The 252430-nt window shown below is 38.9% G+C and overlaps 15 protein-coding genes, 1 long non-coding RNA gene and 2 pseudogenes across 21 annotated transcripts; 8 read left to right on the top strand and 10 right to left on the bottom strand.

Annotated features, from left to right (window-relative positions):
• Window positions 1–2198: 2198 nt before the first annotated feature.
• Window positions 2199–19890, top strand: LOC122658054 (protein LPA2-like). Of its 2 annotated transcripts, none has more exons than XM_043852922.1 (3): window positions 2199–2692; window positions 12903–13086; window positions 19743–19890. In XM_043852922.1, the coding sequence occupies exons 1-2, from the start codon at window positions 2236–2238 to the stop codon at window positions 13040–13042; spliced, it is 597 nt and encodes a 198-aa protein (XP_043708857.1). In that variant the 5' UTR covers window positions 2199–2235; the 3' UTR covers window positions 13043–13086; window positions 19743–19890. The 2 variants fall into 2 exon arrangements, with proteins under 2 accessions (XP_043708857.1, XP_043708866.1); XM_043852931.1 differs by having other exon boundaries at window positions 12903–13046; window positions 19754–19888.
• Window positions 19891–20580: 690 nt separating this feature from the next.
• On the bottom strand, window positions 20581–23037 carry LOC122656523 (annotated as a pseudogene).
• A 9245-nt stretch (window positions 23038–32282) lies between these two features.
• Window positions 32283–33424, bottom strand: LOC122648004 (protein EXORDIUM-like 3). Its single transcript, XM_043841288.1, has one exon. The coding sequence runs from the start codon at window positions 33397–33399 to the stop codon at window positions 32311–32313; it is 1089 nt and encodes a 362-aa protein (XP_043697223.1). The 5' UTR covers window positions 33400–33424; the 3' UTR covers window positions 32283–32310.
• Window positions 33425–47702: 14278 nt separating this feature from the next.
• On the top strand, window positions 47703–54244 carry LOC122649203 (DNA repair protein RAD51 homolog 3-like). Of its 2 annotated transcripts, XM_043842585.1 has the most exons (9): window positions 47703–47858; window positions 47957–48052; window positions 48645–48767; window positions 48908–48941; window positions 49023–49093; window positions 49176–49402; window positions 50125–50256; window positions 51624–51690; window positions 54049–54244. In XM_043842585.1, exons 1-9 carry the CDS (start codon window positions 47738–47740, stop codon window positions 54222–54224), a joined length of 1047 nt encoding a protein of 348 aa, XP_043698520.1. In that variant the 5' UTR covers window positions 47703–47737; the 3' UTR covers window positions 54225–54244. The 2 variants fall into 2 exon arrangements, with proteins under 2 accessions (XP_043698520.1, XP_043698521.1); XM_043842586.1 differs by lacking the exon at window positions 51624–51690.
• A 17505-nt stretch (window positions 54245–71749) lies between these two features.
• Window positions 71750–75618, top strand: LOC122664424 (transketolase, chloroplastic). The gene is made up of 7 exons (XM_043860227.1): window positions 71750–72362; window positions 72996–73086; window positions 73178–73283; window positions 73431–73713; window positions 73810–73958; window positions 74060–74213; window positions 74343–75618. The coding sequence occupies exons 1-7, from the start codon at window positions 71877–71879 to the stop codon at window positions 75300–75302; spliced, it is 2229 nt and encodes a 742-aa protein (XP_043716162.1). The 5' UTR covers window positions 71750–71876; the 3' UTR covers window positions 75303–75618.
• A 4483-nt stretch (window positions 75619–80101) lies between these two features.
• LOC122664428 (3-phosphoshikimate 1-carboxyvinyltransferase 2-like) lies at window positions 80102–85805 on the top strand. The gene is made up of 8 exons (XM_043860241.1): window positions 80102–80477; window positions 82021–82265; window positions 82507–82660; window positions 83644–83858; window positions 83940–84057; window positions 84154–84364; window positions 85185–85246; window positions 85346–85805. Exons 1-8 carry the CDS (start codon window positions 80130–80132, stop codon window positions 85562–85564), a joined length of 1572 nt encoding a protein of 523 aa, XP_043716176.1. The 5' UTR covers window positions 80102–80129; the 3' UTR covers window positions 85565–85805.
• Window positions 85806–86683: 878 nt separating this feature from the next.
• LOC122664439 (UDP-glucuronate 4-epimerase 3) lies at window positions 86684–99221 on the top strand. Its single transcript, XM_043860251.1, has 3 exons — window positions 86684–86693; window positions 91072–91077; window positions 97431–99221. The coding sequence occupies exon 3, from the start codon at window positions 97535–97537 to the stop codon at window positions 98849–98851; it is 1317 nt and encodes a 438-aa protein (XP_043716186.1). The 5' UTR covers window positions 86684–86693; window positions 91072–91077; window positions 97431–97534; the 3' UTR covers window positions 98852–99221.
• Window positions 99222–105517: 6296 nt separating this feature from the next.
• Window positions 105518–108414, bottom strand: LOC122649121 (40S ribosomal protein S20-2-like). Its single transcript, XM_043842487.1, has 4 exons — window positions 108344–108414; window positions 108019–108159; window positions 107802–107915; window positions 105518–105813 (listed from the first exon to the last, which is right to left on the bottom strand). Exons 2-4 carry the CDS (start codon window positions 108128–108130, stop codon window positions 105671–105673), a joined length of 369 nt encoding a protein of 122 aa, XP_043698422.1. The 5' UTR covers window positions 108131–108159; window positions 108344–108414; the 3' UTR covers window positions 105518–105670.
• LOC122649122 lies at window positions 105915–106156 on the top strand. The gene is made up of 2 exons (XR_006331168.1): window positions 105915–106054; window positions 106098–106156. It is a non-coding gene; the product is annotated as an uncharacterized LOC122649122 (long non-coding RNA).
• Window positions 108415–119406: 10992 nt separating the features above from the next.
• Window positions 119407–132829, bottom strand: LOC122647809. Its single transcript, XM_043841120.1, has 8 exons — window positions 132666–132829; window positions 129947–130141; window positions 129733–129855; window positions 129376–129590; window positions 127644–127787; window positions 120797–121014; window positions 120191–120449; window positions 119407–119790 (listed from the first exon to the last, which is right to left on the bottom strand). The coding sequence occupies exons 2-8, from the start codon at window positions 130020–130022 to the stop codon at window positions 119659–119661; spliced, it is 1167 nt and encodes a 388-aa protein (XP_043697055.1). The 5' UTR covers window positions 130023–130141; window positions 132666–132829; the 3' UTR covers window positions 119407–119658.
• Window positions 131092–132666, bottom strand: LOC122647821. Its single transcript, XM_043841128.1, has one exon. The coding sequence runs from the start codon at window positions 132402–132404 to the stop codon at window positions 131247–131249; it is 1158 nt and encodes a 385-aa protein (XP_043697063.1). The 5' UTR covers window positions 132405–132666; the 3' UTR covers window positions 131092–131246.
• Window positions 132830–133045: 216 nt separating the features above from the next.
• Window positions 133046–141846, top strand: LOC122649147 (tRNA 2'-phosphotransferase 1-like). The gene is made up of 8 exons (XM_043842522.1): window positions 133046–133369; window positions 133475–133588; window positions 133682–133829; window positions 134781–134870; window positions 139884–139938; window positions 140054–140176; window positions 141428–141484; window positions 141563–141846. Exons 1-8 carry the CDS (start codon window positions 133182–133184, stop codon window positions 141685–141687), a joined length of 900 nt encoding a protein of 299 aa, XP_043698457.1. The 5' UTR covers window positions 133046–133181; the 3' UTR covers window positions 141688–141846.
• A 2062-nt stretch (window positions 141847–143908) lies between these two features.
• On the bottom strand, window positions 143909–179524 carry LOC122649148 (chloride conductance regulatory protein ICln). Its single transcript, XM_043842523.1, has 7 exons — window positions 179228–179524; window positions 179021–179144; window positions 178488–178605; window positions 178340–178399; window positions 178142–178201; window positions 177955–178052; window positions 143909–144125 (listed from the first exon to the last, which is right to left on the bottom strand). The coding sequence occupies exons 1-7, from the start codon at window positions 179392–179394 to the stop codon at window positions 144054–144056; spliced, it is 699 nt and encodes a 232-aa protein (XP_043698458.1). The 5' UTR covers window positions 179395–179524; the 3' UTR covers window positions 143909–144053.
• A 2555-nt stretch (window positions 179525–182079) lies between these two features.
• Window positions 182080–186015, bottom strand: LOC122649149 (40S ribosomal protein S13). Its single transcript, XM_043842524.1, has 5 exons — window positions 185868–186015; window positions 185652–185724; window positions 185407–185545; window positions 185113–185299; window positions 182080–182386 (listed from the first exon to the last, which is right to left on the bottom strand). The coding sequence occupies exons 1-5, from the start codon at window positions 185888–185890 to the stop codon at window positions 182353–182355; spliced, it is 456 nt and encodes a 151-aa protein (XP_043698459.1). The 5' UTR covers window positions 185891–186015; the 3' UTR covers window positions 182080–182352.
• An 8609-nt stretch (window positions 186016–194624) lies between these two features.
• Window positions 194625–215714, bottom strand: LOC122649146 (maspardin). 3 transcript variants are annotated; one of them, XM_043842519.1, is made up of 10 exons: window positions 215522–215713; window positions 214912–215037; window positions 212818–212916; window positions 207049–207191; window positions 199399–199507; window positions 197859–197966; window positions 195355–195495; window positions 195145–195264; window positions 195086–195114; window positions 194625–195051 (listed from the first exon to the last, which is right to left on the bottom strand). In XM_043842519.1, the coding sequence occupies exons 1-10, from the start codon at window positions 215591–215593 to the stop codon at window positions 194994–194996; spliced, it is 1005 nt and encodes a 334-aa protein (XP_043698454.1). In that variant the 5' UTR covers window positions 215594–215713; the 3' UTR covers window positions 194625–194993. The 3 variants fall into 3 exon arrangements, with proteins under 3 accessions (XP_043698454.1, XP_043698455.1, XP_043698456.1); XM_043842520.1 differs by having other exon boundaries at window positions 195086–195117; window positions 195178–195264; XM_043842521.1 differs by lacking the exon at window positions 195086–195114 and having other exon boundaries at window positions 194625–195068; window positions 195183–195264; window positions 215522–215714.
• Window positions 215715–221530: 5816 nt separating this feature from the next.
• LOC122649864 (probable calcium-binding protein CML13) lies at window positions 221531–222133 on the bottom strand. Its single transcript, XM_043843151.1, has one exon. The coding sequence runs from the start codon at window positions 222036–222038 to the stop codon at window positions 221595–221597; it is 444 nt and encodes a 147-aa protein (XP_043699086.1). The 5' UTR covers window positions 222039–222133; the 3' UTR covers window positions 221531–221594.
• Window positions 222134–233433: 11300 nt separating this feature from the next.
• Window positions 233434–236565, top strand: LOC122645652 (LRR receptor-like serine/threonine-protein kinase GSO2). 2 transcript variants are annotated; one of them, XM_043838981.1, is made up of 5 exons: window positions 233434–233911; window positions 234340–234600; window positions 234709–235578; window positions 235780–236286; window positions 236325–236565. In XM_043838981.1, exons 1-4 carry the CDS (start codon window positions 233482–233484, stop codon window positions 236244–236246), a joined length of 2028 nt encoding a protein of 675 aa, XP_043694916.1. In that variant the 5' UTR covers window positions 233434–233481; the 3' UTR covers window positions 236247–236286; window positions 236325–236565. The 2 variants fall into 2 exon arrangements, with proteins under 2 accessions (XP_043694916.1, XP_043694909.1); XM_043838974.1 differs by having other exon boundaries at window positions 235780–236294; window positions 236335–236565.
• Window positions 236566–250307: 13742 nt separating this feature from the next.
• LOC122648530 lies at window positions 250308–251607 on the bottom strand (annotated as a pseudogene).
• Window positions 251608–252430: the final 823 nt, after the last annotated feature.

Here is a 252430-nt window from a genome sequence, read left to right as displayed (position 1 = left end):
AAGCTCTGGGGGGATTTCACCATTTGTAAGTTCCCATCAAGATGAAGAAGCTCTAGACTCTGGAGCAACGAACCTAAAAATTGTGGCTGAATAAATTCTTTCATCACCATGGGTGAAGGGAAACTTAGTCTGTTATGTGGGCTCATTAAGTCTTGCAGCCCAAACAACCTCGGCCCTATTATAGTAGTTCCCAATGTCATTGCCAAGGTTACCATGTGATGTGTTCCTATGAATTTTTTTCTGTCCTATTCCCCAGATACGAGTGGTCCAGTTCCTCTCATAGGGAGGCGGAAATGATGTTTTAACCTCCCTCGCGCAATGTGTTCGGGTAAGGGGTTAGGTCATCATTTCCCGCCCCTTATGAGAGGAACTGGACCACTGTACCAGGCAGGGAACAGGAGATGATAATGATCTGTGTTCCTATTGGGATGTGAGCAATTTCCCTAACATATTCTCTAGGTTAGGAAAGACCTTTATTTTAAATTTAATTGATTTGCCTAATGGATATAAAGGCTGGATCAGATTCTCACATTCTCGTAAGAACCTGATCTAAGAAGTTGTGAATGTTGCAATTAAAATAGATATCACGTAATAACAATTGATCGTTGCCTGGTCGCGTGGCCCGTGCATTAGGGTGGGCAATTGAAAGCATGTGCGGGGCATCAATATGAATGAGATTTTTAATTTCACAAGGCCATGGGATTTTTATCCTCTCAAGTGCAGTGTGCTGCCCAATGAACCTTTAAAGTGCATCGGACGGTAGCCACTGCACTTGGGAGGGTAAAAATCAAAGTCTCAAGTGTAGTGCATCATCTGATGCACTTTAAAGGTGCACTGGCAGGGCATCGCACTTGAGAGTATAAAAATTCAGGGCCAAGTCCATGCAACCAAGCAAAACTCTGTTATCCTCACAGGAACAAACCCACTCATATCATTGTACAAGAGGCTGAGCAGACAGACATTGTACATTGGCTTTGCCAATGTTGACAATAGTGTCTTTCCTATTCTTCACTATGTATATTGTATTTCTATATCTACTCCGGAGTTTCCTAAATTAGAGAGATCTCCAGTAATCTTTTTCATTCTATATAAACCCAACTACTCCTCAATTGAGAGTGTGGATTAATTCCCAAGTTAACATGGTATCAGGCATGGTTTTCTTACCAAAAAACAAAAAAAGTATCAAGCATGATTTCAAATATTAGTATCAGATCAGCCGGTATTGATAATCGATTGATACTATATTAATGTAAAAGTTTGTGATAAGAGCAAAATCGTCCAAAAATCAGAAGCAATCGATTTCTATTTGTATCAATATCGATATTGACTAATATTGAGTTTGAGACCGACATCAATACCGATACCAATATCAATACCGATTTTTAAAAACATGATCCCAAGCCGAGCCCTTCTCCCATTGTCTGGACTTTGGATTCTCCTTCATGCCCATTATTGCTCATGTTTTGCTTATGCATTTAGAGGAAAATTATCTCCTCCAGTCCCCTAGTGACTATAATAAGAGGTGGGGGGGGGGGGAGGGGTGGACCCCACCCAGGTAGAGTGTTTGGATAGGAATAGGGTGGTCATTGCAACCCCCCCCCCTATTATAGGCATTGGGGGAACTGGGCCGGGCAAGGAAGTGTAGGGGACAAAGATCCTGCATATAGAAGGCTTAAGAAAGCACATACCAGTAGGCTTACAAATAGGGGTGTAAATGAATAGCCGAAATCCATTTTCGAATCTGTGTCCGTATCCGTTTAGCACTATTTGAATCCATCCGAAAGCTAAACGGATGCGGATATGGATAGGCTATAGCTATCCGAAAAGCTGTATTTACATGTAAACGGATAAAATATCCGATCTGTATCCGTGTCCGTATCCGTTTAGCACAATCCGAATCCGTCCGAAAGCTAATTGGATGCGGATGCGGATATAGCACTATTCGAGCCGAATCCGATCCGTTTACATCCCTACTTACAAATACAATTTGGATCGATTTGTACCAGTTTTTTTTTTGGTAAAAATTTGTACCAGTTTGAATCGGATAGACCTTTGTCTTCCTCAAAAATTGATTTTTTTTTTTACATTTTTATCCTTGGTCCGTACCAATCCACAGCAATAGGTAGAATTTGGTAATTTCAACTTTCAAGAGTCTTCAAGCGGGCGTTCGTCATTCTAGTCAAAGAACGTATATCGGAGAGAAGTGGAGAACACATCCAGAAGCATAAACGAAAAATGGAGCTACCTATCCACTCTTCTTGTTTCGTGAAAAGACACACACCATCTCTTCTCCGTCCGCGTCTGCAATTCCCCACCCAAATCAGTCTTACAGTGAGGGTTGAATCATCAGCACAAGATGAGAGTACAAATGAAGGAATTGAAGAGAGTTCCTTTTTGGCTCCTCCCAAGAAATCAACTGAAGCAGGACTTGGCTTCGGTTCTTCTTCTCCTTCTAATGGTAAACTCAGAGAAAAAGAGGGTACTGTAAGTAATAAAAGGAAGGGTAAGAGAAATAGTGAGAGGGCTTCTTCTATAATTCGTCTATCCCCAGTAGAGAAACCCGCTTTTCTCTCCCAGCAGCAGGGAGAATCTCAGTCCGAGGAGCAGAACAGGAACGAGAGCGCTTTTCTACTCACTTGGTTGGGTCTCGGTTCCCTTTTCCTCGTCGAGGGTATTCTTCTTGCAGCATCTGGTACGATTGTTAATTTATTTTCCTTATTTCCACTTAGGGTTTTTATTTATATCATATTTTGCGATTTACTATCTCTAATCTCTGTTTTGGGGATTATTGTTGTTGTTAAACACAAGATATAAAACACTACGCTTCAATTTTTTACATTCTACTGCACAATCACCATTCTGAATAGATAAATGATAATTTGGTAGGAATTGGATTTTGAAGCAAAGAGGTATTAGTGAATGGGAGAAGAGGATAATAGGTGTTTAGGAGTTAAAGGTATTGTTGAGCATCTTCGTAATGAATTAGCTGATCGCATGAGGTGTCTCGAATTGGAGAAATAAGTTGAATTTTAGGGAAAGTTAGCATTGATGTCAATGAGAATGGAAACCTTCTCTTTTGAAATATGAAGGATAGGCTTAGGTTACTGTTTAGCATACTCGAAATGGAAGAGTGTATATCTCTGTCTCTAGGACAAAGAATCACTCAATGACCAGATTGTGGTGGTGGTTCAAGGTTTTGCAACCATATCTACTGCATAAAGGCATTAGAATGGCTCACAGAGTCGAGCATATTGTAAGAAAGTAATTAATGTAGTCCTAGATAGGTAGGAGACCTACTAGGAGCCAAACAACCGGATCAAATAACAAAAGGGGTTGCTGGTTCGAATGGACAACACTAGGATTTGGGTCAATTCCTAGGGTTTGGGTTGGATATTGGGAAAGGGGTTTATAGGGTATTAATGGGCAGGTCTAGGGGGTTAATATGGTATAAAAAGGTTAGGGTTTGGATGAGTTTTGAAATTCTGCAATTCTGGACAGAATTGAGTTGCAAGTTTTGGGCTTTAATGGAGTTAGGGTTTATGGGATTCAAACAAAAAATAAAGGGGATCAATTGGGGGAAAGGATTAGAGGATTAGAGGATTAGAAGAAGAATTTTGGCGTCAAACTTATTGGAGATTCCACTGGCAGCAAGCTTCGACAGTTGTGAAGGATAAAGCCACCTTCGAATTTGAAGAAGATCATCCCAGCCGTCACGGCGTAAGAAGTCAACTGGATTCCACCAGTCCCTGTCCACCTTGATAGAACCACAAGGATGCACACTCACAAGGAGCACAGGAGCAGCAACAATGGCAGCCAACAAGCAAAAGCTTTTTTCATTAATCAAATTCGTGTACAATGCTGGCCTCCCTTACAAACTTATATAGAAGACTCAAAAATAGACTTAGACACTAAAAAGGAATGGCCTAATCCTATCCCTAACCTATTAGATAATTGAAATTGACTAGGAAACTAAAATACTAAAGGAAATAGATTCAAAACATGGCTGGACTTATAGAGTCCTAATCCAGCCCAACTTACATCACATGACTACTTAAGTTGTCACATGACCACTTAACCAAGTCACATGATCACTTAAATTGAATCAATTGGATGCAACCAATTTGAACTGGTTCAATTAGAAAACATAAAAATAAACTAAGTATTGGGCTAATCCCGTATGCAGCCTATGTACCCCTAGTTTAGGCTCATTAAAGTGATCTAATACATAGAAAACCCTTGGGAACAAAAGCCCAACATGTATATAACCCAACCCTAGGCCTATTTCTAAAGAAATAAGCCAATATCTATGATGAACTGGCATCAGTACTGCTTGGGCTGTAAATGAAATAATTCTTCCAGGTTATTTTAATGATCAAATATTGTAGTAGAGTCCAAGTAATTATGGACTTACCGATCCAGCCAGCACTGCTGCCTGTCCATGGTTTCACCTTAAGAGCCAAAACCGTAGATAGCTGTCCAATAGGATAAAAGGGAAGGGGTGGGGGGAAGACAACTCAATTAAGATCAATGAAACATCTTAATGTGTTGTGTATTTTTTTCTCTCCCTCCGTTTCAAAAAGGTGATATGTGCCCAATTAGCAATTGTGTATAAATATGCACTTAATCTATAGCTGTCCAATAGGGTAAAAAGGGGGAAGGGGGAGGGGAGAGACAACTCAGTTAAGATCAGTTAGGAATTAGGGAATTTGTCAAACTGGATGTTAGTATGGGTAGGGATAGAATTTACATGAATCTCAATAGCCACACCAGTGATGCAGCTCCAAGTAGGAAGAAGAAGAAGAAGAAGCCCTGAACTTAGGGCTTGATTAGGGAGCCATAGATTAGGATTATTATTTTCCATACGTAGTTTATTTTCCTGTTTTTAGATTGAACCGGTTTAGAATTGGTTGCACCCAATTGGTTCAATTGGTCTAATTTAAGTGAAGTGTTCCTATTGGTTAATCGGTCCTTATATCCTATTGGCTAGTATGGAATCTTCTTTTAAATTAGTTGTTTTAAGTTAGATGTCATTTAACTTAAGTTAGTAGGGTTAAATAGGTCTTTTACTATTTTAAGTTATTAGTTTTAGTTTAAATTACTTCCCTTCCACGATTTTTGAAGGAGAAGACTTTAATTTGTATTAGGACTTGGCATAAAGCCATATTATAAATATATTAAATCGTGGGAGGCTCCCCACATTGAATTTGAATTAAAAGACTATTACTACGGCCAATTGCCTCGCTTCTGTTCCTACTCTTTTGTGAGTGCATCCTTGTGGATTTCAAGGTGGATAGGGTGGGTGGATTCCTGCGACTCCTTGCATCGAGAAGATCGGGAGGTTCCTTCAATTATCAAGCTGCTGCCGGTGGATTCTTGCTGTAAGTTTGAAGCTTAAATTCTATTTTTCCATTCATCCTCCCTCCCAATCATTCCCCTTTTTATTTTATTTGAATCCCATCAAAACCCTAAGCCTCCATTATCCCATCGATTCCTTTAAACCCTAGATCATCTAGGTTACCTATACTCAGACCCCAAGCAGCTGCCTTATTTGTCTCTCAAACCCTAAAATTCCCCAACTCTATTAAACCCCAAAACCCTAAAATTTCAGAATCAGTACTTCCAACCGTAAAAAACCTCTCATACTTGGATCAAACCTTTGCCTCCCTACCTAGAAAATTCGATCCTAACCCTAGCCCTAAACTCCCATTAAAAACCCTAATTTCAACCTAAGTCCTAAATCCCAAAACCTAAACCCTAACCCTAGAGTTTTAGAATTTTAATTTCTGTTTAAACCTATTCGAGCTAGGGTTTTATTTAGTAATGATATGCAGGTCAAAAGGAAGCTAATGGAATAGGTTTTGAATAAGTTTAAACAGAAATTAAAATTCTGAAACTCTAGGGTTAGGGTTTAGGTTTTGGGATTTAGGACTTAGGTTGAAATTAGGGTTTTTAATGGGAGTTTAGGGCTAGGGTTAGGATCGAATTTTCCAGGTACTGAGGGAAAGGTTTGATCCAAGTATGAGAGGTTTTTGATGGTTGGAAGTACTGATTCTGGAATATTAGGGTTTTGGGGTTTAATGGAGTTAGGGAATTTTAGGGTTTGAGAGACAAATAAGGCAGCAGCTTATGGTCGAGTATAGGTAGTGGTATGAAGGGGCTGTGGTCTGAATCTGATTGAAGTCTGATAATGGATGAAGGTTTAATGTAACCTAGATGATCTAGGGTTTAAAGGAATCGATGGGATAATGGAGGCTTAGGGTTTTGATGGGATTCAAATAAAATAAAAAGGGGAATGATTGGGAGGGAGGATGAATGGAAAAATAGAATTTAAGCTTCAAACTTACAGCAGGAATCCACCGGCAACAGCTTGATATTGAAGGAACCTCCCGTTCTTCTCGATGCAAGGAGTCGCAGGAATCCACCCATCCTATCCACCTTGAAATCCACAAGGATGCACTCACAAAGGAGTAGGAACAGCAGCAGCAGCAATCGGCCAGCAGTAACAGTCTTTTTAATTCAAATTCAATGTGGGGGAGCCTCCCACTATTTAATATATTTATAATATGGCTTTATGCCAAGTCCTAATACAAATTAAAGCCTTCTCCTTCAAAAATCGTGGAAGGGAAGTAATTTAAACTAAAACTAATAACTTAAAATAGTAAAAGACCTATTTAACCCTACTAACTTAAGTTAAAAGACATCTAAGTTAAAACAACTAATTTAAAAGAAGATTCCATACTAGCCAATAGGATATAAGGACCTATTAACCAATAGGAACACTTCACTTAAATTAGATCAATTGAACCAATTGGATACAACCAATTCTAAACCGGTTCAATCTAAAAACAGGAAAATAAACTAAGTATGGAAATCCTAATTTATGGCTCCCTAATCAAGCCCTAAGTTCAGGGCTTCTTCTTCTTCTTCTTCTTCTTCCTACTTGGAGCTGCATCAACTAGCCATGTTTGAGGGAGCCCCTCAAACCGCTATTTATTCATGTAGGGTGGCTGACCAGCTACCTGCTAAAGAGAGGATGCATATCAATACATGCACATGTATGGTCTTCGCTGGTTTATCTCTCTCAGATGTTATCTTTCAGTTTCTATCTAGATGTCACAGAACAAGATGGAGATTAATAAGATTCCTCAAATTCATTCAGTGAAGCCCTCTTTTCAAAGATGTTTATTTCCCTGCTACATTCTTGAGGTTATATTGTCTTTATTTGTTGGTGTGATATGAACCTCAAATTAAAGGTCTAAGTTGAGATCTGAATCCTAGGCAGTAAAATCCAGCACTTTACCTCTCTATTCTCTATTTTTTTCAATTATTTTCTGTACTTCTGGTTTTTATGGCTTTATTAATCTCGAGATCCATGATCCACAATTATTCCCTCACTAGAGCTTTTTTATTCTGAACATTTGATTCTGACTTAGAAAAGTGAACCATAGGATCAACCCCTTGAATCCCAGTCTCCGTATAAAGCCCATCATTGCTAATCCTAGCATCCATGACTACGACCATATTCTGGTTGGGATCTATGCTTCCTTTCACCTTGATCTTCTTTATCACTTGAGCAAAGATTCGGGATTTCACCCACACTCACTACTGCAACAATCACAGACTAATTACTAAATATATTGAGTGGAACGCGAAATTATATATTAATCAAATTCTGGTCAAAACCAAGGCATATAAAATTCGCATTGTCCTCACCAAAGGCAAAATGTTAGTGGTACTACTATCCTTTCTGAACATGATTTCCAGACAGGTATTGTCTGAATCTGTTGATTGTTCTATGTCAAACTAAACCAACTTCAGAAATGACTCTCATGTTATCCCTTTAGCAAAAAAATCATAAATAACCCTTTGAAGAAGACTAAAATGAGAACGTTAACCATGGAACAGAAATTCAATAATCCTTGTGTTTACACTTGTGAAATAACCTAAAAAGGAATGCACAACCACCAAAATCCCTCACTGACCTTGTTCTACATCAGGTGCAGATTTATCACCAAACTAGGCTTCTTTGCTTAGGAATAAGTCTAGGGTTGGGTTATATACATGTTGGGCCTTTGAACCCATGGGTTTTCTATATAATAGACCACTTTTATGGGCCTAAAATATGGGTAATTAAGTTGCATACGGGATTAGTTGTTTTAGTTCCATTCTTAGTTTTATTTTGGTGTTCTTGTTCATAAATTGAACCGGTTCAACTAATGGTTCAATTTAAGTGATTTTAGTAGTTTTCTTTGAAGTATTTAAGTTGGATTGGATTATGACTCTTTTGAGTATTTTAGTTTCCTAGTCAATTTAAGTTATCTAATAGGTTAATGATTGGGTTAGGCACTTAGGCCTTTCTTTTTAGTGTAAGAGTCTATTTTTGAGTCCTTTATATAAGGTTGTAAGGGGGGCAAACATTGTTGACGAATTTTGATATTCATGAAAAGCTTTTGTTGCTCTTCTTCTCCATTGAAGATTTGTCTTGTGTTTGATCCAGGTTGGTGGGATCAGTGTTTGATACGATTGACACCTTGCGGTGGGAAGCCCGGGTGGTTCGTTGGTGGGCTTGGTGTTTGATCCAATCGACACCTTGAGCTGTGAAGCCCAGGTGGTTCTTTTGAAGCTCTCCTTGAATTTCAAAATCAAGACTCAAGAATTATTCAAGATCCTCTAACCAACTGAGCTGCCCTTGCAACAACAGTAAGTTTGAGTCATCCCATCAATACCCATTCTTCTCCTAAACCACCCCAAAACCCTAATTTTCCCACCCATCTCCCAAAATTCTTAACAAACCATTCAGCTAACAACACCTTCACATAATTGGATCGAGTATTCTCCTGCCCATTTGGCATACTCAAACCAAGCTGTTTTCCCATTACCCCATTCAAACCACAACATTCCACCTATTTCTGGAGATCATCCCATTACCCAAATTCTTTACAGACCAATCCAACCATAAAAAACTCACCATACCTAAATCAAATTTCATTCCCTACACTAAGAATAATCGATCCAAACCCTAGCTCCAAATTTCACCAAAAAACCTATTTTTGACCTAGCCGATTTACCTTTTCATAACAGATCCTGGTTTACTGGCTCCTAGTTGGTCTTATACTAATCTATGACTACATTACATGTTTTTTTACGAGGGCACATGAATTTCATTGTATTACATGGTTGTGGACTGTACAAATTTTATTTCTTCAACCCCTGAAGGAGTACTTCAAACTCCGTCTGGATGATCACATACTTTCTTTTGACTCAAGCTTCTGGTCTATCGGTCTTTATCTTTTCTGTTCTCATCCCTCTCATCCCCAATAAAAATACCACCAGCTAAGAATTACCCTATAGAGATACTGAAGAAAAATATCTATTACAATGATTCAATCATAAAATCTCTGTTGCAATGATTCAGTCCTGCATTCTGTGGTATTTCTTTACTATTTTCTTAAAATACTCGAGATTGAGCCAGACCTTTGAAAGACACTGCTGACATCCAACTCAATAACTACAGCGCAGTAGTTCATTCACATAGTTTTATCTCTTCAGTTAATCTGTTTCCTTTCTCGGCTTCTTGATTCAATTCCATTATGATTTGTCATTGTTTAGGAACATTGATCTGTCTTGAGTTTTTTGAAGTTTTCTTTGAAGAGTAGAGGAGATGGTACACAGATTCGTTGCTTACTTGGTCATTTTGTAAATCTTTGATAGTTAGCATTGTCTTTATAGACTTCATAAGTTGGTGAGCATTGGGAACTGGGGAGTGATGTAGAAAGATAAAAGCTGCAGATAGTCAGATTTTACTCTCTAAAACATTCTCAATAAAGGTTTCCTGAATGTGGTCCATTCATATGTCCAAAAATATGCCACATTGCATATCGATTAAGCCCAGATTTTGTGGATGGTAAGAGACCACAAGGTCCCCAGCCTATATGTCAAGTTTCAGCCCAAATGGATATAATCAACTGGCAAAATAAAGCTTTGAAAATATGGGGACTATGTGTGTAGCCGCCCCAAATCTGGGTTGAAGATATGGGTGCTGGCCCTCACCAGCCGCCATTAGAAAACTTCTGGTCTTTCCTTTCTTTTGATTTCTAAATGCGGAAACTATGATTACATCAAAGACATCAAAATATCACAGCATTAACCATCATACTAGAACATCTACTGGAACATCTATTTGTTACATCTCTATTAACACTGGCATCAACCATCATACTGGAACATCTATCTGTTACATCTCTATTACTATGATCATAATTACATCAAAACACTATCTCTCAAACATTTACATCTCAGAAGTATCAAACACCAAAAATCTCTGATCTGTCTGACCATCTACTCAGAGTGACTTACGCCGTTCACCCTGGCTCTCCTGGCAAGTGTCAGTACACTGGCACTCAATGTGTGCATGCTCTGTAAAAAGATCACAATACTGGGGTGAGCTCAACTAGCTCAGTGAGAAAGAATGCAATTCCTATCATGCTCATGAATGCAACAAATCATGCTATGCTGGATAAATCGTGTGTGGGTGCATGTGGTTGTGTGAGCGAGTCGGGGGTTAGGAATGGTGTAAGAGAATTGGGAGTTGAGCAATTTGTTGGATGGCAATCATAGGAATGGGGGGGACATGATCGCGGAAGGATCTGTGTATGGTGAAACTGAGTAGTTAATCGTGCGTGAGGTTGAGGGGCTTACGTACCTCTCTTTGGATAGGAGAGAATCAGAGGGGAAATTGTCGATTTGGTGGAGAGAGGGTCGAGGGTCTGGCAGAGTGGTGGTCGGTGATTGGGGAGCTCGGTGGAGAGGGGCTTACGTACCTAATCCGTGAATTTCGTCGAGGTATTCACAGAGCAGCTCCACCGAAGAGAAATGTAGCGATCAAGACCTTCAGGGGTATTGGAAAGCAGTTGTAGAAGTGGTGGCTTAGATGATGGGGTAAAGCTGTTATAGAGGTGGAGTTTGTTTAGCAGCATATACTAGACAGTGAATGAGACGGATTACCCACCTGAGATGTGAGCGAGAGGAGGAGTGTGAGGGTCTCACCGTACTCTCAGGTTTCACCAAGAATCTCTTTGTGCACAAATCCGACCGTTAAGCGAGCAAAACCAAACCGAGCAAAGATCAACGCTAAAATGGGGTTTTTGCTACTTTTTCCTCAAGCACACTATGGGATTTGACCCCCTTTCATTTTTAAGCACTTTAACACTTTGACAATTCTATTAGGGAACTTCCTTACCGATTAAATACACATCAAAACACCCAAAAGAATAAAAAAGGGGCGTAGGGTTTACCTTTTGAAACTCAATGCCCTAACTGGAGAGCTATTCTTTGATTCCTTCTGTCCCCCTACGTTCCAAGGGCCTTGACTCACGATTTGAAGTTCGAACCAACAAACCTTTGCTTCAAATCCCTTCTCTTCTTCTCTCTGGTTTTTCCACTTTTAGAACATAGTGAAAGGAACCCGTTTTCCCTTCAATAACACTTTTTAGCACAACTAGTATGACCAACTGGTCGACTGATTCCAGTTGGAGTAGGTCATGAAAGTGTCAAACCAACTTGTGGGGCATCTGGGCACTACCAGTCGATCCCTAGGTCGAGCCGGTAGACCGATATGGGAAATTTCAATGCTAAAATGGGGTTTTTGCTACTTTTTCCCCAAGCTCACTATGGGATTTGTCCCCCTTTCATTCTTAAGCACTTTGACACTTTAACGATGCTATTAAAGAACTTCCTAACCAATTAAATACATCAAAACACCCAAAATAATAAAAAATGAGCTTAGGGTTTACCTTTTCAAACTCAAAACCCTAACTGCAGAGCTTTTCTTTGATTCCTTCTGATCCTCCTACAATCCAAGGGCCTTGGCTCACAATTTGAAGTTCGAACCCACAAGCCTTTGCTTCAAATTTCTTCTCTTCTTCTCTTTCTCCTTTTCCTCTTTTCTCTCTGGTTTTTCACTTTTAGAACATAGTGAAAGGAACCCGTTTTCCCCTCAATAACACTTTTTAGCGCAACCAGTATGACCTACTGGTCGACTGGTTCCACAGCTGGCCTTAAGCTTGGGCAACCAGATGGAGAAATTTTGTCTAGTTGTTTGATCCGGTCGACTGGTTCCAGCCAGTTCAGCCACTGTGGGTTAAACCTTGGGGGCATCCGGTTGACCGGATGCTACTTTTCAGGATCCTGGTCATCTTGACCCTTGCCTACTCAATCGACCATATCTTGACTGACAAAAATCCTATCGTCCAGATTCTTTTCCACTTGAAAGGTAACTCAATTACCTTCGTTTCTCGTGTTTTGGGCTTCCCCAAACTCTAATTTAGAAGTCCTAAATTCACGTGAAGCCGCCGCTTCACCTTAAATTATACAGCGAACAGTTTTTTCTCTTTATTGTGGAACACCAGTAGGGTCCACACTATTCTTAGGGTCAATCTAACCACTCATTACTAAAATCATGTAAATTCATATTTTTACCTATGCTATGAATAGGCTATCTATTGGGCCAACTCGAACCGGATTCCATCAAAAAGAAACCGTCAAGCACCAGTCAGTTACAAACACCAATAATTAATACTTTTTTGTGTACGGGGTACAACAATGTGAGGATGGAAGGGAATACACGGGCTGTTAAAAAAATACTAGGATGCATGTCATCCTACCACATGACTCAAAATAGTGGACCGCTATGATAAGCTTATCATTATCATTACAGGCCGTGAAAATGAAATTATCCTTAATTGTAGCCCGAGGCCCTGAGTTGAAAATAATGAATTAGAAGGCAATATCATTTTGGGTTTTTTTCTCATGATCGGACGATCTTTGGTTTTTCTCAATGTGTACTCCCTTATTAGGGTTTATTTCTTTGCACCATTAACCACTCTTGTTTTCTACTTGGACAGGTTTCCTGCCAGAAGCATGGGATCAATTTTTCGTGAAATATCTGTACCCATCCTTCACTCCAACAGTTTTCTTGTTTGTGGGTGGTACAGTCACATATGGAGTTTTGAAGTACTTACAGACTGAGGAAAAGAAAAGTTGAAGAGACTTTATTGCAAGTGCAATGGTAGAGTTATAATGAGGCCTGTGATGAGCACATTTATGTGTGAAATCTTAGGACATAAAGCATACATTTTACCACATTGGACAGAGTTACTCGGTGCTTTCTTGTGTTTTTCAGGTTTTAGGTGAATTCTTGTGAAAATGGAGGAGATGATGCTAAGAAAATGTTTTTAAGCTCTTTAGAGGTGTTAATGGTATGGATGCGTAGCCCATCGAGTCAGCTTCTTAACGGTTCAAACGGCACTTGATTACGAGTTGAAACGAAGAAGTTACGGTCGTTTTCGTAACGACGCGCGAAAATGGTCTGTAAGGGTTTATTTGTAATTATTGACGGTTGGCTGGGGACAAAATGAAGCAGAAGTTCGGATTCTAAGGGCCTTAACGCAATAACCAGAAGTTATATTTCCTGTACCCGAAAGATTCCATTTGGAGGGCTCTGGACAGTCCAACTTCAACTTGAGATATCTTGGGCTCCCGAACTCCAAATTGGATGAAATTTGAGTCTATTTTGGGTGATTTTCGCAAGGAAAACAATGGTGAGGCCTATATAAACACCCCATGCTCCACGTTTCCTGAAAGATAGAATGGGTATTTTATTTATTCTTGAAGGAATCCTAGTCATCACCCTTATTCTCTCTCTCCTCCAACTTCTCAAGGGCACTTCTGAAATTCTACTTGGGATAGATTTATTTTGAAAGATATTCTCTCACCTATGGAAAGTTGAAAAGTCAAAGCATCTTTGATTTTATTGCTTGGAGAAGATATCTACAAAGAAAAGGAAGCACTTGTTATAATTGGAAGTTTACTTTTCTAGAAATAGAAGTTCTATGTAAACAATTTTCTCTTCTTCTTCTTTCTATTTTTTATCATTTTTTTCTTAGGATTCAAGGCATTGTAAAAGAGGAAGGAGAAGAGAATATTCTCTTTTCTTAGGGAATATTTCTCCTACACTTCCCTCTTCTCTCTTCTCTTTTCTTCCTCCTATAAATACCCCTTGTCCTTTGGGTTGTAAGAAGTTAGTTTTTTAGTTCAGTTTTTTAGTTCAGTTTTTAGTTCAATTTTAATTCAGTTTTTTAGTGTAATTTTTACTTCATTCACTTAGTGAAATTTTCTCTTCTTTTCCTATTTTTGGCTTAAGTTCTTAGTTTTGATTTCAAGTTCTTAGTTTTGATTTCATAAGTCTAGTTTAATGGTTGTAATAGTTTTAGTTTAAAGCTTCCTAGTCTAAGTTCCTATGTTGATGACAAGACATGGAGATTTAGAAGAGGAAGCCATGGTGAGTTTATTTAAGTATTCAAGCACATCGAGGTATCTCATTCTCTAAACCCTTAATCTCATTCTCCCTCTCCTCTATCTCTCTCTATCTTCTTCTTCTTCTCCCTCTATTTCTTTTATTTTTTTTTTATATGGTTGTGGTTTGTGGATGCACTTTTATTCCCTTATTCCTTTTTATGTGGTTATTATGTGTGGCTGTATTTTTATTCTTTTCAATTTGCGTTAGTCTGATAGGTTAGATGCTCATGTGTTAGGACGCCAATTTAATCCCTTAATTTTATTAGATGCTTATGAATTAGGATGCATTAATTTTCATTAATTTAATTAATTTAATTTAACACTTTAATTTGGTTCACTTTGCATTACTTTTAAGTTAGTTAAATAGAGTGGCGTATATCTCCTCGTGTTCGACCCGTAGCTACGATTGACCCGTACGCTTGCGGTATTATTTTAACTCAAATAAGTTTTTGGCGCCGTTGTCGGGGAGATTATTGACCACTTTATTTTTTTTGATTTTTAAGTAATTCGAAGTGCTTTAGTTTCTTCTCTTTCTCCTCTTTCTTTAAAAAAAAAAAAAAAAAAAGTTTTTGAAAACCTCTTCTTGTTTCTCTTCTGTTTCAAATAGTGTGCGCCCAATCTAAAGTCCTTCATATGTCCAAACCCAGCCAATCTTGGTGCCCCTTGATTCGTTGGGTGGTTTGGATTGGCATGTGACTTATCTTTGGAGGTGACCACTCTTGATAATAGGAAAGCAACATAGTGAGAGCGTTGGAAACAAAAACGTATAGTAGTCCTCCACCCTATATCAGAATCCATTTGGAGTCGCCCGTAGGTAGCTCGTGAAGACTATACGGGTTCCCTTGCTGTCAACCTATATGGCAACCTTACAACTTTGGAACCATTGTTTCGATTTCTGAGGGATAGATGCACTATCTACCTTGGGCTCCCTCTTGTTTTTAGTATTTTTTTTTTTTTCTAGTCTTTTATTTTTCTTTAAATTATTTTTTATGGGAGACCTCAATTTTGGATAGGTGTTTAATTTAGAATAATGGGAAATACACTTCCTTATAAGACTTTGGGGGAAAGATGGACCTATGCTAAGGCAACCATGATTTTGGAGGAAATGTTTAAACAGGTTAGGGAAGCCAAAAGTAGTGAGATAGAGAACAATTTTGCACCACCCCAGTACAATTTTTCTCCCCAACCCAACTATGGGCTTTCGGGAAATTTTGATTGGTCACATCCCCAGACTATCCATGTTATGGAATGATGCCCTAATCTTTATGGAGGTAGCAATGGTGATGAGAATGTGAGTCCTCAATTTCAATATAATTCTTTTGGCACTTACAATTACGGGTGGAGTGATCATCCCTATTTCTCGTGGGATCAATGGAATAACCAAGCTGGACCACCCAATTTCCAATATCATGGTCAGTATGGTCCTTCAATGCCCAACCCTCCGTTGAATCTCAATGGGTCACCTCTCCTTGAACCATACCACCAACCCCCTGAATTTCAGAACATGGGTGAGGAAGCCAGACTGAATGAACTTGAGAAATACATAGATCTTCTCACAACAAGCCAAAATACCATGGAGAAGCAACTCTCTCAACTGATCACCATGGTGCAGGAGGAGGAAATGGGTACATTACCTAGTCAGCCTGAACCTAGTCTATGTTACCAGATTCCTGTTCAGAATGAACCACTCTATCCCCAATTTAATGATATTGAAAGTCCACCACCCCAATTTGAGGTTAATGAGAGTCACTCCCAACAAGATGCTTTTCATGACAATTTATTTGTTGAGATTGAGTCTCCTAAAGATATTAGTGAAGCGAAGTTTGATGAGCTACCTGGGGAAGTCCATATTTTGCCTGAAATTTCTGATTTTAGTGAGCCTAGTGAATTTATTGATTTAGAATCAGATTTTTATAATAACATAGAAACCCAGAAAATTCGATCTCCCCCTCTCTCTTTGGAAAACTTAGATAATTGTCATTTTGAGGATTCCATTGTCTCACATATTGATTTGTCCAAACCTCCTAGGTTTGACGATTTTATTGAGGAGGACAATGTTAGTCATAATGCCTTTCAAGCATATTTCCATGATCCTTATTTGGCAAACCAAGTTATGCAAAGAGCGGATAGTTGTATTGTTAGGATTGATTTGAGCAAATCTCCACTTTTTTATGATTATTTACATGAGGTTATTCATAATCATTTTTATGCTTATTGTGATCCATTTTTGATTGATTTTTCAAAAAATGATAGATGTTCTACATTACAAATGGGAGAGAAGGGAAGGATTTATGGCCTGAGTTTTAGTGCCTTCATTATCCACTGTCCCATGAGGACAGTTTTTTCTATTGGATATTTCTCAGTTGTGCTTAACTTTTATATTATTTCTCGTTTTACTAAAATTCATGGTCGAGTGTTTTCTGGGTCTGAAGCTATTTCTCCATTTACTGACCATGGATTGAGATTTCTGTTGCTGCTCCTAGCACTTTTTGTAGAGCTCATCATTCTTCATGACCCTCTTTTTTTATTATATCTGGTAAGCGCCTTCATCTCTTCCCTTGTCCTTATTTTTTTCTTTTATGCATGCATTGAGGACACTGCATGAATTAAGTGTGGGGGGGATGTTGGGCTTAATTGGTGAATTTTGATTGTGGCAATAGTTTGGTTTTGTGCATATTTCTCTTTGATTGCAAAACGAGAGAGAGAGGAAATTAGGTGTCTTAGCATGCGAAATAATAAAAAAATCCATTTTCAAGGACGGTAATTGGTTTGTATCCGGTGATGGGGATTGAATTTGAAAATATGAGCGTTATTTCATTTGATGGCTAGATTCCTCTATGTGCTTTATGGACCCTTTGATCTTTTGGCTAGTAGTTGAGACCAAGTTGTTTGTGGCAAGGCAAGGCATGAAAGTGGAAGTGAATGCAAAAAAAAAAAAAAAAAAAAAAAACAAGGAACAGAAAAGAAAGTGGAATTCCTTGGGACTAGACAGGGCACTGTGCCTCATGAAGCAGGGTGACTTGATCGAAATTCCTTGGAAGGAAAATCATAAAACTCTTGCATCAATGTCTCAAAGTCTCTATGGATATATGCAAAAAGCGAAGCTACCAAGTATTTGGGTGTCTGGTGTATGCTCCACCATGTCATTCAGAGAACAGTAGTGGAGTAGAAATAGAGTTTGTGGTTGAGAAAAAAAAAAAATTTTGCCTTAATGCCTGAAAAAAAAAAAAAGTATGGTCAACAATACTCAATGCCTAAGTCTTTGGTTCCATCGATGCTATAGGGGGGTTTACTTGAAGGTGAGTAGTGTTCAGAAAATATGGGGAGATTCCTTGAACTTGATGCATGCTTGTTACTTGAATTGATGTGGGGTGATAAAATTCAAATGTGGGGAACCTTTGGCTCCTTGATCTTTAGTTGAACACTTTTTAGGATTATGTGCACTGTCCTACTTATGCCATGATTAAAATTTACAGCATTCATTTACAATTGAATTTTGGGAGTATATTCACTGCAAACACCCACGAGACACAACTCGTCCACTAGGGGTTTAAAGGCTTGTTGCACATGCTAAGTGCAACCGTGATTCCCACGAAAGTGAGTTAGGATTTTCTGCATTCTAGGTTAGTTTTTCTTTTGCTTTACTTGAGGACAAGTAACGTTCAAGTGTGGGGGAATTTGATGAGCACATTTATGTGTGAAATCTTAGGACATAAAGTATACATTTTACCACATTGGACAGAGTTACTCGGTGCTTTCTTGTGCTTTTCAGGTTTTAGGTGAATTCTTGTGAAAATGGAGGAGATGATGCTAAGAAAATGTTTTTAAGCTCTTTAAAGGTGTTAATGGCATGGATGCGTAGCCCATCGAGTCAGCTTCTTAACGGTTCAAACGGCACTTGATTACGAGTTGAAACGAAGAAGTTACGGCCGTTTTCGTAACGACGCGCGAAAATGGTCTGTAAGGGTTTATTTGTAATTATTGACAGTCGGCCGGGGATAAAATGAAGCAGAAGTTTGGATTCTAGGGGCCTTAACGCAATAACCAGAAGTTATATTTCCTGTACCCGAAAGATTCCATTTGGAGGGCTCTGGACAGTCCAACTTCAACTTGAGATATCTTGGGCTCCCGAACTCCAAATTGGATGAAATTTGAGTCTATTTTGGGTGATTTTTCGCAAGGAACACAATGGTGAGGCCTATATAAACACCCCATGCTCCACGTTTCCTGAAAGATAGAATGGGTATTTTATTTATTCTTGAAGGAATCCTAGTCATCACCCTTATTCTCTCTCTCCTCCAACTTCTCAAGGGCACTTCTGGAATTCTACTTGGGATAGATTTATTTTGAAAGATATTCTCTCACCTATGGAAAGTTGAAAAGTCAAAGCATCTTTGATTTTATTGCTTGGAGAAGATATCTACAAGAAAAGGAAGCACTTGTTATAATTGGAAGTTTACTTTTCTAAAAATAGAAGTTACATGTAAACAATTTTCTCTTCTTCTTCTTTCTATTTTTTTCCTTTTTTCTTAGGATTCAAGGCATTGTAAAGAGGAAGGAGAAGAGAATATTCTCTTTTCTTAGGGAATATTTCTCCTACACTTCACTCTTCTCTCTTCTCTTTTCTTCCCCCTATAAATACCCCTTGCCCTTTGGGTTGTAAGAAGTTAGTTTTTTAGTTCAGTTTTTTAGTTCAGTTTTTAGTTCAATTTTAATTCAGTTTTTTAGTGTAATTTTTACTTCATTCACTTAGTAAAATTTTCTCTTCTTTTCCTATTTTTGGTTTAAGTTCTTAGTTTTGATTTCAAGTTCTTAGTTTTGATTTCATAAGTCTAGTTTAATGGTTGTAATAGTTTTAGTTTAAAGCTTCCTAGTCTAAGTTCCTATGTTGATGACAAGACATGGAGATTTAGAAGAGGAAGCCATGGTGAGTTTATTTAAGTATTCAAGCACATCGAGGTATCTCATTCTCTAAACCCTTAATCTCATTCTCCCTCTCCTCTATCTCTCTCTATCTTCTTCTTCTTCTCCCTCTATTTCTTTTATTTTTTTTTTATATGGTTGTGGTTTGTGGATGCACTTTTATTCCCTTATTCCTTTTTATGTGGTTATTATGTGTGGCTGTATTTTTATTCCTTTCAATTTGCGTTAGTCTGATAGGTTAGATGCTCATGTGTTAGGACGCCAATTTAATCCCTTAATTTTGTTAGATGCTTATGAGTTAGGATGCATTAATTTTCATTAATTTAATTAGTTTAATTTACCACTTTAATTTGGTTCACTTTGCATTACTTTTAAGTTAGTTAAATAGAGTGGCGTATATCTCCTCGTGTACGACCCGTAGCTACGATTGACCCGTACGCTTGCGGTATTATTTTAACTCAAACAGCCTGTGTCAAGGGCTCTTGACCATTGATTATCTTCTTCTAATTTTGCATCTACCTGTAACTTTATACAGAGGTATAAAGTGTATTGCAATGAAAAAAAGTGGCAGGTGACACGCAGAAAGCTGCACTTCAAATTTCTAGATGTTGAAGAAAGATAAAACGCCAAACTTGATGCCATATGCTTGGATCCATCCATACCGACATTATCTCATTTCTTGCGTTTTGAAGACGATCAAAAAGAGCTAAAATTCCGGTCGCACCTTTATGTCTTTTGATACATTAAGGCTGAATCTGTTTAATCTAAGTGGGCATTTTCAAGCTATACAATTTTCGCAATAAAGCAATTTGTTTGTGAAGTATCCCATCAACCTAAATTATGTTCCAAATATCTTCCTTCAGATTGCCGGGGAGAATATATACACAGGATAGACATGGTAGATTGATAAATTTTGGGATGCGTCTGAAGGATTAAATGCTTTTCCTTCCAATTATTACGTCTGATATTGAATAAGAACTCTATGCCTGAGAATCAAATGTAATCTGGAGGAAAGGACATATGAGCTTAAAATTCTTGTTGGAGAGTTCTACAATATTTGAACTGTACTAAGGTACATCATTTGCAGAGTTTTGTTAAAGAGGGCATTATCTATTGCAAGTCAGAGAATTATGCCTTCATGAAGAACCAATTCAGCAGTTGGAATTTTGCCTGTTTCGCAGCCCAATTGAAGAGAATTTATGTGCACGCATTTCTCTTGATGTGAAAAAGGAAAGAGGGAGAGGAAATGAAAACAGAGGTGAGGTTGTTACTTCCTACTACTTTTTCCTTTTTATGCTTTGGGGAAGTAGCGACTTGTTTCATGTACACATGTTTAGTGCAGGTTTCTGGATGAACCATACACACATACATTCATGGCGTGCTGGATTTTCAGGCCAAGAGTCTATCAAGTGGAAGCAACTGCCCTGCAAACTGGTAGATCTTCCTCAACGTTTGGTGGCATTTGGAGAATGGGATTGCTCTCGAAGAAATTCACAGGCTTTAACTCAAAATGCGAAGATACAGTGGGCATATGATGGGAAAATCTTCCTGACATGGTATGTGATGAAATCCCAATGTATACCACAGCACAATGTCTTTCTTCTCAATCAGACGGTTCCTGAAGATCCAAATACCATTAATTAGTACTCAACCATGAAACAAATAATCTCAGCTTTTGCATCTGCAAATTTACTACCTCTCAGACCAAACAGCAAGGGTATCCTCTCCTTGGCTCTGAGATACAAAAAGCCCACCTGCCCATTGCTCACTCCGGTTATAAGGTGTCACCCATATCTGCCAAACTCAACAGAATGAGACCATGAAGATGCAACAAGATTGAATGGTTTTAGTAGTATTTTTATTACCTGGTTGTTGGTGAATGCACCTCTCAATTGTGGAGGATCTTGATGATCAAGTAAGCTAGCTGCTGTACCACCTGGTACAACCTTGTATCCAACTGGGTTTCCCACTCTGGTTTTCTTTATTGGGTTAATCACATGGAAGTCTGATGGATCGTAGAGCTTCAGCTTAATCTTTGCATCCTTCTATGTCTGAGCCACATGTCTTGTGGCTTTCAAGTAGCTCCTCCTTGGCGATTCTCCAGGTGAAGTCTCTTTCCTAGCAATATTTACTTTAACCAAAGAATTATCGGAGCCATCGACTTCCATGTCCAAGTAGAAAGTGATGTAGTGGTCGTGGATGACGCCGATGACATTTTCCGACAAGAGAGTACCGTAGAGATCCTCTTGCTCTGGCACCTGGTTCATGTTGTTGTATGTTGTACCCTTCACCATTAGAATACCACTCAACCCAACCTGCAATCACAATTAGGCATTACTACATACGAATTGGGTCTGGTCCAAGAAAACCATTTGGGTTGGCCCAGGTGGGCTGAGTGGACCAACTTGGTTCCGGTCGTATTAGATCTGGTCCATGTCACAAACCTTGATCCGGATAAGCCCATCTGTCTGAAACTCCTAGTCCGCGATATAGTCGTAGTTGGAGACAGATGCTGCCATCCTCACCACCAACGTCACCTTTGGCCTCACCTCCCTTATCTGCCAACAAAACCAGAACCCACCACCAGAATCAGAGGTTGAAATTGGATTATGTAAGGCCTTTGAGATTACGTATTTTCGCTTACGTCCATGCCGGTGAAGGGGCTTTCCGAGTGGCGCCACCCGATATCTCCGGCATAGCTTTCGAACACACACACCATATTGGACCGAACAAAAGGCTTCCCATCCGCCGCCGAGAATACGCCGTCCATGTAATAAGCGGGTCGAGTGGCATTGGTTCAAGACCGAACCCATATTCACCGGCGTCCATGTAGGTCTTGAAGTACCAAGCATCGGTAGGGTCCATGTAAGGCACGAACAGCTCCGACGTTAGCCACTTAGCCCCTTGTAAATCACATTCCTCATTTCCCCTGTTTCCGAATCTCTCGCCATGGCTCTGGAGATGATCACACCTGCTCTTGGGTCAGCTTTCAGGTGGAATTCCCAGTTGGCCCACTTGATCATGTGCCCATCTTCCACCGTAAAGCTTGGTCCTTTCGGCTGCTCCAGTGATATAGGGTTGATAAGCTTCACGCGTTTGTTCTGTGCTGCGTAGCGGTAACCGGTGTTGGCAGCTTTGGGGATAGGGATCTGACGGCCATGATCGGAGATCTCCACTACTTCCTTGGTGTCCATATCTAGAAGTACCGTGAGCCCTTCAATGGGTGTCATGTAGAAGTTAACTGTTCCTTGCATGGAGTAACACTGAACCTTGATCAACCTCCTCTCCTCTTCCTTCTTCCCGAACCATCCCGTGGAGATAGGCAAGCAAGCGAGGTCCGCCAGATCAATCCCTCGGTCGAGGATTGTGCGATTGAAATTGGCGTTAGCGAGAGGGGCCCATGTGGCGGAATTCATTTCCTCTATGGTCATTATGGGATAACCTCATACCCAGACGGTGTAGCCACCACTTCGTGTTGGGTCACCTGGCTCGACCCCAGGTCGACGATTAGCAGGTGGGGTTGGCCTTTCGCAAGCGCCACCACCGACGCTTTCCTGGGCAAAAGAGGGTCTCCTTTCTTCCATTTCAGCACCAGATGCTTCTCTGGTTCTTCAAGGACTAGAGAGTGGATAGTGAAGGAAGAAGAGGAGAAACGTGAGTGGGAGGACAGGATGGTTCGTGCTTTGTTGATTTCTTGTATAGTGAGAGGGTCAAGTGGGTGAAGAGGGATTTGGGCCATAGGGTTGGGTTTCTTCCATCTCTCTGGAGGGTGGAATTGAGACCTGGATATGCACTTAGGGGAGTAATAAGCACAGTCGAAGAGCTCTGCCTTGTCGGAGGGAGTTGCAGGGGAGCGAGTGACGATGATGATGAGAAGACCACTTACGAGAAACAAGAAGTTAATGAAACCTTTGGAGTAGTCCATCTCTCCTTCTCCTCTCTCTGTTTGAAGCTTGGAGCACAGAGAGAGAGAGAGAGAGAGAGACCGTATTTCATATGACTGTTTGAGTCTGATTCGCTGATCATCGTCTGATCAGTGACTCTAATGCAACAACGTACTTAGGTCCCATGCAGAATCTCATAAAAACAAAAAAGTATGAATATTCCAGTAGAGTGTACTGCACTCCGATCGGAGAAGTGGCACGTCCATTTCTCGAATTTTTATCCGCTGCTATAACTGCAGCGCTGCTGTGTGCATCGTGCAGCGCAGCAGCGGCCATATTTGCACAGCGAGCCCCACTGTGCACACATTGCCGCTGCTACGCTGCACGATGGCACAACAGCGCTGCAGTGAACAGCAGCGGATAAAGGTCCCCATTTCTCCAAATGCAGTGTTAGTCATGCAACATGTCAAAAGCTCTTCTTATACGAGGTGATTGGTTGTCACATGTACGTTCACCTGTTGGTACGTGCTAAGGAATCAAACTCGAAATAGCTTCTTTTTCGAGTTTGGTTCTTCTGCACGTACCAGCAGGTGAACGTACATGTGAGAGCCAACCACCTTATCCTATTTTTGTCATTTACTGGGGGATGAGGGGTTTTTATGGAAACAAAATTAAAATGTGATTGACTCTAAGATGTACATTCACCTGTTGGTAGGTGCAGATGATCCATTATGTTCTTTTTCTAACATTACCCCCACAAAATTCTTAACCACAACTGCAGGACGAGGGTGGTGGTTTAGGGGGGGGGGGTGGTTGGTGTTCAGCTTTCAAGGGCCTAACGCACAAATATGAAGATAGAAGAGTTGAAACCGTGCCTAGGGGTGTCAATTGATCTGGTTTTGGGCTATTGGTCTAGTTCTTTAGCGGTTCCAATCCTAAGGGATCGGGATTAGAACTGGATCAATAAGTTAATCGATTCCAAACTTGAGATCCAGGATCATTAACTAATGGGTGGACCGGTTTTGGTTCCTAATGGATTCCAAGCAGTCCAAAATTTTTTTTAAAAAAAAATCCCTAACACATGCTACATATATTCAATAATATTATAATAAGATATTAATCTCATTCACATGAGATAGGCAACCCATTATCATTTTTTTTTTTTTCTCAAATCCCGGAATTAGTCCATACAACCTCTTGTTTTGTATTCAATCAAAATGAAAGACTTGAAAAATAAGGGGTTTGACCTTAGCTCTCATGACCTTAAGTCTTAGAAAATATAATATATAGGGTTTGGATGCAAATTTGTTCCGAGTCCTAATTAGTCTATCGGTTCTAGAACCGTTGGAAGAACAATAACTTAGTTGGTAGATCCAGAATTGGACCAATAACTTTTCGGTAGATCCAGAATCCAGTTGGTTTCGATTTGGTTCCTGGTTTTAGTCTAGAATTGACACCCTTAACCATGCCTTCTAGGGAATTTTCTTTTTCTAACATTGCTCCATAAGACTTTAACTAAGAACAACTAGGGGAGAGATCTTAAGGCACACTAGTACGGCACCAATCAATTGTACTAGAAGTTGTCTTTTCTGCGGAAAAAAAAATTAAGGGACAAGAGGGGAGGAGAAGGCAAAATCATCTCCTCCAGTTCCCTAATGCCTCTAATAGGGGGGGGGCACCCAGGCAAAGTGTTTGGCAGGAGTAGGGTGGTCATTGCCCCCCTCTCCCCCCCCCCCCCCCACACCTTTGTTAGGAGCACTAAGGAACTGGGTCGGGCAGAGAACTAGAGGGGATAAAGATTTGGAGGAGAAGATCGGTCACTGAATCACTCCCTCTCGAGATCAAATCAACTAGGTTTGACTCTTAAGGCCAAACGAGATAGGGTCACTAGTGGGATAAGCACACTTTTCATCATTTCACTAATGGGATAAGCACACTCTCTATTTTTTATATGGAAGAAAGAATGTTAACCCGTGCTATGTATGGGCGTGCATCTACGTTCAACACAACCCGATGAGAAAAGATTGCCGCACCCCTAGATCACCGGTTAACATTCCTTTTCCCTTTTTTTTATTCCCCATTATCCCTCTCAAAAAGAATCTTTTTTTTTTTTTCTTCGTATTATGATCATATATGCTTATTCCCCTATTCTGGATTGGGATTTCAGGTTTGAAGATCTCTCGTTTGTTATCAGTTAAGGATTTTTTTTTGTTTTCCCTATTTATTCCTCGGTGGAACATGTCAGTTTCTATGGTTTTCAAAATTATAAATCTATCATCGTTTATTCAAACTAACCTCCAATTCACCCTTCAATTATAAATCTCACCCAAGTTTCTCATTTGGTAATGGGTTTAGCATTACCAACTCGGGTGGCATTTAGATAAATTTAGTTAATAAATTGAGAAAAAGAATGTTGTTTGGTTATGTGGTCCTATGCCCAGCTGCCCACACACAAGAGCACGCAAACCTTTCATCAAATCAAAATTCCTTTCCATGTTGATGTCCTTGTGCATACTCATTCCTCCTATGCTGGTGCAACACACAACCATGCATTGATCTCTTGCCCTAATATTATGGAGAAAAAACATTGTCAGGCTACATAGTGTACGCTAGCACCTTCCTGTGTCTATCTTTCTCCTCCTCTCTAATGAAATAATATATCTGTCTTCTAATGTGGGAGGAGAAAGACATAGGGAAACACTAGCGTACACGACACAACTGAACAGGGAACTCATTCCCTTATTATTAGGAAAAACGATCCTTGCTAGGCGCAAACAACCTGCACCAAGACACAAGACTTTGCGAAATGATTGCCCTGCCCCGCAGAAATAAAAAACTATCACCTCCATTGATGCCCTTGTGTTTTCTCATTAGCCCATGCGCTTGGGCTGGGGACCACATAGCCTGGAAAGCAATAGTTTTTTATTAATATTGTTAGTGTTGTTATTATGATTATTATTCATTAAATAATCCCAATCCATTCAAACAAAAAAATGAAACAATGGTGCACTTGTGAATCATGATTTATAATATTTTTACTCATAAAAAATAATTTTGGTTATATAAAAAAAATCCTTAGACATGTAAACATGCAAACAAGACATCCAAATTATACTTATAAAAATCAAAAGGACCGACATACCGGTCATAAAAATATAAAAGGGGGGTATATGAGAAAAGTTCCCAGTTGCTGCGGTTTGCAGGATTAATTAAGTGAACTTACATTTGTAATTTTTTTTTTTTTAAATACTAATAAAAGTGAAATGTCTGTGATGCGGGGGACTTAAGCGGTGAGAGTAGTGGGCAATGGAGGATCCAAATTGGTAGTGGAGTGGGCACTGGAGTCTGGAGTAGTGGAAACTAGAATGATGGTGGTTGAAAATAATAAATAATAATTGGGAGAATGTTCTTTATGCCGCAGTGCAGGGTGTGTCCAGGTACATAGGTCTGCCACTCAGGGGGTAGGATGATCATTGCGCCCACCCCCCTTGTGCCTGGACGTAGCTTGCGCTGCGGCACAGAGAACAACACCCCATAATAATTATAAGGGAGAAAGTTCTCTGTCCGGAGGTGTGGCCTACGCCAGTACTCCCATGAGTCTATCTCTCTCCTCATATGAAAAGACACCTTTGCCCCCTTATTTTGAGGAGGAGAAAAATAGACACATGGGAGTGCTGATGTAAGCCACACTCCTGCACTGAAAACTACTTCCCTAATTATAAATTTACGTAAGGGTCAACTTATCGTGGTTGTAAAATGCACACATACACACACAAACACACTCTCTCTCTCTCTCGCCCATATTCCCCAACTGCTGATTTTAGGGGCTTTGGGCCATTAAGCAATTTAGGGTTGTGCTCATTATGATAAGGGGACTGGATAGAGTTGAGAGCAACATTCCAACGTTCAATTAATTAACCCAATAAAACATTTCCCAACTTTTATTAACAATAGAGTATAAGGATTGTTATTGTATTTATTGATTGATCTTTATATTATTATTCGGATTGCTTTTCGAAAGAAAAAAAGTATTTTTCTTCCTATTACCAAACACTTCTCTCTCTCCTTATTTTTCTAGTTTTGAATTTCTTTCTAGGGTTTTCTTTCCCGTCACTATGCCTATTGAAGTATAGCATTTAAGGGCTAATGTTCTCTATGCCGCGGTGCAACGTGCGCCCAGACACATGGGCTGGGTATTGCTACCATTCAAGAGGGGTAGGGTGGTCATTTTGCCCACCCCCATGTATCTTTGCGCAGCCCGCAGAGAACATTTGATCAATATTTAATTATTTGCTGCATTATAGTACATGGGTTAGTTCATCTGATAAAAGACTAGACAAGAATCTAATTGGTACAATTTCAGCTTAAAATGTGTAGAAGTAATTAAGGTTACAAAAGATGATATTTTGTATTTTATATAAATCACCATTTGATGGCATTTTAGTAATTTATTAAAACTTCGAAGAATTTGAGCAATTTTCCTTGCACTAAAATTATATACTAAATTACTATCAGGTGGCAAATAGTGAAACATTATACTTCACTAGGCATAGTAACACCTAAAAAACCAATTTATAAATTTGTAACAGAATTTATAACACATGTTTTGTATACCCATTGAGATAAATTTTACAGAGTCCCTCATAGCTGATTCTTTCTTATTATCTCATAGCAACTTGATCTGAGTGCCTCGGAAGTCGGATGGATGATTCTAGTAATGGAGGCAATGATCTACCACTCAAGTGTCTGTCTCTGTTTCTCCTTCTCCTTACCTAGATCAGGTCCCACATGTTGGATGCCATCTGGGCGGCTCACACACGTTTTCGTACAAGAATGGGATCCCAGCTTGTTTTTATTTGGCAAATTTGCAGACACCCCGTCCCCTCACCTAGATCAGTGTTCATCCTTCCCTTTAAAATGTCTTGATTACCCCTCCACCACAATTTTTAGGGTTTCCATAACACCCTGTTCCAACAGCGAAACTATTCAAAGGAACCTTCCCCCCCCCCCCCCCAAATTTTGGCTCCCATTCTCGTACGCTAAGGGTGTCAAAATTAAATTGAACCGAACCGTTTAAAGCAAAATAGTGAAACCGTATAATAAATGGTTCAGTAATGTTTCAAAATTTGAGAGCGTTTAATTAAATTGTTTAAATCGAATCAGACTGTCTAACACTCCTACATATACATAAATGTGCCAAAATAAAACAAAAACCATTTACCAAAACAAATCAAACCGTTTAAAATCGAAATCATAATATGTTTAATAAATGGTTCAGTTTTGATTTCAAAATTAAGATCATTTAATTAAACCATTTAAATCAAATCGGACCATTTAACACCCTTATAGTACACTCAGAGTTGCACACATAGAATCCACTTAAGTGGGTCTCATATGATGGATTCCACATGAAGTAACTACTAGTTCTATTGTTTGGTGTCTTGCGGGTAGAGTGCAAGGTTCCACGGTGAAAGAGATTCCATCATTTTTTTCCATTAAATACAGACACTAAGGGCTCGTTTGGAACTGCACCCAATAGGGGGAAGGAGATTATGACCATGAATCTCTTCACCCGAATTTTTATCACCTACAGTTCCCCTGCCTGGTATGGTTCCTTAGTGCTTCTAATAAAAGGGACTGAATCCTACCCCGGGCAATGTGTTCGGTCAGGGGATGAAATGGTCAGTTCAACCCCCCTATGTAGGGGTGTCAACGGGCCGGTTCGGGCCGGTTTCAGTTCAGGCTTTTTGGCTTCGGTGTGACTTTTATAGAAATCGAAACCAAACCATTAAGAAATATTCGGTTTCGGTGCGGTTTCAATTTCGGTGCGGTTTGATTTCGTGTCGGTTTCGGTTTATGATAACGGGTTGATATCGGTTTGGATTCGTTTTGGTATCGGTTTTATATAACTAGTAAGGTCCTGTTAGTGCTAATTTTTCTTCTCTTTCTCTTTTAAGTACATAAAATATTTTAAATACAATGCGTCTTTGTATCCTATGTCCTATGGCCTATGGATACAATTGGTTGGGTAATCACTAACAAAGAATATGAGATAAAGTGAGAAACTATCACAACACATTTAAGGGGCAGTGGGGCATTAGGCATTTAGTGATTTACTCATTTATCGGGTTAGGTCGGTTCGATTTGGGTTCGGGCCTAACGGTTCAGACTACCGGTGCACCGTCGGGCTAGCCCAAACCAAACCAAACCGTTTGCCTTTATGGATCCACAAACCGAACCAAACCATTAAGAGTTCGGTCCGGTGTGGTCCGAGCTCGTTTGGGCTAGTTCGGGCCGGTTTCACCGGTTCGGATTGGGTATTGACACCCCTACCCCTATGAGAAGAACCACACAACCGTACCGGTTAGCGAACCTCAGGGGATAAAGGTCTCTCTTCACCCATGATTTTAAAGAAGTTTACCTTTTACATTTTTACTTTCTAATTTCTTTGTTCTATTGAAACGAAGGTCAAAAAACTGAGGGCGAATTTCACAGACACCCCATCTAAGTATTCAATATGTCACGGACTTACCAAACTTGGTCAAAATGGCAACCTTTCCCCTGAGGTTAAGCACAGTTAGCACCTTAAGTTGAAATATCCATTTTAACGTTTTAGTTATTTAAATGAAAACCTTTCATTATCTTCTTCCCTCTTCAAACCGTTGGAGTCCTGCAGAAACTCCATCTCCGGCAAGCTTCTCTAGGCCAAAAAGACAGCAAATTGAAGGAGCAACCACAACAAGAAACGGCAGACACAGCGGCGTTGAATGCAGCAAGGATGTTGGAGTCGTAACAACCATCAATCCAATAGACCTTGTAAGCGGCGAGGCGAGACTTAGGAGCCATCCCAGCAACGATGCCACTCGAGTAACCCAAAGTGGAGGCAGACCAACAATCAATTAAGTACAGTCACTGATACGTTGAAATCTCTAGTAAAAATCTCAAACTTAAGCTTCCAGCGAATAAAGAAAGAACAAATGCAAATCAAACCTGAACGACAACCCAAAACCTTCAATTTTTTAGAACTAAAAAAAAAACCTCAGGGGAGGAGAAATTTCATCACATTACCACAATCCACCAAACGTCAGCACCAAATGATGGAGAATTAAAATGAAAAAATCAACCCAAAATGATCAAAAGTAAAGTTTAGCAAGTAAATTACCTTGAATCTTGTAATGAGTCTTTCTTGTGGTAGGGTTGATAATCGAAATAGACTTCCCTGAAGATGATTTTTTCCACTCACCATCGGAGTAGTACTTGAAGACATCACCGTCTAAGATATTTAAAAACACTCCAGTCCCCATCATTCTCGATGGTTCAGAGAAGAAAACAGAAATTGATGTCGGAGAACCTAATGAAGTACCGGATGATTGGAGATTATCGGAGGGAAACTGAAGCGAACCACAGGAAGAAGCGAGTGGATCTCTGCTCTTTAAGAATCGGCTCTTCACTATGATTGAAGAAGGCCTTAACTCGAAAATCTCTGAAGCGAGTCCGTTTCAGCGACGGCAAGACGTTTCCATGATTCAACTTCCACTACAGAAAATTTACCGAAAAGGGCAGGTGAGGGGGGAATAAAAAATTTTGCAGATGGATTTGAGGGAAGACTCGTACCAAGAACTAAGGGGATCGCATGGTTTGGAGATGGTGGACCTGTTCAGGAATGACGGCGCATACGTCGGTGACGTCTTGGTGCCGCACCATCTTCGTCCCAAGCTCCGGCATGAGAAGCTTTCAAGTCGGAAGATTCCGGGGATTGGGAAACATTTGGAACAAATTTTTTTTTTTTACGGTGTGGATGCTCTTCCTTCTCACGCCTCAGAACATGAAAATCGGTCAATAATGGCATCTATTGCAGGTGGAGGAATTCTCTGTTCTTGCTTCTTCCACCTTAAGACCAGCCAAAACGATGAAGAAAATCTAGATTTGGGATATTAGGGATTTAACCTTAAGGGTATAATGTGAAGTTCACCTTGTGGTAAGGGTAAGGGTAATTTCGCCATTATAAAAAAATTAACGGCCATTTAACTGCAGAGTGGACTAAGTTGAAATAAAAACATAAAGTAAGGATAGTCTGTGATATTTTTCCAAAGATTGGTACGCCCGTGACATCTTGAATATTAGAGTGTCCGCGAAATTTGCCCAAAACCAGACCAAAAAAGAAAAAGGGAGAGAGGGAGAAGGAGTTGGGCTCACGTTCAAATACCACTCACAACCGTTCAGATGAAATCCACTGTGGGACAGAGGCAGGGACGGGGATGGGACAGAGGCAGGGACAGGGAAGGAGTTGGACACATGTGAACGTACAAGAACGACTCAGCCGTTCAGATGGAATCCACTTTGTGGGACCCACATATGGATTCTATCTGAACGACCATAAACCATTCTCGTACGTTCACATGATCCTAGCTCGGAGGGAGGTTGGGCCGCTGGGGTGAGGAGGACAAAGGCAATTCAACAGATCTTTATTCCCTCCAGTTCCCTTCCCGGCCCAGTTTCCTAATGCCTCTATAAAGGGGGCACACTGACCACCCTACCCCTGTCCGAACACCCTACCAGGTGGAGTCCACCCCCTTATTACAGGCACGGGAAACTGGGCCGGGACGGGAATGGAGGAGCTTCTAGAGTTCTGAAGATTTTAACGTTGAACTCCCACGAAAACTCCAAAAATACCTAACACTCAAGTCTCAAGTCTCAACTCAACAACCAAAATCCGACTTCCCATAAGAAAACAAACCAAACCAAAATAATAAAAAAAAAAAAAGGCGCGAAAAAAAAGCAACAAGTTTAAGCCTATACCCAAATATCCCCTCAATGTCTAAAACTGCTAAAGAAAAGAAACCAAATCCACTTTCTTTGTACAACAACAGCACTAGATGTTTATTACATTTTTCACACCTCTAACCCATTTCTTCCTTAACACCCCCCCCCCCCCCCACTGATCAACATCCCCTGTCGCACAATTCTCATAAACCCCAAATCTTCTTCTTCAACTCTTCTCTTCTTTTTTTTTCCTGTGTGGTAGTTTTTGAAATTTGAATCACTACCAGAGTACCACACTACCACAACAATTCCACCATTACTAAACTACAGTAGCAATAATAGTAGTAAGTAGTAATACCTACTGAACTGTCCTGACTTACTGCTATTACTGATCGAGTGCATTTGGGCCAGAGCAATAATTCAGAACTGGGTTCCACACCCACTGAACCAAAAACCTTCTCCTCACACCATTCATGTTGTATGTAGCTCCGTCTTCTCCCTCCAGCATCTGCCCTGTATAAGATCCTCCACCTCCAGTACCGTAAATCCCCTCACAAAGATCGGCGATCTCCGTCGGAAAAGTTGGGTCTTGCCCTGCATACCAAGCGTTCACCAAAGGGTTCGTCGATAGTTCCGCTATCTCATGGGCTATCACACTTATCATCCCGTCCACACCCACATCACTATTTGGTGATCTCACCGGCTTCAACCCCGGAATGTACGACGGCACCGCAAATGGGTACGCGCACACACCTGGGCATTGGGTGGCCGAGTTGCCCACCCAGGCGAAAGGCAACGTGTAGCCAACGATTGAAGGGAAAGTGAAGTAATGGAAACCACAAATCTGGCCGCAGAACTCTTGTACCTGAACATCGTCGGATGTGAAGAGCAGGTAGAGACCGCTCTTTGGGTTGATTGGTAAGGGTCTGGTTCTGGCGGTGATGGCGCTTTTGATGATAGATTGGAGGGAAAGACGAGTGAAAACCTTGCCGTGGGAGTAGAAACGGTCGTTCTTCTCTTCTCCGAGGCGGACATGGTGGCTGATGTTGGCTCCGGTCTGGTCGGTGTAGAGTTGGACCGTTTTCCACCACCCGGCTACGGAAGGGTGCTTGGAATGGGCGGCGGAGATGGAGTTGAGGAAGCCACGGATGATGCGTTTTTGGGATTTACGCCATCGGCCATACCAGATAGTGTGGACGGTGATGGTGTTGGTAAGGACAGGACCCATGTGGTACCTGAGGTGAACGAACTCGGAGGAGCCTTCGTACTTCTTGGAGCCACCGAACTCAACAAGGTCAGCCGTGGTGTTGGCTAAGGTGTTTGCTTGTTGATTTGGCCATGGACGCCACCCGGCGACCGGACTGGCATTAATGAAGAGGATAAGGAAGAGGAGAGAAGCGGCGGCGAAGGGGAGAAGAAGCGCCGACGATACCGGTGGCGCCGGCCACCGACTATGTACACAGCCCCGGCGCATGTTAGTTTGTTGGCTGAGTAGAAAAGTGTTCTTCCCCATTTCCTTATATATAGACAGACACACTCAGAGCAGAGGAGAGAGAGAAAGTGAAATTGGTGTTTGGGAAGAGAAAAAGTGTCGTTTTTTCCCCTAGAAATTAAGTTTTTAAAACTTAATTAAATGAATGAATGAATGTGAAATGGGCATTTGTTTGTTTTATTGTTTGGACATTGGGACACTGGGGACTGGGTGGGAGAAGCGCCATGCCAAAGATGCCATTGATTTCCGCGTTATTGGATGACAGGTAGATTTAAAGACAACAACTGTCATGTTAGGGGCCCACAGGTCACAGCTTTACCATCTTCAGCTTCATCCCGATGACCCTTTCTCCTTGGTGGCCTGTTCCCTCCTGAAAACGGAGGGGTATTTTTGGAATATTGAAATAAATAATTTCTATCAATGTGAAAATTTTAAGTAGTTAAGTTCAATCATAAATAAAGAACATGAAATAGAAGATAACGTTGAAAAAAGAATTAGAATAGAATAGATGAAATGGTGAGGTACATCTTAAGTATTGTATGATCGTGTCGTATTCTTTTAAAATCAAAGGAAAAATTTATAACACAATTATTTGATCAGCAATAGTGTATAGAATTGCATGTTGGGTAATGAAGAAACAACACAAAATAAACTTAGTATAACTAAAATAAAGATGTAGAGATGGCTGAGTAATAAAATTATAAAATAAATAATGAACAAAATATAGTTAATTTTTAGGGGTAACTTTGATGATGAGTGATTTAGACCATGCTCGATGTATTGAAAGTGAGGATAGCAAAGTACTTATAAAGGATGAGGACATTGAAGAGAAATGGAAATAGTACTTCTAAGGAAACCGTAATGAAGACTACACGACTGTTCAATTTTTATCCTCTCCTGTTACAACACGATGCTGTAACGCATCGTACGGCAACTGCACAGGCCATATGCACCATGTGGGGCCTGCTGTGCCACATGGCATGTGCAGCGCCGCACAATACGTTACAGTACCGTGCTATAACAGGAGACGATAACGATTCACAAGTGTTAGGGCTACAGAAAACGTCATTCTTAAGGATAGCTCTTCACGTAGATATATGTACGTAAAATTAGGATATGATGTCAGAGATAAAAGAAACGATGAGAAAGATGAAAGTAAGCAAAGCTCCAGGCCCGAACGAGATCCCAATTGAGGTGTAGAAGAACGTAGGACTTTATGGTTTGTCTTGATTAACCAAGTTGTTAACAAGATTATGACCACTAGGAAAATGCCGGATGAATGGAGGAGAAACTTTATGGTCCCAATTTATAAAAACAAAAGAGATATTCAGAATTGTAATAACTATAGAGGTATAATGTTAATGAGTCATGTGATGAAGTTATGGGAGAAGGTTATTGAAACTCACTTGAGAAAGGAGATTACTATTTCGACAAACCAATTCGGATTTATACCAAGAAAATCCTCAATGGAGGCAAGTTACTAATTGCGGAGACTCATGGAAAGATATAGAGAAGGAAAAAAAAGATTTTTATATAGAAAAAACCTACGACAAAGTCTCAAGAGAGCAAATCTAGAGTATTTTAGAGAAGAGAAAGGTGTTTTGTAAATATGTTGACATAATTAAAGATATGTTTGTTGATGTGGTAACCAGCGTTAGAACAACGGGGGCAAGGCAGTGAATTCCCAATCTCAATCTGGTTACACTAAGGATCAGCCTTAAGCCCATATTTGTTGGCACTTATCATGGATGACTTAACCAGAGACATACAAGATGAGGTCCCATGGTGTATGATCTTTGCCGGCAATATTGTTTTGGTAGATGAGACAAAAGCAGGGATTAACACCAAAGTGGAACTATAGAGAACAACATTGGAATCAAAATGTTTGAAGATAAGTAGAACTAAGACCGAATATATGGTGTGTAACTTTAGCAACTCTGGGACGAATAATAAGATGACGAATATCGATGAGGGAAATCCCGCAAAGTGATCCCTTTAGGTATCTGGGATCAATTGAAAACATCGAGGGCGACATAGATGACAATGTTTCCCAAAGGATTAAAATAGGGTAGCTTAAGTGGAGAAGTGCGACTGGAGTTCTGTATGATTGGCGTATCCTTTTAAAGCTTAAAGAAAATTTTTATAGGACTATTATTAGACCAACTATGATGTGTGGGGTGGAATGTTGAGCTGTGAAGAAGTACCATTTACATGAACTGGGTATTACAGAGATGAAGATGTGTGAGAAAACTAGAAAGGGTAGAATAAAAAATGACCATACTAGGGCTAAGTTGGGAGTAGTTCCTATACAAGATAAACTTAGAGAGAGTCGTTTGAGGTGGTATGGATATGTTCAATGAAGACCTTCAGTTGCCCCAATACAGAGGAGTGACCTAACCCTGATTGCGGGAACTAAAAGAACTGGGGGCAGACCTAAGATAACCATAGGAAAAATGGTGAAGAAAGACATGCTTAGCTTAGGCCTTGTCCCTAGTATGATCTCAAATAGAGTGGATTGGAGAACAAAGATCAATGTAATTGACCCTATTTAGTTGGACTATGATGATGTGATGTTGTTTTCTGTATTACACTTCATTTCGAGGCCTAGACTAGAATGTTGGACTGTTAGAAGCGGTATGTAGCTATTGTCGATGTCTTAAAGTTAGTGTCGAGTTTGTGTTCCCCCCCCCCCCCCTTTTACTTCTTTATTATTATTCTACCGTCTTTTCTAGGATCCATGTAGCCAATCCCACTAAGTTTCAATAAGGCTATGATGTTATTGTTGTAGGAGTAACTCCAATTTATGATAAGTTGTGTGAAAGTTAACTGAGGTGGCATGGAGATCTGTAACAAACATCTTTGAATGCTTCAGTACAAAGGGGTGATTTAATTCAAATTGAATGAGTTGAAAGAGTCAAGGGTAAACCTAAAATGTTTCAAGAAGTGAGGGAAGACATGCATAGCTTAGAACTTATAAAAAGTATGGTTGTGAGTTGTAGCCAACTCCATTTAGTTGGGATAAATCTTGGTTGGGTTCAATTGTATATCCTATTTGTTCAACCATTAAAACACCCAATCAATGGTTACAATTATCGTATCACACTTTCACGAGGTAAAACCATCATGTTTTTTTTTTCATGAGAATTATTGAAAAAAAATCATGGTTGGCAACAGAAAAAGCCCTATTTATATGGATAACGGATTATCTGCATGTACGTGCAAGTGAACGTACGTCTCAAAGTCAATCACATGTTTATTTTGTTTTCATAAATACCCCTCCTCCCCTTTAAATGACAAAAAATAAGATAGGTGGTTGCCTGCGCATATGTACGTGCACCTATATGTGTGTGCAGAGGAGCCAAACTCACTTATTTGGACTATGCAAATAAATATGAGGAATTGTATAACAAAAATCATCAAATTAGTAGCTTCTCTACTTCAATTACATTGCAAAAATTATCCCAACCAGGAAAAGTAAGGTCAGGATAAGCTCTATCATGAATGTTATGAATGTTATTAAACGTTTTTTTTTTTTTTTTTTTTTTGTTATTTAAATTTTTTTTTAATATATATATCCAAACGAAAATTGTGTTCTTCCCACTAATTGTATCCATTGAAAACTCCACAACCATGGTTCAAGTAAATGGAACCAATCTTCATGAATTCGAATTTTGATTCATCGGGAATGGATCGGAACCCTAGAAATCAAATATGAATCAGCCAATTTGAAGTGGCTGGAATAAGAATTGAATAAGAAATTCAGAATAGATCAATTCTGATCCAATACGGTTAGTATCAACAATCCAATTCCAGTTCTTTCAACCATGCCTACCAAAAAGCTTAGTTGTCAAAAGGGTTTCACGAGTACTTATTAGAGAAGTAGTTTTCTGTCCAAGAGTGTGGCATACGCCAGCACTCCATATATTTCTACTCCTCATATGAAAAAACATCCATACCCCCTTGTTTTGAGGAGGAGAAATACATATATGGGATTGTTGGCGTAGACCACATTCTTGGACACAGTTTTTTTTCCCTAATTATAATTATTAAAATGATGTCGACACTGATGCTGGTACAAATCCTCTCACACTCTCTCGTGCTACCAATATACAGGTAAATCCGCCATTCTTCGATCCTAAAAGTCGATTATCCTTTTGGGATTGGTGTGTAGTTTGTGTGATTACAAAGTATATGAGTAAATAAATTCCTCTCCCTTACTAAATTACCTTACTATCCTAAATTTCTTTCCCCCTTTTTGTATGCGAGTGAGGACGGAGGAGTAGGACTGGTGCGGACAGAAGCAGAGGAGTGAGTTACGGACATCGCCGGCCACCACCTTTGGGGAAAAGGGGTGAGTCTGACTCCTCTCTTGAAGTTGAAACACAAGTGGCACTCTTGACCTTTAGCAAGAAAGAGAGAGAGAGAGGGAATCACTCACAGGTTCACTGCTCACTGCCACCCTTTTCCAGAGTCCTGAGTCCTGATATAGTCCCGTTTCCAATTGAATCCTCCTGAGTCCTGAGTCCTGACTCCTTTCTATCCCTCAAACAGTCCCCAAACTCCAGTCCAATCGTGTTGGTTTATTTGACTCGGAATTACTACTCTATATTGAACGACCTATTAGTGTTGTTTCACCGAGTCCAATACGGCCAATCAACTCGGTCCGAGTGGAAGGTATAAGGGCTAAAATGTCTTGGAAGTTTTTATTTGGCCACGACTGATGCTCTCGTCCTTATCAAATGTGCTGTATCCTTCTATTATCACACTTATCAGACTTTCTTTGCCCTAAACTCTATAAAGGGTCGCTACCCATTGTGGCTGTGGGGCTGGGCTGTGGGATCTCTTTAGTTTCTTTAATTTTTCTTTCTGGCGCCTTAGAAGCAAAGCTTTGCCCATTGGGCTTAAGAAAGTGAAATGGATCAATTTTGAGTTGCCAACTCAGTCCCAGGTATGAGATAGAGATGAGATTCGCATGTATACCCATGGGTCCTACAAAGATGACATGTCTGCTGGCCCTTTGACACTTATTTTGTCCCTCACTGTCTCCAGTAGTCCAGTAGTGACAGTTTAAGATGACTAGACAAGACTAGACTGGACTGGACAGAACTGGACTGGAATATTCAAATCAATGGATGAATATTATTAACAGATACTACTAATAAATAGGTCTGCATAAACTGTGACATAAGCTTTTAACCCCAAATGGTCCAAAACAAAAATACCAATGCACTTCCCCACAGTAACTTATAACTCTCCTCTTAAGATCTACTGTTTTTTTTTTTTTACTATGGACTTTGGATGGGCAAGAGATCGTTGTCTAGTGGTGTAGTGTCTGCACCAGCATGGGGTTAATGAGAGTATTATGAAGCGGCATCAACATAGATGCAATTTTTTATTTATGGAGGGTAAGGTGGTACTATCATGTACTCTGTGTCTGGGCATAGGAACCACACGATCAAGTAATGTTCTTTTTCTCTAAAATAACATAAAAAAATCAAATAGTTTTAACAGTATTCCAGTTTTTCGGTCCATTCAATCATTCTTGACTGTCTATTTGACCTAGTTCTATTCATGTTTTTCAATTCGATATGCTCAATTTTTTCGATTCGGGTTCTATTTTCACACCCTTACCCCTTCCAAATGAAGCTCACCCATTTAAACTCATCCCATTTCGCTGCAATGTGTACTGACCACTGAGGTTGCACTGTTTGGAGTCTGAACTCCAATTTGGGCTCTTAGATTCCAAGTTTTGGATAAGAGGATTCCCATCCCCCCCCCCCCCCCTTTCTGCAAATTGAGTTTGCTCTGATAATGTCAGTTTGTTTTTACTTTACAATTAAAATTTGGGGAGAATTTCTCTGGTCGACAGAGTAAAAGTATAAGAATACTGGTGACAAAGTTGTATGAGACTTGAGGGGTATTTCGACAACTTCGTTCAATAGAGGAGAATACTTATTCTTTCTCCATTGTGGATGACTTCAGACCACGAAGTCCATTTTCTAGTATCAGTATGCCAAACAACTTTCCTCATTAACTTATTATTTTTTTAAAAAAAATTGAAACTTAAGAGCCCAAATTGCTAAACTATGAGATTTAACATACCAATTTTATTCACCAAAAAAAAAAAAAAAAATCAATTGTGCATTAGAAGATTCCAACATTTTGTTTGAAAAGTGAGAGTGGATATCCCTTGTAATACAAACATTTTGGTGGGACTTAGATATGAACATTTATTTTGTTTCTAATTACTTACTTGCATACAAAAAAATGCAAAATATCCCTTCCAAAACCTAACTCTACACGAAATTCAAAAAGTTTATGGTACCACAACAAATACACAACTTTAAGTATCCCCAACTACATTTCTGCATACCACCATATGAAGAACCATAAATACATGATGAAGATTTTAGAGTTTAGCAATACAGTCAAGAAAAAAGAAACAATCACCAATCCATTCAATGGAATTGATCGGTTGGAGCCTTAAAATCTCAATATCCCTTTCAAGGAATTTATTGGATGTTGGCTCTACCCTACTGCCCCTGCATGTGGATCATCCATACTTCTTCATGTCACAATTTAATGTATTTATGTCGGTATCACTTTATGTATATGTTATATGTATGTATATATGTATGTATGACAAATAAAGCCGGCATAATGTACAGTCAATGCATATCAATGAACTTTCTAGGTTTCCATGGGGGCAATATCTAATTAAGAAAAAATTTTGTTGTAACTTGTAATCAATGTTTTTTTTAGTAGAAATTTTAAATTATAATTTTATAAGTACTGTTTCCTGTTAAGTTTTTTTCATCCTAAAAATATGAACTTGGTAGGTGGAGGGATTCTCAGATGTATAAAATGGTCTGTAGGCTAATTAGTAGCTAATGTGGGATTAAAATCCCAATACTCTCTTGCCGGTGTTGCACCAGTACGTATTGTGGACACGTGGATATGGTAAAAACCCTTCTAATATCATGTAAAGTTTCCATCTTAAAAGTTCGAACTTGGTTAGAGAAAATTTGTGTGGAACTGAAGTACCAACAATGATCGGATTACATTAAGATAGAGAAAATTTGTGTTTTAGGGTTTGTGTACCCCAGCCAACTAGTTCATTGATTGATTGATTGATACTTAATTTGTTCCTATCTAATAAAATTCCAAAAGCAAAGACCATATGACTGATTATTGTTTCCTTGATAGCTATAGATTACCCACTCCATTTTAGTTTTATTGTAAGAATAGATTGTCTAGATTTCATTTAGATTGTTGTTTATAGCGTCTTATCTAGCTAGTAGCAGAAACTGATTCAATTATATATCTGATACAAAAACAGTTTATCTCAATAGCATGCAAGAAGAAGATAATATTTCCTCTTTCTTTTTTTTAATGATTACTAATTACTAGTTACTACACAATTATGGCAAGGGAATTACTTTAATTTTGTCACACATCTTTATTGGAAAGATTACTATTATTTAAAATAATAAATTCCTTTACTAGGAAAGCATGTAGGTATCGGATAGGGTTCCACTGTGGTGCGGCAGGACGTTCGGCGCACCATCGGGCGTCCCTGCTGCCCCGGACACGCAGCCTAACACAAGGGTGGTGTATGGGGCTGCGTGTCCAGCGTAGCAAGGCCGTCTGATGCACGGGATGCCCTGCCGCGCCACAGAGGATCCGGGGTATCTTCTCCTGTGTAAGAATTAATTGACTTTGGTCATCTTTGTGGGGGGATATGATTCAGAGTCATAGTTCATAATTTAGATTCTCTCTATCCTTATAAGTAGATTGAATGAAATGGACTTGTGATTGGTGATGAACAATGAATACCCATTATGTTTTGTGATAAATAACTTGAGTTTATGAAAATGTCTGACACAGAAATTTATTCAAAAATACTAACTACAAAGCTGGGATTTGAGTATTGAAGAGAAACACAGATTGATGAATCTTTTTTTCTTTCCAAATATTGAAAAATACAATCTATTCCAACAATCAAAATTCTTTTCTCCCCAAGAGACCAAGGTCTTCAGCTTTATCAATTCTATTGACTATTAAACTAATTTTAGAATAATCATTTATTGTGTTTGGAAGAGAGTTGTTGAAGGCCTTTAAATCAATGATGTCATGGGTTTAAGAGTAACAATAGCTTAGCTATAGAAAGTGTTATTGATATCAATGCTAGCATTTAGAAAATTTATGTTGGTTATCTTCTTTTGCCATTTCTCTTGACCTACACTACTGGATCAAATTGATTTTTGTTTTAATCTATTTCTGTATTACTTCATTTCTAGGAGGTTTAGAATTTTTAGCTTTGTATAGCTTTATATATATTGGTTAAGAAAATTAATGAATTATAGCTGGTTTTGATGGTGAACCCAGAGAAGCAATGAAGTATAAAAAGGAAAACTTGAAATTAAAAGCTTTCTGCTTGATATAAGTGAAAAGTGACAAATCTTGAATCTCTTTTGATTAGACCCAAAAAAAAAAAATTTAATGAGTAGTTAGATCCCTTTATGGTTGGCAATCATACTTTTCAGTCACTTAAAAGAGGATTCATTGTTTATTAGTTTGACCAATGGGTAAAGTAGATTGGTCTTCTTTCTTCTTCTTATATAATATATAATGAAAACTATGACAGAACCTATCATCTTTTCCTTTGAAATAGAAAACACATTCTCTATCTCTCTCTACTCTCCCTCTCCTTTAGTGAAATGGGTGACCTAAAAATGTATCATCTCATAGGGTAAAATGGATTATATCTATAATTTTATGTGATCTTTAACACAATAGAAGACAAATGATATCAACATGACTTAAAATTTGAGAAATATGTTCAAACCAGCAACAATATAATTCAAACACAAACTTCAATAGATAGAACATCAACATTGAATGACAAAACTAACAACACTGTAGTGTTTAATTGTTGTGTTTTTTACACTATAGATTTTGGGAGAGATTTTGTCTTCAAAGTAGACTAGGTACACCTTTGGATGGAATCCTATGCAAGAGTGACCCTAGTTATCTATCTTTCAATAATGTCTTGATCAGGCTTCCCATTAAAGGGTTGGATCCTCAATTGCATAAGTTGTAGGGAAATCCATATTCCTCATTATTATGAGATAGGTACAACAATGTACAATGCCTTTGGGGTGTGGGGGGAGGGGGAGGGCGAGGGCGAGGGGGAAATAACTATAAATATATGCTAGGGTGAGCAATTTACTGAATCACCAAATTTCTTCTTATGGTAGGCTTGTAATAATTGTTTCGATTCAGGTAGAACTCACCCTTAAAAACTAGCGATTAAGAAGAGGATGTCCAAGTCCTTATAAGCCTTCAGATCAAGGTACTCACATCTGATATGAGATTATTACTTTCATGTGGAACTCAAATATAAGGATGTAAATGGAATGAATATGGATCAGACGTGGTCAGATTCGGATATTTCCTTCCTGCCCAAATACGAATATTCCTAAATGGATGTGGATGCAAATCGAATTCAGATTTTTGACTATCCGTTTACATCTCTAACTTGTGTAACCCATGTTTTAGTCTTATAATTTTCATTTTCTCATTCTTTAAAATCTGTTGAATCTTCAAAATCATTAGTTGGATATGTATTCGGATTGAATAATTATTTTTTTTTGAATTAATTAAATACCTCTAAACGAATACGGATGCGAATAAATTTTGAATTTTTGGATACCCATTTGCAGCCCTACTCAAATAATAACAATAGTCCTGAGTGAGGAGAAAAGAAGGACTGAGTTGCATTTTGGGATCCTTGAGGTCGGCAATGGAGATTTTAAAACACTGAGTGGTGAACTCAATAATGCTCTTGCTATCTCTTGAAGATTGGTTTACCTTAATGAACAATGATCATTTAATTTCAAAGGTCTAAGATCGGTCCATTGGAGCTGTTGACCATTTAATGGTTTGTTTGTCGATGACAGCTCAATGTTTGAATGTGTTCCTCTTTAATATATCATTGGGACTGCAAGTCTAGGGCTGTGCAGGTTTGCAACTTGTGTTTGTGTTTATGTGTGGGGGGTAGACATTAAGTTTAAGCAATTCAGAAGTTTAAAATATAAGAAGGTTAGGAAAAGAAGGAAAAAATAGTCCTTTTTGTTCCCCTCTTCCTCCTTGTTTTCAAGGGAGGTGTCCAGATTGATTTTTCTTTTTATTTTTTAAATAAATCTATTTTAGTTTCTGTTTTGATAAATCTATGTTTCATGTTTTTAGCAATCAATTAGAGTATGTCTCACAAGTTTCCATGAGATACCATTTCTTATACGATTTCCAGCCTATCAAACAAAGAATTTAAAGGGATTGAGCTCCTCTCCAGGGAGCCCAACACGCTTAGGGAGCATCCAGTCGTTGGTTGTGCCGCATACATCTCTAGGCGTGCGTCGAGATGTGTACGACACAACCCAACCCTTGGATGCCCCCTGGGCGCTGAGCTCCCTGGAGAGGAATCAAATGGGGGTGGGGTGGGGATCCAGATCATCTACTGTGCAGCTGCCCCAATTGCCCTGTTGCGCAGACACAGTAAAGTGTAAAATGACCGCCTTACCCCTATTCAAGCGCTTCACCCAAGTGGAGGTAAGGTGGTCATTTCACACCCTGTTGTGTCTGCACAGCAGTGCAGTTGGGGCAGCTGCGCGCAACAGGAGACCCCAATCCGGGGGGTGGGGGGATATTATCCATCTCATAATCAAGTAATGTAATCGCATACAAAGAAATAGTGTATGACTTTTCTGATGTAGGACAGTAAATATATATCACCAAATAGTAATGGCAAAACAGAAATTGGCAACACATACTCATGCACTTCAAGTATGTTGAATCACGAACAATTAGAATTTAGTCATGTCATTTTGAAAACCAATCTACCCACCTGAGAAGTTGTGGTTCCGGGAGAGTCTTCTGCTTGAACTAAAGCATTATGGGGAATGAAGAGATGTCCATTTCTATCTGAAAAATATGACCAATTAAGTAGAACTGAGATTTTTCGATACCTCTTCGAACTGCAAGAATTTCCTTGAAAGTGGAGTGGTAGTGCTGCTCAGAGAGTTTGAACTGGACACTGCGATATCCACAAACATGTCTCTTTCCCTGCTTTTCTTCAAGGAGGACTGCCGCCCAATGTGTATCACTGGCATATGTTTGGAGAATTCAAAGACCTGTTGATGAGATCTGGAGAGGAGGAAGCTTCTGATTAATATCTTTGAGATGCTTGACTGCTACTGTATGCTGGGATGACCATGGTAGAGGGTTCTTCTTGAGGAGGGCATTCAATAGACCTATATATTGAGTTTGATTGGGGATGAACTCAGTCATATAGTTTATGATCCCGAAGAATTGCTGGAGCTGTTGAACAGTAAGTGGGCCATCAGAGAATTGTAATAAAGATTTTCCAATATGGGATTGGAGCTCATATTTTTCTTGGTCCTTAAGGTTTTTAGATGCATTAATTCTATAATCTGGATTGACCTTGCACCTATACCTCCAAGATAAAACAATTCTATCTAATCACATAAATATGTATGATTACATATTCATATAAGTGTGTATTTATAAGCAGTAGCACCCCAGACCCCAACCTCACACATGTGAGAAGGAAAACTTCCCTTGAACCATATGTCCCTTATATGTCACTTGTAGCTCACTAATGTGGGACTAAAACTATCCCATTTGTCTTGCTTTTTCATAAAAACAATTAGTTTCATATCCAAGGGGAGAGAAGGTTAAAAGAGATGATTTGAAGCTTGGATATTTTGACTTTTTCAAACCCAATACAATAATTGAGCCTGTCATTTTGGTCGGATGACTTTTTTTGTTAATTCACGAGAAAATTTTCTAGAAAATTAAAATGTTGTTGGCTTCAATTGTTTTTTTATGAAACTCATAACCTTTGTTTCTTTTCCTTTCCTTACCACTCTCCCCACTCCCCCTACCCCCCACCCCCCACCCCAATACACATTGTTTTAACTTTGGACAAGAGATTGCTGTTTGATCACGTGACCCTGCACCAATGCAAGGTCAATGAGAATACATAGGGGCATCAACATGGATAAGATTTTTTATTTCATAGAAAACAAGACAGTAATTTGATTCACTCCTGTGTTTGAGCATAGATTCCACGTGATCATGCAGTGTTCTTTGTCCCTTTAAGATCAAGAGACACGTCCATATGTTGGATTTCAAAAAAAGGAAAATGTTCACATATTGGATTTGACTAGAGAAATCATATTTTATGTACGAAGATGAAGATTCCATCCTCATTGATTGACTCATTGTTTGAGGTTATAATGCAACTTTGCCACCGAAAGAGAGAGAGAGATGATTGATGTAATTGAAAGTTCACCATGAAAAAAGTACTTGTAGATAAACTTAATAGCAGTATTTAAGTATCAACTGACACACAGTAACGATTCATTTGTATGGTGAAGTTTGATTCCATTTGCTTATCAATAGAAATGTATTAAATGATATGTGAAACCATAATTTCATCATTCTTAATTTAGGAAGAAAGAATGCTACATGGGCACCTGTGGTACGTTGCCTTTGCGATCAGACGCTGGGTGGGTGAAATGACTGTTACTCCCCATGGAAAGGCAGAATTTTTTGAGGGCGCGCAACAGTTATTTCACTCACCCTATGTCTGAGCGCAAGGGCAGCGTACGGCATGTGCCTAGGTAGCATTCTCTTTCTTATTAATTTATTATAGAACCGTATACAATCTACATAATTTCATCAGCTTCATCACCAATATCTAGTGGATGACTCACTATTATACACATCTATTTAATTAAGGGAAGCAGTTTTCTATCCGAGAGTGTGGCCTACACCGGCACTCCCCTGTGTCTATGTGTCTCCTCCTCAAAACAAGGGGCAGAGGTGTCTTTTCATATGGGGAGGAGAGAGATAGACTCATGGTAGTGCTGGCGTAGACCACACTCCTGGACAAAGTTCTTTTTCCCTTTAATTAAACACCAAAACTTAAACCACTAAAACCACTTCATCCTGGCTTCCGCATTTTAGGGTTTTGTAATCTTCCTCCGTTTATGGACATGAGTTGCTCAAGACTCCAAAAGCACATGATGGAATCAGATGACCACTAGATTTAATGGGCTTTACGAAAGCCCAAAGGCCCAATACTTGAGGCCGGAAATGTCCAATGTGCCCCGCCCGGTTCATGTATTCCTAGAGTACTTCGAGTCTCTAAATACTATTGTACACTCTCCCATAGTCCTGAATTTTTAGACCTCTATTTTGTCATCGGCAAACTTTGTTCGGGTTGAAATTTATATGCAACCAGAAGACCTTGGGTGTAACTATCCACATAATTTGGTTCTTATCTAATCCACCATGAGGCAAAATTTGGGCCCCTTTATAAGTTTATGAAGGTCTGCGTTCTTAGAAGTTACCCATTATATGTATGTATAGGGAAAAGGCTGGGCCAGGGTGCCTAGCATGTGTCATCCTTTCTCCTTCTCTTATGGAAAAGACTCCCTTGTCCTCCTATGTTGAGTCCTGTGATTGATGTATGCTGCTAGCTTACCGAAAGCTGTCGGCATGCCCAACCCTCTCCCATATTTCTATTAAGCAAAGAGAACGCTACTTGGGCACGTGCGGTGCGCTGCCGCTACGCCCAGATACAAGGGTGGGCGTAATGACTGCCGCACCCTTGGGAAATTCCACCTTTCCACGGGAACGGTCATTTCATCTGCCCTTGTGTTTGGGCGCATGGGCAGCTCACCACACACGCCTAGGTATCGATTTTTCTCCCTTATATTATTTACAAAGAGAAAGAGACATATGATGGAGGGGAATGCTTCTTTGGTATGAATCTATAAGGATTTGCTTAGTTACAACATATCTCTAGAGCCTTCTAGCTTCTAAAGACTTCTCATCACTATCTAAACTTCCTACAATTGAGTAGAAAATTCTAGATACGAAACCTTGTTTAGCCCATAAGCCAAGATCCATAGGCTTTGTAGTTGACCCGTGGGCTTATGGTGGCGAGCCGTGACATTGGGCTTATAATAAAATAGTTTAGATTTGGGCCTAATTCCGTGTATGTATAGGCTGGGCTTGGACTTGATATTTGGCAAGAGCTTACCACGCCCACTCGCCCAACAATGCAACACTGCTTCGGGGCTCTGGCGGGAAATCGGGGTTAGGCGCGCGCGAGACGACCGAAGAAGGGCGCTTCCAAGGTTCCAACTCGATTAACTGAGAAAGAGAAATCCCAACGCTCCGAGTTGGAGAGCCCCTTCAAAGCGCAAGCTAGGCAGAGGTGGAAAGGATGGCGGAGATGGAAGTAAGGAATCTACCGCTCTCACCTACACAGAGAGCGAAGCTAATATCGGCAGGCTACACTACTCTTTCATCCCTGTCTGCACTCTCTCCCCCTCACCTCGCTCGCGGTACTACTACTCCTTTTTTCTTTCTTTCTTTCCCTCACACTTCTCTTATATTTCTTGAACGAAAGCAAATGTATTCATCATCTCTCGTTTGTTTTCAGACTTGAATATTTCTGAGTACGAAGCACTTGAAATTCTGAAGGTGGTCGCTTCACAAAGCAGTAGGACATTTGATGGAACTAAAGCTATTGTAGTCGGTACTCTCTCTCTCTCAAGGGGTTTCCATTGAAAAATCAATTATGTCAATTCCTATTGCATGCTTCATCGTACCTAAAATTTCTTGGTAGTTTAGGTCAAATTACAGTGCATTAGCTATGGAAAGGATGCAAGGTCCTTTTATCAGGCCCAGCTATGTCCCAGTTGATTTTTGCAACTTCTGAAATTTATAGGAGTTAGAATCATAGGGTCAATTTCGTTTAAGAGTTTGACAAGGGACTAAACCGTCTAAAAATCTTAGTAATAGCCACTGTCCTTTGTGGTGGATCTGAAGTCACTGAGATCCTTGGCACACAATTCAGTTCACAGCTGCATTTGGTCTTTTTGCCCATTGAAGTGAAATTGTGTCCTGCTGCTTCTAGAGCCAGATTTTTTACTGAGAGGCCCAAATTACTATGAACTACCATCCAATATTCCAATTCAATCACTCGTTAGTGCTTCACTTAATTCTGGTAGCCTGGTTCAACAACATATTGTGTTAAGTTGAGGAAATAATATAGGAGTTGATAATGTGTTGATCAGTAAGAAAGACCCACACTTGTTATTGAGTGTTATATTTTTTATTTACCACAGGTGCACAGACTGCCTGGGACATGCTTCATGAGGAAGACTTCATCACTCGAATTACTACATCCTGCACAGAGCTAGATAACATTTTGGGCGGTGGAATAAGTTGCAAAGAAGTTACTGAAATTGGTTTGTTGTTTCTTTGTGGGAGATGTGATTCCACTGTGGGCGTCAGTTGGTTCAGTTTCTCTTTTTGTTTATGTGATGAACACATCCTTTGATAGAGAATACTTTTGATCATTTTGCCTTTTGTATGTACTCTTTTACAGGTGGAGTACCAGGCATTGGGAAAACACAACTGGGGTATGGTTTCACGACGTTTCAACTAAGCTGTGTTTTACAATGCCAACCTGATTGAATAATAACTCAATCCAGAATGTGCAGGATTCAGCTTGCGGTTAATGTTCAGATTCCGGTTGATTATGGTGGCCTAGGAGGAAAAGCAATTTATATAGGCATGCCTCTGAACTTCTTTGTAAGTGATTAATGCACCTTTTGGAACTGTCTGCTCAAACACTAGATTTGTGTGGTGATCAGATACAGAAGGTAGCTTCCTTCCTGAGCGCGTTTTCCAAATTGCAGATGCATGCATCAAGGACATGGTGGAAAACTGTCCTTTTCAACAGAAGAATTTTCAAGCTTGCCAAGACAAATTACAACCGAATGCTTTCTTGGAAAACATATTCTATTTCCGGATATGCAGTTATACTGAGCAAGTTGCGTTGATAAACTACTTAGACAAGTTCATTTCGGAGCATAAAGATGTAGGTGTACTACACAATATTCGAGCTTGAATTTTAAATTAATGAGCTTTTGTAGCTATTGATTTCATACTTTTTTACTATAATTATTTCCTTTCTGTTAGAAGCGATTTATAGGACACAGACTTGCACTCCCTTGATAAGAATTCTTGATTCCATTTTGTGCTCACAGAAATTCCATATTTCCCACACCTCAGAAGTTTTTGGGTCTACACCAGCCATAGAACGTTTAACCCCATATTCATGATCTCCTGTTAAATTGCCATGCTCAATGATATAGGCCTGGAAACGGTGTGTTCAAGTTGCTGCAAGCACTTTTTTGGGTTTATTTTGGGGTATGTCCAAATTGCAGGGAAGAAAGTAGCACCATTTGAATGGATAGGTCCCCAATTTTAGTTTGTTCAAATTAAAGAAATTACACCAACTGTGTTTCGTGTTCTGTACGAGAGGCTGTTATCTTTCTTCAAACTCCCAAGCATTCTAATGAGCGTTCATACGCATACACATTTCTTTGCATGCTATCAGTCTCTGAACTGAAAATGGAATTCCAATCTCATCAAATGCCTCAATCGACCAACGTATTATTTTAATCTTTTCCTTTGCAGCATTTTATGTACAAAAATAGTTTAGTCTTAATGGTTTTCTTACTGTTTGATTAGTTTATTCCCTGTGTGTTCACTAGCTACCTGTTGTGCTATTATTTTAACAAATCTTTGTTTTTACAGGTTAAAATTGTAATTATCGATAGTGTTACTTTTCACTTCCGCCAAGATTTTGATGACTTGGCTCTTCGGACTCGAGTACTTGGTGGATTGGCACTGAAATTGATGAAACTTGCTCAAAAATTCAATTTGGCGGTAAGCATTAATGTGTGCTCCTGGTGCTATCGTATAAAGCTTGGGCCGCCAGCTTGAAGATGCCATTCTAAGTCTTGAGAGTGGTCGCTTTGTGTAAAAAGGTCTAAGGTTAGGACTGTCTACAGTCCACCTCTCCTGGAACCCTGCAAATCGGGACTTGCACTAGGTTGCATCCCTTTGTGTCAATTCAAGAGGGAAAGATAGTGAAATACATTGTACACATCTATATTCTTTACTCTGTAACTTCACGTCCATTTTTTCAAACCTCTGCATGGGTGTCTGTTGGACATGGTCTAACCTGCAATTAGAAAAATCCTTCGATGCGTTTAGTTGAATCTGTTTTCCCTGTTGCAGACCGCTAAAATACAATTCATTTGTGTATCTTTTGAATTTTGGTCATAGAAAATATGACATTATCTTCCACTAATTATGTAATACATGGCCATATCAAGCACTTGTTTTTCTGCCATTACCTTGATATGCATTGGACCCATGTATTATTCCAAAACCTGTGTCCATAATCTGTATAGTTCATGCATAGGTAGGGACTTTGATCCAGTAGATTCATCTAATGTGCACCCCTGAGTTAAGACAAACAAAGGCTGCATAAGGGTCTTCTGGACAACTTATTATTGCCAATATTCTTTTCTTCCGTCTCTCTCCAATTTTAAAACTTGTTGGAATTCTGAAACTTAAGCCAGCTAAACAAGAGATCTTCCGTCACTTAACACGGGCCCTCTCCAATTTTTTTTTGGGAAGTAGTTTTCTGTCCGGGAGTGTGGCCTACGCCAGCACTCCCATGCCTGTATCTCTCTCCTCCTCAAAACAAGGGGGTAGAGGTGTCTTTTCATATGGGGAGGAGAGAGATAGACTCATAAGAGTGCTAGCGTAGGCCACACTCCTGGACAGAGTTCTTTTTCCTTTTATTTTTTTTATTTTTTTATAGAGTATTCTTTGATGTGTGGTTGGTAATGATAAACCATTTACTGGGTTTGGTTTTGGTTGGTCACTCAGTCAACTGAACTTGACATGGCCCAGACAATGTGTATGGGTTAACTTATTGTCTATGTTTTGTATATAAGAGTGCAAGACAAAATTGGTTAATTCAGTAGTGCTATTGTTCAATATTGAAATTTTTTAATTTAAATTTCACTATGTTCATTTTAATTGCTTCTACTTTTTTATCTTTATTTCAATTCCGTAAGTTGAACTTGAAAAATCCTAATGGGCCTAAAATAACCTGCTTGAGTCTCACAGAAGTTATTATGATCTAATTTGTATATATGTGAAATGGTTAATTATCTCCATTTATTGAGAAATTGACTTACTGTGTCTCTGGTTTCTTACTACCCCACCCCTTTCTCTAGGTTGTGATATTGAACCAAGTCACCACAAAGTTCAGTGAAGGTTCAGTTCAGTTAGCTCTTGCTCTAGGTAATTACAATCTCAGTAGGCGTTTGACTTTTTCTTGAACTCCATAATATATTTTTCTTGATAATTTCCTTGCTATAAATATTGGCTAGTCATAGAACTGCTGTAGCATATATGCGCTCCTCATTTCTACTTTTTATGTTACCTTTGTCACCATATGGGCTTTGTCACCATATGTCTTTTTCTACTTTTCACTAATATATATGCTCTGAGAGTCTGAGCTTTGCACAATCAACAGTATTTGAAATCCCCATGCAATTTCTATTGTTGCAAGGGAGTTGTTTCCCTTGAAAGGTAACCATAAAGTTTTATTTTTTTTTTTTGGTTCACTCCAACCATCCCTGTTAAAATGTAGCAAGGAGATTCGATGGTGTTAAGTGATGTTAATAGAAGTGCTTGGTGTATTCACGACAGGGGGAGAGTCCCAGTTGTGATAGGTTGTTTAGTTTCCTATTCCTGTTGTGTCTTGTGTTTCTAGTTAGCAGTTTCCTATTCTAATTTGGTTCCCTTGTTAGATTTCTACAACTTACATTATCTATATATTGGTTAGAGTCCAGCAGCAGCAACCACATACTGATTCTGTCGCTGGATCAGTTTCTCCTTATTCTCTTCTCTCCTCTTGTTCTGGTTTCTGATTTGGTTGGTCTAAGTTATATTTAGTTACATGGTATCAGAGCACAAGCAGTAATTTACTGCTCATCGATTCTGGTTTTGAAGGCTTTAAGGATCTCGGTTTGAAGGTTGCAGCACCCAATGCTGCAGGTTGGCTATATTAGACTCTAGTTGATATTAATGATGAAGAACTAGGGTCACGATTTCCTGTTTTGATTTCCCTTGGAGTGAAGATCTATTGAAGTCAAGATTTTTGAAGTTATAGCTTGCCGTATTCTCTGGAATTCTGAGTTATTGAAGATTATTGCGATTGCTCATTGGCTGCTACCCAGCCACTGGTTTGGTCCCAGTTTTTTAGGGAAGATTGATCCCTATTGGAGGCTCCCTCGATCATGATTTGAGACCAATCAGACTCACTAATCAGTTACTGCAATATCACTCTAGACTCCATGCGGTACACTGTTTTAGGGTAAGGTTTCTGAAGTTTTGTTTTTTTTAATTACTCACAAACTGTCCATCAGATTTGTGTGAAATTTTTGGGGTTTTCAACCACTGGTATACTACTCAACTCAATTGAGATTTGGAGCCAATCGGAGCTCCTGATTGAAGGCTACTTATTTTCCATATTGGACCTGCAGTACCCCTGTTTTGGGTTTTCATCCTTTCCAAGCACCTCTATTAACATCTCTTTACAGATGGAAAATAAATCTGCAAGTGCCATCTTTCTTTCTTTCTCTTTTTTTTTCAAAATTTTTTACATTTCGGTTCTTTTCATTCCAAGGAAGAATTCAATTCCTCCCTAAAAATAGACTGAGGATCTCCAAAATCCAAAAACTCTTCCACATACAACTGCATGAGTAATAATATGTAGCCTTGCTTATGGCTTGGTCAAAAAAAGGTGCATATTTAGCTTTCTTTTTTTATTTACTTTTAGGTTTCACCAGAATGTGGAGGGTAGTATCTGCCCTGTTAAACTTTTTAACCTTCTATCATATGGAAGCTTCATAACTTCAACTAATGCCACTTTGCAGAGAATCAGAATTTCACCTGCTGCAAAAGCTTTATTCAGATGAAATTTAGTTTGATTTTTGTACTGAAAGACAATATCTCTTCAGTGTACTGATATCTTGGCAATTCCTTATCATGCCTAATGTTGTTTACGAGTTTATGGATGATCCTGCGCCTCACTTCCTTACTCAATGTATTTCTAATGATATAAATTATTGCGTTACAGTTGAAATAATTATTTTTTAACATTTTATTTTACTTGGGAATGCATTAACTAGTACTAAGCAGCTTGCTAAGATTTTCCTTGCTGCTTTATCCCTAACTTTTGGGAAATGCTACTTAACATTACCCTTTCAAGTCTTGTTCATCAACTAACTTTCTATATTTGATGAGCAGAGAACGAACAGATCCTTTGACTTGCACCTATTATCATTTGAAAAATACAGAGCTTAAAACTTTGCTTAACCAACCTTCTTCCCTCAATAAGACAGTCACCTTCTGAGATGTCGCTGTTGTAGTATCTCACCATCCCTAGTACACTAGTAACTGAACAAAGTCATTGCTAGCACTGTCATTAAAGTATCGATTCTTTACCTGTTGTATAGACTTTGTTCAATTTTAGGTAAGTGTACACTTCATATAACCAGCAATTCTTCCTCTCTTTTTTTCCTTGTTTCACTCTAGTGGAGTATTGCTCTTAGCTTGACACTGAAAATGTTTCCCTTGGTTTTCTTGGTGCAGGTGATAGTTGGTCTCATTCCTGTACGAATCGGATAATTCTGTACTGGAATGGGAATGAAAGATATGCATACATTGACAAGTCACCCTCATTAAGGTCCGCTTCGGCACTGTATTCCATTTGTGGCAAAGGGGTGCGAGGTGCTGCTTCAAATTGTAAAAGGGTCAAAATGATGTAATATATGATGGGAACTGGCTGCAAATGAGAGTATTCTTAGTCCTTTTTTCTTTTTTTGGGGTGGGGGAAGGGGTTAGAAATTTCATGGGCCACCAGTGTCACTGGTTTCTCACATTTTTCTGCTGCCTTGCTTTTGTTAATATCCCTGCGGCTATATTGGTTATTTTGAATTGCTATTGTAGACATCACAAAATGTGGGGGAGATCCCAGTTAGTAAAAGAATCAAACCTGGAAACTTAAAAGAGTTCAATATCTTACTCAGTATGGTTCTAGGGCTGCCATATGGATTAGGTAATCGTGCTGAATTTAAAACCATAGAAATGAGAAGGCCTTGTAGCATCAGTAAGGTTAGCACTTTGGTCATTTAGGATTCGTGAATACACAAAATGAGTATCAAAAGGAAAAAATAAGAATGCACAAAATAAATGATTTTCCACACCATTGGATAATAATTTTAAGCTTCATGGCAGGGTGACCAATTAAGCTTTGTGCTTCAAAGCTGCCCAGAAAAAATGATGGAAATGATGGATTAACACGACATCACAATTCAGTAGCTTTGAGATGGACCTTGTAGGAATTGTGTTAGGTATTTGATCGATACGTCAAAAGCTCCAGAGTTGATGGAATACATTAATTCAAACCCTTTAACCTATCCAATACTAGACTGGTCTAATTTAGTGTCCATACACTAGAGTGGGCCCTATTAGGCATATAATAGACCATCATGTTTCCATAGCTGTTGTCCTTGGTTGCTCTCACTCTAGGTAGTCCTCACTTTGGCGGTAGGTATCTCTTTCTAAGCGGTTCCACTCTGCTCTAGGATCTTTGGCTGGGACGTGGTGATTGGCTCTGATACCAAATGTTAGATACTTGACCGTTATGCCATTAGATCTAGAGGAGATCTCATCTTGATCGTTGAGTATGGGTAGAGAATGCTCGCCTTTCATTTCTATCTTATTATTATTATTTTATTTGATTCGTTGGCACGATTAATATTGTCGACTAGACTAGGATCGGCACAACGATTCTATTGTCAATTGCCAAGTAGATTTTTTTTTGTGGGTAAATCTGCCAAGTGGAATTTATAATAAAAGACCATTGTGCTCACATTTTTTATCTTAAATACAACGGGAGATTAAAAAGGAAAATCTCTAGTAACCCAGCTAACATGAGATATTTCATTAAAAAAACAAAAAAAAAAAGCTAACAAATCTTCACTTTTTCGTTGTCGTAATTCAACATATTGTAAACCACTATGACATTTCCCATAAACTACTACTACTACTACTACCACATTCCTTCAGTAACTATACGCTTTCGGAAAGGTGAGTGTGACCACCCTGTTCTCCGTTTCAAGATCAATCTCATCAATTTTCAAGAATCCACTAAAGGAGATAGTAGCATAATATCTCAGCTCGACTTTGCTTTCACCTTCCACGATAATTTTGTTTCTTTGCTGATACAATAAACAAACCTTCACATCTTCGTTGCTACCAATCCCCGCAATTGGGATATTGATCGTTACCACATCCCCTTTATCGGTAAGGGGAATGTAATCTACTGAGTATAACTTCAGTCCCATAACTGTTATCTGGTCCGGAGCCGGAGCTTCAACAAACTTAAACGAGTCTATGAAGATCGAAGTGTAGATTTAATTAATTAAAATCCAACATAAGTACGTTGATCGAGAAAGAAAATAGAAGTAGATCTCACATTACCTAACGCACAATCCGAGTAACACTTTCTTAAATGTGTCCCTCCCTGCCCAATCGCCAATGCCTTCCTCATTAACAGCATCGTACATACTCCTCATCAGAATGAGGACACAGACACTTAACATTGCTCATGAATATGTTAGATGCAACTGCATAAAGAAATCGGAGCTTAGGGATTAACGTACTCTAAGGATTAAATTTACTAGCATTAACTAAATAAGGATTCAAAACTAACCAAAAGTAACCAAAACTAACCTAAGGGATCATGATTGTAACAGGGGCTACTTATCAGCTTACTCTCATCGTCGGATAAATCTAGCTTCCCCATCGGCGAACAGAACCTTCTACTAAGGACGGAAATCGATCTGCTCACCCGCGGAAAACCTATCCCGCCTAATGATTTCAGGGTTTTCCTAAATACCATCGAAGATAGCATCTTCAAGACTCAAGAGTATTCACAGAACAACAAGAACAGTAAGCGCGATATTTCAATTCCATTCTTACTGGTCTCCTTATTTTTATTTTTTTTAGTAAAAGATAATTTATTGATAAGCACGTGAATTATACGTGGTGGAAGAAACTGAAGTTGCAACCAACCACGGAGTGGAGTTTGGTCAAACTATCATACACGGTATAGACAGGGCCTTCCAAGCTAGGCAATCAGCCACAGAGTTGGCTTTCCTAGGAGCAAAGGAGAACTTACAATCCAAGACAGAAGAACTTAGGAATCTAATGTCCTCAATGATCGGCTCCACAGATAAAGGAACCAGCTTCTCCTGTTGTTGTATGTAGGAGATGATATTCTTGTTATCGGATTCCAACAAAAGATGGTCGACAGCAAAAGCAATACCTTCCAACAGACCTTCCCTTAAAGCCAGTGCTTCACCTTCCTCAATATCACCGAAGAGAAATGGAGCGTCCATACACTAGAGTGGGCCCTATTAGGCACATAACAGACCACCATGCTTCCATAGCCGTTATCCTTGGCTGCTCTCACTCTAGGTAGCCCTCACTGTGGCGGTAGGTATCTCTTTCTAAGCGGTTCCACTCTGCTCTAGGGTTTTTACCTGGGACGTGGTGATTGGCTCTGATATGCCATTAGATCTAGAGGAGATCCCATCTTGATCCTTAAGTATGGGTAGAGAATGCTCGCCTTCCATTTCTATCTTATTATTATTATTTCGTTTAATTCGTTGGCACGATTAATATTGTCGACTAGACTAGGATCGGCACAACGATTCCACTGCCAATTGCCAAGTAGATTTTTTTTTTTTGAGTAAATCTGCCAAGTGGAATTTATAATAAAAGACCATTGTGCTCACATTTTTTATCTTAAATACAACGGTAGATTAAAAAAGAAAATCTTTATTAACCCAACTAACATGAGATACTTCATTAATAAAACAAAAAACAAGCTAACAAACCTTCACTTTTTTGTTGTCGTAATTCAACATACTGTAAACCACTATGACATTTTCCATAAACTACTACTATTACCACATTCCTTCAGTAACTATGTGCTTTCGGAAAAGTGAGTATGACCACCCCGTTCTCCGTTTCAAGATCAATCTCATCAATTTTCAAAAATCCACTAAAGGAGATAGTAGCATAATATCTCAACCCGACTTTGCTTTCACCTTCCACGACAATTTTGTTTCCCTGATGATGTAATAAATAAACCTTCACATCTTCGTTGCTACCAACCCCCGCCATTGGGATATTGATCATTACTGTATCCCCTTTATCGGTAAGGGAAATGTAATCTACGGAGTATAACTTCGGTCCCATAGCTGTTAATTGATCCGGAGCCGGAGCTTCAACAAACTTAAACAAGTCTGTGAAGATCGAAGTGTAGATTTAATCAATTAAAACCCCACATAAGTACCTTGATCGAGAAAGAAAATAGAAGTAGATTTCACATTACCTAATGCACAATCCGAGTAACACTTTCTTATATGTGTCCCTCCCTGACCAATCGTCGATGCCTTTTTCATTAACAGCATCGTACTCGTTAGAATGAGGACACAGACATTTAACATTGCTCATGAATATGTTAGATGCAACTGCAAAAAGAAACCGGAGCTTAGGGATTAACGTACTCTGAAGATTAAATTTACCAGCATTAACTAAATGAGGATTCAAAACTAACCAAAAGTAACCAAAACTAACCTAAGGGCCCATGGTTGTAATAGGGGCTGCTTATCAGCTTACTCTCATCGTTGGATAAAGCTGGCCTCCCCATCGGCGAGCAGAACCTTCTACTAAAAAAGGAAATCGATCTGCTCACCCACGAAAAACCTATCCCGCTCAATGATTTCAGGGTTTTCCTAAATACCATTGAAGATAGCATCTTCAAGACTCAAGAGTATTCACAACGATGACAATTAGAACAACAAGAACAGTAAGCGTGATATTTTAATTATATTTTTACAGGTCTCCTTATTTTTTATTTTTTTTTAGTAAAGGATAATCTATTGATAAGCCCGTGAATTACACATGGTGGAAGAAACTGAAGTTGCAACCAACCACGGAGTGGAGTTTGGCCAAACTATCATACACGGCATAGACAGGGCCTTCCGGGCTAGGCAATCAGCCACAGAGTTGGCTTTCTTAGGAACAAAGGAGAACTTACAATCCAAGACAGAGGAACTTAGGAATCTAATGTCCTCAATGATCGGCACCACAGATAAAGGAACCAATTTCTCCTGTTGTTGTATGTAGGCGATGATATTCTTGTTATCGGATTCCAGCAAGAGATGGTCGACAGTAAAATCAATACCTTCCAACAGACCTTCCCTTAAAGCCAGCGCTTCACCTTCCTTAATATCACCGAAGAGAAATGGAGCATCCATACACTAGAGTGGGCCCTATTAGGCACATAATAGACCATCATGCTTCCATAGCCGTTGTCCTTGGCTGCTCTCACTCTAGGTAGCCCTCACTTTGACGGTAGGTATATCTTTCTAAGCAGTTCCACTCTGCTCTAGGGTTTTTGCTTGGGACGTGGTGATTGGCTCTAATACCAAATGTTAGATACTTAACCGTTATGCTATTAGATCTAGAGGAGATCCCATTTTGATCATTGAGTCTGGGTAGAGAATGTTCGCCTTCCATTTCTATCTTATTATTATTATTTCGTTTGATTCGTTGGCACGATTAATATTGTTAACTCGACTAGGATCGGCACAACGATTCCACTGCCAATTGCCAAGTAGATTTTTTTTTTTTTGAGTAAATCTGCCAAGTGGAATTTATAATAAAAGACCATTGTGCTCACATTTTTTATCTTAAATACAACGGAAGATTAAAAAGAAAAATCTCTATCAACCCAGCTAACATGAGATACTTCATTAAAAAAACAAAAAAAATAAGCTAACAAAACCTTCACTTTTTCGTTGTCGTAATTTAACATACTGTAAACTACTACGACATTTCTCATAAACTACTACTACTACAACCACATTCCTTCAGTAACTATACGCTTTCGGAAAGGTGAGTGTGATCACCCCGTTCTCCGTTTCAAGATCAATCTCATCAATTTTTAAAAATCCACTAAAGGAGATAGTAACATAATATCTCAGTCCGACTTTGCTTTACCTTCCACGATAATTTTGTTTCCCTATTAATGCAATAAACAAACCTTCACATCTTCGTTGCTACCAATCCCCGTCATTGAGATATTGATCGTTACCGCATCCCCTTTATCGATAAGGGGAATGTAATCTACTGAGTATAACTTCAGTCTCATAACTATTATCTGGTCCGGAGCTGGAGCTTCAACAAATTTAAACGAGTCTGTGAAGATCGAAGTGTAGATTTAATCAATTTGATCGAGAAGAAAAATAGAAGTAGATCTCACATTACCTAACATACAATCCGAGTAACACTTTCTTATATGTGTCCCTACCCAATCGTCGATGCCTTCGTCATTAATAGCATCGTACTTCTTATCAGAATGAGGACACGAACACTTAACATTGCTCAAGAATATTTTAGATGCAACTGCATAAAGAAACTAGAGCTTAGGGATTAACGTACTCTAAGGATTAAATTTACCAACATTAACTAAATAAGGATTCAAAACTAACCAAAAGTAACCAAAACTAACCTAAGGGGCCATGGCGGTAACAGGGGCTGCTTATCAGCTTACTCTCATCGTCGGATAAATATGGCCTCCCCACCGGAGAGCAGAACCTTCTACTGAGGAGGGAAATTGAGTTGTTCACCCACGAAAATCCTATCCCGCCCAATGATTTCAAGGTTTTCCAAAATACTAGCGAAGATAGCATCTTTAAGACTCAAGAGTATTCACAGCGATGACAAGTAGAACAACAAGAACAGTAAGCGCGTTATTTCAATTCCATTCTTACAAGTCTCCTTATAAAGGAATATAATGTAATATGAACCGTAGATGTAGCTGGCAAGCTGGCAATGTTGAAGCCCTTCGATTTATGAGGGACTTTTGTGTCTTTTTGTCTAGGGTTTGAGAGAGAGAGAGAGTAAGAGAAAGAGAGGATAGATAAGCGTAGTAAAGATAAAGAGGTCATTCTTCTTTTTTGTCCTTTTTCATAACCGTAAAATCATTATGATTCCATGCTTCCCGGTAAGGTTCAAAATCCAGGTATCGAACTCGGGATCGGTCATGGCCGAAACCTTTTTGGATTGGAATCGGAACGATCCAAATCGGTCAGAATCGGTCAACCCCCCCCCCCCCCAAATCAATTTTTTATGGATCGGGTCATGTATCGGCCAGAGTTGGTGGGTGTTGTAATCTCGAGATCGGATCGACCGATATTATCTGGATCGGATAGGTCAAAATCGGTTGGTATCGGTCAGTATCGGTCGATATCGGTCAAGATAATAGAAAAAACTTTAAAAAAAATTTAAAAACCTTAAAAAAATATATATATATATATATTCAGTTGGATCGGTCAATGATCGGATCGGATCGACCGATCCAATCGAGTTGGGCGATCCAATCAACGATCCAGTCAAACCTTGTTGTATCGGTCAAATCTCAGGATCGGCCTCGCCCGATACCGATCCGATCCAGTCAATATCGATCGATCTGATCTGATACCTGAAACCATGCTTCCCGGTCCTATAAGGATGAGAGAGTACTGTGACTATTCTCAAGAATTCCCAACCTTCGTTTCTGAAAACTTCAGAGGCCTTTATAGAAAAACTGCTCACTCGAAATTGACTCGCTAGACTCACCACCTTGAAAAAGTACCCTTTCTAAAATCACAAAAACACCCCTATGTAGGATTAAGCGCTTGTCAATCCCTCAAAAGACGTCTTGTGAGGGAAGGTGCAACTTTAATTTCTTATTACACACCAACCAGCGCACATCGCTCCCTCTCCCGAGTCGGGATCTGGACAGAACATTTTGGGTCACTCCCAACAATCCCCCCCAATGCACGCCCAATAACAGAGCACCTATGACACCGAAGAGACTCCAACTCGCTATCATCTGCTCTGATACCAATTGTAGGATTAAACACTTGTCAATTCCCCAAAAGACGCCTTGTGAGGGAAGGTGTAACTTTAATTCCTTATTGCACATCAGCCAGCGCACATCGCTCCCTCGTCCGAGCCGGGATCTGGCCAGGGCATTTTGGATCACTCCCAACATCCTATTTAAAAGGTTTCTCATAATTATCCCCTTCAATACCCGAAACTGCGTACATACCCATCATGTATTAAAATTTACCTTTTAGTATTGATGTGTGGTACTGTGGTTTGTGTGATTACACTTTCATTAAAAAAAAAAAAAAAAGAAAGAAATTTTAGCCTTATTTTTTCATGTAGAAAAACTTTTAATATAAGGGTCTAATACAGGGGGACGGATGAGTATTTTCAAAAATGAGGAGGTGATTTGAGTTTCGTTTAATTTTTAGGGGGTGACATGTAATTTACACATCTTAAAGTCTATGGACTTGGTTAACGAATTATGAACCCTAAATTAAGCTAACTACATTAATTAAACCTAATCCTAAGTGGTTGGTTAAATGAATATGAAATCCTAATTAATATTGTTAGTGAAAGACTTTGAAATTAACTAAGGCTAAATTAATTAATTTTATAAACTACATTAATCTAACTACCTTGGATGAATGCATTAGTAAAATCCTAATTAATCTAATTTACTTGATTAAGATCTAATTAGACTAATTACACGTACTTGGGCTAACCCTATATAATGTGTTTAAAACATAGTACCTAATTAATCTAATGGGGGAAAATACCCTAATTTAGTAAATGATTATTAGGTTATGATATGACTATATAGTGTGCTAAATAATATATTATATTAAAATATAAACTATATATATACTAAGATCATACTATGTTAAGTGTCTATGTATCTTGTTATAAAACTATGTTAATTATATGCTAATATATGTATGCTATGATTATATTAATGTACACTAATGATATGAGATGAAGCTAATTACATAGATGAAATGAAAAGGATAAACTACTTTAATTAAATAGCTGAAAATAATTATCTTAAATGTATTATTATTATTATTATTATTATTATTATTGGGTAAGGAATATAGTTTAACTAACCCTTACATTATCACATGATAAATTATGTTAATTTATTCTAAATTATATCAACTAGACGTTATGATGAACATGAGATAGAATCACACTACCTAAGATTAACTAAATTAGGCTAAACTAATTCCTAAATTATGCTAAGTAAAAAATATGTTGAATGTGCCTATTATACTTATCTGAAGCTCGTGGTCAGCTGAATTCGGGTCAACTAAATGTCAAGGTTGATCAATTTATTTGTATTGGATTGATTGATTGGTTGGGATTGAGTTAACATTAGATTGCACTTCTCACCAAAAAAAAAAAAAAATTATTAGATTGCACTTGAAATGGCACCATGTTGGGAGAATTTTTATCCCAGCAGCGATTAGGGTCGTGCTGTCCCCTCATATGGGGCACGAAATGACGAAATAACCTCCCTCGTGCAGTGTGTTCGGATAGGGGGTTAGGTCGTCATTTTACGCCCCCATATGAGGAGACAACATGGTCCTGTTCGGGCAGCGAACGGGAGAGGATAACGATTCATGTTGGGGCCCGCCCAAATGGCAGTTTTTTTTTTGGTAATGCCCAAATGGCAGTTGTAGCTTATGCACCAGGAGTTTTTTTCTTTTCTTTTCTTAACATCCAAACACAGCCTTAGAGTATTATTTCTCTTCTCATATATTTTTTTTTTTGTTACACAAGAATTAAAAAGAAACCCCCAGAAATCTCTCTCTAAGAGCCTTAGAGTATTATTCGTCTTCTTATCTTTTGATTCACATCTCTGTGGCCTCCTCCGTTTGTCATTGCAGACTTCTCTTCAACCTCCTCTTTCACTCTCCTCTGCCACTGATCGTAACAGAACTGACGAACGAAGAAACAAAGGCAGTAGGAGAGAAGTGAGAAAAAGTTACAAGATCTTCCTAAACCAGGAGATTCAGAAACATAAGATTGTAGTTCTGAAGAGGGAAGATGCAGCAATTTCGTTGTGGTGTGAGCAGGTTTCGGGTCATTTTTTTTCTTTCCATTTTATTAGGGGCGAAACTAAATATTTAATGGGGTATTTTACGGGCATTTCGAATGTAAAATTTTCATTGGTATTTTCCAATAAATGCATTCATCTTGGTAAAAAATTTTCTTGCGAACTTTTTTTTAAATGATGAAACAAACGATGAAAAATCTAATTTTATCGACTATTTTACACCGAAACAAACGAAGCATAAACCACCAAAAGGGATTGAATTCCCTGTATGGTTCCACAGTGAAAGAAATATCCTTTTTCTTTTTCTTTTTTCCTTCTTATTTTTCTGTTTGCACTAGCTGTTGGCCTAGCCAGCGGCTGCTGCACCATGCCAATAGCTTGCGGCCTAGTTGCACACAGTTGCGGCAACGCAAGCCAAGGCCCGCTGGTGCTGCTGCTGTGTGCGGCTAGCACACGCGCCATGCACATGCCTGTGATAGCCGCTGGCCGCGGCTTGCTATTTCCGTGGGTGTGCGCCATGGGCTACGCAGCGTGAGGAAGAGAGAGAGAGAGAGAGAGAGAGGAATATGAGCAGCGTTGCTAAAGGGGCAACACTCATGTTCTTCCAAAAATAACCCTAATTCAATTCCAAAACCAAAACTCTCTTCCTCATGCCAGAGCGATTCAAAAACACATATAGCTCTGATACCATTGATATAGAATATGTATTCATAAAGATTCGAATCATACCTGAATAGATCTGGGAATGCAACGGAAGAGATCAAGAACTAGTCTTTCGATTATGAACACACGAACAAGAGAATGAACTTTCTTCAATCTTGAAAGGTTTCTCACAAAGAAAACACACCACAAATCCCTTGGAAAAGATGGAATCCCAAAGAGAAAACAAAACACTAAGAGAGAGGGAGAATTTGGTTTCTCATGTAACTGGCCTTAGGGTTAGAGGCTTTCTATTTATAGCCAAAAACCATGAGGCCCTGTCTCTTTTAAATTCACAATAGGAATCTGACCAAGAGGGGGGGGGGGGGAGAGTCAACCACTTAAGTGTCTGGCTCTCTCTATGCTTGTGGGTTGGCCGGCCTGCCCCTAGTGGGCAGTTTGGACTGTGCCCAAGGCCCATATCGATTAACATTGTAAATCAATTTTTCCCCTTCTAAGATTAATAAATATTCTCCCATCAGAGGGGTTTCGCACCCCAACCCTACCCCCCCTCCAAAAAAAAAAAAAAAACCCAATAAAAATCATAAATTTTCATTCATGTGATAAATTCAATTTTTTTATAAGTATCGTTGAGTGGATTATGACAAATGTCTTAGACTTGACTCCATTCTATTATCCTACTACGTATTTAATGTAAATGCAACTCAAGTTAAATATAAAATTGTTAGGATATCCACGCATAAGGCAAAAAAAAAAATAAAATCCCACATCAGATATGAAAGGAGATGTGGGTGGGTTAATAGGTACTTGGGCACCTTCTCCTTAATAGCTAGCTTTTGAGGATGAGACCCAAGTCCCTAACAAGTGGTATCAGAGCCGAGACGTGGAAATTTCAATTTGGTCGAGGATTCTCGAGGTTTGATCTCAGGCTCCACGTCAGCTCCCGCGTGGAGCGGGAGATTGAAATCTCAGGCTCCACGTGTTTGCCATCCGCGTGGAGGGAGAAATTGTTAGGATATCTACGCATAAGGCAAAAAAAAAAAAAAAATAGTCCCACATCGAATATGAAAGGAGATGTGGGTGGGTTAATAGGTACTTGGGCACCCTCTCCTTAACAGCTAGCTTTTGAGGATGAGACCCAAGCCCCTAACAAGTGGTATCATAACAAGGGTGTAATGGCTACACTGACCGTTGATGTAAGCCCTCGATTTACGAAATGGATTGCAAGATAGATGAGACAAGAGGGAAGACAAGAGGGAGAAAGAAGGAAGGGAAGAGTAGAAAAGAGAAAGAGAAAGACAAATGGGGGCAAAGAACCGAATCGTTATCCTCTCTCGTCATTGTCGGACAGACCGTCTTGTCCCTCACATGGGGCGTGAAATGATGATCTAACCCCCTGCCCGAACACATTGCTGGGCGATGTTAAATTGTCATTTCGTGCCCCCATGTGAGGGGACAACAAGGTCCTGTCCGGGCAGCGAACAGGAGAGGAAAAAAATTCCAAAGAACCTCGTTACAAATTTTGTTTGTAATCTATACTCATGTTTTATTTCCAAAAGTTCTATATATTGGGGGTAAAAAAAAATGATTTTTAAATTAATTTGGAAGTGAGGCTTACTTTGTATCTATTAGCTTCTCTCTCTCAGTCCTTCTAATACTGAGACTCAATTTTTTAGCTTCCCAAACTATGAGGTATCTTGAGTATGGTGGTCTAATATACCACTTTTTCTTTGTATTTGAAGTTTTTTCTTATTAAGTTTCTTTTGTCAAAATATAAAGCGACTTATTATCATGTCGTTCTCAAGAATTATCATTATTTTGCATATTTTTCAAGTATACATGTGAAACTAGAAGACTTGACTGCATTGAAGAAAAACGTGTTACATTAAGAGAACAAAAAAATAAGGTTGCAAGTTATTTGACACCTTAAGGAATGTTAATAAAAAAAATTTTTTTTTTTTTTAAGTCAACGTAGTACCATGTAATACGCATCATGGTAGTATGGTACGCTTATGCCTAAAAAATTATATAATAATACATAATAAATTATGTGTCTCGTGTTTTTTAAACAAAACTAATAATTGAGATTAAAACTATTAGAGGTTAAACAACAATATTTTAGTACTTTTTATTTAGTCCCATTGAAATAGTACTATCTTATGTTTCAAATAATAATAGGGAAAGAGTTTCCCACGATGTCAATGTACTATTACCCTTTCACATGAACTTTTTTTATCTTTTTCTCTCCCTTCCCTAACCATGTAGGTCCCATGTGGATTATACTATTCTATGTACACAGATGTTGTGTAAAAATCTTTCCCCTAAATAATAAATCATGTATTTTATAATTATTATTTTTTATTACAGAATTGATCATAAGACATCTACAACTATTAGTAGTATTCGAAGCTATTAAATATGTGCTATATAACATTTACCTTTTGAAATTAGTTTTTTTTTTTTTTTTTTTTTTGTAGAGAAATCACTTTGTTGAATAATCTAATAATCAATTAAGGGGGAAAGTTTTCCGTGCATGCTTACACGGCCGTGTATGAAAACTTTCTCCTTAAGTCAATTAAAAAAATTTAAAGGATATATTTATTGAAGATTGGAACGTGACATGGTCGATGCATCCAACTTACATAGATCTTGGTGCCAAGGAGTAGGGATGTAAAAGGATCGGATTTGGCTCGGATAGTGCTATATCCGTATCCATATCCGATTAGCTTTCAGACAGATTCGGATAGTGCTAAACAGATACGAACACAGATACGGATCGAATATTTTATCCATTTACATGTAATTATAGCTTTTCAGATAGTTATAGTTTATCTGTATCCATATCCGTTTAGCTTTTAGGCGAATTTGGATAGTACTAAACGGATACGGAAACGAAGAAATTTAAAAAAAATTAAAGATACCAAAACAAATGAGTGACGTGATAATAATTAAAGACTGGAGTTAGTAGAGGTGGAAATGTGATCCTATCTACTTCCCAACCGGCCAACCCTTACCTTCCTTTCACTTCCCACCCAAAGGATAGATTGAATCGTGACACGGCTTAGCTTTAAGCTCTTTTGATTAACCTTTATTTCTTTCCTTCATCTCCTCAAATCCCCATTTTGGTGGTGTTAAGCTTGGGAGAGTTAGGATCGTGTTTGGGCCTACTTTTCTACCAAACATACTGTTTTTGGCAGAAAGCAAGTCTACCAAAAAAGTATGTTTGGCTGGAAAAGGAACGATGCTATATGATTTATGTGATTTTATTCATCCAAAATTTTTTTTTTTATGTGATTCAATCCATTCAAAATAACTAAGTAAACCTGCCAAAAAAATGATGAATTATTTTTTTAAGAGGCCTTTGATTTGAGTTATAAGGGTTGATTTTGTCATTTTGACTATTATATAGAATAAAGAATTTGGATTAAGGACAGTTTTTTTTTACCCATGGAGGATGGTTCACCCAGCATGCTAGGGTTCACAAACCCCTCCTAGGTTTCGTATGTTCCAAAATACCCTCCTGATACCCATTCCCATCCTCTCTTATCCCTCATTGAATAGGATCTCATTCACCATGAGTGGAGGGAAACTTATCATTGGATTGATCACATGTCAAATTTTATGTTTTAGATCCAACGAGCACAGGCTAACTTATCTTTGCTTGTTTATATGAATATGATTTATGAACTTAAATAAATGAAGTCAACATATATTATACATACCAAGCTCATAATTTTATTTTGGGGAATTAACAAAATTCACCTTCAAAACTAGAAATTGACGTGAGGAACCTTAAGTTTTTGGATTCACTAAACCAACATATTAAATTGTAAATTGAGAACTAAGATCACCTCTTTTAGTTAGAGACCATATCAAATATCTCTTTTATATTGGCACGCATCTCATGTATATCCATGTATGTGTATCATTACTCTAGACATTACTATACATATTTTCCACTCTGAGCGTGACAACATGCAATACAGTTTGGAAGAAAAAAAAACATAAAATGGATGGCACAGATTTGTCATGAGATTTTTGTAAGCGTTACCTTTCATTGTTATGTCTATTTTTAATTACATAGATTGCAACAATATAATTTTAGGAAGAGGGATCCATGTGTTGGCGGTTTATATTGACATCTTATACAATTCGACTCCTCTACTTCCGCCTGCTCCTACTGTCGTGTGCACCCTACACACAAGCAAGGCGGAATGTACCGCCTTACCCCTGCCCGAGCGGGGGTAAGGAGGTACTTTCCACCGTGCTTGTGTGTGGGGGCGCACGGCAATACCGAGCAGGCGGAAGTAGAGGAGTCGGACTTATATGCATGTTCATACATCTTGGCTGTACTTTATCAAGAAATTTTAAATCTTTTATGGTTAAAAGGTTGGGAACCTGATTCTGTCTCTCTCCCATTCCCATCCTCTCCATTGGGCACAGCCGGTAGCTCTAGGAAAGCGGCATGCCCAACCCTCTCCCTTTATTTTATTATTTGACAAATTCCATTAGATTGGAACTTAACATATGAACATATGACCATATCTACCATCTCGAAGATTAACCGCACATCTTACTAAATTACATAATCCATCTATTACAATTATTAACGTGGTTTGAAAATCTATCTGAGGTCTTAAAATCCATCCCAAATTCAAAATTTTTGCTTGAAAACTTCTCAAAGGTAATATCCACAATTTCTCTATCTAGAATCACCAAACATCTCTATATTGATAATCTTTCAGCACCTGTAAATTTTGTAACTCAGCACCTGATATATTGATAATCTTGGAATTATAGGATCAGCACAGAAACTGAGGCCGCCGAGGCAGCCCCCTCGAGAGATCAAACAAGGAATCGTTGGTGCAATATCAATGGGACGCCAAAAATTAGAAATATGGACGGACACGGACTCGGAAGCACTGACACTGTCTTCCGGAATCACATCCATGGTTGTGGGATATTTTCGCAATACTTTTATTATTTATTCAGTCTCTCTTATCTTCGTTTGAATATTTTTGTTTGTTAAAAAGGAACAGATGCTATGTAAACTTTGCATAGGAAGGGGAACATTACTAATAGTAGTTTGTTATATTTTTTTTAATTTTTATGCATTTCTTTTCATAAAGAAAAAATGTGGCATTCTCTGTGGAGGAGTGTGACTCTTGTAGATGCATGGGGGCCAATAACAGTACGATCGTTCGCATCATGAGGATGAGATTTCTACCTTGGTGGGTTGGGGTGGTCATTTCGCCCCTTCCCCCCACCCCAATTGTGTCTGGGCTTAGATACACTTCCACGCTGAGAAATTTTCTTCCCCGCCAACCCCCTCTCCCAAAAAAAAAATTGACGCATCGGAAAAAATTAGTATCCTAGGTGTCAACATGGGTCATCCTCTCTCATCCTTTAGACAAGACTCTCTTGCCATCTTGTGTTTAGCTTTTGATTTGTGTATGACATTAATTTAAAAAGAGCAAATTACATGCACCCCTTTGTAGTTTGAAATAATCTCAAAACACCCCTTAGTTTTATTATTATAAAAAACCCCTTAATGGCTCAAGGTACTAATAAACTGTTAGTTTTATAAGTAAAAAGACCGTTTTACCCTTATTTACCTTCTTATCTTCCAAAACGAAAAAACCCTAATTTCATTTAGGGTTTTCCTACACACCATCTCCGGCGAAGCTTGCAGAAGACAAACCATCTCCAGCGGACATCCCCTGGCCCAGCCACCCTCCGGCGAAGGGTTAGTCCCGCCACCACCCCTCTTTCTCTGTAATTTTTTGTAAAGTTGTCACAAAACAGAATTTCTCCCTTCTCGTCCATCGATTCGGCCAAGCGCCACGAAACACAGAATCTGCACATATTTAAACGGACTGCAGATACCAACCGCTCTCTTCTTTCTTTGGTTTGTGAAGTGAAGTGCGAACACCTCTCAACGGTGAACCTCCTTCACAATCCACATAGAGTTGCAGGGGCAGGCACTGTACCATCTACTCCTTCGTGTTCATCTGAGGCTGAAAACTCTCTCTCTCTCTCTGTGTTGAAAACTCAGGAAGAATGCCAGGAGTCAGATGCCCTGCTGATTATTCACAAGAACCCCCCTGTAGTTGTCATCCAAAATCTAAGGGTGTGCACGTAAATAGTGAAACTAAGAAGGGTGTTTTGATATTGTTTCAAACTACAGGAGGTGCATATAATTTGCTCTAAAAAAAAAAAGAAAGAGGACGCTACTTGGACGTGTGTGGTACACTATCTTGTGTCCAGACATAGGTGCGGAAGAAATGATTGTCGCACTCAGTAGGAAATTCTGCTTTTCCATGGGGATATGGCGGTCATTTCGTCTACCATGTGTCCAGGGATGTAAATGGGTCGGATTTACTACTGTCCAAATCCGAATCCGTTTATTGAATGACATATTTGTATTTGATCTGATATTCGATCGAATTTTAAAAACTAATATCATATATGAATTCAAGAGTTTATGAGATATCCGAATATTATCTGATCCGATAAACTATTCGATTAGTAAATGAATCTAACCTATATTGATTACGGATTTTCGATTCCAATTACTAAAATATTCTTATAAAAGTGTTTATAATAAGGGTAACATAATAATATATCATATGTTTTTACAAAATATTAAACTGATCGCATTTCACAATGAGATAGTAAATTATCCAAATATTATCCGATCCAAAATGAAAATATCCAAATTCGATTATCTTTTGGACAGATTCAAATATTTTTCGAAAACCAAAATTTCAAATTCAAAAACCCCTAAACGGATTCGAACACTATCGGACATGGATTTTTGGCTATCCATTTACATCCCAACATGTGTCTGGGTTCAAGGGCAATGTTCTTTCTCCCTGAAATAATATGGGAAAAAGAACGCTAACCAGTGCTATGTACCTGTCTTTTTGCATTGGGCAGACATACGTACACGACGCACCCAGTGAACGGTTAGCGTTCCTTTTCCCAAAAAAATTTCAACCTTAAATATGCAAAGTAAAAAAAAAAAAATTGCGGGGACATTTTTATTTTCAGTGCCCTTTCGGAGACATTGAAATTTAGATAATTCATGCAAGGTACACGTAGGATAAAAATCCTCTGTAATACCACCGGGTGTGCGGTGCAGATCCTGCGGCACACACTCCGCAATACTGCAAAGTATCCTGGTCTGTACACGTATGGTAGATATCATCTCAAATTACCCCAAGATTTGAGGAAGGATCTACCGTTGGATTGTTGATTTTTGACCAAAAGTACCGTAAGCATAAATTACCTCATCATCTATCCATTTGGCATTTGAATCGTCGTACCGATCCGAGTGCAGCCGACAATATTAGTATTATCTAATTGTGTCAACGAATCAAATGAAAAAAAATAAAAATAAGATAAAAATGAAAGGCAAGCATTCTCTACCCATACTCAACGGTCAGGAAAAAATCTCCTCTAAATCTAACGGTATAACGGTGAATCATCATCGTATGTACCAGAGAAGATATAAAGATTTGTTTGTTGGGTCTCTTCCTCTGCCATTCTTCATTTCTTCTTCCTCTTGCTCTGTCGTCAACCTCTGAAACCCAGTTTTCTACAAATTAGAGAGACGAAGAGAGACTTCTCCAGTCACTCGTCTCTCCATATTTTTCAATTCCCTTGTAATTTCTTTTCTTTCTTCTCATCTTCTCTGCATCAGGAGTGGTTTTAACTCGAGCCCCCTGTTTCTATAGCGGAAGAAACTATGGCGACCTCCTCTTCCCTCACCGTCTCCCAAGCTCTTGTGGGTCGTACCACCATTTCCCACTCTGGCTCCACCTCTCATTCTGACTGTCTTGCCCTCCCTGGCTTCAGACTCAGCACTCTCTCTGGAAGAGGCATCAAATCCCAGTCTCTTCGCATCGCTGGTTCCCTCAAGCGCGTGAGCTCTCGTTCTTCCATCCGTGCGGCCGCTGTGGAGACCCTGAACAAGACAGAGACGAGTTTAGTAGAGAAATCGATCAATACGATTAGGTTCCTCGCGATCGATGCCGTCGAGAAGGCCAATTCTGGGCACCCCGGTTTGCCGATGGGCTGCGCTCCCATGGGTCATATTTTGTACGATGAGTTGATGAAATACAACCCTAAAAATCCCAAATGGTTCAACCGTGACCGCTTCGTGCTCTCTGCTGGACATGGTTGCATGTTACAGTATGCTCTGCTTCATCTTGCTGGATTCGACAGTGTAAAGGTTCGTCTTTCGATTGTTTCGGTTGATTGTATCTGGGCTGCGGATGCTTTTGGTTAGCTTCTTTTTTCCCTTCCATTACATTCATGGGTTATTTTGGATCTATGCTTTCAGATTTTGGTATTTACCTCGTTCTTTTTTATGGATAACTTTAATTAATCATAACTTTATATTAAATGTTGGAATCAGTCGTTCCTTGCATTCTGCGACAGAAATGTATATTTGAGAATTATGTTACACTTGGTTTTCTTCAACGGTTAATTGATCAATAGAATCCTCTGCGGTCTTTTGTTCTTGCCAGGAATAACTACAGAAATTTGTTTTAGTAGGTTTATGATATCCGTGTTTCTGTTTGAGCAGTTGATTTTCTTTCTTCACATCCTCGAGGAGGATCAGATTATAGGATACCCATATGCTCTGTTACTTGGATGATTGTGTTCTCATACGTAGTTTTTTGTGAAACGAATTCAAGGATACCCTCGTTTTGTTTTCTTATGTCTGCTTATCTTTTCTCATTTCTGCTAAAGCAGATTTAAGGTACCCATTTGTGTGCCCTTCTAATCTTTTGGTTTCTGTCTTGTTCCGATTATGGTTCCTTCTTGCTAAATCCTTCTATGATACAATTCCATCTTCTAGGAAGAAGACTTGAAGGCTTTCCGTCAGTGGGGAAGCAAAACTCCTGGTCACCCTGAAAACTTTGAGACACTTGGTGTTGAAGTAACTACAGGTTGGTCTATATCTCTGATGCTAAATTCTTCCATTCTCTTACATTAGAAACCTGATAATTCTTTGTTGTATTCCAATTTCTCTTTCTGTAGGTCCTCTTGGTCAGGGTATCGCCAATGCCGTTGGGCTGGCACTTGCAGAGAAGCACTTGGCTGCTCGTTATAACAAACCTGACTCCGAGATTGTTGACCATTACACGTGAGATTTCCAAATTATCATGATGTATTTATTTGATTCTGTTGATTTGTATATTCCCTTAGACTACATATTAGTTTCAATGATTTTGTCTTCCTGTTATCCATGATAATTGCCTTAACTTATTTCTTTTGTTTGTTGTTACCCCAGATATTGTATATTGGGAGATGGTTGTCAAATGGAAGGTATCTCAAATGAAGCTTGCTCCCTTGCTGGGCACTGGGGACTTGGTAAGTTGATTGCTTTCTATGATGACAACCACATCTCCATTGACGGAGACACAGAGATTGCATTTACCGAGTCCGTCGACATCCGTTTTGAGGGTCTTGGTTGGCATGTGATTTGGGTAAAGAATGGTAACACTGGATATGACGAGATTCGTGAGGCCATTAAGGAAGCAAAGGCTGTCAAAGACAAACCCACCCTGATCAAGGTTAAATTGTTACCCATCCAATACAGTTCTGATCTTTTTTATATCAGTTTGAAGTAAAGTTGGGTAACAACTTTGTTAAGTCTGATCCTTTTACAGGTCACTACTACCATTGGTTATGGGTCCCCGAACAAGGCAAACTCATATAGTGTACACGGGAGTGCTTTGGGTGCGAAAGAAGTGGATGCAACAAGGCAGAACCTTGGATGGCCGCATGAGCCTTTCCATGTTCCTGAGGAAGTGAAGAAGTAAAGCAATTAAAATTGGATTGCCCCCTATTCTTGCCACTTGATTTGATTTGACGTATTCTAGTGGTTTGTGAATGAATTTTGTCACTCTTGTTTCACAGGCACTGGAGCCGCCACATTCCTGAAGGTGCTGCTCTTGAATCTGAATGGAATGCCAAGTTTGCAGAGTATGAGAAGAAGTATAAGGAGGAAGCTGCGGAATTGAAGTCCATTATCAATGGTGAACTGCCTGCTGGTTGGGAGAAGGCTCTTCCGGTGAGTATCACCGGTCAATTTGATTGTTCTTGATTGTACCTTTTGCTGTCTTGTATATGCTCATCTTGGTTGTGAACTTCGCGTTGAGAATTGGGCTAAAGTCCATGCTACTTGTTTGCTTGCTCCCAGACTTACACTACAGAGAGCCCTGCAGACGCCACCAGAAATCTCTCTCAACAGTGCCTCAATGCACTTGCAAAAGTTCTCCCTGGTTTACTTGGTGGTAGTGCAGATCTTGCATCCTCCAATATGACCTTACTGAAGATGTTTGGGGACTTTCAAAAGAACACCCCAGAGGAGAGGAATGTCCGTTTTGGTGTTAGGGAGCATGGTATGGGTGCCATCTGCAATGGCATTGGCCTGCACAGCCCTGGTCTTTTCCCCTATTGTGCCACCTTCTTTGTGTTTACTGACTACATGAGGGCTGCAATTAGGATCTCTGCTTTGAGTGAGACTGGAGTCATTTATGTGATGACCCATGATTCAATTGGTCTTGGAGAGGATGGGCCAACCCATCAGCCAATTGAGCATTTGGCTAGCTTCAGGGCCATGCCTAACATCCTGATGCTCCGCCCTGCGGATGGGAATGAGACTGCTGGTGCATACAAGGTTGCAGTTCTCAACAGGAAGAGACCATCAATCCTTGCCCTGTCTCGTCAAAAGCTTCCCCATCTTTCTGGAACATCCGTTGAAGGAGTTGAGAAGGGAGGGTACACTATATCAGATAATTCTTCAGGAAACAAGCCAGATGTTATCTTGATTGGTACTGGTTCTGAATTGGCGATTGCTGCAAAGGCTGCCGATGAGCTCCGGAAGGAAGGGAAAGCAGTCCGGGTTGTCTCTTTTGTAAGCTGGGAGTTGTTTGATGACCAGTCAGACGAATACAAGGAGAGTGTCCTTCCATCTGCTGTTACGGCCAGGGTAAGTATCGAGGCAGGATCAACATTCGGATGGGGGAAGATTGTGGGTACCAAGGGGAAGGCAATTGGAATTGACAAGTTTGGGGCAAGTGCACCTGCAGGAAAAATATACAAGGAATACGGTATTACAGCTGAGGCTGTCATTGCAGCAGCCAAAGCAATTTGCTAGAGGCCTTATTAGTTTCATTTCACTACCTTATTTTATTTGGCATTTGGGTTTTGGTTCCAGCATTCCAAGTTTGAAGATACAGTGAAGAAGCCCGAGTCTGGAGAGCTTGTGAGTCAGTAAATGGCCTAATGTAATAAAATAAGAAGAGAATCTTTAAATTTTTTTTTTTTTTTTTCCATATTTCCTGTTATGTTCATCAATGGAGCCCAGTTAAAAGCCTCCAACTTCGAATCAGGAGCAAGAGTACTCAAGGGATGATCAATGTTGATGAAAATCTGTAAGAACAATGGATGATTTATTTTTCATTTTTGTAATATTTTGAAGGTTTTAGTTATCACAAATTACCACCTTCATGTGCATTGTGTTCTCTTTGTTGATTTGAAGAACAACATATGCACTTGTGTATGGAACTTGGGAGGCAGATGCTGTTTATAGTTTAGACCCAGTGAGTGAGTGAGTGCCTTTGAAGTGAGCAGGATTGCTTGCTCTTTTGCCTTTACTGAAAGGGATTTTCTTTATCCAGTTGATATGTGGAGATAGAATATTTTGGAGGAGTGGAAGAATAATGGAATGTAATTCAGTGGAAAGGGTGTATTGGGTGGTGGATTCAAGCCACTGAATGATGCTAAGGTAATCTCGTAGTGTATAAAGTGTGTCCAACCAATGCATTTGCTTGAGGCTTTAGGGGTTTGTCCTGTGTATTGAATGGGGTCCAACAACGGCAAGTGAAGGGAAGGGAAGGGAAGATGTTGAAAACTTCTTGGAGAAGTATATGTGGTTGGTGAGGCTCAGAGGGTCTCTCTGGTCTGGTGTACCTATCACTTTATCTTCAGGGTAAAGAGTTTTTCTCACCAAACTAAATTCTTGGTACCCCACCTACTACCAAGAGGGATAGGAATCACACAGGTTTTATCTTCTCCTCTTCCCGTCAATTTGTAAGCTTGTGTTGCAGTGTCTATGACACTGACCGTTGAGTTTTATATTGACAGTGGGACCCATTTTTGAAACAGGTAATATGGTATGATTTCAGCATATTCCTCCACCCTCCTGACCCCCGAGGGGCCCAAACCTCCCTCTGTCTCGCTAGATGTTAAAAGTAAATGGAGAAAGAATTTCTTCACCCACGTTATTATTCCCCCTTATTTGTTAAAGGTTCGAATATCCTTTATTAGGTGAAGGATTTCCTCCTTCACCGTGGCTTAAGAAAAACTTTCGACGAACCCACACAACAGTTAAGTTTGGTCTTTCCTGTATTGCTGCTAAATGTTGGTATTCTTCTCCTTCTTGGCTGTTAGATTCCTTGAATCTAGCACCTTCTTGAATCAATACATTCTCAATTACCCGGAAAAAAAAAAGGAAAAAAAATTCCTTGATCTATTGTATCCAACAAAGGTAACTCAGCCCTGATCACTTGGTTAAAGACATGGGCTTCAATCCTTAAGGTTAGGCATATTTTGAAGCAAGGGTTTTGTTGGTCCCCGTTTTTTTTAATGGGTCCTACATCAATATATGGCAAGATCTTTAGGGCTTGCATGATAACATTTCTGTTTCTTGGTTATGTTTTTATTCTAGAAATGACTTTTTTGGATTTATGTTGTCGGGCTAAATTTGTAGACAAAAAAAAAATTGTTTTGTAAAACATAGTAATTTCTATTTCTAGGCCAGAAAAGAAAAAAAAAAATGTTTGTTATACACAATAATTTTTTTTCTAGAATTTCTATAAATTTTCAAAAATGTTATTGAATACCTAAAAATTTGGTGAAGACGGTGGCGGTGGAGGTGGCAATGGAGGTGATGGAGGTGGAGGTGCCAGTGGTGGTGGTTGAAGTTGCATTGGAGATGGTGTTTTATTATGAACATGAAATTACTGTTTTGCCCATCAAATTAACCATGTGCTCATTAAAGAGCAACTCTCCTCACCCCTTATTTTTGTCGCAATTCATTCTCAGGACCAAAAAAATGAACCAATGTTAACAAACAAATTTCTAATCTTTTTTGGTCTTGTTTTTGTTTTTAGAGAAACAGAAATGTTATCATGCAGGCCCTTAGTTGCCAAATCTTTTACTCATCTTCTAGCTCAGTGGCAGGCTAGACAATTGGCTCTAGCGTAAGTCTTGCATAAGTCCCAGGAAGGTTGAGACTTTGAACTTCCTACCCTCCACCCTTCGTGAAATAGTAATAGTATTATAATAGTATAGTAATAAGTGGGGGGAGGGATGCTTTTTTTTTTTTTCTTACACAATATGCAAACCAGGAGAGTCAGTCCCTTGAACTTCTGGGGGCATGCACTCTAATCGACAAACCACTAACCAACTGACCAAGCGGTCGTTTACATGGGGGTCACTTCAGTTCAATGGGTAGCTAGCTAACTTTGCAATTCATTGCATCTGTTTTCCCATCAAATGAATGGATGACAAGCTCATATGAGCTTTTATGGACCAAACCATCCTCCAACCCGCATCACAAATTTTCATTTACAATAGTCTACAAATTGCTCTATATTGATTTCTTTTCAAGTCAGCATCTGTTACCTACAATCAATCTACAAATTTTCTTTCACATCAATCTACATGGCATCCCTAAACGGATACGGATATGCATCGTGAACAAAAGAGATACTTAACATGGAATCTACTACCCATGATTGAGGAATATCAAGTAGAGAGAATGTTTGTGATCGATCGGATTGGAATATGGATCTAATGGTGTTTTTGTAAATTGTTTATAAAATTATTTTCAAATTATCAAATGTGTTACTATATTATTTAAATGCTGTTTGATCATGATCGCAAAATCTTTGATAAGAACATATACAATGAATTGGGATTTGATAGTATTAAATTCATGCCTTCATTATGATATGAAATATCTTTATAGATTCTATCTCTTCCCTCTTTAGAAGCAAGATAGTATGTATAATATTACAAAATCCAAACTATCACCAAAGTGGCAACTTCGGTTTAGGAAACTGAACGTCATTAAGCACCAAGAGGCAGGTTTAGTTTAGGAAACTAAATGTCGTGATTCACTTGAGCCCTAACTGGAGGGAGAGAGGCTGGACGATTTTTTTCAACCTCCCCTTGGCCAAACTCTCTCTCTTTGAGTGGTGAGTTATGAGCAAGGTTCTAAAACTCGAGTTTCGACTAGGTTTTGACCAGTCAGAAAACGAGTTTATCTTGGTTTTGACTATATCTCGATCGAAACCTGGGACTTTCTCCAGGCTAACTCGAACCTTGGTTTTGAGGCCCATAAGTTGTTTTTTGCCCTAATTTTTGTTGTGATGCCTATTTTTGACATTTTAAACCCAATCCATGCATTAGTTTCACATAGAGAACACTAAAAATATTACTTGTGGTTTTGATCAAAGTTTGATACTGTATAGTGTTCGTGGACATGGTATCGAATAAGGTTTAGGTTTGACCGAAACATAACTCATTCAATAGATTTGAGATTTAAGCAATCCTGAATTTGTTAGAAAGCTTTGTTTTGATAGCTGTCCAATAAGTCCAAGATTGCTTAAATCTGATTTATATTGCAGGAGTTATGTACCGGTCAAACTTAATTTGGTGTGCGCAAATGCTGTCAAAATCGCTTTGAATGAAAATATTTTTTTGGACATCAAAACAAATGAATATTTTACCGCACTTTTGGTTTTTAGAAATGTTTTACCATATTAAGATTTATGAAATTTTTAGATTTGAGAAAAACCCCAGCATTAGAAAGTTAAAAATTGGACCTACCGTCGAAAATTTAGTTTTTGTTCTTAAACTGGGGGGTTATTTTTTTTTTTTCTTTTAGAATTGATTTTTTAACTATTTTTATTGGATTCAAATAGGGGGTATTTGCTTGTTTATGAATAATATCTTAAGTAAATAAAAATACAAAAATATTTACTTAAATGATATTAGACATAGCTAAGTGTTTGGCCTGATTTTCTAGTATCAATACCTGTCTGTCTTAGTTTCGAACCAAGTTTCCATAGTTTGGATGGACATATGTATCAAAACCACCAAAATATGGTTGAAATCAGTCGAAACCATCGAAACCCGATCGAATCTAGAGATTTTATAAAATCCCCCTTCAACTCGTTTCAGAAACCTAGGAAACCAAGTTAACTCGGTGGTTTCAACAGGTTTCGGTCAAGTTTTTCTTCCATGGTTGTGAGTGGTGTTGGGCATTATTGAATCCCTACTTTGGTGAAAATTTTGTTCATGATACGCACCGACCGGATTGAAGATTCAAGAAGTTGAATCGTTGCTTAAGTAAAGAAGAACTATTATATGAAAGAAAAACAACAATTACAGTTCTCTGTAACCTCATGTTTCACATATTTATTTGGGTGAGTGTTTTCTCGAATTTGAATGCAAATGAGTATTACCCGATCCAAATCTACTGCACAATCAAATTAATCCGTCAAACACATGGGAGCGCTCGCGTAAGCCACGCCTCCGGACAAAAGTTCTTTTTCCCCGTATGCAATCTTAGTACCAATAAGTTGCGATACACTCGGACCGGCAGTGAGTCGTTTGTCCGAGTTCTGTTTAGAACGTTTGGTGACAGATTGTGATTGTGACTCTCTGTGTGGTCTTTTAGACAAAACTGCTTCTTGCTTACGGTGATGGTGGGTAGAAGAAGACTAGCGGAGTTGGTTGGTGAATGAATGATCGCTACCCAGCTTCTTTGATCCATTTTCTTTTCTTTCTCCAAATTACAGATTTAATTCTGAAAGCAAATCAAACGAATAAGCTAATACCAACCCACCTTTCTCTTATTTCTCCTTCTCTCTGAAACGTTTGAACACCCCATTGTCACAGACGAGAGACGGAGATGGCGCAGGTTGGCAACATTGCTAAGGGCCTCCAAAGTGCCCACTCCGCAATTTCTCTCCCCAGACCCCCTAAACGCAGGTCCTCTCTTTGCTCGTTGTGGTTACGATCTGATGTCAAAGCTTCTTGCGGTTTCGGTGGCCTCAAGTATGATAGCTCTTCACCTAATTCTTCCGTTGCTTCTGCTAGGGTTCCTCTCAGGGTTTCAGCTGCTGTTGCCACGCCTGAGAAGCCCTCCACCGTCCCCGAGATCGTTTTGCAGCCCATCAAGGAGATCTCTGGTACTGTCAAGCTTCCCGGTTCCAAGTCCTTGTCCAACCGTATCCTCCTCCTCGCTGCTCTCTCTGAGGTTTCGGACTCTTTCTCTCTCTCTCTCTCTCTCATTGCACCTCCAATTTAATTTCTTTTTCTCTTGTCTTCAAATTTGGTTGCTACATTGTTTCTTGTTTATTTTTCATGTGATTATGGAACTGTAAAAAAATAAAATTCGCTTCTCAAATATTGTTATTATTTTTATGGTTGGTGTGAAGTTTTGTACCAGGGTTTTGAGTGGGTGGAATCTGGGACATACGTTAGATCTTAAGGAAGCCATTTTCTTCTTGTAATTGTCCTTATGCAAATGATATGTACTCTGCTCTTCTGATGAGGTAGAATTTAAAAGAATTACATTTTCTTGGTTTCCAGTCATGGTGACGATCTGATTCCTTCTGCTGTTGCAATCAAATATGAATTCTGAATGAAAGTTAATGATCCCACTTATCTTCTCTTTATTATATCTATCCAGTTTTAAAGGGGCTAGTTTGTCTTGCTGCATTGATCTTTTTCTTATATTCTCTGTTCTGTTTTCCTTTCATCGCTTCAAAGAACTACTTCCTCCAAAATTGTACACGATTAATCTTAATTCTCTTTTTCTTGACTAAAGGAAACAGCTTTTATATGGTTGCTTGTAGTAATGACAAATTACAGCATTATTTTCTTGTCAAAGTGGTTAAATTCATTTTATTACCTATGGCACGTCTTGTAGAATTGATAAAGAGATGATCCATGTTTGGCCCTTGCCTTTTGCATGGGCATGGCAAGTTAACTCCAAATTCAAATGCATACTCAAGGCTTGTGACACCATGACCAAAGTAGCAATGTCATAACTTGAACTCATATTTATCAGGCTCAGATTGTACAAGATGGTCAAACCAGCTGAACTGTTGACAGTCCTAAATTTGATCCTATCATACATCAACCTGGTCTTATAGTCAGGTATATCACCATTTGACTGAATGTTGACTGAGTTGGCTTGTAGTTCAACTGGTTGGCCTAAGGTTGTGAACTGCCCGAGTCTGATAGCTATGTTTTGCATATTAACCACTTGTAAGATACCACAGCAAATTCAAAGTATCAAAGTTTCTATGATTGTTCTGTAGGTCCAAATATTTAATTCCATTGAATCAAACTTATTCTGGTGCTCTATAAAGCCTCTTCTAAGATATTGGCAATTATTCTATGCAAGCCGCTTACTATGAATGTTTTATTCTGACATGTTTAACAAGCATTTTATCCGATAGATTGTTATTGTGATATTTCTTTTAGCCATTTCTTCTGATTCTCTTATCCAGGCATTTCACATGTACAAACCTTGTATCGTTAATTTATTTTTTTGGATAAAATATTAAGTTTATCTTCATGCACATAATGACTTGGAATGATTTAATGTTACTACTGGATCACTCAGCGTATGTGATTAATTAATTGAATCATATTGACTTGGCTTACAAGTTCCAGCTACCATCATGGTTTGGCTGGGTCCAACACTTTCTATTAATATATTTGTGAAGTATTTTCTTAAGATATCTCTTTGGATTACTCATTACACATTTTTTTTATTATATTTTGATCAGGGCTCCACTGTTGTAGATAACTTGTTGAGCAGTGATGATATTCATTATATGCTTGGTGCTTTGAGAACCCTTGGGCTACATTTGGAAGAAGACAGTGCAAATGAAAGAGCAATTGTGGAAGGTTGTGGTGGGCAGTTCCCTGCTGGGAAAGAATCTAGGGAGGAAATTCAACTTTTCCTTGGGAATGCAGGGACTGCAATGCGTCCATTAACAGCTGCAGTTACTGCTGCAGGTGGAAACTCAAGGTTTGTTGATTTTTCTAATTATTTCAATTGTTTGGTGTGGTTTGGTTGGAGTCAGAACTTACCTAGACTTTAACTAAATATGACTAACAATTTTGGAAGTGAAGAACTAATGTCTTCACAATCAGGATGCCAGATGGTATGCATATAATTAAATACTGTCCAACCAGTCCGATTGGATGGTATGCATTGTAGGATTTATGCCCTTGAAGCTGAATTTTCCTTCTATTTGTATGAGTTTCAGTTATATACTTGATGGCGTCCCTCGAATGAGAGAGAGGCCAATTGGGGACTTGGTTGATGGTCTGAAGCAGCTTGGTGCTGATGTTGATTGTTTCTTGGGTACTAAATGCCCTCCTGTTCGTGTAAAAGGAAATGGGGGCCTTCCTGGAGGAAAGGTGAGGTCTTTTTTGTAATGAACTTTTTTGTTGCTTGAATTTGTTTGATTTTGATTAGTCACAAAAATTGGATATTTAGTTAAATTTCGTTCCATTTATATTGTAAAAATAATTGTGTGTGAATACCACCCGACAGTTAACCTTTCTGTAAAGTAAATATTAAGCTTAATTTTGCCATGTGGTACATGATCTGGTTTGACTGAAAGTTAGTTGATAATCACCCCTTCTTACAGAGACCTTGGTTTGACTATAGACCAAGTGACATCACCTTTATAAAACTAGGTTATACCCCTTGCTCATGAACCTTGGTTTGCTGCATTCATCACCCAAGTTCAATCATACACTCTCATCTGTTCGGAGGCTAACCTGCCTCCGGTTTCGTAAATGGGATGTTAAGCAGTTGCAGCTCAAATTTCTGTAATGGATTCGGCAATTACAGACTCTACACATGATGGGAAGGTGTCAAATTATAATATTCAGACAAATTTTGTTAGTTATGGGATTACATGCACCTTGAAGTCCTTTCCTGCATAATATGTATTCATGAACCTTGGCTTGCCGCATTCATTACTCAAGTTCGACCATACACAAAATCTCGTCAGTTGTGAGGCTAACCTGCCTCTGGTTTTGTTGTGGGGTATTAAGCACTTACAGCCCAAGTTTTTGTCTTGGATTCTGCAATTCTAGACTCTACACATAATGTAAAGTTGTCAAATTATAATATTCAGACAAAATTCATCAGTAACGGGATAACATACACCTTGAAGTCCTTTCCTGCATAATATGTATTCATTTAAAAAGGGCGTACCCAGTGCACGAGTCTCCTGCCACTGCGGGGTGGTCACAACATACACAGCCTTACCTCCGTTTCGCGGAGAGGCTGTTTCCCGACTCGAACAGTCGAACCCATGTGCTAGAGCGCCCGGCAAGTGGAGGAACATATAGAATTTCATAATGAATTCACTTTTGGCTTTCTACTGCAGGTGAAGCTCTCTGGTTCTATTAGTAGTCAATACTTGACTGCATTGCTCATGGCAGCCCCCTTGGCTTTAGGAGATGTGGAGATTGAGATTATTGATAAATTAATTTCGATTCCATATGTTGAGATGACTTTGAAATTAATGGAACGCTTTGGGGTGACTGTGGAACACAGCAACTCCTGGGACAGGTTCTTGGTACGAGGTGGTCAAAAGTACAAGTAAGCCCTCCGATATATCAATGTGTTTCTTTGCCAGCTAGTTAGTTATGTTGGAGTTGTTAAGACCAGAAATGCCAACAGGTCTCCTGGAAATGCCTTTGTTGAAGGTGATGCTTCAAGTGCTAGTTACTTCCTGGCAGGTGCAGCTATCACCGGTGGTACTGTCACTGTAGAAGGTTGTGGGACTAACAGTTTACAGGTAACTCTTGTGGCTATGTTTGTCTTCGTCTCTTGTTTTGAATGCCTTATTTACCTTGTCTTGTATTGTCATTTATACCTCTCCCTGTGAATGCAGGGGGATGTGAAATTTGCTGAGGTTCTTGAAAAGATGGGAGCAAAAGTTACATGGACAGAGAACAGTGTCACTGTTACAGGCCCACCTCGAGATTCTTCCAGAAGGAAACAGTTGCAAGCTATTGATGTCAACATGAACAAAATGCCTGATGTTGCCATGACTCTTGCTGTTGTTGCACTTTTTGCAGACGGCCCAACTGCAATTAGAGATGGTATGATCTCTGTTGTGGGAAGTAGTTTTAAGGAAAGATGATATTTGGCAGCACAAAAGAATTCCGATTTTCTGTTAGGGTTGACATGCAGGTTTCTGAAAACCGGACCTTGCACTTTAAAAGTATTGATGAACCATACCCCTCCTGCTCCATGAAGGATGTGAGGGAACCATTTTTACGAGGTAATGGTACAGGGCCTCGGTTTCTAGAAATACCAAAAACCAAATCTAGCCGAACTCAAAAGGCTGAACAGATCCTAATCATTAAAGGGCGGGCTGGATGGCGAACTAATCTGCTCCCCCCACCCCCCCCCCCCCTCCTCTCCAATTGCTTTCCTTTTCCTGGTGACCTTGTGCCTGGGAGTTCTTGTTATGATAATCTTGTGCCTTACACTTGGAAACCATGTAAAACAAGATTGTTCCACAGTTTTTTGGACTTTGACCACCAGATTGAGATTAGTAACCAACCCTATTGTTTGGTAGACAACTTTTCTTTCTTCAATAATGGCATAATCTTTTTCCTTGTGCATCCACAAAATTATATATTGGATGGTTATGGCCATCCAGTCAAGTTAATTTTCCTCTCTCTTGCTCACTTGCTCTCTCTTTTTTTTTGGAGGACCGCTTTGATTGTATCCTTTGATTCCTCTCTCCTGCCCACACCATTTGTGGCACAGGAAAGATGGTGATTCCGAGTCTGGGAAACAGAACCCAGGCTTTACCCAGTAATTTCCTTTACATGCTTCATGTTTTGAAAGAGGAAAAGGTTTTGTCTTTCCTTAATCCTAACTGAATGATCCCTTTTTTACTTCTTGTGACAGTGGCTAGCTGGAGAGTGAAGGAGACTGAACGGATGATTGCCATTTGCACTGAACTTCGAAAGGTTGGTGTCTTTTGTAGTTTTCAACATGGGTTTCCTGGATGATATCTCGTTACATTCTTGACTTTTTTTCCTGAGATCCTCTATGGTTGTCCATTTTAGCTGGGAGCAACAGTGGAAGAAGGGCCAGATTACTGCATTATCACTCCACCGGACAGATTGAGTGTGACAGCAATTGACACATATGATGATCACAGAATGGCCATGGCATTCTCACTTGCTGCCTGTTCAGATGTTCCTGTCACCATCAAGGATCCCAGTTGCACTAGGAAAACATTCCCTGACTACTTTGAAGTTCTCCAGAGGTTTACAAAGCATTGAGTGGCCCTTGGATTTTCAGTACACTGTAAATGAGGAGCTTTAAATATTTTTAAATGATTGGCAGGTCACTCCCCATGAGCCATCCTATCTTCGGCTGCCCCTACTATTAGAGTAAGGAATGTAAACAACCCTTTCTTTTACTGCCTTTTGTAATCTATGGCTTCCCCTCAGCAAGTGAGGCTGTTTATTGTTTACTACTTTGTAATTTTATTCAAGAGCTCAATCTCTTCTCAGCACTTTGGCTTGTTAGGCTCATTCCCCCAACATTTTTTGCTGAAGAACTGATGATGGCCCAGTTTTCTTGTGAGCTGACTTTTATGTCACTAGCTGATATCTGTGCTTTATGAGAGTTTCAAGATCAAGCTTCGTATATGGTGTTACAATGGATCCTAAACATTTTCTTACCTCTAAATATATATAGACATGATCCCGATATGGATATGTATAAAGCTATTCTAGAAAATGGTTCCATCACACTAAAAAAAAAAAAAAAAAAAAAAAAAAAAAAAAAAAAAAAAAAAAAAATTTTTTTTTTTTTTTAAATAAAAAAAAAAAAAAAAAAAAAAAAATTTTTTTTTTTATTAATTTTTAATTAAAATAAAAAAAATTTTTTTATTTTTTTTTTTTTTTTTTTTTTTTTTTTTTTTTTTTTTTTTTTTTTTTTATATACTGTGAGATAAGTAAAAGCATAGGATTCAATATTTTCAGGGGAATAAACAATTACTGTGGGAAATCTTCTTGTTGGCTCAGAGTTAAAGAGTTAGTTAAGTTGATATAGTCATTGTTGGAATGTTGCTAGTGCTACCGGAGGCTATTGTTGCTTCACACCTTTCTTAAAATCTGGTCAGTCTTCTTCAAATTCACTGGTTAGTAACTCAATTCTGAATGTCTTGTCATGCTGTTTATGCGATCTGAATCTGAGTTTTCTTCAATTCTCGAAATTTCCTTGTTTTCTTAACCCATGGCTACCATCCTTGGTTGAAAATTTCAAATCACTTTCTTGCTCATTTGACAAAAGACCACCTGCTATAAAGCGTCTATATCTTTTCTTGCTTCCATACTTTCCCTTGATTTTGATTAGCCATTTGACCATTTTTATCTCTGCTGACATAGAGGAAGTAATCCATTTGCTTAAAAAAAAAATTGAGAAACTGTTAGTTATTCAGATGAGATAAATAATTTTTCCTAATAATGGGGTGAACTCTGCTTAGATTGTTTGGAACTGGCATGGTTCAAATAAAACCAGGTTCTTTACTACATTGAGATTTTTATTTGTGCTCTATTTAGTTTTAACAGGTTATATCCATAATGGAGTAAATGACTTCTGAAATATTTTTGAGTGCAAAGCATATTCTTATTTCATTAGAAAAGGTTCCGAAATTGGGGCTGGTGTTGGGTTAGGACTTAGGACCACTTAACCTAAAGCCAGCTAACTTCAGTTCTCCATAGCAAACTGGCAATTTGGATCCTCTGCTGCTGCCTGCTCGTGCGGTGGGTGTGCAGCCTCACACAGGCAGGGACGAAATGACTGCCCTACCCACGGCCTGAGCATCCTACCCTAGTGGGGTAGGGCGGTCATTTTGCCCTGCCTGTGTGAGGCTGCATGCCGGACGCATGGGCAGGCAGCAGCAGAGGATCACGATCTGAAAATGGGCCCTCTTTTTGGGTAGTTTGAGGGGTTAGCTAGTTTTCTTAATTGGAAAAAGTCTCTCTGAGCAGGCGACGTAAGCTACACCAATTCTCTCTCTCTCTCCCCTATTAGGCTATTAGCCAACCGTATCCCATGCTCCCCATGGTTGGCTCCCTACTCTGTTAAGCTCAGAGAGTCTTTTCTTATTTAGTAAGTTTTTTTTTTTTTTTTTGGGTAGATAGAAATTGTATTCATCTGAACGGAAGAACATATAGTTTTAGAATTACAAGTTTCTAACAACCATGGAATGGAATTAGGCCATACTATCGTACACATCATCAATAGAGCTTTCCTAGTTAGAGGGTCATATAAAGCTCCTTAGAAATTCTAACGATAACAAACCACACACAGCTCCTTACAATCCATTACCACCAGCAAAACTCTACACTCTCTGACAAAGCTTCTTCTTCTGATTGCCAGTGCCTCCCCTACTAGAATGCTATCAAAAGAAGCTAGTTTCGACTTCACCACAGATGGTTTCCCTGAGTAATCCCCAATCACCACACCTAGACTCCGAGTCCGGATCCTCTCCAATGCCATGGATGGTGGGAGATCGACTCTGGTGGTTAAATGTCATTGGATAGGATATGGATTTGACCCCGAGAGTCCGAGAACCGCCCCCCCTTTTGATCCAAGCAGCATCTATGTGAAAACTTGAAGAAAGGAGGAGGGGGAGGTATGACAAATGTAATGGACCTGGGCTTGTCTGCTAATAAATTTCCAAATCTGAGTAAACTTTCTGGGTTCAACCTCTTAATCACAGATTGGATGCTAATGTTGTGCCCAAATTATGAATTATTGCAATGGTCTTCTATCGATGCTGCCTCTGGCCATGGAGGTGGAGGGATTTCCTCCTCTTATTATTTGTTTTCCCCTAGAACTTTTGCTTTTTTCAATAGTGATGGTCCGGTGCATGGGCTAATACTATATTGCTTAATGCCTTAATCTATTTAGTTTTGGACTTTGGACTAAAATTTTAAAGGGCAAGTGGGAAAATTTTTTTTTATTGTGGATTGCCATGTACGAAGGGGAACCGATGGTATCAAGATCTGTAGCATCAAGTACTTTGACTATATATGTGAATAGTCAAAGTAACTAAGTACACTATTAATATGAGATTATACTATGTTGGTAACAACATTCCTCTTTAAAATTCCAAGTTTACAGAATCACATATCCCATGGTTAGTGTGATGACCTTGGGAGAATGATCTGATCTGTATTATTCCTTTTTGGGAAAATTCATGCACATTCAAGTTCTTGGGGAAGCAAAAACGTAATTCAAACTAAACCCCACTGGGTAGATCCCTACCATTAATTAGAGTGCAAGTGCCTCGATTTGATTCTACCCTGAATCACTTGATTCCCGAAATAGACTTTTTAAAGTTTGGGAATGTTACTTCTTTTTAAGGTTTTTACCTAATCTTTGATTTGATATTAAATTAAGAAAAGGGAAAGAGAAAGTGCAATGGTCCTACGCCCCGACACAAGGGTGCATGAAATGACCATCGTGCCCCTTTGAAATGATGGAATTTTATGGGGCTTGGCAATCATTTTGCATGCTCTTGTGTTTAGGTGTAGGGGCAGTGCACTGTATACGCCCAGGTAGCATTCTTTCTCCCTAAAGTGATTAAGGGAGAGGATTCTTTGAGCAAACATCTCAAAACAACCGCTTTGTGAAAGTAGGGGTAAGGTTGTGTACATTATGACCCTCCCTAGACCCCGCAGTGGTGGGAGTCTCGTGCACTAGATATGCCCTTTTTTATTTTTTGAACAAACAACATAAGGATCACACCAATAAGGAACGACAAAATAGTTCCATACATAGGGGGTAGAGAGGTCATTTCATATGAAGAGAGAGAGTATAAGATTGCAACAACTGATAAGTTGCATGGCTTAGATACAAAGAGGGGGATACGACGATAAAAATGATGCTAACATGTAAGATTCCATTACATAAAGTGTGGAACTGCGGCAGTACTAGGTGGAAATGTCGACACTTGGCAACTGTCGTATCCAACCGTCCATATCAATAAGCTTAGACCGTTGGATGCTATAGTTGCCAGGTGTCAACATCTCCACCTAGAAATGCCGCACTTTCACACTTTAAGGAATTGGAGAGAATAATTTTCCTATTGGTGGTGTGTCTATCCCTCTCCTTGTTTTAATATGAGGTAACCCACATGTAGTTGTCTTAAATATTTGATACATCGTCTTCTTTTTTTTAAAAAAAAAATTTGGTACATCGAGTGTAATTTATCCAACAAATATACGATAAATAAAGTTTTAAGGACACATTTCTTTATCTTTTGGGGAAATGTTTTTTTCCCGATCCGGAAGGTGCACTAGTCTTTTCTCTCTCCACTAGCTAGAAGCGGTAGCAACCAACAGATGCAGTGGCCCACCTGTTGTGTTAAATGTATTTAATAAAATAAAGTTTATAAAAATGAATCTTTTCCTTTTGAAATTTCGGTTACCATCCCATAAGGCTTGCTTTTTTATTTCATGAGTTTTGATTTTGTGTAATGCATTGTTTTTGTGAGGAATATTTAATTTCATATTGGAAGCGGAAGAGTAAGGATAGAAGCATATGCGTGTATGTCAAGCCGAGTCATGGTAGTACGGTGTGGCATGGTTTATTTAATAATTTTTTGTTCAAAGTTGGTCTAATTTTGGTTTTTTTTTTTTTATTTGTTCAAAGTTAGTCTAGTTTTAGGCTCAACCACGTATTAATCCTTATTGGATTTAGTTAATTAACCAAGTTTTTATGTAATGGACATGTCTCTTTAAAGCATGGAAGAAAAACTTGATCGAAATCTGTCGAAACTATCGAGTTAATTCGGTCTCGCAAGCTTTCGAGATGAGTTGAAGGAGGATTTTATAAAATCTCTGGATTCGATCGGGTTTCGGTTGGTTTTGACCATATTTCGGTGATTTTGACACATATGCCCATCGAAACTAGGGAAAATTTGACTCGAAACTAGGACAGACAGGTATTTATGCCAGAAACTGTTAGAAATCAGGTCAGACACTTAGTTATGTCTAATATAATTCAAGTAAATGTTTTTGTATTTCATTTACTTAAGATATTATTCATAAATAAGTAAATACTTCCCTATTTGAATCCAATAAAAATAGTTAAAAAATAAAATTTCAAAAGAAAAAAAATCAACCTCTCAATTCAAGAACAAAAACTGGATTTTCGACAGTAGGTGCAATTTTCAACTTTTTAATGCTGGGGTTTTTCTCAAATCCAAAAATTCCATAAATCTTAATATAGTAAAATATTACTAAAAACCAAAAGTGCGGTAAAATATTTATTTGTTTTTATGTCAAAAAATATATATTTTTTCAAAACGATTTTGACAACATTCGCGCACACCAAATTAAGTTTAACCGGTACATAATTCCTTCAATATAAATCAGATTTAAGCAATTTTGGACTTGTTGGAAAACTATCAAAACAAAGCTTTCTAACAAATCTAAGATTGCTTAAATCTCATTTATATTAAAGGAGTTATGTTCCGGTCAAACCTTATTCGATACCATGTCCAAGAACAATATACAGTATCAAACTTGGATCAAAACCACAAGAAATATTTTTAGTGTTTTCTATGTCAAACTAATGCATGGATTGGCTTTAAAATGTCAAAAATAGGCAGCACAACAAGAATCAGAGCAAAAAAATAACTTCTGGGCCTCGAAACCAAGGTTTGAGTTAGTCTGTAGAAAATCTCAAGTTTCGACCGAGATATGATCTAAACCGAGACGAACTCGGTTTCTGGCTGGTCGAAACCTAGTTAAAACCCGAGTTTTAGAACCTTGCTTTAAAGAGACATTTCCATTTGCACATGTGCATTCATTGCACTTGGATTGAAATTTTTTAATTCAATCCATTGGAACCAAGAGACACCTACAACATGGAGTACCTTCAAGGGACACTAATATTTGAGTACTTGGATTGGAATCTTTTAATCACATCCTTCCAAATCAATGGACATAGCCTTTCCATGGGATGTCTTGAAGAGATGCATCCACCTCTATAAGTAGAGGATTTGGGTGTCTTCAAATGGATGCACAAATTCATCTCTCTCTCTCTCTCATACTGTTTTACTGCCCATTTACTTGGAAAACCGATACGATATCTTCACACTTGCATTGCATACAAATGTAGCCTAAGTACAACTCCAAAAGTTCTCCAAAGAGTTTGTAGTAGCGGAGTGCCCTGTTACTAGCAAAAGCCAACAAGGTTGTTGTATCTTGGCGGCCTATTCACATACATCCAGTTGCACCTGTAGGGGGCGATTAAGGTCTTAAGGAAAGTGCTCATTGGTACACTTCTACTTTATCATCTTGTTGAGTTCATTAACACTTCAAGCTCACACTCTCCTATAGATAAATACATCTCTCTCTAATAGTTGTCTTTGTTACATCATTTGGTGCTACAATAGTCAAGAACCTTATTCCTGTTAAGAGAAATACCATCCTCATGATCTTTGTTTCCACCTTATCTACTAATAGGGAGAATATGAAGATAGTGAATGATTTTGACAAAATTTAATCATTTAATGGATCCAATTTTAAGAGATGAAAACGAAGAAAGATGTTTACACTCGATCAACTTTCTGTGTCTTTTGCCTTGACTTCTACCTTACCCGCTAAATCTGATGATCCCATTTTAAAAGCCCATAGGGATACATGGATAAAAGAAATTCTTTTTTGGTAAACATGGATAAAAGTAGATTATCAATGTAGAAATCGTATCCTGAATTCATTGTCCAATGACCTACATAATGTATTTTCATCATTAGAATATGCACATCTGATTTGGACTGGTTTAGAGAAGAACTACTCCCTTGAAGATGTTAGGAATAGGAAATACTTCATTGCAAATTTACTTGATTTTTCTATTGTGGATGACAAGAGTATCTCCGCCCAAAATAAATCCTTTTTAGATTTTGATAGACAAGCTTGCTAAAGAGGGCATGATATTTCTGAATGAATTTGTGACCGGTTCATTAATTGAGAAGTTACCTATTTCTTGGGGTGACTTCAAGTTAAGCATGAAGTACAAGAAGAAAGATTTGTCATTGGACCAAGTGATTGTCCGAATTAATGTTCATGAACGGAAGAAAGCCAAAGAGAACAAACTAAGGCTAACTTGATTGAGTCTAAAAAAAAAGACAAGTCTAAGAAATTCCTTAAGGCAAAGAAGGATACCAAATTCAAGATTAAGAAGAAAGGGAATTGTTACACATGTGGCAAACCCGGTCATTTCAAGAAAGAATGTTGGAATTGAAAAAAGCAAATCTGAACATGATGGAAGGAGAAGTTTTTACAGCCATGATGCCTAAGATTAATTTGGTTGAAAAAACAAAATTGTGAATCATTGACATAGGTGCTACCAAGTATGTGTGTGGAGATCGAAATGCCTTCACCAACTATTCAATTGTTGGTTTGGGAGAGCAAGTGTTCATAGGAAATGCTCAAACATCTCAAGTTTATGGAAAAGGCCTAGTTCAATTGAAAATAACTTCGGAAAAAATCCTTCAACTTAGGGATGTCTTATCTCCGGAACACTTCTCAACAAGACGGGCTTCAAGTTGTCATTTGAGGCGGATAAGGCTATTGTAACAAAAAAAATTTTATTTTCATTGAAAAGGTTTATAACTCCAATGGTTTATTAGAAATTAGTGTCGGCAATTTTATGAATGGAAATACTAGTAGTTCTTCTTATGTGGTCAAATTTTTTGATACATGGCAAGATAGATTAGGACATATCAATTATTCATATATCAAAATTTTAAATAAGAAAGGTTTGACTGAATGTAATCTACAATATTCTTTTATGAAATGTCCTATATGTGTTGAATTTAAATTCACTAAATTACCGCATCCCTCTACCCCAAGGGGGAAAAAATATTTGTTGGATTTAATCCATAGTTATTAAGATGACTTTAAATCACTTGAATCAAGAGGGGGAAAGAGACGTTACATTACTTTTATAGGTGACTATTCCAGGTATACTCCAGGTATACTATGCTATATCTTTTGATGACCAAAGATGAAGCAGAAAAGGCTTTCATTTCTTATAAAACTAAGATTGAGATTTAATTGAATAAGAAAATTAAGACTTAGGACTCATAGAGGCACAAAGTATGACACTCACATTCTCTCACAATTTTGGGAAGTAAATGAGATTATACATGAAACAACTGCTTCTTACTGATCTCAATCAAATGGAGTTTGTTTAGAAGAAAAATAAATTTTTAAAAGAGATGATGAATTCTATGTTAATAAAATTTGGTTTACCTTTGAATATAGGGTGGAGCAATCTTATATGCATGTTATATTCTTAATAAAGCATCCTATAAGAAGACTTGGTTGTTGCCATTTGAGTTATGACATGGCAGACAACCTAACTTAAAATATTTAAAGGTTTTGGGTTGCTTGGCTATGGTTAGTATACCTGAACCCAAGAAAAGAAAGTTAAGATCCAATACTTGTGACTGTGTTTTCATTGGTTATGCACATTATAGTGTAGCATATAGATTCTTGATAATTAGATCTCTTACTTGTATTTTTTATGCTAACATTATTATAGAATCTAGAAATGCTATACTTTTTTGAGATGATAGAATCTAGAGATGCTATTATAGATCCAAGATTTGTGATCGCTTGATGATATGATCTGGGTCATTATAGATTCACTAGTACTTCTATGACTAGTGATTCAAATTCACCAAGAAAGGTAAATGAGTATTCCTTAAGATTAAGTGAAGAAGAACATAGGGGTGAAATTTTCCTAAGAAAAAGCAACAGGCAAATGAGTGAAACAAATTCAGGGGATGACATGTTTACATACATGGTTAATAAAGACCCCATATCATATCATCAAGCGGTTACATCCCTTTATGCCTTTTTTTTTTTTCTTATAAAGAAGCAATAAATAGTGAATTACACTCTATCATTGCTAATCATATTTGGGAGTTGGTAAATCTTCCACCTATTGCTAAAGTTCTAAAAATTAAATGAATATTCAAAAAGAAGTTAAAACTTGATGGTTCACTTAATAAATTTAAGGGAGAATGTTCTCTGTGCCGCAGCGCAGGCTACACCCAAGCACATGGGCCTGCCACTCAGGGGGGCAGGTTGGTCATTGCATCCACCCCCATGTGCCTGGGCGCAGAACAGCACCCCTAAATTTAAAACCAGATTAATGGTTAAGGGATTCGGGCAAAAGAAAGATATATACTACTTTGATAAATTTATTGGAAGAATGTATAGTTCCAAGTCAAGAACACAAAATGTGTAAATTGTGCAATCGTTATCTTATAAATGTTGTATATAGTAAGTTCCATAATAATACAGATATATTTATCATTCTATATGTGGATGATATGTTCGTCATGAGGACTAGTCTTGATATAGTTAAATCCACTAAAACCTTTTTTTATGTCTAAGTTTGAAACAAAGAACATGAGAGAAGCTGGCGTGATTTTGGAGATCAAGATTCTTAGGAGACAAGTGAAATAATCATGTCTCAGGCACAGTATGTTGAAAACTTATTTAAAAAACAGGATTATTTTGATGAATTTTTTTTGAAAACACCTTTGATTGTTGGAGGTCATATGCAAAAGAATGAGGACGAACCAATTTCACAAAAGAAATACTCTCAAATATCTCTTATTTAATGAATTGCACTAAACCGGATATTATTCGTGCAATACGCAAAAATGGTACCATGAACTATGTTTTGTGTTATAATAGTAAAGTTACAGTGCCTGAAGGATTCTATGATGCAAACTGGATATCAGACTCAAATGGGACTTTGACTACTAGAAAGAGAGTCATTTTTATGAAACTATATATTATTAAATACGTTTGATACAACACTAATAAAAAAAAATTATCATTTCTTTTTATAAGAAAAAGAAAAAATCTATCAATTAACACCTAAGAAGGATCAACTTGAAGGAATTGGATCCAGACTTCTTCCGGATCACTTTCAGTTTGAAGTCGGTTCCAAACTTCCAACCCGGAACCAGTCCAAGGATTAGTTGGCTGGCTATTTAGGTCATTCTTCCAATTCCCTCCCTGAGGTCATCCATGGTAAAAAGTCAAAGAACTCCACAATTGAGTTGGACAGTTCTCAGCCAATCTGGATTTAAACCGACTCATTCCAACCTGAGAGAAATGGCCCAAAACTTAGGTTTGAAAGTTTCTAACAAACAATTAAAACCTAAATTGATCTGGTCAACAAAACCCAAAATCCAGAACAACAGTCTGGGCTTGAAAACGAATATTCGCACAAACCCTACTTCCTTACTAACAAATTCATAACAATATATTTATAAAAAAAAAACTTCATAACAATATAATAAAAAAAAAAAAAACTCTGGCATCTATATATACAAATTAATTTTTAGAATATGATCATGGTTATTAATATCGGTATCGATATGTATCAGTTGTATTAGATTGTATCGGACAATTTAACCCATAATTTCAATAATTTTGTTTTTTAACTATTCCTTCAATAAAAGATTGAGCAAGTATCGACACAATATCAATATGGATCGGCTAGTACCGATATTTAATTCCATAATCAAATTTGGGCTAAGTCATAAAAAAGAGGTTGTTTAATGGGTTATTGTAATCTCATTCATTATCATCAATGACAAGAGCAATTCATTCTAATATTCTACATACCCACACTAGGATTTTAAAACAAAGAATTGGTATTCGAATCAGATTTGATTCGAATCTGTTCTAGATTTGCCAGAATTGATCGGGAATCTGCCAGTATTGGTTAGATTCTACATAAATCCTGGCCACCACATGGAATTAGAGATTAGATTGGAATCGACTGGAATCAGTCCCATAAAACCCATAGAATCAACCCTCACATTTGAAAACTTAACGATTCTAGGGTTTCTTCACATGAATTGGTTGAAATCCAGATTGGAATTGATCAGTGGCCGATTCATCCGATCTGATACTTAAAACTGTGACCCACACACACATGACGAAATGCATATTCCATTATTTTCTTTCATTGTCAATTGAACCCACAACATGTAGGATCTATGCTCACAAGTTTTCCACCCTTTTCTCTTAATCCGTCAAATAAACAGGGCTAAGAGAATCATGAGAATTAGAAAACAAGATATCTACTACTAATGAGTGGATGCTTAGACTTAGAGGGAAGGAAAGCCTTGGCTTTGGGCTTTTTTGCTTTTCATTTTCAATTCCGAGTGGGCGCATGGTTACGTGGGTGCCACTCTCCCTTCAGTACCTTCCGATGACCGTTGTAGCATGTAGTGGACCCCACCTAACATGTTTGTCCTCTCTGATCCTCCATTCCCACTAGTCCCCTTCACCTCACCATTACTGTCATGTGACTCTCTTCTCCTCTCTTCTCCTCTCACATTATTCTCTCATTCTCACCCTCCCCCGCCCCCCTTCCTCCTATAATTTTGGTTTCTTAGATACAAAAACTATCTTAAATCACATCCAAACCCTTCAATTAATCACTTACATTAACTAAAATTAAGGATTATAAGTTGTAAAAAAGAGAGAGGAGGAGAGTTTAGGGACAACTCAATGGTGCCAAAACCTACACTAATTACAGTATAGATGCTATAGAATAGAAGGATGAAATTAAGACTCAGTGATTTAAGCTCATCCATCCACCAAAAATAACTCTTTCTTTCATTCTGTTCTCAATGAAAGGTTATTGAGATAAGTTTAAGATTAGTTGGATAATACTAAAATTAGTAAATAAAATACATAAAAAAAAATTAATTCTCATTTATATTAGCCTGTAATAATACAAAAATTAACTCATTTATTGCTTATTTACTAGAGTTTGACTCTTCTTCAACTCCCACTCCTAATTATCCCCTTTGGCGATTCCATTTCCTTATCCTTCTCTCTCTCTCTCTCCTCCTCCTACCTCCGTTTTCATCTCTCTCTTTTTCTTCCGAGCTTAGAGGTTAAGAAATCCAAAAGAGGGGAGGGAATTACAGGAACCCTTCCAAGAAACCAGAAGATTCCCCAAAATGAGAGAAGGAAAAGAAGAAGAGAAGAAGAGACCTTAGTTTCTTATTATCTTCTAAAGCAGCCATTTCTGTGAACAGCATCAGAACGAACAATTCCTGAAATCTGAAGGCTAAACCCTAACCCTAACCCTCCTGACATTCGTTTCCCATTGAAGGAAGAAATTGGTAAGACGGGGAGGGGAAGGGTTTCGCACATATTCAGGCCACTCTGCGGTCAATGTCGCAGCTGAAGCCGATTTTACATCTCGACAACATTCCATCGACGCCTGGTAAGTTCAAGATGGACAAATCGTCTTACATTTATCGGCTTCGGTGGCATTCTTCGCTAGCAAAGCTTGCCTTCTGGTCCTTTCTTTTCCTTGGCCTGATTCTCATCTTCTTCCTCCGATCTCCTCCTTCTTCTCCATCTTCTGATCCCTCTCGCCGATCTCTTCGTACCTCCAACTGGGGCGGCCCAGCCTGGGAGAAGCGTGTCCGCTCCTCTGCCCGTGTTCGCTCACGCAACGGCCTTTCTGTACTAGTCACTGGTGCTGCAGGATTCGTTGGTACCCATGTGTCAGCCGCATTGAAGCGCCGGGGCGATGGTGTCCTTGGCCTTGACAGTTTCAATGACTACTATGAACCATCACTTAAGCGAGCTCGCCAGGCCCTCCTTGAGCGTACCGGAGTGTTCGTTGTTGAGGGAGATATTAATGATTCCGCTCTTCTTCGCAAACTGTTTGATGTCGTCGCATTCACCCACGTCATGCACCTCGCGGCTCAGGCAGGCGTAAGGTACGCAATGCAGAATCCGGGTTCCTATGTACACAGCAACATTGCCGGGCTCGTTAACTTGCTTGAGGTCTGCAAGTCTGCCAATCCACAGCCTGCAATCGTCTGGGCTTCGTCGAGTTCGGTTTATGGTCTCAATTCCAAGGTGCCATTTTCAGAAAGAGACCGAACGGACCAGCCTGCTAGCCTCTATGCCGCTACTAAGAAGGCTGGCGAAGAGATTGCCCACACCTACAACCACATCTATGGCTTGTCGGTTACTGGGTTGCGCTTCTTCACGGTTTATGGGCCTTGGGGTCGACCTGACATGGCATATTTCTTCTTTACCAAAGATATTCTTAAGGGGAAGCCGATTCCGATCTTCGAGGCCCCTGACCATGGGACGGTTGCGAGGGACTTCACTTACATCGATGACATAGTGAAGGGATGTTTGGCATCGTTGGACACTGCCGAGAAGAGCACTGGCAGTGGTGGAAAGAAGAGGGGGCCTGCACAATTACGCGTATTCAATCTAGGAAACACTTCACCGGTACCCGTCACCGATCTCGTGAGCATATTGGAGAAGTTGTTGAAGGTTAAGGCCAAACGGATGATGTTGAAGATGCCTAGGAATGGAGATGTGCAGTTCACTCATGCGAACATAAGCTTGGCACAAAGGGAGCTTGGCTACAAGCCCACGACGGATCTGCAGACGGGGTTGAAGAAGTTCGTCCGGTGGTACCTCAGTTACTATGCAAGTTCTAGGAAGAAGGCTTCTGGGTGAATCATCTTCATTGGTGTGCGGTAGAACTGTTTCCATTCTTGTTTTTGATTCTTACGATTTTTTTTCCTTCTCTCTTCATCCATTTCTCTTCTCTTCATATATCTTAATATTGGCATATAAGTGTCCTGTGGTAGAGAGGTCTTCGTGGTGAGTAGGAATTGTTTGCAGGGCATTCCTGATCTGTATCAAAAGAAAGCCGGAAGCATCTCATTTTTCATTGCTTCTTTTCTTCCCCTCTTAATTAGGATTGTTGCTACGTGTAGTTTCAGCACTGTATAATCCACGGTTTATATAGGTAACAAGCATCTGATATTCTGATTGGTGGACTTCTTTGATTAACTTGATGGATTTCAATAAAAGCATTACTTGCAAGTTGCGAAGTTGGGTTTCCTATGTGTTTTTGTGGAGGGCTTGTGTTTGTTGTCATAGCAAACGAAGCAGACATCAAGGGATCATCATAAGTTATTTCTCAGTTCTGTATGAACATTTTTGGTGGTTTAATGGTGCTCTATTTCCTTTATATTGGTTGTGCATTTGAGGCATCTATACATTATTCATTTGTACTACTGCACCAACTGTGAATATGAAAAACATGTTATTCAATATCCCTCAATCCAGGTCCACTAAATTCATGTGAGCTGTAAATTGAGAACCTTAGAAAGTATGAATGTCAAAAGCATACATGTGGGTCTGAACTTTTTTTGTTTTTCATTTGCTCTGGGTTTGATGACATGGGGAAAGACTAGTTTTGCAAGGGGAAATGGCTTCTCTTAGTATCCAATGGTTCAAAAGTGAAATTCACGCCTGGTAGCATAGTTCCCTGATATAATTGTTTCACTAGATCGACTATAATTTGCATTTGATGGCTGTAGTAGGTTGCATGAATTCTCATGGGTGGTGCTCTAGTTAGGTCACACTCAAGGCGTTGCTGAGTTGGATCTGATTGCAAAGTTTCATGCAACTGTTATTTATTTTATGCTTTTCAGAATTATCAAGCATCATAGATTTCAGGGATCAGTTGTTCGAAAAATGAATTGGTTGTACTTCTGTAGTATCATAGATTCTCAAGCATCTAGTAAAGGTGGATTCTGTAGATTTCTTTGGGTGAATGAATTAGTTGAACTTGCCTATTCAACTGTTTCATCTTACATTTTCTTCTGTGACTAGAGGTTGTAGCGTAGTTGTTCTGTCTGAAGCCCATTTAACCTCCCTAATATATCCCGTTTGTGGAATGGTCATAGTTGTACTATAAGTACAGTTTTGGATTACAACCATGAGTTAGGTCGCATTGTGTGTGAGCTTTCCTTTCTATTTAGTGGATAATCAATGTTCTTGTTTATAGGTTGGGACTTGTCCCTGGCTCATGTTGATTAATTAAATAAGCCGGATGTTCAGTGTGAGGGCTGCTAAGAAATGGTTATGCATAAAGAAGTGTAGTGCCTAGCAATCTATCATAGCTTATGAAATGTATTCTTATTTTCAGCTAGTCTCAAGGAAAGAAATCATTAGTCCTGCTTTATTTTGGCAAGAAATTTGGACAAATTTGGAGGATATTGAAATTAATGAATATGCTTTGATGTTGAAAGGATAGAAATTCGTGCATTATGGTAGTGAACTATAATTCATTTATTTTTGTAAACTTGAATCATGAAGCGATGACTTAGAATCCAAGGATTTTGAATTATACATCGTAATAAGAACATGCAGGATGCAGCGTTAGTAAAGACAAGGAAGTACTATGACTTTACCCAATGCATCCTCAAAGTGGACGCTCTGTACCATGGTTTGGTCATATAGGATGGAGGGTTTTTAGTGTTGTACATGAATTTTATTGGATGGATGAAATGGATGTCTTCCAGAGTATAAAATGGATGGGTGGAAAGAAAAGATTTGATGTCTTGTGCACCAGATTATAGGGCCCTGAATTGTTGAAAGGCAGAAGTGCTTTCATGATCCAACTGATGATTGATGGAGCTTATCGTTTTCTTCTTTCTCCAGTATGTGTGCGGCTGTGATCTTTAGAACGAGTGGTTTTAAGTTGGTTTATGTAGTTGGCCTCCTTTCGTTTTCAATTTCACATTAGGATCCTTTAGTCCATCTTATTTCCCATGACCATGCTGAGCCCTGGAAGAGTGGTTATATACTTGTATGTGCATGACTTGCACAGAAATCTTTTATACGTTTGAGTTAAGTATGGTCTTTACTGTCCTGTAATACATTCTACCTAGCTAAAAGTGTTTCAGAACTTTGATTGGGTGTGGCTAGCTCATTGAAATTCATAGTTAAAGACATTAGTATGGGTATAATTAAAATTGCTCTCCAAAAATGTTAGTAGAATGCTAATATTTGGTAATGTGCTACAATAGGACTGCATAGATGTGTAATTTTGGGCTATTGTAAATGTCAGATCTATAAGGCAGGAGGTAGTGAAGCTAATTGAGGACCAAAGCATAGTTTCCTACATGACCTTTGAATCTCTTGAACTTGATCGGGGTGGATGGGCAGGCATAGAAGAAGTGTAATTTTCTCATCTGCTTGCAGAACTTGAAGAGTAGTGGGGATTGGGGAAAAAAATAAGGCTCACCCAGAACAAATGTACTTATACTTATGTTATAGATAGAAAACTGGGCAAAGGGCTACCCTATGAACTTTAAGTTAAGAGTGTTTCAATTCATTAGCTAGGCAGGTGAACAGTTTGTGAAATAGGCAGTGGGCATTATTCTATGAGTGATTGAAGGTGAAAGGATGCATGAAGGAAAATCAAGCACTGGCATTGTGGCATTGTTTGGCTTCAGATTACGATAAGTGGGGAATGGAAACTTGAGCACTAAATCAAGCACCGGTATTAAATCAGTTTGGCCATCTTTGTATTCAATTTATTCAATTTTAGAGCCAACTAGTGAGTGCTAGGTTAGCTGATTGCTCTTGCAAAGACACCAGGGTCACCAGGTCTGAGTTTTGTTTCTTCACACTACTGAGCTGATGATGTTATTTCTGCCAATTTATCTCACCCACGGGTGACAAACCTTTTCCCATTTAGGTCCCATATTTTCGTGTTCCTTCACTTCTTGGATGGAAAAAAGAAATTTATAGTTAAAGTAGTACAGATTATTAGAATACTTTGATACTAAGTTTAGGAGATGAGCAACAATGTCATTAGCCAACTCAAGGTCTTCTGTTTCAGAGATCTTTGCAATAATTGAGCCCTCATTTTTTTTTTTCTCACCATGGGGCAATAAAGATGGTGATTATCAGGTGCAGTTAGGTACTTTTTTCCTTCAATTATTGTCATGTGATTCTGTGATATAAGGAACCTCTCAAGTCACTGGAGAGGTCTAGGGTTCTTCCTTTGATGGGTGTCATAGGGGTAACGTTTAATAGGACAATGGGGCCATGGTGTTAGTCAGCAGGTCCTTGAGTTTGCTCGACTCTGAATTCTTCTTTGGCATATTTTTCTTTTGCACAAGTCCACGATTTGAAACTTTCTTTTTCTGTTTTTGTTTTGTTTGTTGTGATCCTTCTAACGGCTATTTATCTTTCACACCTTTGTAAAGACTGAAAACTTTCTCCTTCAATAAATATACAAAAATTGGTAAAAAAAAATAAGATGAATCCATTAAAATGATCATTCGCTTGCAGAAACTGCTTGAAATTGTTGGTAAGAATCCGAACACATGGCAAGGGGGGGATGGATGGGGGGTGCCAGGGATAATCAGTTCAGTGATGTGCTGTTCCAGAAAGAAACCTCTCTCTATCAATGAAATCTTTGGTTTGAATTAGGGAAAAACCACAGGAACCAAAATTAGTCATTTTTTTTAACGAGTCAAATGAATGCTTTATCTGCTGAAGAAAATAGAGTCAGCTTGCGTGTCTCTTTAACTCTTCTTGTTCAATTTTGTTTTGGTATACTTACTAGAAACTAAGCATTTACATATGAAAACAAACCTTACAATTAACCTCCATGAGACCATGACAGAGACATGTAGAAATTTAAATCGATTTGCTCAATTGGTCTCCAAGATGACTTGATTTTTTGGGTGATGACAGCCACCAAAATCCAAAGACCTATGTGTTGCGGATGCTCCCACTCTCTATTGATGTACCACCTGTGCACTTAAAGAGGATTAATTAGGTCAATGCGATTACTTATCAGTTTTATTTATAATTAAACAACACAGTGCGGCTCCCAACCGTTTAATGAGACCCACACGATCAAATACCTCCCATACGAATGCAGGGCTTTTCTCATTGTTTGAGGAAGCAGAATCGGAAATCGCTCGAATCGAAATTGACTGGATCGGAATATCGGATTCCCTATTGCTATTCACCCTCATCATTACCTTTTTTTAATGTCCGACCGGTAGTCGCACGACTTGTGTAACCTAGCCGAGCAGAATGGTTCGGCCTCAGCCAAATTACTGATCAGACCGACAATCTTGATGAGACTTCATGAGTCATGACCCAAGCTCGATTGTTCGGATATCTTGGACCGAATCGACCATGTAAAGGTCGGTATCCAAGAACCTAGAATCAGAAAATCCATAACGCAGAATCTCCACGTTGGATCGCTCAACCAACCCTCCTCTAACGGCCAAACCAAGGTTAGTTCCTGGGTTAAAGAACTTTCTAGAGATCGATCACGCTTATGGCGTGATTATCAGGAGACAGGTGTCAAAATAAGAGCAAACCACAAACCACATACCTAAATGGGAGACACTCTGATACAATCCATTATCTAAAGAATGTCTACACTGGTCAAGCATCTAAAACCTATAAATTGTGGCCTCTAGGCCAAGGTAAGGGACTCAATTCATTCTCTATTTTCCCTACTTTTGAGAATTTTCTGTGGCAAGAGATCTGATTTAAGCATCGAAATGATCCTGCCGATCTAGGCCGGTTTGCTAATAACTTTTGTCCTTCTACACAGGTCAGCTTGGTTGTAGGAGGATCCAATCCAGATCTTGACGCAATAGATTAATTTCCTTTAGCAAAACTTTGTCCTTCAAAAAAACCATCCCATTTTTAGGTTTATCCCGATTCATCATCAGAATCAGAATCAGAATCAAATCCCAAAATCCGAAGTCGGAAATGGAAGCGGCATCCATGGATGCCTTTCTTACTTGAACCTTGTTAAGGCCCCTAATGAAGATTTAAGGAACGATAAACTAGCATAGGAAGAAGAGATCACGCCCTATTTTGAAGCCCATTATGGACCATCAGTTGCACTACATAGGCCTGTATTCTGAGGATTAAAATCCTCTCCAATTCCTTCATCTTGCGGCGTCTAGTAGTTCGGGCCTTAAAGCTCGACACGTGGAAGATACGACATCCAACAGTGCCAAGCTCTAGAAGAAAGACAAAGAAGAAAAAAAACTGGGCAATCGAGCTTGAACTAGTGGATATCGTATCTTCCACGTGTCGAACCCTCAGGCCCAAACTACAAGGCAACGCAAAATTAAGGTACTACAAACAATTTTTTTTCGTATTTTGTCTTCTAATGGGTCATCGTTGCTGGACCTTTATCTGCTCCATTTCCTGGGCAAGTCCATTTCCCCAAGTTTCTCTAATAGAAGGGGTTGGAAATGACTACCCTACCTCTGCCCGAACACACTGCCCGGGTGGGATCCACCCCCCTCTATTAGGGGAACTTGGGGAAATGGAGCGGGCAGAAAATGAAGCAGATAAAAATACATCGTTGTTGGAGATTCTGGACTACATATCTTATAGTTTAATGTTATTCTTTGGTTTACAAGGTTAGCTTTCCTAGGAATTTTGTATGTCCTTAGTTTTCCTAAAGTTTCTATTTTTTGTGGGAAAAAGAACGCCACTTGGTCATGCAGTGCCCGTCCCTGCGCCCTGACACATGGGTGTTTGAAATGACCACTGCTCTCCTAGTCATTTCCAAGGTTCAAGGGGGTGCAACAGTCATTTCATGCACCCCTGTGTCAGAGTGCAGGGACAGCTTGTACTGCACGACCAAGTGTCGTTCTCTTTTCCATTTTTTATTATAGGCTAAGCGGTTGCCCAAGAGTTTCTATTTTATTTAATTGTAAGCTAATTAGCAACCATGGGTTTCATTTTTGCAATATAAAAAAAAGCTCTCTGAACCACTGGGGCAGGATAAATTAGTAGCTGTGTAATCTCTCTCCACTTTAACATGATATGATTTCGCTGCCCTCCCATGTACAATGCCATTTTGTCACACCTCATTGGTGCGCTCCTCTCTGCCACTTACTGAGAGAACCATCTCCCTTTTGTAATACAACTATTCAAGTTAGGAGATCTGCATATCTAACCAGTGAACCTGCTTGATATTTGGACTTTGGGGGGCTTCGACAACCTATTAGATCTAAGTGATTCTGATTTCAGCCCCGTCTGACGATTAGATTCTGATATATCATACTTCCTACATTCTGTCCTTCGATTTCTTAACCTGGATCACTATGATTCTGTCCTATGGTTGTTTCTGTTCTTAAAATCTAGCCTCTAATCAATTCTCCTTGTGCGTAGCTTCGCTGCTCTCACTGGTTTGCTTAAATGAGAGGTTGTTCCCCGACCCCTGAATTTTCAACAGTGATGGCAGAAATCCGACCAGGCACCAAATTATCTTAAAGAATCTTGACTACAGTAAAAATTTTGGTACAAGCTGCAAAACAATTCACTATGGAAGTTCCAAAATTGCAAACAAGTCACACACAATTTAAATGACAAGAAAGGGTTCAAAAATCCTTTTATCTGAAAGATGCATGGATAAGACCTCTCTACATTAACCTCAAGGACAGGGGCAAAAATGAATAAAGACAATGACAAGCATATAAATTATGGATCTGCAATTGTAACTTCAACCTCTACACCAGGTTCAATGGTAATGGAGGTAATTTGCTTCACCACTTCAGAAGAGCTAACAAGATCAATTACTCGCTTGTGTACACGTAGCTCAAATCTATCCCATGTGTTAGTTCCTGATAATCAAACATAAAAAAATCATTATTTTTTAGTATGCCAATATATTAATTAACACACATCTAGATAATCCTCAATTGTAAATCCTAATAACAAAACCCATGCACACAACTGCAGTGGGCTGTGGTTTATGCTTTAATCAGATCTGCTGCAATGTAGTGTTCTGCCAAATTCTATGCATGATTTAGATCCAAATTTGGAATACGTATATACTACCCAGGTCAACTTCAAGTCGTTATTGTCCATAATTTAAATAGGTTTCCGCAAGTGCAAAACCCTGTAGCTTTAGTGTATTTCAACTCCTCATTCAGAAATGGAGGATAAATGTCTCCCTCCAACTTGAAGAAAATTTGACTTTCTTGGGTCATCCAACCCACAGGTCACCAACAATTATATGGTGTTATTGAACATGTAACCTCAACCAAAAAAAAAAAGTTATTAAAGATGTAACTCTGGCTCCTAGCTTTCTACTTGCTCTCCAACATATGAAAGAGTAAGATGAATTTAAGCTAGACTTTCATCCTCCAGGGTACACATTTAAAGAATATGCATATGCACACAAGGGTGATACAGAGCAAGCACAGGACCACAACCAAACCAAAAGGTAGTGATATCAATTATATATATATATATGATTTAATTGGTTTATATATGAAACTCACGCACAGGACCTCAACTATATTTGACATTAAGACCACAACCAAACCAAAAGGTAGTGATTTCTGTACTCATGATAAGGAAGACCAAGATATTCTGAATCTAGATTTCGGCAGATACTTTGTTAAGATTCTAAATTTAGTAGGGAGACAATTTGTAATTTTCCTGGTTCTCTTTGGGCTGAGAAATCCCTGGATCAGAGGCGTGCGCCTAACTTGTGGTACACAAAATCTTTCGTATATTTCACAGCATCTTAGAGATTCTTTCATGCTATAAACATTGTGTCTAAGCATACTCACCCCCATGAAGATGGTTACTATTTGGGCAAAGAAGTTGAATGTAAAAAAAAATTTTAAAAATAAAAAAATAATAAGAAAGAAAAGCAGAAATGTATAATATAGAGGGAGCTCATTATCCTGTCACTAGATGATTCCCTAACAACTCTTCCCCCCCTCTCCCCCCCAACCCAAAAAAATATGAACAAAATTATTTTCTGTACACTTCAAGAATACACAAAAATCTTAAAAGAAGAAAACCAAAGAAACTATCAAAGCATGTAAATAGTATTGCGTTTCTCCAAGATTAAAATCCAATGGAAAAAATAGTACTGAGTAGCACATTTTAAATATACTGAGATAGTTAAGAACATAGAATGAAATGCAGACTCTAATTCCAATGGGAAGATTACTACTGAGTAGCACATTATAAATATATTGAGATGGTTAAGAACATAGAATGAAATGCAAAATGCTGAGCAAGGAAGAGACTCTAATTTCTAAATTTCTTAAGGTCTCACAATTCAGAATGAGAAAGCAACAGGAAACTTAGGAAATTGAAGTACGGAGAAGACAAGTCATAGGTTATGTTGCTACCATAAAACCCAATGACTAACAATCCATATTTGAAGACTTTTTTAAGCCACTCAGCAACAAAACCTTTTCTTAAATACATCAAAACCATGAAGTAAAGAAAATAAGAAGAAAAAAATAAAGACAATATCATATACCCTTTACTCCTCACAACTCATGCGATAGGGTAGGCCCTAAAATACAAAGAATCTTTTTCTCAACACAATTATCACCAGTGATAATAAATTCAAAAGGGATGACAGAAATTCTCTATAGAAATGTAGAAATAGAACTTTTCAGTAATGAGAATATAGACAAACACTCCACGTAGAATATTAAGAAGATATCAACTTCAAACACCGGAAGTACAGCATCCTTATATAAGAGAGGCACTTTGGCAAAATGACATGCCATGAAGTGAACAAAAGGATATAAACGTCAAGGAGAGCATTCAGTAAGTTGTGTATGATTGTATGAATTACCTTCACCACAGGGGGACTTCCGGGTAGTGATGTTGAGAACTTTGGTGGGCATCCTCACTGGACCCTTAACTCTCAGCCGCTTATCCTTGGCTCCACGGACTAGATCCGCACACACTGTAAGTGATCCCAAAAATGCATTATCATTCAATATAACTCATTAAACTCAGAACTAAAATCAGAATAGAATCCTAGGTAAAAGTAAAGGGAAGAGAGAAACCTTTCTCGAGATTCTTGACATTCTTAGAAGAAAGAGTGATCCTGATGCGGTGAGTCTGCTCCTGGGGTTCCTCCAAACCAGGTTTCGTAAGCTTCGTCGCTGCGTATGCCATAATTTCGTTCTTTCCCTACTCCTGCTTCGCTGCAAATATCAATTATCCATCTTCAGAAAATTTGATATCGAATACAGAAAAGAGATAATTAAATGAAAAGATTATGAAGAACTGAATCATTTGATTTCATAAGGACATTGTTCTTGATCTAATTGAGAGCGTCATAGCGTTCAACGAATAAATCTTTGTTCTAAGAGAGAGATCTGAACTAACGTAAATGGCGTAAGCGAGCGATCGGCGCTGGTATCTCCTCTGGATAGCGAGTGTAAGCACAACCACCAAGTAGCAAGCTCTTCGTCTTGCTCAGGAAACATAATATATGTAACTAGGGTTTGCCAGAGTTGAGATGGGCTTCTGTCTGATTGGGCTGGTTTGGATTACATTGAACCAACCGCTCAGGCATTTTGTTAATTTAGATTGGGAGAATGTTCTCTATGCCGCAGCGCAGCCTGTGCAGGGGGGCAGAGTGGTCATTGCGCCCACCCCCATGTGCCTGGGCGCAGGCTGCACTGCGCCATAGTGAACAACGTCCCATTTAGATTTTAGGATAGTCGTTGTTAGGGAGAAATGATCTCTGGTGGGGGAATGTATCCCCTGCCCCTAGACACATGAGGGGACGAAATAACCACTCCACCCCTGATTGAAAGTGGTAATGACTCCCTATTGATGTCGTTGCATACTCCCGCTAGCCTCTGTATGCATGTAGAGGCTACACTCCCTACAAAGACCTCTTGCTCATAAAAAAAATTTGGCATATAATTAATCAAAAATATTTCTTGAATATTAATGAGTTAGAATAATCACATCACTCTTCTTTCATGTGGCACAACTAAATGTGCATAAACTTATTGATCTAGCGAGGACTAAGGACAGCTAGTGCAGTGGACACTGGGCTACAAAGGTCTCGGTTTCGAGCATCTGTTCCTCACCTATCCTCTTTGCTCCCCTTCATTCTATTCCCCCATCATCCTGTTGGGAAGAGATGCGGAATAACCTTCCCACCTATGTGAATAAAAAAATCAAACAAACAAAAAATGGAAACCAAACAAGTAACCACAAATCAAAAGGAACACAAGATTTAACGTGAAAAATCCTTCAATGTGAAGGGAAAAACCACGGGACAACTCCGAGAATAATTCACTAAATCAAATACAAGGATTACAATGATTTACTTATCAAGTTTATGCCCAAACTTGAGATCTACCACAATATTGAGAAAAGAAATAATAAGCACTTGGAAAGATTACAAGGCTACCTCACACTTTAAAGGAAATGCTACCAATTCACCTCTCAAAGCCACCAATAATTTCTCCCAAAGCTTGGAGAACCTAATTGAGAAAGCAAACTTCAACTTCGGTTACCCAGCTAAACAAGAGCATGAGATGTAGCAAAAACGGTCACAAGAATGACCCAAATGTGAGAGCTAAACCTCCACAAAAATCCTGCACTTCTTCTTCTCTAAGAACTCCAAGAACAAAACCTTTTTTTGTCTTCTTCTTCTCAAAAAAGTGAAAAACAACCTTTTCTCTCCTTAGAAAAAGTCCACTCATTCTCTCTCTTCCTTTTTCTTACAAAGAAAGAAACCCCCATCTCACTTTACGTAGGAGACTTTTTAAATTCAAAAAATCACTAAGAATGAGAAAGTGGATGCCAACTCACATTTGGCCTTTTTGACTTCTCAAATGGGTTTTGACCCAACTTGGTCCAAGCACCCAAAAAAGCTTCATATGGGGCTAGACCAATATAGCCCAATACCCAACAAATTCCCCCTCCAGTCCCATGAGAAGGACTCCCCCATACTGCAGGCTCACATGGAATCCATGCCTGCCAAATTCCTGCATAGTTCATACTTCTCCTTTGGCACTATCTTGGTCATCATATTTGATGGATTCCTATCAGTATGGATTTTATTGATCTTCATCAAACCACTTTCAAGGACATCTCTAATACAATGATATCAGACCTTAATGTGCCTGGTCCTAGAGTGGAATGTAGCATTCTTGCTCAAATCAATGGCCCTTTGACTGTCACACCTAACAACATATTCCTTTTGTTTCAAACCCAACTCCATAAGAAAACGCTTTAACCATAGCATCTCCTTACAAGCTTCTGTGGTAGCAATGTATTCTGCCTCTGTAGTTGATAGAGCAACACACTTTTGCAATTTAGATTGCCAAGAGATGGCTCCCCCTGCAAAAATAAACAAATAATCCGAAGTAAACTTCCTTCTGTCAATATCTCCTGCCATATCTGAATCTGTATAGCCTTCTACCATGGATGATGAATTTTCAAAGCATAAACAAATTTTAGATGTGCCTCTTAGATACCTTAGAATCCATTTTACAGCTTCCCAATGTTGCTTACTTGGATTTGCTAAGTACCTGCTAACAACACCCGTGGTATGTGCTATGTCAGGCCTTGTATATACCATAGCATACATCAAAATCCCTACAGCTGAGGCGTAGGGGATCTTCTCCATTTTCTTCTTTTCTTCATTATTAGTTGGAGACAACTTAGCACTCAACTTGAAATGGCTAGCTAATGGTGTACTCACGGGCTTTGCATTCTTCATGTTGAATCTTGCAAGTACTTTCTCAATGTACTTTTCTTATGATAACCATAACTTCTTATTCTTCCTATCACGCTTGATTGTCATGCCCAAAATCTGCTTTGCTGCCCCTAGGTCCTTCATGTCAAAGACCTTGTTTAATTCTTTCTTCAACTTGTCAATTAAGTTAGCATCTTTACCAACAATGAGCATATCATCAATATATAACAAGAAAATAATAAAGGAAGAATCTGAATATTTTCTGAGGTAAATACAATGGTCAGCAGTGGTTCTAGTAAAATCATTACTCATCATAAATGAGTCAAATTTAATGTACCATTGCCGTGGTGTTTGCTTCAAACCATACAAGCGGTTCTTCAACTTGCATACCATGTGCTCCTTGCCCTTTACAAGGAATCCTTCTGGTTGCTCCATATAAATTTCTTCCTTTAAATATCCATGCAAGAAAGCAGTTTTCACATCCAACTGCTCAATCTCCAAGTCTTGACAAGCGGCTAGACCAAGGATAGTACGAATGGAAGTCATCTTCACCACGGGAGAAAAAATCTCATCAAAATCAATACCCTTTTTCTGCCCAAATCTTTTGACAACTAGCCTTGCCTTGTACCTCATTTCTTTTTGTCATCTTCATTTTTCAGCTTGAAAACCCATTTGTTTTTCAAAGCCTTTTGCTTTTTTGGTAGTTCAACCAACTCATAGGTTTTATTCTTATGTAAAGAATCAAGCCCTTCTTGCTAGGGGTGTCAAAAAAGCCCGCTCGGCCCGAACCCGCCCGAACCCGCCCTAAGCCCGGCCCTGACCCGACCCTGATTTTTTAGCCCGAAGGGCGGGTCAGGGTTTAGAAATAGCTTGACCCTGGCAGGGTCGGGTCGGGTCCGGGATAAGGCCTCGGGCTTAGCCCGGCCCGGCCCGGCCCGACCCTATATTAATATAAGTATATAATACTATATATATCTAAGACAAATTAAATAGGAAAAGACGAAAAAGTCCTAAGGGCAAACCCTAAATGGCTAAATCTCTTTACAATTTCATTTTCTATCGAAGCATCCTAACACTTAATGGCTTAAGGGACTTAGGGCGCCGCTCGTTGCGGTTGCCTTCCTCTTCCTCCTTCCCCCGAGTAGTGAGTAATCGGCTTAACGCCTTAACCTCGATTCGTGCTGGAGATGTCGTCCGCCTTCCCTACTACTAGGTAACTCCCGCACTTCACATAATCACATCTCGGGTTCTCGGATCTTCCCTACTACCTGATTTGGGGTTGCTTGCAATGATAATGTCGATAGAATGAGCCTTGAAATGCTCTTGCACCGCAAGTACTCCTTGGCAATGTACATCCGCATACCAAAAGCCTTGGTAATTGCGGATAAAATTTTCAAATTGTACTTTCCTCTTTTGGAAGGCTTGAAACGATTTCTTTGTACCTCTCGAATGTAATCTCATTTTCTTCCTCTTGTTCTCTGGTTTTGCTCACAAACAAATTTCGTAGGAAGAATAGTCGCCATTGTTGGTGTAATAAGGTTGGTTTCGCTTTATGTCTAAAAAGGGTACTACCGTGTCGTTAAATGATTGTTGTTGATTTCAATTTATAGGCCTGGAGTGGTCATGAAGAGACTTGATTTGCAGGTGGATAAGGGATAAGGAATCGGGGCTTCCCTTCCCTTCCTCGTAGGCCTACACTGGATTTTTCTTTGTTTTTGGTAGAACCGCACTGGATTGAAGCACGAGATATGCAGTTAATTAATTTCCAAAGATATCATTGAACTTTTAGTCTTTTAGGAGAAAGCTTTTTGTGATTTGCGAAGCTTTTGAAGCTTAATTAGCTTTTTGAAAGGGATGAAATACAGAGTGCCGCCGTACGGGCTTTGGATCGTCTCGATCTCTATTCCTCTCTTTCGTTTTTTCACGTCGCCGGCGTTTGCTCCACCGCTCGATCGTTCGGGTTTCGGACTTTTTCGACACTTTTTAGAGTTTAGTTTAATAAGACTGTTTGTTGGGGCCTAGAATTTTCTTGGCCCCGCCAGTGTCGGGCGGGCCGGGCCGGTTAGGGAAAACCTTGGCGGGGTCGGGTCGGGGTTGAGGGTTTCTTGGCCCGCCAGGGTCGGGTCGGGTCGGGTTTAGGTTAAGACCTCTAGGGTCGTGGTCGGGTTTAGGGGGCCCGGCCCAACCCGACCCATTGACACCCCTACTTCTTGCATAGCTTTCTTCCATTCAACCTTTTGTTGATGAACCATGGCTTCTTCAAAATTTTCTAGTTCATCACTTTCAGTTACTATCACATACTCTGATGATGAATATTTTGTTGATGCTTCCTTTTTCTTTGTGATCTTCTTAGCATAAGTGATTTTTCTTAAGGTAACTGCTCCCCATGCTCAACATTACCATATGCATCATCATTTACATGCACATCATCAGCTGTTTGAGGAGCTTCAACACCCTCCACTTGATTTTCTTCAACTTGACCTTGCTGTCCATCATCACCATAAATAGGTAAAGGGAGTTGTTCTTCTGGCAATTCATCTACAACCCTCCATGGCATTTCCTCCTTGTCAAAATCAGCAAGTGTTTGATTTTCTCAAAAAATCACATCCCTATTTCTGATAATCTTTTTATCAACTGGATCCCATAATTTGTAACCAAGCTTTTCATCTACATATCCCATGAAAATACATTATTTTGTATTGTCATCAAGCTTGGACCTCTCATCTTTTGGAACATGCACAAAAGCCTTGCAACCAAATACTTTCAAGTGACTATAAGAATCATCTTTCCCCCTCCACACAGTTTGTGAAACATTTCCATCCAAAAAAATAGATAGAGATAAATTGATTAAGTATGTAGCTGTCCTCAAAGCTTCTCCCCAAAATGGTTTAAATAATTTTGTCGTTGAAAGCATGCACCTAACTCTTTCCATAATGGTGTGGTTCATCCTTTCCGCAACACCATTAAGCTGTGAAGACTTGCGAACTGTTTGCTCATGTCGAATACCATGAGCTTTGTAATATTTTTCAAAGATACCACGCTCATCATACTCATCACCATTATCTGTGCGAATGCATTTGAGAGATTTTTCTGTTTCTCTTTCAACCATGACATAAAATTGTTGAAAGATCTCAAGTACTTGGTCTTTAGTCTTCATGGTAAAACTCAAAACTTTCCTAGATGCATCATCAATAAAAATGACAAAAGACAATGCACCACCAAGAGTTTTTACCCTCATAAGACCACATACATCGGAGAGATTTAAATCAAGAATCTCAGTTTTTCGTTTAGTTAAAGCATGTGAAAAAGAAACTCTATGATGCTTTCCAACTAAACAATCATCACAAGGGGACAAAGACGTACCTTTGATATTTGAAAGATAATTTTTCTTCACCAAAACCTCCATACCTTTCTCACTCATGTGGCCAAGCCGCCGATGCCACAAATCAAAATGAGATTCTCCAATGGTAGTGTTCACTTCGCCATTTGATAGTTAAGCTTCGATCTTGTAAAGAGAGCAATATTTCTTGCCTTTTACCACAACAAGAGAGCCCTTTTTCAACTTTCACATTCCATTGCCAAATTGTGACTCATATCCTTCATCATCAAGCTTCCCAGTTGAAATGAGATTTAATCTGAGATCTGGAACATGTCTCACATCCTTGAGAACCAACTTATAGCCAACATTGGTTGTAATGCAAACATTACCCATTCTAATAATTTTTTATTTTTCATCATTTTCCATCTTTACCGAACCAAAGTCTCCTGACTTGTAAAAGGTAAAGAAATCTTTATATGAAGTAGCATGAAAGGATGCTCCTGAATCAATGACCCAATTTGAATCATTACATGTTGCATTTATACAACCATCAACACACATAGAAAAAAGTAGAACTCCATCAGAAGCAACTGCGGTGATTTCTTGTTCTTTGTTGCCATCACCACTCTTTTCTTCTTTCTGATTTTTCTTCAATTTCCAACAATCCTTGTTCATGTGCCCTGGCTTCTTATAATAATAACAAGTCACACTTTTTCTTGATTTAGATTTTCCTCTTGATTTGCTTCGACTATGATTTTTTTTATGCTTTGATCTTCCTCTTTCCTCAGTAATCAAAGCATGTGCGTATGAAGAAACTGTAGATTTTCTTCTCACTTCTTCATTCAACAAATTACCTGTAACTTGACTCATGGTAACAATACCATCGGGTGCCGAGTTGCTAAGGGATACAACAAGAGTCTCCCAACTATCCGGTAATGAACTTAGCAACAATAATGCTTGTAACTCATCATCTAACACCATCTTCATGGCTGCCAACTGATTAACAATGCTTTGCATTTCATTCGAGTACTCTACAACCGCCCCATTTTCTTTGAATTTCAAGTTCACAAGTTTTCTAATTAAAAATGTCTTGTTTCCAGCTGTTTTTCTTTCATACAAATCATGCAATTTCTTCCACAGAGAACTTGCACTAGTTTCATTTGATACATGATGAAACACAACATCATCCAACCATTATCGAATACAAGCAATTGCTTTTCTATCCATTTTCTTCCACTCATCATCTGACATGCTTTCTGGTTTCTTCTCTATTCCATCAATTGACGAATAGAGGTCTCTTGAATAGAGAAGGTCTTCCATTTTGGCTTTCTAAATCAACCAATTATTTTCATTCAAACTAACCATCCTTGAAGAAGTGTTTGCATCCATCTTTGATTCACACACACAACAAAATCAATCAAGCTCTGATACCACTTGTTAGGAAGAGATGCGGAATAACTTTCCCACCTATGTGAATCAAAGAAGTAAATAAACGAAAAATGAAAACCAAACAAGCAACCACAAACTAAAAGGAACACAAGATTTAACGTGAAAAACCCTTCAATGTGAAGGAAAAAACCGCGGGATAACTCCGAAAATAATCTACTAAATCAAATAAAAGGATTATAATGATTCACTTCTTAAGTTTATGTCCAAACTTGAGATCCACCACAATATTGAGAAAAAAAATAATAAGCACTTGAAAATATTACTAGGTTATCTCACACTTTAAAGAAAATGCTACCAAGTCACTTCTAAAAACCACCAACAATTTCTCCTAAAGCTTGGAGAACCCAATCGCGAAAGCAAGCTGCAACTTCGATTATCCGGCTAAACAAGAGCATGAGATGTAGCAAAAATGGTCTCAAGAATGACCCAAATGTGAGAGCTAAACCTCCCAAAAATTCTGCACTTCTTCCTCTCCAAGAGCTCCAAGAACAAAACATTTTTTTTATCTTCTTCTTCTCAAAAAGGTGAATAATAACTTTTTCTCTCCTTAGAAAAAGTCCACTCATTCTCTCTCTTTCTTTTTTTTACAAAGAAAGAAACCCCCATCTCACTTTACATAGGAGACCTTTCAAATTCAAAAAACCGCTAAGAATGCGAAAGTGAATGCCAACTCACATTTGGCATGTTTAACTTCTCAAATGGATTTTGACCCAACTTGGTCCAAGCACCCAAAAAAGCTCCACATGGGGCTGGACCAATATAGTCCAACACCCAACACATCTTAGGGTTCACAAACCACTCATAGGGTTTTTTAGAATGCCATTCACCGTGGGTGGAGGTACATTCAATTCAAAAACAAAAATAGTCTGTATAGACAAAAAACTTTTGCCTAAAAGCAATGCCAAAGTTTACTTTTTTTTTTTAAATGAGAACAAAAAATAAAAATAACTAGATAAAAAGGTAAGTACATCATCTTCAAAACAATTAGAGATAACTTATTTACCAGCCTTAATAGTTAGCATACTTACTACAATGACCACATTAGTATCTTTACAAATAATACAAATATCCATCATAGACAATTAGACATGATTGACTATATCTTTTAGTAATTTAAACAATTCTAAAGGTCAGCCATTTGGAGAGTGTTGCATCAACCATTCACAAAGCTCAGAACTTCCTGGAATCATTTCTCTGCTGTGTGTTCAACCCTCTATATTCAAGGGAAAACTCCACCTCCTGCCCCTCCTTTCACGGTAGTCCATCAAGTTTGACCATGAGGAGGTGGGTCTAGGAGTACCTACCTTTGGATGGGGTTGAGCCGCATGGTAATAATATGGCCTACATTATATTATCTTTTGTTTTTTTATTTTTTATTTTTTATAACTTATCGGCAATCACAAGAAAAAAAAGTTCAACTACGGGAGCTTAACATCTGAAAAAAAATGGGAAGTGGGTGTGCAAATTTATCTAAGTGATAGATATGATATGAACAATTGGTAAGCTAACCAAGATCCAAATCTATTGCATTCTTTAGATTGGTCAAGAGTCGAACAGGAAAATATATTGTAGGATTCAAGTATCGGATACAAGTAATCAATGTCCTTGATTGAAGCTGTTGTTGTACATAAAAACACCCTCTAGTAGACAATTGATACATGATAGAAGATTACTCAAACTCTCAACCGTCAAAGGATTCAAAGCTCTCTCATCATATGTTAGGTACTTTTTTTTTTGGGTAAAACATGTTAGGTACCAAACTGATGCCAAAAGCTCTGAAGCTAATGAAACGCGTTCAATCAAGTCCTTTAACCTATCACATACTAGGCTGGCCCAATCTAGCGCTCATACACTAGAGTGGGCTCCATTAGGCACATAACAGACCACCACGCACGATGGCTCTCACTCTAGGCGACTTTCACTCTGACGGTAGGTAGCCATTTCCAAACAGTTCCACTCTGCTAAAGGATTTTTGCCTAGTGGCAGGTAGCCCTTTCTTAATGACTTTCACTCTACTCCAGGTAGCCCCTTTTGTGACTCAAACCAGTGACGTGGTATTCAGCTCTGATACCAAATGTTAAGTACTTGACCGATACGCCAAAAACTTTGAAGCTGATGGAACGCGTTAAATCAAGCCCTTTAACCTATCCCATACTAGGTTAGCCCAACCTAGCACCCATACACTAGAGTGAGCCCCATTAGGCACATAACATCATACATCTGTTATTGAGAGCAACCCATTACAACAAAAGAGACTCCTCCACCGCCTCTCCTCCTATAAATATGAAGGCCAAAACTTAAGGTAAAAGATTGAACAATAGACATACGACTCAAAAACGCTCTCTTTGTACTTCTTCTACAAATGATTATATGTTACTCAGGTCGGACTTAGGCATCGAAGAGTCCCCCCTCGGAGCCTCTCTAGGTCACTTTAGTGTCCTTTACCATTTTGTAGGACCTCTACGTCATCAGGTCAGATTTCAACTGCAACAATAATGTACTGGTGTACAGTATATCTAGCCTTGTTTCCAACCCATGTAGAGTTACCAAGTGAAACAGGCACATAGAACTGAACCCAGAACCACATTAAACCTTTCCTATTATATGCCCAATCAATACATTTGGTAATTTTAACCTGAATAATAAGAAAATTAACCCATATGGGGCAAAACTGAACAATATAGGAGATGAGTTTAGCTCAAGTGATACATTCAAGCTTTAGTGGTCACAAAGTCCCAGAATAACCCATCCCAGCACCTACCTTTTTTACCATTTCAGGTATATCATCATTCTTAACTCCATTCATAGATGGTTTAGTCTCCGTTTGGCTTCAAGAGAAATAGAGGGAAAAGAAGTGAAACTTTTCAAACCTTGAAAGGAAAAATAAAAACAAAACAAAACAAACTAATTTAATAACTTATTCCATGCCATTGCTTTTTTGTTTTTGCTTAATTTAGCCAATTTATCATGAAAGAAAAAAAAAAAAAAAAAAAAAAAAAAGGTAAAACAACCCTGTTTTGATTGTCCTGTAACTGAATGTCCTCTTCTTGTGCATGTAGAAAGGAGATAAATAAATCAATCAAATTCCAAGAGACTTCGTAAAGTGCTCTTTAGGAATTAAACTTCCATTCGTCCATATTTCAAGAAAAAGGATCTCTTGTTTTTTGTTTCCATTCCCATAAGAATGAATACTATAATTCGCATTTCTAATAGGCATAAATACAACATCTACAGGATAGCTTACATCTTGAGAGTTATTTAGTGTTTTCATATGATATCCGCGCCTCCTCTCGATTTGTAGTTCAATACACAAATCAATTGGGTTTGTGAGGCTAACTATATGCTGTGTAATATCAACGATTTCCATAGAAGGCGGTGAGATGATGTCTTGAGCAATTACTTATCTAAGACCCCTGACACAAATAGATGTGTTGCGAGTTCCATACAGATTACTTCTCAATACAATTTCTTTCAAATTCATTACAATTTCACAAGCACTTTTTGGGTGTTTTCCCGTTTCTCACCAGAAACTGATTCTCGTAAGGTTATCAAGTGGGTACTATGTCACTAACTCAAAATCATTCCATATTTGACTATTAAATTTTACTTTGCATCTAAATCCCTTGGTTTTAAACAATAAAATAAAAACATCTGAGAAATATAATTACTAAATATGATAAAATTAAAATAAATTATACAATAAGGTTAGGTAATTATTACCAAAACCTTCCCTTTCCTACCTTTTACTTCAACCAAATGGAGCCTTAGGATTTGGGTTGTGCACTTAGTGTTTACCCAAGCCTCATTCTCAATTCAGCCCAATTGCCTTCGCAATTCCTTTCAAAGTGTTGGGACTTGGTTTAGTCTTGCAGACTTGCATATTAATCTCAATTGTGCAAAAGGGCACGAATTCTTTTAAGGCAAGGCAAAATTATAATCTTTTCTCAAATTTCCCTTCACAACAGAAGAATTCCACAAAATTTAAGGGTTAATAAAAGAGCTCCATAATTGGCTGAATCTGGTTTACAATAGCATCAGAAGGAATCCTTGATGTTTGCATATTTATCACCTGATCCTCTCTGGAATGAAATGAGCTAGGAGAACTTTTCGTGCTTCTGATGTTACTTTGACATTATCAAGCGCTGCAATGAGAATGTGGCCTTCATGGAAATTTTCTGGCTGAAATCTGATCTGTACACTTCAACCTATCAATTAAAAATCATACTTTGTTCTTCCACTCTTCAAGACGAGGCACAACATGTCTGAAATGTTAGAATCAGAGGAGCTGAAAAAGTTCCAAGACTCCAACATCAACCTCTTCCTTGATCCCTTGAAATGAACCACCTGTAATTGAACAAATAAAATCAGAACAGAAACAAACTGTAAAGAGGTTGTATTCACATTCAATAAGAAAAGGAAATATCTATTTCATTTTTTCACTTTCTTATTGCCAAGAGACATTCCGGATGATCCTTTAAATGAGCCTACTCTCAAGAGATCTCCAATGTAACTTGAATCACACGATCCATAGGTTGCAATTATCATTAAAAAGATAACTATGGATCTTTCAATATCGTAGGTACTAGGTACATCAGATTAGGGGGGAAAATATCCTAAATACAGCCCATTGAACAATAGATCCCTTGGACGCAACCACCCAGTAACCCCAAGTGGCAATTTAACAATAAAGCTTCCTCATAATTGGGTCAGGAACTTAGAACTGTCAAACTTAATCCCACATTACCTTTACATCTAAGGGCATGCCATGAAATTGTCCTGCACCCTCAGGTGGGGTCCAATTGTACAAGGCACAAGGTAGAAACAGCACCGATGTTCCATGGATCTCATCCATAAAGGCTTGTGGTCTAGTAAACCTCTTTACGTCAAACGAAGGATGGGACTTTACAAACCAAGCCAGTGCTAACTGGTCTCCTAGCATTCGGGAAGCTTTCATGAATTTGGAACTGTAAATTTCTAGCACTTTTTGTAGAAAGAGCTTTGCCCTGCATAATGAATCAAGCACTTAGTAAGGCTAGTGTTTGTTTAGAAGTGAAGAAAAAGTTTAAATTTTTCCAAAGTGAAGTAGGGAAAGAAAGCATCTTTAAATGGGGTTTTGGTTGGATAAAAATATACATTCAGATATCACTTCAAAATCATAGGGGAGAAGGATGGTTAGTTAAGTGAAATTTTTTGCAACTAGTGAAGGCATAACATTCCAGGCTTTTTTCCCCGGATTCCAATCTAATTCAATGAGAGACTGTTCCACTGAAACTCAATACCATTTTCACTCCCCTTCACATCTAACCAGAGACAACCTGAGATCATGCCAAATGGGATTCAAGTCACTGACCTTAGAATTCCATCAGTTGTGCCTCTCACTGCAATAAATCCTGAATTTAAGGGTTGATTTTTGTTATTCCGAAAAGTTAGAGCCAGATGAAATTTATGATTTTTCTGAAAAATTGGTTCAAGATCATCAACCACTGCCACATCAGAATCCGTAAAGATATAATGATTAACATGATCTGGCCTCTCTGAATACTCCTTGAGCCTTCTTTCTAGAAAAGCCTGTACAGATGAACATATGACCAGTTATATTAATAATATCACTAATATGGTTCCCATATATTAGTACTGAGATTAAAATTGCAGCAAGAATAGGTAATTCCTTAACTGACATGTTAAGATAATTCTAAGGTGCTCAACAACCATATAAATCATCACTAAGCAAGAAAATAGGATGCATCAGGTAACTGCCTTCTTGCCCATCTAAATTCCAAAATGTATGAAAACCTACAACACAAGGAAAGGAGTTCCATGATCCTTTGTCATGACAAAGCATTCGGAAACACAGCTGGAACAATAAAATGTCACTGCACCTCTGTTGAGGATTATGAATGTACCAATTCAGATCACATGGTCCTTGCAATAATCAGAAGGGGAAAAAAAATCAATTCTGCTGATGAAGAAAACAGAACATCATAGTCACATGCCATTGATACACATGGCTGTCCACTGGGCAACCAAGGCCCCTCCGGGAGGAGTTCTACAGGAACAGAACGCGTCATACTTAGAGAAGGTGAACACCATTATCACTGAGCTACCATCAATGGAAAGCAAATTTCAAGAGAAGGGAACGGAGATAAGGAGACGGGATCAGTTCCCATCAATTATGATTCCGATTGGATCAGAATTGGCTGGAATCAGTTGAAACCCTAGAAATTGGAATCGGAAAGAAGAAGATACAAAGACTTCCAAAATTCTGTGCTTTTGGAGTTTTTTTATTCAATAAACTTGGGGATCTTGCTACCAGAGGTAAATTTCATTGATTTTCTGCTATTAGACTGACTAAAAGAAGGAAACAATGACAAAAATTGAAGATCAAACATGAAACTAGGTGATTCAAAAGAGGGTTGCAAAAATCGGTTGGAATCAGGATTGGGTGCCGCCGATTCCAATTTGAATTGGGTGATTCACCTGATTCATTCCCGATACCTCAAACCACGATGGACAGGGCATCAGATTTGTAACCCCTTTCAAAGATAGGCCATTGCCATCAAAATCAACAATAGGAGGCTGGCTTACTCAATCAGGGAGGAAAAAGCATCGACTTAGGTTGGACTTCTAATTTGATTGGAGACCTAGATCATAAAATGATACAGCCAGCCTTTTGGCTAAAAGTAAGGTCTTGAGAGAAACTTTGTATGGAGGTAGTGCATTGCCACTTCAGTTTCATTGTACTTTTGCTCATTTTGATTTGTTCTCTCCCCCCTCCCCCTCCTCCATCTACCTAATACTTCTATTGATAAACCTTCTTGTGAAAGATCCTAGACATAATACTTCTTTTGATAAACCTTCTTGTGAAAGATCCTAGACACAGGAGAAAACAAGAAAGAAAGAAGAAAGGTTAAGCAATGCCTACTGAATTCAAATTTGAAATTAGTTTCTTAAAATAAGTATTCAATCAAGATAGACTGCAAGTGATGGTGTAGACACCTCATTTTGTCACCCCGAAGGCGTTCACTACGATGATGAATGGATGTTTGAGGACTGTGGGAAGGTTCTATTTTATGGTTAGAGAGATTCTCTGTAATCTCTCGAAGACGTTGGGAATTATTCCGATAAGATGATTGAAATGCTTTTGTAGGGTTAATTAGGTTAAAATATGGTTAAATTGCCTTAAAATTCACCTAAGTTTCCAAAATAAAATGATTTTATGTTGAATATTCTCATACTTAAAATTTGTTTGAAAACTAGTTTATTTAAACCCTAATTTGGAAAAGATTCCAATTTCTTCATGTGAGACGCGCTTTGAAAGTAATTTTCGCGGACCAAAACAGTCCCCAAATTTCATGCCATTTAAAAGTATTTGGGACAAAGTTTTAAATGCCTTTGGATCATTAAATTTGGATTTATGGAGCAAAAGTTATGAGCTTTCAAAGATTTAATGAACTTGGGCCAGGCCAAACCTAACCTAGTTCAAATCTGAACCCAACAGACCAAAGGTCTCATTGCAACTTTTGAAGTTCGACTCCAAATGGGCTTATGTCGACATGAAATATGCTTGAGTCCATGTCGAGTGCGAATCTGTCGACACTTGCTCAACATCAACAGAACTCATTAGCGTCGAACAGAATTCATCATAAGTCGAGGTTCTCAGTACCTTGCACCGACGTACACTAGCCTCTGTTCGACTCCGAACAAGCCCATGTCGATGTCGAGTGCACGTTCATTGATGCACACTCGGACGTCAAAGTTCATGTTTTTGACATAGCACAGAGATCATTCAACGTTGAAATCAGGGTTGTTGCTGCAAATTGGATTCTTTTTCTCCGCGCATTCCACCACCTCCAACCCTTTGGATAAGCTCAGGGGGTCATAAAACATCCAAGTACATTTCATGGCCCCAAGGGTGGTTTTTAATTTTGAAAAATCGTGGTTAATCACGAATTTAACTTCATTTTCATTGGATTAAATATTTTTCCCCAATTTGGACCATCAATGAGAAACAACCTTGTTCTCACCAAAAATCAAACAGTGATCCTCCATGTCGTTGAGAGAATGAGGAGGTCTCCGAAGCTCTACCCCACGTTCTTAAGCAGTTCTTAGAGAATACAAGAAGCCCCAATACTGCAACTTGAGTTTAGGGTTTTGAGAGAGAAGTTTGGCTCTCCTGAGTTGTGAGTGCTCTCCACCCCCAATACGCTGGTATTTCTTCATCCTAGATATATTTTCTTCCAATTTCCTTTTTATTTCAATTTATAATTCAGCCATATTGCTCAGGAGAAGAGGTGTATGTTGCTACTACTTCTTAGGTATTAGCGGCAAACACAATAGTAATTTTAATCCATTTTAGCATAAATTTGTCGCATTTTAGTTTTGCCTTACCATGTTCTTTCCTTATTATAATGTTCATCTGATTTTCTTTGATTTGTTTCTCTTTTATATTAGTATTTTCAAGGTTTTACCATGCATGTTGCATGTAGGTTTCCCCCAACCCTTTTTATTTTTTATTTTGTTTAAACTCCCATGTTGAGATTTTCTTTTTAGATTTGTTTTCTCCTCCATGTTTAATGTTCGTCCGAATGGTCTTTCCAAAGTCTACCAATTCATGTTATTTAAAAATTTGTTTATTTTCTGAATGTTTTGCTATTGTAGCATAGGCTTCTTTGGTTTTTATTATTTGACGTAGGTTATTTTTATGCAAGGCTTTATTTCATTTTAGATGTTAATATGTTATACAATATGTTTGAGTTTGGTAAGGTTGCTCCATTTTGACCAAGTGGTCACGGGTTTGAGTCTAGAAACAGGCTCTCTGCGAAAGCAGGGCTAAGGCTCTGTACATTATCACTCTCCCCAGACCCTGCAGTGGCGGTAATGTAAGACTAGGTTACTAGTCCCAAAAACCCACAAAATTCAAAAATTGGAATAAACTCAGAATCATAAACTTAGGGTTTCCAGCCAAACCAGCCATGTGATGGTGATCAAACTTCGATCGAGTGTAGACATTGGTAAGGGGATCCTTGGCTCCAAACTTCAGTCAATTGTGATGGTTGGATGTTGAGATATAAGAGAAACACCAAATTAGAGGGTTAAGGAAAACCTCACTGCAGTGCTGAATTTAGGCTCCAATGGTGATCGAGTATGGGTCTTGATGGTGAGAGACCTTCCTGCAACTTTGGTCCAGTTTTGATGGTCAGAAGTGAAAATAGAAGGTAGGGAATGAAATTAGAAGGTTACTGGTGCAGTCTAATCCAGCTGATGGAAAGGAATGGAAGTGGGGATCGAGTGGAGTGAATGATGGGGTGGAGACGTGGAGTTGTGCTTCAAAACCCAGTAACTTCTGATGGAGGGATAAGGCGTTATGCAGTCTTGAAGTTAACAGCAGAAACCCAAGCAGAACTTGAATCCGCAGGGGTTGTGCAGCCTCACTCTTGTCAAATCAGCAACAGCAACAACAGCAACAATACTCTGAGGTGAGGAAGGATCACAGCAGCCTTTGGGTGGTCTTCACAGTGTCAGCAGCAGGTTCAGAGATCACAGCACACAAGGAGATCGAAGGAGTGGAAGAGAAGAAAATAGAAAGTGGGGGATATGGATTAGGCTCTCTCAGCCAGGCTCCTTCAGCCCTTCATTGTCAGTCAATTTGACAAGGAGAAATCAGTGCTCAAAAGCAATTTTCATTCATCTTCTTAAAAACGTGGGGGTTTCTAAAAGCCATTACAAATATATAGAGGGCTATGCTTGCACCTCAAGTTAAAAAAAAATATAATAGACTTGCAACATGAAAATAGAAACTACTTTAAATAACTAGGACTGAAAGAAAATAGCAACAAAATAAAATCTTCACTCTCCAAAAGGTGCAGCCAAAATCTTCATGTGGTCCCCACCAAAGATGCCATTCAAACAGCACTTGCAATTCAAAATTTGTCAATTGAAATTGACATTTATACCCTTCACTTAAAGACTTGAAGTAGCTATTAATTAAAGACTGATCTGCCCCACGATTCTTCTAGGAATATTCTCACCAAGCCAAAGAGGCTGTGACACTGTTCACGTGAACAGTATTTTGGCCTCTTTTTCTTCATGTTTGTCCTACATCAGGCGGGAGCCTCGTGCACTGGGTACACCCTTTTACAGTAGGTTTGTATTCATAATAGTTTTCCTTAGTTTATGATATTTTCACTATTTATTTGTAATTTTTAGGCATTATTTAGCAAGAGGGGTGTTTACGTCATTTTCAAAATATTTTACTACCAACGATTTATATTGTTTTCTAATGTCATTAGTTTCAATGAGTATGCTGTGAATGTTTTAGAATTTATTTGGCTTTTTCCATCAATTAGGTGTTATTTGAACATTTTTATGCATTTTTTGGAGCATTTTAGGCATTTTAATTAATTTTGAATTATTTATCATATTTCATTGATTAACTAAATTTCTACATTATTATGATGACTTAAAATGTTTGCATGTTGGTTTATATTATATTCTTATTATTTCATGCATTAAGTTATGGATTTTGCATATTTGACATCTTTAGTGGCATTTTTGTAAATATTTCTGTTTACTGTTTATGGTTCTATATTAGCATATTAGTTCATTCTTTGTATATAAACCTCTGTTTTGTAGCCAAGCGAATAAAATATGATTCTATCCTTCTATTTTAATCTTTTCTTCTATTTCATGAATATTTGATATTTTCAGTTTTGGGAAAATGTTGTGTGTGTGTGTGGGGGGGGGGGGGGGCAGGCCATGCCCAAACACAGTGGGGGGGCGAAATGACCATCCCACCGCCCATGAAAGGTGGAAATCCTGCCCCCCGAAATACCAGCGTGCGTGGCCCCAGCTCTCCTCCTAAAGTTTTATTTTGAAACCTTTATACCAAGTAAATAGGAAGACCGGTTTAATCGGGTGGACCGCGGTGCCTAACAGCTTCCTTGGTCTGCAACCTGACTCGAATCCTTTCTCATGGTTTGACCAATCCCCATTGGAATAACACATGGAGTCATGTTTTATTCATGGGTTGTAGACCCTAATCTAGGTGGCAACTCTCTATTCCTTCTCTCCCAAGAGAGGAGGATCAAAGATTCACTTCGAGAGAAAGAGGACAAAAATCCACTACTCACAGATGGGCCAATCACCAATATTCTATTTCAAGATCTACCAATCAGATCTGACGGTAAAGATTACTCAGATTTTATCTCAGATTAATGGTTGCATTTAAAGAGATTAAATATCAGATCCAAATAATTAAATTCCAGAATAAGAAATCAGAAAGTATAAGTCCAAAATATTTGAAATCGGTAGAAGTTAAGAAGAGAGACAAAATTAATCGATGGGACTAAAAGATAATAGGAAATTAGTAGTTGTTGGAGGTGAGAGATATGATATTATCTTTCCTAAACAGGTAGTATCAAGAGAGGGAGGGGGGAACAGATTGGATAGAGAAAAGTGATTGAGAAAAAATATCAAAAGAGAGGAGAAAGAATCTAGTTAGCTGTTTAAATAAGAAAGAAAAAAATAGGAGAAAAGAGGAGAAAGTAACAGCCGTTAGTAGGGGAGGAGATTATAAAGAGAATAGATAAGAAGAAAGAGAGAGAATCCTCTTACCAAAATCTGAGACAAGGGAGAAGATTGACAGCCATGAAAGGGAGATGGAGAAAAGCCAGCCACTTTCTTTGGTAACAAATCAAAAGATCCATTTGTTTATTTCGTTTAACTCATCCATCCATCAATTGGGAGATTGTTACATATTTATATAATTTAAGAAGAAAAAAAATCCTATTCAATAGAGACTCTAGACAGCTAACAAACTTTCTAGAAAGGTAAAGACTCTAGGTTCCTAGTAACAAGCAAGTCTACTACTATCCCACAACTAGGACATCTTGACAGACCCCTATCTAAGTAACCTTAAAACAAAAGAAAACTAATAGTTTGTGCCCAGGGTACTACACACTTCCCCTATACATCTAACCAGTGGAACCCACAAACAAATTCAAAACTAAACTACTTCTAATTTAAAAAATTATTCTATAGTTTGTGCCCAGGGTACTACAATATTCCCAACTAATACAATACAAATCTAAGGCCCTGATTTTAAGATTAAATCACATCAAACACATCTGATCGTGCTCCTGCATTATACAAACTGCAATACAAATATATAACTTATACACCAAGGCATGTGCTCTTACAATGTATGATTTGATTCTTTGAAGCATCAATTTGTCTCGTGAATATTCACCTTGAATTGGAAATACAGTGACACTATTTCTGCCCACTGAAAGTTCAGAAGCTGGATCAGTGAGAATGATTACATTGCTTTGGGGCATAGACACCTGCAAAAATTATCACATGGATAGGCATATTATAAATTACTTTTTGAAAATAAGAGCAAGTTATATCTACCTGCAATCAACTCAGCAGAAAAGCAATACTAGAAAAATTATTTCTAAGTTTGGAAAGATAGAAGCAAAAAATATTAAGGGATTTTCAGTTTCAAACTCAAGTCAACTCAGCCTTATCCCAACTGAATGGAGTCGGCTAAATGGATTCTTTTTTTCCAATCAGCTCTATTCAAATCCATACTTTTTTTTGGGATAGGTAATCCCCCAAAGAGAGTTGAACGCATGACCTCTTAATTGTGAGGTATTGGTACTTGCCAACTGAGCTAACCCTTGGGGTAAAGCCATACTTATTACTAGTCCTAAGCATGGTTCGAGAACTCGCAAGATCTCGCCGAGATCTCGGCGAGTTTCTCGGTTTTTTGAGAAACCGAGATGAGTTGGCATACGAGTTGCAAAAGTGCAACAACTCGACCGAGATCTCGCCGAGTTCTCGAGATCTCGAGAATCTTGACCCAAACTCCTTTATATGAGTGCCAGATCTAGAGATCTTAGTGGAAAATCTTGGTATACAGACACCTATCTATGCAAACCTTGGTATACAGACACTTATTTAGGCTAGGAACTAAGACAGATACTTATTTATGCCTAACATCATTTAAGTAAATGTTTTTGTATTTGTATTTCATTCACTTAACATATTATTCATAAATAAGCAAATACCCCCCAATTGAATCCAATAAAAATAGTTAAAAAATCAAATTCCAAAAGGAAAAAAAGTCAACCCCCCAGTTCAAGAACAAAAACTGGATTTTAGGCGGTAGGTGTAATTTTCAACTTTCTAATGCTAAGGTTTTTCTCAAATCTAAAAATTCCATAAATCTTAATATGGTAAAACATTGCTAAAAACCAAAAATGTGGTAAAATATTCATTTGTTTTGATGTCCAAGAAAATATTTTCATTCAGAGCGATTTTGACAGCATTCGTACACACCAAATTAAGTTTGACCGGTACATAACTCCTATTTGGACTTTGTTTTTGCAAAATCTGATAGTGTCATTGTGTTTAAATGGCCTAAAATAGGCTGAATACCAAGTTTCAAACCCAAACTAGGTCTAAAACCCACCGAGTTGAGGCTTCGAGTCGGAAAAAAAAAAATACACCAACTCGGCAAGATCTCGACTCGACTCGTTTTTTCAAGGGACCGAGTTGGTACCGAGTTCCGAGTTTTAGTACCTTGGTCCTAAACTACGCATGTCTTTCCTCACCCTTCTCCTTTAATCTGAATCAAATCACCCTTCCATACTGGAGCATTCAAAGGCCTCCATTGCACATGTCTATACCACCTCAAACAACTTACTCACATTCTTCCACCCAAACAACTATAATTTATCTATCCCATTATCTGCCTACTATGATAAATTCATTATGTTGAAACTTGCATAAAATAACTTGTAAACATACCACTCAATAGTTCTCATCTGAATTTCAAAGCACTAGGAATTCACGTATAATGTGCATGATTGTAGCTCTGCTTCTCTATTTGCATAGAACCTTTCATTTAGCATAAGCTGCCATTACCTGGATGAAGTTAATGAAGACATGCAGAATAGCCATTGATCTCTCTGCTTTACCGTATGAAGCGTTACCAACAGTAACCAAGTTTGATGACTTGTCATCATATGAATGGGAAGAGTAGTTGTAGACAGCAAAAACGGTGACAAAAGAAACAGTCTCTCCAGAAGTGGCAATATGAGATGGGGATGAAAAGTGGGCCTTGTGCAAAGCTTTGAGGCCTATGATAGAAGGAAAACATTAGATATACAGAGGAATATATAGGTTCATAAAACTAAAAATTGCAGCAAAAGAATAGGATTACCATGTAGATGGATGGATTGTAATGATTTAAAGAAATCTGCACATGGAATTAACAGTTACCTTGACATTGCAAGCGGTTAGGTAAACCTTGACCAGCAGCAGGCCCCAAAACCAGATGATCAAATTTCTTATTATGTTTTTTGGGCAGTTCTTCAACATTTGAGCTTTGATGCAGTTCAAAAACTGGGAAAGATAGCAAAGTTGCCCTTCATCTTGGTTAGTTGGAAGTTCAAAAGATCTGACTAGTAGGGTAGTAGGAAAAAGAAACAATCACCTGAGGATAAGTGGGGGAGGAGGAAAACAAGAGGCAGACAGAGGAGAAGGCGGCGCCATCCACGGTAAATTTTCATAACTAACAAGCTCTCCACAACCCTGCTGCCTCAGCAACCATCAGTAGGCCCAAAGGGCAGGAAGCATGTCAGATGCAGGATCCCACTCTAAATGCATCACACGGTCTGCTCAACCTTGGCTAGACAAATCAATGCTCATAAATCAGAAGAAAATTCATGGACAAACTCAAACGAAAATCCACAACCCTGGCTTCCTAGTCATAACTCATACATATGCATTACCTTTTCAATGCTTCATAAGGTTTTCATCTCATTCTTTAAGGATTGAGAACTCTTTGCAGGCTATATAGTGAGAGGGTTCTGTCTTCTAGGCAGGGATTCCATATTTCCATATGAGGCCATTCATCCCAAGCCATCAAGGCTTCAGATTTGTTCCCAAGGATACCATTTCTCCAATATTTACACATTAAAGTGACAAATTCAAAATGCAACTTACATTTAATTTTGGCCTGGACAGCTTTTCTATATTTTATTTTTGGATAGATAAGGAGGACAAAAATAGCTGTTATAGACAGCATTTGAGTCTTAATTATGTCATCTCTATTCGCATGCATAATTGCACATCATGTCCGTGCTTGTAAGAAATAAATCACATTCCTCGGTTTCTATTTCACCATAAAAGTATTTGTAAATGTCAACACAAGGTCAACCAACTTTCTTTTTTATCGTTTGTACTATGTAGAGATGAAAATTGTATACGTACTAATTCAAGTACAGATTCATTTTCAATATAATTCTTACTTGTACGTAAGGTACCATAGAAATTCTTATAATTCAGATACACAGATGTGAATTAGAATGAAAATTATGTGAAGCAAAGAAATCTCATCATTTCCACCAAATAAACCCGCTATACCAATTGGATATTAATTCTAAAACGTCTTTCTAGGAAAATTTGAGGAACAATAAATAGGACGATAAAATTATTCTAAAATTCCAAGACTGTGTTACAAGAGAGTAATAAATGAATAAGAACCACCTTATTTTCCTTATACACCACATGAGAGAACAAGGCTCACCAAGAAACTAAGATTTGCAGTTTCAAGTTGTTCTGCAGAGAGGTTGTGTTACCAAAGACACTAAGAAAAAATTGCTTCTCATTGCACTGGCATATGGGGAAAAAAAGAAAAAGTTGTCACAGCATAGTTGTCCTCACTCACAAATAAGAATATGATATGAACTTGACAATGTTACAAAGTCAGTAAGAGATGAAATCGAAAATCATTAAAAAGAATTTGATGCACTATCATCATCACTGGAGTCCAGCTTCCACCAAGGCTCAGACTTTTCTTTTAGCTCAGAGTTATCATTTTTGTCAGAAAAAATATCTTCATTGTTCACACCCTCACTCTCAACTTCAGAGTCGTCAAGGTTAACCTCTTTTTTCTCTAATTCAGGCCTATACGTCCATTCAAGTCTCTTCAAGACCTCACGGTCCTTCCAACGTCCTACAACTGATACGGCCTCCTTCTTTGCCTTCCCCAAAATTACTTCCTTCCATGAAAACCCTGAATCAGCGCATCTTTTAAGAGCCCCATCATCATTATCACCAACGACCACAGTCTTGAGACACCTAAGTTTCGCTTCCCTCAGAACGTCGACGAAATCAGAATCATCTGATACAAGGACTAAACATTCAAACAACTTGCGATCCATCATGTCCACCATATGATTTCTCAATGCATTATCTGCTGCTTGGGGCTTATTTGACACAGTCTGAACCCAAAACCCTGCCCTTTTCAATTCATCTGCAAGACCATAACCAACCTTTGGGGTTAAAACATCCCTAGCAGAATTCTTATACTTTTCCATCTTCATCGAAAACTTAGCTACTAACTGCACCCTCCTTTTCCCTCTTGCTGACTCCAACCGATTCAACCGCTTCACCTGTTCCCGTTCATGAATTTGCTTAAAGTGATTAACAAGTTTATCATTAGTATAGAATTTCCTCCCGCAAACTCGACATATATAAGGTTCAGCCGGTTTAACCAACCCTCTTTTCTCCAACTGATCCAGTGCCTTCCTCTCTTTCCTTCGCTCTCTAACCACAGGAGGGACATACCTAAAAGCATGGTGATTGGCATAGGCCACCATACTTCGAACAACACCAAATGCAGAAGCCGCGGTCTTTAGTTTAACAGCAGCATCATATGGAGGCAAAGAGTTTGGTAGCTTATTGTCCAAATCCCAGAAAATAGCAACATTGTTTCCCGCTCTTCTAGGCACCAACGAAGAGGAAGAATAAGCACAGGCAGGATACCAAAAACCCAATGTGGTTCCACAATGAGAAAATCTAGTCGAAGCAATAACTGGGATATGAATAGGTGAACTTACAGGGACTATTGCAGAGAAAATGATACGGAATCTGATAAACCCAACCATATCCAGATTCTTCTTCCCCTTTCCCTTTTTCTCAAATTAATGAGATGCAGAAGAGATGAATAGAGAAAAGATAAATTTGAAGAGTAAAAAACGACAATTCATTATTCACCAAGTTCATAGCTACTGCGGCTTGCTCGGCGGGTGATTGATATTCACCAACGAGAGATTCAGAAACAAAAATTAAGGACAGAAGGAAAAAGGAAAGCGTTCTTCTAAGTTAAGAGACGCAAGGAGAAGGAAATGAAGTATTAGTTGGCTGACCTTTAAAGCATGGAACAACGATAGTGCTGCGGCTGATGAGAGATTATCTCAGAGAGGATTGAAGAGTGAACAGTGAAAACTTCCCCTTCTTCCCTGTGTTTGTTGAGAAATGTACGAAGCGGCTTCGTCGAAGCCCATGATTTTCATTTGGAAATTTTTCTAAGCCAGGCTTTCGATTGATTCGTGCGACTAAACTAGAGAAATCCTTACCTTCAAAACCAAACCAACGCCAATAGAGTTAGAGAGATACAAATGAAAGTGGAAGCCTGGACTGGAAGGAAGGGGCTATCGAAGTATCGAACACAAGAGAAGGTTCTTGTTCTTCAATCAGTAATGTTATGGTGATTTGCGGTGTACGGGTGATGGAGGTCGATTTCTCGCTCCTATATCGGGCCCATCAATTGGGCGGCTAGGATCAATTTAACGAGCACGGAACGCCACATGTAGGGCAACACATAACTTCGCAGCATAGTATCATCATCGTCGTCGTCGTCGTCATCATACCATGAGCGTTTCATGCCCCCATCAATGTGGGCTTCTGCAAGCAACGGGCTTCGGATTCTACGGTCTTGCGCTTCCCTCTCTCCTATAACCGTTACCACTGCAACTACTGCTTCGTTTCTCTTGACTGGTTCTACTCCACCAGCTTTAATGGAGAAGACCAACAATGCTTCTTTCTCTGCCTCTGCTTTCCCTAGAAGGAGGTATTTCTTATCTAGTGAATATATGTTTCTTTCTTAATTTCTTGATGGAGCTCTTCTTTATTAGTAGAAGGTTAAATTTCAATTCTTGCAATTTCTTACTTGCAGTGGTGGTGGTGGTGGTGGAAGAGGTAGGGGCTCGGAAAGGAGAGAAGATCGGCATGGACCAAGAGGCGGAGGAGGGCCCGCTAAAGATAAAATCGACGCTCTCGGGAGACTCATGTGAGCATAATCTTATTGTTTATCTTCATGTTTTCTCTCTTTGGAGGAGTCTTATCAACTAGTTTCATTTTCTCTTTTCCTTTTTGTTTCCAGGACCCGCATTTTGCGCCATATGGCTTCAGAGTTGAACTTAGAGATTCGTAGTGATGGGTATGTGAAGGTGCATGATATCTTGAAGTTGAATATGAAAACGTTTGCTGGTATTCCTCTAAGATCACACACGGTTGATGATATTCGAGAGGTTGGTTCTGTACCTTCTTGTCTACTTTCTTTCTCATCCAATTCCTTTACGCTTACTTTAGCATCTTCAAGGATAAGATTCCATCCTTGAATTTTTCTATATTGTGTACTAGGTCTCAGTTATTGGTGATAAATAGATATTCCTCTTTGGATCTTCTTAATGCCCTCTGTTATGTTGGATCTTCTTAATGCCCTCTGTTATGTTGGATCTGAAATATGCTTAATCTCAAATAATTCATTCGCTAGGTTATCCATTTATTTGTAGTTGTGGAGAGTCAAAAGGGATGATAGAAGAAAACTATAGTAGAAAAACTCTGTAGGTTGGAGAGGAGTGTCTAGAAAATTCTTACCAGAATACTGTGCCTACCTCTATCTGTGAAATTGAATTCTTCCAGAAGACCATTATAAGGTCTGTGTATTCCTGTATGTTCTTGGATGGCAGAGTAGTGATTTCGGTAGATTGATCATGGGTTGGCTACTTAGAGTTCAATGTTGGGATGATTCGTGTACTTCTGTAGAGTTTTAAGCTCCAAATATCATCAGTCCTTTTAATTCCTGTAGATTGGGGGAATCTGAAAGTGGGAATAAAACATAAAATTCATGTGATTTGGACAAAATCTATAAAATCCAGTGATTATTGAGGCATTCTTTGCAGTTTGGACTCCAAGGAGAAGTTGAAAAGGAAGCAATTAGGTATGCCATGAGGGTTCCAACTTGAAATTTAGAACTTGTTTAAGAACCTATTGGTGGTGTCTTTTGCTTCTTAAAAAAAAAATTAATAATTCTAGGATCTGGTGATGTGCTTATTCACTTGTATATTTATATTGTTCTGTTGGCCAAGTGCACTTAAATGCTAATGCTTCTTTAAGGATTATTTTTCCTTATATAAATTAATTTAACAGAAATACTTGTATACCATAATGTATGTTTCTTTAACTCCATTCCTTTTCAGGCAGTCAGTAAAGATAACAAGCAACGGTTTAGCCTCATGGAAGAAAATGGGGAGCTGTTTATACGTGCAAACCAAGGGCACACAATAGAGGTGATATTTCCCTTATTTTAATAAAATTATCATATAATTTGAAGGAAATGGAACATAAATAGCATTTGAATTTGTTTCAAATTTGTGCAATAATATAAAGCATAAAATTGTCTATGAAGTTCCATTTCATGCAAGGATTTAGCACCTGGACTTGGGTTTTAGCCACTGCCAATCCTGATCCAAGCTCGAGTCAACTTGGTAGAGTTTTGTCCAGGATTGGCTGAGTTCAGACATAGACGAGGTATAACAGTCTCCTGTATTGCTTAAAACTCAGATTGGGACAGGCTGATCCTGATATGACTTAGCCAATACAGCCCATTCGATCCCAATTCCTAAATCTATGTTTTCAGGTATTCATTCGTGAAGGATATTCTTTGATCAAGTAAATAGAGTTAGTTGCATAATCACCATCAGATTAATTGAAGATATTCATACACACCCAACATAATTGTCAAGGGGGGGTGGTGTCTATGACCCCTTGTTGGTGTCGTCTTGCATCTAGGCCCCCTCCAACACCATGACAACTGACAACTATGTCCCCTACCCCCAACCCCCCAAAAAAAAAAAAAAAATACCTGCCTATCTCCACTCAAAACATATTAGTCATAAAGTTGTAAAAGGGACTTGTTGCAAACAAACAAGGAGTGTTGTAGCTTGCCTATTTCAGAGAAAAAATCCACTTTTAATGGTTACAAATAGGTTCCTTTTTTGGTGGAGCATCATGGAGAGCCAAAAAAATGGGTGTGTTGAAAAGATGACTGGTATGGTATTTTGGTTAGTGGTAGAATGGGTTCAATCAATTTCAATTGTGGTTGTTGAAGATCAGTAGTGACATATGCACAGACATTAGATGGGTGGTGGTTCTGTTTCCTTGTGACAAGGCTGTCATTTTCAGAGGACATAATGAGAGCAGATATTGGAAAATTGTGATGAAAGAACGATAGCTACCCTTACATGCACATATGTTTTTATATCGATTGCAACTTTTCAAGAAAACTCTCTTTGGAAAATCTGTATGTTTGTTGGAAAAATTGCTGTCCAGTTTTTCCTTCTTTCTGTAGACAAATTATCTTGCCACATTCTACAGGTAAAGCATGGAGCTAATTTGTTTGAGTTCAGACGGTTGTTTTACTCCAAATATGAGCTTATTCCCCCCCCCCCTCCCTCCATTTTGCTCCTGTATGTATTGTTGTGGCTCATTTAAGGGAGTAAGATGTTATATACTATATAATAAAATAATGGTATCTATGCCATATGTTAAGGATGGCCTGGAGTACAATGCTGCCATATTTTTATCTCTCCTAAATTACCCTACTATAGTTTTTAGTAATGTCCTCATCTGCAGTATTGCATGTGCCACCCATTAATATCAATTTATATAGCGTGGCGTGATTCCCTTGGCCACATCAATAGTTTCATGGTTCGGCCAATTGATAATGGATCAACATAACAGTGTAGCTCTCAAGTTTGTGCAGTTAACTGAGCTTATGTCCTGAATTTATATCAAAAGGAAAGAAAAGAACATTTGTTATTTTTGGGTTAAACTGTATTAAACCCATTTATACCACCAGTATTTTCTTGCTATGCCGTATCTCTGTATGTGGCCTAGAGAAATTATGATTATGGATGGATGATTGGATTTTCCTAGACACTTCCAAGTTACCTATCACAAATATACTAAAGATAGAATTCCCCTATGTTAAATCCTCGTTATTAGTACACAAGCAAAGCAAATGGTATCTGTCATTCAGCAATTTGCACTGTAATATACAACAACAACTCAGCCTTATCCCAACCAAATGGGGTTGGCTACATGGATCCTTGCCCTCCAATCAGCTCTATTTGAGGTCATACTTGATAGTTGATACAAGGCCTAAACTATGCATATCTTTCTTCACCACTTCTCCTAAGGTCATTTTAGGTCTACCCTTGTCTCTTTTAGTTCCTTCAATCTGAATCAGATCACTCCTCCATATTGGAGCATCTAAAGGCCTCCATTGAACATGGCCATGCCACCTCAACCAACTTTCTCGTAGCTTATCATGTATCAGAGCTAGTTCCAAATCAGCTCTAATATGATCATTTCTTACTTTATCCTTCTAGTTTTGCCACTTATCCATCTCAACATCCTCATCTCTGCTACATTGAGTTTATCTATATGATGCTTCTTAACTACCCAACATTCCGCAACATACATCATAGCTGGTCATATGACCATCTTAAAAACTTTCCTTTAAGTTTAAGGAAATATGTCAATCACACAACACTCCGGACACACCTCTCCACTTCATCCAACCTATTTTAATTCTATGTGGAACATCATCCTTTATATCACCTTCTCTATTTATGATTGAGCCCAGATAATGTAGTCCTAGATAGACAAAGGTCTACTAGGAACCAGGTAAAATCAGAATCTGTAATCTGCTGGCCGATTGGGGCAGAATTGGGGATTTAGGTCAGAAACTAGGGTTAGGTTCAGGTTAAAGGGTTATGTTTTATTTAGTAAAGTTAGGCAGGCCTCAGGGAAGCTAATAGTGTAGGTTTGAATGATGTTTAATTGAAAATTTGAATTTCAGAAAATTAGGGTTAGGGTTTCAGATTTCAGGAAGTAGGAAAAGGGAAGAAATTAGGGTTTAGGATGGGAATTTAGGGTAGGGCTTCCAGTCGAGTGTTCTGGGTAGTGAGGGGGAGGTTCGGCTGTGATATGGATAGGTTTGGGTGGCTATATAGGTCTAGACAGTATTTTAGGGTTTTGGGTTTTAGTAAGGTTGAGGGGAATCAGGGTTTTTGAGAGTAGGATGGGCCTAGGGTTCAGGTCGAGTGGAAGGGTTGCTGAGTAGGAGCTGTGGTTGAATTTTGAAGGTAAACTGATGGGGGAATTGGGCTGTATAGGGAAATTAGGGTTTAATGGAACTAAGGTTTAATGGAGATCGATGGCGATGGGTTAGGGCTAGGTTGGAGGATTAGAAGAAGAAGGAAAGTTGCAGGAACTTACTGGATTTTCAGAGATCCAGTTGCAGCAGCTTGAAACAGCTTGAAAACAGAGAAGAGGGCCTCCCGATCTTAATAGATGCAAGGAATCGATCGGAGTCCACCAATCTCTTTACCTTGAGATCCACAAGGCACACTCACTGGGGAGCAAAACAGCAGCAGCAATGGCATGCAATCATGACTGAAATTTTTTAATCTAAACTATGGGGGAGCCTCCCACGATTCTCTTTATTTATAATATGGCTTAAGGCCCAAATCCTAATACAAATTAAATCTCCTTCACATAAATCGTGGAAGGGGTGTTACAATTAATTTAAAATTAAAAACTTAAAAGATTCCTAATCTACCAATAAGAAATAACAACCTAATAGCCAATAGGATTATTTCACTTAAATTAAACCAAGGCTGAACCGGTTCAATTTAAGTTACATTTAAACTTGAAAAATAAATTAAGTATGGGAAAACTGAAATAAACTTAGTAATAACTAAGGCTCCAAATAGTAGTCCCTAATCTTAGGGCTTCTTCCTCTTCCTCTTCTTCTTGTGGGTGCTTGGATCTGCATCACCAGATCCCTAAATAATCACTTTACGTTATCTATCTCTCATCAATTTTCACCACCTCGTTATTTGTCTTAGTGCAACTAAAGTTACACACCATATACTCCATCTTCATTCTTTTCATCTTAAAACTTTCTTATTCCAAGGTTGATCTCCATAACTCCAACTTGGCATTAACCCTGTTTTTTGTCTCATCCATCAAAAGAATATCATCAGCAAAAAGCATAACTGAGGAACCTCATCTTGAATGTCTCTGGCTAAATCATCCATGATAAGCGCAAACAAATAAGGCTTAAAGCTGATCCTTGATGTAACCCAATTGTAATTGGGAATTTCATTACCTTGACCCCCCCACAGTTCTTACACTAGTCACCACACCATTATACATATCCTTTAATTATGCCCACATATTTACTTGAAACACTTCTCTTCTTTAGTACTTGTGAGATTAACTCTTTAGGGACTTTGCCATAAGTTTTTTTCTAGGTTAGTAAAGACCATATGAAGATCTTTCTTGCAATCTCTAAATCTTTCCACGAGTCTCCTAAGTAAGTAAATAGCTTTTGTTGTGGATCTTCCTAGCATAAAACCAAATTGGTTCTCTGTAATTGTAGCTTTCTCAGGTGGGTTTCAATAACCCTCTCCCATAATTTCATAGTATGACTCATTAGTTTTATGTCTCTATAGTTATTGCAGCTCTGAATATCACCTTTATTTTTGTAAATCGGAACCACAATGCTTCTCCATTCATTTGGCATTTCTATGGTTAGCCAAGATAAACCACAGATTCCTAAGCTCTTCCACACCTCTATTGGGTCCTCATCTGAGCGTTGTGCTTTGCCTACTTTTGTCCTCCTTAAAGCTTCTTTGACTTCAGACATCCTAATTTTTCCTATATATCTATGACATGGGATGTCTCGATGGTAATGCAGTATTCTGGGACACTATTACTTGAAGTATCTTCATTTAGTAGGCTGCAGAAATTACCTTTCCGTCTCTCCTTAATGTCCTCATCCCATATTAGTACTTTACCATCTTCACTTTTAAATTTTAATGCATCTAACAAGGCCGAGATCTCTACTCTTCCTTTCCCCCATTTTAGCTATCTTATGGATAGCTTTTCCCCCTTCCTTTGTGCTAAGATTCTTATAAAGATCTTCATATTTCTTCGCCTTTGCTTTTCCCACAATCTTCTTAGCCATGCCTTAAAACTGGATCCTCCGTAATATATGATGCTCTTTTTCTCATTTTTTTTTTTTTTTTGGGTTTGTAATAATGGCACTATCAGATGAGTAGTTTTCTTTCAGTGCTCATTCAAGAATTTTTGTTTTTTGTATTATTATCTGATTCATGTCTTCTCTTCTTAATCTTCTCTTCTTAAATAGCTTCTTCTTGTATTAAATCTTCTGTTTTGACAAGTAACATTTTTGTTATAATCCATATGGGATTGTGTGTCCTTTGCAGACTATTGAATCTGAAAGCTTACTGAAGCCAATTCTTTCAGCTCAGGAGGTTCCAGGTAAAAAAATTCTCTAAGTGCAGGAGAACTGAACTCTCCAGTTGATTTCTATAAATCTCTGTATCATTATTTTAACCCTTGATCCTATGACAGCTCATTTTGTTTTGATATGCAGTTTGTGTACATGGAACCTATAAGAAGAATCTGGAATCGATTTTGCAGTCTGGTCTCAAACGTATGAACAGGTTGCACATTCACTTCTCAAGTGGCTTGCCAATGGATGGGGATGTAATCAGTGGTATGAAATTGCAGTGGATCTCTTTAGCATGGTTATCTTGCGTGATTTTTCCATTTGGCATTTTTTTTCTATGCCAATCCCTTGCACCTTCACTTACAGTCCGTTTGTTTCGACATAGAATGCCCAGAAGTATAATAAAGCAGGGGAAATCTTTTACTTCCCCTATATAATTTTACAGTCTTTGGTCATAAAATATTGTATTGGGCTACTCTATAATTAAAAATTATATGTTCTATTTTCTATTCTTTTTTCTGGATCATTTCTATCCATTTTAAATTGAAACAAAGGACACAGCCTCAGGGAAAAAGAAGCAATGGAAAGGAACTTTTGGTTTCTTTCAATGAAGTGAATGAACCGGTACCTGCTTTTTGGAAATCAACATTTCTCTAGTACCTGCATTTACATGTCATAAATGGTCATCACTCAATACCACTGAAATTATATGCTATACTGCAGCTGGATGTGCTAGTTATTTGGACTTCATTCTCACATTCTGTTGTCAAAGTTGTTATTCGTGATTGATATTGGAAGTTGGGTCAGTAGTGCTTTTGGCGATGGTCCATCCAGATAGTACCCTGCCATTCATTTGGTTTGGATTGCTGAGTGTATATGTCATTGTCTTTTATGGGGTGGGGTGGGGTGGGGTGGGGGGGGTGTTGAGCGTTTCAGAATATGATCAAGCTGTTTGGGAAAAAATTAGCTAGATTTATGTAGATGTACAAGAGATACAATGTTTACGAGCAAAGTGCAGAAATACAGTATTTGTATTATAATTCATAATACAGAAGTGCGGAACTGTGCCCTTTCATTCTGCTTTATGGTTTGGTTCGAATCAGTTTTTGGATAACCTTTCCCTTTTGGAATTTTCCGTTAGGAAGGCCCAAAAGAGGGGCCAGGTCATCCTTTTCAGATGTTATAGATTACCCTTAGTTTTTCTGTTTTGATGTTGGCATGTATTGTTCCTAGTTTTTATAGACTGGTGCTCCTGATTTAGAGCTAAAATGCCAATTGCTGACTTAGCTTGCCTTATTTTCAAATATCTGAGGTCAATATTATGTTTAACTCACTCATTACCATAGACTTTACCAGCAACTGAGGTTGGTATGTTTCAAATTTTCCAGTCAATTCTATTAAACCAGCAAATTCTATGTAAGCTAATCAGGCATCTAAAGTTGTTCACGCTGACACTTCTTGTAGCAATGCATAGTTCACGGCTCTTTTTAATGCACTTGGCTCTTCTTCTTCTTCCAGGTATGCGGCGGGATGTTAATATGTTGATCTTCCTAGATGTCAAAAAGGCCTTGCAGGGTACAGTTTCTTGACCATTGTTGTATTTGATAGCAGAGAATTTATGCATACTTACTAATGCTAATCATTTTGTTTCAGATGGAATGAAGCTCTATATTTCAGACAACAAAGTGATATTGACTGAAGGCTTTGATGGTGTTGTACCCATCAAATACTTTGAAAAGATAGAATCATGGCCAAACAGACAACCCATACCTCTTTAAAATTGTATCAGAATGAATTTTCTGTGTGTGAATCCTTGCTAAACCATGTACATATTTTTATTTTCCTTTTTTCCAATCTAGGCTAACTGAGAAAGAAGTTTTGGATTTGGTGGCTAGTGCAACTACAACCGGACCATGGCCCCCTACATCGGAAGGTTTTCCATTCTAAATGTGTAGCTCTGTGTTCCATACTTTCTTTTTGGTAAATCTGTGTTCCATAATCTCACCATTAAGGATTTTAACAAGATTCAATAAGCTACTTGATAGTTCATTTTCCTTTTTTTTTTATTCCAATAATGCAAATTTGTTCAAATATTACCTTTTAAAGGTAAGTATAGAAGTGCCAATAACACCCCCCCCTGCCATGTCGGGTCCCTCCCCCCTGGCGACAGCCCCTCAATTTGTCAGGCATGAATTCAATCAAAACCAAGATCAGGGCACTGATTAGTAGATTTGCATGATTTAACTATAGTTCCACCCTCAAGTTACTGCTTTTTATAATGAAGTAATTACTATCTTTGCTACTTTATGGAACAGGAGTTGCAATCCAACTTCAAAACCTTTATTGGTCGATGGATAAAGTCATGAATTTTTTTTTTTGGTCTTTAGTGCAGGTCTAAACGGTAAGGTTGCTCTATTGCGACCTAATGGTCGTGGGTTCGAGTCAGGTAACGGCCTCTCCACTAAGTGGGGATTAAGGCTGTATACTTTATAACCTTCCCCAGATCCCACAATGGCGAGAGCCTTGTGCATTGGATATGCCCTGTTTTTACAACCCCCCCCCCCCCAACCTTTTCCCAGCCCTAAGCTTCGAACTCGGGGGTTGCAAGTTTTATGGTTCAAGAATACAAGGAATCAAGTATATGTGCATCATCAATGAGAAAACCCTTCCACAATATGCAATAAAGTCCGGGTGGTGCCGGCACTCTATCGAACAGAAAATTTAAGGGGCGCCTCTTTGTTTCTTTTGTTTTGTTGCATAATTTCTTATCAAATCCTTGCCTTGCTGTACAAGGTGACCCTTTTTTTTTTTCTTTTTTTTCTTTTTTTTCTTTTTTTTTGTTGCTTCTATATTTTCCTTTACCTCCTACGGCATGCTAGGAAAAAGTTTATTGCAACCCTTCATCCATCCACTATTTTAAATGTTACCACACAATGGAAATTGGATCTCGATTTATTCTGTAATGCATAATTTTTACTACTCACCTGTAAACCCGCTGATTATCCTTTGCTTTCTGTTGGTGATAATCATCCACACCTGATCACAGATGGCAGTTTTGATCCTAACACTAATGAGGCGGGATGGGCGCCTGTTATTTTGTTTAACAAATTTATTAGTCTACAAGAGGAAGAGATCCAGCCGCTTGACACAGCAGTGCATATGTGAAGCAAGCATTCTTAGAGGTATAGAATGATTCGCAGGAGATAATGAAATGGCTCATGCAGCATGATCATGCATGGGTCAGGAATCACCAGTGTTGAACGAGACACTGAAGGTCTGTAGTGTAAACCCTACATGGGTTTTAGGGTGTGGAGACCCATGACAACTATTTTTATCATCTGAGAATGCAAAATTGACCTAGAATGCATTCCAATAATACATACCAAACACAACATTAAATTACAAAATTCGACCACCACATGGATGGTATAGCTTTAAGCATGTACATTAGCAATTATAATTCACTCAAATCTTTTATCTCTGCTGTGAAGCATGCACGATCTTGGCAAATATAACCACACCATAACCTCAACAAAGAATTGCAAAATAGTTGTTTTTCAAAAAAAATTAATAATAATAATAATTGGGGTTTTAATCTTGGCTATGGTTGATTGTCAAGAACATGTAGGACAATTAGAAATGTTTAAGAAAAATCCACTTCATCGTTATACTACAATAACAACTCCACCAAACATCAGTTAGAAAATGTATCCATTTTCCATCTCCAACACTCACTTTATTTCACGTTTTAGAGTTCTTTTGAAGACCAAAGGCATAAAGAGTACATTGAAGTAGCTTTCTTAGTAACTCCTCAGCCTGCAACTCCAAATACTCTCTCATAGATCAAACTCCAAATGCTCTTTCTACAATCTTCTACTGTGCACAAGAAATACTATACCTGCTAGCAAACTTGCACTAGACAGCCTTCACCCAAACCACTCTTTTCCAAAATCAATCCGTTTTATAAAAAAATTAAGAGACTACAAACATCAAATTTTCGATCAAAAAAGTGATACACATTAGAAGTAGAACAAAGGTAACTGTCTACAGCTACACCAAAACCATTGACATGGAGAAGCAAGAAATGTAAACTGCAAAGGTAAGAAAGTTGAACAAAGGAAAAGAAAACAAGAAGACAAGATGGTCACTGGTGACTGCTGCGAGTGTCATGCTCCATTTCCTCGGCATCGTCAAAGCGTTGATCACCAATATGAAGCTGAAATGAAGGCAAATTAGATTTAACTCCAAGGGATAGTTATATTTGCATGTACAAAGAAGTCATCATATAAAATTTTCAAGCACATGTATACAGAAACAGTATATATATAGGGAGAGGATTGTGCATGCCACCAGTTTTCGGACAAATTACATATACAGACCATGACCACAAGGTTATCTGTGGGGGTGTTGGCAAGTTGATTCCACAAGGAACTATTATGATTCCCCAGTAAACATGCATTCTTTATTCTTGAGGGTCTGAATTTTTTGCCAGTGAAATACATCCTCTTTTGGATCAATCGTATTTTCATCATACAATTAGAACATAATGGAATTGCAGCTCAATCCTAGAAATTAGAGGACAGGAATAAGGAATTATTCACCAGAAAAAAATGCACTATAACTTCCAAACCATAGTTGCCAAGGCGTCACCTAGGCGTCCAGGCAGATTTTTGGGGTCTAGGCGGCTATCGCCTTAGTGGTATCGAACACCTTGGCCCTTATTTATGCCAAAATCATTTAAGATATTATTTATAAAAAAGCAAATACCCCCTATTTAAATCCAATAAAAATAGTTAAAAAATCAAATTTCAAAATAATAAACAGTCAACCCCCCCAGTTCAAGAACAAAAACTGGATTTTCGACGGTAGGTGAAATTTTCAACTTTCTAATGCTGGGGTTTTTCTCAAATCTAAAAATTACATCTTAATATGGTAAAGCATTGCTAAAAACCAAAAGAACAGTAAAATATTCATTAGTTTTAATATCTAAAAAATATTTTCATTCAGAGCGATTTTGGCAACATTTGTGTACACCAAATAAGGTTTGACCAAAACATAACTCCTTCAATATAAATCAGATTTAAGCAAATATTGAATTTGTGCTCTACCTAATACAAAAAAGTCTCATGTAAAAATAAAATCATTTGATCAGTCAAACTTCTTAGAGAACAATAACATTTCTCTAAATTGAGAGCAGTTTAATTACTTATAGATAAGATCATATTTTCTAAGGATAGTATAAACCAAATGTGAGACTAGTTATACCATGACAATGACGAATTCCAAGAACAGTATAAACTAATTGTATGTTTTGATTGTTTTGATTGTTTCAAACTTCCAATAGCTTGCTTCTTCAGTTCTGCTATCTTCTAGATCTATGTTGATTTTTGACGACTTGATGTGGCTTAATATTGATTTTTTACAACTTAATGTGACTTCATGTTGATTTTTTTATGACTTGATGTGGCTTCATGTTGATTTTTTATGACTTGATGTGGCTTAATGTTGATTTTTGATGATATACGCTATATGTTGTAACATAATAAATAATTTTAGAAAAGAGGGAAAATAAAAAATAGCACTTGGGTGCCTTGGTTGCCTAGGCGGGCGCCTTGTCGTCTAAGCGCTTAGGCACCCCTCCACCACTTTGTGTCGCCCTGCCGCCTTGACAACTATGTTCCAAACAATGTGTCAACCAATCAGAAGTATCTGTCTCATCAACCAAATCTAACCAAGTGTAGCTAATTGATTCATAGATCATAATGGATGATCAAGGAATCCACGGAGAAGGGTGGGGCAGCAACTGTCTTCTAGGAGGTGCTCAAGTTTGGAAAACATTTGATCCATTTTAAATTTAAAATGGTTCACTCTAGCATAACAGGAATTGCACACAACACTATAAAAAGGGCGTACCCAGTGCACGAGGCTCCAGGGGTTTGGGGAGGGTCATAATGTATGCACCCTTACCCCTGCTACGTAGAGAGGCTGTTTCCTGACTCGACCCCACGACCACTAGGTCGCAATGGAGCAACCTTACTGTTGCACCGAGGTCGCAATTGCATACACCACTATCACCTACCAAAATACCAAGTAGGGTGTGGGTTCAAAGGACTTTGACATATGGATCCAGTTACAATTTTGGTTGCTCTTGGTTTCCAATAATGAAAACAGAAACAAACAAGAACAATAAAACCAATTCAAACCCAATTATATCATAGAAATGAATCTTAATGTTATGGTGTTTGTCATGTTAAGATATCGGTACTTGTACAATAATTTTAGAGATCAGAGTTTCTAAAAGGTCTTGTATTTTAAGATACCAATACTTATAAAACAATTTTAGAGGTCACATTTTCTTACGATACAGAATACCCAATATACCAAAAATAACCAAATTGGATAATCCTAATAATGTAGTACTGAATTTGAGTAAACAAAATAGTACCAAACAGAATCTTTCCACAGAGAAATAAAACCCAGATTTAAGGAGAAATAAAATAGAACAATATCAGGGGGTAAAGTGACCACCAAACTCAAGTCGAGTTTACCAAACAAGAGCTAGAACAACTGCTGAAAATCTGAAATCATTCCAATGGTTAGATCAGAAAATATGGGGGAATATCCTAGTACTAATAGGAAAAGGGCAAATCTCAGCCAGAACAGATTAGTAAAAGTATCAATTCGATTCAGTCAACAAAATGCAGAAAAAGGGAAGAAATGGAATTTCAGTATAACTCCAGATCAGCAGGTTTGATCTGCATGAAATTCTGGTTGTATCCCTCTATTGCAGAGATGAACAGATCCTCCAAGTTTGAATGTATTCTAATGGTTGGATTGCTTAATCTCAAAAAAATGTAATGTATAAATTCTGGGTCAAACAAGAATTGCAGAAAATTTCAAGGTCTGAACCTACTTGTTAATGGCAGAATTTAGAAAATAGAATAAAAAATCCAGTTTAAGAATAGCAGCACAAGACCAAACCACCTGGGCTTCACACCGCAAGGTTTTCGATTGGATCAAACACCAATCTACCTTGATCACACACAAAGGGTTTCTTGATCAAACACAAGAGATTCTTCACCAATGGAGAAGGAGAGCATCAATAGCCTTTTCATTCATCAAAATTCTTGTACAATGCTGGTATCCCTTACAAACTAATATAAAAGACTCAAAAACATACTCACACTCTAAAACAGAAAGGCCTAACCCAATCCTTAACTAATAAGGTAACCTAAACTAACTAGGAAACTGAAATAACAAAGGAAACTAACTCAAAATAAAACTGGACTTTTAGAATCCTAATCCAACCTAGCTGAAACATTCAATAACAATTAAAATTCCCAAGGATTATTTTATTCTGTTTTGTTGGAGATCTCATAATAGGATGTACAGGAGGCTTATAGTTTAATCCACAAACTATCAAATCGAACTCTGAAGTGAAGGGTCCCAATAAAACCAGTTTAAAAGGACATCCTATCCTCCAGAAGCAGATTCCAGAATATCCCAAGAATAAGTCCAAACCAACATTATTTTGAATTACCATGAGGGCTCATTGCCTCACAAGTTGCAAATGCTCTGGCTCTCAGCTGGTAAAGAAAATACATAATGCATATAAAGAAGCAGTTGAAAGCATATAGTAACAACTTTATGCAAACTATATAAATAATCTGATTACTTGTAGTAACCGTTCAATGAGGAAAACAGGGTTCCCATGTTTTTTCAAACAACGAAAAATCTCCACTTCACATGTTGGGCCTGACAACTATTCAAAAAGGGAAAATCTTGTTGTAACCAAGGTTGGTGAAAAAAAGTTGTAACCTTACTTTTTCCCTTTTAATATAACACACTTTTTTTTTTTCAATAAGGATAAATCCTGTCATTTCACATGCCTACTCAAAAAATGTGCAGCATTTAATAATGACATAATGACAAGTCACTTTCAAATTATTTTGAAAACGCTTTTTTACCTCAACAAAAAATAACTTTTGGGTATAAGACAAGAGGCAATCAAAAAAAGGTTACAACTTCTCACTTCTCCATTTTGGAGACAACAAGATGCACACATTAAAAAAATAGCAAACACAATTGCTAAACGGGAAGTGGGGCCCTTGGAGGGTAAAGCAGCAGCCATTTGGTGAATGATCCCCTTCACAGTGTGCTATTGCTTAAGAGGGAAAGAGATGCTTGGATTTTTAGAGCAAAAAATGAGGAGCTGGAAAAGACCACTAAAAGGACCATGTGGCTGATCTTAGGTAGGAGTTCTGTTTTGGGGGAGTTTGGATATAAAACAATTATACAGCTTTGGTATTCGTGATTCTGTAGAAAGGAGGGGGGTTTTGTAAGTATAGGGTCCTTTTGAGGCCCACATGCTTTCGGATTCCACTAATACACTTCTTAATTTTCATCCAAATAATAATAATTTGATTTAAAATCAACAGCATATGCTCATTTCGGCGTCTTCCTCTGATTAAAAGTGTGAAAAAAAAAGGTACATGCTCATTAGGTGCCCTCCTCTGACTTACAAGTGTGAAAAAAAAAAAAAAAAAGAGGCACCCCCACCTTAATGAGTATCTCCTCCAATGGAGTCTAAACCCTGATCAATCAAATTTCAAAACCCCAACTCAAAGGTAGTGATGCAGCAGTACTCGAATGGTTGGACCAGCATGACCGGGTTTGGAAACCCAAGCCCAGACGGAACCAACCCAACTGGGTTTTTGATTTAATAAAGACTGGTAGTGGTTTAGTTAATTATTTGAGTTTAACTTGTAGTCTTTTATTTCTTTTATTTTCTCATGTTTTTCTTTGAGTAGGATACATAGGAGATAGGCTATTTAGTTTTGAATTCTATTTTAGTTTTTAGTGTTGGAATAGGAGTCTTTGTTTGGTTTGTTTCCTTCTCTTTATATATCTCCTTGTAATCGTTAATAGAAATAGAAATTGAAATATCGAGTTTAAGCCTCACGGATGTGGGTGTTGCGTGGTTGAGCAGTTTGTGGGCTGTTAGTGATTTCTCCTCACTTCCTCTTTTCCTTCCGGCAAGTAAGCCTTCTGATCTCTTCCTCTTTCTGTCAATTCTTCTTCCTTTCTCTCTCTTATTTCTCCTACTTCGTGTCTTCTCTATTCTGTCTGGACTTCCATTTCTGGTCTTGAAGACTTGCTTTCATCAACGAGGTTGGTCTTGGGCCATAGTTTAAGATCTCGCGATATATCGGTATCTCAGGCTTGTCGAGATGGCCGAAATATACCGAAATATCTGAAATATTGCCGAAATATGGTATTTTTTCTGCCATATTTCAGCAGTCCATCTCGGTGGGGTTTTGGCCATATTAAGGCCTGATACTTCATGTACACCCTTATTTAAGCCAAATAAACACATTTAAACCTTCATATTGCAAAAAAATGAACTCAAAGTGATGTTTTGGGTATGCACTCTTGATTGACAGTATACGGTCGCCGACCCTGATGTATAAATAGTTAAATACACATTGTTTAAGTACTAAAAGACATAATAAGAAATTTAAATAAAGTATGAAACAAAAATAAAGTCAAATGTAGCCTTTAGTTTAAACTCATAAAGTCAGAAGTGCATAAGTTCATAAGTCATAACTCATAAGCTCCATAATAGTCAATAATTCAATACTCAATACACAAAGTATTTCTACGAAATTTACCGAAATATACCAAAATTTACCGAAATATGGTACTCAATACACAGCATTTCTATGAAATTTACCGAAATATACCGAAATCTACCGAAATTTCTACGAAATTTGAACTTTTTTCATTTCGGAAGCCCATCTCGTCTCGGTTGTGTCAAAATTACCGAAATTTCCGCGATATATCGCGAAATTTTGAACCAAGCTTGGGGCGAAGGGGAATGCTAAGAATTGCCAGATTTTCGAGAAGAAGAGCTCTAGCTGCTCTGGAGTCTATCTTTTGTTCCTAAATGTGGGTTTATTGCTAACCCGATTCCCCATGTGGTAGTAACATTAGTCTATAAAAACTATCAATTTCCCCTGCCCTTTCCTTTTTTGTTTTCTCAGATCTAGTGTGCGCATGTGTGTGTTCATTCTAGAGAGAATCAAAACCCCAGAAATATCAAGCCTTAGAGTTTCCCAAATCTTGAGAACCAGGTCCGCAACAACGGTGTCCCTGAATCTGTCTGCCAGGTCAAGGGTTGCAGAATATTTTAACATTCAGTTAGCAATCTGCTGGGAGTTTGAATGAGTTCATCTCTAGGGTTATGCCAGCAACATGAACAGAGTTCGATTCTGCTCGTAGGGTGGAAATCAAGTGATTGTGTAACCGGATTTGGGAGATCGTAATCCCAAAAATCCCCCCCATATATGAGTGGTTATTACACTTGAGTCTTATTTTGTTTCTTATGTCAACAAGGACCCTATACTGTTCATAGTATTTACGATTCTGCCACTCTATTTAAAACATCATTATGATTACAAAACTGCCATTCATTATTGCAATTGAGTTATGGAGTATTTGGGTGGGCCCGTAGTGATTCTGAATAGGGTTTTCAGACCCCAAGATAGCATCAATTTGGTATTAGAGCCAAAATTCCTCCATAACCTAACCATGGAGGCCAATGGTGAAATTCTCCAACAACTTTTTTTTTGGGTGAATAAGAATTTTATTACTAAAGAAAAAGAACAACCCTCAAATATGAGGGAAAGAGGACAAACAAAGAGCAAGACCAAAAGACTCAAACAGGAGAGCCCGCGGCAAGGAGGGAGATAGAGGAGAGACCCCAGGAGACAACAATGAGCCTGTTCCTTGGGGTATCCTTACAAGAGGAGGGGGCCACCGAACTAAGTTTGGAAGTAATTTCAAAGGAAATGGAGTTCCAAATCTGGTTAGTGGTGCGAGATTTGGTAGTCCATTTCCGAAGATTACGCCCCATCCAAATATGATTGATTGTGGCACAAAAAGCCATCCTATTCTTGTAAAGATGAAAGCAGGTCTGATATTGCCAACCTCACAGATCGTGTTGATACCCTCAACACAACTGTCAATTCCATTCATACAATGCAAGCTTCCATTGACCGGCTAGTGGCTTCTGATAAAGGAAAGAGCACACCACCACCACCACATGGAGTTGGTCAATATGATGATTCCCTATGGAACTAAAAGAAGAGTGAAGCTAGACGTCCTCGATTTTTATGGGGATAACCACCCAAAGTAGTATCCTAACTAGGTTCATAGTTTGGAGATATGTTTCAGATGGTACGGGCATTGTTCGAGAACTCGTTTCGTTTCGGTATTTCGGGCTAACCGAAATATCCAAAATATTCGAAATTTCGGATATTTCGGTCGAAATATTGTATGTTTTTGGTATGTTTCAGTAGGTCATTTCGGTGGGTTTTAGGCCAAGTTAAGGCCTGAAACTTCATGGAAACCCTATTTTAGGCTATATAAACACATTTAAATGTTCAAATTGCAAAAATAGTCACCCAAAATGGTGTTTTGGAAAAATAGTCACCCAAAATGGTGTTTTCGACACCGTGAAGTTGTAGATCGGCTTCCGGTGTCTAACATATATTTATTTCATCACAAACAAACATATTGATCATGCATTTCCCTAAAAAAAAACCAATTTTGAGAATATGGTTTTACCTGGAATAGTGGAAAGGCTTCACAGATGTGCTAAGAAGTTTGAATCTTGTGTTCTCCAAGTGGTTCCGGCGTAGATGCGGCAAGGATTCAAATGGGAAGTGGAAGAATGGAGAAGAAATGAGCAAAAACCAAGCAAAAACCAAAAAACCAAAGCTGTTTTGAAGTCTCGTTTCGATCGAGGCTGACGAAATGTGGTCTTTTATATAAAGGGGTTTGACGAAAAATTTGAAATCTCGAGATATTGTATTTTTTCGATTCGAAGTAGCATTTCGTTTTGAGCAGCTCGAAATTTCTGAAATCTCGCTCGAGATTTCGCGAGATTTTGAACTATGGGTACGGGTTGACTGAGACCAAAAGATTCTATTTGTAGAGGCTATGCTGAAGGGCACGGCTCAAGTCTGGTGGATCAAACACCAATAACAAAATTAGACTCGAGGCACCGAGTTAGTCACTACTTGGGTTGAGGTGAGTGAAGCCATGAACTGGAGATTCATGCCTACCGATTTTTATGGGGATAACCACTTTTTTTTTTTTTTAACCCAATTATTATCTGGGACCCGGGCTGGCCCCTGGCAATTTATTAAATCTCCAAAATATAATGATCAATAATTACAAGGGGGGGACATAACCCGCCTTACCCCAACTCAAGGATACAAAAGAATCTCACTCTTCCAAAAAGAATCTGCACACTCAAAACCCTGTATCCACAAAAGAATACTATGTACGAATTACAGGTAAACCCGCGGCATCCTCCCATATAATTTTCCTTAGTTCTGTCGGAGTATCCGCCCAATCAGTGAAAGTAGTACTGGACACCGAATCACAGGCATAATTGGCTAACCAATCCGTTGCTCTGTTTCCTTCTCTAAATGTGAAAGTAACCATCGGCCGGAGGGCTTGAATCAAAGTCATAATCTCATGAAACCAGTACCAACCCTTCCAGATGTTGCATCCCTTTGTGGAGACACTATGTACTACTAACGAGGAATCCGAATTTACATGAAAGTCCGCAAAGCCCATCTCTGCACAGAGCTTTAGACCATCCCTTAAGGCCCTGAATTCTACAATTGAGTTGGTACATGCTCCATAATAGTTCACAAAGGCAGCCAAGATTTTCCCTTCTCCATTTCTAATTATTCCTCCTCCTCCACCTACTCCGAGGTTCCCCCTGCAAGCTCCATCCACATTAAGCTTAACTGTAGAGAAAGGGGGGCACCAATAAACAGCAAAAAGTGGCTTTAACCAAGGGGGGGTTGGTGTGATATTAAAAATTTGGAAGGCCAGCCTCTCTCTAAAAGAGGGAGCTCTTGCAGGGAATTCAACAAAGGGGGCTTCTTTCACCCAGTTCTTTACCACCTCTATAATGACACTAGCAGGTCTTGGTCTCCCACCTTGTCTTCTGTTGTTCCTTTCTTTCCACAATTCCCAAAAGATGAGGGAAGCCACCATACCCATGATTTTCCCGTTCGTACCTTTCCCTTTAGCTTGCTCATGCCAAAATAATATACGACCCCTTGCGCCCTGTGTCGTGTGGACTGCTACATCAAAGACCGAGGCGAAATAATTCCAAACCTTGGACGCTGTTACACCCTCCATTAAGCAATGGGTGGTCGACTCACAATCTGGAGAAGCACAACAAAGGCATTTGGAAACCAAAGGAATGCCCAACTTTTTCAATGAGTCATCCGTTGGGATGTTTCCACACATGATTTGCCAGGAAAAAAAACCGATTTTAGTAGGGAGGGATCGGTTCCAGAACCATTTTGCAAATGGTTTATAAGAGGACAGGACCCTGATTTGATTCCAGACTAATTTCACTAAAAAAATACCATTACTGAGGAGAGCCCAGATTAACCTGTCTTCCTTGTGTGATAGAGCGAAATTGCCATCCAAGATACTATCTCTGACTTCATGAGAATCTATTTGCATCAGAATGTTTTCTTTCCAACTGCCATCTGCCTGTAACACATCTCTGACTTGGGTCTCTAAATCCAGATTGAGTGCTCCATCAATGTGGTCCAAAAGAGGACCCCACCCTGACCAATTGTCAAGCCAGAAGTTAATATCACCCGTACCAATGAGCCATCTGGAGTTAGCAATTAATAGTTCTTTGTGACTTAATGCATTTTTCCAAGAGACCGTTCCTATCCTCCTTACACCAGCTAAAGCAAAATGCTGGTTGTGCCGAAATTTTGCTTTAAAGAAAGCGCACCAAAGGGACTTTTCCGACAAAATTTTCCATAGACCCTTTAACCTTAAAGCTAAGCTGATGTCCTTCAAATTTCGAATGCCAAGGCCCCCTTCATCAAGAGGTTGTGTGACTTTATGCCACCCCACCCAGTAATGTCGCTTTCCCCACTCTGAATGACCCCATAAAAAATCAGCACAAATACTATTAAATTGCCTCATTACTGCTTTTGGCGGATTCAAGGTGGAAACAATGTGGATTGGCATAGAATTCAAGACATGCTTCAACAGGATAAGTCTCCCTCCCGAAGACAACAATTTTCCTTTCCAACCTGCCACTCTCGTGCGCATCTTTGCCAAAAAATCTTCAAAATAAGCAACTCTCAGCCGCCCTAAGTACACCTGAGCTCCAAGGTATGTTATGGGAAGTCTCTTTCTACTAAACCCTGTGACCCTCTCAATGAGGCGACACCTTCCCTCCTCTATTCTTTTCCCAACAATGAAACAACTTTTTGGCTTATTAACTAGCTACCCTGAAGAGACCTCATACCTCGTGATGAACCCCATGATTTGTTTCAACGAGTTTTTCAACCCTCTAGCAAAGATGATTGTGTCATCAGCGAACAAACTGTGTGAGATTCCTGGGCAACCCCTGGGTAGGTGATAATACCACGCCCTCCCTTCCAAGAACAAAGATCTAAGGCCTCTGCTTAATACCTCTTCCGCTAGGATGAAGAGAGAAGGCGGCCGTGGGTCACCTTGTCGCACCCCCCTAGTGGATTTAAAAAACTTCGTAGGGCCTCTGCTCATGACTAAAGAAAACCAACAATTTTCCACCGTCTTTCTGATCAGATTAATCCAAGTGGTAGCAAAGCCAAACTTCTCTAATACTTTGTACAGGAAGTCCCACTCAAGCTGATCATAAGCCTCTGCCATGTCTAATTTGAGAACAACATTCCCCCCATGGGCCCTTCTATCTATATCATTCACTACCTCCTGAACCAATGCAATGTTGTCATGGATACACCTGCCTTTTACAAATCCCCCTTGCTCTTCCGAAATAATAGAGGGGAGAATTGGAGCTAATCTGGAAGCAATGACCTTCGCAATAATTTTGTAAGCAAAATTACAAAGACTAATAGGGCGAAAGTCAAAAATTACCTCCGGGTTTTCTTTCTTGGGAATGAGCACCAGATGCGCAGAAGTAAAGCTCCTGGGAACGAATCCTCCATCAAAAAAATCCTTGACCGCCTCCCATACATCATTGCCTACAATCTCCCAACAAGCAGTAAAAAAATAGCCTGTAAAACTGTCTGGGCCTGGGGCACTATCAGCCGATAGGTCAAAAACCGCCTTCCTCACTTCCTCGAACGAAGGGGTAGTCAACAAACTAGCATTATCATTCTCAGTGATAAGTTGGGGGATATACTGCAGGAGATCATCATCCCTATGGGCGTCCTGAGAAGTGAAAGCAGCTTTGAAAAACTTGATCGCTTCCTCTTCCACACTATCTTCTCCCGTCACCCACACACCACTACTATCTTTGATTTTATCCACTCCCTTCCGTTGCTTGCGAATGTTGACCATTGTGTGGAAGAATTTGGTGTTTCTGTCTCCCTCTTTCAACCATCTCACTCTTGATTTTTGTCTCCAAAATATTTCTTCTTGCAATAAAACTTCATGAAGGCTTTTCTTTGCAGCAGCCAAATCCGCCCTAGCCACGTCACTAGGATTTTGCTCCCACTCCATTTCCTAACGGCAAACTCTATCCTCCGCATCTCGAACATTTTGGTGGATGTTACCAAAAGTGTTTTTATTCCACGAGCGAAGATGCGAACGAAGCGCCTTCAATTTGGCAAACAGGATATATAGGGGGGAACCCACCACTGGCTCCGCCCACGCACTGGCCACACTGCTCAAAAAATCCGGGTGAGAGATCTACATCTGCTGAAATTTTAAAGTAGAGAAACAAGCAGCCCTTTTTATTGGAAATAAGCCTTGGATGGGGTTAAGTATACATTGGGCTTTTGATTCCATGTGTTTTCTTTGTAATGGACCACTTTAATGGGCCTCAAATGTGGGTACAAGGGAGACATACGGGATTAGGCGTAGTATTAGCTTATTTTCATTCCTAGGTTGATTAATATAGTAGGTTTATTTTCTTAGGTAGTATTAATTAGTCTTTTCAGTCTTCTAAGTAGTAGTCAAAGAGTCTAGTACTGAGTTTTAATTTAGCTTTGGTCCTTTCACTTTGACTTTCTTGGGAACAGTTTTATATGTCTTGGGGCAGATTTCTATGTCTAGGATTTGTTATCTATGTATGGGGAAATCCAAAGGGGATTTGGAATTCTAAGAATCTACTTTAAATCTACTTGGTGTACTCAACGCTTTTAAAGCCTCCCCCCCCCCTATATAATGCAAACCATGAGCTGCTCTCAAAGGCACCCAATGAATTTTTACAGCAGACAATCTGAACATTTTCTAGTGTGGCTCAAGAGGGCTTAGGTGAGATTCCTACAGCATGCCTAGGTAGGACTCTAGCTTGCCAAAGTTATCCTACTATCTTCAACATTCACCATTCATCCATCACCATTTGCACCATTTCCATCTTCATCATTCAAACACCAACACAGCAGGATCAGAACTAACCAAATCTGACCCAAGCTGTCCAGCACCTACCCCTATTTTCTTCCAGATTCAATCTTGGCTTGCTTACCTATTCGGGTTTGCATCAGTATCTCAACTGTATTCATAGTTTGGAGATATGTTTTAGATGGTACGTGTTGACTGAGACCAAAAAGATTCTATTTGCAGAGGCTAAGCTTAAGGGCACGGCTTGAGGTTGGCAAATCAAACACCAATAACAGAATTAGACTCAAGGCATCGGGTTAGTCACTACTAAAGTTGAGATGAGTGAAGCCATGAATTGGAGATTCATACATATCGACTACAAGCACAGCATGCACCCTAGGTTTGCCCAGTTGAGGAGTATGTAGCCAGGTTTTATTATTTACCCACTCGACATGATTTTGAGTGGGATGAGGAGGTATGGATAGCACAATTTCACAATGGATTGTACGCTTAGATCAATGTTGCACTGGCATCCAATCGACTGCCTACAACGGAGGATGTTGACAGGTAGCATCAGGTAGAACTGTAGAAGAAAGTTTGAAGCAGCCATACATTGGAAGACTTTTATATATACTATCTCTAAAGGTGAGAGTTCCAATCAGCAACAGTTTTCTCCCCAAGGAAATTCATTAAGCAAGCCAAGTGTTAGCGGTTCATCTATGGCATTTTCGATGCCAAACTGCCCTTATTCTCCGCCTCAACATGGTTTCGACAAACGTCTTATGAAGCCGTGGGTTGAGATATAATGCTCCTCCTGCAAGGTGGTGCAAATCCGGGTTGGAATAACCCCTGTTGTGCTGCTTTTGGGCCCACTCAAGCAAAGGATACACTAAAATCCAAGGTTTTCACTCAAATCCAAAGTTAAGTGGCAAAACAGTAAATAATTCAATGTTTACAAGAGGGTGGCAATTCTGTAAATTGGTTAAGTTGATATGAGAGTGGCAGGGTTGTAATTTATTAAAATCAATTATAAAGAGGGAAACGAGTAAGTGAAGTGTAACATGTTAATGGGAGGGGTATTCTTCGAATTGAAACACTGGATAAACAGAACAGCATCAGAGAACAAGGGAGTTTTGTGTAAATAACATTAGTTGTCCTTACTTGCAATTTTCAAAGACTTATGTCTTCTTCAACCTTGCAATAACTCGATAGAAAACAGAGGCGGTGAACTGGAGTCACTCCAACAGAGATGACTTCCTCATATGACGATGATCCTCCCTGAAATTTCTGGAACAAAATCACAGTGCCAAGGTCTGCCGAACTGAGTAAGAAATAGTCCCAAAATTCTGCTTGCAATTGATTGGTGAGATCTGAAACCAGGGGCCTAGGCTGAAGATGATTCCAGTTGGGGGGAACCAGATTTGATTCCCTCTTCAGCAAGGATTTTAGGACGTGAGCTCCTGGGGCCGAAGTCACCTCTGGGGGGTAAGTATATACCCCAAATCTGAGAATGAACAGAGAGAAGTTCAGTCGGTTTGCAAGGTTCAGGCAGTACCGCTAAACCAGGGTACCGTGATACAGGGATAAGAAACTCAGGGAGAAAAAGAGAAGTTAGATGATAGAAAGAAGAAAGATCGCATGGAAGGAGGGAGAGAGGAGAAGAAGGGGTAGCAGTGATCAACCAACTCGACCAGCAAAGCACAGCACGCAAACACTCACCTCTGAGCAAACTCAATTCAAGTTCATTCTCATTCAATATTCAAGTCTGCCTCTTCTACCGTATTACATTGAATATAAAGGAAAACTCCATTACATCAAAATAGATACCTAACAAAAATGGAAACCAGCTGAAAGAAGAAACTAGCAAACTAAGCCAGAAATCCCTATGTAATCTACCCATTCAAATAAAATAAAAGATTGCATCCTAGTAAACTACCAGCCCTTGCCTGACCAGAAAACTGGTTTAGGACCAATCCTTGGTTTGGGCCTCCAAAGTGGATCATGTCTGTTCAGCCAAGACAAGGCAACTGCATCACAAGGGGTACAGGCATTTTTCTGCTGTGTCCTAATCGTCTGGTTGCTTTCGCTAATAAGGAAAATTTATGGCTACTGCTTCGGAAGAGAAACAGGAACAACCTAGTATTTCTGGAGTCAGAGCGCGATTGTAAACCTAGAGAAGTCAATGACAGTGACAGTGATGGAGAGCCGAAACATTGTTACGTTCTTCGTCCACTTTTGGCTTCACACAAGATTTCTGATGAGGATGATTGGCGTCGAATTAGCATTTTCCAGATCAGAGTAAGATGCAATGGAGGTCTGTGCACCATTGTAACTGTCAGTGGTAGTGGTACCAATGTCATTTCTGAAGACGCCGTCTGCAAGCTTGGTTTAAAGACAAAGCCGTATCCCAACCCCTCTAAAATTGCTTGGAAGAACAATACTAATCTCAAGATCAATGATCGATGTTTGTGTAGACACCCAAATTTTGTCACCCTCTGCTGGGCACAATTTTACAAGACTTTACCCTGTTCCAGCACCCCATTTCCTTCTAAGGGCATTTGAGTCATTTTACTCTGACCCCATACCAAACCCCTCAACGGACCCACATGTCATTTCCAAAGTTTTAAAATCCCTCACCATTCTAAACAAGGATATATTGGGAATTTACTCATAATTAAGGTCCTCTTTTGCTCAATCTCAAATCTTTTTTTTTTTGGTAAATGAATATAGGGAAAATTACGTGATTAGCCACTTTTCAGTTTCCCTTTACAAAACTATCAATTGCATCTTTTACTTAACAAAATTGTTCAACATTGGGTTTAGGTTTACAAAATTAACCACTACAGTATCTCTCCCTCCCTTACCTATTTTGTTTGACATTTTTACCCCTGGCCTTACCCCTATTTTCTTGCCTCTCCCTCTGCTATAACCCCATCTCGTATTCTTTCGTCCCTACACAACCCATCACCCGCCTGCCTTCGAGCACCTGCACCTGAACCTCCACCTCTATCTCCACTTGCAAACCCACTTCTCGTCAGCGCCTGAACTTCCACGGAGGCCCCTGCACCGCTTTGTTCCCACTGTGGAATTAACCTCCAATCCCACCACCACCGCAAAAGTGGAGAAAAGATTCTTCGTGGCTCCTCTCTGTTTCTTTCCACATTCCTCCTCCCTTTATCCAGACCAACCCGCATATTAAAGCGGAGGCATTTTCGATGATTTAAAAGGAGAGAAAAGGGAAGAGTTCGCCTTCGATTGTCTTTCCACGGAACTATTCCATTCAGAACGGAAGCACCAGCTCCAACAAAATTCTCAAGCACTCTGTTACAGCATTGAATTGCCTAGGATTTTAACTTTCCTAAAAAATTATGAAATTGATGGCAATCAAAAGGAATCTTGATATTCTTATAGAAAATACAGTTGATAAATGTCATCGAGTACCTACTTTCAGCTTGCTGTGAAAATCCTCAAGAAAAAAATTAGATAAAAGAAATACTGAATTAGAAACAACAAACAACTTAGAACAGGAATTTCTGCTTTGAATGCCTAAAATCATCAGGAACCGTCCCCACATCAATGTCCATGGATCCATCTATAACTGAATAGAATATTTCGTTTGGAAACTTGAGGCCTGCTTAGGTAAGCAGTGAATCTGAAAAAATCGAGCTGGAATAGGCTTCGGCTTCATCGGCACTGACTTCTATCTCGACAGTGCAACCGCATAAATCGATTTCGACAGTAGCTCCAGCTGCGGCACCATTGAAGGGGAAGCATGTACAGATTATGACGACGTCCTTGGGGAAAATTCATGGCGGAGTTCAGAGATCCACCGATCATGTTGTTGGCGAGGAGAGCTTTGCAAGGTCCCTGAATAAATCAATGGCTCCATCATCTTCTTCCTCGCACCCACTCCCTTCACTTTCTCTCTCTCTCTCTCTTAACTATCCCTCTCACCCCTACATTGTGGGAACCTTACCTTACCACGGTAGTTCAGATACAATAGCAAAAGGGTCGGCTTCCCACCCATCAAGAAGTCGTAGGGAGCTAATACGGGCAGGGAAGCCGATGAATCGCCAGTTATGCGAGAAGGGAAGATGGGGGTATAAGCGTCAAAAGGGGTCCTTAGTTGAGGGAGAGAGACTGAGGTGGTTAATTTTGTAAACCTAAACTCAATGTTGAACAATTTTGTTAAGTAAAAGATACACTAGATAGTTTTGTCAAGAAAAACTCAAAAGTGACTAATCATGTAATTTTCCCATGAATATATTACCGAACCCCAAGGGGGGGCAGGGAAAAGAACCAATATACAAGAGGGAAAAGAAAGAAAAAGAAAAAAAAGGGGGGGAGAGGAAGGGGGGAGGGGGAAGGGCGGCCAACCAGCCTACGCAGAGGTGGAGTGCCATAAAAGGGCAACGTCAAGGCCCCAAAAGTTCACAATGTGCCTGTTCTTAAGATTGTCTTTGGAGTGCCTCTGACGGATACAGCTGAGCTTGGCAAAAACATCGAAGGAGATGGCTTTCCAAATTACGTCGAAAGATCTAGAGTTGGAAGTCCATCTCCTGAGGTTTCTTTCCAGCCAGATATGGTGAATCGCAGCGCTGAAAACTAACTTCCCGACAGTGTCACAAATGAAGTTCCTTGGAAAAGTTTTGAGCAGCCAAAGCCATTCACGATCAAAACTCAAGGCCCTTCTACTACGCGGCCAGATGGATGACATGGCCTTGTTCCAGATGGAGGAAGTAAAGGGACAATCAAAGAAGAGGTGAGGGGTATCTTCTCGGCCAATCCAACAAAGGTTACAAGAGGGGGGGGCGGGGATGGTGCGGTGGATGAGGAAGGCTTGGGTAGGCAAGCAAAGTCTGAGGGCTCTCCAAACAGTGAGGCTATGGCGAGGGATGTGGCCAGCGAACCAAACTAAATTGTACCAGGGGACAGAAGGGCTAGGATCACGAGAAAGGTTCCATGCTGAAGAAGAGGTGAAGAGACCGTTGGAAGAGGGAAGCCAGATAACCTTGTCCGCGGAATGGGGAAGGGGAGGCTGCAGGGGGGGAGGAAGGTCCAAATCTGGGAGATGATGTCAGGGTTGAGATAAGGATGGGGGGTCCAAGAACCAGAGGAGATGAGGGAGGAGATAGGGGAATCTTTTGGGAGGCCAGAGTAGTAGATGGCTCTGGGACCGAGGAGATTATAGAGGATCCCAAGGGGGTGCCAGGGGTTGAGCCAGAGGGAGGTGGAGGTGCCATCAGCAATGGAGGAGGAGATCCCAAGCAGAGCGAGGGGGCGAAGAGAGAGAATCTTGCGCCAGATCCAAGAGGAGTCATTGGGGATGGGGACGGTCCAAATCGAGTCGGATTTAAGGAGATGAGATTGGACCCAAGAAACCCAGATTGAGTCATGTTTGGAGGAAATTTTCTAGATGAGCTTAAGGAGCCCGCCGTGTTAGAGTGAGAGATACGGCGGAGACCCAGACCTCCCTTAGATTTGGGGAGGCAGATAGACTTCCAGCTGACAGGGTGAAGGAATCTGGTAGTGTCCTTCCCCTTCCACAAGAAGGCACAAAGGATGCGCTCAATGGCCTTGATGGTGGCCTTAGGGATGCAGAAGATACCAGTCCAGTAAATGTAGGAAGCTTGGAGGACCGAGCGGATACATTCAAGTCTACCAGCATAAGAGAGAAGCTTGCCTTTCCAAAGCTGGAGGCACTTGCGAATGTTGTCAAGCATTGGAGTACAATGATGGCTCGAGAGCCTGGCAAGAATCAGGGGGAGACCAAGGTAGCTCACCGGGAGGGAGCCAATGGAGAAGCTAGTAAGGAGGCGAAGGGTCTCTTTAGCCGAGTCCGAGATGCCAGAGAGAAAGATTTTGGATTTGAGGAGATTGACACATAGGCCAGAGAGAGATTCAAAGAGATGGAGAGAGTCCATAATGGCCGAAATAGAAGAGTGGGAGGCCTTGGAAAAGATCATCAGATCATCGGTGAAGGCTAGATGAGAGAGATTGATGTGCTTGCACTTAGGGAGCGGGGAGATAAGGTGGAGATCAGTTTTAGTTTGGCGGCTCCTAGAGAGGACTTCCAGAGCGAGGGAGAAAAGAAAGGGGGAGAGGGGGCAGCCTTGACGGATACCAACTTTGGAGTGGATGAAACCCGCAGGGGTGCCATTAATGAGGACAGAGAAGGAGGGAGAGGAGATACAGGCGTATATCCAACGAACGAAGAAGGGCGGGAATCCCATAAGAGCAAGCACATCACAAATGAAATCCTAACGAATGGAGTCAAAGGCTTTGTGGAGATCGATTTTCAAAAGGGCCGCAGGGGAGTGAGATTTGCGGTCAAATCCTCTGACGATCTCAGAGCAGAGGATAATGTTGTCCGCAATACTCCGGCCAGAGATGAAGGCCGATTGGTTGGGACTGACGAGGGAGGGATCACGGCCTTGATGCGGTTGGCCAGGATCTTGGCAATAAACTTGTAGATGAGGTTGCAGAGGGAGATGGGGCGGAAGTCAGACAAAGAGGTAGCCCCTTCCTTTTTGGGGATGAGACAGATGAAAGTCTGATTGATCTGAGGAAGTTGGGCTGGCTTGAAGAAGAAACTGCGAATGGCTTTGAACATCTCTCCTTTTAAGGAGTCCCATCGGCTAAGAAAGAATCCCATGCTGAAACCGTCAGGGCCAGGAGCCTTGTTGGCCTTATGGGAAAGAATAGCCTGAGAGATTTCCTCGTCAGAGGGGATGGCAATGAGGGAGGAGGAGAGGGGAGAAGGAATGAATTTATCAATGAGCCCAGAGGGGATAGGGGTAGAAGGGGGGATGGAGGGGTTAAAGAGAGCAGAGTAGAAGGAGGAGGCAGCCTCCTTGATACCAGCGGGAGTGGTAAGAGAGGTCCCATCCGCAGCGGTTAGATGGGTGATGAAGTTTGAATTCTGCCTGGCTTTAAGGGAGCGATGGAAATAAGCAGAGTTCGAGTCTCCAAGCTCCAACCACTTAGTGCGGGATTTTTGGCGGAGATAGCTTTCCTCGAGGTGAGAGAGAGAGAGGAAAGCTCTTCAGAGAGTCTCTTCTCATCGGCAGCATAACCCGGGTTGAGGGGGTCAGTCTGGAGCTTGAATTGGACCATAGAGAGGTCCGCCCGACAGGAAGAGAGCCTGGAGGGAATGTTACCAAAGGTGGAGTTGTTCCAACGGCGAAGAGCCGATTTGGTGTTGCGGAGCTTTCTGGCCAGGCCAACCAAAGGAAGCCAATGGGCCGAGACCGGAATGCGCCAAGCTTTAGAGATAGTGGGGTGGTAAAGGGGATGGGAAGTCCACATGTCGAAGAATTTGAAAGGCTTGGGACCAAACGAGGCATAAGGCCGGATGGACAAGAGGCAGGGGCAGGGATCAGAGAGACCCTGAGGGGGAAAGGAAGCATGGGAATGAGGGAGGGAGGAGAGCCAGACTTCATTAACAAGAAAACGATCGAGCTTGTAGGCAATGCGGTCGGGGCCAATGCGACGGTTGTGCCAAGTGAGAGGGACTCCAGACCAACGAAGGTCATCCAGGCCAAGATCCTCAATGCAGTCGTTGAAAGGATCAACTGTCGAGAGATCGATAGGCCTACCACCTAATTTCTCAAGCAGGGAACGAACAACATTGAAGTCGCCCCCAATACCCCAAGGAAGGGAGTCCAAACCAACCTTGAGAAGGGAGAGGTTAGCCCAAAGAGGAAGGCGATCAATGGCCTGGTTGCAAGCATAAACCACAGAGATAAAAAAAAGGGGAGGGAGAGTTGTGGAAAGCTAGACATCTCAAATCTTTTTAAATAAAAATATGATTTTTCTAAAATCCTCTAAGATTGGTTAAACCAGCACATAAGTGGGGGCCAACTTGGGCTTATTCTTTTAATAAAAAAATAATAATGTAAAAAGAATTCGGTTACAAAGGAATAAATAATAAAGACAAAAATTTTTTAAAAAGAGAAAGCAGAAGAAATAAATGAACAATCTCAAATTCTGGGAAAAAAGGAGTCACGTGGGAAAAACCACTCTTGGAAAAGTGGTGGACAAAAGGGCGGTTTTGATAGCAAAGGGACAGAATGGCCAAAAGGGTGGAATAGAGTTTTTGCTTCGAGCATGGAAAAGGGAGAAAAAAAAAATAGGTGGGAGAGAGAGAGAGAGAAATTGGAGAGAAGAGAGGGAGAGAAAGAAAACGAGAGAGAGAACTTGATTCTGAGGTCTGATTCGCCATTTTTCTTTAGAGTCTATAGGGTTTCGTTTGAAGGGTAAGATAGAGATCGGAGGGGGAAGCTCAAGGTTTTCAAATTGGGTTCTAGTATTTGCCAAGGATCTGTCATTAACCATCGCGGTTCAATCGTCTCCTGGTCGATACCATTGCAGGTCTTCTTGGTTCAAAGGGTTCCTCGAATTCTGATTTGTGCAATAAAAAAGAGATAGATTGAGTAAGGGAGTTCTCCTTTCTGGTTTTCAGATCAGTTCAAGGGATTTTGAGTTTCTTTTGGGTTTGGTAGAGGATTCAAATTAGAGGCGAAGATCTGGTCTACATTTTGGTCACCGACTCAAAGATGATTTGCTGCAAGATATAAGTTGATTCACTGATTTAGCGATCTATCTCATCTTGTGGTTTAATCCATTACATTTTTCTGTAATTTCATTGATTTTTGGTTTGTAATAAGCCCCCTGTCCTCCCCCATTCTTTTGACCCCCGCTATACTCGCGTATAGTTTAGTCAACCCTAATTCCTTCAACTCTCGCTATACTCACGTATGGTTTAATCGACCCATACATTTTCGATCCCCGGCTACACCCACGTGTAGATTGGTCAAAACCTTTTGACCCCCGCTGTACTGGCCATAGTTGTCAAGGCGATGCCTAGGCGTCCAGGCAGATCTCTAGGGGCCTAGGCAACTGCCTCCATAGTGTAGGGCGCCTTACACTGGTTTAATTGGTATCGAACCATGTTCTGGCACTTAGTTATGCCAGTAAATGTTTTAATATTTGTATTTCATTTACTTAAAATATTATTCATAAATAAGCAAATACCCCCTATTTGAATCCAATAAAAATAGTTAAAAAATCAAATTCCAAAAGGATAAAAAGTCAACCCCCTAGTTCAAGAACAAAAACTGGATTAGAATTAATGCAAACAGTACCATGCCCAATAACTGGTGTAGAAGATCCATCTGTTAGAAGTCGTGTAATAGAGGTAGTTTAGGAACTAGTCCCATTACTAGTTACCTTATTATGTAATACTGTTTTTCTTCTTTATTTCCCTTGTACCTCCCTAGGGAGGTGGATGTAATTCTCTATTTGTTATGATTGAATTAATATAGGTGTATGGAGAAGCCTCTCCAACACAATCGATTACAACCTAAATATTCTCTTGCTATCTTCTTCCTCCTCCAACTTCTTCCTTCTCTCTTCTTACCTTCTCAACCTAAAATCTAACTTGGTATCAGAGCAGGCTCAAGGTTTGAGAGTCTTGTTCAGTCCTTGTTTCCATTCTTTCTCTTCTCTTTGAAATCCTTTGTGTCTAAGGATTCCAAAGAGGAGATTCCTGTGTACAGCTTTGCTTAAAGAGTATGGAATAGGCTCATTCTAGCCTCTTTTGATGATTGAAGGATCTACTTGAGCTGTTTTGAAGCTCTTTTGAAGATTTGGATCTCACACAGCTGCTGCTACAAGTTCCGCCAGGTTCAGGTTGCAGGTTTTCTCTTCCCTTTTCTCGGATTGTTTTTGTGTCTTGGTCTGGTTCATTTGCATCGCCCTAGGACACCTATTATGATGGCTATGTTCTTCCTTGCTGATTGAAGAAGCCATATGAGCAGATTTGTTTCTTTTGTGGGATCCTCTGTTCTGCCTAGATAAACCCGAGAGTGTTTAGCCTTTTTTTCTTGCATTTGAGCTGCAGTTTGATGCTCTCTTGGTTGAGGGCTGTGTATGCACAGCCTTTGTGAGGCGTTTCCTCTTGTTTGAAGTTGATACTACTCCTTGCAAGCTTTGTGGTACAGTATTATCAGGGACTGCCTGCTGGACTGATGTTGAAATGCACTAGAACTGCTTGATTTAAGTCCTCTTAGAGATTTGCTACTAGGACTGCTTCGGCAGTGTGCTATCCTAGGCTGCTTATTGGACTTCTTGCCTGTTTGGGTTGAGTGTGTACTCCCCACTTGTCTTTGGTGTTCTTGTTTATTGTCAAATCCCTTCCATCATGCCTAATTCGGATACATCTGTGCTTGGTACTGCTGATTCACAGCCCCCTACTGTTGTCCCTCAGTTGGCTTATGAGAGTACTCACCAACAAATTTCTTTTGTGAAGCTTGATGGTACTAATTACCTAGATTGGTCACATTCTGTGAGACTTTCCCTTAGGAGTAGGGGAAAACTTGGATATATCACAGGTGCTATCAAGGCTCCCACAGCTGATTCACCTACTTTTGATAAATGGGAGACTGAAAATTCTACAGTTATAACATGGTTGATCTTCTCCATGAAGCTCGAGATTGGGAGAAGGTTTTTAAGGAAGGAAACTGCCAAAGCTATTTGGGATAGTGTTTTTGTGGCCTTTGACAAAGTAGATGACACTGCTAAGGTCTATCAGCTCCATCAAAAAATTCACTCATTGAAACAGGGTGACAGTACTATTTCTGAGTACTACAGTGCGTTCCTTAGTCTTGTGGAGGAGCATGATCACTACAGGGACCTTCATTTGACCAACCCAGAAGATGAAGCAAAAGTGTATCTGACTCTTGAAAAGGAGCGTGTCTTCTCTTTACTTGGTGGTCTGAACCCTGACTATAAGCCAGTTAAACTCCAGCTGTTAGGCCGGTCTCCCCTTCCCTCTCTTAGTGAAGTCTGTAGTTACTTACAGAGTGAAGAGACCAAGCGGCTTACTACGGCACCACCACCAGCATCATCTGAGAGGTCAGCCCTCGATTCCAGTTCTGTTCGAGACACCCGTGGAGGTGGTAGAGGCCCAGGGCCTAACCGTGAGGAAGCCAGTACTGTGGAGACAGTTGGTGCCAGTGGAGTTGGGCGAGACAGATTTAAATGTGATCATTGTGGACGCACTGGACACACCAAGGATAGGTGTTGGTCTCTCCATGGTCGTCCTCCTGGAACGCGTGGTTGTGGTGGCCGTAAAGGGGGAGCTCGAGCTCATTCCGCGGCGGCGACTGATGCTGATGCCCCACAGGATGACTCCACCTTCATGGATGCAGTGGTTCGCAGGGTTGTGTCACAGTTGAGCACATCTTCTTGATGCAGATTCGTCACCGAAATGGGCTTATTTCTTTAGAAATAAGTCTAGGGTTGGGTTATATGTATGTTGGGCCTTTGATCCCATGGGTTTTCTATGTAATAGGCCACTTTTCTAGGCCTAAAAGAGGGGTACATAGGTTGCATACGGGATTAGCCCAATATTTAGTCTATTTTTATGTTTTAATTGAACCGGTTTAAATTGGTTGCATCCAATTGGTTCAATTGGTCTAATTTAAGTGAAGTGCTCCTATTGGCTAAGAGGTTCTTATATCCTATTGGCTAGTAGGGAATCTTCTTTATTTTAAGTAGTTTAAGTTGTTTTTAAGTCATTAGGACTCTATTTTGAGTCTATTTTAGTTTCCTAGTCAGTTTAAATTACCTAATAGGTTAGGAATTGGGTTAGGGCTTTCCTTTTTAGAGTAAAAGTCTATTTTTGAGTCTTTTATATAAGGTTGTAAGGGGGCAAAGCCTTGAACACGAATTTGATTAATGAAAAGCTTTTTGTTTGCTGCCATAGCTGCTGCCTGCTCTATTGAGTGTGCATCCTTGTGGTTCTATCAAGGTGGAAAGGGACCGGCGGAATCCGGTTGACTCCTTACGCCGTGACGTACGGGAGGATCTTCTTCAATTCGAAGGTGGTTCTATCCTTCACATCTGTTCAAGTGTTGCCGCTGGAATCTCCATAAGTTTGACACCCAATTTCTTCTTCTAACCCTCTAATCCTTTCCCCCAATTGATCCCCTTTATTTTTTGTTTGAATCCCATAAACCCTAACTCCATTAAACCCTAGATCTTGCTGTCTAGTTTTACAGAATTTTCAAAACACTTAAAACTCTATAATACCTACATTATTAGAGTCCTATAAACCTGCCTAGCCATACCCCCTAAACCCCCTTTCCATTATCCTAACCTAAGCCCTAGATTTGACCTAAAACTACAATTTTGTCCTACTGAAACTACAGATCCAGCAGCCCCTTTGTTTCTTGTTATTGGTCCTGGTTTAATTGGCTTCTAGTAGGGCTTTACCCTATCTAGAACTACATTACTTCTACATCTAGTATGGCTGGATCCTCATCATCCTCAACTTTGCAGGTCTCCACCTCAGCTTCTACTGCCGCCCAGTCTTGGGTCATTGACTCGGGTGCCACAGACCACATGACTGGTACGTCTCATTATTATGATTCCTATACCATTTGCTCTAGTAAGGACAAGGTTAGCTGATGGCTCCCTTTCCTCCATATCTGGTAAGGGTAATATCCCTGTGACATCTTCTATTTCCCTCTCTTCTGTTCTTCATGTCCCTAACCTTACACTGAATCTTTTATCTGAGTCATCTGACTAAATCTCTCAACTGTTGTGCCACATTTTTTCCTTCTCACTGTCTTTTTCAGGATTTGGTGACGAAGAGGATTATTGGTAGTGGACGTGAGGAGCAAGTCCTCTATTTTTTTTATCCGTTTTTGCCCACAACTCATTCCTATGTGTGTGACCGTAATGATAGTAGTTCTGTGGATTCTGTTATGTTATGGCATCGTCGTCTTGGCCATCCATCTTTTGTTGTAATGAGGAAACAATTGCCTTACTTATTTTCTTCTATTGCTTCTTCTCATGTTTTTCAATGTGAACCATGTATGTTTGCCAAACATTGTCGGTCTTCATATCCTTATCATGGTAATAGAACTGTTGCTCCTTTTCATATTGTGCATACTGATGTTTGGGGTCCTTCCCCTACTACTTCTTTATTTGGCTATCGTTACTTTGTGTCATTTGTTGATGATTTTTCCCGTGCCACATGGACTGTACTTTTGAAGCATAAGAGTGATGTTTGTGATGCCTTTCAAAATTTTTACCAAATGATTCTTACTCAATTTGAGACCCGCATCAAAATTGTGCGATCTGATAACAGGGAAGAGTACATATTTGGTGGCCTTCAAACCTTCTTTACTACTCATGGCATTATCCATCGGCTAGCGTGTGTTGACACGCCCCAACAAAATGGGGTTGCTGAGAGGAAAAATCACCACCTCCTAGAGGTCACCCGTAGTCTCTTATTTGGCATGCATGTCCCCAAGACCTTCTGGTCTGTGGCTCTTCTAACTGCCTCCTTTCTCATCAATCGTATGCCTACCAAGCTTCTTAATTTCAAATCTCCCTTGGACATCTTATCTCCCAAGGCCTCTGTTTTTTCTCTTCCTCCTAGAGTCTTTGGCTGTGTTTGTTATGTGCATGTTAACAAATCTGCTCGCACTAAACTTGACCCCAAATCTCTCAAGTGTCTCTTCCTTGGGTACTCTTCTACTACCAAGGGGTACAAGTGTTATCATCCTTCTTCCCGCCGATGTATCATTTCCAAGGATGTTCTGTCCCTTTCTTTGTCCCTTCTCAGTATCCTCTTCAAGGAGAGAATTGTGTGAGTGAATAGGCTACTGATGATTTCTTCCTTTCTCCTCTACCTACATCTCCTTTTATGCTTGACATTGGAAAACACAGGACTGTAGATGGGATTGAGGTTGATGATCAACCAGGGGGGAATACAGATTTGGTTGTTGAAAGTGGTTCTGGTAAGGAAAAGGATTACCACATTACATACCAAAAAGGTGAAGGCTTACATAATACAAGAAAGAAGACCTACCAAGAGTCCTCTTCAGATCCAGATCCACATCCTGAGATTCATTCTTCTCAATCAGGTGACATTTCTTCTCCTCCATCTGATTTGGACCTTCCTATTGCTATTCGGAAAGGGAAAAGAACTTGTACTAATCCTATATCCCAATTTGTGTCCTATGATGCAATTTCTCCTACAGGCCTTGCCTTTATTACTGCTCTCTCTACTGCTTCCATTCCCAAGAATGTCGTTGATACTATGTCTGATCCAAAGTGGAGACAAGCCATGTCTGAGGAGATGATGGCACTTGAGAAGAATGGTACTTGGCAACTTGTAGATCTTCCCAAGGGACATGTCCCAATTGGATGCCGATGGGTCTACACAATCAAGTATAAATCTGATGGCAGTATTGAGAGATACAAAGCAAGGTTGATGGCCAAGGGGTACAGTCAAGTCTATGGAATTGACTACCAGGAGACATTTGCCCCTGTGGCCAAGCATAACTCAATAAGAGTTTTTTTATCTTTGGCTGCCAATAAAGATTGGCCTTTATATTAGTTGGATGTGAAGAATGCCTTCCTTCATGGTGATTTGGAAGAGGAAGTGTACATGCAAACTCCACCAAGCTTCAAGATGCCTTCAGCTGAAGGGAAAGTGTGCCTCCTTAAGAAGGCTCTATATGGTCTCAAACAGTCACCAAAGGCATGGTTTGAGCGCTTCCGACAGGCTATTCTGAAGAATAGATATTCCCAGAGCCAAGCTGATCATACTCTCTTTACCAAGCGGAGTAATGGTACTATTACAGCTCTCATTGTCTATGTTGAGGATATCGGGGTCACAAGAGATGATATCGTGGTCACAGGAGATGATACAGTTGAGATAGGTAAGTTGAAGAGCTACTTGGCATAGCAATTTGAGATCAAAGATCTAGGTCCCTTGAAGTACTTCTTAGGAATAGAAGTATCAAGGACCAAGAAAGGAATCAACATATGTCAGAGGAGATTTATTCTTGACTTGTTGACAGAGACAGGGATGTTAGGCTGCAAACCAGCAAACTCTCCTATTAAGCAGAATCACAAACTAGGAGAGGACTGTGGTCCTTCTCTTATTGATGCAAGGAAGTATCAAATGCTAGTAGGGAAGCTTATCTATCTCTCTATGACTCGGCCAGATATCTCTTATGCAGTGGGAGTTGTCAGCCAATTCATGCATGCTCCCAAAAGTGGCCATTTGGATGCTATGTATCGCATTCTAAGGTATTTGAATTCCTCTCCAGGGAAAGGACTGTTATATTCAAAGCACAACCACTTGAGAGTGGAAGGTTTCACAGATGCCGATTGGGCTGATTCTATTACAGACAGGAGATCTACCTCCGGCTATTGTACCTTTGTGGGAGGTAACTTAGTCACATGGAGGAGTAAGAAACAGCATGTTGTGGCTAGATCTAGTGCCGAGGCAGAATTTAGAGCTATGGCACATGGAGTGTGTGAGCTCATCTGGCTAAAAAGACTTGTTCAGGAACTGGGACTTGACACTGAAGGACCCATGAGACTGTATTGTGACAACCATAGTTGTCAAGGCGTCGCCTAAGTGTCCAGGCGCCTTGGTCGACTTAGGCACCTTGGTCGCCTAGGCGGGCGTCTTGGACACCTTGTTCGCCTAGTTGGTGTCGCCTTAAACTTTGGCCCTCTCCACCGCCTTGGGTCACCTAACTGCCGTGACAACTATGGTGACAACAAGGCTGCCATCAGTATTGCTCACAACCCTGTTCAACATGGCCGGACTAAGCACATTGAGGTTGATAGGCATTTCATCAAGGAGAAGATAGACTCTGGCTGTATTTGTACTCCTTTTGTGAAGACTGGTGATCAGTTGGCAGATATCTTCACCAAGGCTCTTGGCTCTCCTCAGTTTAGATCTTTCCTAAGCAAGCTGGGAACATAGTTATCAAGGCGTCGCCGTCCAGGCGAAAATCTGGGGGTATGGCGATGGGGCGCCTTATGGTGTGTAAGAAAGGCGACCGCCTTGGTCACCAAGGCGTCTCCTAGGCGACCAAGGCGACGCCTTAGGACGCCTTGTGAGCAAGGCGATCGCTTTTTGGTGTTTTTTTGTATATTTTTGTTTTTTTAACTTTTTTAATGTACTTTTAAGTTATTCTAATTGAAAATATGTCATTGGTTGTACATTTTTGGTTCCATACTGTGAGAAGCATGGAATCATATGTTAAACTTTAAAAAAAAAAACCAAAACCTAAATACCAATGCCAAACTCGATTCACCTAATCACCTTCGCGGGACATACCAAAATCAAAAAGAAAAAAACAAAAGAGAAAAGAAGCAGCGCAGCGGCGACTTGCAGCGACTCTGACAGAGCTAAGCTCAGACCTCAGTCCTTCAAGGCTTCGACTCCTTCTCAATCCTAACTCTCAGTCCCCATCCTCCACCGGCGTCCGGCGAGGCGGCGACTTGCAGCGACTCTGTCAGAGCTCAAACCTCAGTCCTTCGACTCCTTCTCAAGTTCTCAGTCCTCCCTCTCAGTCTCCATCCTCCATCAGCGTCCGGCGAGGCTAATTGTAAGTATCGTGTTATTTTTTCCCTTTTTCCTTCTAAAATCTAAACCTTTTTCCCCTTTTTAAGTTCTAACTTCTAACCTCTCCTCTCCACCGACACCCCCATCTCCAGCATCCACCCCCACCAGCGACATCTTCAACAGTCCAACTTCCACGGTCCCTCAGTCCTAGAAGGTTCCACCAGCGTCCTGCGAGGCAGCGACATCTCCAACCTTGTACGTATTGTGCTTTTTTTTTTTTTTTTTTTTTTTCCTTCTAAGCCTAAACCCCTTCTAACCTCTCCACTCTCCATCGACGTCTCCATCTTCAGCGGTCCAGCCTTAACCTCCACCGGCGTTCGGCGAGGCGGCGACATCTCCGGCCTTGTAAGTATTGTGCTTTTTTTTTCTTCGTTTTTTCCTTCTAAACCTAAACCCCTTCTAACCTCTCCACTCTCCATCGACATCTCCAGCCTTGTATGTTCTTTTGTTTGTTTCTAAAGAGGACTGTAGACTGTGGAGTAACAAACAGTTCCTTTAACTTCATTCAATCTTGTCTTTCTTTCTTTTCCTCCTTTTTTTTCACAAAATTGAATGATTTCTTTATTGGACTAAAATGAAGTGATCACAAGACCAGAACTTGTAAATATTTCATATTTATGAATGGTTTTGAACTTTTGATTGGGCCGCTCTCTTGGCCGCATTTGGATGGACTTAGGAGAGAAGTCTTTTCATTTCGTTTTATCTTTCCCTTTTTTCCATGGAGGTCTTTAAGGTGTTTGTAGATATGCCCTACCCTTAGCAGACATGTCATGATTATGCAATTTTGCAATTCCTTGATTATGTACTTCAATTCTTTCATATTTATTTAGGATACACGTAGAATTATATAAAAATTAATATGCTATTTATGCCTAATAAAATGGGGTTATATAAAAAAAAAAGAACACTAGAACGCCTTGTTCGCCAAGGCAACGCCTTGAGGCCGCCCTATCGCCAAGGCGCTTAGGAAGGCCCTCAAACGCCATGGTCGCCTTGCCGCCTTGATAACTATGGCTAGGAATGCATGATATATATTCTTCAGCTTGAGGGGGAGTGTTAGAAGTCGTGTAATAGGGGTAGTTTAGGAACTAGTCCCATTACTAGTTACCTTATTATGTAATATTATTTTTCTTCTTTATTTCCCTTGTACCTCCCTAGGGAGGTGGATGTAATTCTCTATTTGTTATGATTGAATTAATATAGGTGTATGGAGAAGCCTCTCCAACACAATCGATTACAACCCAAATATTCTCTTGCTATCTTCTTCCTCCTCCAACTTCTTCCTTCTCTCTTCTTACCTTCTCAACCTAAAATCTAACTCCATTGGCAAGGATAACGAGTGGAGTATGAGAGTTAGATGAAATAGAATTAAAAATAGATGACTTACCAATCATGTGAGCAAAAGGCCCCGAATCAATAATCCAGGGTATGGAAGTGGTGGAAAGAAAAGCAAGTGGAAGTGGATGACTCAAGACTCTTGATACGGCTCATCAGCTGATGAACCTCATCACGAAGAGTGGTGGAGGATTCTGCCATGGCTGAACCTGATTTAGTATCACTAGATGCAACCATGGCTGTACCTTCTTCAGGAGCTGCATGATTGGCCAAGTGTTTGGCCCATCCTGGTTTCCCATGCTTGGACCAGCATGTATCAATAGTGTGATTGGATTTCCTACAATAAGAACATTGCCTGGCAGCTTTGTCAACATGCTGCCCACCAGAGCCACGGCCATCAGTACCACGTCCTCCCCCTGAACCACGGCCTCTACTAGTAGTGAATGTTGAGTTTTCCTTGAGGGTGGTATCTAGTTTGGAACTAGGAGAAACAATACGTCGCAGCCTGGAATAAGTATCATTGAGAGTGGGAACTGAATTACCAGCAAGTAAGTGACCCTTCACAGCCTTCAGATTAAGATTCAATCCAGACAAAAATTTTGAAACAAAAAATTCATTCCGTTGGGCCTTTAATTTTTCAATATCAGTGATAAGGGGCTGAAACACGATACCCTTAAAAGCACTATAATATTTTTTAAGAGATTTATCTGACTATTGGAACTAGAATAGCTTCTCATAAAGCTCATAATTGCGGGTCATACTCTTCTCTTGAGAATATGTCTCCTTTAAATCATCCCACACTCCTTAGCAGTCGTGTGAAACATGACATTACCAGCAATGTTAGGTTCCATGCTATTCTACAACCAAATCAGAATAATTGAATTCTCCTTTACCCAGGTACTGTAGTCCTTAGAATCTAAAGCCAGAGGATCTGAAATAATGTAGCTAAGATTGTCCTTAGCCATAATGTAGACACGGACAACTTGGGCCCACAGTAGATAATTAGAACTCCCGTTGAGTTTGATAGATGTAATATGAACATTGACATTGTCTGTGGAATTCTTTGTATTAGCCATAATGAGTGGAAAAAAATCTTCAAAAAACAACCAGTAAGGGTAGCAGCAGCTGATTCAGAAAATTCTTCAAACACCTAGAAGGCAACAGCAGTCGATTCAGGAAGAAATAACCAAGGAGCAGAAATTCCTTGAAGAGATAATGAGGAGTAGCTAACACAGCTAACTCCAGTAGATGGAGGAGCAAAATACACCAACAATAGGGTGCAGCAGTATTTGAATCAGCAGCAGATCTAGAAGCCAAAGCCGAGAGAACCAGCCAACAAGAAGATCAATGTCAGGATGTTGGGAAGGAGACCACGAACTCAATTATGCAACAAGGACATTGTTTTTTATGTGTAATCAATCACAGTCAATAACTAAGAGCCACAACACCACATTCGTCAATAAATAAAACTACAAAAACAGTCACACAGATGAGATCGATTTTGTCAGGGTTTTGCCTGATATCGATTTTTAGCAATCCTTGGCTGTAGGCAATGGAATCTTCAACTCAGTAACCATCATCAGTGTAGATAGGGATAAAACACTGCATTAATGGGAATAGGAGTGATTTTAAGTCATAGAAGGAGCAGCAAAAGGTGGCTGCACACCACAAGTGAAAATCGTGAATGGGAGACAGCAGAGAAATCGTGGAAGGGACTCTAACGTGATTATAGAAGCTCTGATACCATGTTAGTAAACCAGAATCCTATAATCAGATCAGAGTAATGAGGGAAAGAAGAAGAGAAGAGAAGAAGAGAGGCACGCAAATCTCAAGAAGGGAGAGAACCTACAACCAGAACAGAATATTCTGCCGCAGGTCTGCTCCTATTATATTTATAATAAAATCATAAGTACTCAAAGGACAATAATGCTCCTACATAAACTGGCAATACAAAGCACTAGGAAATAAGGTAGAATAAAGACTAAACTACCCTTACGTTAATACTTTAACACCCACGATTCTGGTTTTGGGTGAACCAGCAAACATCCAGACCAGGTGGTCTGGCCAAGACATAGCCCCGTTGAGCCAAAAGGCTCTATTGAAGAACCGTAGGCCATTTAAGGGCCTGGTTCTTCTATTCTTTCGACTGTAGGCAGGGATGTAAACGGATTGGATTCGGTTCGGATAGAGCTATATCTGCGTCCGCATCCGATTAACTTTTGGACGAATTCGGATAGTGCTAAACAGATTCGGACACGGATTCGAATCGGATATTTTATCTGTTTACATGTAAATATAGTTTTTGGGATAGCTATAGCCTATCCATATCCGTATCCGTTTAGCTTTCAGACGGATTCGGATAGTGCTAAACGGATACGGACACGGATACGGAAACGGATTTCGGCTATTCATTTACATCCCTAACTGTGGGCATGGTTCAAGGTCTCGCGAGATCGAGATCTCTGTGATTTTCTAGGTTTCAACAAGTCTCGAGTCAAAATCACATGCAATACCAGAACATTACATGGTTTCGGCTGAGATTTCGGTATCTCACCGAAATCTTGACCAAAAGTATCTTGCTGAAATGTCACAAAGTCAATTATATAAATACCATGTTTCGATTTTTCTTGGTCGAAATTTTGATCTATTCTCGGTAAACTCGACCGGCTTCGCCAGCTTGTGAAGAAAACAGCTCCAAATCACTTATTTGCTCCAAATCTTACCAAAAAAGGCTTGTAACACTTGGATTTGATGCTCAAGAACAACAATTGGAGGAGATTTGCTGCCCAACAACCTTCCTTGGAGGAGATTTGAACTTAAAGGACCGGTACTCGTTCAATATTAGGATGAGCATGTAGGGATAGAGGTGACATGGTAGCTGGTACTTGGTAGTTGTTGGCTTGGATTGTTAAATGTTGACTCAAAATATATTTGACTCTAATAACAAACAATGTTAGATGTATGATTTATGAAATGGTCCATAATTTGATGTTTTTTCATTCCTATTGCTTATTTAAGTTGTTCTACTTGAATTATATGTGTTCTAACACTAAAGGTTGTGAGGAATAAGTCATATAAGTATATATATACCATTTTAGTTAAAAACAAGGGCCGAAATTTGACATAAAAAATGCATCAACTCGGCCAAGACCTCGCCAAGTTACCGCAACAACTCAGATTTTAGGCTGACCGAAACCAGCCGAGATACCGAGACCTCGAACCTTGACTGTAGGAAAAGTATTGCCTCCCTGCATCACTGTCATTCTTAAACCATGTCTGACCAAGTTTAGCGTACAACTATCTAGAGGTGCACCCTGAATTGCCTTCTAAAAAGACCAGACATAATTAAAGAACCATATTGTTGGTTAAGTTGATTTCTCTTACTATTTACACTGATAATATTATGAGCATATTGGATTACATTTTAACTGTTAATTTAACCCATGATGACTAATTTTAAGGAATCAAATACAATAGCATCACATGGGGGTGGGGTGGGAAGGGTGAAAACACAAGCCCATCAGTGATTAACAGATTACCAGGGCAGATAAAGACATGCTTAAGCTTCCTGAAAAATGGACTAATCCTCATGAAATGAACTAAGAGATCACTCATGCACCTTTCAGATATAATTGAAGGTTGAATACATCTGAGGTGAGACAAAGATACTGCCAAAAGCTCAATAAATCTAGAAATCTAAGCTCCACATCAGTATTTGGAATTTTACTACTCATATTTTCACAGTTCAAGAAATGATAAAGCAACCTAAAAGACTCAAGAGGTTACAAAAAGCACAAAATTAGACTAGAGCTGCGTACACAATTTAGAAGCACGATGAAAAAACCCAAGCGTAAGGTAAGTCAATCATTGAGCATACCTCTACCACTCTGTGAGATAGGTCATGGTCGCCGTTCGAATAACCAATGGGGTTGGCAGGATTTTCAGAGAGCTGCCATTCGGATTCTTCCCTTCCCTCTGTAAGGACAATGGATAGGAATCAACATACCATGTCAAGTTGCAGGAGAAGATGGACTTTCAGGAGGATTGATCTAAACTCTACTAACCTGAATCCGCATCATCTGGCAACTGATCTGCACTAAAAATCCAGTTGTGTTCTTCTTCCTCTGGTTGAAGAGAATATAAATTCAAGGAAAATATGCTTATAATGATTGTAAAAAGACAAAGTAAGAAATTCAAGGGGAAGAAAACAATTAAAGAAGAGTTGCAAATATCAAGCATTCCATGATACTTGGCGAAGTTACCTTCCTCTGGCTCGGGATTTAGCTCTGCGCACTGGCAGAATATGTCAAACAGAGAATCCACTACCAAAAATAAAATGTAAAACATCAGTTAGTCCTTAACAGTAGCCAAATAACAACATGTGTATAACAACAAAAGAACGGAAAATACATTGGTTCGGATCTGATGGAACAAGCCTCATCTCTGTGATCTTAGATACATCTAGGGCCTGATGATATTCTGAATCTGAGTCTTCTGACTCCTCATCTTCACCAGCTTCTGTCTCAATCTTCAAAGGGAAACATAGGATCGAGTATCCCAGAAACCAACAAAAGAAAACTAAGAATGATAGCTCATAAAACCAAGGAAAAATACCAGTTCTATCAATGTTTAAGCTCAAATATGTGATTTTATGTTTGGGCTTTGGAAGCCTCCAAACATCCCAATTAAATTTGTGGGGGAGGGAGGGGGAGAAGTTACGTTATGCCTTTCTGACTATCAGAATCGTGCAGGCTGGAATTTTGAAAATGGAACTAAGATAGATAAAATCATTAGTTTTAAGAGGCTAAGCATTTATAAATAACAACAGTGATGTCATTATGTCAAAGCTTCCTGCCTGCAAGCAACACTATAAATTTACCATCGGAGACTCTAAAAGAAACATCATAGTAGTGCGAATCCAGAAAGAGAGAAAAGTTAGAGACCTGAGTATAAATACAAGGTAAGGAGTAAGCTTCCGGGTCCCTCGATACAGCGTGCAAAGACACCGATAAGAAGCCCACCTCATAACCTTGCTCCCTATCTACATCGCTCAGCCACAATATTCTCCTGCAAAAACCCACCCACTCAGAATTATTGCGTGTGTTTATGAGTGAATAGACTATAGAGAGACGTAATAACTAATAACGCACTTGGTGGAGATGTACAGAGTTCCGGGAGACTCAGGAGCTCGGTTGCCAAGAACAATGGCAACTCCAGGTTGAACGTGCATCAACTGCTCATCATTCTCGGCATCGAGAATAGGCTGTCCAGCACCTTCTCCGATTCTCTGAGTGAAGCTCTGTAACCCTAACACCATTTTCTGGAAACTCCACAATTACTTCTTCCTCACTGCAAGGTGCGATTGTCAGACCTACTTCGGCACTTCCTAAAGTTTTATGAGCTTTTTTTTCTCTTTTCTATTTCTTCTTCGCTTTTAATCTCTCTCTCTCCTCTCATCAGGGCGCCAAAATCAAATCTCTGCCCTTCGCTTCGCGTCCGTGAGAGTGGCAATCGGTTCAAAGCTCTAACTGGAACTGAAAGCGTTGCTACATGCTACTTGCTACTTGCTACTTGCTTATGCGGACACAAGCCATTCACCGTGTTTGGTTGCAAGTGCAGGTACACTAACGTCTGTTTGGTTCACCCGAAAACTCTTAAAGGTTGTGTTTGGTTGGATAAAAATTGATAGAAAGCAAAAGAAAATCTTGAATAGAAAACAAAAAAAGAATATTTTTTTGGCACTTCAGCCATAGTTGCAAAATCAGGTTTTGACTATGTGAGTTGCCTGAGTCGAGTCAAAATTTTGAAAATCTGATCAAGAGTCGTGTAAACTAGATCAGGGTAAAAAACGACGAGACTGGGTCATAAATGATCCGACTCAAATAAGACTCTGTATTTTTACCCGAGTCATGACAAAATCGATGAGTTTAATCATTTTTCAAAAAAAAAATCCTAAAACCAATTCACTTAGAGTTAACTAAATGGTAAATCTATAATCTAAAACAATAAGAAAGCCTCAACTCCTCGACTCCCTTCTCTTGCTCAATGGTATAAACTCAAAATGCATTGATATCTGATTATTTCCCCCCCCCCCCCATATTTTTCTGTATTTCTATGATTTTTTACTAATTTATACATATTTATTGCATTATAAAATAAAAAACGTGACTCGTCTTGGCCGGTTTGATAAGGCCAAGTGGACCAGGTTTTTCTAGAAGACGAGTCTAAGTCAGAAAACCTGATTTTCCAAAAATATTTTGGCAAAAGTTTTTTCTAGCCATCAGACATTGCATAACGTAAATTAAATATGAAAAATTAGGGTTTTGACGTTAAAGAAATCTAAGAAAGATGAAAGTAGGCAAACCACCAAACCAAGATGGGGTCCTAATAGAGGTAAAGAAAAACTCAGGATATGTGATTTATCTTGGTTAACCAAATTGTTTAACAAGATTATGAGCACAAGAAAAATATCGAATGAATGGAAGAAAAACATTTTGATTCCAATTTACAAAAATAAAGATTATAGAGCTGCAATATTCAACAACTGATCAAGCTTGAGAGTACCAAGAGATGGGTTAAATGTGGTAACATGTGAATGAGAAGGTAAAGAGTTTTGCTCAAATCCTTGCGATAATAAACAAGACTCTAGAAGAATAAAAATGATTATGAACAGTATTACGTGTCTTTTATTTTAATTATTAGGATAATTTTAGTAATTATTATTTTAGTTATTATTAGTTATTTATTTACATATATCCTAGGAGAGAGTTGAGGGATAATTGGGTTGTGTTGTACGTGGGTCTTGTGAAGAAATTAGAGGAGTTATAAGTACTTCTTAGACTATATAATAAGTAGATATTAAATAAATGAATATGATTTGAATCTCCTAATTTATCTCATAGAGATGAGGTAGGCTTCCTCACTTAAGCCAGACAACATTGCTTTGTCTATATGTATCAAACAATGACAGAGGTCGGAGAATGAGAAAACTTCCCCAACCCTTGTCCATTTGAACCTCTCAGCTTTCATTGAATCATAAGAAGCACCACCATCAGTCATGGGCATGGTAACCATCCAACAAACGTTGTTAAATAAAAATCAATTCCATGAGCAGATTAGTAGACTTCTTACAACCAGAATCAAGAGGTGGGATGTGTTAAAAGACTTTTACCAAAAAAAATGTGTTGAAAGAACACAAAAAACGAGCAAAGCACACTTCAGAACGTTAAAAAAAATAACTAAACAAGCACCACTGCTACGGTGAATCTTCATAGTAGCACAATGTTTTCTACTTCTCAAATTAAATAAACCTTAGCCGATCATGGGGGGAGAACCCAATGGTCCCAAAATTAGGAAAACCATTAATGGCCGTCAAAGGATGCTGCAGCTTGAAATATAGTTGTTTTAGTGAAGCAAACCTTCAAAAATTGTATCCATAATAAGCAGTTAAGATATAACTCTTGAGGAGCGGATATGGGGCTGCTCAAGTGATTCACAGAGCATGTTAAGAATCATGAAACCACCGGGGAGCATGAGCTAACAAATACTGCATCCCTTACCTCAGCCGAGAAATTGGAGAACAAAGAAGCCAAAATGTGTTACAGAGTTCCCTTGGATTGCCATAGGGAGGTCAAATCTTCTTTTATTAGAATGGAGATTGTAAGTCTTTTTCATCCAACCATATATTCCAGATTCAAAAAAATAATGAAAGTAAAACCGTGCGACTGACACCCATACCAATTTAAAGAAAGGAGAGTTGGGTTATATAGTAGAAAACTCCGTTTAATGCCCGCACCCAATCAAGGCTATATTAAACATCCTCACAGATTGGGATGGCCACCGGAGCACCAACTTTAGAAAAGTTGGAAAAGTGCTTAATGCTCTAGGCATTGTCAGTCACTGCACATTTCTATTGCAGGAACAAACGCATGCGGAACCTAAACCTCTAGCCGAGAGGGGAATTTTTCCATATACCCTAAATTGTCAATCCACTCTTCAAAATAATAATAGGAATTTCACATTTAACGAATGTAAGAAACTACATGGTGCGCTGGTTTGAGGGCCTCATCTAAAGCACAATATCACAACATAAAATAACGAGTCAAAACCCAAATAAAAAGCTCCGGTAAAGAAGAACAAAACACCCAAAAGCTAAGTAAGTATCAATTGGTTCAGATAAACAAAACTGTTCCTTTCTCTTCTCTAATCTAACAATGAAACTCATGCTTCAGGAAATGTCCTCTCCATCATGAGTGTAGGCATGCATTCATGCATCCTAAGCCACCAGGGTACTTGCTGTTGTAGACTCGCTGAAAATACAAGGGAAAAAAATCTTCAGTTAAATAAAAATAGAAATCAACATATGTACATGCACAATAGAAGACATTACATCTTCTAAAACACAAACAGTAAATGAGAATGCCGAGGGAAGAACGTATTGCTCATCAAAACTATAAGAACGCCCATAGACCGGATTCAATAAACAAGGCATCAAGACTAGACATTTTACACCACTGATATTAAAAACATGAAACAGTAAGGATTGGCCCCATCAAAAGGTTTCATTGAGCAACTGAACATATCTGTATTTATTCAGTGTCTCAGAAAATTTCAATAATTTTCAAAGATTGTGCCGGAATTTTATTGCCAAAAATAAGAATTAAAAAACAAGATAACAAAGGTCAGAAAAAACCACAGCGGACCACACTTAACTCTGGGATCGCTTGGAGAGTCACTCAGCCCAAGTGTGAGACTCACTCAACCACAAGAGTGGTACTCACTAACCGCAAGAAGCTATACTGGATTCAAATTCTTCTCCTTTTTTTTTTTTTTTTCCCAATACTTCATAATACAAACATATATAGGGGAAGGGAAGTAGATGTTGGACTAGAGCAGTAGGAATTAATGACCACTATATTGCCATCATTATGTCACCATCAGATAGGCTTTTCTGAACAAGCATCATAGGAGTGTGCACCAATGAGGTGTCATAAAGATATTATAAATAGCAGTGCAGCAAGGTCATTTCATGTGAAGAAAAGAAAAGAGAAGAATAGATATAGATAGAGAGCGAGAGAGAGATACTGTAACCTGACCCAGCTGCTTACAGAACCATGTCTCAATCTTCAAATAGGAAATATTTACTGCAGTAATGAACCACAACCCAACCATGCCAAGGTTGTGTTGAGAGTCACTTGCTTTAAACAACTTCCAACCCCCCTCCCCCCTAATGTCAGCCATTTCAATGCTTTCCTCTCTCTCAAAACCTCAAGCAGAGGTGAGATAGACCATCTGATCCAAAACCATTGCCCATTAAGATTCGCTATGATACAATAAATTCCAAATATAACTTTCTTCCTCAATGAGGACCAAATTTCCTACAACCTCACTGAATACAGAATACAGTAACAGAAGCACAACTTTCTTGATCAACTAGGTTAACAACCCAACAAGGAACCTAAAGATCTCAAGAGATGCAAAGCTGTTCCACAGGTTCCAGCAAAACACTCTCTTCCTGACCACTGTATCTTCTTGATAAATTTCAGACATTAGTTTCTTCCCTTTCAGGAAAAAAAAATATATGCAACATCAAACCTTATTAACAAAGTCAATGTTCTCAGAGCAGACTCAACTCAGCAGGTCAACATCCCAAATTGAGGACTTGTTTTGTAGGTCTCACTGACACTAGACAATCCATACCAAACAAAAAAATTTATCTTTTCATCCCTAAAAAATCTCAAAAGACTTGATAAATGATACAAGTTCATTGCAAAATCACTGTTCGCTCGAACCAAAACTTAAGGCCCAATACCCAAGACTATATAAGTCAAATTTCTGAATCCATAAAAATATTAGCAACCCAATAATGTTTGAGTGGAAGAATCCTATAAAAAGATTAAGTTAAGCACCATGTAACATCTGGTTTGGATAAATACTGCTGGAATCATTCGAACCTCAAGGCTAGTGAGGGAGCTCTTACTGATAAGAAATTGTGGAACATGTTCATGGAAAAAGATAAGCTAAAAACTACTCTGAGAAAATTAGGGAGTGAAGTGGAACAGAGCACCAGAAGTGTTCAGCTTGACTTCGGCAGTACTCTTTTCCAAACCTACACCTATCATCCAGGGGACTAGAACAAGTATCTTCATTAAACTAGGACTCCTAGAGCAAACAAACCAGAGAATTCCACAGGATAAACCTATAAAAAAAATAAATGGGTATTGGCCAGACAAAGTGAAAGACACAGACCACAAAAACTGATTGCTAGGGACAAACCTTAAAGATGGAACTTATTAAGGATGTCTAAACTCTAGACTAATATTGTATCATATGACATTTTCTCAGCCTGCATGAACCTGTCTGAATGACTGAATCCACAGAAACAGCTTCTCTTCTAGGACAATTTCATATTGCCCAACTGATCTTCTAAACTGCAAGTAGTGTGGGAGAGTTGGACCATATGCCAAAGCATAAGCACAAAAGTAAGTGCAACAACATCCATCTTCAGCATCCGCCCTAAGCTTGTCTTTCCAGAGCATCAAATACTCAGATTGGTGACTGAAAACGATAAGCATAGACCTGCTAACAGATATGAAACTAAAAGCAACAAATCAATTGGCGGTTGCTTAGTGGTCACCTTTTCTAGGGCATTAACATATAAAAATGCAAAAAGAAACAAAACCTGTCCAAGACAGTATCGCAACTTAGATCAAAGGGCCCAAAGCATCATTTTTGTTTCCTGATGGATACAAACGTCATATTCTATCAAACCAAACTTAATTATTAACCTTCTATTTGGGACAAACAGTTAGGTAATAGCTCAGAATGCTTTACAAACATGTCTATCACATTCCGATAAATCAGGCCAAACAGATTGTAGATAATGCAGTTGAGGATAATAAAGAACAAGAAGAAGAAAGAACCTAGAAGCAATAATCAGAAATCATAAGCTCACAACAATAATAAAAACACTAGCATATTTCGATCCATGAGAACAAGGACAATTCAACTAATATTAATGAAGGAGCAGACTCACTATTTCCAGACTGGTGGAAGCTTCTTTGTCCGCTTGTAGTAGCGGGCAAGTCGGTGAATCCTGCTCTCTACGAGAATCAATCTGAACTTCGAATCTTTATCCTTTCTATTTCTCTCAAGGTGCTTCCGGATAGCGACTGCCTTCTTAATCAGGTGGTACAGATCCTCAGGAATTTCAGGAGCAAGGCCTAATCGATCGATAAATATAATCAGATGCCAAAATCAGCATTTAAAAATCTCCCAAATATAATAAATCCAGTAACCAGTATTGATAAAGTACGAAAAAAAAGCATACCATGAGCCTTCAGAATACGTAGGATCTTGCTCCCAGTAACGCTCCTAACCTGAGCAATACCATGAGAGTCTCGAAGAATAACACCAATCTGGGATGGAGTCAACCCCTTCTTGGCGAACTTGCAAATGTTATCCTCCACCTGAAGAACCAAAAACGAATCATTCAGAAAATCAAACAGTAGTGCGATTTAGGGTTTAGTAGCATTCACGATTAATAGAGAAATGAGGATTTTAGGATTTGCTCACATCTTGGCCTGATATCTTCAGCCAACTAGGAGGTGTCCTTTTGTATGGAAGGGCTGATGCAGAGATACCCTTACTGTATCAACAACAAAAACCATTAAAAAAAAAAAGAGAAATGCAATGGAAACTTAGAGTGATGTGACGCATCAAATGAAATAAACCACCATTGAAGCTGTAATCACAGAAATCTCAATTTCTGAAGAAGCAAAGAAGACATACCCACGACTGTGCATACGACCCATGGTTGCGAAGTTTCAGGCGCGACTCTCCTCTTCGTCTCTCTACCTCCACTAACCTAGTGCCGACTGCGGAGACGAACCTGAAATCCTCAAACCCTAGCAGATCCGCGTACTTGGATTTTATAGCAATTTCCTAGGTTAAATTACACTTACACCCTCTCAGTTTTTTATAGTTTTCACCCTTTTCTATTTTAAACAACCATACATACTCCCTCATTTAATGGAAATTCACACATTGTTATAGCCGGACCATTTCCCTTCACCATGGGTGAATGGAGAATCCCTTCACCAATGACACAATAGAGTTGAGAGTTAATAATGATACAAGAACTTTTCCAAAAAAAAAAAAAAACAAAAGATGATATAAGAATTTTCCTTTTTTGTTTAGGGGGTGGGGGTAAAGAATGATGATATAAGAATCCAATCACAAGGTCACACACTTCCTCCTTTACGAGTGAAAGAAAACTTAATCCATTATGGGAAACAGATGCCTATACACTAGAGTGCATAATTTATAGGCCATCTCACATAATGACTCATGGACCAACAGTGACACTTTTTTTCCTTAATCAATATGTGGATGTGAGAACAATGAATCTGATCTTAAATCATACTCACATCTTTGGGGAAGAGAAGGAATAAGAAGTCGCCATTTAGATTAAGGTCTCGGACTCACAAAAATAAAGTTGATTCCATGAAGGTTCCAATGGGGACCAATTGGCCTTGGATTCGGAGATCCTCTCCTTCAGAACAAAGCCCTTTTAGGTAAGCTTGCGTGGAAACTTTGGAAAGATCCAACATCCCCTTGGGTCATATTCTTAAAGCAAATTTATTTCCCCAATTCTGATTTACTTAGTGCAAGATTGGACTCGGATCCCTCGTGGGCATGGCGTAGTATTATTGAAGGGAGGCAGTGTCTTATGGATGGTCTCTTATGGATCGTTGGGAATGGTGAGAGTATTCACATTTGGGAGGATAACTGGATCCCCTCTTCCTCGGATAACTGGATCCCCTCTTCATTGATGCTGATAACAAGGTTTGGAAGATGAACCTCCTCAATCTACATTTCCATCAGCAAGATGTTGAAGCCATCTTGAGAATTAATCTTGGGGTCCTCCCTTCTGAGGATATTCGAGTTTGGGGTGCTTCCAAAATTGGCCTCTATTCGGCCAAAGCAGATTATCACATGTTGTGCAATCAAAGGGATGCTAGAGATCGTCTTAATGCTCCTTCTTCATCCACTGGCTCGTCTTCCCCAGTCCCTGAAGGCGTGTGGAAAAGGATTTGGTCTTGTCATACCTCACCTAAGATCAAAAATTTTCTTTGGAGAGCAACCAACAATGCCCTTACTACTGGTCTGGCATTGCTTCGTCATCATTCTCATGTGGATCCCGCGTGTCATAGATGTGGCACTCTCTTTGAGATGGTGGATCATATCCTTTTCGATTGCCCTTATGCTCGGGCAATTTGGTTTGGTTCATCGATGGCCTTCATCCCTCCTAGCCCTGATCCAAGTCTGATTGGGTTATTAATCTCTGGGAAGCGTTGGGAAAGAGAGATAAGAATGCGAATAGAGAGGTCACATGTCTTATTTCCTTTCTATGTTGGAACATCTGGTGTTTTAGGAATGATTTGGTTCTCAATGGGATTAACCAATCCCCAGTCGAGGTGAGCAAACAGAACTTTTAGCTCAGGAGTTTATATCAGTGACAACAGAGCCTAAAAGGAATGTTCCTAGCAGGCGATTCTCCCCCTCTCTTGAAAGCCTTGCTTGGTCCCCTCCTCCTCCGTCGGCTTTCAAGCTCAACTAGGATGCAGCATTCAATGACGGGAAATGTGGCATTGGCCTTGTGATCAGATCCCATTCGCAGTAGCTCGTCCTGGCAGTCTCAAAACCCATGTCCTTCTCTCCCCCTTTGATTGGTGTAGCAATGGGCATTCGTGATGGGCTCCTTTACTGCATTGCCGAGTGTCTTGAAAATTTTGTGGTGGAGTCAGATTGCTTATCCATTGTCTCTAGCCTCGTTGGAGATCAGCCCCCTCCCATTGAATCTCTCAGCATTGTTCAGGACATCAAAGCGCTGTCTGATTATTTTAATGCTTGCTCCTTTCATCATATTCCAAGAGAGATTAACAACGTAGCTGACTCTCTTGCTCGAAGGGCCCTGTCTTTAGCGTGTGAGACAGTATGGCCCATTTCCACTCCTTGGATTTCAGATTTATGTAACTCGGATTCCTTGCGTGAGATACAATATTTTCCATTTCCGTTCTTTACCCAAAAAAAAAAAGAAGGACCGGTTAGATCAAAACTATGTTTCAGGTCATGTCATGGTTCGGGAAAGGTGCTAAGCACCTCCGGTCCACCCGGTGAAATCAATCTTCTTATTGCTTGGTACAAATTAAATAAAACATGATATTATAACATAAACCAAAAGTAAAATAAAAAATATCAAAAGATGAAGCTAAGGTTAGACCACATACCCAGTGCATCTAACTATAAACCACAGTTAGTTGGAAAAAAAAGACACATAATACATAGATTCCAAATAGATTGACGAGAATGAACCATGTGATGTGATCCTAAAGGGTGACCATCAATATATCCTTAATTGCACAAAAGAATGATCCTATCAATGGTGTAACTTAAAAATCCGTTGTGATATATATTTTCATTACACTTTATTCCCGCACTATCAACATCCACAATGCACTTTCACAAGTATGGAATTAATAATCCGTCAATAAAACAAGTACATTGTACAATAAACAATGAGTATTTCAATGATAATCAAAATAATTGAAATTCATTTCAAATAATAATATTAAACTAATGTTATCGAGACCCCAGATTCTAACCAATCACAATTTGATGATTCACACACTTGGATGTTTACCATTTTGGGGTGCAGAAACCCTATTAACTATTAAGGATCACTCTCATTCACGCATATACCTACACAACAAATATCCTGTCGGTAGACATAAACATTGGAACGCCATGATTGCATGAAATACAAATGCCACAATAAGTGTCTCTCAAAATGGAAAAAGAAATTACTGGAAATTCCCTTTTTGAACAAAATGGTGGTAAACCAAATAAAAAATTTCAATAGATCAATGTTAACATAATTAAATGTTCACATTTATATTTTCATGTTAATCTCCATTAGGAAAATATACAACGCAACCCTAAAATAGAGTGTCCAAGTTTGTCCATAGTTGTGAATAAGTAACGATAAAAGTGAGTAATTGCACATTATCAAAATTATCACAATAAGCACATAAATATGAAATTATAATAATTAATTTAATCAAATTAAATTGGGTTTAATGGATACACACATCAAATGTAAATAATCCAACATCTTTAACGTATAAGGACTATAACACATAAAATAAAACACAAGAAAAATAAATAGGGATTGACATATACTACAAAACATCAAAACAACATTAGAATATGGGGCTTGAAGTCATATTGGGTATATGCAACCACTGCCTAGAGAGGTAGGATGACATATACCTATCTTGTATGCAATAACAAGGGAAAATATAAGCAAACCAATGAAATAAAAAGATATAAAATAAAAGAAGAAGATAAAACAATTATCTACTTGAGAAACCACGAAAATAGAAGATTGGAGGGTGTCTTTACCCAAGGTGAGAAGCCAAAATCACAGCTGAAGACACCCAAAATTGTATAAGAATTAGGGTTTTAGTAGCTCTCACTCAATGGCCTTTCAACTTGCCAAAGACCTTCTCAAAATTTGAGGGAAGGTTTTATTTATGAACTTAGGAGACTTCCCCAACCTCTTGATGACGTCAATGACCAAATCCTATCTCAAACCGTACGATTGTAGATGAGAAGTAAGTAGTTTTAGATCAATGACCCAAAAGGGGATAAAATCATTTAACCAATTAAATCCATGGATGAAAACATGAAAAATCACGTAAATGGGTAGTCTTCGGGGACGGGCCAAGTAATAAACCTAGACAGGTTCTAGACTCCCAAGGGTTGCCCTTGATGAGATGTGCCGACAAAATAATGTGTCCATAATTCTTGCAAAACTCAAAATTTGACGTCGAATGAGCTCTATTTGACAAAAAGAGCATGAACTTCAACATCAAGCATGCGTTGAAGAAGGGCACAATCGATATCGACTCAAAAGTATAAAATGTCAAACAGGATACAGTGCATGTCGATAACCAATCATCAAAACCTCGACTTAGGATGGGTTTTGTATGACGTGTGATAAAACCTCTTTTGACGTCAAGCAAATACCAAATGACACAAACTTGACATCAACTCGAGCTTATTCCATGTTGGATCACCCATTTAGTGTTAAATCTCAAGTTGTTGGAAGCACTTAGGTTGGTTGGATCTATTTTGGACCGAGCTAGCTAGGCCTAACCCAACCTAGGTCTTATCCAAAACTTTAGATGCCCTGTTTCTTCGGATCTAAATGTCCAAATTGGATGATTATAAAGCATTTTATAAAATATTCTAAATATTTTTATATGGTATGAAAATCAGGGACTGTTCTAATAAATAGAAACTGCCTATAGTATGGGTCCTACCCAATTGAAATGGAATTTTCTCCCGATCAAGGGGCAAATGGATGCATTTTCATATTATATTTTTAACTCATATATTGTTTAGACATTCAGGTGAGTCAGAAGTCAAATAACCACATTTTAACCATGGTTTACCCACCAATGGTATTTTAGTCATTCCACTTTTACGATCTCTAACGCATCGAGACTATGAGGAAATCCCCTAAGTTTAAAAATAGAACATTCCCTTGGTCATGAAAAGATACTCATCATCGTTGGGTGACAAAATGACATATTTATATTGGGCTCCCTATTGACCAATTCCATCTCCCCTCCTTTTCATTGGTGGGGTTTACCACTCTAGCATCATGAAAAACCCTACCCTTGTTATATATAATAACCCCTCTTATATTTGGTAATTTGTAAACAAAAATACTGAACAAGTAGCTCCAAAATTCGGCCACATGGACTATTTTAACTTTTCTTCCCTTTTTTTTTGAATAAAAAAATCAATTTATTCAAAAGAGCAAGATACACTCCCATCAACAAGATAGAGATCGGATAAAGGTCAAATTGTCCTCCTTGCTAAGGACAAGGCCCTCCTGGCAAGAGCATCAACAATAACATTACTAGTTCTTGGAATAAAAAGAAACAACAAGACTCAAAATAAGTCTGGAGATATAAAATATCTTTAACAATTGACCGAACTGCTAGAGGAGGGAAAGCGGAGCCCGATTGTAAGGTTAAGATCACTTCTTGATTGTCACTCTCAACAATTAAATTGACAATTCCTTATGAGATAGCTTCAAGAAGAGTTTGCCTAATTGCTAAAGCTTCATTAAGAAGAACATCCCACGTGTGGCATTGTTCGGAGACCACAACGATGTAGCAGCCTTCAACGTGTGGCATGCTTCATTAAGCTTTAATTTTTCTTCCTTGTGAATAGCTAAGATCCAAATATATTCGTCACAAGTAAAATTTGGTGCTTAAACTTCTTCATGTCGGCCTAGGACAAAAGCTATTGCGACACCGCGACACTCAATATTTTATAGTCAAATGTATTTTGAGGAGCAAAATTTCCTCAATTTAAAAATTCTAACTACTTTTTTTTTCTTAAAGCAGATGGACATTTTTTTTTCCTGGACGATATTAAAGATGATTGAAGCCAAATTTCACTAGGATATAGGGCCACACTTTGCTGCTCTTATTTCAACTTTGAGCTCGAATGAATACTATTATACTATAATATACCACAATCAAGTGGATAATTTAATTAAAATCACTCATAATTGGATGATTAAATGATTATGGACTACATAAACAAGATGGTAGTGCAAAATTCACTGGGTCATCCAATTGAGTTAGAATTTGAAATTTAATATTTCACGAATAAAAGGTGTCCTCTTCCCCCATTAAATGATTTGGATTGCCATGTTTGACATGCCACAGGTAGAAAATAGGGTGCCTTTATTGCTTTTGCAGGTAATTTGGTGAAGTTGCTTCCGTTTGCCTAATTCATGTCTTAGTGAGGGCTTTCTCCATACACCTTGTAGGAATCATTTCCCATATGTCCTCTTTTTTTTTTTGTTTTTTGGGTACAAACACCTCCATATTGAAGAAATTTATTGGGCTTCATCAGGAAAAGAACAAAAAACAAATTGTAGGAGTTCCTTAGGATAGGATGACATACGCAGACCCCAAAGACGGTAGCTCACATCTAGGGATGTAAACGGATACCTGAAAATTCGAATTTGATTTACATCCGTATTTGTTTAGGGGTATCCGAATTTTTATTCAAATAATCTAGAAAAAAATTATCTGATCTGAATAGATATTCAACTATTGATATAGAGGGGTTTTTGAAGATTCAACAGGTTCTAAAGAATGAGGAAATGAGACTAAAACATTGATTGAGACTGAATCATATCTGTTAGGGGGGGGGGGGGAGGAAGAAGGTCTAGGTTACACAAGTTAGAGATGTAAACGGATAGTCGAAAACCTGTATTCGATTCGCATCCGTATCCGGGCAGGGAATATCCAGATCTAATCACATCCGATCCATTTACATCCCTACTCACATCCCACTTAAAAAATGGAATGGGCTATATAACATTCTTAAACCTATTTACATGAGAAAAAAGAGGCAAAACTCAAAAGTCTAAAGAAGTTGAATACCTTGACAATGGTGGATATCTAAAACAATGACTAAACTGTACTATTATTTAAGCAACTAATCAAAACCAGATAACTATTGAGTTAGGAAAAGGTGATCTGTGTCAATCAAAACAAGCTTTTGATTGCAATTTTGGTAGGCATAGAGGAATTCCAAATCCACTTAGCATAAGGCACTAGAGGAGATTGATTTCGAACCACATTCCAAGCCTACTAAATAGAAAACTTGCCATCCTAAGCAAGAGTCCAAACCTATTTGTCACTCCTACTCGACAAACGAAAACCACCATTGATCGAGCATCTTGTTACGAATTGAGGTATCGATGTATCATCAATTAATTCTAGCCTCGTTTGGTCCCAAGAGCCATCCTGATGGAGCAAGTCATTTACTCACTTCTCAAGCGTTACATTGATTGCACCATCTACATAATCAATGAGGGGCCCCTCACCAAGCCAATCATCCAACCAAAACAAAACATCGCCTTGCCCAATCATCCACTTGGAATTTGAAAGGAAAATATTCTTGAGATCCAATGATGTCCTCCACATCTTCGACCCTGATCAGCTTTCTTGCGAAAAAACCTAATATGTTCTCCCCTTTGAAAAACTTGAATTTAAAGAAAGAACTCCAAATTGAGTTTTTAGATAAGCCTGCCAGACCTTTAAGTCTCATGGATAAATTGAATTCCTCCAATGATCTGATGCCCAAACCACCATCTTTTAAAGGTGTACAAATTATCTGCCAACTCACCCAGTGATGATGTTTTCCAAACCTCGAATCACCCCATAAGAAACCAGTACAAATAGAATATGATAATGTATATTACATGCATTGTAATATTAATATATATGTTACACATGCACACACACACACGTACGCATGTACACACACACATATTAGATATATATATATGGTTGAGGGTATGTTAGGCCCTGGTAAGGGCGGGCTGGGCTGACCTCATGAGACCTAGGGTTGGGCTAAGGTTCCGGCCCAGCCCAGTACGGCCCATTAACACCCCTAGTCCCAATATTTGCCCATTGTCATCGATTGATCAGCTTGTTGAGTTTTAGTGGAATCCAATTTGCTCCCCATGGAAAGATAAAGACAAATTTGGTCAAGAAGGTTTTTTTTTTTTTTTGTTTTTTGTTGGCTAATGAGGATGTCTGAAACCTTCAGCCTGACTAGTCTCCTGGGCACGCGTACCGAGCTAGCAGTGGATCCTATGAGAACCATAGAAGCTTTTGGACTGACTCCAAAGGGATAAGGGGAGTCAAGAATGCTGTCTTAATACAAGGGTAATGTCCTAAATGAGATAGGGTTCGAAACTTGACACATCACTAATCTAAAGTGGGCCATCTAGAGAAGCTGTCTAAATGACTCTGATGAGGGTGTGATGGAGATTTACCCTTTGGAGTGAGTTGCCTATACAATTTTATTTTGGGATACAGTTTCCCTTCACGTGTTATATACTACTATTATTTAATGCAAGGATAAAAAAAAAATTTCAAAAATTTTGAAAGTTACTTAATGAACTGTTTGTGTGAAATTACATGATTTACCCTCATTAAAAAAAAATGTGTTATCTTAAAAGGGCAAGAAAGAAAAATTACAACTTCTTAGTTTACTATGATTTTTCTTTAATTAAAGTTTGTAAGTTTTTAATTAATAACTTAAAGGGCTGATGTTCTCTATGCCGCAGCACAGGCTACACCCAGACACATGGGCTTGCCACTCAAGGGAGGCAGAGTGGTCATTGCGCCCACCCCCATGTGTCTGGATGCAGCCTACGCCCCCGGCACAAAGAACATTCTCCCTAACTTAAAATAATTTCACTTTGTTTTATTTCAAATTTCTAGCTAATAGTAGATAGCGGTCTTTAATATTGGGAATCTTTTCTCCATGTTAATGGGAAATGTGTGTAAATATCATCAGTGTTGTTATGAATGGTTATTTTTTAAGGAACATACAGGTGCAATCCTAATCAATTCTGGAATTTAACACAGACACATCAGACTCAATTAAATTGTACATTAATTGCTAGCAAAGAGGAAATGATCATAGTTTACGGTATATTAACACATGCAAAAAATGAGATGCACAAGTCATATATTACACACATTGCTTGAACTTCCTACAAACCAGCTAATGTACAATGTCCCCACCACAATGAGATGAAGAAATGAAAATGCACAAGCACGCTGGAGAATGGTTTCAATGTCCAGACCATATTGTTGCTTATCCACAACCGTGTGAGGAAGCTAGAAGTGTTAAATATTTATGATTCGGGATGCAAAGGTTCGTCTTTGAGGACCTGGTCATGCAAATCATGAGAACTTTCACCATCAGAAGCTGGAAGTAAATGATCTTCTATGGTAATGTTCAAATTACCTCCCTCAACATCCTCAGGCAGGTCATCCACATCTTCTCTTTCATCATTCTTGCTAGGGCTCTCACCTCCGCCATCCTTAGGCAGGTCATCCACATCTTCTCTTTCATCATTCTTGCTAGGACTCTCAGCTCCGCCATCCATAGGTGGGTCATCCACATTTTCTCTTTCATCATTCTTGCTAGGATTCTCGCCTCCGCCATCCTTTGGAGTGCCTGGAACCAATTCCGGTCTAGCTTCAACTCCTACCCTCCGCAGATGCAGCTGCAACATTCCACTTGCCAGTTGAGGAATACAGGAGCTAGTGTCAAATATGAACCAGGGACCAAATAGTTGTAGCATAATTCTAGATACCTGAAGATGTAGATTAACTTCATCTGGGCGGGAAAGAAATGGGAAATCACCTCCAGTCTTGAGGGATGCTCGCCTAGCCCCCGGGTACCTTTCACCCAGTTGTTCTTTCAGTTGTTGAGGTGTAGCACAGTAGTCATTCGTCTACAATGACCAACGAATATGTATCCATGATTGAAACAATCAATAGGAATATAATCACAACATTTGCTCTTTTGTATTCTAAAATGCTTCCAAATAGAACAACCCAAGGAAAGAGTTCTAAAATAAAACAAAAAAGATACTTGAAAGATTTAGAACTATTAGAAGAAAGGCAAAAGGTTTTGTGCACAGTCATGCACAGGACATCAGATGGGGTCAAATGTGGGTTGAAATGACCAAACCCCCCATTTGACGCATTGTTGTCTGTGCACAAAAACCTTCTCCTAAAAGAAATTAACTATAAAGTAGCATCTTGCCATCTTTATTGCACTTTGACACTTCTAAACAGTACAAAAGAACAAGGGCTTTTACCAACAAATTACTGTCCCTGTGAAGAAAATCTAACTAAAGTTTCTTAATCAATGAAGAAGCAAAAGAAGATCTATTTAATTTGTTGAGGATCACTGGTCACATTACAATTCAATACTGTATCTAGGAATAATTGATGCATCTGATATCCAACCTCTTCACTGCTCTCAGAAAGTCCATAAATCACTGTGGGAAGAGAACTGTAAGAGATTATGAACCTAGCCATGATGAAGACCAAACTAGTCGATTTCCACCACAATGACTTGCCAATTTTTTTTCTCCTCAAAAGAGAGGATATTAATTGACTGTACAACACTGCAATTCTCAAACTCTCGACTCAATTACCATCCAATGACTCACCAATTGAGATATCCGGAAATAATATTTTATAATTTCTTCACTCGAGAAAGAGATCTTTATGCTATTTCTATATTATTTCTAGATCCAAGGACTAACCAATTAATTAGAAATAGAAAAAGAGAGGATAGATCCATAGGTTCGATACCTTGTTATAGAACTTATGCTTGATAGAAATATCAGATCTCATAGAGTCGACAAATGAAGTGAATTCATTAATGATTCACAGATTAAAAATCCCCAAAAAGAAAGCATTCACTCCCCCCCATATCTTGCATTTATAGTCTTTTTACCCTGGTGGATCTCTCTCATACATTGAAATGTAGCTGGATGACACAGAACAGTCCAGCAATATTAGTCTAGATGTTTTGCTGCTATGCTTCACAAAAGAGTCATGAACCATCTCAATATCCGGCAAGGATTACTACAATATTCCATTGATGAATTTCAGAAAATTTCTGTTGTATCATCGTAACTTTCAATTTCATACAAAGCATAGTTGTCAAGTCGACCTATGGCGGTGGAGGGGTGCCTAAGCGCTTACGTGACAAAGTGCCCGCCTAGGTGTTACCTAGGCGCCAAGTGTTATTTTTATTTTCCCTCTTTTCTAACATTATTTAGTATGCTACAATATGTACCTTGTATCATAAAAAATCAACATTAAGCCACATCAAGTCATAAAAATCAATATTAAACAACATCAAGTCATAAAAAATCAATATTAAGCAACATCAAGTCATAAAAATTCAACAATAAGTCATATTAAATAATAAAAAATCAATATTAAGCCACATAAAGTCATCAAAAATCAACATAGAACTAGAAGATAGCAAAACTGAAGAAGCAAGCTATTGAAAGTTTGAAACAATCAAAACATACATTTGGTTTTTACTGTTCTTAGAAAATATGATCTTATCAGTAAGTAATTAAACTGCTCTCGATTTAGAAAAATGTTCTTGTTCTTTAAGAAGTTTGACTGATCAAATGATTTTATTTTTACAGGAGACTTTTTGTATTAGGTAGAACACAAAACCAGTTTTCCAACAAATCCAAGATTGCTTAAATCTGATTCATATTGAAGGAGTTACGTTCTGGTTAAACCTTATTTGGTGTGCACGAATATTGTCAAAATCGCTCTGAATGAAAATATGTTTTTAAATATCAAAACAAATGAATATTTTACTGCACCTTAGGTTTTTAGCAATGTTTTACCATATTAAGATTTATGGAATTTTTAGATTTGAGAAAAAACTGAGCATTAGAAAGTTGAAAATTTCACCTACTGCAAAAAATCCAGTTTTGGTTCTTGAATTGGGGGGTTGACTTTTTATCCTTTTGGAATTTTATTTTTTAACTATTTTTATTGGATTCAAATAGGGGGTATTTGCTTATTTATGAATAATATCTTAAGTAAATGAATGATATTTGGCATAAATAAGTGCCAAAATCTGGTTTGATACCAATTAAACCAGTACAAGGCGCCCTGCACTATGGCGACAGTCGCCTAGGCCCCTAGAGATCCGCCTGGACGCCTAGGCGACACCTTGACAACTATGATACAAAGCATATTTATTTGTTCTCCAAAGAGATGTTATTGATGAAACTAAATATAATATCAGAGTGGGTTTGAGGTTACATACATCCATTATGGTGATAAATGAGTCTGAAAGCAACAGAGGTCCAACTGATGCAGCATCTGCAGTCAAAGATAATCTTGAAGCTAGGTCTTCTCTTGATATTGTCTCAACCTGTTGAGATATTCAAGAGCAGAAAAGAAAATTAAAGGGCTTAGCAAATAAACAAGGATACAACTTAATTTTTCAGGCCAAAGAAGGCAGACTTTCCAATATTACGAGAAAAGCAATGGCTAGTGCACAAGAATACAATTAAGAAAAATAATAATACTTTTTGAAAAAGAGCTGTTAATGTAGAGACTAATCCAAAGCCAGGAGAAATCCAACGGAAGATTAGCTTGCAACAGGATCGCAGGAAGAGAACACAACCAAATTAGGAGGAAGGTTTAAACTTAATCAAAACAACTCAGATAATTATGAAACTCTAGTCAAGTAAACTATTTATCAGGGGAAATAATTCTGCAAAGTATGATTTGAATCTGATGGTTGGATTTCCACTGATCAAAGAATCCTTCTGTAGGTAGGATGGAGCCATACTGCAGAATCGATAGCCAGAATTCTGGGGACTATAACAGTAGTTAACCCATGGTTTAAATTGAAGAATGATGAGTAAACAGAAACCAGGATTCAGAGAAGAACTGTAAGTTCAGAAACTATTTAAAGAAAGTGAATTCAACTAGAATTTCTCAAATCCAGTAGAATCTTAGGGTTCTAGAAACAAGAACTGAAATCACAAATTAATAATGAACTTATTGATTAAACATTAAATAGCACTCAGATTCAGAAATAGAAGGATTCTGTTCCAGAAAACCCAGATACTGAAGATGTAATAATAAGTACGAAGAAGAAGAATAGTTGAAGAAAAGATTACACTTGGGAAGAAAGATGAACAGAACTAGGAGGAGGAGGAAGATCAGTTCTGGAATACTAATCCCGTATGCACTGCTCAACAACACCAAAACTCTTAAGAAAATATTCTTTAATCAAAAAATGTCCAATTGATTTTTTTTTGTTTGTTTGGGGGGGGGGGGGGTGTTGTATACATATATTTAACCTTTTAAATTTCCCAAAATTGACTCATAAAAAGACTCCTAATCACTCTCTTATGCCGACTTAAAGTAAATAGACTCAAAATAGAATTCTTAAAATCTATTAAGTATCATAATCAAACTCAAAACACTTAACTAATAATTCAGTGTACTAACTTCACCCCCCCCCATTTTATGGGCTTATAAATTAGGCTCATTGCAATGAAACCTAAGGAAATAAATGACCCAACCTATAATATAACTACCTAAAACTCAATTTCAGCCCATTGGACTGCCACAAACACCTTGTGGGCCTCCCACGCTTATGTCTAAGCCTCCATACGGGATCACAGATTGATACAACTGCATCAGTTGTATAATACATTTAAGATAACAGTACAACCGAGTAATATAGTTACATTGTAAGTATAAGATGCACAGAAATTTACTTCACGAAGTTGTTGAGGATTATTAACAATACACAACTAACTTGAAGATTAGCTTTAAATATAATTTACCTGGCTGACAACAAAGTCAACAGAGTCTGCAATAAATGGTTCATGTGGACCATCCCGAATTCCTATTAAGACATATCGCTTCAGCAAAAAAGAAGGTGTCCAGCGAACACTGCAAAGAAGATAAAACACAGATTAGAAAGATTATGTATAATTGAAGAAAAAAAAAATGGAGACATGATTCTTTACAATAATTTGGTGGCAAAGACATAAATTTTCTATATAATAGATTCAAAGAGAAAGTTCTAGGACACCACAGGAGAAAGACAGAGAGAGTAATGCCAGGATGAATATTTAGTTCACTCCAGATCATATAGAGCATATATTTCTAGCAGATGTCATCAAGACCCTCACAGGGGGAGAAACTATGGACCACCCAGGTGGTTGATATTCCAAAATCACACCTGACAGTAAATGCCCCTACTTTCATAATGATGTTGGCAATTCCGACTGTTCGATAGAAAGGTCAAGGTCTGTATTGTTCACTTGTCAACTTTCAGCATCGAATTCAACAATTCATCCTCCCATGTAGTAGCATACCCCTCCATGTATGTCCATGCACCCTCCTCATGGTCCTCGATTTTTTAATGGTTTGTCCCATCGGAGCAGCCATGTGGAGGATATTTGATGCCAGGTGCGATTTTGAAGGGTCACCAAAGTGGGTATCCCATAGCAAGGCCCCTCTGTAAACTAAATACAGAAAATGGAATTGCACTCATAAGAAGGAAAAAAAAATCTAGCATTGACGTGATCTAGGGTAGATAAGGTAAGATTAAGAGGATACAATAACCACAGGACAGAAATACAGCAATCCAAGTAAACAAACAATAGGGCAGTTTATTTCAGAATCCAACAGTCAGATGGGGCTGAAATTAAAATCGATTAGGCCCCTAACTACGCTGGAGCTGATCCAATGGTTGGATCTGCTGTAACAATGTATGACAGAAACTACATTAACAGTATTTAGTAATTAGTAACTCACAAGAACATTTGATAACTCTCAATCTGTGGGTCAAATGACCCTCAAATTCTGGTCGAACGTAGGACAAAACAGGGAAGTAAACAATATCAAAAGATGAGGTCAATCCGATGCTGGATTGGCTAGAATGGTAGCTTGAATCCCTCCAGCCAGAATTAGTAACAACACAGAAAACAGAGAATTAATGATGAATACCTGCAAATCAGTGTGTAAAACAAGTGATAAACTAGCATTAGAATGGTAGGGAATGGAGGGACAGAAGGGAAGAGAAACAACACAAACCTAGGAGTCAATGGTGGTCAGACTACAACCCAAAACAGAAAAGAGAGTAACAGAAACAGACACCATGGTGATGATTCAATATTTGAAACCTGCAGAAAACTTTGTGGATGATAGATATGATAAAAGTAGAACAGAAAATAAGATTCGGCAAAAAAATGTGAGAAAATCCCTAGAGGGGCACGGTAAGAGAAGATATGCTGTCTGGAAAACTGACAGAAATTGGTAGAAGGAACAAAATAAAAAGAGGATGGGAGAGAGAGAAGAATATGATCTGGCTTCACCACCCAACATTCCAAGGATTCACCACCTTGGTTGCTGGTACTTCACCATAGGAGCTCTTGCTTCATTGAAGAAGACACAAATCTCTATCAAAATCATGGGAGGCTTACCCCCTTTCTCTTTTTTTATAACAGCTTCCAACCAAATACAAAAATAGCAACCCTTATGTGTGGCCAAGGGTTCCTTTGCTGCCACAACTAATTAGGATCTGTGTTACATAGAAATAAAAAGCAAACAAGAGAGAAATAAAAGAGAAACAACTATTTAGCTAGTATCATAAATTACTAAGTAGCTTATTACATATTTAGTAACTAAATAACTTAATCACTAAGCAACTTGTAGCAACACCCATGGTTCTAAATCTTGTTTTCACAAGAAACCAAGAAAAAACCTTAATGCAATACCATTTTGTACCTGGTTTCGACATGTTTCGGTAATTTCACAAGTTTCGACCTGAACCACCTATAGAAATTCACCTATCCCCATCGAAACTTGACGAAACTTGGGAGTTCCGACCTGAACCTGGTTGACCCAAGCTTATTTATGCCAAATATCTTAAGTACATATACTTAAGATATTATTCATAAATTGATAAAAAAAAAGAAGATATTATTCATAAATAAGAAAATACCCCCCCATTTGAATCCAATAAAAATAGTTAGAAATTCAAATTCCAAAAGGAAAAAAAGTTAAACCCCCCAGATCAAGAACAAAAACTGGATTTTCGACAGTAGGTGAAATTTTCAACTTTCAAATGAGTTTTTTCTCAAATTTAAAAATTCCATAAATCTTGTCATGATAGAACATGACTAAAAACTGTGAAAACTGGCATTAGAATGGTAGGGAATGGAGGGAAAAAAGAGATGAGAAACAACACAAACCTAGGAGTCGATGGTGGTTATTTTACAACACAACAGAAAAGAGAGTAACAGAAACAGAAACCATGGGAATGATTCTATATTGGAAACCTGCAGAAAACTTTAATGGATGATAATTATGATAGAACAGCAAATAAGATTCAAAAAGAAAGTGAGAAAATTCCTAGTAGAAGGCCATAGTAGGAGATATGCTTGCTGGAAAACTAACAGGAATCGGTAGAAGGAACAAAGAAAGAGAGAAGATGGGAGGCAGAAAAGGATATGATCATATGATTTGGCTTCACCACCCACCATTGTAAGGATTCACTACCTTGGTTGCTGCTACTTCACTATAGGAGTTATTGCTTCATTGAAGAAGACACAAATCTCTTTGTCAAAATTGTGGGAGGCTTGCCTCCTTTCTCTTTTATTTATAATAGCTTCCAACAAAATACTAAAGTAGAAACCCTTATTGTGCGGCAAAGAGTCCTTTGCTGTCACAATGATGCAGGACATTTGGGGGCTGCTCCTACTAGCCCTAACCCAGGCCCAATTAGATACTCCAAGGGATACCATCTCAGGCCCAAGCTCAAGCCCTACCAGCCCTGCATTTAATTTTTATTTCAGTTATTGCTGTAGAAGTAGTTATTAGAGGACAGTTATTGCTGTAGAAGTAGTTGTTAGGGAGTTATTTTCTGCAATTTTTTTGATTTTGAGTTTTTAAAAGACTGTATATTGAGAAGGAATGGGAACAAAATTGAATAACCAAAGAATGAATTAAATTTCTGTCTGTGTGCATGTGCACCCTCCTTCCCCCCCCCCCTCCTTCTTCTTCTTCTCTTTTCTGCCTGCAACTCTGATCCCCCCTCTTCTTCTTCTCACGGTTTCTTCTCTTTTCCCCTTACAATTCTGATTTCCTTCCTGAATTCTCTTTCTTCCTTACCCCTTCCCCCATTATTTGGTATCAAAGCCCAAACCTGGGTGAATCTCTCTTTTTCAGATTCTTCTCCTTTTCAGTCTTTCTTCCCCTCTTATCTTTCTTCTCCTATCTAAGTTCTCTTATCTTGTTCCCTTCCCTGTTCTGGAAACCCCAAGCCAGAACTACAAAAGACTCATAAACAACTATCTTATCCTCTTTACCATAACATCCGTTGAACCCCTTTAACCACACGATTGCAACAACCAATGTTCTATATTATTCCATCTTATCCCAAGTTGGAATGATGAACAACACCGGAGATACTGCAATAGTAATGGCGTATGACTTCGACATTCCACTCAACAATATTGAGAGGACGTGTTGTTTCAAGATTTCATCTCCTCTTCTCGTGAATTACTGGAGCTTTTGAATGGCATGGATGTGCATCACATGGACTGGTTTCCTGGGTTTATCCAAACTCGAGGTCGAGTTTTTTTAAAGCAGGGAGAGTTGATGCAGGACATTTGGGGGCTACTCCTACTAGCCCTAGCCCAGGCCCAATTAGATACTCTAAGGGATACCATCTCAGGCCCAAGCCCAAGCCCTACCAGCCCTGCATTTAGTTTTTATTTCAGTTATTGCTGTAGAAGTAGTTATTAGAGGACAGTTATTGCTGTAGAAGTAGTTGTTAGGGAGTTATTTTCAGCAATTTTTTTGATTTTGAGTTTTTAAAAGACTGTATATTGAGAAGGAATGGGAACAGAATTGAATAACCAAAGAATGAATTGAATTTCTGGCTGTGTGCGTGTGCACCCTCCTTCCCCCCCTCCTTCTTCTTCTTCTCTTTTCTCCCTGCAACTCTGATCCCCCCTGATGTAGATCCAGGCCTCCTCGAGTTGAAGAAGCTACCCTAAGCATAGGGTCATAGTAGGAGCTGTAGTATAATCTTATACTTAGTTTATTTCAGCCTTAGATTAGTTCTATACTTAGTTTTATTTTTGTGTTTTTAATTGAACCGGTTCAAATTGGTTGCATCCAATTGGTTCAATTTAAGTTGGTCTAATTAAAGTGAAGTGTTCCTATTGCCTAGTAGGATCTTATATCCTATTGGTTAATTAGGAATCTAATGTAGTCCTAGGTAGGAGTAGTCCCACTAGGAACCAGGGTAATAGGATCACCAAACAAGGCTGGCCAATTGGGACAGCTTAGGCTAATTAGGGCAGAATTAGGGTTAGGGTTAGGGTTAAGGTTTCGAGCTAGGGTTTTATTTGGTAATGATGTGCAGGTTTTTATGAGTCTATTGGTGTAAGTTTGGATTGATTTGGATGAAGTTGGAAATCTAGGGTTTCGGGTTAGAGGCCTTGTAAAAATGGAGTGTTTTCAGGAACTAGGGTTTAGGGGTGGATTTTGGGAAAGGGGTTTATAGGGTATTAATGGGCAGGTCTAGGGGGTTATTTTGGTATAAAGAAGTTAGGGTTTGGATGAGTTACGAAATTCTGTAATTTAGGGCAGAATTGGATTTAGGGTTTTAATGGACAGATTGGGCTGCAACTGAGATCGAGTGGAGGGATAAGGCTGGACAGATTTTTAGAGTGAGGCTAGGGTTATGGGAATCGATTAGGGTTAAGTGGAGGATTAAGAAGAGGAATGAAATTGCAGAATTATAAAACTACTTACTTGAATTAACACTGATCTCCAACAGTAGCAGATTGAAGAAAAGCTAAGAGAGGACCTCCCAATCTACAAGATGCAAGTAGTCACTGGGGATTCCAGTCCTTCAAACTTGATATTACTCACAAGGGGGGGTCTTGATATGACACACAAGACAATCTCTGAAGAGAGAAGCAACAGCAGCAAAGACAGCAGCAAAACAATATTTTTTATTAACCAAATTCGTATGTAATGCTGGCCTCCCTTACAAACTTATATAGAAGACTCAAAAATAGACTTAGACACTAAAGAGGAATGGCCTAACCCTATCCCTAACCTATTAGGTAACTTAAACTGACTAGGAAACTAGAATACTAAAGGAAATAGACTCAAAACATGGTTGAACTTATAGAGTCCTAATCCAGCCCAACTTACATCATATGAGCACTTAAGTTGTCACATGATCACTTAACCAAGTCACATGATCACTTAAATTGAACCAATTGGATGCAACCAATTTGAACCGGTTCAATTAAAAAACATAAAAATAAACCAAATATTGGGCTAATCCCGTATGCAACCTATATACCCCTAGTTTAGGCTCATTAAAGTGACCTAATACATAGAAAACCTTTGGGAACAAAGGCCCAACATGTATATAACCCAACCCTAGGCCTATTTCTAAAGAAATAAGCCAATAAGCCAATTTCTATGATGAACCTGCATCAGAATCTCAGTTATTTAAAGTGTTTTAAGTTGTTAGGGTAAATAGGTCTTTTTGTTTTAAGTTGTTTATTAGTCTCACACTCCTTCCACGATTTTGGAATAGAGAAGGATTTTAAATTGTATTAGGATTTGGCCCTTAGGCCTTTATTAATAACAGAATCGTGGGAGGCTCCCCCACAGTTTAGTTTTTTTAAAAATATTTCGTTTGATGCTGCTGATTATCTCCGTTGAGAGTGAGTCTTGTGAGTCATATCAAGACAACCTTGTGAGTCGTATCAAGGTGGAAGGGTGGGTGGATCTCCTAGACTCCTACGACTCCTTGCATCTTGTAGATCGGGAGGTCATTCTTTAAAGTGTTTTCTACAAGCTGCCATTGAAGATCTGCTTAATCCAGTAAGTTGATTACTAGTTTCAGTCATCCCCTTCTTCTCCTAACCTTCTACAGCCAACCCTAACACCCCTTTTTATTTTATTTTAGTTCCTTAACCCTAAACCACCTACAGCTTCATTCCCCCATTAATCCCCATCGATCCCTATAAACCCTAAATATTCACTAAGCTGTCCAGCCCAATTTTACCATCAGTTTTCCTCCAAAATTCAACCACAGCAGCCTTACCTAATTCTCTTCACTAGACCTTAGCCCCAAGGCCATCTCAGCTCTTAAACCCTAATTCCCCCTTCTACCTCCATTAATCCAAAACCCTAGAATAACTGATCTATCACTTTTAGCCATCAAAATCTATCCATATCACAACCGAATCACCTCCTCACTGTTTCTAACACTCGACCAACAGTCCTAACCCAAACTCCAACTCAAAACCCTAATGTCATCCCTTTTTCCTAATTTCCAAAACCCGAAACCCTAACTTCTGAAATTTGAATTTTTATTCAAACCTTGTTCAAACCTACACTATTAGCTTCTCCTAGACCTGCCTATTAAAACCATATAAGATTTAACCCATTCTCATAAACCTAACCCTAGAATTGCCCTAATTTACATCAATTCTGCCCCATCGAGTTAGCCATTCAGCAGGTCCTGGTTATCTGGCTCCTAGTAGGTCTCCTACCTATCTAGGACTACATTACCCCCTCTTCTTCTTCTCACGGTTTCTTCTCTTTTCCCCCTGCAATTCTGATTTCCTTCCTGAATTCGCTTTCTTCCTTACCCCTTCCCCCCATTACACAACTAATTAGGATCTCTATTACATAGAAATTGAGAGTAAATAAGAGAGAAATAAAAGACAAACAAATACTTAGCTACTATCTTAAATTACCTAGTAGATGATTACATATTTAATAACTAAATAAGTTAATTACTAAGCAACTTGCAGCAACACCACATGGGCCCACGAAACCTTCAAACAAAATTTTCCTCACAAGGCTGGCCGCTGGATGGTCTTAATGGCTTAATGGGCTTAAGTTATCTTTAACATAAGAGCCTGATATGGGCCTGAATTAGAACACTTAAAATAAGGTCTATCATGGGCTAATAAGACACTTAACTTCCTTGAATAGACACTTGAGTCTGCATCAAGCAGCCTTGACTTAGTCACCTGAAAGGCAACTCCATTGTCAACTTTCTTTTTCATTTGAAAGGAGGACAAAAAGAGCAGCAAAGAAACCTTTAATCTACATTTTTCCCAAGGTTTTGGAGAGGCACTAACCAACACATTTCTTAGGATCACTAGCCATAAGAAGGTTTTGTTGGCTACAATGACAATTTCCTTCCCAAGCATCAAGATTGAGCACATTCATAACGTAAGATCTGCTCAATCTTGGGGGGGGGGGGGATCAAACCAAATGCATTTAGCATTATTAGAATGCTAAATGCCATAGAATTTCGCAATTCTGATAATGAGATGTGAAGGTTCAAATAATTAGCAAAGTGTAGATGATCATGCTTGCAGTGAGAACTAAATGTATGCAATGCTGTGCATGAGAATGAGCTATGAGAAGAATACACGGGAGCCCATGGCATAGCAGCAGCAAAACTGCGTGTCTCCAAAAATGAGTTTGAGAGTATCAATGATTTAACACGTCTTGGACGGTGCTGAGCAAATAGTTGAGCAAGGAAACCTCCCAATGATGTTCCATAAAGATGTACCTGTTAAATAAGATTAGTGAGATCATCTAAGAAGAACTTGAATGGTTGGGAAGTAATGCCATGGTGAATGAGCACAACTATGCAACAAAGTACAACAAATATCATTTATTACTACTCCAAACTCTGTACATTCACTAGCTGCAAAGTCTAATTTCCTGACCTCCAGATAACAAATCCTATCCTGGTTCCAGCTCAAAGATATTTATTTTTCATAATCCACGTTTCAAGTAGCACATATGAGCATCAGGAAAAAGTCAAGAAGCTTGAAGGTTAAAAAAAGTGAACGCTCTCATAGGTCCCAATGTAATGGTTCCACTATCCATGGTTTTTGAACTGTTTTTTAAGGAAGCGTGTTTAACAAGCTAAACACCATGGACTGCAGGATTTACAATGTTGGAAGATCCTTAACAATTATTTGAAGCCAGGGTTTTACAAAAGAAAAAATTTAGTGATTGATTAAGTAATTCTCTTTCCAGATGGAATTTCTTCTAGAGATTTTTATTATGTGTTAAATTAAACAAGCAACCAATCTACTCAAAGTCTACCAGTTCAGGTGAACAGAACTAAGGTACAACATGACCTTCTGACATCCAAACAAACCCTTGAACCCATATTCAACCTTTTTTCGGCTATTCCTTTAAGAATAAAACTGTTTTACACATATTTACGAGGTTCATAGAAACACTCTAAGTCTCTAACAGAGCAACTTACTAACAAACACAATGCAATGCATATTAGCAGGACTTCTGAGGTCTACTGCCAGTGTCACTAAAGAGCTCTGATACCTAATTGTGCACAAGGTTGAATTGTTGAAATTTTCAAATCAATGAAAACATTGTCTCAGAAAAGAGAACATAACTAGGATAAATTTCCATCCGAAAACTTTTGAACTAGAAAAAATTTGGGGAAGATATATAAGCTACAATTGAAAGCCTAGGGAATTAAAATACACATCATTACACAGTTAAGGAGTCGAAAGCTAAACACCACCTCCCAAAGATAAAAAAATAAAAAGAAGAAATCAAAGGGAAGTCGTAACAACAACTAGAAGATTATAAAACTAACATAGGCACTGCCAAACTGGTGAGAAAATATAAGCAGTATGCCAGTATCATCTCAATTAATTTAGCCACATTCAACAGTTATATAATGCCAATAAATAAATATGATATACTAAAACAAATCAAACATGAAACAACACACATTTCCAACATGCCATTTCTTTCACAATTATCTATATAGTTGAAAAAAACGTCATGCAATAAGTATATATATATTTCGTAAATGACACATCTATGCCTGGTCTGTGTTTGGTGGCATATGCTTTTGTTGCATGATCTTCTTAAAATTATCATTAACAATAGCTAAAAATAAGTAACAGTTTCAACAAAGAACACTAGATGATGGGACAGCAAAAGGAAATACACATTATATACTTTCTACAAGTTAAAAAGGGCGTACCCACTGCACAGGGCTCCGGCCACTGCGGGGTCTGGGGAGGGCCATAATGTACTCAGTTTTACCCTTGCTTTCGCAGAGAGGCTGTTTCCAAACTTGAACCCGTAACCACTTGGTCACAATGGAGCAACCTTACCTTTGCACCAAGGCCCGCCCTCAAGTTACTGTATGATATTTTTATTATTAAGATAATTTTTGTAAAACCTCATACTATCAAAGGCTCAACTAAGGGTCATGCTATTTTCTCACAATGTAAAGTCTCTTTGAATTAGTTCTATATTTTGATACACAAAATTAAAATTTATCAATTATTTCAAACACCACATGCTGCCAAAGGATAAAAAGGACAATAATCTATGGACCATATAAACTAATCTATGGTTTCAGAGGAAAATGCAATAGTTCAAAATCTATCGGAATTAACAAGAGACAGCATACCACAACAACAACAAACTCAGCCTTATCCCAACTTAATGGGGTTGGCTACATGGATCCAAACAAAACAAAGTAGGGAAAACTGAGGTCTAAACAGAAAAGGGGAATGAAGAGGGATGGGAAATGAGATGAGAAATGAAAACTGGAAAATGACAAATGAATGATGGAAGTAAGAGGGTTGGGAATAGTTGGTGGTCCAGTCTTACATTATTTGGTTAATGTAAGACCAAGTCACAGTGACCTAGTCCCAAGCAGGATATAAATAATTATACTCAACAGGTTCTAAGTTCAGAGTTACAGTTAATAATAGAAACCAAAACCAGATCAGCTAGCAAAAGAGGACTAAATTAGGATCGAAGGTAGCTCTTATGGTGTAAGGATAATCCTCCAAATATGAGCCTCAATGGATGGATTGCTGCTGAGGTATGATGAGATGAAGTTCCAGCAGAATTGCTTAATGAATAAGACAACCGCAGAACTGATCTGGAAATTTCTGAAATCCCAAACATCAGGCCTCAGATCAAGCCTTTCTTGCAATCGAATGGAGGTCTTTGACAAGGGAATATATACCCAGAATTTCAGCTCTATTGGTTCTCAGGTTGCAGAGATGAGTAGGTTAACATCAACAGCAGGGAATTAGAAACAAACACAGCCGCAGGGTTGAGTTAGTCTCACAATCAATAACCAATCTCCAGGAACAGTGAGGACTATTAGAGAATCTCAGAAGATGCTCAACAGCTCCACATATAGGTCTCAGACGGCCTGGAATAGTTGCAGGAAAATAAAACAGAAAATAGGGAAAGTAGGGAGATCGAGTAGGGAAGGAAGATAGGAGAAAGGTGGCTCTCTCAACCCTGGTCTCTCACCAGTTAGACTCTCTCAGGACAATCAATTTGCCAAAAGCAAGTTTTTCATTCAACTAAATCGTGGGGGTCTCTAAAGGCCATTACATTGTATAGATCCTTGCTGCTGAGAATAAAAAAGTGAATTGCTTCCTATCATAGCAATTGTTACATCAACTTAGGAAACTTTAAAAATAGAAACAACTTAAAAAGGAAACTAAATACTTGCTGCCTAAGGCAAATCTCAAATTTAGAAATAAAAAAAAATAGAAGTAAATCTCCTAGGAGACTCAAAATAGAAAGTAGATCTTTTAGAAGGCTTCCAATCAACTCTTGCTTGTGTTGCAGGCAAACTCAACTTGATATCTCCAATGGGCCCACAAGATCTTCTGAAAATATTCACAAACAAGGCAAATATTGTTTGTGACACTGTTCACATGAACAATAGCATGTGAATAGTAACTCGGGTACTGTTCACATGAACAGTAACTTTGTTTTGAATTTGATTTTTGGTCCTTCTCTTCTTCATGCTTCAATCTACATCAGGGCTTGGCTCTATGGCCCTGTGGGCTGGTCCTCTAAGTGGTTGGATGGACCAGTCCTTTGATTCTTACGGCTAGTGTGATGCTTGCTATAGAAACTATCTGCATCACCTATTATGCTAACAGATTAGAGCGATCGACCAGAATTTTATGCATATCAGAGTTGTTTAGGTTGAGTTACTCAAATTTCTCTTCTGGTTCTTATTCCTTACCTGCAATGCTGTCGCAAGCTAATCTCGCACTGGGATTCTCTGGTTTAGGATTAGTTTGCATTACCGACATGCTGGAATTTCAATTTCTCATTTCTCACATCTGAGATTTCAAATCAGGCTGCAGATTTGGTAATCGTATTATATTTTAGACACACCCACAGTTTCAAAATTCGATCTTGTTGCTGTTTTCTTAGAGTCCTACTTCAAGTTGGATACTTAGTTCTACACTATAACTCTATAGGGAATTCGTGCTCACTCAAAACCCTTAAAATTCAATTTTTCCCCGCTGGAGACTTATTTTCCGTATTTTATTGAACCACAAGGCACTGATCCACAATAACTCATCCAGGTATTACCAATTCATCCATAATAGTTTAGCTGTTATAACCAACTTAGCAGGGATCAACACCAGAGAAACAACAATTCGATAAAGTTAACTGGAAGGGGATTGCCTCAAGTGGCTTTGTCCTCCCCTTGTACCCTCTGATAAGTGAAACACGCCTACTTATTTTTTTTTCTTTTGTGCCCCTTTCTTCTATATAATTCTTAAAGTACCAACAAAAAAAAAGATCATCTGAACAATGAACCAACTATTATTTCTTCTTTCCCTTTTCCCTCTTTTCCCGTACTCTAAGGGTTAAGGTTTGTTGGTGCTTCTGCTCCTTTGTAAGGAATCAAACCTGACCCACATAGTCATATCATCATTTGGCCTTCCCTTATATCCACTTCTACTAACTGCATTCCAATTTCCAGTTTAAAAGTTTCTTCATCATGATGAATACTTTTGCCATCGCATTCTATCAGAATGTCCATGGCAAGGTAGAATCCTGAGTGCTGTTGCCACTAACTGGAATTATTAGATAATCCTCAGTATTTATTGGAGTAAGGAGATGGTATCTCCTTGGCTTGTTGGTGACATCCACCTCCAAGAATCTCAATGCTATAAGTTGTTGAACCATATATGCAAGTGCAAGTGCATGGAGTACTGTTCTCAACATAAGATCCAAGGGACCAAGACACCAACTAGAACAAAAATATTTCTTGATTTCCATGAACAAACTTTTTGGGTTTTCTTCCCTGTCGCTATACCTAGTGATGTATAACGCTCCTAATGCAAAATCGACCTCGAACAAGGGAAACCAGCGGAAATCGATTGCAGCAGGATACAATAAAAGAACAAAATTGAATAACTGAAAGAAGAAGAAAGGGATATAGAAGGGGGGTAGAATCAGCTATCTCAGCCCATCATCCTCTCACCCAGGGCTTCTCACCCACGGTATCTCACCGTTGTCGCATCTCACAGCTTCAGCAATAGCTCTTTTCTGTTCAATCTGTGTCTCTTTTCTATTCAGCTGCCTACTTATTTATAATAACCAAATTACAAAGCAACCAATCCTAATCTAAGTAAGTAACTGATTAATAAAACCTATAAAATAGAAACTAGAGTCTAACTGGGATTCCTAACAGAACTAGGATTCCCAATTAGGATTACAACTCAAATAGGAAACTTAACAAATGTCTAATAATAAAAATAACACCAAAAATCAACTCCCTAAGCCAGCAGTCTATATCAGCCCCCAAATCACTGTTCATGTGAACGGTGCCGCATGAACAGTATCATGAGTACTGTTCACGTGAACAGTAACTTTTTTTTTGGGGGGGGGTCTTCTTCATGCTTCGATCTACATCAGATTCACTATTTGCCACATGGGCTAGTCCATGTGATAGAGGACCAGACAAGCATCTCATTGGTACAATTTCATCTTGAAATGAGTAGAAGTAGCTAAAATTACAAAAGATGCCATTTTGTATTCCATTTGATGGCATTTTGGTAATTACAAAAATTTTGAATTAGCGTTTGAGCAACTTTCCTTGCTTACTTTAGACTAAATTTGGCCATTGAGAAGTATGTGGGGTCCTCTATCACATGGACTAACCCATGTACTGCCAAGTGGTAAATAGTGAAATGTTATACTTCACTAGGCATAGTGATTCCGAGAAGAACCCTAATTTTTTCTATAAACCAAGAAGCAGCTCAGCCATTATAACCACAGGTGCACATTGTATTGAATGAGAACCAACTCTGAATAACAAGAGCACTACGAGAAGAAAAAATAAAAAACAAATTGTTACTTACATGGTGAACATCAATAGCATCCAAAAACTTTTCCAATGCTAGAACCCACTCATTGTGATTCCATATACGTGGTATATCAATAGAAATCACACGATAACCCTGAAACAAATTAACAAGCACCTCGTTAATAAGTTAGAAAAAAAGGTACATGATAGACCAGAAACCACCAAAAAACAGTACAATTTAGTGACAGTTCTTAAATAATTACCAGCAACAATGAGAAATACACTTGAGGACCTGCCTCTTTTTAGCTCTGTTCTTTCCCTGATAAGTTATAATATTTTCTTTTAATTTTTTCAAAAAAGGAAAAAAGGGGCAGGGAAACAGTCCAAATGACCAACAAAAACCTATGTTTGTAGAGCCACAATCCACAGTGCCCAACAAACTAAAAGGCTCTGTTATCTGGACACTTCAAAAGAGGAGCATAACCCTTAGTCATACACATGTAGATATCAACACCAACAAGGCTCCAACATGGTGGCAAAACCAACAACAGTAACACCTAACATGGCATCGACTTGGGCTTCTAGGTGTACCCATAATAATATTGTCAGGAAGAATAGGATAGAGGAGTAAATAAATGGGATGTAATCTGGTACAAGTCCCATTTTTGCAGGTCCCAATAGCGCTGCACTAGAGATGGTCCTAGTCTTTGACAGCTATTGCATGAAGTGGTGGCTCTCAAATGCAAACGCCATCTTCATGGTGGCGGCTCAAGCTTTTACCATCACACCAAGCGATGGCTCCTAAGAGATAAGTAAATAGGAAAGATAAAATTTGCTAAAGAATTTAGAAAATTTGGTTCAACAAATCATAACATGCTATAACTGCTGAAACATATTTATAGGCAATACAAATAGTTTAGCTGCGCAGACACAAAACGCATGCACTTTATCAACCACTCCAATAACACTACCAGAATTATTTATATAAAATATAAGAATTAAAATTATCCAAACAGAAATCCAGTGCCTTCCCCCCAACCTGGGCAAACATTAAAGTCAATGCCACCACAAACTATATGTAAGACCATCAATTGGCTGCAAATCTTCCTTCCGCAACATCCTTTGTCACAACTCCAACAAATCTTCGCCTAACTAAAACCACTAACCATAGTTGTCAAGGCGTCCAGGCGCCTTGGCTGCCTTGTTGGTGTCGCCATGTTTTGGGACCCTCTCCAACGCCTTAGGTCGCCTAGACGCCGTGACAACTATGCCACTAACAGAGCTCTGATTTAGTTTTTCTCACCCCTCTATCACAGGAATCATAAATATCACTTGTCCTGTTCAGCTTCAATAATCTCAATACTTCTAAGAGGTGAAAGATAATATTCTCCCTTCAATAATCATTTGTCCTGTTCAGCTTCAATAATCTAAATACTTCAGAAAGTTCAATTATTTGTCTCACTCCTCCAGTCTGTGGAGAGGAAAAAGACCAAGGCAGTAGCACCCTCCGGTTAAAAAGGTAAATGCAATGCATACTTCAAGCATAAAAGGGCATACCCAGTGCATGAGGCTTTCATCACCATAGTTGTCAAGGCGTCGCCTTGGCCGCTTAGGCGGGCATTTTGGTCGCCTAGTTGGTGTTGCCTTGGCGGCCTTATACCCGCTTCGCGGAGAGTTTATTTTCCGACTCTTGTCACAATGGAGCAACCTTACCATTGCACCGAGGTCGCAATGCATACTTCAAGTATGTGACATACATCAATTTGTATTCATTTAAGATAGGATATATTATCCTTGAAAGTAAGTACAACCAGTCAACCAGTACAATGTATCACATGCGACAGCTATATATTTGTAGATAGTAAGTTCAGAATTATGCTTTAACCCAAAAGGCTTCCATAAGAGAATGAGAAGCTCTCGACACAAGAAAACGTGAACCATGTGGAGGCCAAAACAACCATGAGATCCCTCTCATATCATTTGAATCAGGATGTTGAACTACTTAGACAAGTTGTTTCACTATTCAGATGGGTTCTTAAAAATGAGAAATTTTTCTTGGGAAATCATTCTGAGATTCTTGCAGTGTACTGAAAGGGTATTAACAGCATGCGATTGAAATATGAGAAGGTTACAACCTCAGATTCACTACCTTCATGGACAATAACATTATCTGTTTGTAGTAGACATCTGCAGTTCCCGCTGTCCCAGGGATACAGATAACCGGAGGCACCAACTTTGGCCCAAAGTCATAATACCGCCACTGTTTTGACCCAATCTACAAGAAACAAGAATTTGTGGACAAGAGATATATCAGGCATCAGAACAGTACCAGCATAAGCTCTCTTTCAGATTCAAGTTAGGATGATGGCTGTGTTTCTCAAAAAACCAAAACTATGCTGGTTCCCAGTTGCAAGAGAAGAAAAATCAGCCAACAGCATTACAACAACAAAGTTAGAAACCACTTTTTCATTTTTCTTTACAGTAAGCACATAATTCAACAACTCAATCAACTGAGGTGCTGAAAACCTGAAAGTATGAGATTGAATTAGATTTAAAAGATAGTCAACTAAACGACTTGAAACATGAAAGTAATCCCATTAGAAATCCGTGGACTTGAAAAGGCACTAGCTTGAAGAGAAAAAAACTGGTTATAAAGACGACCAATAACGATATGAAACTTAAACGAGAATCCCAGAATAGATAATTGCAGAAAGAATAATAAGAATCAAAAGAGAGATTCTGGAGAAGGAAAAACGTACTGTGATCTTGTGGAGAGGTACTTTGGACTTGAAGTGGATGTAATCTCCAGGCGCCGAAAAGACGCCCTTCATTGCTGCTGTTCAAAATCGCCCATCACAAGACGAGATTTAATCGATTTCAGATCTCAAACCCAATTCAGATGTCGGGGGTTTCAATTATTAATGTAATTTAATCCATTGGAAGCGAAGACGAGGCCCGCGTGGCCCCCCCTCTCCTCTCCTCACCTCACCTCTCCCTCTTGCTCTCCCAATACGAATTGTTCTTCAACAGCTTGTCAAAACTGAATCAAACACGAACGAATTATCAAATTGTGAAAAAAAGAATCCATTAAGGCACCCTTTAGTTTGATGCCTTTCCCTGGTACTGGTAGTTAGGACCGTAGGTTACAATAATTAGTATGGCCCATTTAAGGGCCTGGTCTGTTTAAACATTCTCTTGGGCTGGGCCCTAACGAGTATCCAATTACACTTCTCGCATGGGACGCAGGGGCCACGCTCACACACATTGGGGGCCAGAAATGACCGTCCTACCCCCATGAATGGTGGAATTTCTGCCCCCAATGTACCAGCATATGTTCTCATTGGCTGCCACGCACGTTTGGCCCCTGCGCTCCCATGCAGAGAACGGTTCCTTGAAAATGAGAAAAGCCTACCCATAGTGATGAGTCAACCGAGCTCATTAGGTACCTTGAATTACGATTTGATGAAGCATACAAATTAAACCAAACATAATAAATGCACGAAAAACCCTAGAGATCCACTATAGAACGAATACATTTATTTTTCAAGTGATTCATATCATCAAGTGTATCCATTCCAAATTTCATTCCAATCAAATGATCTGCAGTTGCCAATACATCTGGCAGTAACAAAAGTGTATTGTTTTGAGGTATATCAAGATTCAATCTCCGATTATATTTCGGCGACCAATCCTTCTTTGAAAAAATTTCTTTTATAATTTCTATCTAGAAATAATATAATATAGAAATAGAATAAAGATCTCTTTCTTGAATGAACAAATAATAAAGTATTGTTTCTGGATATCCAATTGGTCAAAATTCAAGCAATTGTATCTTTTCGAGAAATGCCAGGAAAAATAATGAATATTATTTAGATTTCAAGACGAAAGAACTCCCCTTAAATCAAATGTTTCGAAAAGTTTCACTGGCTACCTAAAGCACAGGAATAAGTGAGGGAATTTCTAAAAAATATTGATGTGATGATGAAATCACACATGGGTGGCAAGGGAAAGCAAGAAATGGATCGGCGATTTTTGTTTAGGTATCTGATTGGTCTCTCTACTTTTTTTTTGGGGTTGACAAGAAAGATTATTTATTAAAGCAAGGAGTCAACCACACTGTTAATCTCCCGGGAATATAAAAGATTAAACAATTCCTGAAGTATCTAATTGGTCTTATATCATGTAAAGCATGAAGCCTAGGCCTCTCAAGCTGGTCTTGGGTTGACTTCTTAGTTATATTAACTAGTAAGAGCCAAGCTCTTATGCAAGGGATATATATACAAGCAAGATTATATTAGCATTCCATAAGAAAAAACATTATATTAGCACCATTGTAGTCGTGAGGAAGATTGACAGACAAATAAGTTGCACACAAACCCATCGGGGTCGACACTACACAAGGGCCCATACGCCAACTAGAGGGGTGAGATCTCGAACATGAGACATGCAAGCGGTTGCTTAACCATGACCAATTTCACTCAGCAGTTTTTGGCTAGTTCGGTTCCTCTGTATGTATGTGCAGGTGCACGTACATGTGAGAGGTAACCACTTGTCCTATTTTTACCGTTTGCAAGGGGAAGATGGGTATTTATGAAAACAAAATAAGCATGTGATTGACTTTGAGATGTATGTTCACCTATACATACGAGCAGATCTTCCATTCTTGTTTTTGGCACCCCACCGGCCTTCACCTTGATATGATAGTCTGTGATATTCATTTTGTAAGGCACTTGCGTCATGTTTATGGGAAAAAAGGTACATTTTTCTTTGATTACCAATAAGTGAGATGGCATTTTCCTTCTTTTATAATTATATTACCTATTAAAGGAAAAGACAGTGTGGGGATGCTTTCACACATCATGACTATATAAGTCTTGCATTAACACTCTTTCCTCCTTGACCATGTGAATCCTCTATTGGACGAATTCATTTCCCTTTTGGTGATTGATGTAGGTAAGAGATCCAACCCCCCCCCCCACTAATACGGTTTTTTACACAGCTATGCTCCCACACATAAACATTTATTTATTTATTTTTTCTCTTTAAAGAAATAAACAAAATATTTCATTTGACAAGGCAGAAATTATTCCAATGGCTCAAAGACTCCTTACCTAGTTGCACTATTTTTTATTAGAGAAAAATTTCTTACACCAGTAGAGGACGGTTCAACAACTTCAACCACCTCTTAAGCAAGGGTGTCAATTTCGGATCAGAACTTGTAATCGGACCAGAAGCTAGGAATTGGAATTAACCCACCCAATGGCTTATTGGTATGGTTTTGGATCTATTGATAAGTTATCGGTCCGGTTCCGGATCTACCAATTAGGATCCGATGGAATCGGAACAAATTTACATCTTAAGATTCAAGGTCATGAGAGCTAAGGTCAAACCTTTTATTCGTTTAGTCTTTCAAATTTTGGCTAGTACCATTTGTTTCATGTACTATTTTACCAAAGATTTGATTGTAAATTTAAAGGTCCATTTGGGAATGCTAACTTAAGAACATATCTTAAAATAATCTCAACTTATAAGAGTGGTGGTGTTGTTACTTATTAATTAATACAAAACAAGAGGTAATATAGACTAGTGTTGTGATTTGAAAAAATAGAAACAAAAACGAATCATATCTCATGTGATTGAAATTGATGTCTTATTTTTTTTACAATTAATATAGAACATATGTATTATTATAATGTTATTAAATACATGTAGCATGTGTTGGAGTTTTTTTTTTTTATTTTTTTTTTTATAAATTTGGATTGCTTGGAACTGTTTAGGAACCAGAACCGGCCCACCCATTAATTAATGGTTAGAGATCTCAAGTTTGGAACCGATTAGATTATTGGTCTGGTTCTGGTCCTGATCCCTTAGTCCCTTAAGGCTAGAACCATTAAGGAACCGGACTGATAGCCCAAAACTGGACCAATTGACACGCTTAATATTCTCAAGTCTTAAAACTAGGGCTGTAACAAAGTCGGGCCTTTTAAAACCCCAGCCCAACCCTGAGTCCCCTTAGTTGGGGCCAGATTTGACCCGGCCCTAACTCAGGGCCAGAAAATCTAACCCTAACCCGCCCTCAGGGTCGGGCAGGGCTGACCCTGATTGCCCTGACCATGGGGAGGAAGGGAGATGCATGGGCCAATCAAGCTGGGAAGGGGAGATGCATGGGCTGGCCCAAAGAAGAAAGAAGAAAGAAGAAAGAAAAGGCAAAAGAAGAACAAAAAAACAAAAGAAAGAACCAAAAAAGGAAGACAGGCTCAGCCCGAGGCCTCAACCCTGACCCAGCCTGGCCCTGACTTAGGGCCGAAATTTCTCAACCCTAACCCACCCTCAGGGCCAAGGAATCTCAACCCAGGCCCGGACTCAGGGCGGGCCAGGGCGGGTTCAGGCCAAACTTGAACCCCTAAGTTAAAACATGTCGTATTAGACGAAATTTAAAATACCCTGCCTAACGTCCGTCAGGGGCCTTGAACGTGGATGTGGGAAAACTCGATCCTTCTTTATTTCTTTTTATTTTCCAAGTGCAATGGATCTAACTATCTACGCTAAGACCATAGAAAGGTTATCTTCTGCTATTTTAAGAATCAGAACCAAATCAAGTCCAACGCAAAGACACGCAGTTCGCTTGATCCAGACAAAGTTGAATAATATATTAACTGGAGATGAAACTGGGTTAATCAGTCTGGCCCTCTTACCAGTTTATGGTTTAGCCCCACCTGGCCATTAGGGTGGAGCCATCCGTCTTACAATTTACAAGATGCCATGTCTCCCTTTACATAATAAGATGTTGAACAACATAATTGATCCAGCAAAATTTGATCAGTTCATTTCAAGCAAAAAGGCCCCCCATTATACAATATTACCTTTACTCACTTTCACTTCTAGGCAAAACTTGGAATCGGCTACAGGATCTGTCTCCATCAATTCCGAGTCGAATCATCCCGGAAACAGCCGGGAATAGGTCACAAACTCACAATTGGCCTAACTTGATCGGACTCTGTATATGCATCGATCTGGGTGTTGATTCCAAGTTGACACAGCTGATTCAGATCCAAGTTTTAAAACCATGGCTGATAATCTTAATGGACTAGTTTCACAAACCGCGTTTATGAGAACAAGAACCAGATCTCATTACTGCCATGAAAACTATCCAATATATCACCTAATCTAATGATCTGCTTACCCTTAATTTACAATTCATTATCTATCTAAAAAGAATAAAAAAATAAAAAATTACAATTCTATTGTAGGGTGGACAAGTATGTAAGACCATAGGAAATGATGAAGGTTGAATAAGTAAAAGAGAATTAAGACAAACTACACACTCTTCTATTGGATGGATCATACTACAGAACTTACTAGTTTTCGAGGACCATGACCATACCACAATACAGTTCTCAAATCCCCCCCCCTTCCCCCTCTGCCGAAGACATGGTAAACAACCACAATTCCTCCATCATATGGTCAAACAGAAGCTCAAAAGTTCTCTCAGAAAGGAATACTGGTTGTCCATTCAGCCCCAAAGAATTCCTTTAAATACTCACTATCTTGAACTTCTTCTAAGTAATCCAACCTCTACAGATGTGGAACGAGGTTGCAGATTCCAATGCTACATCTGCAATCTTGGTTCCCTAGAATTATTGTTTTCTCAATTCCTTGAACTGTTGGCAATTATGGAAACTACATCAAAAGAATGTATAAGAAACTTCTGAGACTCCCTTCAGGAAGATCATACTAGACACAAAATGGTTATTGGGATTTCAATTCTAACTGCCCTTGATACCACCATTTTTCAGTTTGGCATACCTTCTCTGCCATCATGCCTCCTTATTCTTGTCTTATGTTATGGACAAACCTCAAGCTCATAGCCCCTTCCTAAAATAATGATAAGGAAAAAAGCAATAATACTTTATTTTCTTTTGTATAACAATTCATGCAGTATCAATTAATTCAATTCAATAGTGAAGGGAAAGCAAAAGTTTAGATTTCTATTTCTGCCCCCCTGAAAGCAAGCAAAACAACTAAATAATAGTATCAAGGTTTTCATGTACAGAAAGGAATGTAACAGAAGAATCATTCGCTTCTATGACACAAAGCATGACTAAGTAACAACCATTCAAAGTCTATGTCACTTAAAACCATGAAATCAGAACCTCATTACATTGAGGCATGAGGTGTCCTGTTCGAAAGACCAGACCATTTTCATGATAAGCAATAGCCATCTGATTCTGCAAATTCTTAGAAATTAAAACTTGATTTTATTTGGGTGTATAGCTAAATAGCATGAATTGGTGAAGGACTCTTGCCAACAAAATGTTGTAAACAGAGAGAAAAAAAAACCCCCACTGACTTTGACATTTTATCCTAGTAATATGCATCTTCAATTTAACAATTCATCAATCAGAGTTAGATAACACTACCCAAAACAGAAAAAATCCATGGAAATTGTTCAGAGCAACAGATAAGCACCACTAATTCCATGAAAACAAGAATCCAGAGCTTACAAATTATGCAAACAAGGCAAACCCTAATAGAACGAAAGGGAGAAAAGTAAAACTGCTAAAAAATTTCAGTTAATTGTGAACAGTTCCATTGCCAATTCAATAGCCCTCAAAAGAACTACCAACCACAGTGCGAACGGGAGGAGGGAGGGTAGGGGGGACATCCGTACATATCGCCACAACAAGAAGTAAAAATCACAAAACAAAAAAGAGAGAAGGAAACCCTAAAACCCAAACATCGAAAAATAAAGCAGCACGTACAGACTCCTCACAGAAATTAATCGATTAGGGAGAAGATGGGTATATATCAACAGAAACAGTATGTATTACATCACTTGGCGATCATGCGAACGATGAAGTCCTCGTATTTGATCCTACCATCGGATCCAACATCAACCTCACGGATCCACTCGTCGAATTCAGCAGCGTCGAGCTTCTCTCCAATACTGGTAAGGATATGACGGAGTTCAGAAACAGAGACATAACCAGTGGATTCCTTGTCGATGACCTTGAAAGCGTCACGGAGCTGACAATCGAAGGGCTCGAGCTTCATGTGCTTCTTCATAAGTTCCAGGAAACGAGGGAAATCGAAGGGTGAGGTGAGTTTCTCCTGGGTAACGATCTCTTTAAGCTGAGCTTGTGTAGGGTTTCCACCCAGAGATCGCATCAGGATCCCTAATTCTGATGCAGCGATACGACCATCATTATCTGTGTCGAAGAGAATGAAAGCCTCCTTCATCGATGCCACTTGATCGTCGCTCAAATCCTTCCCCATGACTGCTACTGCTTATGCTCTCCTGCTCAGCTGATTATCAGATCTCCTTTCTCTGCTCGCTCTCTTGCTCTCTTGCTCTCTCGAAACCTCTGTCGTTGAGAAATGGGAGAAAGACGTTTGTGTTTTCTTGTTGGTTAGTTAGCGTTTGTTTAGGGTCTTAAGACAGTTCCTCCTCATCTATTACTTTTCCTCTTTCAAATTTTGAATTAAATTTTGGAGGAACATGGCGACCATGACTGGTAGTCATACCTGGCCCACCTTAGGTGAAGAGAGAATTTCTTTATCCAAAGGGTTGTGACCCTACTATGATTGAAATCGGATACGGAATCGGTCAGAATCAGCCTTCAAAAACCTTAGAATCGATGCACAGTTCCAAAAATAGGGAAATTTCTAAGGTTTTGAATGTGATTTGACCCTGTCAAATTGATTGAAATCGGGATCGATCACGACTTAGTAACAAATAGAGTTTGACTTTGAACAACACAATGTGCAAAATATAAGGATCGACACTGGGCTGACAAACCAAGAAGTTCTTGACTCATATGCTAATGGAACCTAACATATTAGAGAGTGAGAAATGCCAATTCGTCAGGTTCTAGCCGGGTTCATGATAGTCCAATTCCACTGGTTGGGCCGCTAAAGGAATGTTTGATGATGCTCCGGACAAGTATTGAACGAGTTCATGATAGTCCAATTCCACTAGTAGGTCCTCATCAATACACTCAGAAATTGTTTCCAACAAATCTCTTACGACTGCCATTGCTTCTCCCACCAAAATGGAACCAAATGTTGTCTTCTCATACTTTGCAAAATGAGCTTGACCCCGAGAGTCTCAAATAATAATTCCTAGACCCTCACTATAATGTTCATTTCTGCAAGAGGCATCATGCTGAGCTTACAAAATGAGGGAAGTTCGTAGACGCCCTCCATGCATAGGGGTTCCTTTTCCCACATCCGATTGAGGGGGTTGGAAGTTCTCTTGGAGGCTGGTGGACATGGAGGAGCTCAAAGTGTGCTGCTTGAATGACTTCCATCAGAGTCCATATCTTGGTACCAAAAACTAGATCATTGTGAGCTCGCCAAAAGTAGCACATAAAAGAGCTACTGAGGCCGGCACATCCGATTATCTCTCTTCCCATGGCGATTGAACTAACGCCATTCTTGAATCAAAGTTTGAATTGTAATACTCTCTGGATCCACAATTCAAAGAGAAAGAATACTACCCAAACAAACTGTGGACAATGGTTTGTTGTTTTTGTGGATTTATCCTAATGGGCTGTATAAGATTTTAATGAAGCCCAGCAAAAATAGCCTAAATTGTATATAAATGGGATGGGCTTGGAATCTTGGGCATCCACTCTCTACCAATTATTATAGGGGCGAATGGGTTGTGCAAATAATTTAAAAATGTTTGCTAGATCCGCTGAAACCCACCTGATTGATTCTGACCCTACGAATAATTATCACCTCAAATTCACTGCCCGCTCCAATTTCCTCCAATTCCTCACATAGGAATGGAAATGACCACCATATCTCACCTTGGACAATGTGTTCGGGCAGGGGGTAGGATGGTCATTTCTACTCCTATGTGAGGAATTGGAGGAATTAGAGCGGGCAGCGAATTGGTGGGGATAACGATTCCTCACCCTACACATCGTTTGTGCAACTAGCACCAAATGCTCTCCAAATTTTTAGTGAATTGCGAAATTGAAATTTCATGGGAGCTTAGTTCTGTTGGAAGCTGTCCTACATGCTCACTTTAAAAATCAAGAATTGTCATATGGCCGATCAAATGGGACTTAAATTTTGCAAGTCTTCTACTCACATATCAAGATGTAGTCCCATCGGAGTTTGTTACATGGAAAAATATAATTTTGAAAATCCAGAGCCATGAAAGAGTGCACAATAGTTGTCGCAAGATCATAAGTATCAATGGACATACATGGAATGTATGCTAATATATAAGAGGGTAAATGATTGAATTTAGACTTTTAAATTTGAAAAAAATTTGTATTCTCATTTTGTTGGTATCTTGCCGATAGAGCTTATGCAATCAAGAGGTCACGGTTTCAACTCTCTTGAAATTTGACACATGATTAATCTAGACAATGACCTCTCTATCTAAAAATTAGAATAGAATAAACAAATGGAATTTGCTTGACTGTGTTATTATGTAAGAATCACGTCAAACACACTGCCCCTGTGCCTTGACACAAGGGTACACAAAATGACCGTCACATCCCTGATCATTTCTTGGGTTTCAAGGGGATATGACGATCATTTCGTATGCCCTCGTGTCAAAACTCAGGACGCAGAGGCGGTGTGTGCTGCACAATCGGGTGGAGGTCTCTTTCCCCTATATTATATAGGGCACTAGAAAGGAGAAGTTTCACGTGAATTACTTGAAAAATGTGATCATGTCCCACATAGATTGAAACATATGGCAAAGTGTCAAACATCAACTCTCTTGTTATGGGAGAACTAAATAATGGAAAGCTTAAAATACGAACAGTATTTCATTTTATATTCCTTTTTAGAAACAACACCCCAACAACTTCTATAACTTTGGCAGCCCCATATATATGACCGGCTGACAGGTCATGTAGTTGTGGGAACCTTTGGATCCAACACGAACTAATATTATGAAATTAATTAGTTTTCTTGAATGGAAAGTAGGTTCCAAAGGACATGAAAAACCATTTGCATGAAGGTGCACAGAAAAGGGAATGGAAAGAGCATTCATGAGCTTTGCATTGCTTGAGAGGGACTGTCAAAATTAAAAAGTTCAATTTTTTTTTTTTGTTAAAGGGAAATTTTATTCATAAATGGGGCAGGAGCACAAGACATTCTGATTACAAAGATCGATCAAGAAGTCAAGAAGTCAAGAAGTGGATTTGAGTCATACTGTCTTATTTGCCATAGACAAGACCTTCCTGACTAGAGAGTGAGCAACCTTGTTACATCTCTAGAAATATACAAAAATAGGCAAATTGAGAAGTGCGCAGTTAATGCGTGAATATCTTCCACTTCTTATATTATCAATAGGGTGTGAAAGGGAGAAAATTTCTCTTCACTAAAAAGCTCAAGTGATCACTTAAGGGATCCTTCACTCAACTTTATGGCCACCATTCTTCAGTGTTGGAAGTTCCAAATCTCATACTCTATGAAAGTTATTGGAAATTTGATGGTTAAGGGTTAGTTTGATTCGAAGGCATCTTCTTGTTTTATAATTAGGGTGTGAAAAGGAGAAAGTTTCTCTTCACCATGTTGGGGATCATAATTCAATTCTTTCTTTCTATATTGGTGATGTTCGACGACATTGCCCTTAGAGTCCCATCCAATCGAAATAAAGACATGGAATCTCTTAACCGCGAGTGAAGAGAAACTTAGTCCGTTGTAATAATAAAGGAAAATTCACATAGTATCACTTGCAAGTGTGAATTTGGCCAAGTGATTTTCATACTGAGCTCTCTCTTAAAAGCTTTCTTCCTTAGGTTTCACTGATATTTCAACACATTAATTCCATCATTGGCCTTTTGAAATGCAACATGATTTACCCATATTGTGTCAGATCCGCAAATATTATTGTTTTGGGTTTTTTTTCCCATCACCATGCCTAATGAAGTATAATGATTTACTATTTGTCAGACGGCATTACATGGTTATTCTATGTGATAGAGGATTGGATAAGCATCTATTTGGTATAATTTCAGCTTAAAATGAGTAGAAGGAAGTAGCTAAAATTACAAAAGATGTTATTTTATATTTTATATTCACCTCCATTTGATGGCATCTTGGTAATTTTACTAAAACTTTGTATCAGAGTTTGAGGAACTTTCCTCACTTATTTTGGACAAAATGTGACCATTGAGATGTATGTGGGGTCCTTTATCACATGAACCAACCCATGTACTACCAAGTGACAAATAAGAAAACGTTATACTTCACTAGGCATAGTGACACCTAGAAGGACATGGTTTGGGCTGGGTTTTCTACCTCCCATGACCCATATGGATACTAGTATCATGAGAACTGTAAAACTCAAGAGGAAAGTTTTGTTGTAAAGGAAGACTATTTCAGATACACTTATTTAGAACCATGGGTAAGTGTACTCAACCACATTCCAAGTCTCTTTCTTTCCCCAATAATTTCTGTTTCCAACATTAAATAATGTTTTTTAACCCTCCATTTATGTCTTATTATATTGAATTTCATGTTCATTTGCATGTCCTGTAACCTGTGAGTCAAAGGACAACTTAATTAATGATTGATTAACATAGGGATTATGGTGCAAACCTCGGATTCTCCCTATAATTACATGTTAATTAAGTTTATAAAAAATTGAGGAGATGCCTTGTACCTTTGCAAAAGAGAATGAGAAAGTGTGAAAAGGGATTACTCTTTAATAAAGAAAGCATATAGGAGAGGTTAAAGAGTAGAGAGATCCTCCTACCACCTTATGGATGGGAAGTGGGAACCTTATTCCTACTTTTTAATGGCACATATGATGGACCAAAGAGAAGAATGATGAGTACTAGAAGAGTGTAAGGTGAGAACTCATACTTCTGGCAGGACATAGTGAGATGGCAGTGGAAGAGAATACTGTTAGTTCATGACCTAAAAGCTTAACAGTGAGAGACAACTATGGAAAGTGGTGATGTTTATGCTTTTTATGTAAAAGAAAAGAAAATGCACTAGGGTTAAGTTAATTTAATGGCTAAAGAAAAGTGAAGATGGAGATTAGTATTCACTCTTACCTACATTATATATTCACATACAGGTAGGGATGTAAATGCATAACCAAAATCCAAATCCGAATAGGAACATCCGTATTTGTTTAGGAACATCCGTATTTGTTTAGAGATATCTGAAAAATAATCCGAATACTTCGATTAAAACCCGTCCGGAAAAAAAAAATTCGAATATTTAATAATGAAAAAATAAGTAAATAATGATTTTGAGGGTTTTTGAAGATTCAACACATTCTAGAATATGATGAAAAGAAAATCATGATCTAAGAGATATGGATTGAGAATGAATTGTATCCGCTAGGGGGAAGAAGGTCCGGGTTACACAAGGCAGAGATTTAAACGGATGGTGAAAAATTCGATTCCGATCCGTATCCGAATCCATTTAGAAGTATCCGCATTCAGCCAGGGAATATCTGGCTCTGATCACATCTGATCTGTATCCGATCCGTTTACATCCCTACATGCAGGTAGGTAGTTACATAACCCCAAATATTCCAATTGAAAAGTTAAAACACCATGTCTCACTGGGATTAAAATCTTCTGCAGTGCGGCCCTAAGAACTTGATACGTGAAAGAAGTTTTATTCAATGGTGTGAGCTCGATGCAAGGTAGTTTTTTTCTTACTTTCTTCTCGAGCTCGGCACCATTGAATGTCGCATCTTCCACGTGTCTAGTTTTCAGGCCCGCACGGCAATGCATTGCCAGATTAGGGCACTGCTTAGGAATTTTTTGTGTCTCACTTAGATGGCTTATTTATGGAGAAGAATCAATAGAGAGAGAGAGAGAGAGAGAGGAGTATAGGTCCTACACTATTCTGGAGGAACTTAAGAGATCAGAGTTCCATGAAGATGTGTGTAAGGTATGGAATAGTAGCTAGTACCCTTACCAACGAAGGAGAGACTTGGATGGATGGATACCCATCACCCATCAGTCGGCAACAAAGACATTTGAAATTTAAAAGGAAGGAAGGAAGGAAGGAAAAATAGTTAAGAGTTTTTGCTCTCCGTTCAATTTACAAAATTCAATAATAAGTCATGAGTAGTCATGACTCTTGTGATTGTTCATCAAAAGCACTTTTTGTGGTAGGTCAGGTTGAGGTCCCCCAATTGTCTTTTATCTACCTATGTCTCCAATAAGTAATTTCCATGGTTCCATCATCCAATGTTTGAATTTTACAATTGATTGATATCTTTCTCAATCTGATTGTGTCTGTGCCTTGACTATGTAGGTTGTGGACCTACCCCTTTTCTGTCTCTGTCTATGTCTCTGTCTCCGTCTCCGTCTCCGTCTCCTATATGTAATCATTTTCACTATCAACTAGTCCTTATTAATCTCTCCCTTCACGAGGGTAAATGCTAAAGGGTATATGGTAACTCCTCACTGGCCCTCAGTGTGTACTGAGAAAGGCATGCATGCATGGAGTAGTTCAAAAAACCCACTAACACATTGAAGATGGGTACTATGGTAGGGTCATAAGATCTTCATCAAGTGAGTGACCCATAACAATTATCAAACACTTTAATGACTTCCAGAATTTGCCCACAATGGGGACAAATTCTCATCCATTATGAAGCAGAATTTAGTTCGTCTCCAGGGAGGCATGCGCCCAGGGTGCTGTCAGGGGGCATCGAGCAATTGAGTTATACTGTACATATCTTGGCGTATGTTTAGAGATGTGTACGGCACAACTCAACGGTTGACAATACCCTGAGCGCGTTCCCTGCTCCCTGGAGACGATCCTATAAAGCAACACTTACTGCATAGGGATGACCCATGAGTAGAGTTTGATCACTTATTGGAAACAGTAATAAATGTCCATAATTTTGAACCATAAAAAAATTGGTTTGTTAAGTAGAAAAATGGGGATTCTAATCAGATCCAACATTCCCCCCGTAGGTAAGTCAAAACCACGGTAAACGTGGACAGCGGCAGGGAATGTCGAACGATATCATGTTAAATTTTTATCTCAAAAGATAGATGTATCAAATGGAAATACTATGAAATAAGAATTACACTCAACAGTAAATAATGTGGAATCCAACAAAAACATCCAAATGGCCATGAGCCCAGACACAGGATGGGGCAGAGTGATGAGGTATTGTCGCCCTCACTCCTTGGTCCTAAGTTCTAACTAATGACTTCCAACACCGGCGGACTTCCTCCATCAGTCCATTGTTTGTCTCCTATTAATTAAATTACGACCTTATTTATGGAAAACCACGTTTTTACGTAATGAGCTTTTAGCTAGCTTATTGGGCTTCCCTTTCTCCCACATGCATTGAACTTGGCTGAGTCACTCTTGACTGATGAGAGAAGAATGTCAAAACCCAACTCCACCACTGTCGTCTCCGTCAATCACCATAATAAAATGCACAAAAAAAGTGACTTGATACAATCCATTCTATTCTGTAGAATAAGAAGGGAGGACTGAGTTTCCCTCCACCCACGGTGAATTCGATCTCATTAACTGAGGGACAATAGAGATTGAAAAAGGGTATCAAAAGGTATTTTGGAACATACTAAAACCCTAAGAGGGTTCTGTGAACCTTAGGATGGTGGGTCAACCGTCCTCTATGGCCTATGGGTAGAGGAAAACTCTGTCCTAAAATATAAGGGTTTTTTTTTTTTTTTTTTTTTTTTTAAAATTTAACAAATCCTAAAATATAAGTCATAAATGACATTAACAGTAAATTAACATGCATATATACATATATTTGGGAGAAAGTTCAATTAACAGGGAGGATACTCTTCATCCCCTCACACAAACATTATTTATTTATTTATTGAAGAAAAGAGAAAACACAAGATTAAAGAATGAGAAAGCACAATGTACCCCCTAGGGTTTATTAATTTTATTGTTTTTTAATTATTTTTTTATAATAGAAATAAAGATATATTAAATAAACGAAAAGAAGGTCTCTATAACATTATCTTTAATTACAAAATCATGTTTTTTATCTAAGGCATATATAGTTTTGAGGTTAGTGAGTTCCAAGATATTGTCATTCTGAGTGGAGCAGATGGGAATGCTTGAGATGGACTCCATTACTTTCATCAAAAGGGGAATAATGTTCCACGACCAAATAGCTATAGTGGGTGAAACAATGATACCAAGAAGATCCTTCTTGTAGCACCAACTACCTTGATCTGATATCCTAATTGGGAAGCTTGATCGAGCCCTAATGCAAGACTAAATACCTCTGACTCTAAAAAATGATTAGTTTTCAGGTATCGTGCAGCTATCAAAATAAGATATCATTCCAACAAAATGCTATATATCCTTCCTGATATGTAAAAGGAAAAGTTAAAAGTCCATGTGCAAATCATAATAGGATAGTGTAATATAGGTAATGAATCCAAATAAGATAGTAAAAAATTACCACACATATTAGACATATGTACATCACAAGGAGAAGACAGGGATGGAGGGGAAATATTCAAATCCCTCAACCACTTGAGAGCATTCTTAAGGATCCAATCAGGATTGGGTTCCATGGAGCACCTTAGGAATATTTCTAAGGTGCCAAATAAATACAGAGAAAACCATCATTTTTTAAAATAAATGACCCCCCCCCCCAAAAAAAAAAGAAGTCATAGTAGATTTAAGAGTCTATTATGGATTAAGGGCAAAAACACTTTTTTGTCATTTATGCGGATACTTTAATGAGTATGTGCTCATAAGACCCAAAATTGAAGGGTAAAACAGTTATTTGCTTTTATTAGTAGAAAGACATGCTCCCGCCTCCTCCTTTATCTTCTCCTACCTGCAAAACCCTATGACCTCCCTCTCTCATCTTCACTGTTCTCCATCTCCTACTTTCCTGAGTGGCCGGTCCCCATCTACAAAACATATTCCTCTATCTCATTTTCTATTCTCCTCGAAAATCCCAATCCATTGCCGCTTCATCAATCCTCCATTTTCACTGCAATATCCTATTCTCCATGGCCATGTTCCAACTCCCAATCTCACAGAGACCTTTGTGCATACCCTCTTTCCCTCCTCCCAATCCATCAACGACCGTTGCCTCTCTCAATTAGCTCCATCCCTCTCAAATCTCTTCAACCACTTCCACAAGCTCAACATCCATTTCTAAAACTTCTCCCTCCTCTGTAGATTCTCGACTCCTTCAACCCACTCTATCTCTCTGCAAGGGATTCATCAACTCATTCTCTTATTTAATGGCTCATTTCAGAAGAAATATGGAAATATCTCATTGGATTGAAATGAATCCTTCAACCCCCTATATCTCTCTACAATGATTCCCTATCCTTTACGTTTAGAGATGATTTGGGATAGAAGATGGGTGATGAGAGAATTTCTTCATCTACCACTAAATATATATATGGGCTTTGAGCCAATTTCTCTAAAAATAGTCGAGTTTTAAAGTTGAATTTCCTTAACTTGGGCTTATTTATTCAAAAATTTTATAAAAATTATTTACACAGGTCATTTTACAATCTATTGTGTTTAGTAGTTAGCAAATAGTTTTTATTTTTTGATCAAAATAATTTTTAGTAATAATTTTTTTTTAAAAATATACCAAAAACAAAATGAAAAATAATACCAAAAAAAACTATAAATCCTTGGTCTTGGATCAAGTATGGAAAAAATTAATCCCGAGGTAGCTGGAATTGTATGTAAGCCCTAGGTTCGGGGTTCACTCAGTCTTTTTGCTATATTTTTTCTACCAAGGATGAGTGGATAACCGGTGCTTGGTCACATGAGTAAAATCCAAAATAATCTTCTCTCTAATTTGTTGAATCAAAATCTAACCTTGATTCATACGTAGAGAAGAATAAATTTTTTTTTTCAAAGCAGCCGTACGTACATTTGACTTCCCGAGATAAATAGGAAAAATCTTGTACCGTGAGAATTTAAAAAAAAATTGTCCTCTTTGTCAAATCGTGAAAAATGCAAAGGGGCCCAAAAAAGATTAAAAAGAGAAAAAAAAAAAGATTTTTCCCTGACAGACGCAGAAATCAAACAGTAGAGGGTACTTTTGTAATAAACATGACAAGTCAAGGAATAAGTTGCCGTGTTGGACGGAGGCAGAGGTTGGAATCGTCTTTTACTAAATAGTGTCAGAAGTCAAGAGTGGACATATCGATGGAAGAAAAAGTAAACAAAAGCCCAAAGCTTTATTGTAAGGAACTTCGAATTCGAATTTCACCCTCCAAAGGAATCTATACTTTCAGTTCCGCACATTATAATGCGACGCGCGAGTTGTATCACGCGCACTTGGATCCATTTGTTACAGTGCGCACCCGTGCCATTGGAACTCAGAACTAACTATCAGGTATCTATGGTAGACCATATGGACTGTCTACTACAGCTCTCAAAATAGATCAGATGGCCATACTTGTCCAATCATGTTAGACATTAATAAGGGATGTCAAATCCTAGACCGAATGTACCGAATTAACCCGAATCTAAACCGAAATGAAACCTATTGGATCGATTTTGAATTGGATTTGTACAACACCGAATTCAAATCGGATCGTATTAAAACCAGTAAGAAACCAAATTGATTTTAGAAAATTGAACCTGAAATTAAACCCAAATCAATATGATTCGATAAGAACCCTTTCGTCAGCCTATTTAATTAATAGATTGCCACTACGTCTGATTCGAGTGTCTCCGTCATCCGTTCCGCTGATGAGGTTGCTACTTTATTGATATGATATTAAACGTTGCTTAGAAGCGGTCACAAGGTTTGTTTTGGCAGCGTAACGATCACCCTATTACAAGAGGAAACTGATTTGACAACAACAAATTCAGCCTTATTCCAATTTAATGGGATCCTCTATATGGATCTGACAAAACAAAGTAGAGAACACCAAAGTTTAAACAAGAAAAGGAGATGAAGGATGGGAAAAGAGGTATGGGGGATTAAAAAAACATAAAATAAAATACAGCAAAATGAAAGATGAAGGGTGAAAGTAAGAGGACGGAGGCATAGCCCAACAAATAAGGAGAATCTCAGTTAAATGGGGTCTAGAACATGGATCCTTGCCCTCCAACAAACATACTTAGTACAAGATTAGACACATTCCTCATAAATTTTCCTATGGTCATTTTAGGCCTACTCCTAACTCTTATAAATCCATTAATCGAAATCATATCACTCCTCTCCTTTGAACATGATCATACAATCTCAAATCACTCGCTCAGAGGTTGTCATTGATCAAGGCAACTCTCATTTTAGTTCTAATACGATCATTTCGTACTCGATAAGAAATTGATATCACCTCAAAATTAATAATATTTATTGATGTATTTACATGGTAGACCGAACTCAAACTGAACCAAATCAATACCAAACCGATAAGAAAAATCTTAAAATCGATATGAAACCAAAACCAAATCAAAATCAATGAAATCAAACCAAAACCGGTCCAAACTAACAGATTGACACTCCTACTCCCAATCCAGATTCCAGTGTAGAAAAGATGATGGATCGTTGTTTCCATTTACAGTGGCTCTTTTATGAATATTTTTTTTTTCTCATTATCAACTCTTTGGTGATTGGGGCTTGATCGGTAACTTTCTAGTTCTCTGCAGAGCTTGGAGGGCTTCGCTTCGTACACAGATTCGAACTCTCGATGCTCTGCATTTCAAGAAGAAAAACAAAGAGATTAGAGGAACTAGAGGGAGAGGGCTTCTGAGGGAGTTTGTTGGCGAAAGAACAAAGATGGGTGGCTGTGCTTCTCTCTTCTCTCTTGTTCTTCTTTTTGCATTTGCTGGTCCGCAACTTGTTTACGGAAATGTGGAGCTGAGAGCGCTTATGGAGATGAAAGCTTCTCTAGACCCTGAAAACAGATTTCTTTCCTCTTGGAATAGCAACGGTGACCCATGTAGCGGCTCGTTTGAAGGTATCGCTTGTAATGAGCATGGTAAAGTAGCTAACATCTCGTTGCAGGGGAAGGGTCTCTCTGGACGGGTTCCTCCGGCAGTCGCTGGTCTTCAACGTTTGTCTGGCCTTTACCTACACTACAACTCTTTATCTGGAGAGATCCCCAGAGAAATTTCCAATCTTACTGAGCTGTATGACCTGTATCTCAACGACAATAATCTCTCCGGGAACATTCCACCTGAAATAGGAGATATGGCTAGTCTCCAAGGTTAGTTGCAAACCATAACTTCTTGTAGTGAATTTTTTTTTCTTCTTGCCTACTAGTTTCCTCTTCCCTCAAACTTGAACTCCCATTTTGGAAGAAGGCTTAACTCAGCTGGGTTTTATTTCTTCTGGGTAAACGATTAGTCTCCAGACTTCCTAATCAGAAAAAAGAAAAGTTGAGGAGGAAAAAAAAAGATTTGTCTTCCGAGTTCGTTGCAGAGCTCAATGTGATGTTTACGAAACTTCTGTCCTACTAAAATGCCGCTTAAAATGAAATAATTCTGATTTGTGTACAGATTTTCATTTTTCTGTTTAAGTGTGGGAGCTATGGTAGTGATTGAAGTTCTGATCTTGCTTGGGAGTGTTCGCCCACTTTCGTTTTATTTCCTGGTATTCTAAGCTCCGATCATTGGGATTTTATCTGTTTTGTAGTTCTACAACTTTGTAGTAACCATCTGACGGGGGAAATACCGACACAGTTGGGTTCTCTGAAGAAGCTTAGCGTTCTCGCTCTTCAATCTAATCGAATATCCGGTGCTATTCCTGCCAATTTAGGAGAGTTGCAGACGCTGACGAGGTTGGATGTAAGCTTTAATCAATTATTTGGTTCAATTCCAGCAAAACTAGCTGATGTTCCTCAACTGAAAGTTCTAGACGTCCGTAACAATACTCTCTCGGGCAACGTCCCACCTGGTAATGGGTTCCACTCCTTGTTTTTGGTTCCTCTGCTCTCTCTGTTTTGATCTGATGGGCTCAAAGAACCTCCTTTTAACTTTCGATTTCGTCCTTGTGTTAATGCAGCTCTGAAGAAATTGAATGATGGATTCCAATACGGGAACAACTCGGGCTTATGTGGAGTTGCGTTTCCTTCTTTGAGAACTTGCACTGCTACGGATCAGCAGAACCCTGATAGACTCGAACCTCTTGGAGCTGTCACAAATGGCACTTCTACGAAATTCCCAGAAACTGCAAATTTCCAGGTGCATTGCAACCAGACCAATTGCTCAAATCCATCAAAACCCCCTCGAGTTGCAGTTGTCATTGGAGTTATTGCAATTACTGTTGCATTGATGGTTACCGGGCTACTCACCTTCTCGTGCTACCGTCGCCGGAAACAGAAGATTGGAAGTGCTTTTGATACCTCAGATAGTCGTCTTAGCACTGACCAGGCCAAAGAGGTCTACAGGAAGAGTGCCTCTCCGCTCATCAGCCTTGAGTACTCTAACGGGTGGGATCCATTGGCTGATGGGAGGAATGTGAATGGGTTCTCACAGGACGTTCTTCAAAGTTTCAGGTTCAATCTGGAAGAGGTGGAGTCAGCTACTCAGCATTTCTCAGAGGTGAATCTATTGGGAAAGAGCAACTTCTCGGCCATCTATAAGGGAATTTTAAGAGATGGGTCTGTTGTTGCTATCAAGAGCATCAACAAATCTAGCTGTAAGACGGAAGAGGGTGATTTCTTAAAGGGTTTGAACATACTAACTTTGTTGAGACATGAAAACCTTGTTGGGTTAAGAGGTTTTTGCTGTTCCAGAGACAGGGGTGAGTGCTTCCTCATCTACGAATTTGTCCCGAATGGGAACTTGTTGCAGTATCTTGATCAGAAGGAAGGTAATGGCCGGTTTCTTGAATGGTCCAATAGGGTTTCCATCATCCATGGCATTGCTAAAGGTTAGTTTTCAGCTTCTTGTTATTGAAATCTTCATAAGCTAGACAAAAAATTGAAAAAAAAAGGGTCCTGCTCCTTCTCCTACGTGATTTTACTTCTCCATCCCAGATTAGGGATTGACTTTACCTATTGGAAAGAACAATTGGGTCCTTCAAATTTCTTGTTCCTCATGCTCTTACTGAAGTTTTGTTTCTGTTGAACAGGTATTGAGTACTTACACAGCAACAAACCTACCAAACCTGCTCTTGTTCATCAAAACATATCAGCGGATAAGGTGCTCATCGACCAGGGATTCAAGCCATTGCTCTCGGACTCTGGCCTGCACAAGCTCCTGGCAGATGACATTGTGTTCTCAGTACTCAAGGCCAGTGCTGCAATGGGATACCTAGCCCCAGAGTATACCACCACTGGCCGATTCACAGAGAAGAGTGATGTATATGCATTTGGGGTAATTGTACTTCAGATACTCTCTGGAAGACGAATGATCAGCCAATCAATGCGAGTGGGAGCTGAAACATGCAGGTTTGAAGAATTCATGGACAAGAATCTTGATGGGAAGTTCTTAGAAGCTGAGGCAGAAAAAATGACGAGAATAGCTTTGGATTGCACCCATGAGTCACCTAACCATAGACCCAACATGGAAACGGTGATTCAAGAACTGAGCAAATGAGGTAGCAATTCCCCTTCGTCCATTGTTCTGATGACTTATTAATTGGGGGCCTTGCTTGTGCAAAATTTTCCAACAGGGTGGGTGTAAGGTGCAGAGATGGGGGCCATATCTCACTAACTCACTGATTCTGAACCTTCTAGCTCTTGATTCTTCTGTGCTGTGCTGTGTCCTTTCCTGAGGACAGAGGGTTGGCTATTTTAAATTGTGTTTTCTTCTGGTCCTCGCAGCTCGGAAGCTTTCTGTGTTTGCATTAATTGATCTTCAGCTGTGTAATGTAGCTTGGTACCCCCATTACTAATGCTAAAGAAGAAAATAGCTTCTCAATCTTCTGCTTTTCTTCTTTAACCTCTAAAGGGTTGCGTTGTGTACGAACCTCTTGAAGCGATGATTAACCATTGAAATGCATGAGAGGGATCTCCCATTGAAGTCCATGGAAGTCACATAGGCCTGTTTTGGTTGCAAAGGTAATAATGGGAAGAAAACTGAAATTAAATCAAAACTAAAATGAGAGTTCTATATAACCTAATATGATTGAGTAACTAACTCAAAAATTTCTTAATTTAAGGAGGAAAGAAAAAGATTTTAGGATCGAGTTTTCCTCTTGTGAATGAGATCCCATTCATGATTCACCGCCGGGTGGGAAAGGGTATCGGGAGGGTATTTTGGGCAATACCAAAAGCTTAGGAGGGGTTTGTAAGCCATAATTCACAAACCCTAGGATGGTGTGTGAACAGTCCTCTATGGTTGGAGGAGAACTTGGTTGTTTTGAAAGTTTCGAAACCATTTTATTAAGAATTTAAGATAGTTACACAATCATATTTGAATGTTTTTATGAGGATTTTTTCTAATGCTTTTTCACAGTCCTAGATATTCTCTCTCTTTCCTGATCGTTCGTCTGGGCCTCCTATCAATGAAATCTATTCCCACGCCTTGATTGGAATGCCGTCCTTAGGAGATTTCCCCCCCACACTGCGGGCATAAAAAACTTTGCATCAGAAACTGAGGGGGTGAATGTTCATGTACGTGTAACGACTCACTGCTGTTCAGATGGAACATTCCCACAGAGTGGATTCCATCTGAACGACTGTGAATCGTTCATTCACATACATTCACATATGCGAACATTCCCTGCACTCAGAAATTCTCTCCTTTCTTTTTTAAACTGATTTCACTTTCCTTCCAAGCATATCCATATAGAAACCTTGATATAGCCATAAGAAACAAGTTTATAATTCTTACATCCTTGAGAGCACCAATAAAATTGAAAATGTAAATGGAATAAGAAACAAGTTCATTAATTATTCTTGCACGGCAACAAACCTACCAATCCTATTCTACACCCCTGTTCAGCCCTGTGAGATGGTGGAGGCAGTCCATCCAAAACAAACACCAGACTAGATACCAGAGGCATATTACCCAAAAAACCCAACAGAGCTGGTATCACTAGAAATTTTGGAAACACTGACTGAAGTGGGGAATTGACTCTTAAAGATTGGCTTCTGCAAAGGGAAAGGAACCGAGAACCCACATCTGACTGTCTCTCTCTCTCTCCTTAGACTTGACTGCTAGTGTTTGGACACGGAATTCTACTTAATATTTAAAACATCCACTTCTCATAGAATTGAATAAATAGTAAATCCAAGAATGGACCTGTTCTTTTTTTCTTAGGTTTGTTCTTCGTCCCACACACACACACACACACACACACAAAGAGAGAGAGAGAGAGAGCGAGTTGGAAACAATCTTCCAAAACATACATATCAATATATATATGTAACAAAGGAGTTAGATTACTTATCTTAATGTAGACAAACCAAGATCAATGATGACAATCTTAAGTACCATATAACACGTCATAAGCCTGAAAAATATGAAGAAAATAAAAGAAATGGTGGGGCTGAGTCGTGACAAAAGTCACTCTCCTTAAGACTGTAGACGCCCCCTATGGTGCAGTCGGGTCCTTGCGAATCAGCCTCCAAGATAAAACAGCGCTTCGGTTAAAGCTATCTAGTAATGATGCACTTCAAATACTAGGCTACTAAGGGCACGGAGAGTTGCACTCAATTGGATATAAACAACAGAAAAACAAAGCCGAGAGGAAAAACAAAAGAATTTTTCTCAAAAATTATTAGAGAAATGGACAAGACTCCTCTCTTTATATAGGAGAAGAAAAGGCACCCCCAAGGGTGTCTCCAAAGGATATGCCCATAAAACATGCCTTTTCCCATAAGATTTGTTTGTTGACCATTTAAACAAGTCTTCCAATAGGTACACCCATTGGTCATTTAGGCGTCTATTAGGAAACGGCAAAATTCTCTAATAAACCTTTTAATAAAGAATAAAAATATTTTGAATCAAATATTTTAAATGAATTTAAAATTCCAACAATCCCCCACAGATTCAAAATATCTAAAACAATCGACAAATCCAATTGAGTGAATTAGATATAGTAGGACGTATCGTTGCAGGTGTCTTTCAGACTTGAACCTACACTAGGTCTGATAGACTACGCTATAGTGTACGGGTGAAGTCAGACTTATTGAACCTTTCCTCATTGGTGTAGCCGACTAACCTACCATCCACCTCCTACCAATCGACCCTCGCGAAGCTCCCTTTTAATTATATGGACATTTTTATTTTTAATAATACTGGCCATGTCCCCATCTCAGCTTCATGGATGTTTAGAGAATTCACCTATAAAATTCTCATCGGTAGGCGGCCTAACCTCCTACATCCACTTAGGTCAGCCAGTGTGCACCACAGTTAACACACCCCCACATTTCGTAGGATTCGACTAATTAAGAGTCTAAAACTCATCCTCCTTTCATTGTGGTGGTACTACTTTCCCATCTAACCAGAATGAGCGAGTTTTAGTAGTACTAAACAGATCATCCGGTGACTTCGTTTTTACCCTTTGAACCTAATTGAGGATTAAACCTCTTCACATAGGTTGGGTGTCCATCACATGATCTATGACACAGGCTTTAAACTCATTCCTTTAGATGTATATCACAACAGTGGTCAGAGGCTATATAATCGTATTAGTCTTTTGTCTTGACTATACTGTATCGACACCGCTACCTTCCTTAGCCTCACCAAATATATAACTAAGACATATAAGTCTTTTTTCTCCACTGACCATATCATTTCCCTTCCGGATAAGTGCTTACATTGATTTGGTTTCGGCCATCACCATACATCTGTTATATTACTGATCATTAGCCTAGTGGCTCCTAATCCAACCTTTTTACAAGCCATAAACTTGTAAAATTAAATCACCCCACCAACACATGTTTGTACATGCCACATTTGAACTAAGGTATTGTTCCAAATATTTACACAACCGAATCTAAACATATCTATTAGATTTAATTTCCAAATAGAGATTAATCATTCTACTTGGTTTTATTTATCTCTTAAGAAGAGACTCAATATGTAAATATACGCATTCTCAAAATAAACCCCCATATTTTGGATTTATCACGTTCAGAGATGTAAGCCAAAATAATATGAGATTGCCCTTGTGAGAAAATCGCAACCCCCATACTTCCATACTAATTTACCCATGCAACATTACTTGCATATCACATATAGTATGACTTTCAAATTCATGTTCCATGCAATTTTAGGTTTCTCATCAAGGGTTTCTTCCCCAAGGGGTTTGAGGGTAAGGAGGCTTCAAGAAAGCTTCCCCCTAAGTTCAGTAGGGTCATATGACCTCATTAGGTCCATGTAATCCCAAGAACTCAAGAGGGAAGGCAACAAGAATCCTATTTTAGGACATAATAGGATAGAAATCCTAAGCCTTTCAATTGGAGAGGGATTGCGAGCTTTAGGACTAGCCATGGAGTGAAATAGCTCCACAATAATTACAACCAAGGGTTTCAATCGACCTTTGGGTTCAAAGACAAACCCTGGATCGATTCTCTCCCATTTCTCCAAATCCCAAATCAAAATAAAATAAGGGAGACAGCTTTAATGGCTTACCTACCTTAAGGGAGAAGCTCCACGTTAAGGCTCCAAGAGGTGGGGTCTCTAACCTCCCACTAAGCTGCTGCACTCTTCTCCCTCCTTCTCTCCTTCCTCTTTACTCCTCCACGTTTAGGGTAGATAAGAATGATGAATGAGAAGTAAATGTTCTCTCTCTCCCTCTTGGACTTATTTATAATAAGTGGGTATTTGGGCACCTCAAGTCAAATGGGTCATGAGGGCTTAATGGGTTGACCCATTAGTTCTATGTGGGTAAATGAATGGAATAACCCATCCTTAGGTCAATAGGGTTAAATGGGCCTTTAGTGAAATGGACCATACTAAGCTTTAACTAGGGAAAAACCCACTTTAAGATGGGTTCACATGAGATGGGTATAAGTCCTCAATGTACTTCCCAAAGGTAAGTGGGACCCGAAATTAAAATATTTCCTTCTCACATGAAATAGCTCGAGCGGTTCAGGTCTTGACCCGCACTTCGAGGTCACCAAGGAAAGAATAAATAATAAAACTTGAGGGCTAGAACTTACTTTTTCCCTATCATGGTTTATCACCCATGACCCCGAATAGCTTCGCCACCGCAATGCCAAGCTCATCACTGAACAAAGTATCCAACTGAGGCGACGGTCTAGGATGCTCTCTCCTAAACTCCTCGCTTCCCGGGCTGGTACTTGGAGGATAGTCAACAAAGTCGCCGTCAATGAACTTTCCCCACTAGCGGTTGAGGAATCTTTCCTCTACAGGTAAGCCCGTACTGTGGTCAATGATTTTGTAACTAGGTTTGACCATCATGGATAACAGATCACCAGCATACATGGCAGCGGTATCTACACGTCACGAGAAGGAATAATATTTAATTATATCTCGGGGTGCGGGTATAACACATAAACACCAATAGAATAAGCATTCGACCAATATGTATACAATGTCACTTATCTCTATCAACAACTGATTTGATCAACAAATACAATCACTTGGCTTTACTTGATTTACCGACCGATAAATCTATTGGACAAACCAACACTCAAATTATCTAATTTGATAACCGGGCCTCCAACCTATTCTCAAAATATAGATCAGTCAATATGGTCACACAGCTTTTATTAGCCATTAATTTCAGCCAAAAACATATGATGACCATCAAATACAACAAGTAGGCATTTAATGCAATCGTGACATGATGCAATATATATATATTTTAAACTTTGCATCATAACACGTTGTGATATATATGTAGCACCATGAAACACAACAACATAGATTGGCTAACCCATACCAAAAAGAAGTAGTTAGATTCCTTTCAATACATTAAAATAAGAGTATAAATTATCATATACTCAACCTAATAGTCACAAAGTGGTTTCCTTCACCTATAGTGAGATAATATCATTCATCAAATAAAATAATCTAATCAAACCTGATGATATAACCATGATCAATTCACTTTGATACACAACATAGGAATGATATTACACCAATCCATGTAACAAATAGGATAGCTAACAACCTAGGCAGATTGTGATTACCCCAACAATCACAAGCATTCGGTCAAAACCAATGTGATGGTTCAACATGAGAGTTCACTCATCAAATGCATGGATGTAAATATGTCAAAATAAAATACTTCTGGTTGGAAAAAGACATGCATATGATAGCCACAGAAGCAAAGCTGAATATTAAGAATGAGAGTCTCAAACCAAACCATATCAGCATTTTATAATACTACAGACATCGTACATCAGAATTCTCCAATCCTCAAACCAAACCATATGCTAATATTCACTGAAATCCAGATAATGAAAGCTACGGTTCTATAGACTCAAAAACTTATTACTCCAGTCCACATACAGATGGAGAGACATTGAACAGGTCAATTCGGACGGAATTCACCGCTTCGAACCTTTGAGAAAATATGGGCTCTACCGTTTCAAATCTTTGAAACCGTTGTGTTCCTTCTAATTCTCTATGGCCACCAGAGAAGGATCAACTTGGGAATTAATACTGCTCACATGGTTGCGGGCTAGCAAGGTGGGGTTTAACAGTACTGTTTCAGATCATTATACAGTGTTCTTGGACAAAGTGACCAGCAGGTTTCCACTTCTCCCAACGTCTCTTTGTTTGTTACAAAGAGATACAAACTTTCAAGTATAAAAACACAACAAACCATATTCCCATTCTCATATCCGCTCAAATAGGTAGACCATCCCGAAGAGGAAAACAGTTCACCAAATATAAATTTATCAATTACCCAACAAGATGGCACAGAGTATAATATGATCGATCGACCCACTATCTCATTATCTCAAAAGCAAGACAAAACAAACGAACTGTTTCTTTAAACAACACAACATACAATGTATTCATATCATTAATTATTAAAACTCAATCGGCCGTACAACTCATCACAACAGGATTTCAGTCATTGTAATGGCTTTAAATGCTTTGCTGAGATGAACCAATAAATAATCCAATGATGATAATCTGGTTGTCATGCCATGGAACGGTACAACAAATGACGACAGGTATTTCATCGTTCCTGACTATACGCCCTTCACCATTTCAAATTATAAAGCAAAAATACACTCTAGATGGACTGAGTCTCTTGCGAGAAGCACATTCATTAACCAAACGTGTACAACCCTCCAATAGAATTGCCAAATAAGTAATCAGAATTGCAAATAAAAGCAACTCTACAGTCTTAAGATTGTTGGAAACAATCTTCTAAAACATACATATCAATATATATATGTAACAAAGGAGTTAGATTACTTATCTTAATGTAGACAAACCAAGATCAATGACGACAATCTCAAGTACCATATAACACGTCATAAGCCTGAAAAACATGAAGAAAATAAAAGAAATGGTGGGGCTGAGTCGTGACAAAAGTCACTCTCCTTAAGACTATAGACGCCCCTTATGGTGCAGCCAGGTCCTTGCGAATCAGCCTCCAAGATAAAACAACGTTCCGGTTAAAGCTATCTAGTAATGATGCACTTCAAATACTATGCTACTAAGGGCACGGAGAGTTGCACTCAATTGGATATAAACAATAGAGAAACAAAGCCGAGAGGAAAAACAAAAGAAGTTTTCTAAAAAATTATTAGAGAAATGGACAAGACTCCTCTCTTTATATAGGAGAAGAAAAGGCACCCCCAAGGGTGTCTCCAAAGGATATGCCCATAAAACATGCATTTTCCCATAAGACTTGTTTGTTGACCATTCAAACAAGTTTTCCAATAGGTACACCCATTGGTCATTTAGGTGTCTATTAGGAAACGGCAAAACCGTCTAATAAACCTTTTAATAAAGAATAAAAATATTTTGAATCAAATATTTTAAATGAATTTAAAATTCCAACAGAGAGCTTTGCCTGCTTTGGATTTTCATTTTTCTTGGCTCCATTTGTTTCGGTGTAGAGTTTTTCGCCTACCTTGGATTTTCATTTTTCTTGGCTCCATTTGTTTCAGTGTAGAATTTTACCTGGGAAATTTTCTATAAAGCTTTGCCTACCTTGGATTTTCATTTTTCTTGGTTCCGTTTGTTTCGGTGTAGAATTTTACCTGGGAAATTTTCTATAGTAAACTTTACTTTGTAAATGTAAAATTGTACATGTTGACGAGTTTGGAAAACTTTTAAACATAGTAAAATTTTATAAATCAAATTTTTTGGAGTGAAAAGAAAATTTTCTAAGTAAGATTTTACGCCTAAACAAACAGAGGGATACAATACCTACACCTTTGGTTGGTTAAATTTACAAGCATGGGAAGCTTTTCTGCAATGGTTTAAAAAAAAAAAAACAAAAACAAAAAACATGATAGAAGCTGTGATTACACTAATCGATTAGGATTGCAATGTAAACGCCATAAATCAATCATAATGTGTTTGGACGCAGGTGATTCTTAACACCTAAAACACACTATCATGAGATTCATGGGTAGTACTATTTTTTTTAATTGTTCTTTGTCTTATTCTTAAATATTATTTAAGGTAAATCTTCATATAACCAATGGTACTGAAAATAAGTTGTTACCACCCATATGACACACTAGAGACAAACCCGTTCTCTAATAAGACAAAACTCATTATTGATGATAACATTTTTGACATCCAAAATGCCTCCTATTGTATAGTCTACAACTTTATCCAAATCTTGGTGCCAAGTTCGGTGTATACCAAGCAAGACCCAATACTAGAGGTGAAGGTAGACCGTAGACCTCCATGTTCAGCTGACAACTAGATTAAAAAGCATAGAATTGGGATTTTGATAGATCTTGGTTGATTCTGATTCAGATGGAATTGGTATAAGTTGAACCATTATAGATCAGTCATAGAATTGGTGTTTTCATACTCTAATCCTACTTTTTGTACAAGGATTGGATGAGTCGAATCAGCCGAGATTAGACTGTGAAATGTCACAATTCGATCCAATCATCCCAAAAAAAGATGCATCTATTAGCGGAAGGAAACTTTCCCACTTATAAACCTATGATCCTTTCCAGAGCTTAGGAAGAGAGGAGTTTGAGTATGTGATAGAGAGCACCAAAACAAATCTATGCATCCACAATCCACATGCATGTCAGTATTAATGGATTCTAAGTTGAGGGGGGAGCATTTTAGGAGCCCAGGGGCCATGTGTGCATAGAAGTACATTGGGGGGGGGGGGGGATTTCCACCTTTCATGGGTCAGGGCGATCATTTCACCCCCACTGGGCATGGTCTACACTCCCCCATAGAGAGCTTTTCTCCTCAAGTTAACGTATAACACTGTATGAAGACTATTTTATCTTTTTTTTCTGGAGTGGGGCAGGTTTAGGAGGGGGAAGGATTTCTTTAAATTCTTTTTTTTTTTTTTTTTAAATAAAAAATACAGGTATCAAGAACAAGGAAAGTACATTCGATGTTAGCCTAGCCTGGATTTTGAGCTTAGATTCATTATGGGAAATTTTCATTTTCAAAACAGGTCCACTATTTTGAGGCACATGGCAAAATGATATGGCGATTTCGAATGTTAGAAAGACATGTCTACATTCGGATTAAACACATGTTAAGAATATAATTCAATCAAATACCATTCGATGTATTGACATGCATTCTTGTATTTTCCAACTATCCATGTATGATCATATACTTTCTTGTAGTCCCCAGATTTTTAATACTTTATTGGGAAAAAGAACTTTGTCCAAGAGTGTGACCTACGCTAGCACTCACATGAGTCTCTCTCTCTCTCCTACCCATATGAAAAGACACCTCTACCCCCATGTTTTGAGGATAAAAAGACACCTCTACCCCCTTGTTTTGAGGAGGAGATAGATAGACACATGGGAGTGCTGGTGTACACTCCTAGATAGAAAACTACTTCTCTACTTTATTTTACCACTTGGCAATATCCATTTAGGTTGAAAACTTGAAACTTCAAAGTACATAATGGGAGGAACTTGGGATTTACTTGTCCACAAAATTTAGACCCTATCCAACATCCCACGTGACAAATATTTGACCAATTCAAGAAACTTTTGTCCAAGATCAAATTTAGTCGACATCAAAAAATAAATAAATAAATAAAAAAAATCAAACATATTCCTTGTTGATTTGTTTTCTTCAAAGCTGAAACACCTCAATCAAGGATTCTTACAATGGCAGTTGGGTTTGAAAGAAGGGCTGGATGAGAAAAATTTGAAGACTTCCATCCTCGTAGATGGAGCTTCCAGGTTTTGGATAGATCCGTAGAATGCGGGCATGAAGCGTATTGGTGGGCTCCCTGACGTTACTATAGTTCACCATCACCAGAGTTCTCAGCTAGAGGGAGATTTTCCTAAAAAATCTTCCAAGAAAAGTGGTTTGGGCTAAAAGCCATGTCTTCCTCCACTAATGGTGATTCCCAAACTTATAACCCTGGTGATCATTCCATTGAGTGGGGAGGAGGGTTTGGAGGGAAAACTCGAGTCTAATCTACAAACTTAGCTAAGGCTGTAGAGTTGAAAGTGGTAAAACAAACACCAAAGAAACACGAAGAAAAAAAAAAACAGAGCAAAGATGGTTAACAGATTTAACTTGGTTCACACACCAATGTGCTGTGCTATGTCTATGGGCAAAGCTGAAGATGATTAACTATGTAATAAAAGAAGATACAATGGAGATCACTCAAAAGCACCCAAACGGTGCAACTTGCTTTCTCTCCTCAAAACCTTAACACGAAAACCCCAAAAAAATCTGACTTCTCTCTTGCTTATACAAGAAGACACGAAAATAGAATAATACTCTTCCAAGTCGGGTCAATTCATTGGATCGGCCCAATCCCTCCCTCCGCTACCATCACAAACCTCAGAAAAAATCTCATTTGAGTCGCCATAAAAAATGTCGGAGCAGATCAATCTTTGCAATGTGTACAAGAATTCGAGACACATAGAACAAGAAGCTTTTAGATGCTTCTCAAAAGATTTATATTTATGATCTAAATCTCCCAATAACCTCTATGCATGTTCATATGAATGCCTCGGTGTGTGAGATGACTACAAAAAACAAGCTCTATAAAACTTCACTCAAAAGGTAGACCGCCAAGACTAGTGAAGGTGATGGTATTGGGTTAGTGCAGAAAGGAAATCATGCCTCTTTGTCTCGGGTAATCTCTTCCCTTTTGGATTTTCATGGTTTCGTACCTTTCCTTGTGTTCTTATGATTTATAGACTCTGTTTTTTAGTTATATTTTCTTAATTTATGTGCTTTGGAGTATGAATCTAAAATGTGTTCAGGAGGCAGAAGCAAGATGATTATACCAATTAATGACTTTAAAGAGCAACGTCATTGAGATAATAGCCGTAAATGTTTGGACTAATTGTCAGAAATTGGTTGGTTCGATCAGTGTAGGGCTTTTCAATGGTCATGAGAATTGTTTTCTATTCTAATGGACACCAACACTCTTACTAAACATTTTGTTTCTGTAAATATTATGATGAACGCTATTCGTCTTCCCCTGTGCTCAGTGCTCACACACAATTTATGGCAAAATGAGTATCTCCCCTCAGATTTATATCGTCTACGGTTTCTTGATCGGTGCGTTTCTCTAGTGCCTCTTACAACAAGGGGTGGGATCCACCCAAGATACCTGACCAAACACTCTACCCGGATGGGATCCACCCTCCTCTTGTGAGAGGCACTAGGGAACCGCACTGGTCAAGGAACCATACACAATAAAAATTCATCTCCCCCCAGCCCTCCTGTTAGATTTTTGTTGTTTATGGTACACCGGCCTCTAATGCACATCTTCATGATGATAAACTTGGTCTCGTGCCCATAAATGCATTTTCGTAGGCTATCCTGAAGACACCATTCCCCCACTAATTATGGGGACATTAAATGAGTTTTTAAACCCTTGCTTGTCTTTGAAAAACAAAGTCCTTTAAACATCATTAAACATGAAGCATAATAAGTCAACAAAACAAGGCTCCTATAACCAATTTTCATGTTTTTTCCGCTCCGCATCTTCAAATGTTTCAGTCGTCCTATCTGGGCCATTATAAAGGTATGACACTCGATATGAAGTTTATAGCACATTAGGACAGCATGCTTTCATTAGCTTATGAATTTTATTAGGAGAAAAGTTTTCTCTGGGGGAGTGTGTGCCCTGCGCTTAGACATAGAGGGAGGGGGTGAAATGACCGTCCCACTCCCTTGAATGGTGATAATGACCATCCTGTTGTCTGTTGATGCTGCTGAGGTCTACCATTGGCCCACAGAGAACTCTTGCCCATTTTTATTATTACCTTAAAAAATATAGGGAAATTTATAAAACACCCCCTAAAAATGGGTCGAAACTCGGATCACCCCCTGAAATTTAAAAATACTTAGATCACCCCCTCTACACTAACGGTGTTGGTCTGCTGTTAGTTATTGGTGTAAAAAGACTATTTTACCCTTGTACTAAATCATTAGAATCAAATTTACAATACTATCCTTTCCTTCATCTTCAACCTAAAATACCCCAACCCTCTTTCTCACATAACCTGCAACACTAAAACCAAATCTAATGGGTTTTGGGTTATGGGAATAACAGAAATGAAGGTGGTTTGGTGAGCTTTGTTTGGGTTTTCGGTTAGTGGAAATGGAGAATGGGAGTAGGGAAGGGTATAGATTAAGGGGAAAAGTGAATGGAATTCTCGGCATGTCATTTCCGACCGGCCTGCAACTTCCTCAACGTCAACGATACTCTACAGATCTACAGAGTATAGATATCCCTTTTGTTATTCCTCTGGAAAACGACACCTGGGAAGACACAATTGAAAGAAAGTCTAATAAGAGATTGTGCATCTTTTTCTTTGTCCGTTTTTGTTGATCCATACCTCTCTCTTCTCTCCAATCCTTACGCCTCTTCTCCACCTCTCTCTCTCTCCCTTACCTCTTCTTCCCTGTTCTAAAATAAAAGCCTCACTTGTAGTTTTAAAATTACTTTCCCATTAATTTTTTCCTTTTTGTTTTTAAATTTGTTCCAAATCTCCGATGTGTTCATGTGCCAGTTCCACCTCTCCACGTTTTCTCTTCTCTCACTTGAGTGAAAATGAGTGAAATGAGAGTGGAGATCTTCGTCGTTGGCCATGAGAGTTGAAAGGGAAGAAATTGATGAGGGGGAATTGCTGTATTGGTATGATGATGGTGCAATCCATCGTCCCACCTCCACTCCCAACCCCTGTTCTTCATCCCTTTCATCCCAATTCACCTCCGATTCCATGATTCGCAGCATAATCAATAGAGAAGTGTTGGGCGGTCCTTTTATCTCTCAATCAATCTCTAATAATAGGAAGCATCTGATCGGTTTAATTCCAGATTTAAGGCTTCATTGTATACTCTGTTTTCTGTTTTTTTTTTCAGCATAATAAACCTTCAATTAAACCCAGCCCTCTGATTTGTTTGCTGTGAAACTTTTGGAGCATAAAGCCCTTCCTAGGGCCTCCACTCGACCTGCTTTTGGGGGCATTCTGATTTCTGGTTAGTGTGCTACTTGGATGAAGATCAGATTGAAATGGAGGAGAGAGGTGAAGGTCAAGGGGATAAAATAAAGGCTAAATTATCAAGCGAAACAGGAGATCAAGGGGAGAGCGGGGAAGATTCATAGGCCGGTGCCAGTGCGAGTGCCAGTGCCGGAGGAGAGAGAGGTGGAGTGGTCTGAGTGGAAGGTGTAGGAACAGGGTACAAACCCTAACTCCATTCGGTTTAGCCATTTGGGGAAGGAGAGGGGATATTCCCTCTCCGATTCCTTATTTTAATTAAGAAAAAAAAAAAAGAGTACATATTGGGTTTTTAGATCTAAGGGTAAAATAGAAATTATACTCTTCTAAGGGTAGTTTAGGATTTTCAAAAATTTTAATTAGCTGACTTCATAAGTTGACTAACGGTAGGGTTGAATCTGAGTATTGGGCTCTATTCCAGGGGGTGATCTGAGTATTTTCAAATTTCAGGGGATGATCCGAGTTTCGACCCATTTTCAGGGGGTGTTCCGTAAATTTCCCAAAAATATATAATGATACATCAATAGCATAAATTCTTCAGAAACCACTTCTATTTGGAAAAAAAAATCCTTTGCAGTGCCTTAATCTTGCGGTGCCTTGCAGTTCGGGCCTGAGAGCTTGACACGTGGAAGATGCGACATCCAACAGTGCCAAGCTTGAGAAGAAAGACCCAAAAAAAAAAAAAAAACTGGATCAATCGAGCTCGTACCGTTGGATGAAGCATCTTCCACATGTCGAGCTCTCAGGCCCGAACTGCTGGGCACCACAAGATGAAGGAATTGCAGAGCATTTTAATCCCTTCTATTTTTACTCATGGGTGGAGGGGGAGGGGGTCAGACAGTCCATCTTCAAGCTGCATCAGCATGATCCAGATGAGGCCGCTGGTTCAATTAGAATTTTGACTAATTAATTTACTGGTGACCAAGACAAATAAAAAACAATGTATCTAAGAGATCATCACCTGAGTTTCCTTTTTTTGGGTAACGATCATCACCTGAATTTCAACTATGCTTTGCGCAGAAATATCAGCTACAGAAAGGTCCTGTTGCAGAATACAACCCTAGGTGTTCTGTTAAAGGTCCTGAAGACATTCAGCAGGCCACCACACTGGTTGAATGACCTTCACATGCACGTCGTCCTGAGTTTCAACAATTAGTGTGCTTGATCCTTTGAAGGCTTCCTCCAGCCTCAATAGTCCTAACCCATGCCACCCAAGTGCTGCTGTCAGTCCCAAACTTCTTATTAGATTAAGAAATAACTATATTTGATCCTGGAACTGGATTGATCTCCAATATTCTGAACAAAACAAAGAAAGGGATTACTTAGAACATACCAATGTGCTGAACAGCTTAAAATTAGTCAAAAGTATATCGAAGTTTCTTCAGATAATACCCAAAGTACCTTCACTGGTGTGTCCAAACAGTAAATTCTTGGCCTATGTAGCACCCTTTACTGAAGCTTGCATTTAGGGCAGCAAGATTGTATTCAAGTAGAATAGCCTCACCTAAACAATAAAACGTAGAAGTTCAGAATAACAAGGGTGGTATGAAGTTGTTAACGGTGTTCCGAATTCAAAAAGAGGAATGCACAATTGTGAAAGCTTCATACATTAGCAAGGGAAATACTGAAGCAAAACGTAAAGAAAGGATAATGGAATCAATATATCAGCAGTATCAAGGTAACTGGTTCTACTATACCAATGGTATGCTGGAAACAAATATTCCAAATCCATGCACTAAACTGGTAAAATCTAAACAGTTCCATTCAGATAGGATTAATGACATTCGAAGCAACACATGCTAAATATTTCCAGTACCACATGACTATTTTCAACAGAATCAAATGATCAATGACAAACCACACTGGCAATTGTAAAGGTACAAATACACACCTTTTGGAATCTCAGTTGAGCTTTCTGCAACTCCTTTCTCATACCTCCATTGAAGGTAATTTTGCTCATTAGTTTCTTTGTCAGACTCAGCCAGTGGTGCTGCAATAGACAGAAATGTTCACAGCTAAACCAACTAAAATCTTCTCTAGGTGATTCCGTTCTATGGAAAAACCTACTACAATGTTGTCGGATGGACATATGATAGAAAGATGCAAAAGGTTACTGAGCTTACGTGTCGTATTGGATGGAAAGATAAACTTGAAACCAAGAAACATTACAATCTGGGATCCTTGAAACATTGCCATCCAATATTATCTCCCCGAGAAGCTGACATCCCAGCCTGATCAACTCCACTGGTCCATCCAACAAATGCAGCATCTGGCTATTCCACGCCTAAGGATTTATCAATAACAGTTCCACCAAAACGTTGCCAGCAAGAGAGTTCTTCAGTCACATGCTCAGTCTCAACCTTAGACCTCAATCAGTATCTGTGCAATTGAAATGAAAACATAACCAGTGGATAATCTTTCGGGTTGAATGGCCAGACTATTGTTGGTACCAATAGAGCAAGACTATTTCTAAGAAATGCACACATCAATAACAGATAATTAGTGGGAAGTCTTAGTGATGCAATCTATTGCATGGATTACAATTTTTCATGAGTACTGTATACTGCTAATTCCATTTGTGCAAGATATTTAGCTATCACATGTTTCAACAAATGTAGGAACATATAGAGACTCCTCCATTGGTTCTTGGCTACATGAACTATCTATGCCATGATATGGGGAAAACATTAACCAATAAAATTAGTAATTAAAAATCTTCTTTGGCATTTTTAAATGTATATTTCAAAGGGCTTTTGCATGGATAAAGGTGGTCAAAGATAACAATCATAACATAAGGTACCCTGCCTTTATTAGTTTAGATAATTACTAGCAACACAGCATGGGAGTTTTGGCTTGAGAGAGAGGGAGAGGTGCTTGAATAGGAAGGCATATCTAAACAAATTGCCTGTTGGATTAAAAATATAATTTTGTTTTGGTTAATACACAAGAAAAAAGGGAGAGGGACATGCTGTAGTGTAATTGAAATGCATATCTGAAAGAATTAACTATTAAATTGAAATATATGGAAAAAGAGTGAAAATTTAGCCATCTGGGTACAGTTGTAAGGTTTTAGATTACAGAATTGTAACTCCTAACTAACATGCCAACTAAGTATTACTGAATTTTAATTCCTAACTCACATGCCAACTAAGTATTACTGAATTTTAACTCCCAACTGAAATGCCACCTAAGTGA

Source organism: Telopea speciosissima, chromosome 1 (assembly GCF_018873765.1).
Source record: "Telopea speciosissima isolate NSW1024214 ecotype Mountain lineage chromosome 1, Tspe_v1, whole genome shotgun sequence".
NCBI lineage: Eukaryota > Viridiplantae > Streptophyta > Magnoliopsida > Proteales > Proteaceae > Telopea > Telopea speciosissima.
Note: the sequence above shows the minus strand (reverse complement) of the source record. Positions and strands in the feature narration are given on the sequence as shown.

What these genes read in the sequence shown, in the direction of transcription:
- LOC122649147 (XM_043842522.1), top strand. Translation starts at nt 133,182, where the DNA reads ATGCCCCCATCAATGTGGGCTTCTGCAAGCAACGGGCTTCGGATTCTA. An exon ending in GGATGGGGATGTAATCAGTG is followed by an intron (nt 140,177 to 141,427) that starts GTATGAAATTGC and finishes TTCTTCTTCCAG; the next exon opens with GTATGCGGCGGGATGTTAAT. An exon ending in TGTCAAAAAGGCCTTGCAGG is followed by an intron (nt 141,485 to 141,562) that starts GTACAGTTTCTT and finishes ATTTTGTTTCAG; the next exon opens with ATGGAATGAAGCTCTATATT.
- LOC122664424 (XM_043860227.1), top strand. Translation starts at nt 71,877, where the DNA reads ATGGCGACCTCCTCTTCCCTCACCGTCTCCCAAGCTCTTGTGGGTCGT. An exon ending in TGGTGTTGAAGTAACTACAG is followed by an intron (nt 73,087 to 73,177) that starts GTTGGTCTATAT and finishes CTCTTTCTGTAG; the next exon opens with GTCCTCTTGGTCAGGGTATC. An exon ending in GTTCCTGAGGAAGTGAAGAA is followed by an intron (nt 73,959 to 74,059) that starts GTAAAGCAATTA and finishes CTTGTTTCACAG; the next exon opens with GCACTGGAGCCGCCACATTC.
- LOC122649148 (XM_043842523.1), bottom strand. Translation starts at nt 179,394, where the DNA reads ATGGTGTTAGGGTTACAGAGCTTCACTCAGAGAATCGGAGAAGGTGCT. An exon ending in GCCAGATGATGCGGATTCAG is followed by an intron (nt 178,053 to 178,141) that starts GTTAGTAGAGTT and finishes TTGTCCTTACAG; the next exon opens with AGGGAAGGGAAGAATCCGAA. An exon ending in TATCTCACAGAGTGGTAGAG is followed by an intron (nt 144,126 to 177,954) that starts GTATGCTCAATG and finishes CCTTCATTTCAG; the next exon opens with CTTCATATTGGTGATCAACG.
- LOC122649146 (XM_043842521.1), bottom strand. Translation starts at nt 215,593, where the DNA reads ATGAAGGGCGTCTTTTCGGCGCCTGGAGATTACATCCACTTCAAGTCC. An exon ending in TAATGTTATTGTCCATGAAG is followed by an intron (nt 212,917 to 214,911) that starts GTAGTGAATCTG and finishes AATTTGTTTCAG; the next exon opens with GGTTATCGTGTGATTTCTAT. An exon ending in TGGCGGAGGCGAGAATCCTA is followed by an intron (nt 195,069 to 195,182) that starts GCAAGAATGATG and finishes AGGATGGCGGAG; the next exon opens with GTGAGAGCCCTAGCAAGAAT.
- LOC122658054 (XM_043852922.1), top strand. Translation starts at nt 2,236, where the DNA reads ATGGAGCTACCTATCCACTCTTCTTGTTTCGTGAAAAGACACACACCA. An exon ending in TATTCTTCTTGCAGCATCTG is followed by an intron (nt 2,693 to 12,902) that starts GTACGATTGTTA and finishes CTACTTGGACAG; the next exon opens with GTTTCCTGCCAGAAGCATGG.
- LOC122649121 (XM_043842487.1), bottom strand. Translation starts at nt 108,130, where the DNA reads ATGGCATACGCAGCGACGAAGCTTACGAAACCTGGTTTGGAGGAACCC. An exon ending in TGTCAAGAATCTCGAGAAAG is followed by an intron (nt 107,916 to 108,018) that starts GTTTCTCTCTTC and finishes GATCACTTACAG; the next exon opens with TGTGTGCGGATCTAGTCCGT. An exon ending in GAAGTCCCCCTGTGGTGAAG is followed by an intron (nt 105,814 to 107,801) that starts GTAATTCATACA and finishes TTTGATTATCAG; the next exon opens with GAACTAACACATGGGATAGA.
- LOC122647809 (XM_043841120.1), bottom strand. Translation starts at nt 130,022, where the DNA reads ATGAAAATTTACCGTGGATGGCGCCGCCTTCTCCTCTGTCTGCCTCTT. An exon ending in TAACCGCTTGCAATGTCAAG is followed by an intron (nt 129,591 to 129,732) that starts GTAACTGTTAAT and finishes CTTCTATCATAG; the next exon opens with GCCTCAAAGCTTTGCACAAG. An exon ending in ACAACTGATGGAATTCTAAG is followed by an intron (nt 120,450 to 120,796) that starts GTCAGTGACTTG and finishes TTCATTATGCAG; the next exon opens with GGCAAAGCTCTTTCTACAAA.
- LOC122649864 (XM_043843151.1), bottom strand. Translation starts at nt 222,038, where the DNA reads ATGGGGAAGGATTTGAGCGACGATCAAGTGGCATCGATGAAGGAGGCT.
- LOC122647821 (XM_043841128.1), bottom strand. Translation starts at nt 132,404, where the DNA reads ATGGTTGGGTTTATCAGATTCCGTATCATTTTCTCTGCAATAGTCCCT.
- LOC122645652 (XM_043838981.1), top strand. Translation starts at nt 233,482, where the DNA reads ATGGGTGGCTGTGCTTCTCTCTTCTCTCTTGTTCTTCTTTTTGCATTT. An exon ending in AGATATGGCTAGTCTCCAAG is followed by an intron (nt 233,912 to 234,339) that starts GTTAGTTGCAAA and finishes TCTGTTTTGTAG; the next exon opens with TTCTACAACTTTGTAGTAAC. An exon ending in CATCCATGGCATTGCTAAAG is followed by an intron (nt 235,579 to 235,779) that starts GTTAGTTTTCAG and finishes TCTGTTGAACAG; the next exon opens with GTATTGAGTACTTACACAGC.
- LOC122649149 (XM_043842524.1), bottom strand. Translation starts at nt 185,890, where the DNA reads ATGGGTCGTATGCACAGTCGTGG. An exon ending in GGTCGTATGCACAGTCGTGG is followed by an intron (nt 185,725 to 185,867) that starts GTATGTCTTCTT and finishes TTGTTGATACAG; the next exon opens with TAAGGGTATCTCTGCATCAG. An exon ending in CTTCCACCAGTCTGGAAATA is followed by an intron (nt 182,387 to 185,112) that starts GTGAGTCTGCTC and finishes TTGTATTTTCAG; the next exon opens with CGAGTCTACAACAGCAAGTA.
- LOC122649203 (XM_043842585.1), top strand. Translation starts at nt 47,738, where the DNA reads ATGGCGGAGATGGAAGTAAGGAATCTACCGCTCTCACCTACACAGAGA. An exon ending in TCCCCCTCACCTCGCTCGCG is followed by an intron (nt 47,859 to 47,956) that starts GTACTACTACTC and finishes GTTTGTTTTCAG; the next exon opens with ACTTGAATATTTCTGAGTAC. An exon ending in TCATTTCGGAGCATAAAGAT is followed by an intron (nt 49,403 to 50,124) that starts GTAGGTGTACTA and finishes TTGTTTTTACAG; the next exon opens with GTTAAAATTGTAATTATCGA.
- LOC122648004 (XM_043841288.1), bottom strand. Translation starts at nt 33,399, where the DNA reads ATGCGCCGGGGCTGTGTACATAGTCGGTGGCCGGCGCCACCGGTATCG.
- LOC122664428 (XM_043860241.1), top strand. Translation starts at nt 80,130, where the DNA reads ATGGCGCAGGTTGGCAACATTGCTAAGGGCCTCCAAAGTGCCCACTCC. An exon ending in GGGGCCTTCCTGGAGGAAAG is followed by an intron (nt 82,661 to 83,643) that starts GTGAGGTCTTTT and finishes TTTCTACTGCAG; the next exon opens with GTGAAGCTCTCTGGTTCTAT. An exon ending in GTGGGACTAACAGTTTACAG is followed by an intron (nt 84,058 to 84,153) that starts GTAACTCTTGTG and finishes CTGTGAATGCAG; the next exon opens with GGGGATGTGAAATTTGCTGA.
- LOC122664439 (XM_043860251.1), top strand. Translation starts at nt 97,535, where the DNA reads ATGTCGCAGCTGAAGCCGATTTTACATCTCGACAACATTCCATCGACG.